The 288,358-nt window shown below is 36.7% G+C and overlaps 8 protein-coding genes and 2 long non-coding RNA genes across 25 annotated transcripts in view; 6 read left to right on the top strand and 4 right to left on the bottom strand.

Moving 5' to 3' along the window:
- Positions 1-7,197: 7,197 nt before the first annotated feature.
- LOC133517108 (DNA-binding protein D-ETS-4) lies at positions 7,198-56,902 on the top strand. Of its 7 annotated transcripts, none has more exons than XM_061850264.1 (6): positions 7,198-7,459; positions 39,793-40,564; positions 42,354-42,508; positions 46,717-46,849; positions 54,568-54,711; positions 55,874-56,902. In XM_061850264.1, exons 1-6 carry the CDS (start codon positions 7,421-7,423, stop codon positions 56,062-56,064), a joined length of 1,434 nt encoding a protein of 477 aa, XP_061706248.1. In that variant the 5' UTR covers positions 7,198-7,420; the 3' UTR covers positions 56,065-56,902. The 7 variants fall into 7 exon arrangements, with proteins under 7 accessions (XP_061706248.1, XP_061706246.1, XP_061706250.1 ...); XM_061850262.1 differs by lacking the exon at positions 7,198-7,459 and adding an exon at positions 29,717-29,811; XM_061850266.1 differs by lacking the exon at positions 7,198-7,459 and adding an exon at positions 34,912-35,213.
- A 22,489-nt stretch (positions 56,903-79,391) lies between these two features.
- LOC133517096 (ADP-ribosylation factor-like protein 1) lies at positions 79,392-87,832 on the top strand. Its single transcript, XM_061850239.1, has 5 exons — positions 79,392-79,593; positions 79,676-79,892; positions 83,363-83,474; positions 86,434-86,658; positions 87,372-87,832. Exons 1-4 carry the CDS (start codon positions 79,590-79,592, stop codon positions 86,641-86,643), a joined length of 543 nt encoding a protein of 180 aa, XP_061706223.1. The 5' UTR covers positions 79,392-79,589; the 3' UTR covers positions 86,644-86,658; positions 87,372-87,832.
- Positions 87,833-89,850: 2,018 nt separating this feature from the next.
- On the bottom strand, positions 89,851-93,532 carry LOC133517097 (uncharacterized). The gene is made up of 2 exons (XR_009799328.1): positions 93,176-93,532; positions 89,851-92,168 (listed from the first exon to the last, which is right to left on the bottom strand). It is a non-coding gene; the product is annotated as an uncharacterized LOC133517097 (long non-coding RNA).
- Positions 93,533-94,504: 972 nt separating this feature from the next.
- LOC133517101 (1-acylglycerol-3-phosphate O-acyltransferase Pnpla3-like) lies at positions 94,505-146,221 on the bottom strand. Of its 7 annotated transcripts, XM_061850242.1 has the most exons (12): positions 145,782-146,221; positions 137,290-137,522; positions 128,803-128,991; positions 126,916-127,179; positions 126,388-126,563; positions 120,890-120,994; positions 116,616-116,732; positions 114,840-115,022; positions 106,987-107,113; positions 105,174-105,231; positions 97,379-97,508; positions 94,505-96,647 (listed from the first exon to the last, which is right to left on the bottom strand). In XM_061850242.1, exons 1-12 carry the CDS (start codon positions 145,939-145,941, stop codon positions 96,437-96,439), a joined length of 1,953 nt encoding a protein of 650 aa, XP_061706226.1. In that variant the 5' UTR covers positions 145,942-146,221; the 3' UTR covers positions 94,505-96,436. The 7 variants fall into 7 exon arrangements, with proteins under 7 accessions (XP_061706226.1, XP_061706227.1, XP_061706228.1 ...); XM_061850243.1 differs by lacking the exon at positions 120,890-120,994 and having other exon boundaries at positions 145,782-146,219; XM_061850244.1 differs by lacking the exon at positions 116,616-116,732 and having other exon boundaries at positions 145,782-146,219.
- Positions 146,222-152,142: 5,921 nt separating this feature from the next.
- Positions 152,143-156,869, top strand: LOC133517104 (nitric oxide synthase-interacting protein homolog). Its single transcript, XM_061850255.1, has 2 exons — positions 152,143-152,952; positions 153,709-156,869. The coding sequence occupies exons 1-2, from the start codon at positions 152,261-152,263 to the stop codon at positions 153,893-153,895; spliced, it is 879 nt and encodes a 292-aa protein (XP_061706239.1). The 5' UTR covers positions 152,143-152,260; the 3' UTR covers positions 153,896-156,869.
- On the bottom strand, positions 156,817-180,596 carry LOC133517099 (uncharacterized). Its single transcript, XM_061850241.1, has 9 exons — positions 180,373-180,596; positions 179,822-180,303; positions 179,598-179,660; positions 177,853-177,978; positions 175,139-175,238; positions 174,732-174,851; positions 163,900-164,049; positions 159,233-159,327; positions 156,817-158,010 (listed from the first exon to the last, which is right to left on the bottom strand). Exons 1-9 carry the CDS (start codon positions 180,454-180,456, stop codon positions 156,915-156,917), a joined length of 2,316 nt encoding a protein of 771 aa, XP_061706225.1. The 5' UTR covers positions 180,457-180,596; the 3' UTR covers positions 156,817-156,914.
- Positions 180,597-182,477: 1,881 nt separating this feature from the next.
- On the top strand, positions 182,478-183,845 carry LOC133517098 (large ribosomal subunit protein eL21). The gene is made up of 3 exons (XM_061850240.1): positions 182,478-182,600; positions 182,797-182,933; positions 183,472-183,845. Exons 1-3 carry the CDS (start codon positions 182,501-182,503, stop codon positions 183,820-183,822), a joined length of 588 nt encoding a protein of 195 aa, XP_061706224.1. The 5' UTR covers positions 182,478-182,500; the 3' UTR covers positions 183,823-183,845.
- Positions 183,846-188,477: 4,632 nt separating this feature from the next.
- On the bottom strand, positions 188,478-202,113 carry LOC133517102 (ubiquitin carboxyl-terminal hydrolase 46). 2 transcript variants are annotated; one of them, XM_061850250.1, is made up of 8 exons: positions 201,727-202,113; positions 201,447-201,527; positions 200,164-200,380; positions 199,714-199,794; positions 199,071-199,270; positions 195,724-195,981; positions 194,942-195,097; positions 188,478-188,781 (listed from the first exon to the last, which is right to left on the bottom strand). In XM_061850250.1, exons 1-8 carry the CDS (start codon positions 201,769-201,771, stop codon positions 188,671-188,673), a joined length of 1,149 nt encoding a protein of 382 aa, XP_061706234.1. In that variant the 5' UTR covers positions 201,772-202,113; the 3' UTR covers positions 188,478-188,670. The 2 variants fall into 2 exon arrangements, with proteins under 2 accessions (XP_061706234.1, XP_061706235.1); XM_061850251.1 differs by having other exon boundaries at positions 194,942-195,085; positions 201,727-202,111.
- Positions 202,114-203,391: 1,278 nt separating this feature from the next.
- On the top strand, positions 203,392-221,125 carry LOC133517103 (calumenin-B). Of its 3 annotated transcripts, none has more exons than XM_061850252.1 (7): positions 203,392-203,619; positions 204,110-204,326; positions 211,059-211,218; positions 212,664-212,790; positions 213,937-214,058; positions 215,501-215,613; positions 218,999-221,125. In XM_061850252.1, exons 2-7 carry the CDS (start codon positions 204,115-204,117, stop codon positions 219,222-219,224), a joined length of 960 nt encoding a protein of 319 aa, XP_061706236.1. In that variant the 5' UTR covers positions 203,392-203,619; positions 204,110-204,114; the 3' UTR covers positions 219,225-221,125. The 3 variants fall into 3 exon arrangements, with proteins under 3 accessions (XP_061706236.1, XP_061706237.1, XP_061706238.1); XM_061850253.1 differs by having other exon boundaries at positions 203,392-203,558; XM_061850254.1 differs by having other exon boundaries at positions 203,601-203,625.
- A 65,800-nt stretch (positions 221,126-286,925) lies between these two features.
- LOC133517105 (uncharacterized) overlaps positions 286,926-288,358 on the top strand; it is an 8,687-nt gene continuing 7,254 nt past the window's right edge. Inside the window, exons 1-2 of the long non-coding RNA XR_009799329.1 lie at positions 286,926-287,734; positions 287,821-287,944. This is a non-coding gene — a long non-coding RNA (uncharacterized LOC133517105). The remainder of the gene's footprint in view (positions 287,735-287,820; positions 287,945-288,358) is intronic.

The raw sequence follows: 288,358 nt of genomic DNA on the forward strand, positions 1-288,358 counted from the left end.
ACACAGACTTGTGGGTGTTCTTGCGTTTAAAATGCATTCCTTGATCGATTTATGCGATAAACAGCATGGGGATTTTTTTTGAGTCATGTTGCAACTGTGCAACAGTCAAATATTTTCTCCAATGCATCGAATTAATGTAGAACATTGCAAGTTAGCTGTGCAATCTTGGTGCAAGTATTCACTGCTAAACTCTAAGCCAAACGCAAATCAAATATTTAAAACATTTGGAGGACATCATAGAATTGAATATTTTACAAAATCACAGCCCAGAAGTTTGTCCTGCCTGCACAATCTAAAAATATCTTATCAGTTCGCGAAATTCCAGAAAGCAGACGTTAGCGTAGGGACAGTTTAAAATGTCAGAAAAATATACAATACAGGGACCTATAAAAACAGTAAATGGCCAAAAGAATTGCAGAACAGCAAAAGTAAATTGTTAACCAAGGGATGAAAGGCACTCATTTCAGTTGAGGTAATTTGGCGCTCGAATATTCCGAGGCTGAAAGGAAGCTTTTCACCTGAGCTAAACACTCAATTTTTCATTTCGAATACGAGGAACGTAAAGTGCACATGTTTAAAAAAAATGACTAAGTATAAACTTTTATAAGTAGTATTTCTAGAGGGTACTCGTAATTAACAATTTAGGCAAAATGATCGTTGTTTATGGAATGAGGAGTAAAATATTAAAATGGAATCCGTTTAAAACAAAACTTCAATTGCTTATCGCAAAAAAAAATCGTACTTTGAAACTAAAATGCTCTAGTGATACAGAAAGTGATACGTTTCTGCACACTTCATAGAACAACAATGACCGTCTTTCAGAGCCTGAGAAGTGAAAAAGATTAATCTCTTTTCATTTTAATGGATGACAACATCTCCGAAAAATATGAATAAAGTAATTTAACAAGGATGATGAGGAGAAATTCATAAAAACAGATAAATTCGGGAAGAAAGTTCTTGCCTGACAGCCAGTTTATTCCAGTGGCCTAAAAAGTACGTTCTCTTTTGCAAAAGGAACTTATTGGTAGCGAATTTACAAAAAAATAATGAAATGAAAAACGATTAATTGATACCATCCATCATCAGAAGCATACTATCTCTGCCTTGTTTTGGCTTGATTTGGCAAGTGCCGCACTGTGCTGGTCAGACAGTGGAGCTAATTAATTCAAAAAGGAGTGGTAAGTAGGTATTAGGTACTGGGGTATTGTAAAGGTGAACTAAGAAATGATTAGCGAGAAGCTAAAACATAAGAATAATTTAAACGAATGTGATTTGCAGATTCTCGTAATACGTCAAAAATTTAAATGCAGGAATTTATGCGGCCCATCCGAGTATATTTCGAAAATTTAACAATTTATTTACATTCTATTTTCTCTTCTATATCGTTGGGTTTCGTTTTATTCCGAAACCTGCCAAAACCGAAACCGAAACTTCGGTCGGACACTATTCAAATTGTATCAGCGAACACCATATGTCGGTGCCTGATTGAATTGAATTTTGATGTACTTACTTCTGTAATTCAAAGAATCTGTAACATGACGCTAGGTTTGCAATCCGGATCCGAAAATTCCGAAATGTATGAAATTATCCGGATCCACGGATCTTCCCATACATTTCAGATCCGACGTGCAAACCTTACATCACCTACACACTGATCTGATAATGCAGTCGGAAGGTGTCCAAAGGAACTCCTCGACAGAAGAAAACATCGATTTGTGTTTCAAGTACAAGACCCCTTAACAACTTAAGTAGTGTGCATTAGCTTCATGTTTACTGCACTGAACTGGAAATAAAATGGAGCGAAAATTACAATTTATCTTACAAATTACTGGGGCAATTATTTTTATTATAATTATAACTCAGAAAGAAATTATACTTTACCTACACCTAAATTCGAAGTCGGCATATTTATATATATTAAGTATATTACCTACTTGACTAGGTAATAAGGTTCTCATTACTGTTTTCCTCCAACATCATGTGAAAAGTAATTCCATGAAATGAAATGAAACCAAACAGACAACACTTGTCTTTGCAGCATATATTTTATTCGATAAATTAAATGTACTTACCTCATCACTCACTCCCAATTAAACTGGAATAAGTTTCATTTATTATTAAGGTAATTGTTACTTACGGATGCCTTATTGTAGCGCTACAAATTTACAATTGCGGTTAATGAAATTATTGTGTTCCTATTAATTTTATTAACAGCAAAAGTATTTCATCGGTTTTTATTTGCAAATATAATATTGCCTGTGTGGTACAATAAAAATTCATAATAAGTAATTCATTATGGCGGGCTTTTCCTTGAAGGCTTTCGTAGTAAGTAGGTACAGGATCTCTTAACGGATTCTACAACAACGTTTAAAGCGACTCTTACTACGTGAACTCATTTCAAAAAAGGTTGTGTTATCGAATTAAAACAGTGAGACACCCTTATTTTAAATACACAGATCGCCATGTTTGGGTGTGTGCATTTTTTAAAAGTTTAAAGTTCATGAATAATTTGGTAACCCGCCGTACGCATTTAGTAATTCATTTTTTTGAAAGAATACTTACCTTTAAAGCGGTGCTACAGGAATTTACTTTGATAAATATTTTTAAAGTACATATGTACAGTAGTATATGGTGCTACTTTACCGCACTAGTGCGAAAATTAGCATATTACGTTACTATGTCGAACATTTAAAGGGCCATATGTACTATAAAACGTTGTACGATACATGTGCGAATAGGTAATTCGCAACTCGTGTCGATTTAAAACACTCCCTTCGGTCGTGTTTTAATTTATCGCCACTCGTTTCGAATTTCCTATTTTTCGCACTTGTATCTTAATCTACTATTAGGCATGTTCATGGTGATTTCGGGAAATAGATCTCGAGTCTCGATGTTTCACGACTCGTTCTACTTCACTGCTTACTTCATATCACACACGAAGTGATTTTTTTTTCAGAATTTCACAGCCTGAATCTGTATGATCACTTACCCCTTATTCATAAACGATGTATTGGTATGATGGAAAGGTACAAACGATGATTAGCGGCATCGTAACTTTAGTACACGTTTATGAATAAGGGGGTTAATCAATTCAGTTATTACCTGAACATAAAGATACAATAGTACACGTTTATGAATAAGGGGGTTAATCAATTCAGATATTACCTGAACATAAAGATACAGGCTCTGAATTTCTGATAAAAAAATACCAGCGCATTGTGGGATGTTTCTAAAGCTTATATGTACCTACTTAAAACATAAATAATTCTTTGGTAGGGGCCATATAACTCGTCATAGTTGTCACGTAGCGTATAATCTATGACGTGGTCTCTGACGCACTGGGGCAATATGTGTTTTTATTAATTGAGCATGTGGTAACTGTAAAAAATATTAGTGCCAATTTCTGAGAATCAGAAAGATATATAATATGGATAGGTACCTAGTTCGTAGAGTTCTTACGAAGGACAAATGTGTTCAATCTGATTACATGCAGTACTCATGTTTAAGTATTTTTTATTGTTAATTTGTTTTGCCAGTTTAAGGGGAGGATAGATAGGAAAGCATGGAAAATAAAAAGCTTAGGTTTTGTATAATGAATATTACATTAAATCAATGTTTTAGGGTTCCGTACCTCATGCAGTCAGCAAAAACAGAACACTTATAGGATCCCTTTGCGGTACGTCTGTTACCCTTTTTCTCTGGTACGCGTGGAGGTATCAAGCTGAAATGAACCTATGTAGTAACTGTATATACTTAACTATAACTAATATAGGTATTTTATAGAGGAAATTGAAATTTCGTAAAAGAGCGTGTTACCAAAATATAAGAAAATTTATTTCAGCGTTTTATAAAATATATCCGGAAAAATTGTAACGGGAATGACAATTTTTTAAGTGCGGAACTTAAAACTTCGTATTCGTATATAAACACAATATTAAAAAACAAGAAAAGCGTTATTGAAAAATTCATTCCGTAAGGGGGTTAATAGGGGGCTGAAAATTTGTACCGGCACTGAATATTTATTTTAGTGAGGGACTTGAAACTTTATGGAGAGACATTGAGACAAACTAATGTCGCGTGTTCTCAAATTATTAACCCTCGCTGTTACTGTTACTATTTATTTATGTTCATGTATAATATAAGTACAAAAACCAACAGAGGAGTCCACGCGAATGAAGTCGCGGGCAGCCTCTTGGAGGAGTGAAACAATCAAACTGCTAAGTCAATGCAATCTAAATAATAGATAAGGCTGTTTAGCGCTCGCTTTATGGCGCATATTTAGACGCTTGGAAGGGAATCGAAAGTTCGAAATCTGTTGGTACCTATAGTGGACTTACCGTTGACCTAGAATCATGAAATTTGGCAGGGAGTAAAGGAAAAAATCCGGAAGCCGTAACTTTGTAATTCTTCACTATTTTGCGATTATTAATTTACTTGGATTTGGTAAACTAATCGCGACCTATGTCGATGTATGGGGACAACGTTTTTCCAAAGGCAAAGTTTAGTTTCTCTGTTCTGTTTATCTTAATTTTCATTAAGGGATCGGCTCTTTTATTTTTACACACTTTAAAATGACATTGGGGGCCTTTTACAACTCGAAATTACTATTATAGTATTTCATAATTTTTTAAGATTGTTATAATTTAGGTACTATTTACTCAGGAACCGGTGCGGTTGATGTAAATAATTATTTTCTTAATGTTATCCCACCAAAAACATTATCATGTTAAATGTTGCCAAGACGATATCATATAGCTCCCATGCATTGTCAAAAATTATCAGATCTCATGCAGAGCCAAGCTTCTAACTCTACAAGCCCTAACGGGTGCGTATCATAATTGTTTAATTGTTATAATATAAAAATAATATAACATACGATATACATATCGCTGTTTGGGTATCGTCTTGGCTCGTCTCAATCGTTTTTTGTCAAGTTCTTGAATACGTTCCGTTCTGCTTTCGTCACCCATTCTTCATTCGTCACTTTCGTAGGTCGTCCAATCATTTTTGGTAATCTTTGTTGTTTGTCTATTTCTTATTCCGGCTCATTTCGGTATTGGTCAACATCTTTGGGCATGTTCAATGTTATTCTTTGTTGTTTTTAGACTCACTCGTTATTTGTCCTGTCGTTTTTTGTATTATTCTAAGTTTGTATTTTTGTTATTTCGCATCTTTTGGAATAAGACCAAGCCAGATCGATTACTAATTTTCATCGAAATCATTAGGGCTGTTTTCGAGATTGCCGAAATATATATTTACTCAAACATGTTCCGAAATGTGTGTATCAGGAAATGAAGACATGAAGTTCCTAATTAAAGACAAACAACAAAATATGACCAAAGATGACTAAGGCTACCAGTGAATTTTTTATAGCCCAATTTATATCTTTGCATCTCAGATCTGTTATTTTACGAGGGTTGCTACTTATATATCCGGAAACAAAATAACAAACAAACGTACACGGCTGAAAATGGTTTTATTGTTTTTCAAAGTATTCCCCTTGATGATCTATGCACTTTTGCATTCGTGTGAACCAATTTTTGAAGCACTTCTGCCACTCCGCCCGAGGTACCTCCATAACGTGTTGTTTGAATGCGTCGACAGCATCTTCAGCCGTCGCAGCATCAACAACGCTTTGCTGCTATCGGGGAAAGCCGGTAAAAGCTAATCGTAGGTTGCGTTCTCGACGATGGTAGGTACTATTTTTGGAGGCATTTAGACAATACCTTAAAGGGCTTAAACAGTACATTAGTTGCCTTCCCCATTAGGTATAGCAATTTCATTTTTTACGATAACAAGAGAACTATAAGACTTACTGACCCTTTCTTGCACTTAAATAAAAGGTAATTAAATTTGCTATAACTTTATTCATTGTAATATATCTCATAGCATGAGCGGTTGTTCCGATACTCGTATTTGTCTTAAAATATAGGCAAAACGAAAAATTTCATTACAAATAAAAAATAACCCTTTTTAGGGTTCCGTAGCCAAATGGCATAAAACGGAACCCTTATAGTTTCGCCATGTCCGTCTGTCTGTCTGTCTGTCTGTCTGTCCGAGGCTTTGCTCCGTGGTCGTTAGTGCTAGAATGCTGAAATTTGGCATGGATATATAAATCAATAAAGCCGACAAAGTCGTACAATAAAATCTAAAAAAATATTTTTTTTAGGGTACCTCCCCTACACGTAAAGTGGGGGTGAATTTTTTTTTTCGCTTCAACCCTAGAGTGTGGGGTATCGTTGGAAAGGTCTTTCAAAACGAATAGGGGTTTTCAAGAAACATTTTTTGATAAAGTGAATATATTTGGAGATAATCGCTCCGAAAGAAAAAAAAAATGTGTCCCCCCCCTCTAACTTTTGAACCATAGGTCCAAAAAATATGAAAAAAATCGTGGAAGTAGAGCTTAAAAAAGACATTAAATGAAAACTATAGCGGACATGATCAGTTTAGCTGTTTTTGAGTTATCGCAAAAAGTTTTCCCTTCATAGTAATAAGACTTATTTTAATTAGGTACTGATTATGCAAATTTGCCTATTTGTTTAACTCAGGTGAAAGGTACCGTTTCATCCCTTGGTTAACAATTTACTATACTTTAAGCTCCAGTTTAGCTTATTGTGACGGAAGAGTAACTACGGAACCCTACACTGAGCGTGGCCCGACATGCTCTTGGCCGGTTATTTAAACCTTCATATATGAAGAACTATTTGACATAAGATGCTGTATATGGGCTTAAATTGTTCCAAATTTAATATACTTTCAATGTTACACAGCCAGGTTTGACATAAAATCCGTAGTTTTATAATAAAAGCCGCTCTCAATCATTTCAGGGAGAAGAGAATTTATTATTGATGACTTACGAGTAAGTAGGTATACGAATGGTATAGGCATCATTGTACGTTCATCACACGAGTACCTGCCTATTCAAACTCAGCAGGCATAATAATAATTTTTTCTGACATTTAAGCTCCGACGACGGTAAATGTCAACATTCTTGGCAGACTAGACCTATGAAAAGTCTGCAATTAATTGAATGTGCTACCATATAAGAAAAAGAAACGCAAGAATATTACTTGATCTTAACTCTTAAGGTTGCGCGTAGGTATTGAATTTCATTGGAAAATGGAAAAAAAAATCACTGCTCACTTGGCGGGCGTTTCCACAAAGTAGGTCGGCTCGGTCGGGCGACTTCGGCAGCGTTCGGAGGGGGCTCGGACGCGCTCGGCCTGCGCTCGCGCACATAGCGTCGACACACAGCATCGGCAACAGTCGCGCGCGTTTCAAATTTAAACGCGTAGGGTTCTAACTCCGTTAACGTCACGGGATACGTCAACACCCCTTAGAATGGACTGATTGTTTACAACAAGAATATAAAGTTGTGATTTTCGTTATTTTGAAGTGCTTTGAACTGTTCGACACAAACATGTTGTGGGAGTCGGGTTTTTCTGAAGAAACGGATACGGTAAGTTGTTTTTAATGTTTCTTTGTTATTACTTTTTAATTGGTTTACTTGTACAAGTCGATGGATGAAGGTGTACAATATTGTAATAATACGTGAAGAATTATGAAACCTAGCCGGTTTACACACGCGTCGCGCATGTGTGTGTGTGTGTGTGTCAACTTTCTAGTTTTCGCTCAACGCCGACGTATTTGCATAAAACGTGAACAGTTTTTCTTAATATAAAACACAGGGAAGCGAAGCTTTGTAAATATTCATTGCGCGCTTCTCCCGCTGTGGGAGTGTTGTAAATGCCTTGATTAAATCTAAATAATCGTGGATTTTGATTCGCACACACGTCCGAGACCAAAATGGTACGAAACTTGCATAAGCATTCGCGCATTAGTAGCCTTTGAGCCGCCTCAAGAGCTTTTGCGTGGGTACCTGCATGGGTATCCCACATAAGACCTAACTTTTTTGTTATTTTTAATGTATGATATATTAAGTGATAAACCTACTCGGAATTACATGTCTGGTCAACACAACTTGTCAGTCAGTAAGAACCAGGAAAATTATATTCATCCTTTTCTTTGAGTGCTACTATAGTATTAGCGTAAGACAAAGACAGTATGATTCTCTCTATGTTTAAAATGAGACATTCCTGGGTCAAACTGGTAATTGAACAAACAAAACAATACATTATCGCGAAGACATCAGATTCAGACATCAGAAGATGAACTGATAACACTTTTAATTTATTTACCTACTTGCAATTGTAACAAAATATATTGTAAATTATATTAAGCAACAAATTGTAAAAAAAACTTCAAAGTTTTTGTACGCCGCGCGAACTTGATCTTAGAAATCGGACCGGCTATACCTACTAACTAAACGTTAATAAAAAAGCGAAACTCGTTGGCCGACGATTAAGGTTGATGATGTAAGCTGTTGCCATACTTACCATCGTATAAACGATATGTATACATATTTGTAGGTATATTCATACATATCTACTACTGTGCATATATATATATATATAGAGCTCTAACAATATACGCTTGAGTCTGTGTGGAAAAAGAAGGATCGTGGAATGTAAATTTTACATTCTACGAGTACGACTCTTTCCGCACAGAGTCTAGTATATGTATTTAGGTACAGTCAGCAATACTATTCGCTAAGGACCTTGCATATAAACTTACACATTTCTCTGCAGCTGACTGTACCTACGTTAGCGAATAAATCATGATTACCTTCCTATTAGGTACCCACTATCAATCATACCCAATCAGCCAAAATCGGTATCAATGTAGAAGGGATAGAAGGGTATAAGTTCTTGCCAGTTTCACCCATCTGCAACTATCTCAGAAGGGAAGTATATTTTCTAGGGTTCAGGTGGAACCCTGTTATATATGTATACCATGATTATTTGTGTAATTTCCCTGAATTTTCCGATAGGTTAGAATTAGAACGATTGTCTAATTGAACGCAACGCGATAATCATAATAAAAATAAGTTATATTGGTTTTACGTGTAGAATTTATATATGTAATAATTATGATTACATTAATAACAAATTGCTAATTATTACACATATTTATTCTGCTGTTTAAGAGAAATTGCCTCTCGCGGATGCTCCGGCTGTGGAACGAGCTCCCTGCCGAGGTTTTCGTTAGCGATTACCTATTTAACAGATTACTAACTTAGAAGTTAACCGCTTGTTAAACAAAAAACTTGATAATATTGGTAATTTCTGTTTTAAAATACGATACAATTAACAAAGAAAACAGGTAAAATCAGCGCGATCTATAATTGCGCATTTAAAATGCGCCATACAAACTTCACGCTATTTATTAAACTAATCTGGTATTTACCTATCGGTGGTAAGGTCGTTATTGCTTCAACGTTTAAACATTAACGTTCCGCTCTACACGATCACCCAGACAGGAGCTGTTAATATCCATCGCTTACCGAGAGCTCTGCCTAGGCCTTCCAGTATAAGTTGGAACTGTATCCATATTAACTATATATATGTTATTGGAGAACAACTTCAATTGGTTTCCGGCAAGCGCTCGATAAAAGAATGAAATTATACTGACATGTTATTATGTAGCTAGATTTCTCGCGTAATCGACGAGTTGGAATTTGAACCGCGCGGTGTGAAGAACCTTAATTAAAAAAAAACTTGTCAATAAAAATAATGTCTCGATTAGAGTAAGTACTTCTTTAAAACAATTAAGCACAATTGTTTTTGAGGAAAGGTGTCGTTCATACGTTTCTCAATGTCTAAGAGTAATTTAACTAGTGGTAATTTTATCCGAGTATACATACCTACTATTATCTTGCATAATTATATTTTAATATACATGAACATAGACACTTGGACAGTGTTAAACTGGTTTTTGGTGATATTAATTGAGGGAGATAAATTATCATATCTTTGATCGTTAAGAAATAATGAGTATTTAATAGATTATTACATGGACATTATGTATTACAAGATTTACAAGTAATATATTTATTAGGTACTACCTATACAGTCTATACATATACTACTCTAGAACAAATCAAATTATTTTGTTACTATATTTTGATTTGTGATAAGGTAGAAGTACTAGTGCTCGACGCTGCACTAGTCACCGACATGGGCACTTTATTTCATGGAACCTATATTAGGTTAAATTTGAACAACGAAGATTTTTCTGTATTTTCGAACTTAATCCTTGTCACTTTGACATAAAGTGCCCATGTCGAATACTAGTGCAGCGTCGAGCACTAGTACTTCTACCTTATTTGAAAAAAATAGTGTAGAAACGCTCCCTACACTATAAATTATAAACAAAAATTGAAATAGATATCATATACCTACGAAAGAAAATGTTATCCAGACCTCCTGCGCTCGAAACTATATACGGTGTAACACGAGAAACCCGAAAGATTTTAATCAAGCATTTCTGAAGCCAAAAGAAGGAAAAAATGTTTTATGAGTATGTTAGTAAATTTCGCAAAAAGAAAAAAAAAACAAATTGTTTTTATTTCAATTTTAACCTACATACAAAGTAAAGGTAATTAGGAAAACTGGCACTTAAAGTGATTTTTTACTTTTTGTTTTCGTAAAACCTAGTTTTTGAAAAGTGTTACTGGTCACTCTTTGACATATATCAGTAAGGCTATTTAGACTACTCCCTAAAATCATCGCCTTCAAAAAGGCGTTTTGCACTAAGTAACAATACGAAGATGTATTTTTTAATTGGTATTAACTCTAAAACTAGGCGAATTCCAGAAAAAAATATACGACATTTTGGTCTTTAATAAATGTGATCAGGAATACACAGTTTAAATCTTTCGGGTTCGTCGTGTTACACCGTGTATATATGTACTTAGTAGAGATGAGGTTGCATGATTGATCCTTTTCAGGCAATTGTCACTTTGGGGCCAATGTAGTAAAAGGTTTTCTTTATCCTTAACTAGGTACTTAATATGGTCCTGCCTGATTGCAGGCGGTTGTGTAAAGTATAAAAGTTGTGATCAACTACTTATATAAGTTGCAAAATGTTGCCATAAGAGTTGCTCTTTTGAGTTTAAATAGGTTAATTTGATAATAAAAGTACCTATGTAAATGTTTAAGTCCGGGATCAGTTTTATTTTAAATTAAGTTTACTATTCCATAATAACATGTACAATATGTACATGGATTTAACAAACCAAAGCAAGTTGTGAAGGTATCTAGTATCCGCACTACTCGTTAGGTACTGTACTCGTTTTAGTAATGTCAGGATCAGGAATAACGGATTGTTAGTATCTCTTATGTTTTCCAAGTGACAGCCTGGGTTTGACTATTAATATGTCTATTATACTATGAATATGTACGTAAATTCAATTTGCGTAGTAGTTTTAAGATAGTGATCGGGTTTTAAACAGCTTTGGATTCAAGCTCTCGGAAGTAATCACGTGAAGGCCGTTCAAAAAATGCTCTTTAATAAAAACAATTCTATTTCAACTTCATTACGGTTCACTATTGATTGACACGATCGCCTCGAAATTTGATACGCTAAAATTAGTGTCCGACCGAAACATGTTTTTTTGCCGAAACCGAAACCGAAGGTTCGGTTTTGGTTCTAGTTTTCTGCCAAAAACCGTAACCGAAACCGAAACTTTTGTTGGACCGTTACCCATGAAAAAGTAAATTGTAATTCGCATAGGTGGTACAAAAAAAAAAAAAAACCGGCCAAGTGCGAGTCGGACTCGCGCACCGAGGGTTCCTTACAAATGTGTAGGTATATATTATTTTATGATGCAACTAAAAATTTACGGTTTTCGCAATTTTTTCTTTATCTGTGCTATAAGACGTTGCTTCGTACCAAATTTCAAGAAGGAAGTACCCTGTAGGTTTTGATTCCCTTGCGAGTGTCGAAAATTTGCGGCATAAACGGCTGTATCTTTTGATTTCGTTGGCTTAGAAGTTTGTTTTTTTCACAGCTCCAAGGAACAGTAGACCTGAGTATTTGATATAAATTCCAGCTTGATACCTCCACGCGTGCCTGAGAAAATGGGTCTTGACAGAGAGACAGACGGACGGACGGACAACAAAGTGATCCTATAAGGGTTCCGTTTTTTCTTTTCGAGGTACGGAACCCTAAAAAACGTAAAATAAAATGTACCTATACTAAGTTTTATTTTTTAAAGGTCACAATCAACCAAGCTTCAATAAGGCCTGTTCAATTTACTAAGTGGACACTCGTACACCTTTATGAATCTGCTAATTTAAAAACAATTGACATACAGCTCGCAACAAGCTCTTATTCATCAATTGCTACATATTTGTTCTTCAACAGCCAAATATTTTCCCCAATGCATTGAATTAATGTAGAACATTGCAAGTTAACTGTGCAATCATGGACATCATGGTGCACTAGTAAGTATTCACTGCTCAAGTCAAACGCAAATATTTAAAACATTTGAAGAGCATCATAGAATTGAAGATTTTAGTCCCGTAGGTTTAGTCCAGAAGTTGGTTAAATTCTAAAAATATGTTATCGGTTCGCGAAATTCCAGAAAGCAGACGTTAGCATAGGGACAGTTTAAAATAAAAAGCATAAAATGGCAGAAAGCAGAAATCGCGCAGAAATTTCAGTCGTGGTTATTTGGCGCTCGAATAGTCCTAGGCTAAAATGATACTTTTCACTCGAGTTAAACACTCTACTTTTCTTTTCGAACACGAGGAAAGTAAAGTGCACATGTTTAAAAAAAACGTGACTAAGATAAACTTTCATAGTATTTCTAGAGGGTACTTTCAATTAACAATTTAGGCAGATTTATCGTTGTTTATGGAATGAGGACTTAAATATTAGAATCGAAATTTCATAGCACACTTAATACTCGTAGAAAAACAATAACCCTCTTTCAGAGCATGAGGAATGAAAAATATTATCCTCGTTACATTTTAATGGATGACAAAATGTACGAAACATATGAATAAAGTAATTTAATAAGACCCCCCAACCCCCCCAACCCCCCAACATTACACTACTGTCATAGGAGAATTGTGCCCGATGAGGAGAAATCCATGAAAAACAGATAAATTCGGGAAGAAAGTTCTTGCCTGACAGCCAGTTTATTCCAGTGGCCCCAAAAAGAGCGTTCTATTTTGTAAAAGGAACGAATAATCAAGAAGAAGAGGATAGCGAATTAAAAAACAAAATGAAACGAAAAACGATTGATAGTTACCAATGTTACCATCCATCAGAAGCATACTATCCCTGCTTTGTTTTGGCCTGATATAACAAGTGCCGCACTATGCTGGTCAGATAGTGGAGCAAATTAATTCAAAAAGGAGTGGTAAGTAGGTACTTTGGGTTCCGTTTTATTACGTTTATAAAAATAAAACGTTTCTAGATCAATTAATTGATTTATACATGCATTTTGGGTGTCCGCTTAGTAAATTGAACAGTCTTTAGACTAAAAAAATAGATACAAAAGTACAAGGTCATAAGCAGGGGTCGGACAAAAAGTGCGGATGACGTAAAAATGACGTACTTAATCTTGCACACAGGATGATGTTTGAGTTTGTATTTAAACTTCCGTGTGACATGTAGTAACAAAGTAGTATTAATGAAGTAACAAAATAATCGTAAATAAATCCATGGAATTAATAATACAGGTGGTAGGGTGATGTAGTGAATAAAATAAATTTCACGAAACTTGTTACCATAAGGTATAATTATTTGAAATTAGTTAGAACAAGTCTGTGGGATCCTCAGATAAATAGGTTTAATAGTCAAAAGTGGGAACAGTAGGTAAGATTAGCAGTATACGTGTTTGTCACGTACCTCCAAAAACGGAAAATTGCCACAATATTCGAGTAAAGATGAAAATTTATAGCGTTTTCTTATATATTAGTAAATATAAATTTTAGCTAAATATAATCGTGAGGATACAATAGCTAAACAATAACGAAGTCAATTTATTGTTCAGTCAGCGTCAAATACTTCGTAGCAGTCAAAGTAGCCAAATAGTTCGTAACAGTTTTAAAACACGGCTTAAGCGACACCTTCTTATCTCTTATAATGGCCCAGCCAGACATAATTCATTAACTATATTCTTAATAAGTACAAATTTACACTCAACTATATATCCTATCCTAACTTATATATACAAAAAAAAATGCTTTATTATTATTTTATTAAAATACTCTAATATGATTTTGTACACAAACTAAAGCACATACAAAAACTACACAGTAGGTACACAAATAATTTTATAAATTGCACTCCGTTTCGTCACATATACACATACACACCCATCTAACTTTTTCTTCTCTTCCTTTTCCTAATGTTTTTGTTTTGAAATTTGTTTTCTTATGTTTTGTTTTTATTACTAGGGACCGACTGAAAACCAGCGTTGCAGTACATTTACTGCAACTTTATGCTGAGTCGAGCCCCTTTTTAACATCACGCTGTTTATATGTCAGCCAACGCATCTTAGTATAAAATTGTTTTAGTAGTTTTAAGATTTTATGTTCAAATGTACCAATGCGATATTTGTGATGTTAAATAAAACTCTTCTATGTCTATGTCTATGTCTATGTCACCATATATTTAGTATGGTGTACCGAACTATTTGGCCACTTTGACTGCTACGAAGTATTTGACGCTGACTGTTCATCTGATTGACAATGTGTCAGTCAAAAACGTACTTACTCATTTCAAGTGGCGATATCGTTTAATAAAGAGGTCAATAAAGAGATTGATAAATGATACGTGATAATTGTTTATGAAAATCAAAAATACTATTTGAAATCATCCTATAAGTGGTTTGACGTCATTCGCACTTTTTGTCCGACCCCTGGTCATAAGTTTCGGTGCGACCGAAAGGTTCGGCAGTTTTTGCGCCGAAACCGAACCTTCGGCCTAAACACGATTTACTTATGCCGAAATCTGCCGAAACCGAAACCGAAACTTCGGTCGGACACTAGTTAAAATTGAACCTTTGTTAATTCGTTTACAGCAGTGTTGCTAATAATTATTAGTAAAAGATAATTTAAATTGATTCAAATGTTAAACAATTTGGATATTAAGTATTTAGTTTAAAAATAGTAGCTTTATATTACTTTTTTTATTAAGTAATCAGTTGGTGCATTTTATTATCAGTATAATAGCATGAATACTTAAGGAACAAATGGGGTTGGCCCGTCGATAGTATTCACTAATTATGCCGATATTTTAATATCAGCATAATTAGTGAATACTATTCGTCAAATAAATACAACTAGCACTATTAACACTGATTAAATATGCCTCTTTGCTCTTTTGTTTTAATGAACACAGACTACAGATGTTAAATATAAATAAATCAGGTATACTTAGGACTGAACTTAAACTAGGTACAATAAAAAGCATATTTATTATATACCCGACCTGCCTACACGCAGAAACGCTTGTTTTTTAGCACTTTGTCCGATTAGCTACGCTACGATAATGCTTCAATAGGTTTTAAGTAAAAACTATAAAAAAAACTTATATTCTTTTTATAAAGCCATTTACTGTTGAGTTAATTCTAATTTTACTCCGTCTTAATGGTTATTTATACGATTTGCTTCTAATTCTAAGTATCAGAAATTTTTAATCCAGTTTTATTTAGTATATTTGGGAACACAAAATCAAGGAAAACGGGAATCACTCTTGACGTACAGTCAGCGTCAAATAATTTTTAGCAACCAAAGTGGCCAAATAGTTCGGTACACCATATATTTAGTATGGTGTACCGAACTATTTGGCCACTTTGACTGCTAAAAAGTATTTGACGCTGACTGTACCTCTGGATAATTAATGTAAATGTAGGTAAGGTGTATTCGAGTAACTACGAATTCATTGTCCATTAGTAGTGAGTTCTTTTTCTAAATTTTATTGGCTTGTGCAAAACTTTCCCTTGTTATTTAAAAAACCTCAAGGGCGTCCTTCATACTTTCCAGGCGGCCATTGAGATGCCGCGCAAATTGTACCCCGCTAAAGGATAACTTCAAGAAAGGCACAAGATTGCGTATAACGTACACTCGTAGTACCTTCTTCAAGTAAACCTGTGAAAACTTAAATTATGCCTGAGATTCCTTAAGATCTTTTCTTAAATGGCGTGGAAAATGGGGAAATAATTTAGGAAGACCGAAACCATGGCATGCCTCAACAAAAGAGAACTCTACAGAATGGTGTTACAAGTTAAAAACAGTAAACAAAATGCCGTTATTTTTGATAAAGATCAGTCTTTTTCTGGCAAGTTTTGAGTAGCTAAAAAACTAGTCAAGAGCAAAATGCTAATCAAAAACAGAATGACACTATCATATAAATCATATTGCATTCTGTTGCATTCTCCTTTTCACATTCGTTGTAATCATTTTCCCTAAATATAAAATGTAGCTGTTGTAAAGAGTGACTCACTAATTGCCAATCGCCAAACTAAATTTTTCATAACTTCTTAGAACTCAAAGAATTGTGTTGTTGTTTGCGGTCCGATTTTCACTTTTGTCTTTTTAGGTCGAGGACGAATGGCCGGTGTTACGTGATTCACTCATTAATCGAGCCAATTTGAACTTTAGTGTTTGGCCACAAGGCTTTTCTTTAAGAGATCTGACGACTATGTGCGTTGGGTAGTAATGAATGACTTCAAAGACCTAAAGCAGTAAAATAAATGTTTTACATTATGGAATCGAAACTTTCTAACAGCTGAAAAAGGAATTTAAGAGGAAACTCACAACTTCATTGGCTACACGATCAACTTTATCAATACACATTTTAAAACTAAATATACCGTATCAAATTCCTCCAAGTAAATTTATTTAGAAACACGCAGTGTATGCGCAGGGTTTCCATATTTCTCTAAATTATTAGTACCTAGTGTTATTTTTAATGGCGACTTCCAATTTTTGTATAGTCATTTTGTTGTTTTTACTTAAACTGGATAGCGTTAGTTTCTACTGAGGTATCCCACACAAAATTATACATATGTATTATAAAAAAATTATAAATTATTATAATTAAAAATATATTTTGTGTGTAATGAGAAGCTTTCTTTTTCGCGATCCAAAATCTAAAAAGCACACAATACGTATTTATAATTACAGTTATTGAGAAAGTTGATCCATTTAAAAATGTTAAGTGGTACTAACTAATATGTAACACAAAACTCTCAACCCAACTCAACTTAAATATACAATGTTATGCATAGACATAATTTATAGAAAAAGTACATTATAATGTGTAGGATCTAGTGTGGTCGAGGGTAGTTAGAAATATGAGTAACTTTTTTTCTTAAAAAATTACGGTATCTACTCGTACACATCGTTACAAAGGCTAAGAAATATGAGTAACTTTTTTTCTTAAAAAATTACGAGTATGTACTCGTACACATCGTTACAAAGGCTTTCATCACGACATAGCAAATCATTTTCATGAAGCTAGTCTAGTCTGAATCAGACTGTTGCGAAAGACGACGGGTCGTAACAGGAAAACGCGAGAGAATGCGTTCTTGCGCGGTGGTGGACTGCCCGGTTGAGAAATGGCCTTTATGTATGACGCATTTTCGTAGCTCCGAAGCCACCTTGATTTCGTAGAGAATATAAGAAGAGGTTATTTTAGCTCAATAATGTATGTAACTACATTTTAATTCTAACTATGTACGTAAAGGTAAATATAATCGGATAATTGAAAGTTAGAGTAGCAGTGCCATTATGTCAAATTCCTATGAAAATAATTTCGATTATCAACTTCAATTATTGTTTTTTTTTTTAATGTTTGCTACTTCATAACTCGGTCATTTCTGAACCGTTTTGTCATTTCGGAAATATTTTTTTTATTGAATTTAGATTAGTCCCGTTTTTGTCAAAATTCGTATGTTTGGAAAATCCTTTTTTGTTTGAGAGGGTCTACTTCACAATTTGTCCCATTATAGTCAAGTGTGAGTTGACTTTAAGAAAAAAAAAAGCTGGTAAAAAAATTATGATGGTACGGCGGAGCCCTAAGGGTACAAGTAGGGATTGCAAATGTTCGATTTTTTCTGATGAGCTATTCGAATAATATTCGAATATTATAAAAAAGAAATAAGAAAAGGAATGAGAAATTGACTACCTACCCTTAATCGACTACATTTTATCCTACTATGAGTTGCCCAGATTTATAAAAACGAGTCGAAACGCAAAAATTACATGTATTCAATTTTTTTGTATAACTACTAAGTAGTTTTGAGGCGTAGTTTCCCAATCGATAACTTATGGTAAGTACGTGCCTAATAGGCACAATCAAAACTTGCGATGGCATGATGAAGACCTACAAACACTTTTTCCCTAAAAGTTGAAGACTTCAAAAAGCAAAGAAAAGGCAAATTAGTTCATTATCTCACCAGGGCGTAAATAGAGATTTAATGGCACAAGTAAAGGTTGCTTTAATGTCACATACTCGTAATTTATAAGACACTATAAATGACAAGAGCCATATAAGCGTTCGTAAAGCTTCGGCACAAAGTTTGCCTATATTCATTTATCCAAGTGGAGTGCTTATTAATCGCACCAATCAACTCAGTGAAAGGGAAACCAGCGTCACAGCCTGCGCGTGGGCACGCGTCCTTGCGATTTAATTTAATTATAAGAGTTATTACGTATACTTACTTACTGTTCTGCAGTTTGATAGGTTTTGCGTCAAATGCAGTTTAACTCGTTTAGACGAAGGTTGCAAGGGCGTAACTAGCTTTGAAGCTTTCCCGAAATAGGAAGTCGACAATTAGGGAACACCTAGGAGGGTTGCGGAAGAGGAGAGTTGTGTCTCCCTCTTATCCCCCTTTTGAAATGCACCTTTTGACGCAGTACGTCTCAAATGCGCATGTAAAGCGGTTTTGAGTGACAAAGTCGTATCGTTTGATTGATCGTATTTATATCGTAACGTAAAATATTAGGTTTGCGTTATTATGATATTTTTCCTTATTTTTTTTGTTTTTTTCAAGTTTCAAGAGGTCGCTTTATTTATTTACGCATTGGCATATTTATTATGTATTTGGCAATTACCAATTATTATTCTGACCAAATCGTGATTTATTTTTGTATAAATTTGATATACTTAATGTTATTTCTTGTTCATCGACTAGTCTAGATTAAGGAGTGTCAAAACATACCTTTACGGTTTTCTTAATTTTGATGATTGTTTTTGAAAGATAATGAATTATCATTATAAAGTTCATAACGGTATGGTTTTTTGCTGAGATATGTTGGATAAAGTAAAAATTGTTACAACCCTTCTATGTCACCCCTTTTATAGCTACATGTAGTGAAATTACTCGAGAGATTCTGTTTTAATCTCATAGATCATGCGGCCGTAATAGCTATGAGCTCGTTTCAGGGTATTCAGGGGAGCCACACGCATGTTTGCAAACGTAGTAGGTCGGTACTAAGAACATTTAAAGTAATAATCTGCAAGTCTATGGACATAACAAAAATCATAATGGGCACTACATGATAGTTATACAGGTTGTGGGGGTTTTTGATGGAACCTTAAAGAGTTTTTACCAAATTCACTAGACACAGGGTTTTTTCCCGGGTAAGTAACGAAAAAAACCCTTGGAATGAAGGGTAGGCCCTGGACGAACATACGGCAATTTAAGCCCTTCGATCACTATTCGAGGAAACTTACGAGATTACCAATTACTTGTACAAATAAATAAAAAAATATTCAAAGACTTACGTGAAATATGAACGAATTTTTAGGGTTCCGTACCAAAAAGGTACAAAAGGAACCCTTATGTTGCGACTCTGTACGTCCGTCCATCTGTCTGGGTCTGTCACATTGCTAAATATCTCGAGAACCACTTAAGAGGATACGGGAGCTGAGATTTAAATATTTTAGGTGAATATATCCGTCTCGCTAACGGAAGCGGCTCCTAAAACTAGTGCGATAAGGACGGCGAACAATCCTGCGTAAAAATCTCAAAAAACGATGTTTTGTACTCGACTGTTTCCTCCTCCAAAACTTAATGAACCAAATGTAACGAAATTTTGAGATTTAAATATGGTAATGAAATTATCTGTGTTGGGCTGTTTTTCTTTTTAGGCTAATTGATGTCAGTTTTCAATACCATGTATCTCTTTGCGGCCTAGTAAATTAGGCCGTTTTTGCGAATATTTGAAGTGCCCTATAATAGCGCCTAAAAAACAAAAATATCAAAAAAAGTTAAACAGTCCGACACAGATATGAATAATAATAATCTGTTGTAAAAATCATTGCTCTTAGCTTTAAAAACCACGGAGGAAACAGTCGAGTACGTTTGTAATTTGTATGGAGCAATGGCCACTCCTGTTGGCTGTTCTACATTTTTATAATTACTTACCATATATTATAGTTTGATATATCGTTATTTTGAATAACGTAATAAATGGCATACTTAACTACCTTATTACCTAATTAACAGCATACATAATCTCATTTTATAATGGTATAATGGTCATAAGGTATATTTACACTTCGTCTAATATACATTTCCTTAATTATTACATACTCTAACGCATATTATTTGTTCTAACAACTAAGTACTAACAAGTGACATCACATAATTATGTGTGGCATAATTAGTTGCATGACATAAATGGGTTAGGTTTGCGTCTCCGCACAAACGAATACCTGGGTCAAAATTCTTTTCGTTTTCTTATTTTTTGTCCCCTAATATGTGACGGATTGGAGCTCTTGGTATGAAATTAAATTTTTCTCATGTAAAATATAATCTACTGCTATAAAGACATACAATAGCACTCAACCTTTTTTATTTATTTGATAAAGACATAGATACAAGCGTGACAGAGTCGTCAGAAACAAGTCAACGAAAAGAATTTTGACCCAACTACCTAGTAAAAGGAGGGTTAGGTTAGGTTAGAACTTCGACCTCCTGTAAATAAAATATGGTAGGTTGGGTTAGATGGGATGATAATCTGTACTTAATGATACGCTACTTGTTATAAAAAATATGTAAAACTTTACGTTATCTTTAAATTAAATATGACAAAAGATGTTACATATACAATATATGTATATATACTTGATAAAATTGTATAAAGTATTACATTACACAAAAATATAATAACAAAATTCATTATAAATCATGTCTATATACTATTAAAAAATTATATTACAATGGCCATTATATCAATGACAGTCTAGATGAAATCACCATATGTCAAAAGAAACGTATAATAAAAATTACGTTATAAGGTTATAACATATAATAATATATCAAAAGGCATTGTATGATAGTTTTTTTATAAATATATTAAGCATTACACACTTAATTAACAGACCGGTAATTTTTTTTTGATAATGTTAATATTTGTGACAATCCAAAAGGAACAATCCGAAAGGGATAATTAATATACGCATACCGCATTAGTATTGGCGCACCGCTAATAATTGCATAAGGGCCGATCGCCATAAGGTCCCTTTTGATTTGGATTATCACATTTTAGGAAATAATCGCTCCGGAAGAAAAAATATGTGTCCCCTCCTCTCTAACTTTTGAACCATGGGTCCAAAAAATATGAAAATAATGTGAAACAAAAGCAAACATGATCGGTCTAGCCGTTTTTGAGTTATTGCAAAGATCTTCTATTTTTAGTAAAAAGCGCTGCGAAGATACTCCCTTATGCTTGTAATGTACATGATAGGTACTAATTAATAGCTCTCGTTTGGCCTGTTCTGACAGAATGGTAACTACACTGAGCAAGGCCTGACATGGTCTTGGCCCATTTTTTCAAATAAAAGAACATTTTTTGAAATCGGTTCACTAGAGAATTATCCTCAAAAAACCAACACGCGTGCATAACATCGCGCCAATTAGTTAGACAATTTGCCGATAGATGGCGCTGTACACAATTATAATTAGTATAAGTACTTCTGATCAAAATGATTTCGCCTATGTAGTTACACGACATAATTCAAAGTTTGTACGGAACCCTCGGTGCACGAAAAAACGGATTCGCACTTGACCGGTTATTTTTAATAGGTATGTAGCTAGAACATCATGTCATGCCAGTAACAAGCCTTTAACTTTGTTAAATTATCTTCTGACCTTACTGAAGGGCAAGACTTTTACGGTACGGGTGTAGGTAACTATAACTGCCAATGTTGAACCTATGTATAAAAATAAGCACTTCATGAATACATATTATTATCGTATAAGTACCCAATACAGAAATATCTACATTTCTCAAAATATGATATTATTAATTGTACATTTCGCCGTTCCTAATAAGTGTCGATTCATGAACAAAACTGTCCATAACTTCAAAATCCCTAGTCATACAGTGTCGCAACGTAACGCAAATCGCTGAGACTGAGCACAAAAAGGTTTTGCATTCCAATTGCATAAGTACTAAGCTAACGCAAGATTTCGACTCAAATAAGCCAGTATTACGGGAAACTTGTGATCTGCAATAAAATAACTATGCATAAGCATAGATCGCTTTTATACTAGTTTGGTCCGACGAATGCTCGATTGCTGTTTGGTACGCCATTGGAATGACGACGAAGGTTGTTAGCAACAGAGCGGGCAAAACCCAAGCCTTGGTCAACCGGTTCTGCGCCCGGATTACTGTAATCATGTATTAATAGTAGTCTCAATCACTATACAAGTTTAGTACCTATGTGGTCATTTGTTTGCTGTTTTGTAAGTAGGGATATTGACAGAAAACACTTTATAGGTACCTTCAACTTCAGAGCTTCGGGACATCGGGAGGCAGTTTCTGGAAACCAACCAGACTCAGCAGAGCTGATAAGTTAAAAAAATACGAAAAGGAAATAAAAATTAAGTACGATCCAATTTCAGAGGGGACAAAGTTTTGTATTATTATCATGAAGTACGCCAGTACGAGTCATAGTATGACAAAATTACACTAGTACGAAATTGTATACGCAAATTAAAAGAATCTTGGCTCTCGGTGAAAGATTGTGCCTATTTACTTTTCTGTTTATAATTCCTGATTGTGGTAGGTATTAAGTTCTTATTATAGACCGTATAAAATAAAATCCATCCAGGGAAGTAAATTACTTCCTATCCTAAGTGCTATGTAAGTAAACACTTTATTGTGCGAAAAAAATATGAAATATTAGTTACATCAGATAATAATCAAATAGAATATAATTGTGTGGTACCACGGACCTAGGGAATAAACCGGACAGTGTACATTGACCAAAAAGTGTGTCCACATGAGAAGTCAAAGTGGGCCGTTGCCGGTTGCATCTCTTTCTAATTAGGGTGACCATAAGTCATATGTATTGTGGGATATTAGGATAACATAGTATATATAGTTTGGCCAGGATCTTTCCTCATTCGTGCATAGTCAGAGACAATCATACTTGTTACTGGAGCATGGACATTAGAGAGAAACATATTATCTTTTTTTACGATAGTGTTATGGAGCTTCTTAGAGTCGAGCCTAACGCGCACGCCGAAGTTCGCAAATTGCGAGCATCTTTCTCTGTCACTCTTAACTCCTTTATAGGAGTAAAAGAGAAAGATGCCCGCAATTGACGAACTGTGGTTGCAACTAAAATTCAAATTTGCCGACTTTTAAAAACAGGAAAAAATCGTGAAACATAAGTTTCATAAATACTTTTAATGAAAACTATAGCCAACACGATCGGTCTGTCCGTTTTTGAGTTATTACAAAAATCTTCTCTTCTTAGTAAAAAGGATTACAAAGCGCTGCGAAGGTACTCCCTTATGCTCGTAAGTAATGTAGGTACGTGATACTTCCTAACCTCCCCTCCACCGTTTGGCCTGTTCTGAGAAAATGGTAACTACGAAACCCTACACTGAGCATGGCCCGACATGCTCTTGGCCGATTTTTTTATTATTTAGTTCATATTTTAGCAATGCCACTGATTGACACTGTATCGAAGGACTTTGTGACCCTAACGAAATAACGGTACTTTTCTATGAAATTCCATTTCGGGAGGAAACGGTTTCCACTAACTAAATTTTAACAAATCACTTTTAATTTTGATGTCGATCGCTTCAGCAGACCAGAAATATATGATCATTGTCAAGAGGGCGCTGTTATTCTCATAATATGTATAGTTCAGTGATAGTTCAGATTAGTATTAAACATTTAATAACGCTATATTGGGACCGTGCGAAGTGCATGGTAGGGGTAAGTAAAGCGATCCCAGCGCATAAGGTGGTAAAAATTTGAACTAACTGCGGATAGCGTTTTTAACATTTCGTACAATTATATGACTCGAAATGAAACTTTGATTTACGATTACTCCTGAAATATTCATTTAAATTGTATGGTGTAAGGGACCATTGTAATCTGTATGAAATGTCAATTCAATTCAATTCAAATATACTTTATTCATGTAGGCCTAGCAACAAGCACTTATGAATAGTAAGACAGTATTACATATAATTATCTTAATCTAATTATCAGAGCAATTTATTGATGTTGTAAATATTATTCCATATATAATACTAATGAATATAATTCATAGATCAAATTTAATACTAAAACTTTCACAAAATATAGTCATGCAAAAAAAAATGTATAAAAATACTAGTCTAGATTGTTTCTAGAATAAATTCTAAATGTCAAACAAATATAATAAAAACAACAAAGGAAATACATGCATTGGAATATCCATTTCATCATCATTATTCAAATATAATAAATAATTAATCATTTCGAATCACAATTAATCCCACGTTGTTTTATCATTCATGTAGTCTTGTGTGGTATAATAAGCTTTAGAAATAAGTTTACGCTTTACATGATTCTTAAATTTATTAATTGGGAACTCAGTAATATGGTTTGGAAGTTTATTATAAAATCTCACACAATTACCCATGAATGATTTTTTAATTTTATGGAGCCGAGTGAAGGGCACGGCGAACTTATGTTTATTTCTAGTATTAATATTATGAATGTCACAATTTTTCTTAAAATCGGCAGTATTTTTATGCACATACAGAATATTCTCATAAATGTATTGACAGTGCACTGTCATGATGTCAATTTCCTTAAATTTATCTCTCAGTGAGTCTCTATGGTTCATTTTATATATTGCTCGAATAGCCCTCTTCTGCAGAACAAAAATGGTATTTATATCTGAAGCACCACCTAATATGCTTCCAATCCTTTCCACCTAATTTCTATCCAATGCTTAATATAACTAACGTATTTATTTTGATAATTGTTAATAATGTATCCATGTAAATAGCTTTGCAAATGTCACATATTACGTGATCTTTTTCTAGAAGTTAAGAATGGATATAGTAAGTTATCCTTAAAAGATAGACATTTAACATCGCGGACTTTTTTGTAGACCTATGAATGAGAAACAACCCCACCATACGTTGTGTTGTTACTTGTTATAGCTCAAACGGAGTAGGCAGCGTTTTCGATTAAAGCTCCTAGCCAGCGTGATTTTTTCCGACAACATCGTTATATATCAAACAATTTACACAAAACCTTAACAAGTTATATACTTAAGCCTTCCTCAAGAATCACTCTATTAATAGATGAAAGTAGTATGAAAATCCGTTCAGTAGTTTTTAGGTTTGGAGTAGTTTTATAAGATGTAGTGAATTGACGTTTTCCCCTAGACTTGCGGACACTAGGTTGCGTGACAGTCGTGCACGCTCGGCTGCGAAAACGTTTGTGCCATATTCATTTTTGAGAAAAGTCTTTTTTAATGATTTCTAAAATAACAAATAATATGCTATAATGTACACTAGTCGGTTTATATAATAAAAATATTCATCAAAAATGTTGTGCGTTTTACTACTTATAGGATAATTACACTCAGAAAATTATCACAATAATTGTGACATATCCGAAATGTTGCGTCACGTTTAATTACTCATCAAAAACGGATATGGAAATAATAAAAATGCTTTTATTTCATGATTACCATTATATTCAAAATATTTATATGGTACTATAAATACTCAACGTATGGGCCTAAATGATTACTAATATCAATATTTCCTACAAATAAAACTTTTCGAAAAATATTTTTTTTTCTTATTTTCGCTGTCCTGCAAATTGGTGTAAATGGCGTGGCTTATGTATGGCACAAACGTATTATCACCCGACGTATTAGTATAACTGGTCCTGGTACGTCCGTGATTAAAACCAACGTTTACATATTCATACGCTGGCCCTGACATCGAAATAAGTAGGAAAATACAATCATAATATATGCACATTGGTGAAATGTGACTTCAACTGTTGCTATTCATTGTTTACTTCACTAATAATTTGAAATAAGGTGTTTTTAAAAGAAGGATTTTTTTGGTGTTAGATTAAATAGACGTTATAGGTTATTGACGTTATTATCATTCTTTTAGGTACTAAACAAAAAATCTAATATTCAGGAATTGTTTTTTTTTTTAATAATGTTGTATACGAAATTTGAAAGACCGTATTTTTCTAAAAATAACTATCCTAAAGTGATTTTCCCTCACTGCAACATTTCTATTAAACACCCTGTATGCCACTAGTTTGGCCACAAAAATAGTTATAATTAGCGTGAGTCAGTTAAGAAAAGCTAATCGCTGTCAGTTTTGTGACGACAATTAAGCATGAAACCTTTCTGAGAATCAACTTTTTGCTTGTTTTAGGGTTCCATTGTCAACTAGGAACCCTTATAGTTTCGTCACGTCCGTCTGTCTGTACGAGGTTTTGCTCCGTGACGTGACCGTTAGTGCTAGGAAGTTGAAATTTGGCATGAATATATAAATCAAATAATCTGACAAAGTCGTAAAATAAAATTTAAAACAAACAAATTAGGCGACCTCCCCTACACGTAAAAGGGGATTTAATTTTTTTCGCTTCAACCCTATAGTATGGAGTATAGTTGGATAGATCTTTTATACCATGTATGTCGCTCATAGTTTATGAAATGAACACCGAAACCAAGTTTGTACTGAAATTTAATGCTTAATTATCATCACAAACCTGACAATAATTAACTTTTCTTAACAACTCCCGCTAATTGGGTACACTATTTTCTGAAAACTTCCAAGTACGTCCCTGTCTACTTAGTCTGAGGGGAGGACGTCCCACACTTTGCCAATCCGTGGTTTCATCTATCTAATCGACTCCAACTATGTCAGTTTGCTAACGGCTCGCCTATTTATTCATTGATTGATTAATGTAATCTTGTTATCCCTCATTAGGGACATAGGGCTCGCAGAAGAATTTTCCATTTGTCACGATCCTGAGCGGCTACTTCCAGGCCGCGTAGCCAACGTTACTATCGTTAACGCTCCGTAGCGTAGCGTAGCGTAGCGTAGCGTAGTCATCTCTCTCTATCACTCTTCCATATTAGTGCGACTGTGACAGCGTTTCGTTCGCCACGGAGCGTGAACGATATGCACGTTGGCTACGCGGCCAGCTCTTTCCAGCCGAGTCCAGTTGAGCCAGCCTGGAGGATCTCAACTAATCGCCTCCATGTGGCACGAGGCCACCCTGACCATCCTATTATGATGGCCTATTTATTATTGTTACTTCTTTATTAATTAAAATATAGTCGTATTCTTTAATATAGTCATAGCCCCGCAAAACTCAACAATGAGTTTGACTGTGGGGTCATCAGTCTTTAGTTATGTTTATGTACCTAAAATAACTTATAGCAGATGATCAATTACTACAATGTATGGTAATGATCTTTTAACATAGATCAAGATCTAAAGTGTTCTATCCCCGTAGTAGTTATGAATTCTAGAAACGATTAGTTTGCCTGAGGTCGCAGCATTTGTTTTTATTGCAACGAATATAAGCATGCTTATTAGTCCTACCACTTGTACCTAGAGGGTAGACATTTAACTAATCTAGCTTGATGCAGATGTACTAACGAGGCGATTCAGGCAATGCTAGTGACTTCCTTCTGAGTTCTGATACTTTTAGATAATTTATAACTTTTATAAGCGACGTTATAAATATAACACATTGGAAATACTTACCAAATCAAGCAATTTATAATAGTTTATATATATCAGAACATAAAGAAACGATTTACTTCCGTTAGTATTAACTAGAGAAATAAAATAAAAAACGATTACGTAATATGTCTGAATATTTTCTAATATCTACATAATTTGAAAGGGTACATTTATCGGCAAGAGGATAACTAAACCTGTAGCCGTTCCTACCAAAAAATATATTTGAGTACCTATCTATACATGGTGCTACGGTGTCAAAAGTATACAATTTAGATACCTACTCAGACACGCAATCAAATCAAATGCTATCTTTTCATTATACAAGGACGTACCTCTTCCAACAAAGTCGAAATAACATAAACAAATGAAAGGTCTACTAAGGCTATCTGACATTGGAATGTGGACTGCTGTTTACAGTAAACATGTATTATATCGAAGTAGTTTTGAATTCAACCACAATATACGTAGGTATTCAGTATTCACATACCTATTCACATTAATGGTGATTTTTAATGAGGCAAGTAGTACCTACTGTTCGGTTTAACGAAAGCTGATACTGATATTTATTTAAAACAATGGCAATTATACTGCAATTAATGTCACATCTGTCAACTGGCCAAACGCCATAGCTCAAAAACATTAATTAAATCAGGACAAATAATTCGTGGTTTTGTAAATTTCCTTGAGCTACCACTTATTTGTCGTATCAGCGTCATTTCCTTGAGCTACCTTATTTGTCGTATCAGCGTCATTTTTCAAAGTAATGAACCTCAGATACATTTTTATTAAATCTTATACCTTTAAACGAGCAATTTTTGTATATATTTATACGAGTATGTACATAGGGGGCGAAAAATCGATCTAGCTAGGTCTTATCTTTATAACGCGCATTTTTTCAAAGTAATGAACCTCAGATACATTTTTATTAAATCTTATACCTTTAAACGAGCAATTTTTGTATATATTTATACGAGTATGTACATAGGGGGCGAAAAATCGATCTAGCTAGGTCTTATCTTTATAACGCGCATTTTTATTGCAAATCGATTAAATACGTTTTTCTCAGATACCGTTTGACGTAGATACCGAAAACGCAACACACAGCACAGTTATCACAATAACTATTTAACTCTAGGTACTAATACTGCGATTAAGTGAAAATCGCTTATTTGTTATTTTAAGCGGAATATAAATTTAGGGGGTTGAGGGGTGTAAATTGAATTTATATTTCATTTGTAAGAATGGTCTGTGACTCGGGATTGCCCAATATTAAAAAAATATATTTAAATTTTTGATGCTATGATATTCATTTTCTCCTCAAGGCGAAATACCTTAGCACCTACCTAATGAAAGTACCTACTTTAGCGCACTTAACTTAGCAACAGAATAACAGATCGCACTTCATATTTTTAAAAGTTAACTTCTCTCGCTCATCGCAGATATAGGTAGGTATGGCGCATTATCTTTAGATAATTTGTTTAAATGACAGCTCATAACTTAGCGATTATTGTTTCCAAGTCAAGTAGTGGCAGTTGGGACCTTGGGACACATCGAATCTCGTAAAATGATTGGATTGCATTCTCAGAAAAAAAAGTAAATCTGAGATGTTATGATATTTATGATCGGTGGGTCGATACGAAGCAAACAAATACGTCTTAATCTTAAAAATCGTTACCTTATAAGGGGCGTCGTCGCCATCGTGCATCGCGGCGATTACGCGACGATAGTCCACCGATAAACCCGCGAACTTGTCGCCGATAACGACTTGATAACACCTCTGAATAAATAAGGTCGTGGTTGTGTAATAAGCACATTTATTTGTGATAACTAGGCGGGAGCGCGCGTTGTGTTGTTTTATCAAAATGGCTTGCTGGGATTACAGTGCGAGAAGATACTGTGGCGAATGTTACTCGGTAAGATCTACATATTTTGTTTGTTAAGTCTGGCTACTAGGAAACAGTCCTACTACCAGTAAAGGTCCATACCACATAACTGAATGAAATGGATTAGTTTTCATTAGTCAGGCTTTACCGTTAACGACCATATGAAGTATATACTTATTTATCACGGTTTCCCTTATTTATAATGTATAGGTAATGAAAAGTATCTCTATCGTTCATTATTTAGGCACCTAGTAAAGCCAAAACGCGGCGCGATGACAAAGAAGCTATTCAAGCTATACTTATACACCGTGTTTTTTTTTCTGTTAATTTCGGAGATAATCAATATTTAATTTTTATCTTATAAGGCCCTTACGAGCGTGTACACTTGCCTTAGGGTCTGTTTACATACTGATTAGTGTTTAGTATGAGATAATACATTTGCTGCTAAACGTAAATACTATCTCGGACGATTGCTGTTCGAAATGACATTGATGTGTCACAGTTTTCAATTGTTTGGTTGAGTTAAATGTAATGCCCGTGTTACTACAACGCTATATGCAACACTTAATAACCTTTTATAAAAATAAAATAAATTAAAACAATTATATTAACTATGCCATTTAGTTTCCCTTAACGTTCTTACCGATACCCCGAAGTTAACGGAATTCATTATAAACACGGTGTATAATAAGTAATATTCGAGTTGATCTATTTGGAAAAACGTAGCCTAAGTAAGGTCAATGTGAGGAAAACCATAGGGCAACAACTCCTGTATTTAAATCCGTACGTCGTTCCGACACAGCCAGAAAGGAAGAGCTTCACTACTTCTGCTCTACCGACCGACCTTCTGTAAGTGTGGAGTACAAACGCAAGAGTTAACAGAAGCGACGAGAGAGCTAGTAGACTGTCTTCCCTTATAGACAGTTTGTAATGATCTATTAGATACATACCTAAGTTTACCTGTACGGTAAGGCTGACGGCCCACGAGCCTAATAAATAATAATAATAATACAGCCTATATACGTCCCACTGCTGGACACAGGCCTCCTCACATGTGCAAGAGGGCTCGTGCTATAGTCCCCACGCTAGCCCAATGCGGATTGGGGACTTCACATACACCTTTGAATTTCTTCGCAGATGTATGCAGATTTCCTCACGATGTTTTCCTTCACCGAAAATCAAGTGGTAAATATCAAATGACATTTCGTACATAACTTCCGAAAAACTCATTGGTACGAGCCTGGGTTTGAACCCGCGACCTCCGGATTGAAAGTCGGACGTCATCGTCATATCCACTCGGCCACCACGACATTACCACGAGCCTAAATACTCGTATGTGCTTTTTGTGTGCGTTGTTACCTAGGGCCCATTTCTCGAACGGTATTAGTCTAATATTATTAGTGTGTTGCCATGGTAATTCATACGATTTGACAGTTCGTGGACTAATAATATTAGTCTAATACCGTTCGAGAAATGGGCCCGACAAAAATATGTATGTACACTTAACACAAATACACGGTGACGGTGTAACACGAGGAACCTGAAAGATTTTAAACACACATATCTGAGGCCCAAAAAAGGAAAACTTGTTATGAGTTTACGTAATATTCGCCAAAAAATAGATTTTTTGTAAATTTTTCAATGTTTTGAATGTATTTACTGTACATAAATAATAAATGTTATCGGTAAAACTGGCTTAAAATGAATTTCTACTTCTATTTCGTAAAACCTAGCTAGTTTTTTCAAAATGTTACTTGTCACTTTTTAACATCTATCAATAAGGTTATTGGGACTACGGCGCATAATGGCATCATCATCATCAGAAAGGCGTTTTGCACTAATTAACATTACGTGTTTTTAATTTATATTAACTCTGAAACTAGGTGAATTGTCTTTAAATGTGATCAGGAGCAGTAATACATTGTCAAAACCTTTCGGTTCGTCGTGTTACATCGTGTATATCGGCACACATGCCTTTTTCAAGTTAACAAAGGTGTGTTATATTTGGCTAGTTTGGCCGTCACTATCTATTTGATGTTGACTGTACCTACATCTTACGCCTTATTGTTGCGATGGAATGGGATGCAAAAGTGCGTTTTCTTACGTTGACATTAGGTTTCAAAGGCTAAGCAAAATTCTTAGATTTTTAGCTACGCTACATTATCATCATCAACCTGTGATCGCCCACAGCTGGGCACAGGCACTTCAAGCATATCAGTCGTTTCAGTCTTCACTCGTATCTGTAAGCCATTTCTTTTCATAAATAACGTAATCGACTCATCTTCATGATAGGCGGCGGTCATTATCTATTTTACCAAGTTTCTAACGGTCACAATCTGTAAACACTTTCATTGATTCGACTATGAATGAATAACAATTCTATTATATTTATTTTGTACTTTGTACCGTGTTGATTGTATCATCGTGCTATTTTTCCAAATGATAAATGCAGATAAATTGATAAAATATATTATAATCTGTGAAATAAGTCACACTAACGTCAGAGACTATCGTTTGTGGAAATGGAAGTCGGTATATACCTATGTTGTAAGTTAAGTGTTTTATTTTCGTGTCTTACCTTTAGATATATTAGGTACCTATAACCTAAAAATAAATGAATATATGTAGTATAACCGTATCATTTACTTGAGTAATATCCTGTCAACTCGTAATCTCAAATTCCATACCTACCTTTTAGATTTCATTTGTCTGATTAACTGAAAGTCTACAATTATACTACTCGTACCTACTAATAAAAATAGTTAATATTTCATACATATATTGGTAAACTAAACACGAAATAACAAAATCAATTCGATAACTAATAATATAAGCCCATGATAGTCTCGCCTCCCTGCAACAACCATGCGAAGTGACAATAAGTTCATCGAATTTTGAAATATTGGTTTTAGTAATGGGTTTTCATATGAGACAAGTCCCAGTTTTCGTTGACTCATTGACAAACCCACTTGCATAATAATACACGCCCGCTAGCACAATAGACTCTATTTGCATATTATGAGAATTGGCTACAGTAATAGTCTGTGCATAATGGGTTATTCCTATACATAGCCGTACCAACAAGTCCAACAACATCACTTAGGTGGCCGTAATGTTTACCCAGGTATGTGGCTGTTGTTTTTATTAATGTAGCGATTTATTAATATCACCAAATCAAGCCATTGCAGCACTGTAAATGTTTTATTGGAAACCTTGATGCCTTTATTTATTTATTTAGGGTTCAGTAGTCAACTAGGAACCCTTATAGTTTCGCCATGTCCGTCTGCTGTCTGTGTGCGACTTTGCTCTGTGATCGTTAGTGCTAGAAAGCTGCAATTTGGCATGGAAATATAAATCAATCATACCGACAAAGTGGTAAGATAAAAGCTAGAAAAAAAATGCTGCGGGCGGACAGACAGACGGACATGGCGAAACTATAAGGGTTCCTAGTTGAATACGGGATCCTAACAATGAGTACTACGTTAGTGCTCGTAGCTTGTAGCACTAACGCGTTGATGTCTTTTGCCAAAGGAAGAAAAGTGAGGACGAATTGTTAAAAATTGCCAAATATAAATACTCTTTATTCCTAACAAATACTCTTTATTGTTAATACCGATGCCAAACGTTCTATAGATACCTGTAAATCCCTCCTTTCCAATAGTTCCGTAAATAAGTGTAATACCTAAACACAAATACCAAGTACGAGCACACCAAACACTTTTCAAAAAGTAGGGCTTGCATTCAACGACAACAATATAATTCATATTTAGTTATAATATAATCTGTTAGTCAGTACGTAGGTACATGAGTTTTCCGTGTCATTTCAATACAACTTTGTGCAGGGCAAGTCTATTTTTACTTATGCCATTGTATACAAAAATACCAGGATGTAATACCTACTATAATTGTTTCTTACACGTATAAGATATTTTTAGGTCTCATAACTCTCATAAGCTATTTTAGTAGTAAACGTATAAGGTTACTTGATGTACAAATTTTATAGATGGACTAATGCTAGTAGGATCAGATTTTCAATGTAGATAAAGGTAGCAACAAGCGATCTTATCGCTGTAAGCAATCTCTTCCAATCTTAAGGTTGCTTAAGGTATACCAACTTACTCGTTCCTACTTAGTGTTCTTTAATTATCATTGTCATTGTGCAAATACAACAAAAAAAGTATTAGCTTCGTCTGTATCGACATAAAATAAAATACTGAAATGAATAACTCGAAATGTTATTCACATTATTTGCGGAACCGCCGAATTGAGGCGAATCACTAAAACATGATGTTGATAGGCCCCGATGCTTGATCCCTGAATTTCAGCTATACATAATCTTCAGCTTTTGTTCCTTTCATTACTCGTAAAGGGGTGTTTACACTACCGTATATTTTGCTTAAGCCTCGCAACCTATTTTTAGAGTATGAATGAATTGAAGACATGCGTCATGACGGCGAGGTTGTAGGAGTCGGCGGAGCGAATTATGTAACTGCTGCGGAACCTGGGTTTACCAGTACATTCATTGATTTGCTACGCTACTAGGGTTGAGTTCATTAATACATAAGCATGTGGATTACGTGAATTACGAGGTATAGAATGAATGCACTATGACTCAACGTACCTTCATCATATACTAATTAAAAACTCAGAAGATGACTTTATTTATTTTTTTGACAATAACAATATACATAATGAATATATACAGAGGATTACTATAACTAGCTAAAATCTAAAATAGGCCCTTGAGGCGTTGTACCAAGGATGCTGGTTGCATATACTTAGATCATCATCTATGATACTGTGTTAATGGAGCAAACAAGCTCTAGGATGACGTTTTGGATAAAGCAAATTAAGTAGTGGATGGGTAGGTCATCAATAAGGTGGCCTGCGCGGCGGTCTGGTGTATCTTACGGAAGTTCTGTAAGCAGCTTTTATCGTTCTTGTAATTTCTCAGTCACACGTGAACTTGAATAGAACTGTATTGTTACAAAAGACGGAAACATATTCAATTAAAATCTAATTAAAAGCATATGACGTTAGTTCCGAGTGTTCTATTATAGTTTATTGACGAGGCGTACTTCCCGCTGTGACGTAGACAGTCATTGAGGCTCGAGAGCGGCGCGGGCGGCGCTCAGTGGCCGTGTGATCTACCCGTCGCGCACACGCTGGGGCATGGAGGACATCAAAAAACATTAGTGCTTCGTTTTATTGAACAATATACCAACTACTGAGCCCGTCCCAGTTTTGTTTTGTTTTATATTTTTTATCAATGATGTACTACAGTGGCTCAGGTAGCACGGGACTTCAGTGAACGCGTTTTGTTATTGGGCTTCAGCGTACCGGCCGGCGTCCTAACCTCAAATGTTCGCTGACTGACTGTGTGAGTGTTGTTTAGTTAAAAGTGACTTATGGAGGAAAGTTGGCAGTACCAAGTGAGTTCTTACTAGGTTTATACCCGTTAGGTAAGACTGCTTTATGTAAAAGACGACAGTACCCGTTTGGATCTGAATTTTAAAAAGCTTGCACGTTTAAGTAATGGGCAATTTAGTTTATCTGACATTTACATCTTTAAACAAGACGAGCGTTCTTTATTGTTGGTTTATGCAGAGATTTTGTATGCAATAGAGCTTAAAGCTTATGCCATTAAAGTCGTGGAGTACAGACTCGAGTAATAACAATTATGCAGACACGGAAGCGGATTTGAGATAAAATTAAACCGAATTTAGTATGGTTTATATTGGTATAGCATCCATGACGGTAGATTTGTCTTCGTGTGAAAATCCCAAGGCCTTTGGCCTAACCTTGTCGAAATGGTATTAAAAGGCAGGCGCACGCGTCTACACAATGTCGTGACGTCATCATTAATAAGAGCAGCCTTACTACCGGTTTCATTTTGTTTCCTGTAAAAAAATCTCACGCTGTTATCTGTTAGTCTTTTTACGCGTATTATAGTCGAACGAAGAATTATTAGTGTCAAACGTAGAGGAAGAGAAGCTTACTTTCTTTGAACTATTTTCATTTTAAGAAGATTAATTATTAAGAAACAAATTATTAATAATATTGTATGTGCACTTCTCGATCTCTAATCTATAACCAGCTATGAGTCACTGTCCCATGTAGAATATTTTTGCAAAAAAATATAATTTAACATCATTCATTAAAAAAAAAATACGGTCTCTCAACAGTTTCCTAGCTAGTTGATAGTGAATGTGTACTATGTGTGTGCGAATGTGTCTACAAAGCTGGAAGTCCGGGGTTCGAATCCCGGTAGAGCATTTATTCGTATGTATAACGATCTATTGGTACTGGGACAGATGACAATCGGTGATAGAAAATGCCAATCGAAACTTAAATAATGTAGGGAAATAGTCACGTGACTTTTCGTAACTTCTGTCGTCCCGGCGAATATCCGGAATCCCGATACAAGTTCGTTTGGCGTTTGTTGTTAGGATTGTTATTATAGCTAGGCACCCTAAGACTCCTGAGTACAGTACAATAAGCTTTGCTTGCTCGTGCATATGTGTTGTGAACGCGACTTGTTCTCCGTAATTCGGGTTTACTAGACAGTTTATAGTAGTACCTACTCATGTGTTGTACTTCTTCACGAACGATTATCTACTTATATTCTAAGGTTACAGTAATCCAAAAATATTTCAACTCCCGTTTCCGCGTCGCCGGCGCCGCGCCTGCACAATCTACACAGGTTACACGAGCGCTGCGAGTCGAATTCTCCACCAAAATTGTGCGCGTGTAATATGACCTCCAAATACATATCGAATACGCATAATCAGAGCTCAAACTGTTACTAGTCGTCGGTAAATGGTGTGAAAAGTAGCCTGTCTAGTGGGTCTGTTTATTACTAGGTTTTTTCAACTCTTGAGTTGAGATTAATGGCGTACCGATGTTATATACCTAAACATATATGTTAATAGGTGTTTGTACCTCGCTAAGGCGTCCCTATTTATTTATATATATATAAGCTTGAATAATGCTGATACAGTGAGTTTTTTTAGAAATATTCGCTCTGAAAGTAAAAAAATATATATCCTTTCCTCCTTCTTACTTTTGAACCATGGGTCCAAAAAATAAAAATAAAAAATCGTATAACAAAAGTTTAATAAATAATTTCAATTAAAACTACTTATAGAGAACATACAGAGAATATGATCGGTCTTGCTGTTTTTGAGTTATTGCATAAAGTTTTCTCTTCTTAGTAAAAAGACGTGCGAAGGCGCTGCGAAGGTACTCCCTTATGCTTGTAAAGTAGCATATGATGCTTACAATTAGTCCCCGTTTAGCCTATTCTGACAGAATGGTAACTACGGTACATTATACTGAGCATGGCTCGACATGCTCTTGGCCGATCAAATTTTTAATATTTATGACAGTAGGTAGAGAAGACTGTGAAATTCCGTTTTGATCTGTAGTGTACAGGTATTGGCGGATTTTCCGATTTTCCAACAAGCACAGTGAGATAACCTTTATTCAAATACATAAAATTAATTTCAAAAAAAGTAAAATCGACTTCAAAAAGTATCAAAATAAAATATTATACCCTTTTATATGCGCTAGCAATGAATACGTTTGAAGTGGGTGCCAAGCCAAATCATAAAAACGTCACCACGCTGTCAACCCGAATGCCAGCCCGTGTAGTTCGATAAGAAAGAAAGAACCAGAATTTTAACTATTTCACATGGTACCGACTTCAAACGAATCTGCTAACGCTGAAAAAAAAATTTATTTTATACTTGTTGAAGTCGGTTTTATTTTATACTTTTTTTATTAATTTAATTTTTCCAGTTTTAGTTTTTCTTACCAGTGATTATACTGACTGATTAGTGATGCATCATTCTGCAAGACTCGTTCCTGTCTGGCCCAACGGTCATGTCACTAAAAATGTTGGCGCTTTGGGTACGTTTCTAGTTTCAAGGTCTAAAGCTATCAAGATTTGAAGAGTTGAACCTCAAGGAACCCATCATCAAAACTAAACCTTAACCTAAATGTTCCTTAAGAACTTAGAAGAGGACAACTCGCCAAAAGTGAAATATGCGTTCTGGTCATTATCAGCTGTTCCACTACATCAAATGGCACTGTTGGATGTAAATGCTTGGTTTGTTGATGAAAATACTAAAATCGTTATATGTACGCCTATAAGATTTGAGGAGTTCCCTGGACTCCCCATATATCCCATCATCAGAACTGGGTTTTGATAATAACGGGTTGTATAAACGTGTCAAGCAATAATATAAATTAATGTAAGGCAGAGTAAACAATCCCACGATGTATTATCTTATAAAAACCTAATTAAATTAATAGTTAAGGGATTTAACTAGGATAGGTATAATAATTTGTTTCTAATTTTCGGTAATATCTATAAGCGTAATTGATTTCCATGTGCCTTCTTAATGTTTATTTAACAGCAAAGTACGTACTTTATTATTTATTTGTTATGTAAATAGTAGATTATTTTTTACGATAATCGAATGACAAAATAATTGACAAAAATAATCTGTATGATTTGAGACCACAAACACCTAATTCCCCTAGAGACAATTTTGTTAATCAAAAAATATTTGATAATAGAGACAGTTGTTCTTTATTGCCTTGTCCTAGCCTTGCCCTATCCTGTTTATAAGTTTTTATTTTATTTGCTTACTACCTTTGCCGATTCGGCGGTAGAGAGACAATTAAACATCTTTAATTTGAATATCTAAGTAGAATACCTACATATGTGGGATTTATGTTTCTTGTCAATTTCTTTATTATAATCAACACATGCGCATGCAGAACTGGATATTCATAAACTTTGCTAATATCTATTTCTTTGTTTTTCTCTAAAACAAACATACTTCAAGCCGATTTTCCCACGTACGTATCGACTAACAATTGAAGCTAGTTATCGTGAGAAATATGAATACAATAGTGATTATTGCATAAAAAAGTAATGAAAATGCTTGGAATCGTTTTCCTGAACAGACCGGTATGACGACTATCAATTTCGTAAAGACTAGGTATATCATAGGAGTCAGTAATGGTGATTGTGCCGCGTAGAATGGGTCTTTGCTTGTCATTACTCAAAGTAAGTTTTGAATATTTCATACAATGAAGTCAACATTTGCGCCATATCTTAGGTTAATACTACCTACCTATTAACCTTCCCCTTGTAATATAATATAATATAATTTATTTGCTAAGTAGACTAAAATAATTTGATCATACGTAGGTATATTGATTGTGCTACATAAACAATATGTTTCATTTCACGACTTAATGAACAAAATATAAGTTATATGTTCACATCCAATTATTACGCTCGACTATGAATTATAAAATGCATACATTAAATAATCAAACATATATAAAAGTTCACTTACCACCCAATAATTTGAAAAAGACTAAATCGTAAAGCAAGTTCACTATCCACTCGGAATATATTTTTAGTTTGTCTTGTTTTCTTTACAACATCTGGCCATACTCGCAGAATAGTTTGACGTCGTCGTTTTATGATGATCTCATATATGACGATTTCATTTACATAAAACGTTACCTATGTGCTACATATAATCTGCGATCAGAATTCCACGATAGAATTAAATGTGTGCGTTGGAACATAGAACTTCATTTTATTGATTTTATACACGGTGTCTCTTAATAAAAGAATGCCATCGATGTGGAGGACGGGACTTTATGAACTCCCGATTTCACCCCCACATATTCAGTAAAAACGCTTTCGGTCCTAAAGTTCTATGTCACTGGCCTTCGTTTTCAATCCGTACTGATTGCGACTTTATACATATGTGAAAAAATATAGCAGGAGAATAACATGTCTTTAGCGTTACAACAATTCCGTAATATTTACTAATTAGCTCAAGCAAGCAATGCGTAATCATAACCAATTTAAAAAAAAAGTAATTAAAATTCTTAAGTTAACTCCATAGTTTTTATCTTGATTAACACGAGGGTAACAGAAAGATAGATCATTGAAATAAATAGTGTTCATATTGTCCCCAGATGCCACAGACGGTCCCGCGGTCAGGCCTGAGCCCGCCGTCGGCGACGCAGGGCGAGCGCGCCGTGCCCGCCTCGCCAGTCGACCTGCAGCACTTGCTGCGCTACCTTGGAGCCGCCTCCCCACCGGAACCCATGCTCCATTCCCCCGCCACACACACCAAGCCACCTCCGCCTTATCCAGAAGATAACTCCTTCCTGGAGCGCCTACATGACTTCGAAGGATATCCTACACCTTCACCATCTTCTGACGAGGGATCTATTCCCGCAGTAGCGCTTCAGCCTCCCTCGCCTTACAGCTCCTTCTCCTACTCTCCCAACGTATACATCAAAGAAGAACCTAACAGACTTTCCGTACCAGAGTTTGCGTCTCCATACCCTCTTTCACCTTCCGGCTCCTGCACCTCATATGGCAGCACGAAACATTATTCCTCCCCGGTCCCACAGCATGAAGAGTATATCGACATTGAAGAACTGTTGAAAGAGAATCAGATCTCCCAAGAGAATAACCAACATACTTTTATCACTCCTAAACTCGAAATCGAAGAGCCCAGAGACCACAACCTTTTAAGATCATTCCTTGAAGATACATCATTTCAAAAGAGGTTTAATTTGAGGCCGGTTGAATTAGATGTCAAGATGGAAGAAAGCAGTGGAGGAGCGAACACAGAAGACACACTGGCCACTTCAGAAATGGACAGAGTTATTTGTATGGCTATCGAACAATCGAAGAGAGATGTCGATAACACGTGCAATGTTCTGGGAATCTCACCAGGTGAGTGATTACTAGGATTAGTCAGCAGTGGAGGGGCAAGGGGGGAGAAATAGCAAGCTAGATACGTAAGGCCTGTACCGAAAAACACTGTAAATTTCAAGCCCCTGTAATTTTGATTCTAAGCAAGATGACTACTGCATTCTTATCGCGATAGAAAGTCTTATTATTATGCTATTATATTCGAATATAAATAATTCTGGTTTTACGCTGTTCTACTTTAGACCAGTAAGTAGAAGAGATCACTGAAAATTGGTCTTTTCCAAAAAGCAAGAAAATTTGCAACATCCTATATGCCTGAAACACTTAAAATTACCTCGAAGTTTCATACATTTCATAATAAATAACTAATTTAGTATGTGCTCTTGAGCAGAGGCAGATCTCTAGGAACAACCTCACGTGTATTTTTCTATATGGTGAACAAAACTAAGAAATAGCTCAGAAAGTTGCCGAAAGAACCTCACGTAATTTGTACACAAGACCAAATGTGCGTTACTTAATTCTAGGCCAAATTAAAAATTATACTATTTCCTTCGTACAAAAATCGCATTTGGTAGTTGACCTACAATAGAGTAAGAGCTCCAAACATCCTACAGTGCCGTTCTCTCAACTATTATTGGACTCAAATCAAAAGTGTATTAAAAGAGAAAAATGAAACCGCCAAAAAACATTAAAAATTCCAGCAGGTGATGGGCTCATGCAGACAAATATGAAAAACGGATCCGTAAAAAGCTGCCACCGAATGCGCTAGGAAGAAGCTGCCTTTCACTCCTACAGAAAAAATTATAAATAAAAAACTGACAAATATCTAAATTAAAAGTCGCTTTTTATTGTATAGTTATTCTATAAACCTTAGTTTGTTCTCAATCGCATCAGTTTTTTTTCATTTGAAGATTACAGTTTTTTTTTTCGGTACACCCCTTAAGCTTCGGTTTGCCCAACCAATGTACCATATCGATGCGCCGCTACTGTAATAGTTAGCACCTCGAAACAGGGGGCCTACCGCGAAAATCGAAGTTCGTCAATTGCGGGCATTTTTCTCTGTCACTCTAATTACGTCATAGAGGGAGTAAAAGAGAAAGAAAAAAACTTACTTATTGTTTCTCCTATAACTTCACTTGCTGTATAATGAGTATAACCTAATCTTATGATGCAAATTACGATTCTGCCATCATGTAAGCTGACGTCAGTCAGTGTGTAACAAAAACCACATCGACGCCCAGCGTCTAACTTCACAGTGATGATAATGATAAATACTTATAAAGGTTTTCTACGAACTGGCCGATTACGTAAGCTGTCAACTGTGTGCTACTGATCGACTAGATGATTAAGAGAGCTGCTTCTTGAAATCAATTATTGATTTGTGATAAAAACATGACAAAAAACGTTTACAGTTAATTAACAAACCCAAATTTGAAGATGATGCCATCATTCAGTTTTTAATTTATATCTGCACTTTGCTGTCTTCTTTTAAAATTAAAATATCATCTAGTTTAGGGCCAATTGCACCATCCAGGGTTAGCCACTAACTCTGAGTTAACCGTTAACACAGGGTTAAATTGTACCTACTAGTAACTCCGGGTTTAACCGATTAACCCTGAGTTAGTAGGTAAATGAATGGCGCAAGTGCCCCTACACGAATAATTTGAATTCGTCCATTAATTGAATAATAATATTACCTTTGGGTTTGAACACTATTATTTTATAATATAGACCCAACTGTTAGACAAAGAGTTTCTTCAGCACACTGAAATATTAGTCACTGATTCTAATTCAGGTTTTTATTCGACAGATCCAATGGTTTGGAGTACAGAAAACGTAAAGGCTTGGGTGGCATTCACGCTCCAGACGTTTAACTTGCCGATGGTACCGACGGAGTACTTTGCGATGGAAGGTGCCGCGCTAATGGCACTGACCGAAGAAGATTTCAACCGGAGAGCACCCCAGGTACCAGATCTTGCCAGACTTTCACTATTTTTCGCAATTATTAAGAACTGGTGAGTTTTCCTCCTAGCGTTTTACGCGCCTTCAATTTTGACGTAGGTACTTAGGTAACTAATATAATATTAGTTTGTCATAATATTGGAAAAGCGCTCTTTCCGGGACTACTTGATGAATTAATAACTGAGTTTGAGTGTATAGGTAGATATCTGACATATTTACTTCTAAAAATATATATCTATTACGGAAATACCTACGAGCATATGCGTTTATTGAAATCATCAGATCAGAGCTCAACGAGGGTGCGGAGTGTAAGGGTCGTAACGTGCATGTAACTAACTCTTCTGGAGTGCAGGCGTCCATAGGCTACGGTAACCGCTTACCACCAGGCCGGTCGTATGCTTGTTTGCCACCGACGAAGTATAAAAATATCTAAGAAAATAAAAGGTATTAAAAACTGAATTAAATTATAATACTAAAAATAAAACTAAGTAAACTATGTAGTAAAGTAGATGGGCGAGTTGCCCATCACAGATATTACTGTTTGTTCATTTTATGATACAATGTAACCGTTAAAATATTTGTGCTGAGCGCGTTTATCGGCTGACCCCACGAACGAGGGCATGGGGTTCAAAGTCTTTAATAACATTAGTAATCAGGTATTAATGATAATATAATCAAACTTAGATAAGTAATATAATATTACTGTCCTTGCACGTGACTTCCATCAAGTAGTAGTCGTTAAAACTTGCAAGTTCTGCATTTTCACTCCCTTAGGTATTGAATTAAAAAATATATATTTCTTAGTGGAGCTAAAAAAAAGCGGCCAAGTGCGAGTCGGACTCGCCCATTAAGGGTTCCGTACCATTTATGACGTATTAAAAAAAACTACTTACTAGATCTCGTTCAAACCAATTTTCGGTGGAAGTTTGCATGGTAATGTATATCATATATTTTTTTAGATTTTTCATTCTGTTATTTTAGAAGTTACAGGGGGGGGGGGACATTTTTTCAGAAAATGATATTAGAAACCTCAATATCAGTTTTGAAGACCTATCCATATCCCCACACGTATGGGATTGATGAAAAAAAAAATTGAATTTCAGTTCTAAGTATGGGGAACCCCTAAAATTTTTTGTTTTTTTTGCTATGTACATGACGAATCTATAAGGGTTCCGTTTTTTTGCCATTTGGCTACGGAACCCTAAAAATGGAGTATAAAACCGGCCACATCGTACCTAAAACTTTCATCATCATCATTGTAATCAGAATCGGCCTCCTAGGTTATAATTTATTATTTTAAAATATTGCAAGTTTCAAGAATGTTATCTTAAAAGATGACGAAACATTGTAATCTCTGTGAAATAAGTCGTACGTCCTGACCCTGAACCCTGGTACCCTGGTAGGTACTCGATATGGATTATTAAATCTTTTCTTAAATATGTTTATATTTGTAACCAAATGTCATCATTACTTACTCATAGCTGCCATACTGATTGTAGGAGGGAGGGTAGTATTTTCGAATTTATAAATGTAACGAAAACAAAACATTACAATGGTAAAATAATTAAATAGGTAGATTACCTGTATATTATTTGATTATCATCATAAAGCAGACCAACATTTTTTTACATTAAATTTAAGAATATCGTTTTAATTCGTGCCTCATCGTAAAATATGCTCCTTAGATCATCACATCACCTGAATGTAATTGCTTCCTAATGTTTTTCGGCAGATTACATCACCCGTTGCTACCCGAGTTCTGACATGTGATCTAATTTGGCTTTTGTCGGATTGCGATATAAGATTATTTGAAGGTGCATACTTGTTGGCGAGAAGTCGAAAAGCTTTTATCAATTTCAAATATGATTAGTTATAAAAATGTAGATACTTAGTTCTAATTTTTACCATCTAATGCGCTGGGAGCGCTTTACTTACCCTCACCACGCACTTCGCACGTAGTCAATAGGCAATTTTTTATTGTTTGTATTCAGGGCCTATAAAAAATTAACATTATACGGAAATCGATTTAAGGTACAGTCGCCGTCAAAGATATGTTTACGCTTTTGCATTGCACCTTACCCCTTTGTAATAAATAAGGCGCAAAATGTAAACATGCCTTTGACGTAGACTGTACCATTTTAGGCTTGTGTTGTAATGTAACAGCACCGGTACAATTGTCCCGGTTTCATTACGCCACTACGTAAGGAAATCCGTTAAGGAAATCGTGCATTATGCAAGTCATTACGCTATGCATACTACGTTGTGATCGGCTGGATGCAAAATTGGAGGAAAAGTCTTAAAAGAGTTGTGAGTGCGACACCGATTTGGGAATCGTTGCTCAAAAATTGTATAGGTACTTACCTTTATCCGGGACTATGATCTAAGTGTATTTATTTAGTCTATTATCATTAATCTAGTTAGGTGCTACATACATTGCTGAGGTCTGAAGCTCAATTGCTGAAGTCTGAAATGTACGAATTATTCTCGATGACTTCAATAAAGCTAGACAGGCTAAATAATAAAACTTAATAAAACGTACACTACACTACACTTACGTACAATACAAAGAAACAAACTAATAAGCATTGTGTATAGGTGAAAACAGAAAGAATATTTTAAAGTGGGTTAAATTGAGAATGTATTTTTTATTTACCGCACAATTCCACAATTTAATTCAACGCCGCAGCAGTAATGTCGTAACAGAAAGACAGTTGCAGTTGCCACCCGAATGCCATCTTTATTGGCTTTAGGATTTATCTGAGAATATTTATTCGATTCGTGACCTATAAATTACCCTGTATAAAACAACACTAGCTAACAGGTGTTACTAAACAACAAGCAAATGAAGTAGGTAGCTCAAATAATTACATAACTCGACCAATCAACAAGCAAGTAACTTGAACGGAGCGACTAATCGGCCAGCAGCCAAGTACTCGTTCAAGTGCACGCGCAACTGACTTTCTCCGCCGAAGAAAGCGAGGCAACTAACCTCACTTATTTGCCGATGTTTTATACGCCCTAAAATGCACTTCCAAGGTCGTAACTTTTATTTTATGCGTTTTAAGTATATGGTGTATACGACTATTAAAATGTACGTTAAACCTATGAACATTATTTAAGTAGTCTCATTAACTAGTTAGGTAGGCGAGAAGGTAACCTACATAGTTTCTTCTGCATAGCTAAATAATGGACAGCTGAGATAGGTACTTGCCATAACATAACTACCATAACATTCTAAGGTTCCATAGGAAGTAAGAGCTTTTGAGCGAAAGCGGAGGTCTTCGTTTCAGCTTGGGCAAAAATTCTTTCATATCTCCGGATGTTCTCGTCCTACAATTATTCGGTTCTCTTGAATTTTGGTGAGCAAATTCATCTTTTTTTTTCGATTTAGTTTTAGTAATAAAAAAACAAAATGGCGGAACTATGGGGGTTCGCGGAGGGGGTCGGAGGACTACAGCTCACAGAGCCACTAGTATATATTATTTTAAAAAGCATATAGGTAGGTACTACCCACTCAATTTAAACTGACCTACGAAAAGAAAAATAAGGTACTGTTAATCATGTTCCTAACCAGAGTGCACTTAGAAGGTAAACGAACACGTAAACGCATTCATACAAACGAGCATTATTTAACAATCACTCGAACTAGCTGTCTGCAGGTGAAATATGAATACTTAATTTAGCATCAGGGCCTATCCAAGATGATAATCGTACATCGAAAAACGCCAAACGAATAGGAAAAAATATATACCGGGATGACAGATGCTACCAAAAGCCACGTGGCTATTAAAGTTTCGATTTGCATTTTCTGTCAACGGTTGTCATCTTGGCTAGGCCCCTATCTCACCCGCCGGGGCGCACGTGGTCGAATGCTGATAGCGACCCTGCGGCACCCCATCTAAGGCGGAGCCGGCATTCCGTCATCGCCCCTGGTTTCCCCCGGACTAGGTGGCATGCGTAAACGCATTTCCCCAACGTTAAAAAAAAAGGCCCCTATCTCATAAATGGGATATTCTGTCACAAATTATTGGCACACAATATTATACTCGTTTTAAATTGATTGGACTTGTACAACTTTAAATAGGTGTTAGATATCCATAAAAACAGGCAAAATTGTATAGCTTGCAAATTCGTCTTCTAATACCGTAGTCTTACCATGCCATGAAACAGCTAACAATGATTGAAAGAGCTAACAATGTTTTTTTTTACAGGCTGGCAGCACACTATACGCGCAGCTAGAAATCTGGAAGGCCGCGAGCCACGAGGCGTGGCGGCAGCAGTGGGCCGAGTCGCAGCCGTCGCCGACGCCCGCGCCCGTACCGTCCGCAGATGACATGAGCGAAGGTACGTTCCTAATGAAAAAACGCAGTCAGAAATTATCATTATCATACTATTTCTTATAGGTCCTAGGCCTACCGATAGAATCAGAGAAATAAGTAAGCATAAAGTGCTCACTCCATAAGTACATCAGTTTTTGTACCAAAACGCTTATTATTTTCGTAGTCTCAAGTAGCGGATTTATCAGTACCGCTCGCATAAGTCCGATTTATGAAAAAAGTGTATTTTAGACGGCGAATGTATGAGAATTGTAAGGGAGTAATTAAAGGGGCTGGTACCAGCCCCTTGAAAAAAAAAACAGGAAACGGCACCACTTTTCAGCCTGGCAACAACGGGTATCTTGTAGCCTAGGAAGACCACTATCACTAAATGGATTAGAAGTCAAACTGCGGTCTAACAATTATGCATACGACACTCATTTACAATTAGTCGTGATCTTTTTTACGTACCTATGTTCTCCGATTTCTCGAAGATGGGCGGACCGATTTATGGTAACTTTTTTCGTTTGAAAGGGTATAAGGGTATGTTAGTCCCGTTGAAATCGTTTTATAGTATTCAGGAAAAATCGAAGTAACTCATCAAATGTTATAAGGCACAGCACGGCATTCTCCCATGAAGACCAAAATTGTGAAGTTAATTATAGATTGTTAAGTAAATTATCGGTGTGATGAAATCGGCTAAAAATTTGGTGATTTATGATTAATAGTTATTTGTACAACAAGAGAGCAAAGTTTGATATTTCTTCGAGTGCTTGTTTTGAGTCCCGTGCAAGTGAAAGATTCTATAATAGATTCACGAGGGTAGCGAGTGAATCTAATTTAGAATCTTGAGCGTAGTAAGGGACTCAAAAGCGCACGAGATGTAAATAACTTTGATCTCGTGTAGTACACAAAATTTTTCACGTCAGCCATCAAAAAATACAACCTGAAAAAATGTAATCCAGACGGACGGATCACTATTTCACTCATATTTTCTGAAGGTATTCTAACAATTAACTTTAATTACCGCAATAAAACAAAACGAAAGAAATTTCAATAAAATAATACTAAAATAACGAACATCAATTGACAGTTCAATCGACAACTTTTCTTTTTTTTTTATACTTTGTATGATCCGGTCCGAATTGCGGATACTACTATTTGTCAACTATAGTAAAGATCGTTAAAAGTAGTTAAGTAGAATTATTTACTGCGTAACAATTGCGTTGTATAAGTTCATTGTTTTGATTGTATAATAAAATACGTAAAATATGGTGTTTTTATTAAATTTTAAACTTTTATTTCATTAATTAATTATTACGAATGAAGACTCGTAGGGTGTTTTGGAACGATGCGGTCTGACTTATTTCGGGGGTCTATTATAAACCGTCAATATACCGTTGAATTACGTATGCACTTTTTTTGTCTCTTTCTTTTTGCTAATGACGTGAAAGGGATAAAGACAATAGAATCCAAATATTTCGAACTTGTATTAGGCCCCGCACGTTGAAATGACATTCGAATCTAAAGGTCACTTGAATGTTATTTTGTATCACTCGGTGAGCAAAATGCGGTTTTGCTCACTGTTTTTAAGCAGCAAATTACCCTTGTTCGAGCTGCTGACGTGAAAATATAATTTCTCATTAAAAGAATTATTACCCACCTGTTTAGTGATATCCTATCTAATAGTAATGATAATGTAAACGATATCATTGTAAATCGAATATCTGTAAAAAGATTCTTACAATACCTACTTGACTTAATAATAGAGAAAGGTGATAAATAATCAAAAATCAATATGTTGTAGATAAATACATCGCAGTATTCACATGTCAAAAAAAGAAATAAACCAAACTCAATAGGTTTACCTATTTATTTATCCAAAGAACCAACCTGTCTGGTGGTAACTCTATACCTATCTGTAGCAAACCGGGTCGCGAATTGTATAAAAAGTGGAAAAAGTAGCCAACGGTCTATCTTGTATCGAATGCGATGTGGCACGGCAATGCATCAGCTGCTTCGCGTGCATTGTGATCAACCGTTAGAAATACCACAGACTGCTGGAACAGTGAGACCAATGTCTGTCCACGAGATGCCCATGTTTAATGCTTCTAAGTAATTTGCGGCGTCACGTTGCTACAGAAATTTTAATTCATCGCAGCTATAACCATTGTATTTTAGTATAAGTAGATATGACTATTGTGAAACCATTTCCTTGTAGCAAGTGTCTTTGGAATAAATGAGCGTTAGTCTTCTATTTATTACTTAGGTACTACTATTTTGACCAAATTACAGACAAATTGTTTTTTTATCGTGAAACAAAGCTATAAATAGTATAAATTAGGTATCTGAAAACAAACTTACTAGAGCTCACCAATCCTGTTGCAGGTCCACCTTCATTACTTAACAGAGTTAAATTTGTACTAGCTTTTCAAGTTTTTATATAACTTAGACATAAGGAGAATTAAATGAAATGAAATATCTTTATTAATTTTATTTTCAGATCAAGTAATGACCTACAGCTTGTACTTAAATCTAGCTGACTTATTATAAAAACTTAAAATCCAACAAATATTTAAATAATTAATATAATCAAGCGTTACTTTCCATACTATTCCATACTAATTAAAACAAAAAAATTACTTTGCTAATCCGCGAAAAGATAACGTGCTAGTCAATCAGTGCTAACCAGTTATATTTACTTGCGTAATTTTACATGCAATTAATGTAAACCCGCAAGAAAGTATAACGAGTTAGCACTGATTGACTAGCACGTTAACTATTCACGGATCAGCAACGTGTTTTTTTTTATCAATAAAACAAATATTTAGTTATAACGAGGCATTTAACTATATATTTAACTAGACATTTAAAAACCATAAAGTAGCAAAAAATACATTAGCATCTTTTACTTGTACCTACTTGCATAAAATCTTAAATTTATTAAATACTAGCAGCGAGTATCTAAATGAGTCTACTACATTTATAGTTAAATAGTTAGATATTAGAATAAATACTGTATATTTAAAATATCTGTAAATATTATTATGTATTTTCTTTAATACGTAGGTTTACTTGGGCGGTAAAGGACAGCAGTTTCTAGACTGATATAAGCTGTGTTTTCTGTTATGGCCGGCCCACATACGACGGAGGCTGCAGACAAACGACCCAATGATGTATGGCTGGGTGTCCCGCATGCTTTAACTCAGGGCTTTATGAACCGAGTCATGACTTTACAATACTTATCTACTCTTAGGACTGTATAGAAACATACATTTACTCGTACATATTTTCCAGTAAAGGTTTATGATCCCAGTGATATCAAAACGTTTTTCTCAAGACAAAGATTTGCTTTCGTTTGAAACTTGCCTAGGCTTAATGTTTGTATTTATGGCACTGTGAAACCTTTAAGAAAATTAATTTATATCTATTGGAGTAAAAAGTATCAAAACCAAGGAGCAACTGGAAATATGCTAGTCTACTTTAGAATTGTAGAAGAGGCTGCAAAGAAGTGATACATTTGATAATAAAACACTGATAGTGGCACAGACAATAGCTGTCCACAATAGATATCTTCTCGTAAGCTCGTAAGTACCTGATGTCTGACCATAAGTGAGGCAGTCGACATTGCTGCAGTGCAAAAATATAGTTGAACCTCGATTATTCATATCTCGATAAGGGTTGCCTTAACACGAAATAATATACTCTTCCCTTCAAAATCCACATGTTCCGTAATAGATATAGTCGAAGAAATATTATTTGCACCGGGTAATAAAACAATCAGCATCCGGTTTTGCTTAAAGTATTCTTGAGCTAAACAATCTTGATCCTAGTTACTTTCCTACATTATAATTTATTAGTATTCCTAGTATTCTAACTTTTCGATTCGTAGTCTATTATTAAAAAAAAATACTAAGTAAATTTGTGTCGAAAAAGTTTCATTTACCTAATAACGTGTCGATATTATCCCAAAAACATAAAGTATCATAACTAGTTATTCCCACTATATGGATGGGACATGCGGCAAAGCACTACACACCTCTTTTGCCCTTTTGTATTCGTTAATATAAAGTTTGATGACTACAATCGGTGCAAATTATATTTCGTCAAGTATACCTACGAGCACCATTGTGTTAAAAGTTAGTATAACGTACCCAATCGTAATCCTTTTAAGTTGCGGTGCACGACTCCTACGTCGAGGTCGTCAACTACTTACTAAGCTTTTGCATCTTAAACAAAAGCCTAAAGATCATTCAAAAATCGTTCTTAATACTTGGTATTTAAGATCAAGTACATAGTCGTTAGACATTCCACATTCTAGCAGTTTGTCTCTTGCTTATGCAAATGACAATTTAATAGACTCGGTGTTGCTTTATTTACGTAACTTAGGTATCAATTTAATGATCAGATAAGAAAAGCCTTTACCTTTGGCTGACATGTAAACATGTGTCGTGTCGCACTAGGGTTTATTTTATAGCTCGGTAAAGAGTTATTGATTGTAAGATTTTTAAGTCTAGAGATGTAAAGGCTATTTAAGAAAAAGTTATGCTTCGAATTTAACAAGTAGTGTAGATGGCGCTGTACGACTTCTTATGTATTGTGCGGTAGCTAGTGTCCGACCAAAACCTTTTTTTTACGATACCGAATATTCGATTTTGGCTCTAGTTTCAGCCGAAACGGAACCTTACATACGTGTTAAAATCGTTAAAGAAAAATGTCAGTAGGCCTTTCATTCCTTACACATGGCTCAATTACAAATTACAAAAAATCTATTTAATAAAATTAACGAATCTGCTCACAAAATGTTAAGAGAAGTGGTTGATTAATACAACCTGTAGAGAACAGCTGGACAGCTAAAAACATTTTTGCCTAAGCTAAAACGGAGACCTCCGCTTTCAACAAATCAACAAGTTTAGTAACAGGATATAAAATGAGATATATTTTATTCTTACAATTAGCTAGCCTCGAAGATTAGAATTCACATAGGAGGTTAACCGAACGCGATCCGAAAGTATGTATCTTCAGTATTCGTAAGTCTCGGTGTGGCCGAAAACTTCGGCAGTTTTTTGACCGAACCCGAAGTTTCGGCGGAAACATGATTTTTGTGCAGAAACCGACCGAAACCAAACGTCGGTCGGATACTATGCGGTACCTATCTCTAGTTGCCGAAAGTTGAAGATTCGTCAACCGCCGTACACCACCATCTTCTTCAACTGTCAAACTCGAAGGCATGATATTACAGCTCATCATAAAAACATACAAAAGTAAAACGTAGTTTCTCGATTCTCTCGTATTAAAGATAACGATGGGATACTACCTATAATTAAAATTGTCTCAAATAATATCTCTTAGTAAAACTTTTTACACTTTTTAATTTCACTACGCTCGGGCTAAAAATAGGCATTATTTTATTTCGTTTCCTCTTGCCTTTTACAGAATTACCTGACTGAATGACCTTTTATAGAATTTTCATTAGATGTGGAAATGGAATGATCTCGGAACGGTCCTCGTCATTCACTACAGTTACCTATAAACTATCAATCAGCCATCGTTGGTCAGTCATCCTGGGTAAGCCTTATACGTCAAGTCGGCTTTTTGTGTTTCCCGTCGACCCACATCGGTCCAAGTAGCACTGGCCTTACAAGGTCGCGCTAGCTTTGACTGGCTTTAAAAATACTATCAAGTGTTGGGCTTATTACGTCTTAAATTTCTCTAAGTAGTACACTTTAAAGGAGTAAGTAAATCGAAAAAACGCAGATATTTTTTTTTGTTTTGTTGTTTCAATGGATTAAAGGTAAGTTGTAAAGACGGTAGAAAAGTTTACGATCCTCACCGAGAGCCTGGGTAAAGCGGATCAGGGATCAGTGAAACATTTGAGTCAAGTCAACGAATTTGTTTAATTGTCGCATTTTCCTTTTGGCATCGATTTTTTTGTGAAAAAAAACCATTTGTGATTGCCATGCTATTGCATTTGTGATTCCAAAAGGTTTTTTTTACAGAAATTAATCATAATTGATAAAATGTTACCTGAGAGATTTGATTGTCCTAAGTTGCGTCAGTCTTGGTAAATTTAAATAGATATCATTACTATTTTTTTTTTCTTAACTATGTTTACTGGGTTTTGTACAACAAAGTGCTATTACCTATCACTTGTTCGCTTACAAAAAAGATACCAGTTATTCTTCATAATAAAATTACGAGCTATCTCAAATGCTGCGCAGGAGGCACGGCCCCGCCAAGTCTGCGAAGCTATTAGTTCTTACTACACTGTTCCACGAAGTCGCGCGCCATCATCTCATGCCACCCGTCTTCTTGTACCATTAATGGTCCTAAATTGTCGAATCTCATACTTAGAGCGTATGTCTAATGCCTGTTTAGTATGCAACCGGAGCATACGCTATATACTAGTAGATTATCTTTCGCGATTATGAACATTGGTATTGGTAAATGTCGGCAACATTATAAAATTATGGTCAAAATATGTAGGTTGGGGCGTCTAGCACGCATTATTTAAACACTCATTAATATATATTTATTAAGTAATTAGTAACTACATGTCAAGTATGCTTCAATAGTATCTATAGCGTATTTTAATATTTTTAATGCTTTAAAAAATCGAACAAAAACATCCTTCGAATGATCATTATGTGATTCATAATATATAGGTATGTTAAACATTTGGAAATCAATGCTGTGAGACCGGAAGGGCAGAAATGCATGACTATTCTCATCAGCAATGACTCATTGAAAGAATATTACTAAGTACTCCAATTATATTACTTTATAATTGTTGACTTCTATTATTTGACTCTTTATGATTTCTATACCTGTACTTATTATAAGTACGTACTCGCAAGTAGAAATTAACCTCTTGAAAGGTTTAAACAGTTTAGGTTTTTTGGAAATCCCTATGAGATATTACGAAATGAACTGTTTAGAAATGTTTTAAAATTGCGGCTGTCAAATCAAAAACCAGTGCCCGACTGAAGTTTCCGTTTTAGCAGGCTGAAGGTTCGGTTTCGGCCAAATAAAAACTATATTGCATACAAGATAGTATTTTTCAGAGCCCATAGCTGGACCAGCGAGATGGCCATGCGATGGTTGGGAGCACGCACTATGGAATGGGTTACGTGTAGATGCGTACGCACCATCGTGGCCATCTCATCGTCATCCTCATCCCGCCGCGCCATAAGCCATCCGACACCACTACCCTCCCTACACACTATCCTATCTTAGTGGGCATGATAGCCTATCGTGGAGAGGAGCCATCTGACCGAAGTTTCGATTTCGGCAGGTTTCGGCAATCGCCATAAAAATCATGTTTCGGATAAAGGTTCAGTATCGGCCGAAACTAGAGAAAAACCGAATCGTCGGTTTCGGCAGAATGTCACTGCAACTGTTGGAAAAAAATCTGTTGGAAACAAATGTCGACATCAGCACTGCAAAAAAAAATATCGCATAAAAGACTCTTTTGATTGTAAGTACCGAAATCAAAGAGTGAACATGAATTTTTGACCGATAGGTATCTACTTATCTAGTGTAGATAGGTATAGTGTATAATATGTATAATCCTATTATGTTAATAGTCGACTACGATGCCCTAAAACGCCACGTCATTGAATTAGGTCTTGGTAGAACCGTCTTAATATATAGAAACTCTGTGTTACTCAGCAAAAAAGTTAGCAACCCCTAAATATTGAATAAAAAAACGACCTGACGAATTTTGACCAGTATTTTTTTCTACAGACGAGGAGTCTGAGTCTGCGACCGCGGGCGTACCAGGTGGGAAGGCCAAGACCGGCAGCACGCACATACACCTCTGGCAGTTCCTTAAGGAGCTCCTCGCGGCGCCCCACGTGCACGGCTCCGCCATACGATGGCTCGATCGAAGTGAGTATTCAGCTTATTTGCTTCATGCAGCATAGTTATTTGAATAATTAAAATCCTTTGCATTTCATTCGAACAGAATACGTATGTGTAAACTCATGTGTCATACAATTTATCAGGAGTTATCACTATGATATGATAAATATATTTTCTTTATGTCAGCACCTTAGTAATTATTAATTGTGGTTTATTACAAATTACTACTCAAATAACCCGCTGTAGGTACTACCTATGACCACTGACGTTTGAACTTATCTGCGTAAGTACTTAATTGTTTGTTCATTCTACTTTTCCAAGAAATAAGATAATTACATTTAATGTAATCAACAGAGTCGGCAGAGTTGTAGGTATTCATTGCTAACCTGTAATGATTTTATTTATAGTACCTATTTATCTATAAATATGTACCTAGTTTGTTCTGGAATACATCGTTTCTCAAAATGCCGTGACTAACTAAATCAGCAAAATCCGAATAGCTAGCTAGAGATTAATATACATGCACATATTGAGCAGACAAATCCGTCAAAAAATGACAAGAATTAGGAAGGGGCTATGTAGGTCTTGATTCCTTTGTTTACAGTGGAATCGCACCCTGACTAAATAACGCTTAAAATGCATAAATAATTTTTTTTTATAGTTGTTATCGTTGGAAATTTGATATTATTATTATTGGAAAATATCAGTAATTCCTAAATTAAATGCGATATGAGGTTATTCGTGTCGCGCTTTAGTATTCATGTTACATTTACGATTGTCAGGCCTTAATTCACTGGAGCAACGACATTCTCGGCTCTCAAGGTGATCCAGCCGCTTACTTGCCATCTGGTACTTGATAAAATGTCTTAAAGCAAAGGTTGAGTCTGTCGTGACTCGGCTATGAAGTAGAAATATTGTTTTGTTTAATAGGCTCTTTGTAGAACAAATACCTACGATGATTTTTTTGGTACAACACAACATGGCATTGAACAAGTTTTGTAATTATAGCATTTGTAAAGTCAATTGATAAAGAAGGTATACCTAATTTACTTAAATGTTATCCATAGAAAAAACACACCTACCAACTTTGTTGCAACCACAACGAAATCATGAAAGCGCCACATCAAGCTGAATCTTAATTTCCCTGATTAACAAGTTCCATGTTTAATTCCTATCACGTCGTTCCCAGGTAACGGAGTTTTCAAGATCGAGGACTCCGTGCGAGTAGCGAGGCTGTGGGGCAAGAGGAAAAACCGCCCCGCGATGAATTACGACAAATTGTCGAGAAGCATCCGGCAGTACTACAAGAAGGGGATCATGAAGAAAACGGAACGAAGCCAGAGGCTCGTGTACCAATTTTGTCACCCGTACTGTTTGTAAAACGAATACTCTGTCCGTAGTTTTAGTTATCTGTAAATATTTATTGTAAATAAGGTGTGTAGATCCGTGGTAATGCGGTCGTCACGGAGGCTCCCGGCCTTGCACAGCAAGCTCCGCGGAGTCTCGGCCCGAACACTTGTTCTCGGCGGTACGTTATCCCGAGACCGAGTTATTAGGCGATGTTTTATTCCCTCCATAAAATTCGAGAAAGGTAATTTTCTTCGGAATTCTATCGGATGGGAAATAGCTGTGTGCGTTAAACTAAGTATTTTTACCAGCGACTAAATGAGCACAATGGTCGACGCTACGGCCTTGCTCGTCGAAAGCTGGTAATGTTTATCCCATATATCTATGATGTAGCCCGTGTACGTTCTATGAACTTTTAGTAATTAATTGTCATGTAAATATTTATGTACCTAAGTAGGTATGTATAAGGTTTTGTAATTTTGTGTACCTAGGTACATTATTAATATAACTATGCAAAGAGCAATCGCTAAGTAGTAGTAGTTTCGTTATAAGAATTGGAGTGAAGGCGGTGAATTGGCAAATTTTGGGTACCGATTGAAATTAGAATTTTGTGCCAAATAGATAAGGATTTATTGGGGACAGAATTTGTAAATTGTGATATATTCCACATTTTACCACCCGCCTATAAGAAGAGACGTGAATTAATAAAAACGGTGTCGGGTAATTTAGGTACATTGAAGAGATTTTAGGTTTATACAAACCAAGACGCAGTTAGTGTCTTCATTAAATTATGTCTAAGTAAGTTTATTGGACCAAACTAATGTAGATAATATTAATTTATCATGTAATAATACATTTCAATGATCATTTTTATCGCAGTTTTATTTCATTTAACTATCCTAATAATATATTTGTACAGATTAGTAAACGTGATAACAATTTAATTCATCAATGTGACAATATTATTATCGGATAAGATATTTACATATACGACCTACCTACCTACCTATTTGTAGTTGCGCAATAAAAGATAAGAAGGCAGACCATCGAACTTGCCGAAGATTATTAGATATTTGAATAAAATAATAACCGGCCAAGAGCATGTCGGACCACGCTCAGTGTAGGGTTCCGTAGTTACTTTTCCGTCACAATAAGCTAAACTGGAGCTTAAAGTATAGTAAATTGTTAACCAAGGGATGAAACGGTACCTTTCACCCGAGTTAAACAAATAGGCAAATTTGCATAATCAGTACCTAATTAAAGTAAGTCTTTTTACTATGAAGGGAAAACTTTTTGCGATAACTCAAAAACAGCTAAACTGATCATGTCCGCTATAGTTTTCATTTAATGTCTTTCTTAAGCTCTACTTCCACGATTTTTTTCATACCGTAAAATGCTGCAACTTTGCCATTTAAGCTCAATTTTGCCTATTTCATTTCAATTACGATCTCTCGAATTTGCTTAGTATTTTCTTGTTTTTTACCATTTGCTAGTAATTTTCATTATTCTGGCAACACATATTTCATTTTTTTACAATGGTAACTCCATTGTTGCTCCGCCAGTTACGTATCATAAGTCGGCGTGAGTGGCAGCATTTTTTTAGTGTCTCGCAACTTTTGAATTTTTATCTACGAAAAAGGTGTTTTTTGAGAAGTGGTATCGTCCCAGGGTAAGCAAAGACTGTCTATTTCCCGTAAGTTTAATATTTTCAAGAAAAGGACATGATTTCAGCATAATAACGTACTAGGCAATATTGGGCAGTGTTTTGGAAACGTGAATGACACAATTTTGCCTGGGTCTAGGGCTGTCACTAGCTGAATTTTATAAATGTACAGGAAAGAGTAAAAATAAGCTTGCCTAAACTGCTTAAATGAGTTTATTTATTACAAGCTTTTTATTAATTTGCAATGTTTGTTTAAGTCAAATCTTGCAAGTCGATTTTCACCGACTTTCAGTGTGGATACCTTTGTAGATCTGCTGACAATGCAATAATAAACTAACGTTAACAAAAAAACTTATATTAAAATGAAAATTATAAAAAAAAACTTATTACAATCTGTTATTATATTTTTATTGTAGTTACTTGCAATTGTATATTTATTGTATTATAATTATGTTGTATGTTTACTTGTAATTGTCTTTTTGTTCAAAATTTGCAATCTTTTTTTCAACCACTTATTAGCGACCAATTGAGGTGTTTGACATACTTATGTAACTTGGGTGACAATGCAATGTTTATGGTACCATCGAGATGGTCTGATGATGGAGACCGAAAATAGCAACTTCTAAACTACACATAATAAACCCACTGTGTTTAGGCTCATTTGATTTGTCTTGCAGTTATCTTTCTTATCGAAATCTGGGTTGTCAGGTGTCAGGTCGATTACAATTGGAGTTCAAAGGTGATGGGTGATTAGAACTTTACAATGAAATAGAACTTTACACTATAATAATGTATTGAAAATTAGCAAAATAGTGTATCTGCAATGTACTTGTAATAAAAAAAATTAAATAAGTTCAAATTATTAAATACTAAAAGAAAAAGAAATCAAACAACATTATATTACATTTGTTTGTTGATTATTTTGTAACTAACAATATAAATAGTTTTTTTTAATAATAATATTTTTTTGGCACAACCCTACAGTTAACGATATTTTTGTATAGAAAGTTTGTGGAACCTGCTACAACTTTACCTATTGCATGTGAAAAAAAAAGTATTAAGCTTATGGCAATAATTTGACTGTCAGGGACAAGCATAATGTCTCATGCACAAGAGTAAATATTATTGCAAAAAGCAACACCTTATTTATGGAGATATCCGTCTAGGCAAAGTTACGTCTTAGGCCTACAACTTTGCCTGCCACTTTGATTGCTTGTAAATCGGAAATACAGTATGGTTAGGTAATGAGATTTGAGTCTTATCTGGTAAGCCATAGGGTATGTCTTCCGACTAATACTCGTGAAACTCATAATGAAAAATAGGTTCACAGATATATGAAAAAAACGTCAAAATCCAGGCAAAGTTGCAGCGTTTTACGGTATTTTTTGGACCTATGGTTCAAAAGTTAGAGGGGGGGACACATTTTTTTTTCTTTCGGAGCGATTATCTCCGAATATATTCACTTTATCAAAAAATGTTTCTTAAAAACCCCTATTAGTTTTGAAAGACCTTTCCAACGATATCCCAAACTCGGGTTGAAGCGAAAAAAAAAATTCACCCCCACTTTACGTGTAGGGGAGGTACCCTAAAAAAAATTAAATTTTTAGATTTTATTGTACGACTTTGTCGGCTTTATTGATTTATATATCCATGCCAAATTTCAGCTTTCTAGCACTAACGGCCACGGAGCAAAGCCTCGGACAGACAGACAGACAGACAGACGGACATGGCGAAACTATAAGGGTTCCTAGTTGACTACGGAACCCTAAAAAAGACTGAACTGTGTTTTTGTATAAAATCAGAAATAAATATATATTTATTTATTTAATATATAATATTAGCATCATATATTATAATAATTCAGTCTATATACATCCCCCTGCTGGGCACAGGCCTCCTCCCATGCAATGCGAATTGGGGATTTCACATACAACTTTGAATTTCTTCGCAGATGTATGCCGGTTTCCTTACGATTCTTCCTTCACCGAAAAGCTAGTGGTTAATATCGAATGATATTTCGTACATAAGTTCCGAAAAACTCATAGGTACGAGCCAGGATTTGAACCCACGACCTCTATGTCCATTCTATGTCCAATTTTATATAATATTTAAATATAACGTCTTTCTACTCTTCCTAACTTTACGAATTCCTGTGTTTATCGCGAATAGGTATTTATTCTTGACTTATGGTTGTTTTCCAAATTCCTACGTATTAGGTACATAATTAATCTTTTATCTGTTTTCATTGCCGACTCGTGCCCACAATGCAAGCCGTATTAAAATTTGTGTAAGATTGTCCCATTACATTTATTTGTTATGGTGCATTTGGTAAAATAATAAACAGAGGGGCAAAATTTTATTATTAAAATCAATTTATCCACGCTTCGGGGGTGCCTAGCCAAGATGCCACTCGTTTGCGCCTTCAAAATATCATATGTGCTGCTACAGGATCCGGAATCTTTGGTAGCGAAAACATCCGTCTGAATCGAAAATAAACTATATCCAAATATTTCTAAATTTAAATTAAAAAAAAAATCTCTTATGTAGGATTCTGGGTAAATAAATGTATCGCTTTGCTTTAGCAAACAGAATAATTAGTTATTTGTTTTAGAAGGGGGCAAAGTTGGTGTTTAACCGCTTTCGCTAAATTGATAATCGAGCAAGCGAAAGATTCCAAAATTGAACCACAAGCGTAGCGAGTGGTTCGAAAAGTGGAATCTTGAGCGTTGCGAAGGTTTCAAGGCACGAGGGTAAAAACAAATTTTGCCACCGAGTGAAACACAAAAATTTTCACCTCACCAACGCAAGGAAATACTGACTATAAAATATCAAACAAAAACACATCAAATCAATTCAAAATGAATGTTATTAAATATTTGTCATTCAAAATCATCATTTAAAAGTCAATTCTACCAGCCACCATAAGGAAACAACTCAAAATTTGCATTTGATTACTTTGCCACACATATGAATAAAATAAATGCAACTTTCTCATCAGTTTTTGAACAATCAAGAGAGCTTTTACCAGCTGGTGTGGTGAAAAGTTAAATATACGATATTCTTTTAATAACAAAGGCACGGTAATGCGTGCTAATAACGACTAACACATACAAACGTAGTCCCCATTTTCCTCTCTGGATATTGACATTATGGAAAATATTTTTACATTACGTTTGACTTTTTTTCGATTTTATTGATTATTGTAAAATATTAGGAGCCATCAAAAACAGATTCCATACACATTTTTAAATGCTTCTAACTCTTATATTTATAAAAAAATACGAAAAAAATTAAACATAGGGGCATAGAGAGCTGTGGTTGATATGCAACAAATTGTGTCAAAATATTTTCAATAATGTTAATATCCAGAGAGGAAAATGGGGACTACGTTTGTATGAAAAGGCGATTTCGCGCAGGTCCTCCACTTTCGTCTTAACGCAAGTACTATTATGGTCCTCCTCATCGTTTTCGATGACGGCAACCCTAAATAAACATTATGGACCTTGTCTAGCGTGAGCTCTAAAGTTGGCCAGCTGCGTTGAACGTGTACAGTCACGTCTGAAAATACCGATACGAAACAAAGTCCCAAAAATATGTATACACGACCTTATTGCCCAATTAAGGTGTATACATATTTTTGGCACTTTATCGTCCGTATTATATTTTCAAACGTGACCGTACACGTAGGAGGGCTTAGGTATTTCTTTCCGTAACTGGCGTTTATAATTTAATATCTAGGCTAGTGAGGCGGTTATCTTCAAATGTTTTGACACCGTCATGGATGGTAGAACGCAAGTACTATCAGGGGGGCAAAACTGTTCCTTTCCGACATTCCCGGTTCCGTTCGGCTCGGCATTGCTCTGAGCAATTATTATTTGACGACCGGTCTGGCCTAGTGGGTAGTGACCCTGCCTATGAAGCTGATGGTTCCGGGTTCAAATCCTGGTAAGAGCATATATTTTTGTGATGAACACGGATATTTGTTTACTATGTATTTAAATATTTATAATTATATATTATATTTATCGTTGTCTAGGTACCTTCAACACAACCTTATTGAGCTTACTGTGGGACTTAGTCAATTTGTGTAATAATGTCCTGTAGTAAGTATTTATTTATTTATTAGGGTTGGCACAACTTGACGTCCCTTTGCGTGTACGAACACAGATAAGATAATGAAATCTCTCTTGAATTTTGACAACCCTAAATAGCCGAAAGGGATAGTACCATAACTAAGAAAGGGATGATTCGTCCCTGAATCGCTGTCAAACTTCGGTTTTGTAGGAAGTTTCTTTTCTGTACGGCAGTACTATTACGTATTATGTAGTATGTACTATCTAGAACGATCGGATTCCACCAATGTGCCGATGCCGCACTGTTCGGCATAAGCTTGGACGATTAATACTATGACTCTTTGGGCACAAGCATACCTATTTAGTACAAAAATGTGTCGCACACTGGTGGAATCCCGCCTTTACTAAACTAAATGAGGGCGCTTCCATTATTTACGTGAGGGCTACAGGGGAGGAGGCGGTCAAAGCGAATCTCACTAGATCTCACCCGAGGGAGAGGGGGGTTTCTATGAAAAAATCACGACCACTCGTCAGGGGGAGGTTATCAAAAAATCCGCAAAAACCTCACGTAATTAATAAACGCCCCCTTATAGGTATAACCATCGTTAACATAACAATAATTATTTTCACCACACCAACTGGTAAAGGCCCTCTTGACTGTTCAAAAACTAATGAATGAGAAAGTTGCATTTTATCCACATGTGAGGCAAATCGAATAGAATTGACTTTTAAATGATGTTTTTAAGATAATAATTTTATTATAAGTACTTAAATACATGTGTACCAAATTTCATCTTAATCAGTCAAGTAGTTCCGGAGTAAATTGGCTGCGACAGACGGATGGACGGACAGACAGACAAACAGTCAGACGTCAGAGAGATCATACACAAGTGATCCTATAAGGGTTCCTGTTTTTTTTCCTTTTGAGGTATGAAAAATGCATAAGACGCGAGTTGCCGCAGTGGCTGTCATCAGCCACTGGGTAGAAAGCGGCTCACACCACTCGACACGCCTGAGCCGCTTACACCGGTGTTGCTCCTAGCCGTTTTTACGACGCGACGGCAGTTTCAGGGGCCCATCTAGTCAGTGGCAAAGTCACCACCTGCCGATAACGTGTTTTAGCATTGTTATGGCAGGTGTCCGCACTACTTTTCCACTTTATTTAGCTCCTACGCCAGCTGGGACCGATTTACGGATATCTATTTGTACCCGTGAATGGATTCTAGCTAACATCATATTTGTCTAAAAGGGTCTCTGCGCTGTTGGCTTCGGCCCCACGCATGCCTCCCAAAGATCCGGGACCCCATGGTACCGAGATATGGAAAGAAATACAATAACGTAGTATATAGGTTTATAATAGTTATGTTTCAGTAAATCATCAGAATACCTAGAACAGGGCCCTTATTCGACATGCTAAAAGTGACGTTTCGTGTTGATTTCCATTTGATGTGAGAAATATTGTGACTTGTCGAATTGCTATTATCACCACCTGTCAGTGAACAATATCCACACTAGAGGCGGGGCGTTGTACCGGAATAGTTTTTGGAACAGGTTATTTGTAATAGACTACTTTTAGCTTGTCGAGTATTTAAAAGTACGAACTTTGATTTCTGAAATAAAACAAATATGAAACTTTTATCACCTCGTACCTCCATTCTTACCGTTACTTTAGGTGAAATAAAATTTTGTTAACAGATGGTCGTCTGGGTGTCTGTTGTATCTAAAAATAATGTAATAATATATAACAAAAATATGACAATAGATTCATAGCCTTCACTCAAAACGTCACCATATTTCCGACCCTTACCGAAATAATAAGTCGATATTTGTATAAATAATCCTTATTTGTAAGACGCCTAAGCACGGCAAATACGTAAACTGCTTATTGGGGGTCATACTCGTAAAACTGGTATTTTAGACGTACTTTTGGTACGAGTAACAGAGACGTACTTTTGGTACGCAGTCCCAGCTCTAGTCAGGATTCTAGTTGTCAAATATAAGCGTGTCGAATACGTATTAGTTAACTGTCAAATGAAATTAGATCAACGGTAGACTTTTTTGTCGATGGGTATGGCTGCCATGTTTGGATTTATGACATTTAAAAGGGGATCCTAAGGCAGAGAGTAGTTTTACCTGTACGATTTTGATTCTTCTACTGGACACAAGATGGAGTTAGCTGCCAAATTCCGATCAGGCTGACGCAACTAGGAAGAAAAAAGTTTTGTATGGAATTTGTTTCGCAAATCATTGCCAACGAAGAAAAAGAAAACGTCAGTGCTATTTATTCTGTCAAGTTTACATCAAGTCTACTGTCAGCCTAATTGCTTTGTTTGTTTTGAAGGCTTCAATGTTTTGTTCGGGTATTTCGTGTAATTTCTTTATTATTTAGTGCAAAAATCGAAAATAGTCAACCGTGATCAGAGTAAAGAGCGAGTTTGTTACAATGCCAGCGAGAAAACGGTTTACTAAGTGTGAAATATGTGGCAAGCGAGCCACTCGAGAAAATCACGAAAAAAGGGATTTTATGGCGAAATTTCCCTTGGATGAAGACTGGTAAGTATTGCTTTAGATACTTTTGACCTTATTTTGGGTCAGCAGGCTATAAACACATCGAAAATTAGATATTTTACATTATTTTTCGTTGTGAACTAGGGATGTACTATAAGTATCGATAACTGTAGTTTTATTTGTATATCAGTGTAAATAATTAAATTAAATATGTGAACTTTCCTTAGAGTTCTAAGCATGCAATATGACCATAATTAATTCGTCGAAGATTAATAATGCATAAATTATCTATTACTTATGCATTAATGGTCATTAGTTAACATATTTTTTTTATCTTTATTCTAAAATGTAAGAAAATTAATCTCTGTTTTTATGATAAATAAATAAATATTATAGGACATTATTACACAAACTGACTTAGTACTAAAGTATGAATGGCATGTGTTGTGGGTACTTAGACAACAATATATATATATATACCCACAACACATGCCATTCATACTTTAGTACTAAGTCAGTTTGTGTAATAATGTATATATATATGTACATAGTCCTAATTTATAAGTATTTATAAATACATAGGAAATACCCATGTCTCAGGAACAAATATTCATGCTCATCACACTAATAAATGCCCGTTCCAGGATTTGAACCTGGGACCATCGGCTTCATAGGCAGGGTCGCTGCCAACAAGGCCAGACCCGTTCTCATGATTAACAGACATATAAATACATAAAAAGTTAAAGCATTGATAAAGGGTTGTTGATAACTGGATGCCGAAAAACATGATTTATAGATGCATATTAGCGCGAAATAATCAGTTGATCATCTCATTAGCAAACACATGGAATATAAATTGTAGATAAAGTCATGTTTTTTAGACATGCGCGAAACAGTGCTTCAAAAAGTAATGCTATATCACATCACTTTTTCGAAAACGTAATGTTACACTGAGATATCACATCACTTATCACTCGAAACGAAACATTTACCCGAACGAATAAAGCGCGCGGGCGCGCGCGTAATGGCAACATCACACTCATCACAGTCATCACAGTACTAACTACATTACGCAGCGAGTGTTAGGATTCTAGGGCGTATCATATCGGCGCGTCGATCTATTACGCATTGCGTTTTGTCACCGCCATGTGATAGATCGTTTTTGTTAATGTTTTTATTTTTATAGTCGTAAAATATGCATCATAGATAAAAAATAAAAGAAAATATCTGTTAACGCCATCGAGAGTCACGTAGTAGTATTTTTATTTGGGTATATCAATAAAATTATGATATGATACTGATACGAGAATGTACTGTAAACACTAGCTCACTATTAAATTAAAGATAAATAAGTAACTTCACTCGTGCTTAATTTAGTTTGCCGCGAAAGTCAACCAAACCAAACATTTCACAACAATAATAAACAGTAAATACGTTTTTGTTCGTCAAATTCAAACTCCCAAGCGAATTATCATTTAGCCGCATCCTTATAGGTAAAATACTAAAAACATTGTAAGGTCTATGTTAACGCATTACAGTTTTAAATCGATTGCAGGTGCAAAAATCCGTTATCGTATCAATTTAATGAAATTTGCAATAACTCAAATGCGACTGCTACCGACCGGCCGAGCGGACCGATCCGAACTGTTCCGAAAGCATTGCGGAATGAGAGCGAGCGAGCAGTGAGTGCGGGTGCGAGCGGGATAGCAAAGTAATGATAGCATGGCAAACAAACATCACACATCACACCATCACGTCTCATTGCTCATTATACATTACGCGGATTGTATATAGACTTGAACGGACCTTTCGTACCGACTACCGGCGCGTCAATCTATATTGATGCTTTACGAGTTTACGCGCGCTTCGGCCAGTCATGTGCTCGAGTGATGTTTGAAGTAATGCTTGGTTTCTGGGAGTGATGCGTAATGCAATATTACGCGTTTGAGTGATATCTCATTTGTGATGTTACGCGCATTACTTACACATGTCTAATGTTTTTCCAAGGCTGTATGTTTTCAGATGCAGGCAGTGGGCCAAATTTGTTGGGAACGAAGACCTGATACATCTTCCCATAGAAAAGTTACATTTATTCAAACATGTATGTGCACATAATTATGAAAATCAAGCATTTAATAAAATAAAAAAACACGACTTAAAAACTGTATTAAAATAATTATAATAATACTTAAAATAATTCGGGTCCACATTAAGCCCGACCAGATAGTAGTCCAATTAAGAACTATCCACTATATAACATACAACTTAAATGTGGACTCGATGCTAACCTGATTTCGAGTACAAAATTTGTAGACAGGAGCCTATGTTTCAACCCTCCCCATTTTATCGATATCGATAAGAATCGTAAGCGTGTAGCGTACTACATTATTTAAATCGCTTATGTTGGTACTATGGTTCTTTGACAGTTCTTTGTCGTACATTTTGGTAATGATTTGCGAAACAAACTGATTCCACTCGCTAGTATGGAAGTCCCGTCTCTTAAAACGTAGTGATTATATGCTCTTTGACAATGACATGCAGTTGCGTCGATGTAGATCTATCATAAAACGTACATGTGACGCATGTGACAATTGTCCAGGATGAAAGAACTATCTTGACAATTAACATAAAGCAATACAATACCACAAAATGTCAACAAGAAAACAGATTTATTATAAAAATACAAATTATATACAAAGCTTCATTTTAAAACCAATGGTCGTGGGTTCTAACACTTCTAACCCCGGCTCTTAACAATGTGCATCTTGTAACATGTACCGATTGCTTTTCAGTAAAGTAAAATATATTATCATGAGGAAGATGGAGTAGCCCCAATAAGGTATATTTTCCCCTCTGGGTTAGAAGGTCAGATAGTAGTGAGACAGGGAGATATAGTGAAGAATGCGGAAAAACAAGCATTTATTGTGTTGTTAGGCTAGTTCTTTTTTCAAAATTTGAAAACGAACGCAACAGCATGCTCAAAGCCCCCTGTGAGTCAGAATCTGTTAAATTCAGGCTTAAGACGAAACAGGAGCTGAGCCCGTACACAAATTTGAGATTTTTAGGTAAAAGGTAAAAAATATCGCCGTCGCGCTGACGAGTGTGGCACCCCGTACCTAGCTAGAGACTATCCCTTGTGTGTGTACCAACAAACCAAATTTTAGACAAATATGATAAGTCTTCTTCTTCTTTGTCGTTGTACTCTTTGCAGAGCGTCGTGGTCAACTGCTGATATCAGGCGCAGATGTTGCTTGCCGTACGGTTTCTCGGCATTTTTCGCGGTTGGGGGCCATTCTGGCAAATGCGTTCAGGGGACCCTTCATGGCAGATTTGATTTGGTCAGTCCATCGCATAGGTGGCCTTTTGCGCGGTCTTTTTCCGTTTGCTCTACCCTGCACCACTAGACGCTCTATGGAGTCGTTGTTCCTCCTCGAGACGTGACCGAAAAAACTGAGTATGCGGGTCTTTACGAGAGTCGAAAGGCGCTGCTTGATACGGAGTTCTTTAAGGATGGAGACATTAGTCCGAAACTCGGTCCAGGATATCCCCAGCATTTTCCTCCAGCACCATATTTCTATGGCGTCTATCGTCTTCTCCTCTCTCTTTCGGATAGTCCAGGTCTCCGCAGCGTATAAGAATATAGAAAAAACGAGGGCCCGTACAAGCCGAACCTTCGTGGTGTTTGTGACGTTTCGGTGATACGTAGCCTATACGTAAAAACTAGCCAAGACAAATCCTTTATAATTTCAGGATTTTCTACACAGCACAGAACATGGCACCCATATAGATCTCAATTCCGTTGTCGGCGAGTCAACAACGACACATATTCTTAATATTGAACTTAATTGGCTCTCATTTCACATTTATGTTTTAAATTAATTATAGGCATAGACATACCATATCCTATTGTAAGTACAAAGTTTCAGAGCAATCTAGCAAGTCATTTTAAAATGAGAGCGTAACTACATTTGTATGGAGAACCGAATTTGCTGCGGACGCACAATGTAGCATAATCGGATTAGGACCAACCTCGAAATCTCTGTAACAGTCATGAAATTTATTATGTATATAAATTAAAGGCCCCTTTTTCATGCCCAAACCATTTAACATTTGGGGACCTCGAGGAATCCGAGCCATCTTGGAAAATGTGTACCATCAACACAACAATCAACATTAAAACTTATTAAATTCTACACAAAAAAGTCCTCGATATCTTTGCAGAACAATACATCTTGTTATAGAGAATACTTGCTGAATCTAAGTTTAACGCTTATACACTTCCAGGGGACATTCTCTTAAAAGGAAACTCGGAGGAATATGAATTCTATTTTTAACTATACATTTGTACGTGGTCTACCCCAATATTAACATTTTACTCTACTGTGACTAAACCAGAAAGAAGGGTTATGGGTGTAAGTACTGATGATTCAGTACACCCAGTCGCTAGGTATTAGGATACTGGACGGATTTTTTTAAATGACGTATCGTTAGATTCTTCTTGCCATTCACAACCTACTTTTACTTGTTCTATTAAAGAAAAATCAATACAGCCGCCTTGAGAGGACTCCGAATATTAAATCATATTTTTTCTTCTAGCGCCTAAACTATTGAGCGGAGTACAGTAAAACAGACATCAGTAGATCCACAGTTAGTATACAAGTGCTATGCAATACAAAGTTACTAAAATTAACGGAAGAAAAAGGTTTAGGGCTAAATAATACGTCATTTAAAAAATCCGTCCAGTATCCTAAGCTACAGGGTGTCCTGAATCCTCAGTACTTATACCCATAACCCTACTTTCTGGTTAAGTTGCAGTCAAGTAAAATATTGATATTGGGGTAGATTATGTACAAATGTATAGTTAAAAGTGGAATTTTTATTCTTCCAGGTTTCCTATTAAGAGAATATCCCATGAAAGGGTATAATGGCTAAATCTGGGTTTATCAAGTATTTTTTAAAGCAAGATCATTTTTTTTCGCAAAGATGTCTAAAACTATTTTATGTAGAATTTTATAAGCTTGAATGTTGCCTTACACGATTATTGAATAAAGAACGTAGATTTAGAGTAAAACGCGAATTTCTCCTGGATGGTCCACATTTTCCAAGATGGCTGCGGTTCCTCGAGGTCCCCAAATGTCAAATGGTGTGGGCATGAAAAAGGGGCCTTTAACGTATATACATACCAAATGTCATGACTGTTCAGACATTTCGAGTTTGGTCCTAATCCGACTGTGCTAATGCCACTATGTACGTAAACTGTAACTGTACTGCGGACTCAACCTTCACGTTATAATTTTTTAAGTATTAACGTTGACATAGTAACGAAAATAATAAACACGTCAATTGAAGTAAACAATATTATTATATGCAAGAAAATTTTGCAAAATAGGTACATTAATGATTAATATGTAAAACACCATTAATTATTGAATTAAAATTATGATTTTGTGTTAAAAAATATGAGACCAATGATACAGCCCGATTACACGGGCTACATATTAAAAATGATTATCATGGAAACAGTAAATATACACAGGTGAACAAAGTTATAGTAAAATAGGTGCATAATTTCAGAGCTTGCCTGGCCCACCTGTACCACCTACCATGACCACGGCCGTGTCCTACTATTATTTTTTTCTAATACCTATGGTCTTACTAGCGAACAGTATTCCATTTTCTTGATCCAGAATTTAAACCCTTTACTACATATTTGTGGCACTTGGGGTTGAATTTGAAACTCTAGGGCACTAGTGTGGCTCTATGAGAGCGCCTTATATAGGCTTCTGGTGACCAGAGGATCAGCATTGTTAACCAGCGCGGAAATGCACCCAGCCTTCTGAGCACCCTACCGAGCGACCAGAATATAGGGCAAATATATTATGTATACGTTTTTGACTTAAGTGTTTTTATCATGTTTTATATTTAAACTTACAGATGTCGAACTACCAGCAAAGTTTTTGAAGAGGTGTAGTTTTTATATTTCCTGGTACCAAACTGATACAGGAAATTGGAACATCAGTAAATAATCTACACCGAAGACAATGAAATATAGTCACATAATACTTTAATGTTTTATTTTATTAAAGAAATCGGTAAAAAAATGTGTTAACTGAAAAAGATAAATTTTATTTTATTTGTAGTTGAATAACAAAATATGTATTTAATCTCCTTTTAACATAGGAATTCTCTTTGTGTAGGTACATATAAATAATAGGTACTTAGGTCTTGGTAAGTAATATATCTGATGGCGACTGTACATACAATGTGGTCGCGTATACGAGTACAAAGAGCATTAAAATAGTTGTTGATAGACCAAGTGAGCGAGCTACTATGGTACCTATCTTTATATCAATTTTATGCATTATGTAATAGCGCAATACAGAGAAAAAATTTGACAAATGTAGTATTATTTTTATAGTAATAAAGGTTATTCATGAACCATCTCGTAATTTAAAAAAAACGGACTTTATCTCTAAATCATATGCCTTATATTTACAGATGTGTTAGGTTACAACTTGGTTCGTGAACGTGGTTTAGAAGCAACTTGAGACTGGGTGCGGAGTAAATTGCAGCATTGAGCATTTTTTTTTACAATTTTGAGCGTTTATAGGAGAATATGTGGAGCGAGCATTATTCGACGTGTAGGTGTGGGTTCAACAAAAAGATCGCATGTCAATAGTTCTTTATTGTCGTTAAAATTCAATTAATAATCGCCTTTATCGACCATCAACTGTGTGGTCACTTTTTAATTGATTGACGTTGTCAGGTACAGTTTCACTACTCGCCGCCGCATTGTTCATAGCGCATTACTTATCCTATCGAATACAAGATGTCGCTGATTCCTGTAAACTTATGTTTAAAAAAAAAAGACGCTTTACTCTATGCCATATATTGTAGGAAAGGAAGGGTATTCCCTGTCGTACGTCAAAAAATCCAAGATGGTGCCCAAGCCCATGGACAATAAAGTCTAGCAATAAAATCAACACTTGTCAAAATTTGACATTAGCAATCCACAGTCAGGTGACAATCAAATCAAACCGAACCACTTCGAGTTCAGAGCCATTTCAAACTATATAGTAGTGATAAACAAAGTTGATTTTTGTTTGATTATTTTTTCTATGAATGAGTTTTGATTGTTCCAAATGATAATATCCACAGTTGATAGAATCAACACTTGATACAATCAACATGCGATAGAATCAAGTGTTGATTTGATGTGGACGCGAAATTTGACAGTTGTGCATCTCGAATAAGGCCCCAGATATCTATGCGTAGATTGTATAATTTACAAGTTAACAAGTTGGTTACTTAGAATACAACCGCTAAAAATTACTAAGAATAGTTATGAAACTGCTCCAAAAACCGCAAAATGCATAAAATCTGGCGCAAGTTGCATCAGGTTGCGCAAATGATGACGTCACAAACAGTCGAATTCCGTTGAGTGAAAGTGCCTTTCGCCGTGGAGGGGAGCACGGCCGCCGTAGCCCAAGATACCACTACGAATTACAACATGCACATGCCATTTAGAATAAATGGCCGGGTGAAGAGGGCTTGGTGGGAAAACAAAAACGATCGCAGCGCTTGATGTAGCCAAAGTTGGCGAAAAATCTCACGGTGTATCGGTACTTCTCAGTTAGTATGTTCGCGATAAACTCAAAAACTATGAACGGATTTTGATGTGGTTTACACCTATCGATAGAGTGATTCTTGAAGAAGGTATATAGTTTGTTAAGGTTTTGCTATGTTTGCTAAAGATGTCTGAAAAATCACGCTGTCCAGGAGCTTTAATCGAAAACGTTGCCTAATCCTAAATTTAATGTAAATAATGTCGTCACTGACTGGTAAAATTATACGACGATCTATGAAGTTATTGTAGAAACAACAAAAAAATAAAAACAAAAGGACGATGAAACGATAACGATATACGATATTTCTAATAAAAAAAGAACTATATTTATAAATAAAAAAACCCGGCCTAGAGCATGCCGGCCATACTCAGTGTAGGGTTCCGTAGTTATCCTTCCGTCACAATCTCACAATAGGATAAACTGGAGCTATTAGTATAGTAGATTGTTAACCATATAGGCAAATTTAATCAATACCTGATTAAAGTAATATACGTATGGCCATAATTTTTTCCTTAGGACTTACTTGCCACCGGAGACTTTGCATGTCTAAAGATATGTAAATATCTCATAGCGAAAAACATTTTTGATTCCTATACAGATGGATAAACACATACGAGTATTGTAGCAAACTGTGCAGTAATTTTAAAATGATTTTGTTCATTATAGTATGAAAAAGTAAAGAGAAGATGGGTAAGGAGTTAAGTCCTATTAGTTTTGAAAGAGCTTTCCAAAAATACCCCACACTGTATGGTTGAAGCAAAAGAAAAACACCCCCACTTTACGTGTAGGGGAGGTACCCTAAAAAAATAGATTTTTCAATACACTTGCTCAAAACGACGTATTTATTCCACCGATTTTTGGCTCATAATCCTAGATATTAAACACGGGTGCTTTTTAATTATATTATCCGACTGAGTTAAGAAGGTAACTGATTGCTAATATATGCATGGAAACGGAGCCTTCTGAATTTGGTCGAGTAATAAATTTTTTTTTTAACTAACTATTAGGTTTCAAATGTTAGTTCAATGAGGTTTTATCACACCAAACATAATTTATAGATTAAATTATCTTGTAAATTACATTAATGTATAAACATAACATTTTATCGATTTGATCTCCATCCGTCGAATACAAATACGAAAATAGTACATTACGATACAAGTGCGAAAAATAGGAAATTCGAAACGAGTAGCGATAAATTAAAACACGACCGAAGGGAGTGTTTTAAATCGACACGAGTTACGAATTACCTATTCGCACATGTATCGTACAACGTTTTACAGTACATATGGCCCTTTAAATGTCCGACACAGTAACGTTATATGCTAATTTTCGCACTAGTGCTATAAAGTAGCACCATATGTACTGTAATATTAGCTTTTTACATTTTTATTATTGGCTGTTTGTCGATTTCGTTCGCGCCTTTGGCTTACGCGCGCATTGAAATCGTGCGTAAAAAAAATAACGCGAAAGCCATCTGTCTCCATGCATCCTCGGCATAGGGGACTGTCTGTGACACCTGTTGTGAAAAGATGTTTGTTGAATAGTTCATGACCTGCTATGACACTGGTTACCATACTCAGTCGGACCTTCCCTAGTTGCAGGAGCGCCCTTGTGAGGTTTCCGTTGATGCCAGGCATGGCTTCTTTTGCCTGTCTGCATCCAGTCTGGTTCAGCCAGTGTTCTGTGTGTAGTTTCCCTGTACGTGCCAGCAGCATTGAGCGTACCTTGCTAAACGGTATCGGAAGAATCGGTTCCGGACCAATCGCCCCCGCACTCGAGCCTTGCCTGGCAAGCTCGTCCGCAGCATCGTTACCCCGGGATCCATTGTGTGTCACTTGATCCATTGTAGGGTGATCCTGTTATTATGACATACCTCCATTAGTCGTTCGTGGCATTCGTGTATAAGATTGACGCTGCCAGTAATACTAATAGAGGCAAGAGCCGAGAATGATAGCCTTTTACCATCAAAATCGGGTGAAAAATAATTGACGGCATATGAAACTTTTATTCAATGGAAAATCAGCGAAAACGCCCAGTCTTTCTTGGAAAACGTGTTGTTAGCTTACTTCAATGAACTGGCGAATAAGTGCCTACAAACCCAGCACGCTTTGGTGCAAAATAATTATTTGATGTTAAAACTGTAAGCCACCATTTTGAAAGTTGTACTTTTACTGTTTTGACAAAAAAAACTAATTTATAAGTTTTGTTTTTTCCTCGCAAGTGTGTTAAAAAACGTCGTATGAAACGAGTGTGCTATGTTCATTACACACATCGGCTTTCTTATTGCGCGCTCGCTTGCAGCTCGCGCGCACAATATCGCCTCGTGTGTAATGACCCAACTTGGCACACTTGTATCATAATGTACTATTATTGTACGACTTTGTCGGCTTTATTGGTTTATACATCCATGCCAAATTACAGCTCTCTAGCACTAACGACCACGGAGCAAAGCTTCGGACAGACAGACAGACGGACATGGCGAAATAATTTTATTTTTAGTTTATTTAAAATTTGATTCAGATAACAAGGCCCATATTACAAATACCTTACAGACTAACATACATATACATTTTATAAAATTACAACTAAACACTATTTAGGTGACAAAACGGCGTGGCTCCGTTGAATGTGCTGCTCTTGTGTCGGATTCGGCAGTTTGCCCCGGAACCTCCGAAACACGACACCCTTCGGCCAGAAGTCGGCGCATTCGATGGTCCCCTGCAGCGTTCGCGGCACGCGCACAACAAAAGAGTTGAAATGCACGTAGTGGCGCGATCGAAGCTGGAACACCCTCAGCGTGTAGCCGGTCTTCTGGTGTACATACTCCACCACTTCAGCAGCCGTCGCGGTGTAATGCAAGCGCGATACGTACAGCGCCTTACTCAGTGTGGCAATCCGCAAGCCAGAATTAGCCGGTTCAGCGGTACCACACTGAGTCCGACGAGGCGCCGTGCGCGCCTTCTTCTTTCTTGATACCAGTGTGAACTCCTCCTCATCCACACTAGCAACAGGGAGCTTCTCCTTGGGAGTCGCTCGCTCTTCAGTACCCTTTACAGGTACACTAACCCGATGCGACTTTCGGACCGGCGACGACATCCGCGTAAACACGATGACACGGCTACACGGCTGATGCGACACATTTGACAGTGTCAGCAACTCGCAAACTGACCGACTCGGCGCTCGTGGCATGCCGGTCATCGCACTTGAAATTCGACGCCGCCGACCGAGTAAGCACTGTTTCGCAAACTGATGACATCGTTGCGTAACTCGGTTATAGTGACCTGGGCCGCTTCAAACTTCGAAATGACATCCACTAATCTCGTTTTTAGGGCCACGATTTCCTTCAACAAGCAGCTAGCGTCAACATGATCTGGAATATAGGATGATAGGCTGGAGGCACCCGTCGTCATAAACTCCGGAATCCGGTCTTCATTCTCCCTTAGAACTTTTATGATGTCCTAAAGGGTCTTCTTCCCGATTTCATCTCCTCTCCGGTGAGGTACAAATGTGCCGGCGATCCCGAGGGACTGGTGCAGCACCTTCTTTGCTGCACAGATATCTTCGACGGAAAAACTTGACGAACAGATCTGGACAGCAGACACCGTGTCCATCACTCCTTCCAGCAGCAGCTTCCGTTGAAGAAAGGCGAGGAGCTCGTTCACGATAGGTCCACTCTGCTCGAAGGCACTCATCGCGTCACTTCGCTAACTGCGGCCGAGCCGCGCTAATTTCGCAATTAATTAATCAACAATGCGTCTATGTCGATGCGCGCATTGGACACGACGTTATAACGACATTATAAGGGTTCCTAGTTGACTACGGAACCCTAAAATTGACTAAGAAAACAGGGGGCTACAGAGAAAATCGCAAATTGCGGGGATCTTTCTCTTACTAAGACATAATTAGTGTGACAGAGAAAAATGCACGCAATTGATGAACTTCGATTTTCGCGGTTATAGCAAAGAGTAAAGTACCACGGAACAAAAAAAAAACAAAAAAACAATTTTTATGTTCTGTGGTTAGTACCTATATAGGAAAAAAGAGCCCACTTAAGGAAACTAATTTCGAAGCGCTCTCTTTTGTATCCGACACTAGCTATGGATGTGTGTGAGGTGTGTGTGTGTGCACACCTACATATGCATCCGTATGTGTAGGTACTTTCGTACTACATAATATTAGGTTAACTTGGGCGGTTTACAAGTTAATTTTTTGTTTAATTTCTTGTAACTTTCATAGTTTTTTTTTTTGTTTACAAGATATCAAACAAAATATTAACTTGTAAGTCGCCCAAGTAGACCTAATATTATGTAGAAAAGTCTTAAAAGAATGGAATCCAAAAAAAGACATACTTTACAGTAAAGCAAATAAAGCCTGACCAGTAATATATTATCACGCGCCATAATGCGGAATTTCATTGCAACTAAATTTTTCATACTAAACTGAACCGTCGCCCTATACATGAAAATAACAGCGCCCTCTTGACAATGATCATATATTTCTGGTCGGGCTTTATATGTTTATTGCTTTTAATTTGGTAAGTATACAAGATAGTAATAGACTAGGTGTTGTAAGTACTTGAATTGTTGAGCTTCGTCTTCTGTGACTTGTTGTTGTCTCAGTCTGACTTAGAACTCTTTCATGTGCGCATAACTGACTTGCCTAGGTAGTTCTCAACTGAGCATTTCTGCTTTGACCTTAACATCCAACTGAATTCAATTCAAGATATTCCGGAGGTAAAGTAAGAACAGGTAAAGTGCACATTAGAAGAATTCCTGGTAATTACGTCTCGCTCTCTAGCTCCGTAAACAATAGGGTTGTTTCCATCTACAAATCTTAGGGCAGAATTGTATCCCAATAAATTCTTTTGGATTATAAGAACATGTTAAACTACTTTTACAGTACATATGGGGCTACTTTATAGCACTAGTGCGAGAAGTAGCATATTACGTTACTGTGTCGAACATTTAAAGGGCCATATGTACTGTAAAACGTTGTACGATACATGTGCGAATAGGTAATTCGCAACTCGTGTCGATTTAAAACACTCCCTTCGGTCGTGTTTTAATTTATCGCCACTCGTTTCGAATTTCCTATTTTTCGCACTTGTATCGTAATGTACTATTAGGGGACCTGTAATGACCATATTTTTGTAAATATTGAATTTAAAATATCTTTTGGCACACGTCACGTGACCAAACTCGAAACGTCTTTGAAGATTCTGATGACGTCACAACTCTCGGAATGACACTGTTGACAGTTAGGCGATAAACAACAAATGACAAATGTCAGTTGACAGTTCGTATCTTCTACGTGTGTATGTAGTTATGTGTCAAACCGTAAACTGTGACGTCACACAATTTTCAAAGAGCGTTTTGGGCGCGAAAGCATCTGTCAAAATATATTTTGTTAATTTAACATATTTAAAGCCGTTTTTAGTATAAAAGTTGAATTTTAGGGCAACTTTTAGTTAATATAGGTAGAACGTAATACAAGCGTTTCAAAAAATTGGAAACAACCCTATTCATGCCTTTAAATTGTACCAATTTTATAGTGACATCTGGTGATGTAGTTTGCATAATCGGTAGTCAACTTTACGCAAAAGTAGGTTATCGGATCCCATTAATAGAAATCGCCGTTATCTTTACTTATATTTAACTACATTTCTAAGTGTCTCCCCCTGGTGCCGACGTCGGCCACGATCGTAAAGCGCCAATTACATCCACACTTCCCGATATTGGGCCTCGTTTTACGGAATAGGTACACCGTACTAATATTCTTAGTATTTGTGGTAGTATCATCTTAGTAGTTTGTGGTTACAACCTAAACAATGGGCGACTGTGTGAACACCCACGCTATGCCACCAAGATCGACAACTTTCCGATTGCGCGCCACGAATTCCAATCGTCCGTCATTGTATACCAGGGTGAATATCCCAAGCAATAAAATTTGATGGCAAGACTGAAAACGCTGGTGCAGAAAGTCAAAATAGTCATATACTATTTTTTTTTAAACATCTCTTGGCTATCGACCTCGGGCAAGAACTAATAATAAAATATTAAATAATTTAATCATTTGAAAAAAAAAAATAAAGGCCCAATTTTCATTCAGGTGGGTTGTCCGGAACCCAGTTATTCTTGTTTAATGCCGCATAACTCTAAAACTATACAAGATATCAAATTAGTTTTTAGTTCATTATAATACCATATCAATATCAATAAAGAACCCTTTAAAATATTACTTGCTTACTAACTCTTTAATAAACCCCCTTATTATGCGTAAAGAAATTTGTCCGGCGAAATAATCCTTATTACCGCGGACAAATTTCATCGACGTTTATTGGCCAAGTTTGACTTCGTACGCCCCCCCCCCCCTCACCTCCTCCCGCCTCTTGCGCACTTTGAGAGTCAGTTTTTTTTAATCTCCGATAATTCTCAAGAGGCTTAAGATATCAAGTGCTCTGTAAGAGGCTTATCAAAGAACAGTCTGAGGTGTCGATTGACATTAAAAGAAACATCGAAGAAACGTAAATAAAGAATTACACCGGAATGACACAAAAAACTAGTACTGTTGAAATTGACCTAACATGCCCCTTGTGTACTGGGTACAATGGCGATGGCTTGTCGTGGACCATCATGGGCCATTGTGTACTGGGGCTTTAAACGGTTGAAAATCGGGTGAAACCAATAGTCTAAATAAGGTAGGTCACGTTAGTTCACAATTTCGCTTCCGATATGGACTGCGATATATTGTCTCATCCTAACTTCTCGCTCCATTGCACTCTGTTGTACCTACCATAGATATAATATTCCTGAAAATGGAGTGTAAGCCAGCTGTCACCGTATAGCGTAGCCACATTTCAACTATAATAACTAATATAAACAGATAACCGAATTTTGACAGAATGACATATGTGAAGGGGACGTCGCTATACACATTCCACAGAGGACTAGAGCAAAGAGCATATAATCACTACGTAATAAGTATATAGATGAAATGGTAGAGCCAGCAGATGACCGAACGAGATGCTCTTATGGAACTTTCAGTAGGAGTAGCAAAGAAAGCAGTATGATTGTTTGTCCTTGTCAGTCTCTTTTTTTTATTCCCGACCGTAAATTTCAATGGTTTCAATGATTTATGGTGGGCAACAAATAACCTGGTTTCAATGGTTTATGGTGAGCAACAAATAACCCACAGACCTCTTCCTCATTCAAATAACCCGACCAAATAGGTTGTTGTTGGTATGTTGTCAGGAATGTTAAAATGTGTTTTTAATTTTGCGCATTGCGTATGTTTTGTCCCTCACGGGCGCACGCGTATAGCACATCTATGTGATATGTGATCCTACAATATATGACATTCATAGTGCTGTCTTGCTTGCACATGTCATTCCGCACGGAAGGAAACCGTATGTATAGGCCGGGGTAAATCGCAAAGTTCTGTGGAGCCCTTTACAGATTTTGACGTATATTATTTTGATCTGGCAACAAAACCGTGGTTGTTACACGTCAAACGACGATTTCCAATAAAATGTTCTCTAAATTATTACTTTAACTAGTTAAATGAAATAAATTAAACTTGTAAATAGTACTTTAAATAATTCTGAGGGCACTCATTTGTTTATGTGAATAAGTTCGCTACGTCCGCTAAATGAATTATATAGACTAGTGAACCTTATCAGACAAAATGGGTAAGTAATCTTGTTGTCGTAAAAATGAATATTATTTCGTATACAGCCGGTGATGTTTAATAAGTGTAAATGTAATTTTCAGGTGGCTTATTTAGTTACTTCAGAGGGTTGCTAGGGGCACGAGAAATGCGTATTTTGATCCTCGGACTGGACGGCGCCGGGAAGACAACAATACTATACAAATTGCAAGTGGGTGAGGTGGTCACTACTATTCCCACCATCGGGTTTAATGTAGAACAGGTCACATACAAAAACCTCAAGTTCCAAGTGTGGGATCTCGGAGGACAGACCAGTATTAGGTAAGGACTGAAAGGACTATGACATTCAATGATTAGGTTATGTTTGATTTATATTTTTACTGAACCCCAAATAGAATTGTTTGTAAGTTTTAAACGTATATATTTCACTCGTTATATTACCTTAATAGTATAAAATCTAAATATGATAATTAATTTCTCTCAATCTGCAACAAAGACTAATACAATTTTATCATCATGTTTGATTATAAACTTAATTAAAATATAAGTCCATACACTCAGGTGGCTGATGCTATCAAACAATTTGCAACTATGCCATTGGCAATACATGATAAATGTTCTATGGTGACCCACCAATCAGTTTGTTTAATTGTACCATACAGTCAGGTAATGAGAAACATGCAAATAAATGTTCTATATGTAACTAAAATTGTTATGATCTTAAGAATGTCCTCCTAAGACCCGGGCTTTTAAAATATTACTTGTAAGAAAGACCAAACTAGCATTAAATATGACAAAATGGCAAGTATTGTTAAGTCCTGACGATATAAAAATTACAAATATTGTTATGACCGAAGTACCTATTAAATGAACTAAATCTTTTTTTTAATTTACTGCAATATTTTAGACTGAAACAGCATTATCTTACCCCCTTATTCATAAATGTGTACTAAAGTTTGCGGCTGATCATCATTTGTCCCTTTCCATCATACCAACACATTGGAAAGGGACAAACAATGATCAGCGGCATCATAACTTTAGTACACGTTTATGAATAAGGGGGTTAGTGTCTATATATTTGTCCCTGTTTAACACATTGAATGAAACAAAGGATGGTCGCCATATTTGTACTCAGTGGCCAGCAACATGTGACATTGGCAGCAGGAAACAACGTAAGTTAATCTATTAATACTTAATAGAAATATTGGTATTTCTTTGTATTAAAGTGTGTGTTTTTTTCTAATAAATGTAGAATATATACCTGTAATTTATTATTTTTGACAAACAAGCGGCGTAAAGGATGATTCTAATTACCTTGTTAAAATTTGTTCTTTTAAAAGCCTGTTTGGTTAATATAAAGTATATTTTTTACTACAGTCTTTGTTCTTTAAAAATCACTTTTGGTGGTTTGGATTCAACTATATCGTTTTCTCACAGTTCAGGTGTTCAAAGTTGATTTCTAGGGTATTTTAAAGTTATTTGGATTCTGAACTAAGCAGTGTTGTAATAAATAGTATTTTGTTTTAGCGGTATACGACGTGGACATAGATCAGCTTCTTGATGAATCTAAAATAGAAGACACAGAGGATGATGAAGATCCGATTTATCAAGGCCCTGAAAGAGATATATTGAGTTTCTGGTCAACGTAGCGTTGACCATATTGATGATGGCTCATCTTGCTCAGAAAATAAATATTCTTCTGACTTGGAAAATGAGGCTGATACCAGTAACCATCAGGCAACCTTTTACCATTGTATATGATATGATGTTTATGTTAATTTTTCCAATTAGACTTTCTTTTGTTATTTCGTGATTTAGAAAAGAAAATAAAACCAAATAAACAATGACCCTTTTTAGGGTTCCGTAGCCAAATGGCATAAAACGGAACCCTTATAGTTTCGCCATGTCCGTCTGTCTGTCTGTCTGTCTGTCTGTCTGTCTGTCCGAGGCTTTGCTCCGTGGTCGTTAGTGCTAGAAAGCTGAAATTTGGCATGGATATATAAATCAATAAAGCCGACAAAGTCGTACAATAAAATCTAAAAATTTAATTTTTTTTTGGGTACCTCCCCTACACGTAAAGTGGGGGTGAATTTTTTTTTTCGCTTCAACCCTAGAGTGTGGGGTATCGTTGGAAAGGTCTTTCAAAACTAATAGGGGTTTTCAAGAAACATTTTTTGATAAAGTGAATATATTCGGAGATAATCGCTCCGAAAGAAAAAAAAAATGTGTCCCCCCCCCTCTAACTTTTGAACCATAGGTCCAAAAAATATGAAAAAAATCGTGGAAGTAGAGCTTAAGAAATACATTAAATGAAAACTATAGCGGACATGATCAGTTTAGCTGTTTTTGAGTTATCGCAAAAAGTTTTCCCTTCATAGTAAAAAGACTTACTTTAATTAGGTACTGATTATGCAAATTTGCCTATTTGTTTAACTCGGGTGAAAGGTACCATTTACTACACTTTAAGCTCCAGTTTAGCTTATTGTGACGGGAGAGTAACTACGGAACCCTACACTGAGCGTGGCCCGACATGCTCTTGGCCGGTTATTGTTTACCTATAATTATTACACACTAAGCACAAGAGTTCTTTGAAAAGAACAAAAGTATGAATTAGTTGACTTAGTGCAAAAAAAAGTTTCTTTAGTACTTTTTCTTCTAGCAGTTCTAGCAATATATATACTTACTTTACTCTTTGAGCAATACCCAGGACTCAATCATGAACGCCATTTTGTTGTTATATATATATTTTGTTTTGTTTGATTAAAAGGCACCTGGGACTTATGAGGATATAATAAGAATATACAGTAGTAGTTGGCATTCTATTTATACTGGCCTAACTTGAGTAATTTATTTATAAAAATAGGTTATAGACCGTCATGGTTTGTTGTCGGGACACTATCACCAGACTAAGTAGTTGGTCAAAATTCAACACTCAAGCCTGAATGATGGATCATCACACTCTGCAATGACTGCAGCTCTATTCATAGACAAACCGGAGCTATTTAATCTCAGCTTTTTCTTTATATGTTCTCTTTTTTAGGGAACAGGAAAGCCTCATATATCGTGAAAAAATATCGTGAAAATCGTTATTTTTACTGACTCGCCGAAATTCTTATAAAAACGTAAAACCCTACGGAAGAAATACAATTGTGTACTATAATTTTAATTTTGTATCTTGCCTATTATTTCCAATCAAAGCTTTATATCTAAACCCATGTAATCTAGAAAAAAATGTTGTACTTTTCTATAAGACAATCTTCATCTCAAAGTGTAGTCGGACTTGTTGATTTTTGACTGACTACTTGGCTTGTCATGAGTGGCACTATCATTGAGAGCCTCAAGCAAACTAACGAAACCAAGTATTTGTTCAAAAATCAACAAAAAAGTCCGAATGATGGACTACTTTGCGACGAATATCGTCTTTTCTGGAAAACATGGATTTAGATGTAAAGCTTTGATTGGAAATAATAGGTAAGATACAAAATTACAATTATGAAAATGAAAATTATTTATTTAAGATCAGTAGGTATATATACAGACTTATTCACTAATTTATTATAGTAGACAATTGTATTTTTAAAAATTGTATTGTAAAATCTTATAACAAATTCTATTAACTAATGGGCTAACAAGTAACTACTTTATATTATAATTTGGTGAATTTAAATCCTACAAAACTATTTAGAAAATGACTCGCTAAATATAACTTCAAAAAAGTTGGTCTTATCTCAACTTCACTATAATTAATTCCATAATTATTAAGATAATTAACTTGTATGTTTTTGTTTCAGGCCCTACTGGCGATGTTATTATGGCAATACAGATGCTATAATTTATGTTGTAGACTCTGCCGACAGAGACAGAATAGGGATATCAAAAGACGAATTGGTTCATATGTTAAGAGTAAGTACAATATAATTCATTTTACAGTACATATGGTGCTGCTTTACCGTACTAGTACGATAATTGGCAGTATTGGCAAAAATTTAACCTCCTGAGACCCAGAACCAATAATTTGTTTTTTGAATTTGGAACCCTTAGTTATATAATAAAAGTTCAAAATAGATTTTCGGAATATGTACAAAAATTTGTACTCCCTTCGGTCGTGTTTTAATTTATTGCTACTTTTCTAGTTTTTCACACTTGTATCGTAATTTACTATTACGCAATTTGACGTATGAACATTATAACAATTTGTATTTGGGCCGATCAACTTTTTTATGACAATGAGATTTTTTTTAAATTCTTATTTGTATATTTGACCTAGAACTTACAAATTTTTTCATCGTTTTAAACTCAAAGTGGACCAAAGCTTTTTTTTAAAGTTACGTTCCCTCATTAGGGATAACAGGATTACATCACCACGTCTTTATTAACGTTGGGAGTGCACTACAGCATATCAAATTATTATCGCAAAATATCAAGGCAGAAAACAAGAAATTAAATTTCAAGTCCACTTCCACTCATCAGCAAAGTGATATATCAACAGCTTCATATCATTTTCTATAACAAAATTAATAATTGCTATAATAACGTCTCCTGAGTCACCGTAAATGTCTCTGTTGGGTCACCAGAAAAGTGACTCAGGAGAACGGTGACCCAGAAGACATTTAATGAAAAAAATAACCATTTTTTGTACTATCACAAAAATATTTCAATAAACTAAGTTGCTATGACATATTAGACCCAAGATAGATCTATTTAGCTTCAAACTAGTATAAACGACTACATTACGTTCGGAATATCAACGGTAAGTTAGTGGACCGACAATTAATACATCCTACCTCTTTGTACCCCGGACGAAATGGTCGGCGATTAAGAAAGTAACCACAATGCAGGAGATTTTCACGTGATCCTTAGATCGACTGCCTATTAGGTTAGCGATACCGCGTTGCATCCTTGCTTTCGTTGCAATTGTACTGTTTGGTAAGCCAGGAGACTTAAAAATTAGCCATTGTTTTGGGACATACTAACAAATATATTTTTTAATAAATACATTTATGTAAGCGGACTTTTAGCTTTGAACTGGTAATTTAAATGTAAATAAATTTTTAAATAAGCGCTAATATGATATATGGTAGAATATATTTTTATACTGTTAAGTAAAAACCGAAGCCAATATGCGATTGGTACATGCTCTTTTTGTATGGGAGTCTAAATTCTTCTCCTGGGTCACCAAGAAAAATCGATAAATTGAAAGAAGTCTGTTTGTTTTTAAATTCTAGTTAAAATGACTTTGTGGTTGATTCATTATAACATACCTGAAAATTATACTTAGTATAGGTACTTCTGTACAAGTCTTCCGCCTTTATAGTTACACGAGATAATGCAAAGTTTGTACAGAACCCTCGGCGCGCGAGTATATCGAACTCGCACTTGACCGGGTTTTTTTATTTTGTTGGGACACGAGATGACATAAAAAAGTTGATCGACCCATTTCGCATCTGCCCCTCTGATAATCAAAAATCGAAAGAAGTCAAATAAAGGGGCGTAGCTATGGTGAATATATGTATAATAAACTGTGGAAAAATATTTTCCATAATGTCAATATCCAGTGAGGAAAATGGGATGTTATGTATATGTTTGTACCTAGTTGGTTACTAAATTCTGTTACTGCAATAATCTTTATCTACATAAAATATACGAACGAAAGTTGAATAACCTATATATTAAAATGAAGTACACAAAATCAGGAATTACATCTGACAATATCATTCAAAATGGCCTCCTCTGGCCTTGACACAGGCCCTCAAACGACGAGGCCAGTCATCAATAGCGGCACGCACGATTGTCATGTCTAATTCCGTCACTGTCTTAACTATGGCCCGCTTGAGGGAGTCAAGATTTTTGTGGGGTTTAGCACAGGCTTTCTCCTCAATAACCTGCCATATGGCATAATCCAGGATCCATTGAAAGACCTATGGCTGGTTTTGAAATAGGGTGTGGCTTAAGGGCTTCACTATTGGTTCGAGAATGGTTTCCTGGTAAACTTTGGCCCCAGTTTTCACACCTTTTTCACAGAAATGAACCTGTGTTAGCCCTGAGTATGACACACCCAGCCAAATCATCACATAAGAGGGATGATGGCCTCGTTGCACTCTCGGAACAGCCGCAATCGCCTCTTGACTGTTTTTTGCATACACTCTGTCATTCTGGCGGTTACAACATTCTTCAATGGTAATTTTTTTTTCATTTGTAAATAGTATTTTTCGGTGGCCATTTTGTGCGTACCGCTTAAATAGCACGCGACTTCTCTCTAGCCTCATAGTCTTTAATCGTCCATTAAGCAAATTACCTTTTTGTCTGCTATAAGCGTGTAGTCCAAGGTCTTCATTGATAACTTTTTTTAGGGAGCTTCTCTTCACAGACATCTGTATTGCCAACAACTTTTGCTTCCGGACGAAGTTTCTTGCAATTCTCGCCTTCACTGCCTTTATTAGAGCTGGGGTCCGAACGGTGCGTGGTCTTCCAGACCTCTTGCGGCCATCGAAGCTCTGAGTACTATTGTATCTATTAATTGTGCGATAAACAAATTTTTTGTTGATTTTTAGGTTTTCAAGCAACTTCAAAATCATGTTTGGCGGGTGCCCACATTTGTGCAACGCAATTACTGCGATAGGATTCTCTTTTAGGCCCCAATTCATTATAGATACGACGAGATAAGCGTTATGTGTGGTATATAACTATAGCTCAGAAATCCACCAGATTATGTCATTTTTTATTTTTTCGGTAGCATTTGTTTTAACGGAAATAAAGAGGTTACAAATCGAGTAACAGAATTTAGTAACCAACTAGATATAGAGAAGCGATTGTCCACTATTGACTTAAGTCACAGCAATTCAATATTGTACAAATATTTCAGGAAGAAGAACTAGCTAATGCAATACTAGTGGTGTTAGCGAATAAGCAAGACATGGCGGGCTGCCTGACAGTGGCGGAGGTGCACCAGGCGCTGGGGCTTGACGCGCTGCGCGACCGCACGTTCCAGATCTTCAAGACGTCGGCCGTGCGCGGCGAGGGGCTCGACCAGGCCATGGACTGGCTGTCCAGCGCGCTGCAGGCCAGGAAATAACGAAAAATTACCCATGTGAGTGTACTCGTCATGCTATTCACATGGAATAACTAATAGTACATATTTCGTATTGAATGACAAGCTCCAGTCTGCCCTGAAAGGAATCATCTCATCAACAGCAGATTAATTGAATCTCTGTTGGACTAGCAACACAATGACGGTAAAAAATCTGGTGTATTGTGCGATTTGAACCACATTGTCAGGGTTACGCCATAGTATTTTCAACTGACTGCCATAAGAAACTTGCACACATTGATGCGTATACGACAGATATTTAGTGGTATGTAGTGTGGTGCACACATAGGCACTAAAACAAATCCCGTACGGCGTGTCCGTCCTACGCAGTCATAAGAGAGCATCAATCTTTATACATTTAAGACGACTATATTCTATTGAGGAATCGATACTTCGCTACAAAATAAGCAAAAAATATGACTTTTTTAATATTTCCTTAATTTGTACATCGTTTAGTTTTCAGCCAAATTTACAAAATTTAAAATTTACAAAAAAATCAACTTTTATTTAAATTTAAACTATACAAATAATGTTTTGTAATTAATTATATACACCGTAGAACAAAATAATTCACTCGCATCAATAGTTTAACCTCGTTTGAAACCTCGAAAATAATAATGGAGATCTCGACCAACATTGCAAAAATCGAGATACAATTTAGAGGTAAAATTGGTACTTTCTGTCATGTGTTAATAATGCATATGTGCTTATAGAAACTACAAAATACGGGATGCGGCATGAAGGAGATAGCAGCCAGCGGCCCAAAGCGCGGGAGACAGATAGTAATACCATAGTCACCTGTAACTACATTAGAGTTAAGTAGGTACTTAGCGTCGCCGCTTTTTTATGCAGGGTACAGACATATGGCCAACTGTGGCCAAAGCAAATGGGCTCGAGGGAGCGCCAAGCCGCGCGAGTAGGTACAAACATGAGCAGTAAGATAATATCTACACATTTTTAACATTCTCAACCTCTCTCCCTCCTCTCTTTTCTCTATCTTACTTATATTTATATAAGACGTTTAGTTCGGCCTTGAGCGCCTTGGAAGCAGTGAGGCATGTGTTGCCGAATGGCGGCGAGACCCCAGTGTAAGTACTTAACATGCGCCTGCCTCTATTCGCCCGGATAGCCATATGTCTGTACAGTCAGCGTCAAATACTTCGTAGCAGTCAAAGTGGCCAAATAGTTCGGTACACCATACTAAATATATGGTGTACCGAACTATTTGGCTACTTTGGTTGCTACAAAGTATTTGACGCTGACTGTACCTGGCGTAAGTATTACCTTCAAGCATAGTTTTATTTATTTTATTTTATTATCAATAAATCAAACATAGTTCGGACCGGACTAATCCCAACAAGGCCTAGTTTACCCTCTGGGTTGGAAGGTCAGATGGCAGTCGCTTTCGTAAAAACTAGTGCCTACGCCAAATCTTGGGATTAGTTGTCAAGCGGACCCCAGGCTACCATGAGCCTTGGCAAAATGCCGGGACAACGCGAGGAAGAAGAAGGAGGAGTTCGAATTTGTACAACCGCTAGTCGTCAGTTAACTATTACACGCTATTAAAAAAATCCGCTGTGCGATAGAAATTAACCGTATACCGTCAAAATGTCCAGCTGTTTACACTTCACACACGACATCACGCCACATCCAAAAATCATATTAACTGCCCACCTTGCATAACATTGGAAAAAATCATTCAATTGTTTTCGTTTCCCCGCGCCATCACTACACCTTATAAAAAAAGTCCCCAGCCGCGTTTGTTTGTATGTTCGCGATAAACTCAAAAACTACTGAACGGATTTTCATGCGGTTTTCAGTTATCAATAGTAAGGTTTATGGTTTATTAAGGTTTTGTGTAACCCGTGCGAAGCCGGGGCGGGTCGCTAGTAAATTCCAAATTCAAACTGGGTTTTCAATGGCTGTTGCGGCTTATATGCGTCGTGGAGCAAAAAAGGCATAGTGGGGGCAATTTTGTGTAGGTAAATTTATAATTAAGTTATAACGTGCCAGCGGTGACTGCCATAATTTTTTTACAAATCATTCCAATTATTACACTTTTATAAATTATAACAAAATCGTCGTACGAAACATAATATGTTATTATGTTATTTGTATTACCTACGGTTATAGTTTGTTAATCATATGAATTCAAAAAATACATTTTCATGTATAATGTTTTAATCGAGTCAACGCCATCAAATTTTGATAGATGCCTTTCTTTATCTTGAATTTGATGGCAGTTATAAGATGTATTTATACTGAAAGGTGCAAAATAAAGATTTTTGATATTTGAAAGGTTTTTGGACGAGATGAGAGTAATGTTTGGAGTAACGTAAGTTTATTTTTTAGACAGTTATGAATTAACCCTTATGACTTATATCCATAAGTCTAAGACCTACCCCAGATGTAACTGTACTCGAAAGTTTTTTTTTTTACATTAAGACAGCTGTATTGTTCAAAACTACACACTAAATTACAAAATTACTTCTAGTGTTTATAAACTCAAAACAACACTTAGATTTTCTCAACTTGGGGGGGGGGGGGGGGGGAAGGGGATTCCATAACAAAAATGAATAATTTTATTTTATATGGTTTTAAAGTAGGTACATGTGGGTCAAGAACACCAAACGACGAAATTGGTAGATCGCACAAGGTTTCGTTAGTAAACAGGAGATCTTGGGTCTAATCAAGTTAGCCACCCCTGCTGTATAGAAAACTGCACTTAATCGCCCGATCTTCGCTGCTGCAACGCTGTTACGGTCGCAGTTTGAATGCAACCTTTAACCTTTTGAACGCCATGCCTATCGTACGCGGCGCGAAATCGTGAACCTTGTTGGTACGCATGACGGTTGATATTGGGCTGTAGCCGCGCGCGTCATATGACGTCTTTGGCGGTCAAAAGGTTAAGCTTTATTGTGATTATCTCGACCCTTGGCATATTTTCGAAATTAATTAATATTAGGAGACAAAAGTGAAGAAAACCACACGGCGTTGAGTGAAATAAAATGTGCCTCAGCAAGTTGCAATGTCCGTTGTGTCACATTTATCCCGTTATGTATTACTTACCTATCTGCCGCTTCTTTGTTGCTTATATGACCCATAAATTCACATGGTTTCGGCGGCGACGCTATAATAACAAACAGTTTAAGACCGCGCGGGTAGTTATTACCTAGGAACTTGTAATTAATAATAATATATTTTGTATCAGTGAAGTTCGTCAGCTAATTTATAATATAATTATTATGGTAAGATACGATGTTCCAAATACATTATCATGTATGAATTTCAAAATTGTTTTATTTTCTACTTATTTGCGAGTTATAACACATTAGGAGTCGGCTGCTATAGGTCTACTGATTAACCTTTTTCCAGGCATAGTACGATTTATCGACCTCATACGCGCTAATAGAATTTCAACTTTAGCTTTCAGATTTAAGGTTCAAATTAGATTACACTTTCAGGAAATGTTAGTTGTCTTCAAATGAATCATCAAAGCTGGATTAATTGGAATATATTAAGGTTTTTTGGGAAAACCTTGTAGATTTGTGCGGCCTGGAAAAGGGTTAACTGAGGCGGTTGGTAAGCATTTATTATGGCCATCTATGAACTAGCTGAAGGCTTCGCTGCACGAAGTTTGGATTAAGTACTTATTAATAATTAATAAACTAGTTTTAAGAGGATACGGGAGCCGAGATTTAAGTATTTAAGACGCTAATGGAAGTGGCTCCTAAAACTAGTGCGATAAGGACAACGTCAGGTAAGGCGAAAAATCCTGCGTTCCCACTCGACCGTTTCCTCCTCCAAAACTTTCATCTGTGTCGGACTGTTTGTTTTAGGCTAATTACCATGCGGCAATCTCTTTGCGGCTTAGTAAATTAGGCCGTTTTTGCGAATATTTGAAGTGCACTAGCGTCTTAAAAAACAAAAATATCAAAAAAAGCAAAACAGTCCGACACTGATATTAATAACAATAATCTGTGTTAAAGCAATAATCGCTCTAGCTTCAAAAACAACGGAGGAAACAGTCGAGTACGTTTGTATGGAGAAATGACCACTCCAGGCAACAGCCAAACCCAACTACGCATAGCCAACTACGTCCAAAAGAGAGGTATGGGCATTGTGAATGTCATCTCGCTTTGTGTGGTAGAGCACAGCACAGCGGATGTCATTCCAGATCTAGAGCAGAGCCCAACTGGGGAAGTACCTCCACCTTACAGAAAACAGCAGCCAACTAACACTAGACCCTACTCATAATATTGTGTTCCTGCCGGTGAGTAAGGTTGCCAGAGCTCAACGAGTGGGGGGGGGGGCGTACATAAGCTACGGAGACTATAGAGTATAAAAAAAGTGCGTCACACACGGTAAAGATACTCCAATATCTGATCTTAAGATGCCTGGATATAAAATATTATTATATCTTAAGATAGTGTAATATTATAGTATCTTCGCCGTTTGTATAATGTTGGTATAAGGTCCTTACGATATATTTTGTATCTTAAGATAGCATATGTTAAGATATATTTCGTATCTTAAGATGATATCTTCGCATCTTAACAAAAAAGGTTTCAGACAAACTGTATAGCGAGCGATACTTTATCTTAAGATAAAATATTATAGTATCTTCGCCGTGTGTGACGTCCTTTAGTCTCAAACCTCTGCGACATATCCCTCTACATGACCGCGCGACTTCCTTACCAACCCCCTGAGAAGGGTAGCCGTATTTAAGTACCATAAAAAACGAAATTTGTTATAATTCTTACTATTCAAATAAATAATTTTATAAAATTCGTACATCATAAAATGTTAGAGCTAGTACATTCATATGTTCGAATTTTAAGTGATTCCCTGTTGTTTAAAATATAATTATAAGAATTTCACCGTCGATATTAGGTCAGTACCTATTTATATTTACAAAGAGCTGTAAAAGTGCATACCCACTTTATAAATGAAAGTAATTCATGAAGTGTGTATGCACTTTTGCAGCTGGGTGTACAGTCAGCATCAAATAGATAGTTACAACCAAAGTGACCAAAAAATAAACATCTTTGTTACCATAGAAATAATGGTAGGTTATATTGTCGTTATATTTGGCAACTTTAGCTGCCACTATGTATTTAATGCTGATTGTACCCTGCATAAAATAAAGTAATTCATTTGACTTAACAGCTATGTAAAACTCGACACACGACACAATCTTGCACTAACAACTGGCGGTGCAGACTCATATGTTTACGGCAAGCATTAACTCTTTGCTTTACGATTTATTGTTGCCAAGGCTGTAGGTCTCTAAATCTAAATCTTGAAATTAAATGTTCGTTGGGGTAATATTTTGTCGTCGCTAGTAAAACCCAGTCTTTGCATTTCCTTTTTGGAAATACGTAAGCTGCCGGGTTGCAGGCAGAACGGATTAGGTTTGCTACTTCTACTAGAGAACAGTTTGTAGAGTATGCCGGCCGCTACCACGGCGATGCCTATGCCGACTATCGGGAGCCATGCGGGAGTTTCATCTGTAAATAAATAATGCTTTACGTGACGAAAAGGCAAGTCAAATAATAAACTAGGTTTTCTCTGTTAGACAAGTGAATTAGCACCTATAAAAATCTTGTAAGAAGCAGCCACACGTATACCCGAGGGCTTACCGGGAACCACGTTCAACGTGTTGCCTCCCTGTCACACTTCCGTACGAATTTACAAGTGCGACAGAGAGGCAACACGTCGCTCTGAATTTTACCTACCCATACCCGTGTTAGGTTAGGTAACCTACATATTCCGGCATTTCCGGCCTCTATAATAACGCTATAAAATCACATTGTTCGATCCGATGTCGGACACGGCTACAAAGAAGCAAAAAGTTATTTTTATATAGTTTTTATTATTATTGTTTGTTATTCAAAAGAAAGCGTTAACCTTTTGAACGGAGGAATACGCACAGCTGTCGACTGTAGCCGTCGTTGGCGTCCTTGGCAACACTTTTCGATGACGGCCACAGCGGACTGTGGCGGTCAAAAGGTTGCAAACATAAAAGGACTTGATGCCAACCGATATAACTCTTGAAGTGATTGAAACAATAAAATTTAAACGTTATCTCAGCTCCCCCTGTAGATCCATCAGCATAAGTATAAAGACAGCGTCATTGGTAAGGTGTCAATAGAACTCGATTACCACCGCTTGCCTAATTTGAAAAAAGTATGCCAGATTTGTTCTACTTGCCCCAATGATGCCAATGCTGTAGGCAATAACATATCGGTTAGGGTGACCTCCTAGCTTGTACTACGATAAAACCCGATAAATATAGGTCAGAATCGACGCAGGCCAAAAGCGCTTTCTTACACGCTTTCGCTTTCGGTATCCCGAATTAAAGGTATTGTTTCGAAAAATAAGAAATCAGATACCTAGCATGTTGGGTACTATACCTCAATGCATTTTGGCAGAGGATTTTATGGACCGTCACTAAAAATATGTTCATAATAAATATATGAAATATATCTATGGGTTGACAATAGAATAAAGTTACCTCGAGAAGACATTTCAATGGGGAGGACCAGAAATCCCTTTCCATATAGTTTGTTTCATTTTATCGGTTTATTCGGAAATTTTAGAGTTCCATGTTTTTACTAATTTACGGGTGATTTGCAATGTCAACTGTCAGCCTGTTTAGATGTAAAGATGAAGTAACGACTCATAACCATCGACAAGTTTTTAAAGGATGACCGCAGATGTCTAGTTTTAGTTCTCCGATATGATACGGTCTAGGTACTTACCAAAGAATACAATACTCACCTACTTACTTTACTGTTTGGATACGGTACAAAGAGTAGTAATATTATGTATACATATACGGTTACTCGATACATCTCGATATGATAAGCTCCGCTCACGGACAGCGGAAAGAAATTCACAAATCTGACGATTAAGTCGAACGAACAAATCAATACCGTTACAATAGACACAAAAATTTAATTGTAAATGCACCTAATGCCGGCTACGCACGTAACTATATACTTATCGTAGCAATTAATCTGTGCAAACCGATTTGCCTAGAATTATCGATCGTGTGTATGACAAAAAGTTTCAATTTATATTAAACCTTCGATTTATCAGGGGGCCTACCGCGAAAAATGAATTTCGCAAATTGCGGGAATCTTTCTCTTTTACTCTCACTAAGACGTAATTAGAGTGACAGAGAAAATGCTCGCAATTGACGAACTTCGATTTTCGCGGTTATAGCCCTGCACAGTCTGAATCTCTATGGGTTATGAAATTAATATGGTTTATGGTCACTTCCGCCTTTTGCTTCTAGTGACATTATGTCAAGTACACATGATTAACCTACATTGGCCTTATACGCATTATACTCCATAAAATACAAATTTCAAAGAACGTGCAAATTATTAAATGGTAAGCCAATATTTGCATTAGAAAAATCAGCTGGTCAGCAAAGATTAGGTTAGGTGAGACTTGCTGACCAAAACAATAAACCAGTTATATCATAGGGCATATTCCGCAAAACCCTGCGTAGGCGGCGCAATAGCACAAACCGAGGGCCTACCGCGAAACTTGCATATTCGAGCGATAGAGTGGCAGATAAACAAATTTCGGGATTCGCGGCAGGCCCTCTGTAAACAAACTGCCTTGATGCATCACTGTCATATTTATTTTCGTAACAAATTATCTGTGAGAACTTGTTAAAAAACTATTTAATTAAACTGGCACAGTATGAATAAGTTACTTATGCTTTACGATAAGTGTTAGTGCTGCATTCTGGCGGCAGAACATTGCGATAATATAATAATTATTTGAGAATTTACGGAAATGTAGGGTTGTTCCTTAAAGAAAACATCTATTATATTTTTATATTAAAATGTAATTTGTGATATTTAAAATATGACTAATTAAAAAGTAAGAACCACTAAATACTTAATAAATAACCAACAATACATAAGTCACCGCCGCAGCGGGGTATAATGACAATAAATCATTGGTAGCTAGGTGCAGCCAGCAGGTAAATTTAATAACAATATTCAACAAGCGATTTTATTGTCAATAGAGAAATTGTGCATATAATTTTGTCATCGTTTGAGTGTTTATCACAGATCACAGTGAAAAAAATAATTAACTTTTTCATATTTTAATGTTTTGAATGTTCAAAAGAATACCCTGCGCCTTCTTTACTGTTAACTACGGACAATAAAATATAATGTAAGTCACGAATAAACGAACCTATAGCACAATTAAGTCTGATACCTACAACATTTTTAAAACCGGGCTTAAGTGTGGTATCTAACTTGAATGCAGTTCTTGGGTATAAGCAGGCTATCAGAATAATCGTGACTTAGGATAGATACAACTATAGCTAAGAATTAATGTGAGAAAACTGATTAACGATTATAAAATATTTTATTTTCTTCACTTCCTAATCTTCCCTCGATAACATTTTTGCTTGCTACGTACGACTATGGCCACATTCCCATGTAGGACTAAGCCAGACTGCCCGTCCGGCTTGATCATAGGATATATACTTATATAGGAGAAGAAGCCTTGCAGGCAGGATATTTCATGTCATGGCCGTTAAATTCATGAATAGTATCAAAGTAGAGAGCCAAATTAATAGCAATTAATGTGATATGAAAAAAAAAAGATATTTTACACAGATTTACTTTTTTTTTATATAATAATTTATGAAAAATCCTTGCGCAATTGTTTAATTTCGTTCATCTTAAACACTACCCAAAATACATTTTCTTTCAATGTGTTGTTACGAAACATGCTTTTTTATCAATAACAAGATGCTCAATCGCGTACCTTGAGTAATGTGTAGGTAAAAATTGTGAAAGTTTAAGTCAGTGTTTTGCTTTTTTATTTTTGACAATTTCTTATGTTGTATTTCAGGTACTGTTTTTATAAGTCACTATAGGATAAGATCGCTGGCGCTTCACAATACCTTAATAATGTAATGTTTAGAAAGAGGACATTCGTCTAGTTAACTACTGTCGTCCCATCATGAAAGAAAAGGTTGATGCAGGTTATTGTTGAGAAAACTTTTAGTTTCCATAGTAGCCTGCCCCCACGCACTTGGTTATATTTATATTGCCATCACCTAATAATATTAGAATGTCTATAGCTTACGCGATAAGTTAATACATTTTTTTTTTTGGTCAGTTAGATTTGAAACATAGGTAACAAATTCTTAAACTAAAACGAACCAACATATTTATATTTATTTTATCACGTTTTGGCTTTGATTTTAAGGTAACTTATATTGTAATATTACATATAAAAACTGGAAAATGATTAGGGTTTATCTATAATATAAATGCAATTTTAATTTAGCATTTCATTTAAATAAGTTTGACTCCTTTTTAGAGTTACAAATATCAGTGACAACATTTAATTAGTTTCCAACATGTGGATCTGACTTTACATATAGTTCATAGAATCATTGATGTTCTACAACTACTGTAATACAAACATCAACAGCTCGTCTGCTATCAGCCCTATAGTTCGTTTTTTTAGCATTAGAAAGAAGGTAAGCGATTGAAAAATGTACGACACAGTAACGTAATATGCTAATTTTCGCACTAGTGCGGTAAAGTAGCACCATATGTACTGTAAATATAATTTATACATTACATTGCATTCTATTTTTATTGTCACTTTATCTTTACTTTGATATGCTAGTTAGATAGGTGACGCGATCTGTACATTTATTTTATAATCGCGTCATCTATCGCGAACATAGAAACTTGATATAGATGATAGAAATATGAAGATATTTTCATATAAATTGGACATTGATGATGACATTGTAGAGCTTGTCACTGCAAGCGGCACTTGCGCCGGCTAGCGGGCCTCGTGCGGCCGGCGGTCGCTCTCGGGCTGCTCGGCGTCGCTCTCCGAGCTGGCCAGCGAGTGTCGGCGCCACTCGCTCTCGGGGTCCGAGAACAAGTTGCGCTCGCCGAGCGACTCCGAGTCCACGTCGAGCGAGTCTGGAATGACACAAAGATAGGTATTCTATCTCACAAAAATCGATCTAGCAAAGAGTTATTAATAACAGAAGAGGTATAAAGTCGAAGAAAAAATCGTGTTGTGGATTTCACAGCTGAATTAGATGCCGCTGTATGCTGTATAGCCCCGTACATGATGGGGTAATTTGACATTTGACAGTAAGTTACCTCAAAATTAAAGTTAGGTTGTCAAATTTGGGAGCCCGATTTCTATTAGACTTCGTACTTCTCCCATAAACATTGCCTCAAACGAATCAATTAGGCTTATAATATTGTAATACGATGAATATAATAAAATATAAGGTCATTCGAGTCACTAAACTATAATGTTATCTAAATCTGTGCTAGTTAACAGTGTCTGTTGTCAATTCCACATGTTCGTTACATACACAGTTATCAACTTATCACACTGATGCAGAGCCGTGCGCCGCGCGGGTGTGTGAGCGAGACAGCATACATGTAGCATAGCAATGTCCCGCGGGCACATCGGAGCAGCGTGCGGATCCAATATAAAAACCGCCATATACGTAGGTACTTCTAGAGAAGGTGCTTTTTCCCATGGAGCCGTGCATCTAATCACCTTCATTGTCGTTATTTTTTATCATTTAAAACAACAAATTTACATATTGTAATTATTAGACCAACTCTAAACATTATTATCTTCTCAGCGCCGTTGCGTAAGAAAGGTAAGTCTACGAACTAAAAGTTGATACCGGCATCTGCGATCATGTCGCGCGACCAGTCGTTTTCGAACTCCAGCTGCTCGTTGACGACGCGCTCGGCCGGCGACTGCACCGCGTCCGTGTCCGCGTCCGTCACGTCGTATATCTCTGTCATTTTCATCTGGAATGTGAGAAAAGGCTCGATTATAGCTATGAAATTTTTATCAAGGGTAAAATGGATAAATTTACCGCTTCGGGTAAGATTCGAACTTGCGATCTTTTGGAACTCCGGTTCAATTGCTCTTAACCAACTGAGCTACTGAAGGTTATCAGAAGGATGTGATTTTTTCCATTCCTTCCTTTTGTTTATATGGCTAAGGGAAGCGCATAGCTTTCGGAAAGAATGTTGTATTTTAACGGCACCGGCGTCTCTTATATTGAGAATTCACAAGAAACAGTGTGCTATCCCATACTAAACTACTTTGTTTCAAGTAGATACGACTGCAAACGATACTACTTTTTTTTACATTAAAGGAACAATTTGTAGTCCCTCTCGTTTGCAGATGTATTTGCTTGATAAAGAACAGCAATTATAATTGTTACGCAGGAGCTGGCCCCCCCTAACCTACCAACATTATTAACTGACCATTGGTATTAGACTGTTTTTGCAGTAAGGTTTACTGTTTGGACGATGGTACATACTCTGAACTGAACTCGGCCTAAATAAAAAAAACTACTTACTAGATCTCGTTCAAACCAATATTCGGTGGAGTTTGCATGGTACATCATAATATTTTTTTTAGGTTTATCATTCTCTTATTTTAGAAGTTACGGGGGGGGGGGGGGGTAGAGACACACATTTTACCACTTTGGAAGTGTCTCTCGCGCAAACTATTCAGTTTAGAAAAAAATGATATTAGAAACCTCAATATCATTCTTGAAGACCTATCCATAGATACCCCACACGTATGGGTTTGATGAAAAAAAAAATTTTGAGTTTCAGTTCTAAGTATGGGGAACCCCCAAAATGTATTCTTTTTTTTCTATTTTTGTGTGAAAATCTTAATGCGGTTCATAGAATACATTACTTACCAAGTTTGAACAGTATAATTCTTATAGTTTCGTAAAAAAGTGGCTGTGACATAAACGGACAGACAGACGGACATGACAAATCTATAAGGGTTCCGTTTTTTGCCATTTGGCTACGGAACCCTAATAACACACAAAAACGTCATCCTAAACGATGAGGAATTTCGGTAAGATTAGTGAGAAAAATTTTTCGGGCATAAAATCCCTGTAGATGATATAATAATATGTACTACGTACCTATGCCCTAGCCTTCACCCATATATGAAATATGAACACGCCGCAGTATGATGGTATATAGCTAAATCTACATGCGAATAGGCGATTTCACGTTCACGTCTCTACTAATGCTGCCCCTAGTGGCCGTGCTTTCAACCAGGGACCGGCCCGGTATCCCCTTCGAGGGTTTTGGAAGGGGTATATCGTAAGGCTTTGCTTACCAAAGCCGTTGCTAATGAAAACCCTTTCATTTGGCTTTTTAAGTGCTTCTTAATACGGGTAAGCTGATACCCGTTCCTAAGCGCTATCCTCTTGAAGGGGTATCGATTATTAATTATAACGCTTATGCCACTTTCCAATTTCTCTTCGTAAAAATAGAATCTAATATGGCTTATTTAAGTTTTAATGTGTGTACAATGAATGCCACTCAAGAGTCCCTTAACAAACTAGAACGTCTTCTCAACAATGGCATACGAATTATCTTTGGCTGGGTAAATACGATCGTATTGTATTTCCTTTTACCGTCGCCAGCTCAATTGGATCTCTATCCGTCGCCGCAGATACCTTAGAATACTCTGTACCCTATTTTCTATTTCGTTTGAGCCTTCTGCTCCTGGGTATCGTAAGAGTAAATTCTTGTTGAAATTTTCACAGATGATGTATTTCTGTTGCCGCTATAACAACAAATACTAAAAACAGAATAAAAAAAATATTTAAGGGGGGCTCCCATACAAGAAACATGCATTTTGTTTTAACAAACATTTTTTGCCATTTTTATAGCACTTGCCCGGTTTTTATATTTCTGTTTAGCCCTATGGTTTAGGTTCTGTGAGAGGATGGATGCACGTCCTTCAACAGTTTGAATGTGCTTGTTATGTCTTAGTGTGGTAACCTGCCTAGAAACTGTCGATGCCTTATTAGTAATTGAACATAATATTATTTTTACCTTTTTTTGTTTCAATTTGTATGTAGTTTTGCAGTGACAACTATTTTTGGAACTAATTAAATAATAAATGGTCGACTGGTAGAGAATGCCTTTAGGCATTAAGTCCGCCATTTGTACATTTTGTTTTGTATTTTGTGCAATAAAGTTTAAATAAATAAATAAAGTGAAGGACTGGATGTCTAGCGCGTTGACAGCACAGGTGAATTTTTTGAATTAGGGAGGGGACACGCTTTCGTTTTAGCGGTATCTCTGAAAGGGAAACCCCTTCCTAGAGCTAAGTCAAATGAAAGGGTAAGCAATTCAAAGGGAAAGCCAATCGTTGGGGCTATTCGATTAACGACTAAGCCATTTAAAGGCTTTTACAGTACATATGGGGCTACTTTATAGCACTAGTGCGAGAAGTAGCATATTACGTTACTGTGTCGAACATTTAAAGGGCCATATGTACTGTAAAACGTTGTACGATACATGTGCGAATAGGTAATTCGCAACTCGTGTCGATTTAAAACACTCCCTTCGGTCGTGTTTTAATTTATCGCCACTCGTTTCGAATTTCCTATTCTTCGCACTTGTATCGTAATGTACTATTTTCTGGGAAGGGGTGGACGGGTCCCCGCTTTCAACTAATGGAGCATTATACAGTAACACGCACACATAGACACACATACATGCACATACTTGTGTGTTCTTTACCTACAGGTAATAATTTTAATATTGAAAACTGATTTATTTAGTAATATTTGACGTACTAATGTCCGTTTTATATGCACAGGAAACTACATAAATCAGTTTTTAGAATAAATAATAAAAACTGATGTGGGTTCAAGTACAATATATTATTTATAAGTACTGATTTACATAATTATGTTCCAAGTAACTAAGAAAGAATGCAAATACAGCGACGCTTAAGCGCACTACTCTGTTTAAACTATAAAATTATGTCTCAACAGTAAGTATATAGTAACTATCTATTTCATGACTTTGCGTTTTAAATAATAATCAAAGGCAGCCTGTTTTATTTCATCTTCTTGGTCCCGAAATGTTGTTTTTCCCACAATAATCTCATTTGTTTCTGATTGATTATGGTCCTGATTAGTTTCGCAGTACTACTGAGTTTAATCTAAATGAGTGTAAGTACTTGGTGATGGTTTGGAATGCTTCCATAGTTTTGATTCAACTTGTTATAGACCGCGAGCCAGGAACAGATTTCCATAACCAATCGCCTCCCGGCCGAAAACTCGTGTAATTCAACTGTATATTGACGGTTTATATTAGACCCCCGAAATAAGTCAGACCGCATCGTTCCAAAACACCCTACGAGTCTTCATTCGTAATAATTAATTAATTAAATAAAAGTTTAAAATTTAATAAAAACACCATATTTTACGTATTTTATTGTACAATCAAAACAATGAACTTATACTACGCAATTGTTACGCAGTAAATAATTCTACTTAACTACTTTTAACGATCTGTACTATAGTTGACAAATAGTAGTATCCGCAATTCGGACCGTATCTTACAAAGTTTTTTTTTTTTACAAAAAAAAAGTTGTCGAAAGAACTGTCAATTGGTGTTCGTTAATTCATTATGTTCGTATTATTTCATTAAAAATTTTTTCTGTTTGTTTTATTGCGGTAATTAAAGTTAATTGTTAGAATACCTTCAGAAAACATGAGTGAAATAGTGATGAAAACTGATTACATTTTTTCAGGTTGTATTTTTTGATGGCTGACTGACGTGAAAAATTTTGTGTACTACACGAGATCAAAGTTATTTACATCTCGTGCGCTGTTGAGTCCCGTGCAAGCGAAAGATTATATAATAGATTCACGAGCGTAGCGAGAGACGTGCGTTCTTGGACCAAGCCAAAGAGACGTAGTGACTTATCAGGAACTCAAAACAGCGGCGGAGAGAAGAATAGAATGGCGGTTAGCGGTTACTCCACCGACAAGAGCCAGGCTCTCAAGAATTATGATAATGATCAGTGAAAGAATAAGGACCAAAGTCAAATGGCGTTCTGAAAGTTTTAATCATGTGTTGTAAGATGGCAGTAAATTTTTTGTGGCTACAAAGTTTTCTTGGCAATTAGCCTGTATTTCAAATTCTCTTTGCAAGAAGTATAGTAAGCGTATTTGGGTATACCGCCATCTATCGGAAAATTGGGTAACTAATTTGCGCTAACTGTATGTATAAGTATGTAAACGGATTTCAATATTTTTTGTTTCATTTGAAAAAAAAAAGAAGGTGTTTTTAGTGTAATCTCATAGAAATTAAAGTATGATTAACACGCGCAAAGGAGGTAAAATTTAAATTGAATTTAGAAAATGTTTATTGATAATTAAAAAAATATCAAGATAAAGGTGTGATTTTATTTTTCCTGTAACATTTAAGATAATGTTAATGTTATGTAAAAAAAAGTATTCGTTGGTAAACTTCGGAGAGAAAGGTTCAATTTGAGTTCTTTCAAATGATACCTACCCTTACCTTACCTTACTTTTACCTCACCTTTACTTTACCTTCGCATTTGATTATGAATAAAACTACAAATTATGGGAAAAAAATGATACCTTACTTGACCTAGTAACTAGACTGAAGTTTTGCTCCCTCTTTATATTGGGCATTTTCCATAATTAATAAAAATAAAAATAATAATAATAAACCCGCAGGGCAGCTTGTGGCGAGCTGTTGGGGAGTAACGACCCCACGGACCCGAGTACTCCCGAGAGTCTGTCAGGGTCTCCGTCTCCGGGGTGTCTTTGTCGGTCGGAGTGGACCCCAAGGGGACCCGCAGAACTCTCAGCCCTGGCTTGCCTTCATTGGCCGTCCAGAGAGGAGTCGTTAGAGCTAAATGCTCCAGGGGTAGAAGTGAAAATTTGCATAAGACGCGAGTTGGCACAGTGGCTGTTATCAGCCACTGGGTAGAAAGCGGCGTACACCTCTCGACACCCCTGAGCCGCTCAAACCGGTGTTGCTACTGGTCGTCTTCACGTCGGCAGTTTCAGGGGCCCATCTAGTGGGCGGCGAGTTACTGCCTGCCTCGATAACTAGTGAAAACATTGTTATGGCAGGTGTCCGGACGTCTTTGCAATAACCCAGTCTCATTGTCCACCCAAACTTTTATCCATAGACCGTTTTACTGTTCACTTTTTCTACAATAGTCCCAATGCATGCCGCGACCGGTTCATGGGTAACTATTGTTGCGCCTGTGAACGGGTTCCAGCAGGCGTTCTACATGACATTAAATCTCTCCAAGGAGCCTCTACGTGTTGAATCTATATCCCCACGCAAGCCCATCAAAAGACCGGGATTTATAGGCCCGTGAAATCCAAGGAGATACAAATAATAATAACACTTTCAATGAGTCTGGGTGAGCGTTGTTCATAACTATTCCATATTTCAAATCGATAGCCTTAGGCTAGTTCTCGAGATATTTAGCAATGTGACAGACAGACGGACGGCCAGAGTCGCACCATAACCTTTAGGTAGCCGAATAACTTTATTTCGCTAAATTATATATTTAACCCCGAATATTTTTCAGGTACCTTAACCGCTTTCATAAAGGTACCCTATCAGCTTAGGCGTCGTTGCCAAGCCGCACGCGCCTTGCGCCAACTTGGTTCCTTTTGGATGAAGCTGTCTATGTAAGTGTAAGCCTGTACGCCCTTTTGATTTTATTTAATACTTGATGGTAATTTTGGCTATAATAACGGTTAAGGTATATACCGGGGAAATACCGGTACCGTTATTTTAAAACGGTAGCGATACCTTTATAACGGAGCCGCGTGACCTAACCGGTATAATGTATCAGTATCGTAATTTTATACCGCTACCATACGGTTATACCGTAACCAAAATCAGTCCCTGGTCTCAGCACTGATTTCTGTATCTTTTTCTATAAAAAGCGCGCCTAAAGTTATTCACGATAGCTTTTTGGTCACTTTCACCCACGCTAACAGGGACCGCCGTCACATTCCATCTGCTCATGATCTTCCAGAAGGCCTTAAATACATCTTAGAAACATAAAGATGCTATGCCAAAGGAAACCTTTACTTCAGAGAAGGCCTTATTTAGTATTTTTATAATGAGTAGTAAAAAATACTTACCTACATTTAAACAGGACTTCTCCATTTTTTTATATCAGTACAAAAAACTTATTTCGTCGCGGTTTATGCGAGTCTACGTGAAAAATATATGAGTTCCGTTTGTTTTCACCCAACTACGGCAAGTCCAAATAGAAGCATGGTGGTTTGCAGATTGCATGATGATTGGATATTGGCTGGGATAGTTGGTGTGTACGAGTATTTATCCTTCAAAAATGGTAAGACTGAGGCCAAAAGACAAAGCAAACATTCATCATAGTTAACTCATCATAATGCTGCGCAGAAAGACTAGCTTTATCGATTCGTATGATAGATGGCTTAGAACAAAGGCTTGACTCATAAAGTTAGTCGTTTGAGCTCCCGATATTTCGACGCAGTTACATGCATCTTGTTCACGGGTAAGGGGTCGTCCAGAAATCATGTGATCATATTTGGCTTATTTTTGACCCTCTCCCCCCCTTGGTGATATTTGGTGATTTTAACGCAACCCCCTCCCCCTGCCACAAGATCACGTGATAATAAAAGTATGATGCGGGTACCCTTAGACGCTAAGCAAATCTAATGTCGTTTCTACTATACCTCTATATGTTCAAGATGCTATGTCTCAAAAACAGGCACCGTAAAAAAAATCTGCTCATCACTTATATATATACATACTTTCATATTATTTTCGTTTTCATATTCGTTTCTGATAGCAATGGCGGCTGATTGAGCAAAAACGTGTCATAGCTCCCGCAAATTGTTACAGTTCTAAGTTGCGGTTTAAAAGCATGAGTAATAGTACTTATAATAGTTATTAGGTAGGTAATTGTAAAACAGTTATAACTAAGTAAATAAAGTTTGATTGAAACCACTTCTTTTCTCCTTGTTTTCCTTTTATGAACTCAGAAAAAAAGGTCCTAGTACAGATCCCCAAGCTTGGACATCATATAAAAATACATATTGGACGGATAACGTTATCAAATAACTGTGAAACCGTGAGTCTACTCGCTACGAAATTTTTTTATATTAATGTTTTAAAGTTGGTGCGATGAATGTTTTTTAAGGGTTTAAAATACAGCGGAGTATTTGATCTAATTACATTTTTGAGTAATATTGTTGTTTTTAGCTTTCCCGCTTTGAAAAAAAAATTACACGTGATATCTTCTCTGATCCCCCCTCCCCCATCGTGATCATTCGTGATATTTTTCTTACCCCCACCCCCCTCCTAAACGATCGCATGATTTCTGGACGACCCCTAACTTGTTTAAGTCTAGGTAAACTAACCGTGAATCATTCAAAACTGTTATTGGTGAAAAAGAAGATAGACTTATTAACTTACTCAAGTTACCATCACATGTATGCCTAATTAAAGCTAATAAATTAGTTACGCAAAGTTTAATCATCGGGATATTGTATTGTAAATATGAGGGCTCCGATATCCATGCTACACGCTGCCCCGTGCACCCGTGTGATCAACCCCGGCGGTGTTAAGGTCCAAAATTACACGAACCTGCCAAGATCTGTCTCCTGATCTGTGTTCGGAATCCGCGGATTTTGGCTGGGCTCCGCTATTGAATACCCGTCGGACCGACGCGCCCAGGTTTGAGTTGAAACAAATAAGTAGGTACCATTATAAAATGATAAACTGATATTATATTGCGTATCTAACTGATGAACGGGGTTTATATATCGCAACTACACGTCAAGGACACGTCGGACCCGCCTGCAGTTAAGATTAGTGGATCCGGGTACACAGGTACACAGATCTTCATTACATGGCACGATATACCTACTTACTTTCGTTAGTGTGCTGATAAGTTTAACCAATACAAACAAGTGTTTTTGCTAATTAGCCATAACAATAAAATCGAAAACAACAAAGAATGACAGACGATAACCCGACGGGGTCGCGCGGTGCGATTCGTGTGAAGTACACTATCGCGAGCGTAATCATTTGATGACATTAAAAGGGTCTAGCAGGCTAAGGAAGGAGAAGCGGCCCCTGTGACGAATATATAAAATGACGTTTTTAACATTATCTCGGTCACGGTTCAAGATAGGGGGCTGAAAGCTAAGGTGTTTCTATATTATAAAATAGCCAACAAATGACATCATAAAAATCCGATATTAGCCTACTAGACCCTTTGAGCTGGATATGAAATATTTGCAAAAAGCATAGAGTTAAGATATTGACAGAGAGAATTTGACTTATGACAAACTGTGACACTGCAATAGCGGACGGTTGAAGCAAAGAGCATATAATCACTACGTGGTTGAAGGGGTGCGTGTAGGCGAGTGATGCCATGTAATGTAATACAAAATCTCCCCGATGGTGAAATAATAATTTTTAAATAAAAAACAGCACTTTTATTTTCGCCAATAAATGCACTGCCAATTCGCCAATAGTATTTTAGATTTTTGACATACGCACGGAAAATGCTTATTCCCGCATTAGGTTGTAGTATTAGTATTACGTATAAGCATTTTTTTGTTTATTAAGTTGGTATTGTACATCAATTCGCACTAAGATTAAGTTAAGTATAAATGCAAACATAGTCAATATAGGAAACATTAGTCATTAAAGCGAATTTAATCTCTTTATTCGCGGGAAATAACCATATCCACGTTTTTTGAAATGCACAAACAATAATTTAGCCATTTACCTAATTAGTCTCTATATACATCATGATTTAATAAAAAGGGCATAAGTTACCCTAATTTTCGGGAAATTACCCTATTGAACTTACTGGTCACACTCCTGTTTTGCATGAAATATCGTGATTTACGCACGATAACTTAATAAACTATTAACTTACCTATGAACAGTTATTCCGTCTCTTTTTTTCTTCTGATCGGAATAATTTATACAACATTTAACCACGTATGCCTGCATATTTTATTTTTTCTTTCAACAATTCACTCTAATGACGTCTCGATCCGACTGACGGCAGATTGGTGGATGATAGCTGTCAATGTGTGTGTGTCGCGCGTAAGTACAAGGAAATGTAATGTGCGCGTAAGTACATGCGTAGTATTATTAGTCCAAGGCAAAAATAATCATAAATGGCTTTGGCTAGAGATCGAAATTACTTAATAATTAAAATAAAAACTTAACAACAAAGTATGGCCAAAATTTTAAGGATAAACCTGACGACGGGCCGGTATCGCAATCTATGAAGTCGTCTCTGTGAAATCAACCATCTATATATGTACAAGATGTTTTCTTGAAGGATTTCACATTACTAGGCCTACTCATTTTAAGACTTAGTCCGCCGACTGGATAAGAATAAAATAATGGATAAGAAGTTTCTCAGCTTTCTCACCTTATTGTCACTGTCGAGGTAGTAATAAGCCAGAAGTGCGTCGTGGTGTGACGTCACATTGAGGATGTGTTCGAACGTGTCGTCCGCGAGCACGTCTCCGTACGATATGCGCATCTCGCTCGCTCTTCTGGAAATAGATCAGAAAAGAACATTAAGCCCACGGTTGTAAGGGGACTTTCATTGGTTTGCACGAATGAGGTTTCACCCTAAATATATATGGCGCTCTTCACATTGAGTGCGGATCCGCATGCAGCTTCGGTGTGCGAGCCTGTATAACGCTGTCTTGCTCACACGCCAGACCGGCGTGCGGACTCGCTTCATTGTAATAACCGCGTATCATGTAATGTTAACGCACCATAATTTGAAGTAGTAAGTAACTAGCTCGCGAACAGAAAGAGGTCGCGACCTACGCTTAATCTGTTGGCGACTAAGGACAACTGATTTACTCGTAAGTAAACGACCGCTAGCTGCAAATTGATATCAATTTTAATATGCTTTTAATCTAAATACCTACCTAATTAAAATTTTAATTGTCTAAGATATGTGAACTGTTTACCTTTTTATGGTTCCGTAGTCAACTAGGAACACTTATAGTTTCGACATGTCCGTCTGTCTGTCCGAGGCTTTGCTCCGTGATCTTCAATGCTAGATAGCTGCAATTTGGCATGGATAGTGATGGGTCGCTACCGGTAATTCTCCAAGGCGATTAAGTATTTTCTCAGTAATTCTACCAGTAATATTACCGCTCAACGGAAATATAGAAAAAGATATAAATAAAAATGGAATACCCTGCTTTTTGCGTTTAATATATTAATAGGGTCGTAGTATGCCACCATTTTACAACAAAAAAAAAACAGGAAACCTCGGGAAGTAAATTACCAACATACTAGTCATATTAACAATACTACCGAGTAACTTACCAATCTTACTGGAAATATTCCCTTGCTACAGTCTAAACATCTGCGAGTATTAGACGTATACTTTTCGTAGTGTTGCGTTCCTCCCGTTGAGTAGGGTTGCCAGAGCTCAACGAAGGTGCGGAGTGTTAGGGTCGGCAACGCGCATGTAACACAATCTAACGGAGACTGCTTGCCACCAGGCGGGCCGTATGCTTGTTTGTCACCGACGTAGTATTTAAAAAAAAAGGAAGGTTAGTACCTACCTTTTACCAAGATAAGCTTTAAATTCTACACTATACGTTCATAATACAACGTAGTACCTACCTATCATTATTAAACTGAGTAATAAACAGATTAACGTCATAAAACAGAAATCGTAATACATTACATAGCTACGTCGAGTCACGAGTAGTTGCACGCTAACATGAAAACAAACGTTGCCTATTGCGCATTTCTGACAGATAAAAATATTAATCTTAGCCATATATGACACATTCAGATAATGATGAAGTTGCCAATATCCCCAAGGTCACAAGCTGTTTATCTAAATTCCTAAGAAAGTAACCTACTGACATACCTGGGTACCTAATAAAATCTACCTACTTAAACAATACCCAATTGTGCCTTTAAAACGCACACAATAATTGCGTCACAGTGTATTTTAAAAAGCATAGCAGAGGAATACATTAATCTAATGCTGCGGCTTATGATAATAATGGTTAGGCAAAGTAAAAGTACGCCTTATGACAACCACATACGGTACCTTTTGATATGGAAAGCCACATATATAAATCTAGATTGGTATAAACATTCAAGTAGGATCGGGTTAAGTTAGCGTATATTAAATGAACTAAAGGAATAACTAATGATTGTGTGATTGTCGCCCGAACGTTACACGTAGGTATACAAAAGCAGTACACTACAAAAGGCATTGTTTCTTTTGAGCACCGCGATGGCTACCTAATTTCTCATTAGTGAAAAGGATCACGCCCGTACACCGTTTTTGCGTTCTACTTATATGGTTCATATTCAGGTAACAGCATTCGGAGATACGATTGGGTAATGTAGGACGACAGGTAAAAATATTCGGAGATAACAAAGCTGTTACATAAATGTGACCCATATGCGTAGAGCGCTAAAATTGCCTTTTAAACGGGCTTGATCCTTCTCACTTATTCGGCATTCAGTAGCCACCGCGTTGCACAAAGGAACGATGCCTTTTATTTAACAACTTAGGGTTTGAGGGAATAAATCATTTGATATAATTCGTACAACATTCGTTCGTAATTTGATATTAGTACTATTTGAGATATTCGTTTCACTTATTCGATTGACTTATGGTATGGATTTGGTGACCCGACATGTGTTGTTTCAACATGTCTACCAAATGAGATGCCGCAGGACAAATAACAAATATTAACACAGTTGTTGCGATAAGACATTCCTGGTAACAAGTCAATACAAGAGAAACGGGTCATGGATAACAATATTTTGTTCACAAACGTTTGATAATGTTGTAGTCAAGTCAAGTGTAAGTAATATTTCTCTTATTTGAAATGAAGAATTCTAAAACATTAGAAAAGCATTAGCAATAACGAACTTATGTAGCTAATGATCATGTGAAACATCATCATCATTGCTAAGTTGTATTCACTGCTAATTATTTCCTCTTACCATCGTAAGAAATTGAATAAATTTATTTACTTACATAAATATGTATGGGTAATAGGGACCGCCATGTTTATAAGTTGTAAAATACGACGCACTGATACATACTCGTAAGTACATAACAATGAAACACGTGTTGATGAAAACAAGGAGCAGTATATGCGTTTAATTACCAAGCTTTTACAAGGAGAAAATGTTCGTCTTAAAAGCCTCTACTCACGTTGCAACAAAATGGCTTGCATTTTAGATAATGTCGGCTAAATAGGTGCAAGGTGCAACGAATTCTGTCGATCGATCAAATTGCAACAATGTCACGAAAATCGCATGTAGCTATCGGCGACTTTTGTTATGTACAGTCGTAATAAGTGATAAAGATAGAAGCCAAAAGCATTGATGTATTTTAGCATTTGGCGGTATAAGAAAGCTCAAAGAAAGGTAACTCAGGAAGTTCACAAATCTGAAATTTTCTACCACAAAATTAAGCCTTGAAAGTGCTGACGTTGAACTTGAAGTGAATAATCAATTAATCAGTATGATCATGCGACGCACGATATGTTTTTTTTTTTGAAGATAGCGTTTGCGTACCTACACGGATGCAGGAAGATAAACGCAATGCTGAAGGTTGCCGATTAATTATTGACTATTATATTAATATTTAATCCTTTTATGCATTCATTATAAATTAAATGATAAATCTGAACCAAAGGACCTACCTATCAGTTAGACATAATTAATAATTCACACTTGTCGCACATGATAGACAGACAGATGAACAAAGAAGTATATAAAAGTTTATTTGTTCGTTCGAGGTATGGAACCTTTCAAATAAAACCACAAAAACAACACATACTTATAATGAGAAAAAAATGCAGTTTAAATCAAATATTAAATAAGTGATTTGTCAATCAATATGCAACCACACTTTTATTCTATTTTTATTTACTAATTAAATAAGTTTTTGGCAAAGATTTCATTTTTGGTACAAGCTTTTATCGTTGGCTGTACTTTTCTTTGGACAGGCAACTAATACTCATCGAGACAATAAAAAAAAAACCCCAAACACAATTAAGTTGCGTTGTTTATCACAGAGTTCCCATGGCTACCTCCTGTCTCCGTCATCAGATCAGCTCGATGGTACCATAATATTGCATTGTCACCCGACTTACATATGTATGCAAAATTTCAGCTCAATCTTAAACTGGGAAGTGGGTCAAATTTAGCTTCCAAGATTTGACCCACACAAACATATGTACATACATACCTAGTTGGTTACTATGATTATGTTACTGCAATAATCTTTATCTACATAAAATATACGAACGAAAGTTTAATAAACTATATATTAAAATAAAGTACACAAAATCAGGAATTACATATGACAATATCATTCAAAATGACCTCCTCTGGCCTTGACACAGGCCCAGGCGCGGATACAAGATTTGGCTTAGGGGGGGGCCATTTTGAGAAAATCATATATTTTTGCACAGAAAATAAGGTAAAAAAAAATTACTCAATTTAGTAATGTGAGAGCCAGGGTTTTAGGGGGGGGGGCATTGCCCCTATGGCCCCCCCCTTGTATCCGCGCCTGCACAGGCCCTCAAACGACGAGGCCAGTCATCAATAACGGCACGCACGATTGTCATGTCTAATTCCGTCACTGTCTTAACTATGGCCCGCTTGAGGGAGTCAAGATTTGTGTGGGGTTTAGCACAGGCTTTCTCCTCAATAACCTGCCATATGGCATAATCCAGGGGGTTATGGAGGACGGCCAGTCTTCGTTAGCAATAAAGTCAATTTTGTTCCTTCGAAATCGAGTTGTTTTTGCCTTATGTGCAGGAGCTGAGTCCTGTTGAAAGACCCATGGCTGGTTTTGAAATAGGGTTTGGCTTAAGGGCTTCACTATTGGTTCGAGAACGGTTTCCTGGTAAACTTTGGCCCCAGTTTTCACACCTTTTTCACAGAAATGAACCTGTGTTAGCCCTGAGTATGACACACCCAGCCAAATCATCACATAAGAGGGATGATGGCCTCGTTGCACTCTCGGAACAGCCGCAATCGCCTCTTGACTGTTTTTTGCATACACTGTGTGTCCCCCCCCCCCGTAACTTCTAAAATAACAGAATGAAAAATCTAAAAAAATATATGATATATATTTCCACCGAAAATTGGTTCGAACGAGATCTAGGTAAGTAGTTTTTTTAATACGTCATAAATGGTACGGAACCCTTCATGGGCGAGACCGACTCGCACTTGGCCGCTTTTTTTATTTTTTCGGTGGCATTTGTTTTAACGGAAATAAAGAGGTTGCAAATCGAGTAACAGAACTTAGTAACCAACTAGGTACTTACAGGCCAAGTTAAATAAAAGCTTGTAAAAATAGATTTAAAGTTTGAAGATGTCGACGTGGTCTAGAGTCGACTTACGATTGCGTTACAACTGTGAGAGGGGGTCCTGTGGTTAGAGGACTGTGTCAAGAAAATGCAATCTGTATTTAAACAAAACTGACCTCATCGTACGACTATGAATTAAAACGTGGAAATTTTTGATGCACCAAGATCAGAATGGCCCAGTGATATATACAAAGTAGAAAAAAATGCTAAGAGTTGGTCGTCGAATGACTTATGGGCAAATATAGAAGCGGCCCTGGGCATCAGTGCACCAAGCGTTCACAAAATTTTGCACGAAATTCTCGGAATAAGACAAGTTTGCACTCTATTGGGTACTTTACGACCTTACGGTCCGGAGTAAAGGGACTGTCGAGTAAAATGTTTACAAAATTCAAGTCAAGGTCAAGTGCTTATGTTAACATAATTGTGAAATGAAACATGACTATTATATTATAATGTGCCAAATGTTGAAATAATGTTTGGCTCTTTGAAAATGAACCTACGCCAACACATCCCCTTAAACCAAAGTCTGTTAGGTTTAAATAATCATTACGACTAAGGGCCAGTTGCATTAACCAACTGCAATTAGCAAACTGATCAACATCACTCAGCACTGAACTATGTAACAAACAATCAAATTTAGCGAACGCTTTAACTATGATAGACGGTTGGGTAAAGTAAAAACAAAATAGTTTTTAGGCTAGTACTGAGTGCTGGTCTAGCCGTTATTTTTTCTTGAAGATTCTTGAAGATATTCAGAACAGAACTTAACCGCATTATACATATAGATGGAACGAACAACAACAAACTAGGTGCAGACACTGCAAGACTTTCAGCCCGCGTAGCAAACAATCGTTAACGCTCCGTAGCATAGCGTAGTCATTTCATTTCTCTCTATCACTGTTCCATATTAGTGCGACAGTGACAGTTTATTCGTTCGCTACGTAGAATTAACGATAAGCATGTTGGCTACGCGGGCTGGTATTACTTATCACCACAACTCTTCGTAACTTTGAAAATCACGCAACAATTCAATTACTGTCAAAGACAAATTGTATTGCTGCTTTGTTCAAACGGAACTCCATCTTGTGCTTTTTTGATACTTTTAGTGTCGATTTGTAGAGAATAACAGCAAATAAATGTCGAACTTAGTCTCCAGACCGCTTCTTCGTGAATAGGGCTTCCAAATACCGGACCTCTCGGAATAGCGGTATTAATACCGAAGTTTTTTTCATCAATCGCGGGATCCCGGTATTTATTATGAATTATAAATTCGGAGTTTAATCAAAAATTGGGGTTAAAAAGACTAAATATTACACTACATAAGTTCTAATAGCTTTAAAGAACAATGGACAATCAAATAATGTCGCTACCTGCAATGATTACATTTCCAATTTTGCTGCTTGTAAGGGCTCGTCACAGTCACCGGTCACTTAAGTGTTATGTACCTGCTACGGAATTTCAGTTCAACGTTATAACTCATTTAATGTAATAACACCTATCACTTACGTGTTTATTCTATTAATCGGTACAATACAATGAGTGGCAAAGAAAAAAGCAGAATATTGCACTGCCGTTCCTTGTGCATGTTTTGATCAAAACAGAAAAACGTTAATACGACTTATTTTATGGATTTAGTTGCTTTTTGAAGTACATAGAATGTATCAAAAAATGCTCATTTGTGTACATAGTGATCGGTAGTAAATATATCTTAGCTTGAAATGTTTCATAGCTCCAATTTTAGCAAATATGGTTAAAATACGTAGTCACATTTTACATTAAAAGAACATATTACTTAATTCTCACTTCTTACAGTAAATTTAAAACTCTGTTAATACAGTTACTTGTTCTTTTCCTACTTTGTTTTATTTATTGTCCTACTGTTTACCGTATCTGCCAATATTGAAATAACTAATTATGTTCCTATCACTAACATGATTTCTAGAAACATTTGTCGTCAGATATTTATCTCACTCCAATCTACTCAGATAAGTACACGTTTCAATAATTATAAATTATTTTTTTTTTTTTTTTATGGGAGATACTATTAGTTCAATGCGATATACCTATTGGGCTTCTCAATGCAGCCGAATTTGATCATTTTAATGGATACAGACGGTTTATAGTACATTTCGCAATTTTCGCATGTTGTTAAAAATACCGGGATCCCGGGTTGGCATATAAAACTAGCGGTATTGACTAAAAAAAGACGACATCCCGAAATACCGGGTTCTCGGACCCGAGAGAGAAGAGAAGAATTTTATCATTTTAACGGATATAAAGGGTTTATACTGCACAATTCGCATGTTTTTAAAAATACCGGGATCCCGGTATTGCATTTAAAATACCGGTATTGAAAAATGGCCAATAAAGACGAAATCCCGGTATTGGAAGCCCTATTTGTGAGCAAGCTTAAGTGTAATTTAATACAATTATTAAACATTTATTGGACAAATGATTTGCGCAAAGGGAGGTCTAGATCGAAAACTTCGTATACCTCCTCCGATAGTTGTCAACACGTTTGTTTACCAGCATTATTGCTAAATACTGTAATGTAAAGGCATAGCAGCTGATAACGGCTTGTACTTACATGACTCCGAACTACCAGTGGAAAACAACAACAATAACGATGAACATGTGAGAACTTTTCAAATAAATTAATATTTGAACTGTAGCTTCCCAAAAAATCTATGATAGTATTATTTAAGTTGTTAATGCACATAAATTGTCAACAACATCATACTTACATAATTTTCTTTTGTTTAAAACATAAATTGACTTAGACTTAAATCGACCGGGATATAAACCGTGATTAGGTTTTATATTGGTTTATATTCCGGTCGATTTAAGTCTAGTGAAACTAACCGTGAATCTTTCAAAACTGTTATTACAAACAGACCTTCTGTCCACCTGGCGTCCGTCCGCGACTTCCTTCTTGGCGTCCATGGTGAGCTTGTAGTAGATCTGCGCGGCGGCCTCGGACCGGTCGTGCGCGGAGTACAGGAACGCATGCAGCTGCTGGATGAGGTTCAGGCTAAGCTTCCATAGCGACCGAGTCATCTTCGGAGTGCACGCTACAAATCTGGAACGAAGTTAATGTACAATTCTCAAGAAAAATGCTTTTATAGCCCATTCCCTCGTCCGTACCAATAGCACATAACACATAATAAATAGTCCGTGTGAAGAAAGCTCGTCTAAGGGTCTAAGTAGTAATTAGAGCATATTGAGTTTAATGAAGTTCTAAAAACGGATCAGTTTATAAGCATGGTTATACTTGTAACCTTGAAAAGAAATAGTTTGCCGATAGTCAGTTCATAATGTTCACTTGTACCGTCGTATATCTAAAATAACCATTTATATGATTGTATGCAGGAGAGCACAGTTAATAATTTTGTTGATTTTGTAGATGTTCTAGAGTTAGCGATGTACAAAAGATTTGATGCGGTGTAACTTTGAATATATTAAGTATTGATTGAACTATTTATTAAAACATAACCCTACGTCTGAGGGAACATTCTAGTAATAAATCTAATTTTAATCAAAAGTATCCTGGGTAGCTGATAAATAACTTATGTCTTGTCTAAATTATAGCTCAAGAAAATTACGAAATCAAATGTATTTATCTTAAAGGTCGAAATGGAAGTCATGGAATAAAAAAAACAATGACCTTTTTAAGGACGTTAAAGTAACAAACATACGCGTAGATTAATCAAATCAATCGATAACAGAATGATATGAGTTCGGCCATTTCCTATTTGTTATCTGTCTAAAGTCCTTATACCTATATTTTGTTTGTTTCTTTTTTACCTATATCCTCCTAAGTACCTGAGTACAAATTTTTGTACATATTCCGAAAATCTATTTTGAACTTTTATTATGTAACTAAGGGTTCCAAATTCAAAAAACAAATTATTGGTTCTGGGTCTCAGGAGGATATTGCTAAATACGAGTAAATAGTCAAACGGACAGACAACATAAACACAACAAAATAAGCAGTGAGGCGCCATTTATTTATTGCGCAAGACGATTTTTAACAATTTGGACCGCACCGTCTCGTCTCCCTAATATTTATTACGTTTCGTTTGTTTTTATTTTTATTTTACAAAGAAACCATTTTTAGGAACGTATATTTGTACCCACACAGTTAGGTACTAGTAATTTTTATTGTTTGGTAATAATCAAGTTTAGTTTGATTTTAATGATATCATTCATCTTTACATAAGATTTTAACCAGATATATAAATGCGTGTGTCTAGAGCCGAAACTACAAAAACTAGTACGTAATAAATGAATGGCGCCTTGATAGTTGATATTCGTATATTTATATTTGTCGAAAAGCTGTAGAGCGAAGACTCACCCGTCACCCTAACCTTCAATAATAAAATTAAGTGACAGTTAATTGCGTTTTTCCACCAACGACGCGAGACAAAGCGAGTGAGAAAATGTATACTGGCAATAAACTAGTTAACAAGCCGGTAGAAATCAGAGAGGCCTACCTCGAATATCGACAATCGAATTTTCGGTATCTGTCTTTTATCGCTCGAATACGCAAGAGTGTCAGAAAGTCAGATAAAAAAAATATTTTATTAGCTTGCGGTAGGCCCTCAGTTTTAAGTTAATGGAATGAGCAATAATGCAAGCGAACCCGACATATATAAGTAATAATAGTATGTACGAGAGGCTCATTATTCTCTTTGCGACGTCCAATAGGGCTAGGGCTTGTTGGTTGGCTGTGACGAGATCGATGTCTTCGTAAACAAGCCCACGGCCATTTTTGAACGTTGTTATACCGCTGAAAACGATTATTATGCGTAATTATTGGAATAGAGATCAAACAATTGATTTGTGTTATATAAGGGGTAACAAACATTGTGGGGATTCGTTTAAAGGTATATTCGGTATCATGTTCTGATTAGAAAAAGTAGAAGATATATTTTTTGACGCTAAAAATGTTTGGCCTTTGTATGGGGAGTTGGCCGAGTTGGACGACCTGCCTCATAGATTTTTTTTATCGCGTCAAAATAATGTTTCTTCTATTTTTTATTATCAGAAGTATCAGAATACGATAAATATACGTATAAAATAATCCCTTAAACGGATCCCCGCTATTTTTGTTACATTCTGTACACGGTGTTTTCTTAAAGTCCGTTAATTTCAAGGGTACATTCCTGAGCTTAAATCAAGTAATTTTCTCAAAGAATCCGGTATTAATCAACTCCATTATGGAGATAATCAATGATTTATTTTTATCTGATAAGGCGAGCGGCAGGCATAATATTTAGTATGAGTTTATACATGTGCTACTAAATGCAAGTACTATCTCGGACGATCGATATTCAAAATGCCATTGGTAAAGTTATAAAAAAAATTACTATGCCATTCAGTTTCCTTAAATGTACTTAGCCAAACCCAGAAATACCCGGAGTAAAATATAAAAAAAAACACCTATTATATAAATACATTATTTTTATGTCGATCATGTCATAAATTGTATTTTTTTTGTCCATAGTATATTAATTTTGTAGTCATAAAAAGCACTGTGTAAGTAACTCCTCAAGTCATCAGTAACTAGCATCGTCTCTTGCTACAGCGCCTTTCTTGCTTATTGATAATAAATTTATAGTTTAAAAAAACACTAGAAAAACACGCTTTTTATGGTGTAGATTGCATGGTGGTTTGTTATAACCTTGAAACATGATCTTGTTCAAAGTCCATTACGTGACCTTTCTCACAAGTGCAAACACAACTATGATACGATATTCCATCATGGAATGCCAGTGCCTATCTTCCGGCTTCATCATCAGACCGTGAAACCTAATCGTGGTCAAAGTTCATTACAAGACTTTTCTAACAAATCCAAAAACAGCTATGATACGATGTTCCATCATGAAGTTCCAGTTCATATCTTACGGCTCCATCATCAGATCAGTTCGACAGTACCATATTATTGTATTGTCATCATAACTACATACAGCTGCCAATTTTCATAACGCTACGATCCTTGGCAGATGCTTAAATTAGTTATCTTAGATTCCATTACATAGTTACATACAGGTCGACCTAATAGAAGCGGGTAAAAATTGCTAGCAAATAGCTTGAGCCGACCCATGTAAATACAGGCACCATATGATATATTGGCCAAGATACTCACAAAAATCTGAATGCGCCTCGTCAAGGCGTTAAATTGCTTGTTTAGATATTTTTGAGTACATTGGCCGCTCCGATATAACTGGTAGCGACTGTACCTATATTAAACATTTAATTGTTGTTGATATTTCTTTTTTTCTTTAAGATAAGATAAAATATAGGTATGTATATTAAACATTTTTTATAATCGATAACTTAAAGTATTCGACGCAATTAGGCCACGTGATACCTATTGCAAAAATACATTTTACTCTCGAAACATTAAACAATCTCGATCTCACGTCATATAACAATTTGTGTTGATATAATAAGATAATAAAATCAAGAGCAATGAAAACGATACGCTTTGTACGAAAAGGTCTATACACCGTGACCAGTTTTCATTGTATTAATAAAGCGATATGCAGGGAGACCATATGCGTCCAATCCTTGACCCAATAGTCGTACGATATGTAAACTTAGATAAGGAAACGTACGAATATTGTTTAACGCGAGATACCGAAAATAATATGTGATGTAAAATTTCATCCCAAGCAGATAGTCAGAGGTGTGTTCAAAAGATTCAAATAACATTATTAGTAACAAAATATAGGTAATCGATGTCTTTGTTTCTTGTTTTGCTATTTATGTCTTAAAAATGACCTAAAGTCTCTTAACACGTCCACCTACAAGAGAGTTAGTAGACGTTTTACATACAAAACTTCTACTCGCTCTACTATCTTTGTACTTTATAACAAGTTTTAGCAACGAAAACTATGAGACATAGATGTGTTAGTAGACCGCGAGCCAGGAACAGATTTTCAAGACCATAGCCTTCAGGGCGAAAACTCGTATAGTGATTAACAGCTATGTATGATGTTGATGAACCCTCATGGACGTCAGCTGCCGCTCCGTTGGTGGATTGAGGAACGGCAGCCACCGAAACACGTAAAAAAAATTGACATCGCCTCTCGTTTGATACTTTGTCAGATGATAGTTCAGATGCTATGGTTAATTTTTTAAAAATTGTCAGCCGGTTATATTGCGGTGGTAAAAACGTCAGCTGGTCGCATGAACATGTAAAAAATAAGCGTTTTACCTACTTATGATAGCAATAACAAATAATGAAACTTTACATATAGCATTTCATCAGGTGACATGCCTGAAACACCATAAACGGACATAAAGTGGTAAGGCAAGTCGCGTATTTTCTAAATGTTAATTTTACAGCTTTCCACCGCGATACAACCGGCTGACGGTTTTTTTAGTGTAAACAGCATCTAAACTCTCATCTGACAAAGTATCAGCCGGAAGGCGATAGTAGCTTGCTCGGGTAACAATATTAGCACGAGCGGTTAAACAACAACTTGGCCCCTTGTAAACTAATAACTATTGTAAACCTAGCTTAATTGAAAACAAATGCTACTCCACAACCTTATCAATCAAAGGCGATTAATATAAATATGTTAAACAAATAACGCGTGCAAAATCTAACATTATCGGCTCGTCTAGGCGCCACTGGCAAACATTTTTGGAGTCTATTTACACGTGTGTATATGTATGCCCCCACTGAACATTTTGATATCCTAATTATACCTATGCTTAGTTAGGTCATAAGTTCTGACACAAATATTTTGAATGATACAATGTAATACAAAGCTTTTAATAAAAAAAAGTTTGCCTTGATTTGAAAGCTTGTTTTATACTGATCAAACGTAATATAATTAGTTAAAAAATTAGAGCTCGTCTCTATTTACTACTTGTTCACTTTGGGATTGCCGTTAGACGCGAATACGCGGCTGGATTGTAAAAATTATACTTTACAAAAGGGAGTAAACGTCTGTGTCACATTAATCAAATAGTTACAATTGTTTATTTGTATGAACCTTATTTAATAGGACGTTATTTTGTTACCAGAATTTAGTTCTCCTACAAGTCTGTACTTCAGCTAATACCTTTCAAACTTAGGGTACTTTTCAGTGACACGGTATTTTTTTACTACAATCGAACGAGTACGTTTGGCAAAACACGTACAGTTACAATTTTGGCAATAGCAATACACGTGAATTATATATTTTAAGAAAAGACAAAAGAACCTGCAGCCTCATGCGTCACTTTCTTACGTTCTTGTTAGAACGTGACAGCAATGGTGACAAATGATAAAGAGCCGACCATTTTAGCCCTACAGCTTTTGTTTTAATATAGATGTAACCATGTAAAAAAGAAAAATAAGTAAATAGGGATCAAAATGACCTTGGACAGGTTGCGTATTTTTGCATGTTTTTTGTAACATTTTTCCGAATATTACATAGAATTATGCAAAACTGAGACAGAAAATTAAGTTAAATTATATTGTAAGTAATTCAGCATTAAATAAGCTTTCAACCCATATATATGAATAATAAATAAGGGATCCGTACCTATAGCTTTTTTTATCAGTTTAAATTTTTGTGACAGAACTTATGACCTGACTAAGTAGGTACCTACGTGTGTACAGAAAAACTAGGCTGCTGCGATTAAAGAAATGGTATTGTGATAAATGTACGATTACTATCTCATGTCATGTTTAACAATTAAGCTCCTTAAATAATGAGCTATTCTAATGAACATTAATTAGATTAAACACTATAGTAAGTATAGGAGAATGCATTCAAACGAACATACCCAATCGAAATATCACCTTGACCCAAACACATAAAGTTTATATTCAAACAAACAATTGTAAAACGGTCACAACTACGCATTAGAAACAAAACCAAGCCAATCAAAACAGCACCATTACATAGGACGTGGACAAAACGGTACTACGGTTTCGGCACTAACCTAGTCATAGTGTTGTTGTGTCGGATACATCTCTTCCTAACGACGAGCACATTAGCGGCCACTTTGTATTGCACCGAATGCTTCTCTACGGTATCCCCGACATAGCTAAAATTTGTCAATCGTTTGTTAGACACAAATGGAATTTGAGCTGGAATGCAATTCCACATAGTTTTTTGAAAGCTTGTGACATGGCGAAATATGTATGTGCATTTCAATTCTGTATATAGTATGGCACTGGACTGGCACTTTTTACAGGTGTACAAAAGATGTACAAATGCTGTGATGGTGCTCCCTTTTATTTGATATGTAAATGATATCCACTAACAGCCCCCGTTCAGAGCAATCTAATATTATGACGTGATGGACGGGTAACAACGGAACCTAATACTTGGCCTGTTTTTATTATTTTTATTAAAAGCAATTTGGGCAATCGAGTGTTTGCCATACACACATTAAGAGAATTATAACGTTGACCGTATATTGTAGGTAATTAAAGTTCCCGAAAAGTTCCTAAGTAATTAATTACGCACAATTTATTCAAGTTAGTACCCATTAAATTCTAAACCATCTTCTGCGTTGTCCCAACATTTTGCCACGGCTCATGGGAGCCCGGGGTCCGCTTGGCAACTAATCCCGAGATTGACGTAGGTACTAGTTTTTACAAAAGCGATTGCCATCTGACCTTCAAACCCAGAGGGTAAACTAGGCCTTATTGGAGTTAGTCCGGTTTCCTCACGATGTTTCGATGTTTTCTTTGACCGAAAAGCGACTGGTAAATAACAAATGATATTTCGTACATAAGTTCCGAAAAACTCATTGGTACGAGCCAGGGTTTAAACCCGCGATCTCCGGATTGCAAGCCGACCGCTCTTACCGCTAGGCCACCAGCGCTTCTTAACCATCACTAACATTAAAACCTGCATGTATTGTTAAGGATTCTTTCCTGAAAAGTACCTGTACATACTACTTTTTAATAAAGGTTAAATTAGACCAATATTCAAAGTAGCAAATGAGTTATTACTTCAGCCTGTCTTATCTGTAACATCTGCATTGAGATTATTTTATAATATGTTGTACCTCTACGGTCTTACCGTGGCCCATTTCCAAATTGTCAGTTTGAGTAACGAAACGAGCACAAATTCGATTATTCGTATATGTACGAGTGCGCTTATCAAACTATAATGACAGATAACGTTGTAAGACTTATAAGTATTAATACGTATCGTATATCATACCTACTCGATTTCGAAATTAAGACCACGCAAGTATAGGGAGCCTATCGTACTCCCCATTGCACAATACTGTAATAAAAATCATTCTACATTAAGATTATTTTTTTGACAATGTTGTTTCGAGAATATAATTATTATTTATTACCTACTTTTATTAGGAGCAAATGAGTGTCCCGCAGTTTGCCTTCCCCGCTTTTTCCATTCTTTCCCCGCCTATCTGTATCTGTAAGTCTCGGGTAATTTCTTTGCAGTAGGGAAATGGAATTTGGCATTAAATTTAATGGTTTTGAGAATGTGGTATTTTGGAACAGAACGATAGAAATAACATAAAAGATCAAAGAGACCTTTGCTGTTGACTGAAAATGTGATTCTGGAACCTAGTTAATAATTTGCTCGAGAACAAAATCATAAAATAAAAAATGGTGTATGTAAGCAAAGTCTAAAAAACGCGAGGAATTTTATAGCATTGCTTACACCGTTAGCGCAGCAGCGTTGACTCAAAGGTTAATTTACGACGTTAGTAATGTCGTATCAACGTACTTATATACCTAACTCACATGCACAACTGCCATTGCCGTTGAAGTTAATGATATTCATATCATCCTTCTTGCTTTAATAAGATATATTATCGACTATATACCTATAGGTAGATATACATTACTTACATATAAGTATAACTCATTTAAGGCAAGGCCTTCAATTATAGTTAAGCACCTATGCTTCCTATCATTATTATCGTACCTACAGAATTCATCTGCGTAAATATATTACAGATTTATCTAAATATCGATTTATCATAATCGGAATTTTATGATAACAATCCAAACAAAAAAAATTGGCCAAGAGCATGTCAGGCTATTCTCAGTGTAGGGTGCTGTGGTTGCCTAATGAACTTAATAAAAACAAATAAAACATGGCAAATTTTCATAATAAGGAGGCGATTTTCAAATTTCGATCGCTCGATTTCGTCACTAATATCGGTGGAAAAAGGCGAAATGCTAATTTTTGAAATACGAGCGGTAGCAATTGGGAATCTAGTGGTTTTATAGTATTCAAGATAGCCACACGAAATCGAGGGCTCGAAATTCAAAAATCGGCCCCCAGTACCTAACAGACGTATGGCCAATATGGCCATGAGTTTTTCCTTGGGACTTCAGTACTTGCAATCGGAGATTTTGCATATGTAGGGATAAATAAGTCATAGTGAAAAACATTTAGATTCCAATTATTTAAAATAATACATATTTACGAGTAAGCAAAGTGCAGTAATTTTAAAATGATTTGTTCATTGAAGTATGAAAATCAGCGGGATTGCATCTCACTTTTTATTTCTTGTTACTTTTTCGTTCCAAAACTGTCAATAGTCAACGCGGATTTACTCATACAGCCAACATAACTGTTTAAAGGCCTGTCTCACAATGTCCAAGGAAAGTCCTGAAGAAGCTACTTGCCGCTTAACTGACGAATAAAGTCATCGTTGGCGTTTCACAATCTTCAAATAAGCTTAACTGGTAGATAAAGTGCTAAGTTTTGCAGGAAATTTTATCTGACAGTTAATTTATTTGTTAATTAGCTACTTATCCAATACTTTACTCAGACTTCGTGAAACAGACCCTTAGATAATTTAAATATAAAATAAATTTAAATTAATAAAATAAGCCATTTTTATCTTATATTTTACTTTATTTACATAAATAAAGCCAAATAACTTTAAAAACGCATTGACTGTCGTAATAACGTGTAAGTGTGTCTGTATGTATTTATAAATATTTATATATTATATATATCGTTGTCTAAGTACCCTCAACACAAGCCTTATTGAGCTTACTGTGGGACTTAGTCAATTTGTGTAATAATGTCCTATAATATTTATTTATTTATTTAGTTAATAATATTTATGTACGTCTTTTGACTATGAAGGGGGGACTTTTTTGTTTACATTTAATATCCTTCTTAAGCTCTATTTTCACGTTCATACTTAGAGGGGGGGGGTCTTTTTTTTCTTTCGGAGCGATTAAATCCGAAAATATTCACTTTATAAAAAAAAAGTTGGAGACCCGTATTCGTTGTGAAAGACCTATCCATCCAATGATACCCCACACTATAGGGTAGGGAAGCGAAAAAAATTACATCCCCACTTTACGTGTACCTAAAAAAAAAATTTTATTCTACGGTTTTGTCGTTTTGATTGATTTAAGCAAAGCCTCGGACAGACAGATAGACAGACGGACATGTCGAAACTACGAGGGTTTTTAGACGTCTACGGAACCCTAAAAATGTTAAAACAATAAACTACACATATTATAAACCTCGTTACTTATAACTACTTCGGTATTACATTAATGGATATACGATATATTAGGTTCACGGCTCTCATGTCATACTTACCCAAAGTGAGTTATGTACCTATGTTTTCTATGTATACACCGTGTTTTTTTATTTCCGTTTATTTCAGGGGTTCATTCCTGAGCTTATGTAACGTAGATATTTATAATAATAAAATACTACATTGTAAATTAATTTGTTTTATTGGTGAGCGTGCGAATATGACAGAGGAGACCACAGATAAGATATATTCAATGGTGTATACTTTACAGGAAAATTTAATTACTTTTTATAAAAAATATAATTATTATTATTTTTTATTTACTATGCCATTTAGTTTCCTTAAACGTACTCACCCATACCCAAGAGTTAACGGAATTCAATAAAAACACGGTGTATGAGTTTTTATATATAAATAATATACTATATATTTGTTGTTTAGTACTTTTAAACAGTATGTCCCCACAGACACATAACGTTACATTTCAGATTCTTTACCTAGCCATACGGTTTTAAAGAATATTTTGTACCGATTTATTTAAATATTCATGCTGACATTATTGATATCCATCAATTGTCAATTCATCTGATTACACAATGTAAATAAACAACAAATATGGCGAGAACTATGTCAACTAAGCACAAGATATCGACAATGTTTACTAATTTAAATGCACACAATTTGTATGTATTCATTCAAGCATGATACAATGACTGAATATAGATTATAGTGCTTAAAGTAAAGGATCCAGAGTAGGTTGAAAGTTGAAAGGCGAAAGATAGAAGCTAGTGATAAAAGGTTATCAGCCAACATAGGAGTTTGACTTACGTACTATTTTTAAATTCTACGCAACACATAACACATTATATAATATATATGACTAAATAGCAGAGTATCTGTGTGTTGTATAACAAGGCGTCAATATAAACCCTCAACCTCTATTGAGAAAACAGAGTTACGGCATTCGTGTACCATTCCATACATCAGTCGATAACAATCGACGATTGATAAATTTTTACTTAAAATCTCCACTAAAGTACCTACTAAGTAACGATACCTGACCGTTTCTAAACCTTCCATCCTCACTTCTGCCACGATATTTGCGATTCAGAGATACAATTGCAATTTATTACGGATGCACAATAGGGTATTTGCCTGTATTTCAAATAAATTATTTCACTCCATGCGCGAAGTAAAGCACTACAACATTAATAGAGAAACGTAGACAGCAGTTATTTTCAGACATTATTCCTATTTTATATGTACTTCGTGATGTCCATAGTATCCATTCCATAGTAGCAAATCGTTTTGACAGTTCGAAAAATAAAATGATTTGACTAGTAAAAAAATATTTCTAGACACCGATCAATATTTACAACATTACGATGGCAATTTGCCTCAAACTTTTTGCATACTTTAAATCACGTGCCTCCGACTATCTCCTTAGGATCACTTATTTAAAAAGTGACAAATTAAATTCAACTATAATCCTTGCAAAAGAAAAAAGCCGCTTACGTTCGTCGTTAAGAAACTGAGACGACCTTTCTTATTTTGTAATTAACCTGTAAAAAAATATGTAGAACTATCGTAACTAAATATGTAGGAACAATAGTAACTAGCGTAGGTATGTAGGTTAATTTTGTCAGAGAAGACGAACTGAATTTAAGCCTTTAGTATGTACTTGTACAATCAGAGACTTTGATTTCCGTACCATTTCATACTTTGTCACAGAGACAATAGTATGAGGTCGCTAGCAAAATTAAATCCCTTTACCGTACAAGACACAGTACAATTAATTTACGCTCACGGTTTCCGCTGCATGTTACGTTTAGCGCTACATTGGCAGCAACATTTCTGTATAACGCAGCGTACAGCGTCAACCGAAGATCAAGGAAACAAGGAGTTTTGATCTAGTGAAACTAGCGTGCTAAATGACTTACTTGGTGAGAGTAGCGTACATGATGTCGATGGGCACGCGGTATGGCAGAGTCATGATGCTAAGGTAGCGCACGGCGCGCTGCCGCAACACCCAGTTCACGATGCCATGGTTAGCAGAGTCTATTGCGTTTTGGAATATCGACATCACTGTGTCGGGTAGGTCGTCCTCTAGTGCATCCTGGAATGATGAAATTACTTAAAACAGGTAATTCAATCACCCTAATAGTAGGTATATATAATGCCAAGTTACAAGCGGCCGAAATTATAATAGAACTGCACCCACGCAGCGGCCGCCAGCATAACATCAATTTCGAAACGTCAGGATCAATAATTAAATCTTAGTACAAGTTATATTGATGGTATGCTGAATAAGGCTATAATTGTTTATTATGAGCTACATACTAGTATTTGTCTCACAAAGTATGGTCAGACAACAAAATTACCCCATATGTAGTGACTCAATCATGCCCTTTCAATAATGTATACGAATTGTCAGATAACTGTGAGGACGACGATTTAATGATGCTAACCTGTCTATGTGTCTTGCACTCCTCACAATCCGGGTCATAATCGTATACAGTATCATCCAAAACCTCCTGCAGTTGGAAGGTGGACTGCACCGCCAAGCACCTGGTGCAGGAGATCATGTTATTCCTTTGCAGGAACCTGAGAGCGTCGTCGAAGCCCTGCTTGCACATGTTGCTCAGCACCTCCGGCTTCGGCGGGAAGAGGATGCGGACGAATCTGTTGATGTTCTGCTTTGATAGCTCTATGCTTGTATTGGCTATACTGACCTGCGGGAAAAATTATAAGCATATAGTCAACCCCTAAAATACCCACGACAGTACTATAGTGTTATATAGCGACTTAGAATTTATCTCTTTAAGCACTATCTCGACAGACAAAACTTTCCTACCTAGTATGATGAAGACTGCGATTAATATGATTTAGTAATACAAAGACTGTCAATGAACGAAACTTGTCTCTGAAATCTTATGCAAAATATTATATAACATTCTAAAAGCAAATGAGACTTTAGATCGCGTTCCCACAATATTCATGCCACAGGCACAGCACAGGTACATTTTTCATGATCAGCTCTGTGGCAACTCCCTTGTAGAAAAGCAGCAGGTAATATTCAGATTTTGAGATAACATTTTAACTACGGTACTGCTTTTCTTTAATCACGGAAGAACGTGTAAATATTGTAAATAATAACACGTTTATCATTGTAAGTTTAATGCGAGTATAACATAAATAATAGTTTAACTACATGACTTCCGACGTAAAGACACAGTCATAACAGATTTTTTTCACAAAAATAGAAAAAAAAACAATAAATTTTGGGGGTTCCCCATACTTAGAACTGAAACTCAAAAAATCTTTTTTCGGATAGGTCTTTAAAAATTATATTGAGGTTTCTAATATCATTTTTTTCTAAACTGAATACTTTGCGCGAGAGACACTTCCAAAGTGGTAAAATGTGTCCCCCCCCCCGTGACTTCTAAAATAACAGAATGAAAAATCAAAAAAATATATATGATATACATTGCCATGCAAACTTCCACCGAAAATTGGTTTGAACGAGATCTAGTAAGTAGTTTTTTTTAATACGTCATAAATGGTACGGAACCCTTCTTGGGCGAGTCCGACTCGCACTTGGCCGCTTTTTATTCTTCATTTAAAATAACAATCACATGATTTATTCACTTTCATTTTATTTTAAAATAACGAGTACAAGAATAATTCTTATTCAAATCGATTGGAATAAGAATAAAATTTCTGTTTTTATTCTTATTCTTATTCAAGTTAATTTTTGCCCATCTCTGCTCCGGAAGTGGTTTGACCGCTGATGCGTTAACATGAATATTTACTATGTACAGTCAGCTTAGCACTCCTGCGTACAAATATGTATTCAGGAGTGTAAAGCTAATAGTTTTGCCGACTGTACCTACTACTCGAAATGTTCTACTTTCAACCATTAAGTATTAGTCGACAGTGTCGACAGTCGACACGGTATTGCGTTCGGTAAGTATATTATTCGCATCATCGCGATTATGATGTAATGATGTGATCAACAACCCGCAATACAGAACCCATGCCGTAACCTGTGCACTTGTGCAGAAGTGCTAAGCATCAAATTGTAGAGTGGGTCAAATACAATAACATAACTGACTTTAAAATGCTGAGAGCTGAGGACGCCCATTCTGAAAAAGCGATTGCGTTTTTTACTATATTACCTTTTTAAAACGTTTGGAATGGAGGCATGGTAGCTAGGCTGTGGACATATTTTCGGTAAGTGGCCAAAGAGACCTCTTTGAAAACGGGCTGACAATAATTGTCCTTGATGAGGTGTAAAATGTGGAACATTATTAGATGGTAGGATATCCCTTCAGTGGGACATTAGGAACACTCACATGGAACAACTGCGAGCTAAGATCCCTCGGGCAGATGTCGCTCTCTCCGCAGAACGGGCTGACTGTGATGGTGTTCTCGTCGAGCACGGGTAGATTGTCGCTGAAGCCGCCGTCCATATATCGGATGCCATGGAAGCGCGGTGGTAACACTCCACTGAACACTGGCACGAAACATGACGCTAGTAATGCCTGAAACAATCACCACATAACACTACCTTGTACAGGCAATTAAATCGAGTTTACATGTACAGTCAGCAGCAGAGAAAAGGTACCCCACTGCGTATAGAAGTTTGTATGCAAAGGTGCTAAACGAATGGTATTTCTGACTGTACATAGTCAGTTGCACGTTTTTATACGGTTTTACTTAGATTCACTTCGTATAGGTAGGTATATTATTTGTTTATACCCTGTTAGACAAACAATTTCACTGTGTCAGATGATGGTGTCTGGTGTGATTAAGTTAAATATTTAATAAACTTCCGTAAATTTTCAGATAATCCTATAAAATGTTAACAAAAAACTGATCTAATGATGCTGAAATCCCTCATTAACGAAAAACGCAACCACATCGAATTTGATCTGATTAGAAACGTCTTGACAAAGTACCTACACAGATAAAAAAGATATCTTAATTCAAAACGCAAAACTCTCTTGCGAACGGTTGCTTAAATAAAATAATAAATTGCTTAGTCCAATAAATATGTCTTGAGTTAAAAACAACATAATTTTTAAAAGGAGAATAAAAATTATTTAGTTTTATCTTTACACATTTTTAAAGCGAATGGTAGTGATTTGAGTTAAGATATTAATTATTCGCCGCAAGAAAAAAAAGTCTTAGAAAGAGATATAGCACGCTCTTAAAAAACGGTTTTATCTTGAGTAACTCTACCTCAAACCAAAAATATTACCAAATTCCAAAGAAGAACCACCGAATTTTTCCTTTGAGACTTTTATGTTTTTAGGCAAGAGCGATTAATTCTTGGTTTGATGTTTTCAATTTACAGTCAAGAGCTAAAGCTTTTTTAAAAAAGAAGCACCAAAACTTTGGTTTGAGACTTTTAAGTTTTTAGACAAGAGCGATAAATTCTTGGTTTGATGTTTTCAACCTACAGTCAAGAGCCAAAGCTATTTCAAAGAAGAAGCACCAAAATGTTGCTTTGAGACTTAAGTTTTTACGCAAGAGCGATTAATTCTTGGTTTAATGTTGTCAATATACAGTCAAGAGCCAAAGCTATTTAAAAGAAAAAGCACCAAAACTTTATAATAATCCTATAAAATGTTAACAAAAAACTGATCTAATGATGCTGAAATCCCTCATTAACGAAAAACGCAACCACATCGAATTTGATCTGATTAGAAACGTCTTGACAAAGTACCTACACAGATAAAAAAGATATCTTAATTCAAAACGCAAAACTCTCTTGCGAACGGTTGCTTAAATAAAATAATAAATTGCTTAGTCCAATAAATATGTCTTGAGTTAAAAACAACATAATTTTTAAAAGGAGAACAAAAATTATTTAGTTTTATCTTTACATATTTTTAAAGCGAATGGTAGTGATTTGAGTTAAGATATTAATTATTCGCCGCAAGAAAAAAAAGTCTTAGAAAGAGATATAGCACGCTCTTAAAAAACGGTTTTATCTTGAGTAACTCTACCTCAAACCAAAAATATTACCAAATTCCAAAGAAGAACCACCGAATTTTTCCTTTGAGACTTTTAAGTTTTTAGGCAAGAGCGATTAATTCTTGGTTTGATGTTTTCAATTTACAGTCAAGAGCTAAAGCTTTTTTAAAAAAGAAGCACCAAAACTTTGGTTTGAGACTTTTAAGTTTTTAGACAAGAGCGATAAATTCTTGGTTTGATGTTTTCAACCTACAGTCAAGAGCCAAAGCTATTTCAAAGAAGAAGCACCAAAATGTTGCTTTGAGACTTAAGTTTTTACGCAAGAGCGATTAATTCTTGGTTTAATGTTGTCAATATACAGTCAAGAGCCAAAGCTATTTAAAAGAAAAAGCACCAAAACTTTGGTTTGAGACTTTTACATAAAATTGTATCAATAAATTTGATGAAGGGGACAAGAGCGCTGGTGGCCTAGTGGTAAGAGCGTATGACTTGCAATCCGGAGGTCGCGGATTCAAACCCCGGCTCGTACATTATGAGTTTTTCGGAACTTCTGTACGAACATTTGATATTCACCAGTCGCTTTTCGGTGAAGAAGAAAAACATCGTGAGGTAACCGGGCTAATCCCAATAAGGCCTCTAGTTTAACTAGTGCCTACGCCAATTCTCGGGATTAGTTTCCAAGCGGACCCCAGGCTCCCATGAGCCGTGGCAAAATGCCGGGACAATGCGAGGAAGAAGAAGAAGATAAAGAGGATTATTGAAAACTACAAAGATTTCAACGAATGACGAAAACCATGCTGGTTTAAGAAAATTCATTCTTTATTCAAGACATACTAAACTTGGCGCTAAGAGATTTCAGCTCTAGATATAAATAATATCATATTTCACATTGAGTAACGCACTCTTGAACCAATACTTTTTCTTGTTTTTATGGAGAAATATAATTCTCAATTCAATTATGAGAATCTAACCCCAAGAAACAAAGTTTCTTGGCACAAGTTCTTTAAGTATTGCACTAAGACAGTTAGGTTCAATTTAAAAAATACAATACTTAAAACAAAACGTAAACGCTCTTGGTGAGAATAATGAGCTTTTTAAAAAAAAACTTTTTATAGCTCGGATAGAGAATTTAATTTTTTAGCTTAAATAATAAACTTTGAAATATTTTATATCTTGACAATCTTGACGCAAGAATTTTATTGTTTCCTTATATAGGAAACACAAAATGTCTTGACACAAGAGTATTTACTTGGCTGGAGAACTATTTTTTTCTGTGTATATTTGGCAGAAACTTATGAAATAGGTATTATTTGCCCTCTAGATTCGTAATAAGTACTAATAACTATGCCTGATCGAAATGTCAGCCGTTGGCGACCCCTTATAGTGGTGATTGATAAACTTTATGGATTGTCTTACACTTATCCGTCTGGAAAGCACCAAACTCTATCTAGACTTAAACAGTATCTAGATGTTATGGTTCTGTAAGCAAATATTTAAGCAACTGTCCTGCTTTTTCTATGAAGTTCTTAGGACAACATACCTATAGGTAAGTTCATACACTTTACAAAGAAGAGAAAAAAAGCTTTCGTTTTCTTAAGAACGTGTGCCATATTCGACAACCTGAATGGTTGAAGGGAAAACAGTCGCGTGGCCGGCTTGTTAAGTGAATGAACACGTTTTGATCAGGTCGTCGCGAAGACAGTATACTTCAATAAATATCTTATTACTTTAACTTACTTATATTTTTACTTTAGGCTCGACCAAAGATGTGCGTGGATGCGTTGCGAGGGATGTATTTTTAAGAACCAATAAAATTACTGCATGCTAAGCAAGGAAAATAAATGAAGTATATTGGTTCTTAACAAACATCCCTCGCAACGCATCCTTCATCTTTGGTCGAAACGCAGCTTTATCCCGTGTGTATAAAACACTATAGTGCGTATTTTTTGCATTAGAAAAAAGGTCAGCGATTTTGACGTATCTTTTTATTGAAAAACACTTAAAAAAATAATTCACGGCAAATATACGATAATTTACATTCTTTTTTGCATCCATAAGTAATAGTTATTGATTTTTAAAAAGCGTTTTTCAATAAAGAGACATGTCAAGATTGTTTACTTTTTTTTAATGCTAAAAAAACGAACTATATGCAGTGGGGCGACACTCCTTCTTTCGGCTTTTTCCGGCTCCACTCGGTTCAGTTCAGCATTGCTCCGAGCAATTATTAGGGTTGGCACAACTTGACGTCCCTATACGTGCACGACCACAGATAAGATAATGACTTGAAAGACAACCCTGAAATGACCGAAAGGGATAGTGCCATTAGACATTAGAAAGGGACAGCATAATTCGACCATAAATCGCTGTCAAACTTCGGTTTTGTAGGAAGTGTCATTTTTGCACGGTAGTACCATAATTTATTCCGTGCTATAAGTTGTATCCATATATAGGTATAGGTTGAGATATGAATTAGGTACCGCTTTCTAGTCGACATTAGATACCACTTATCTATAGAGTGATAAAATAAAAGCAAGACTTGCAGGTTGGGTTGCGACTGGATGTGTAAAATCAAAGAGCTTGATTGCGTAATATAATGCTAGTGTTTAGACAGGTTTTCGAGAGAAAGTCGCCGGACTGTGAGAGTCGACACATAATTATATGCTTTAAAAGTAATGCGATATTATCCAGGCATTAGGTACTTAGGTTATCTATCTACACACATCTCCACATAAATCTTCTATGATGCCTTCCGATAAATCCATAAATAATGGCCAACATTAAGGTTCCTCCTCCCGCAAAATACCGTAAAACTAAGTTACTCTGAACTGGACCATTTTTAGGGTTCCGTAGTCAACTAGGAACCCTTATAGTTTCGCCATGTCCGTCTGTCTGTCTGTCTGTCCGAGGCTTTGCTCCGTGGTCGTCAGTGCTAGAAAGCTGAAATTTGGTATGGATATATAAATCAATAAAGCCCAGTGGCGTAGCATAGGTCACTCGCACCCGGTGCGGATCCCAAATTTGCCGCCCTCTTATTTTTGTCATCCACTATAAAAAATTTGGGCATGGTGTAAAAAGAGTACTTTTATTAGTTTTATTGAATAATTTATTGAAATGAAAAGTGAAATTAACATTTTTTGACATGGAATAGAAGGTAGAATATCACTTAGAAACATTACAGAGAAAACTTAATAGAATAATCTGAATAATGGAGAAATCAGTATTACTATGTAATAAGTGCAATAGGCTCGCCAGCTGCCGCCCACCAAAGGAGTAAAGGACTCGTTCCGTTCCGGGTATCTAACTTTTTGAGCAGTATAGTTGACACGAAACACCGTTTAAATTTTTTTTTAATCTTTTTACTCGCTAACTTTGTGAATATATCCAATGAAACAGTCATCGGTAATCGTTAAATCATTATTTTCTGTAAGCAAAAAATGCTGTCGATTGCCTCCAAGGTGTAATTCGTGTTGCAACAATGTACGCGTAACGCGTATCTTTGATGTTTTTCTACCAGTATCTTTTAGCTCAAAAGGCCGTTTACCAAAATATTATATTAGTATATACTGCCTAGTTTCATACGAGAAGCCGCGAAATCGAAAAATTGGGGCAGCTGCAGCAATTCGCTAATTCGCAAGCTTGTTTTTATATCTTGCTTTTTACTCAAAGTCATGTGAAACGACGGTCTGTCATTGCCGTATTACGGTGAAGTACAAATAATGCGTAAGGAGACATTTATTTAAAATAACATTGAAACGAAATAAGTTTCCTAAATAATAGTTATTGAGAAACCTTGTGCTTGCATCACCCATGCATAGAACCTGCATAGGTACCCGGATTTGGTAACAGAAAAAATGTCGAAAAAAACACTGGAAGAAATTAACTTTTTTTTTTATATTAAAAAAAAAATTAAACTAATTTTTTTTTTTTTTAACTGATCCTCCGCAGCGCCGCCCCCGGCAAAGTGCCGCCCGGTGCGGACCGCACCCTCCGCCCCCCCCATGCTACGCCACTGATAAAGCCGACAAAGTCGTACAATAAAATATAAAATATATATTTACTACACGTAAAGTGGGGGTGTTTTTTTTTTTTCTTCAACCCTACAGTATGGGATATCGTTGGAAAGATCTTCAAAACTAATAGGGGTCTTCAACAAACATTTCTTGATAAAGTGAATATATTTGGAGATAATTGCTCCGAAAAAAAAAAGGTGTGCCCCCCCTCTAACTTTTGAACCATATGTCTAAAAAATATGAAAAAATCGTGGAAGTAGAGCTTAAGAAAGAAATTAAATGAAAACTATAGCGGATATGATCAGTTTAGCTGTTTTTGAGTTATCGCAAAAAGTTTCCCCTTCATAGTAAAAAGACGCACACCCACAGTTCACCATACTTTAAGCTCCAGTTTAGCTTATTGTGACGGAAGAGTAACTACGGAACCCTACTCTGAGCATGGCCCGACATGCTCTTGGCCGGTTTTTTATATTAAATATGACACTTTTTGAGCAGAGAAAAATATGTAACAATTTACAAGATATGAGCAATGATATCGAGCTGATCTGATGATGGAGACAGGAGGTGGCCATAGGAACTCTGTGATAAAACAACGCAACCTTGATGAGTATTAACTAATACTCATCAACATCCATTGTTGGTACAAGCTTTTATGATTATCGCTGACAATACTTTTCTTTCCACAGGCAACTGCCAAAAACTGATTTTTGTTTCTTCAGGCGCTAGTGCACTTCAAATATTCGCAAAGACGGCCTAATTTACTAAGCCGCAAAGAGAAGCATGGTATTTATAACTGACATCAATTAGCCTAGAAAGCAAAACAGTCCGTCACAGATAATTTAATTACTATAGACGACCGGTTTGGCCTAGTGGGTTGTGACCCTGCCTACGAAGCTGATGGTCCCGGGTTCAAATCCTGGTAAGGGCATTTATTCGTGTGATGAGCATGGATATTTGTTCCTGAGTCATGGGTGTTTTCTATGTATTTAAGTATTTTTTCCTACTCCTCTACTGTTATCTGTCATTTATGCATTCATTAACACGAATATAAGAACATACATAAAAGATTTCAAGAAAAGTCTATATTGTCTATTCCTCATAAAAGCTCTTGTGCTTTTATACGCTATAACGTTACTGCGATTAATGGCTACCAACCTAACAAAACCAAAACGAATACGGTTTTAAACTAAGTCCATTGATGCCAACTTACAAAATATTCATTTGGTTGCATAGTAAAAATAATTACTTCATAAGTCAGAAACACACATGTGACACCCGTAATATAGCAACACCCATAGACTACGAAGACCGCTTAGCGTTGCTTGTTAGTCTCCGTAGGCTACGGTGGCCAAAATTGAGAAAAAACTGTCCAAAAAATTAATTTAGCAAGTAGCAAGTACCAGGGCCTCATGAGTTACGAGGAGGTGTCGCGGACCGGCCGGCCGGCCGCGGCCCGGGGCGGGCCGGGCGCGGAACAAGGTATGCTCGCGCGTCTTGGCTATATACTTTTGCTGTAATTTGTTTACCTAAATTAAGATTTATTTTTGTTGACTCGTAGGAAAAATATTGTATGCAACGTTGTATAAGTAGGTCAAAAAATTCTCGTGGCGTATTCCTTTACAATGTAACTCACGCCACTCGCCTTTTTTGACCCTTCTTATACAACTGATGCATAAAATACTAATAAATATTTATATATTATATATATCGTTGTCTAAGTACCCTCAACACAAGCCTTATTGAGCTTACTGTGGGACTTAGTCAATTTGTGTAATAATGTCGTATAATATTTATTTATTTATATTTATTTATTTATTTAGATCTCAATTTCGTTACATTTGGTTAATTTTTGGAGGAGGAAACAGTTGAGTACGAAGCATCGTTTTTTAAGATTTTAACGCATGATTTTTTGCCTTATTAGGGTTCCGTAGCCAAATGGCAAAAAACGGAACCCTTATAGATTCGTCATGTCCGTCTGTCTGTCCGATTATGTCACAGCCACTTTTTTCCGAAACTATAAGAGCTATACTGTTCAAACTTAGTAAGTGGATGTATTCTATGAACCGCATTAAGATGTTCACACAAAAATAGAAAAAAAACAATAAATTTTGGGGGTTCTCCATACTTAGAACTGAAAATCAAAAAATTTCTAATATAATTTTTTTCTAAAATGAATACTTTGCGCGAGAGACACTTCCAAAGTGGTAAAATGTGTCCACCCCCCCCCCCCCCCCCCCGTAACTTCTAAAATAACAGAATGAAAAGTCTAAAAAAAATATATGATATACATTGCCATGCAAATTTCCACCGAAAATTGGTTTGAACGAGATCTACTCAGTAGTTTTTTTTCAATACGTCATAAAATTTTAAAAAAAAAATTTTTTTCATCAAACCCATACGTGTGGGGTATCTACGGATAGGTCTTCAAAAATGATATTGAGGTTTCTAATATCATTTTTTTCTAAACTTAATAGTTCGCGCGAGAGACACTTCCAAGGTGCTAAAATGTGTGTCCAAAGTGGTAAAATGTTGAACAAGATCTAGTAAGTAGATTTTTTTTAATACCTACGTCATAAATGGTACGGAACCCTTCATGCGCGAGTCCGACTCGCACTTGGCCGCTTTTTTGCCTTAATTGGCGTTGTCCTTATTGCACTAGTTTTAGGAGCCACTTCCGTCAGCGAGACGGATATATTCATCTAAAATATATAATTTCAGCTCCCATTTCCTCTTAAGCCTTATTGCGAACTATATAGTCTTCTATATATATACAATGATTATTCGTACAACAAGTATGTTTGTCCAGAAACTGGTATCATCAAAACGATATAAGATAGTTTCATGTCTCACCTGCATTAAATCCTGCCTCGTCGGAAACTCTGAGACAATGACGTTCTTCCCGTCGTACACTCTCGTGAGTGAAATGTGCAGCTTGCCGCTGACGATCTTGTGCACGTCTTGTGGCAAGTACTTGTCCATGCCTTCCAGAAGGACGTTCTGAATGTTGAAGGACGGGCTGAAGGGGCCGAGGGACCCTGCCCGGGCCTCTCCAACCACTCGGAGGACATCACTGGTTATTTCACCTGAGATGCAGAAGTAACAAAAACATTTATTCAGCAAATAAAATACAGCTTATAACAGTAAAACTTAAATGAATAAATAAATATCGGATACAACAAAATTAACTATGATAATGAGAAAGTTCAGAAGTCAGTCTGTCATAAGTGTGGAAGGGCGGCACCATTATCGAAACCAAATAAATTCGCTGCTGACTTTCATTTGTGGCGGGTGCCTCGAATGCACGCTCTAATTATTGAAGTTATTAAACGAGCTCTCAGCCAGCCCAAAACGCGAGACAAGGATCTGTCCCAGCGAGATGCAAGTGCTTCCCCGAGGTTATTAACAAAGGTAGCTAATTGTGGTGCAAAAACTCCATCCACGGAGGTGACGAGGGGTGTAAAAGTGGCATGACGCAACTCACAGGCGTTGGCGTATTTGTTTTGTTTTTCTGACTCGGCGGATTTCAGGACAGAAACAACGGGGCGTGAGATGTATGAGGGAGCGTCGGTGTCTACAACACGGATGTCAAATAACGCGTCCCTCTGTGCGACACCACACGCCACGGCATGCTTAATCTCCTCGTAGGCCAGTGTCACCTTCAGTGATAATGGGTTCTTTGACTACATTTCCCCATGCTTGTTGACATAATTCACAAAAGAGATCCCTTATTTCATTGTGACGTCTCGTGATTAGACCGCCAGTTTCACAACAAAGGACATGATCAATGTGGAAATCGTTATTGCCGCATCCATCACAAGATTTTGGCATTGAGATTGGTGTTCGATGGTAACGTAATGAAAGGGCATCTCGGAATTCATGTGCGGAAAGGTCAAAGTGAGCTTTCCTTGTGGGTATAACGGATAGCCAATTGGAGGATTTTGTTTACATTTTGTTCATAATTGATCTTTCAATGGCTCTTTTTTTTTATGGGTGGGAGATTGGTTAAAATAGAGTCTAAAAGATTATCGTCGTGAGTTTCTTTCAGTTTGTGGCATTCTTTACGTGCATCATTGAGGGATTTGTGATGTTTTGCGAGTTCTATATGCTTCATTTCAATTAGGGAGGATGGAAGAACTGAACAACCTTTTTTAGACATATCATAGTATAAATTTGAAGTGGTGGCACCATCGGATATTGCTAAGCCACCTTTATGAATGGGTAAAGAAAATAAGTCTGCTTCTAATGATGACACGTCAGCGTCACTCCCTAATAGGGTCGGCAAAAAAGTTGTGCGTAAGGTATTTGTTAAAGGATCAAAGTATTCTGCGGCATCTTTTAGGATTCGTAACACAAAGGACCACTGAAATTGTACAGCTTTGGTAAGGGCAGTATAGGCAGCTTGTGGTGAATCTTTACATATGAGTGATAATTTTTCTAAAATAGAAACCCATTTACTTATGTATGTTCTTTTTTACAAATTCTTCTTTCCCTTCTACGATGTAGCTTCCTAGATCCGGTTACAATTGAAACATTAGTATTCTTGAATATAAGGGTTGCTTTTTGTTTGTCAGACTCCGATACCATTAAGAATGTTTTTTTTTCCTTGGTCCCCCATAATATCCCCATAATATCCGTAGGCAGGCGCTATGCTACTTATCTTCTTCCACCATTGAAATAGGTTATTAATATTAACTTGGGCAGACGAGTCATCAGCATACCAACATTGAGTGGTGTTATGGTCGTCTTTGAGTTTATTTATTAAAGGTAAAGTAGCAAGGGCATATAGGGGCATGGCTAGCGGATCTCCTTGGGTAACACCGTCTTTGCTATCAATTCTCATATCCGAGTTACAAATAAAATGGATGAAGAAAAGAAAGAAATAACATGGTACACTACATATCGGACAACACAAGGATTTTGCATTGTATGGAAATTAACTCTGGGATTGACTGCATTGTGTCAAGTAACTATTATTAGGATTACCTACTAAGGGAAGTGGTAAATTTTTTGCCACAGCCAAAAGCTAAGTTAATTAAAAATATAAAATACTTTTTCTGTAAAGATATTCTAGAAGTAAAGTCCGACCGAGATCTCGGTCTCGGTCTCGGCATTCTCGGCCAAAAATCGAGCCGAGATCTCGGTCTCGGCTCTCGGCCAAATTGGGCCGAGATTCTTGCCGAAACCGAGAATAGTCAATAAGTTATCATTGGTGAATTCAAATTTACCGCGCACGCACGGGCGCCCGTTTTTAAGCGACCCGACCACCCGTTGGTTGCATTGCATCTCACGGTTCGTGTGACGTTTTTTGTGATTTTGATTGGTTTCTTACCCACATTTTAAGCCAATTACTTATCAAATACTAGGTATTGGGATCGGATAGGCGCGGTTTCAAGTAATTAAGTACTTGTTCATTTGGTTCTTTTCGTATTGTCGTTGTTGTTATTGCGGAAGAGTCATAGAGATATTAAAGGAGTGTATATTGTTATCGACCTGTAACTTAAATTAACTTGATATGAGGGGAAGATGCTACTGGATAGTTTGATATTATAGTACATTGTACAACGAGAGGGGTAAGTGAAAATTTGGACACGAGGGTGGTTATTCCCGACAGCCGCAGGCTGGAGGAGGAGTTTGCAATATTGTTACCCCCGGAGTTACACACAATGTTTTTCATCAGAGTTGCGAAGAAAAAAAACTAAATTTTAACGAAATAATTCGTAAATAAGGTGGCATATCAATCATTCGTCCGCCAATTTGTAATTTCTTGACAGGTTAGCATCAAGGGCACAAACCTATTCGGCATTCAGCCACGTCTGAAAATTATGTAAAAATATTTTAAACGGCTGTTAAATTAATCCATTTTTTTAATTTTAAACATAAACAAAAATATTTAATTATAAACGTCAGTATATTAAAAGTAAAACTCATTTATACTACTTGGTTTGTATGAATAAGTGACAGAATTAAGTAGCATTAATTAAAAAGCTAAAACACCCTAGGGAGTTCTAGCTTTTTTTTTACAATCCATAACTCCCGCGGGAACAAAATATGCCTTTGTCCTTCAGTACAGCTGCATGAAATAAGAACTTTTTCGAGCAAGTGTGATGAAAATTATATTTGTGTTTGCGGGAAAAAGCAAAGTAGTAGGTAGGCAGGTAAAGGTAGAAAAACGATACCACATTACTGTTGTGGAATATTGGACATAATTACGTGCGAACTTTGCGGATGCTATTATACTCGTATGTAATTTTTACAAAAATCGCGGAGAGTTGTTGGGTCATGGATTGATTTTCATTTAATGTGGCCTATGTGGCCAGCGAACAACTTTTAGGCAAGGCTAGCCAGTTAAACGACGAGCGTTGTGAGAATTTAACGGGCCATAACGCTGAAAAATTACGTTTTATGGGCTACAATATAGAGCTGTTTTATTTTGATTACTTATTGTTATTGTACCTCCGTTTTGTTCATCCGCAGTGTTTTATAGAAGCCAAAAAAGTGACATCGCAATTTTATTCCAAACCAAATTACTGTAGTTTAGATCATTACAAATGCAAGACTAAAACTCCCGCGTTTCTAATATGTGTAGTTTTGAGAAATATGTTTTTGAAAATCTTGTTTGTGACACCCGGAAATTACGAAAAAAATGCATATTTCGCAAATTATTAAATAAACTCTGTTGTTCAAAGTGTTGTTGGATAAACCATTCAAAGACATACATTTAGAGGTAATTACGACCTCTCTAGGTACATATGTTACAAAGAAATTATATTAATTATTTTATTGATTTTGGTTTTTTTTTTTTTCTTCCATGTTCCGCCGTAGTAGGACGCGATATTTGTGCGACAGCTTCATTATTATGTCTTCTATCTACTCTATTTTTTACAAGATCTAATTCCATGGAACATTCAAGTAATCACCTAAACACTTTATATCCGGGTTATCCGGCCTCTACCTAGTTGGTTACTAAATTTTGTTACTGCAATAATCTTTATCTATATCTACATAAAATATACGAACGAAAGTTGAATAAATTATATATTAAAATGAAGTACACAAAATCAGGAATAACATATGACAATATCATTCAAAATGGCCTCCTCTGGCCTTAACACAGGCCCTCAAACGACGAGGCCAGTCATCAATAGCGGCACGCACGATTGTCATGTCTAATTCCGTCACTGTCTTAACTATGGCCCGCTTGAGGGAGTCAAAATTTGTGTGGGGTTTAGCACAGGCTTTCTCCTCAATAACCTGCCATATGGCATAATCCAGGGGGGTTAAGGTCCGGGCTGGAGGACGGCCAGTGTTCGTGGGCAATAAAGTCAATTTTGTTCCTTCGAAACCAGGCTTGAGTTGTTTTTGCCGTATGTGCAGGAGCTGAGTCCCGTTGAAAGACCCATTGAAATAGGGTGTGGCTTAAGGGCTTCACTATTGGTTCGAGAACGGTTTCCTGGTAAACTTTGGCCCCAGTTTTCACACCTTTTTCACAGAAATGAACCTGTGTTAGCCCTGAGTATGACACACCCAGCCAAATCATCACATAAGAGGGATGATGGCCTCGTTGCACTCTCGGAACAGCCGCAATCGGCTCTTGATTGTTTTTTGCATACACTCCGTCATTCTGGCGGTTACAACATTCTTCAATGGTAAAATTTTTTTCAAGGTCTTCATTGATAACTTTTTTTAGGGAGCTTCTCTTCACACACATCTGTATTACCAACAACTTTTGCTTCCGGACGGGGTTTCTTGCAATTCTCGCCTTCACTGCCTTTATTAGAGCTGGGGTCCGAACGGTGCGTGGTCTTCCAGACCTCTTGCGGTCATCGAAGGTCTGAGTACTATTGTATCTATTAATTGTGCGATAAACAAATTGTTTGTTGATTTTTAGGTTTTCACGCAACTTCAAAATCATGTTTGGCGGGTGCACACATTTGTGCAACGCAATTACTGCGATACGATTCTCTTTTAGGCCCCAATTCATTATAGATACGACGAGATAAGCGTTATGTGTGGTATATAATTATAGCTCACAAATCCACCACATTATGTTATTTTTTATTTCTTCGGTAGCATTTGTTTTAACGGAAATAAAGAGGTTGCAAATCGAGTAACAGAACTTAGTAACCAACTAGGTAGGGTTGACACTTCGGTATTTTTAATTTTAAATAAATAAATAAAAGGCGAAGTTGTGGACAAAGCCACAACCGGCACTCTTCACACTTCGGGAGTGTCCGCAAATACATTAGGAGAATTGGATGGTGCTACTGCTGGAGCATCTAGGACAAACCATCACAGCTACCTGCAATTTGTATTTAGCGGCTATCGATGGCAAAGTTTTAAATATTCTGCTGAGCACACCGTCGCAGATGCGTTGTCCTTACTGTGGCCTCACAGCAAAATATTTCAATGACTTGAAAACAGTTATTGAAACACGGCATTAGCCCCCTACCTGCCTGGATAAGAGTTTTAGAATTCCTGCTAAAACTGGGCTATAAAAAAGAGGTGAAAGGCTGGTTCATTTCAAAAAATTCCAATGAAGGTCATCTTGTTGAAGAGCGCAAAAAAGAAATCCAAAATTAATCCGACAAAAAATTGGAGTTTTAGTCGATGTCGTACGACCAAATAGCGGCACTACTAATGACGACAATACCGCTAGAACAATTTTGTCTGACAAACATCGTGAAAATTTTGCATAGAGAAGTGGCTTCTGGACGATCTCCACACAGTTTTAGCTGTGTTATCGAGTGGTCTTCCAATAGACTCAAAGAAGTTTGGAAATTTCTGTAAAGAACTAGCCCAAAAATATGTTCATAGTTACAATTGATTGAACAACAGAGTTTATTTAATAATTTGCGAAATATACATTTTTTTCGTAATTTCCGAGAGTCGCAAAAAAGATTTTCAAAAATGTACTTCTCAAAATCTACACATATTAGAAACGCGGGAGTTTTAGTCTCGCATTTGTAATGATCTAAACTACAGTAATTTGGAATAAAATGGCGATTTCACTTTTTAGGCTTCTATAGAACCCTGTGATCCATACTAAAAAATACTATATAATAGCGCTACGAATTGATTATACTTAATAACTTTTTTTTTTTAATTTAATCGTCGAATTTCGATTATAAAAATTTTTTTACTGCAAAATTCCTGCTTTTGCTTCTGTTTTATAAATTCTCGGTCTCAGTCACGTTCTCGGCCGAGACATAAAAAAAGGGTTCTCTGTCGGACCTTATCTAGAAGTAGCTATTTTTTCACACCAAGTGAGAATAAATAAACATTGTTAGACCAGTTTAAAACAAACATAGTTTCATTAATGTGCAAATATCCTCCAGTTTAGTTAACCTCTTATCATCACCTGATGTTAAAGAACCAATTTATAATGGGATACACAATATGTATCAAAGGTGATAAACCCAACCCAAGTGAAAAAAATAAATAGTTACATTTTTATTGTCTATTTACCTAACAGTTTGATTTTAACTAATTTTAGGGATTCCACTCACGTGTTTTTAGTCAATCGCGCGACATGTTTCGGAGAGCCTAGCTCTTCATAGTGGGGTAGAATTAGTTAAGTATTAGTATGTCTCACGACAGTTTAAATTCAGTTTGATTTTAAATAATTGACTTTGTGATTAGACTATACAAGATGCTCACGAGGAACCCGAAAGATTTAAACCACGTACTTCTGAGGCCAAAAGACGGAAAAAATATTATACGAGTTTCTCTAAATTTCGCCAATAAAAATTTCTTTTTATTTTGAACGTGTTTGTACATAAAAAGTTAATGTTATGGTAAAACTGGCACTGAAAATATTTTTTTAAGATTTTTTTTGTAAAAACTAGTTCTTGCAAAGGTTACTTGTCACTTTTTGACATCTATTAATAAGGATATTTAGACTACGCCCCACAATGGCATCATCGCGATCAAAAAGGCGTTTTGCACTAAGTTACGATAAGAAGATGTTTTTTTACATTGGTATTAACTTTGAAACTAGGCGAAATCCAGAAAAGTTTACGCACTGCGCATAAGCACCAGCTGTTTGCAGACTTGCGTTGCCACACCCACACTGGAGAACGTGATCCCCTATACAAGCTGGTTAAATGTTACAATTTGTATTTTCATGAAATTGACATTTTCAAGATGTCTGACAATTTGTATAAAAAGAATGATTCAGTTGCTTCAAACAAAACGTCACTAAAAGTTGCCCCGGAGACTTTGCCGTTTTTACTCGCTCATTAAACTGTATCTATCCTAAACTACTTGTGCTACCTCAAAAATGAATTTGTTACTGTATCTATAAACCTATATTGTAACCGTAGCTGTGTTAATTTTAGCTGTATGTCCTTTATATTGTTACCTAGCGCTATATATTGTAGATTTATCAGTAGGTAATGTAGTAATCTGTGGACGATGTTGTTGGTCTCACAGTTTGTTATTCTTTGTATTCTATTTCTGTGTCTAAAAAAAGAAAAAAAACAAGATAACTATTCAATTATTAAAGAATATGTGGACCGATTCTTGATTTCTCCAGACAATCTTCCAGATTTCTGATGACATTGGGACCAAATGAGTGCCATAAAAAATACTAATTTAGGCAGACTATCTCTGAGAAATCAAGGAACATGCATAGAAAAAACTTAAGAATTGAGAACCTTCCTCTTCAAAACATTAAAGTTGGTTAAAATAGAACTGATTATTAATTATTCAATATATTTGTAAAAAAAATAATAAACAAAATTTGTTTGAGTAGCTTGAATGCTACGGGGTTTGCTTGAGTTAATTTTTTTTTCACCAAACCAACTGGTAAAGGCCCTCTTGATTGTTCAAAAACTTAAGAAAGTTGCATTTCATCCATGTGTAATTCAAAGTATTCAGTATTAATGTCAAAGTATTAAGATGCAAATTTTAAGTTGCTTCCTTATGTTAGCTGGTGGAATTGACTTTTAAATGATGATTTTGAATGATAAGTTTACTATCACGTTCATTTGGATTTGATTCGGTTTCATTTTTTTAGTATTTCTAACTAATCTTAGTTTTACTCACTACGCTTGTGGTTCAATTTTGGAATCTTATACTTGCTCAGGTATCAATATTAGCACGAGCAGTTAAATAACAACTTGCCCCCTTGTAAAACAAATAACAATTGAACACAAAAAAAATGAATACAAAGAACTTACTAATGTTTAAAATACATACGCAACACATGCATGTGGTCGTAATTGTAAACAAAATATATAATGATGTGCCAAACGGATATGTGAAGTGAACAGAAATGAAAACATGGTCCAGTAATATTTGAGTGTGTACTTATAATTATAAAGGCCCTAACAGCAACTCACCTATGGGCACATCACACAGTAAACAGCAGGCAGACAGAGCACCAAACGAGGCGCCAGAGATTTTACCCAAAAGCAAGTGTGGTGCATATTTCTTAAAACACACTGCTACGCCGACATGATAAATGCCAAGAAACCCGCACCCAGCGAACGATAAATTCATTATTCACTGTAAAACTGCCACAAATGTAATAATAAAAAAATAAAGTCACAACGATGTAAACGAACACTGCACTAAGATGCACAAAACACACTAATTTGATATTGATAATGACAAATACGGTTGAAACTCAGTCCGAGATTAGATATCGCTACTTTAAAGTAATAAATATAAATTAAGTAATAATATCCCTTATTACAAGACACGTCCGCGTAAAAATACTTTAAGACAATAACTAATAAACAAAAGAGAAATCGTATCACACGCACATCACATAATCATACAGTGACGTGACGTTGTCAGTGTTACCAGGTGAGCGGAACGGAATTATCGTATCGGGTATAACAAAAAAATATTATACGCTAATCATAAAGGCAGTACCCCAAAATATCAGTTTTATATTTGTGTATTTTTGAGACGGATCCAAACCGTTTACAGGAAATTGCTATGCTTATTTTAGCCTATTTCTGAGGGAAAGTGTCATATTTTGCTTCAAATACTAGGCTTTTTAGGAGGCGTCGTCCAAGGGCTGAAATTATCGTACTTTTGCATCAGGACCGGATCTAGAACGAGTGGTGCGGGCCGCACCGTGCGGCCGCTCTAGGTGCCAAATGGTAAGGGGCCCCGAAACGGCAAATGTTAAAAAAAATGAAAAAAATACGCGCGAAGCGACAAGGCGGGAGTACTCACTTAACGATAATCCATATAGGCCACGATGCAAGCAGAAACGACTTGCAGGAGATAAAAGTTCCGATACGACAGTGGTTAGTTGTGTCAAAGATGAACTAGAAAGTTGCACCACAACGCCACCATGTACAGTCGATACCCTCACTTAAAATTATGTCTTCACAAAAAATATTAACTTTCATATCCTACTTAAAATAATAACGATTGTTGTACTTTTAAGAAATGCGTATTTTTAGTGCTAAATTTAAACTACGATTCTTGATTTACTATTTACAAAGGTGTGTTAAGATATATTTGGCCACTTTGATGGCGATGAATGTGCCCTGGTCCTGTCAGCATTTCTGTCTCTCTCTCCCTCTTGCTCTCCCCACGGTCGACCATAGTCCATAGTGGCGGGTCCGGTACACCTATCATTAACAGCTTTTAGTATGACTAAATTATGTAAGGTTTTGTGATGCGTTTTACAGAAGAGGAAAAACTATATCCATCCTTTTTCAGGGGCCATAATACTAGCACAGCAAAAAAACATTAAGATTCTCTCTGCCTATGCACGAATGAGAAAAGATCCTGGCCAAACTATATATTCCGTGTCACTGACCTATCACGCATAGACGCCTATTCCCCATGCGGCTAATCCACCAAAAGTGAAACCGAAACGCAATCGATGTGTGCGTGCGACGCTCGTGTCATATGCTCAGCAACGCATACACGTATACAAAAATATGTTGCCAGTATGTATTTATTCCCGTCAGAATAGGGGTATTTTGACAACATTCTTATACTTTGTTATCAATAACTAGCTTTTGCCCGCGTACTAAGCAAAAAACAAAAGGTTCTCTTATTTTCGTAATCAGCGACTCGATAAACCATAGAAATAATACCCATGTTGATTTTTAGACCTACTCACCATAATTCCCCCTTTTAGGGGTTGAATTCTCAAAAAACCTAAAACACGTGTTTGCACATTTATCGTTAGGAATACTCTTGTAAAGTTTCGAATAAAATGTCCTAACTAATCTTGTTTCCACATACAATCTTTGGACCCCCATTTCACCCCCTTCGATTTGCTCTGAAACTACTGAACCGATTGAATTGCAATTTGGCAAAAGTACTTTCAACATTTTTCATGTCCACAATATTAAATTTTAAAATCATTCAATACCATTTTCGTAAATAACGTCCCAAAAAACCAAAAAACCATAAAATCGTTAGATTTTAAAAAGTTGTTATTTTCGTAATCAGCAACCCGATAAACCATAGAAATAATACCCATATTGATTTTTTCCCATACAAATTTTGGACCCCCATTTCACCCCCTTAGGGGAGGAAATTTGAAAAATCCTTTCTTAGACCCCTAGACCTTCTAAAGAATTTACCTGCCAAATTTGGAATCTCTAGAACCAGCGGTTTAGGCTGTGCGTTGATATGTCAGTCAGTCAGTCAGTTTCTTCTTATATACATTTTGATTTGGAAGTGTGTAGATTTTTAATTCTGCAACAAAAGCTTTTTAGGGTTGCATTATCACAATGAACACTTAACATTTGAGGGTGATTGAACTATAGCTAAAGCTTTGTGGCAGTAGTGCAGTCGGCAGCATTATTGTACCGCGACATTACTGCCTTACTAGTTACTCGCCCATGAAGGGTTCCGTACCATTTATGACGTATTAAAGAAAACTACTTACTAGATCTTTTGACCAATTTTCGAAGTTACAGGGGGACACACACACACACACATTTTACCACTTTGGAAGTGTCTCTCGCGCAAACTATTCACTTATTCAGTTTAGAAAAAAATGATATTAGAAACCTCAATATCATTTTTGAAGACCTATCCACCCACACGTATGGGTTTGATGAAAAAAGATTTTTTGAGTTTCAGTTCTAAGTATGGGGAACCCCCAAAATTTATTGTTTTTTTTTCTATTTTTGTGTAAAAATCTTAATGCGGTTCACAGAATACATCTACTTACCAAGTTTCAACAGTATAGCTCTTATAGTTTCGGAAAAAAGTGGCTGTGACATAAACGGACAGACAGACGGACATGACGAATCTATAAGGATTCCGTTTTTTGCCATTGGGCTACGGAACCCTAAAAAGTTAAGTACCTACGAGCCGACTCTGTTCGGTATAGACACTTTAAAATGAAAGAATGAAAAATATAATTTTCTTTAATAATACAAGCAATTTAATGTAGGCGTATTTATTTTGGAATGTAAACTTCATGCCTTATTTGGAGAAATATATCGGGTTGCACTTCGGGAGTGCCGGCAGAAGTGAAAACTTGAATATTAACGTTGTGCATTTTTGATATTTTAGAGAAATTAGTAGCATTTTTTTAAAACGAAATAATTCTCTGTTATACCTACGTAAATAAATTTGAGTGTGGAAGATATTTTAGTGTTAATATATAACATATACAGAGTAATTCATGAGACGTGAGCAGGACTACAGCCTACACAATCAGTAAATGTTAATGAATCGTTCACCATTATATTAAGTAAAACAATCACGCTTCTTTTCTGTTATTTAACTTTTTGGTAAGGAAAAAATTGAGTATCTACAATCATGGACGACCAACAACACAAAGATACAATACAACACAATTAACAAAGATTAAACTTCTTTAACCGTTATGACAGCATTTTCATTATGAATAAAATAAAATGTCACACTTGAATGAGATACGATTTTTCAAAAGTAACCAGGCTTCGATGACATTCAATTTGCACGTCACCATGATGTCACCTGTCCGTATTACGAATTTTCAATCTGACGGTCACGTGACTCCTGACGCGAGTTTAACATTTTTCCCCTTCACAAAAAGTGCACAGCGCCGCTAAAGAAGTTTTTACTTCAAAAATTATTCATTTCACTGGCAACATTTATAAGTAATGGCGGCTTACGAAGTTTTTATTCACAATTACGTAAAGATATCATATTAAACTCGATACTTACGCGGGAAATGCGAATGAAAAAATACCATGCGATTTGTTTTTATTTAGTGATGAGTTGTGACACACATTCACCGCACATACCAGTATCTGCATCTTTCCAGTATTTTTTAATTTACAACCGGGAGGTGTACACAAACCGACTCGACCTTGAGTACTGGGAGGGCCGTTCGAACGAGTGCGACATAATGTCGCAGTTGAAGTGAGTGGCTTCGGAACTACGGATTAGGGATTTATGCCTTATAAATTTATGTTCCATGTTATCTTAATACCTCACATACATATAACTCATGGTCACCCTAATTAGAAAGAGATACAACGGCCCACTTTGACTTCTCATGTGGACACACTTTTTGGCCAATGTACACTGTTCGGATTATTTTCTAAAATGCCAAATATTGTTGACAGATTTTTCCTTGTTGTATCACCAATTGTCTATGATTAAAAAAAACCTAAAGGCTGTTGTAAATTTATGTCATTCATTCAATTTGTTCGCGGTTTATAAGGGGTTTATTTTAAATAATATTAATAATGACTATACCGAGTGGGGTCCGCGAACTATTATTTAACCTCCTAAATAATTACAACAATGTGTGAAGTTGACGTGAAGCGTTATTTAACAAAAAACTTCTATGTTTACAAGTCGTAAACAATTTAGTAGGTTGGTGCTCTATTAATATTTTGATACTTTAAGTTCTAGTTCTAACATTTGCCTATAACTTTAATTAAGTACGTGAATTTATTAATACCAGAATCTCATGAACAGTACAAGTGTGTATGAAACGGATAAAGTAGAAGTTCTAGAAAATATCAATAACATCCAAACATTGGAACGAGTTACTGAAAACCAATATTTAGAAGAAATCTTTGGAGTGAAGTGACTGGTCAGTAGTAATTTGATTTAACAATATAAAATATATAAAAATATTTTGGCGAAACATGTCTATATAGATATGTCTTTGTATTCTACATAGTGGCAGAAATTATGTGAGCTGACTCTGAGTGCACGTTAACGTATATTTAACTGATTTCCTTAGGTACCTTACGTGTGCACAGAAAATAAAAAATATGTTTTAGTATAACTATAGTTCCTACTATACAAAGTGTGACCAGTCCAAGATTTTTTTAATTTCCCGCCAAAAATGTGTGTAATATTTCGGTAGCCAGACTCTAGCAGGGCTGCCAGATCGTATAATCCGATACGAATTTCGTATAATCGGACTGATTATCGTATCTATTATGTATAGGTAGTTGTTCGGTATAATTGGATACGAAAAAACAAGAAAGGTTATTTCGCATTTCTATTTCAGCTCGGGATTACCAGAGACGGATTGCCAACTTGATAGTACGATACGGTGACGGTTTGAGTGGTTTTTTTTTAGACTCACCATTTGATGGGTTTGGTGTTCTATATGATGGGTGTTTGTTAATATGTGAGACGTGTTTTACTTTTTGTGCTGTGTTTCGGCGATACTTACTAAGAGATTTTAGTTAATACTTACTAAATACAAATCGGTTTTTGAACTAAGAATTAAAAAAGTCGGGTATAATCGTTTTCATATAATGCAATCGAATTTCGTATAATTTTTGACGTTGGACTGTATAATCAAGATTTATGTACTGGCAGCCCTGGTGGATAGACGAACCAAAGAGCATATAATCACTACGTTTTAAGAGACGGGACTCCCATACTAGCGAGTGGTATCAGTTTGTTTCGCAAATCATTACCAAAATGTACGACAAAGAACCATAGTACCAACATAAGCGATCTAAATAGTGTAGTACGCTACACGCTTGCGTTTCTTATCGATATCGATAAAATGGGGAGGTTTGAAACATAGACTCCTGTCTACAAATTTTGTACTCGAAATCAGGTTAGGATCGAGTCCACATTTAAGCTGTATATTATATAGTGGATAGTTCTATGACTGGACTAATACGTGGTTGGCCTTAATGTGGGCCCGATTTTTTTTACAACACCTTGTTGGAAAGGGGCTTTTTCTTCCCCACTAGGAAGAATCAAAGTTCATAGGAAATTTCACATATTTAATTTAATTATTTATACTGATATACAAATAAACATACAGTTATCGATAGTTTTAGTACATCCCTAGTTCTACAACTAAAAAGAATATAAAATATCTAATTTTCGATGTGTTTAAAGCCTGCTGCACCAAAATACTTAAGGTCAAAAGTATCTAGCTTAGTCTTCATCCAAGGGAAATTTCGCCATAAAATCCCCTTTTTCGTGATTTTCTCGAGTGGCTCGCTTGCCATATTTCACACTTAGTTAACCGTTTTCTCGGTGGCTTTGCAACAAACACGATCTTTACTCTGAACACGGTTCACTATTTTCGATTTTTTCACTAAATAAAAAAGAAATAGCACGAAATACCCGAAAAAACTTTGAAGCTTTCATAACAAACAAAACAATTAAGCTGACAGTTGACTTGATGTAAACTTGACAGAATAAATAGCACTGACGTTTTCTTTTTCTTTGGTGGCAAAGATTTGCGAAACAAACTCCATACAAAACTTTTTTTGTTCCTAGTTGCGTCAGCCTGAGACGAACGCAGACAAAGAGCATATAATCACTTGAACGCAGACACCCAGAGACGAACCAATCCAATTTAAACCGTGTAACTTATTTGATTTTGTTATTTATGAGTTAAAGTTTCTAAATGACAAGACACGCTAGAAACTGTACTGCCGGGGCAGTTTACACGTATCACGAGAAGAAAAAAGACGCAGCAGCATCCGGTTATGGAACCCAAAGCGAACGCGTAGGCAAGGACTCTGTTAAGAACTTTGACGACTGCAGCCTGACTTTGCAGCCTTGCAGGAACCCTGTCATCACTAAGGAAGGCTATCTTTTCGACAAGGAAGCTATCCTGGAATACGTGATTTCTAAAAAGACTGAATACACGCGTAAGCTGAAACACTATGAAAAGCAGTTAAAAAAAGAAGAGAACGAAAAAAATGAGCTCGTGGCCGCTGAAAAAGAGGCAAACCTTATCAAGTTCATGAATAGAGAAAAGAATATATCCAGCTCTAAATCAAAAAACTCCGAAAGTGGACCCTCATCATCTAATTCTGTATCAAATCTCTCTAATGGCAAAGACAAGCATTTACCTAGTTTCTGGGTACCTACAATGTTGCCAGACGCTAAGATTTCTAAAGTTGAGAAGCCTGACCCAACAGTGTACTGTCCAATCAGTGGAAAACCCTTGAAAATGAAAGACCTGATTGAAGTGAAGTGGACATTGGTACCAGACCGTGATGATAAGAAGTCTTTAATTGCGAAAGAAAATAGATACATGTGCCCTGTGACACATGATATCCTGAGTAATGCTATTCCATGTGCAGTAATCAGGTAAATCTGAGAACATTTTCTTAGAAGACTGCAGTGGTGTTCACATTATGGCTTACCTTATACCTTACCTATGGTTGCGAGAACCTCAACTGCTTTGCCTCGATCGGTTCCATTAGGTATAGAGGTAGGTCTGAATAGACCATGCGTAAAGTGGGGTCTTCTGATTTGTTTATTTTCGCCTTATAATTTTCTGGCATTTGCTTCAAATTTAACCTAGCATTTAATACCGAGAGACTAGTTGGCAGAAAAAGCATAGTTTAGTTTCCTTGTCTTTCAACAATGTTGGCCGAACCTTAATTACAGTTGACCATTAACCATTACAAATTGAACCATAAACCGTAACAGATGGTTAAGGTTTACAGTTCAATTTGTAATGGATTAATGTTTCAGTCAACACTGTTTTTCAAAACAGGTAGAAATGTCATCCTTGAACTTACGGTGCTATTTATGGAAATGGAAAAGAAAGCTACTAAATTAAATGATGATGTGATTTAGACTTACCAGCATCAGCTGCCTGTCTTAAACTGAATAATAATAAGTTATTTTTTATCCAGAAAATTTTTATTAGCACATTTTTTTTATCCCTAATACTATCAGGTGCATCAAATACATATTTACTTAACCTTTGTCTACAAAGCCTGTTAATAAATTAGTCTGGGTTAATAAAATTCTGGCTTCAAAACTTGTGAACATAAGTTCCATGTTACAATTTTTTTTTAGCTGATTAGCTCACAGTTTTACTTATTTAATTTCCAGAACAACTGGTCATGTAGTGACAATGGAGTGTGTTGAAAACCTGATAAAGAAGGACTGGGTGCACCCCCTCACAGGAGACAAATTGAAGGAAAAGGACATTATTCCCTTGCAGCGGGGTGGCACAGGCTATGCCCTCACTAACCAAAACCTAGAAGGCAAGAATGAGAGGCCTGTGTTGCAGGCCTGAACTAGTGAACTTTATACATCATCAGTTGATGTACTTACTAAACTTACCAACTACTAGTTGACATACTATTTTTTTTTCATGTTTCAATTGCATACTGTTCATAAGCATATTATAAGTTTTGGTAAATTATTTTCTCGGTGAAGTCTTTAAAATTCGCAAGTGGAACATTATTATTTTCTTGGTAACTTTTTTACAGTATAAATTAACAATAATAGGAGATCCATAGTGGTTTTCATATTGATTGAATTCCTTGACTAAAGTGTAATACCAAATTGATGACAGCACAGCTTGGGAAAACATGTGTACCATTTTACCCCATGTCCCAAATTCATGGTGGCACTAAGTTTTACAATGAAACCTCGAAATAGCTTACAAGGAAAGGTACCCAACTGTCTGGTTCCGATTTGATTTATATATGTTATAGAGTAGTCTAAAATAACAGACACTTTTTTAGCTGCCCAAACTCAACCTATTGAGGGAAATTGTCCTCCAAAGTATTAAAATATTACTAAATCTTCTAACTCCTATACAAAGTGATGCTCAAGCAACTTGCTAGTTAATGGCTAGTTTGAGTATACGTTTGAGAGCAAGAAAAAATAATGAAAACGTGTTTTGTTATATCTGCTTAAACTCAAGTTTCACATGAATCACTGAATGTGTATGTACGTCACGCAAGTGCATACATACTTCCAAAGAGTAAACTAAGTATATATGTAGTTGTGTGCAATATAATAGCAGTACATAAGAAAATGTAAATTAAGGGAAAACTATAACTGTAGATCAATAATACTGTATCTTTTTATATAATTATTCTGCATTACTTGATATTGTTTCAAAATTAACTGTAACCTTTACTTAAATGATATTGAAAGTAAAAAAAATATCATGAAAATCGGCTGTTTTTACTAAGTTGCGGAAATTGCTATAAAAACGTAAAACCCTACGAGAAAAATACAATTGTGTACTAGAATTGTAATTTAGAATATTTCCTATTATTTCCAATCAAAGCTTTACATCGAAACCCAAGTCATCCAGAAAATAATAAACTTTTCTATAAGACGATCTTCGTCGCAGAGTGTACTGCTATTATATTGCACACAACTGTACATACATCCATGCAGGGATGTCTTAGCAGCTACTATATGTGTATGTATGTATATAGCAATAAATATCTGGCTAATGTAATAAACATTGTAAACCTAGCTTGATTACATAGGTATGATTTGTGTGTTATAAGGCTATGGTTTATATTATCACTCTTGCCACATTAACCATTTAACATTACTTTCTAGTCATTAGGCGGGTCCACACAGAGCGAGCATGCGTGCGAGACAATTTCCTGGCGCACAAAACGGCCAGTGTAGACGTGCCTCGGCCGACGCAGGGCGCACGTTTTCCTCGCCCGAGCGCGACCTTCGCCGAGCCGCTCGGTGTCGGTTTTTCGGCATGTTCAGTTCAAAGGCGCCCGTGTCGTTTACCGCGCGCTGGTCGGGACGTGTTTGTTTGGTTCGCGTGGTTATTTTGTTCCGTACATCAAATTGGAAACCAATGTTGCAAATTAATATTCTTTTACGTAGCAAATACATGATATGGGATGCTAGAGATCCCAACTATACGAAAAGGGGAATTAGAGAGGATTGATGTTTTGATTATAAATTTAATAAATCAGCAAGAGATTGGTGTACGAGTCTTCCATCGCTAAATATCGCTGCGTGGGAAGCACCATCTGCCTGAAAGTGATACCTTTCTTCAATGGGTGTCTTGCCATTTAAGTTTTAACATTTACATATGTATCTAAGGACGGGCCTTACGAGCACTAAGAATGGCGCTAGTTCAGTGGTGTCACCCAATCGTGCAATTGGCTCGAATTGTGTGCTGCACCGCTGTACTGGCCCCATTCTTATTGTCTGTAAAGCCCGTCCTTAGATATAATTGTGAACATAACAAGTCGAATCAGTCTTTATTTACAAATGCGTTTAAAATTCGTCTTGACTACATTTTCTAACCTCAAAAGAGCTGATTTCCGTATCGTGATTGATATTTACTTATAGATTTGTTGCACCTAAAATCTCCTGCAACTCTATTCGTTTTTCTTTTGGATTTCTTTGAAAAGCAAAATAAAACATACACGAGGCACGGCAGTGAATATGTGCAGCACCATTTTGAACAGCTGACTGAGGGACGCCATCTTGCCGAGCAAATTGGCTCGGCCGAGGCGAACGTGCTGAGGCAAGTTACACGAGCACGCGGCCGCGCGTGAGGCCGTCGTTTGCCGCGCGAGGCTGCTCGCTCTGTGTGGACCAGAGACATGTCAGTCGCTTCGCTTGACAGACAGATGAAGTGTGCGAAAGGGAAGCCATGACGTATATGAACAAGCCATAAGTGCGAAAGAGGCAGACTACATATGAGAAAACTTAACCAATTTTGAGTTCGAAGGCGGCCGAGGCGGCCAGAATCATATTGCCGTATTTTTTAACGTGAAAAATATAAGAGAATCAAAAAGAAAAATATATATTAAGTAATTTAGTGACGATGGTGTCATGTTGTGTGCCGGGTTGTAGTGTTTCAGGGCCAAAAAACCCAGGAAAATACTCATTTCACAGGTAATTATGATATTCCTAGCGAAATTTTCGTGACGATATTTTATCAAATGAACAGCATAAAAAGTGTAAAAAACCAATTTATACAGTTCATTATAAGTTTTTCTTCAATTGTGTGTTAATATTTCATCATATTAGTCAATATTTTAGAATATTTTGTGTATTTCTATGGTGTGGACCCGCCTCTACGATTTCGAACCGTAATTCTTATAGTAGAGATGCATTTTGTTTTAAGTATGATGGCAAGATGTTGCCGCTACGGACTAAAGGGTTAATTTCAGGGTGACCAACAAAAAGATAGGATAAAGACAAACAAATGTGTAAGAAATTCTACTTAAATTATTTTATTGTAAATAAACATTACTTATTTATCAGTCATTTGTTCTTAATTTAAATATACCTATACTTAAGGCCTAGTGTTATGTATTATTAAATGAAAATAAGTCTAACTGAAAATCTACTGCAGCATTTCTAATTTCAGGTTCAGGATATGTTAGTTCATTACCTAAAGTTTCTAGAAAGTTCAATACTGATTGATTTTGACTCAAATTTAGGCGGCTGTTCTGAGTATCATTTTCGTCGGTCAACACTGGCATATCAGCGTTCTGGTTGATATCACTATAAGTCAGAGCACTGTCAGGTAGACTACCAATCGCGTCATCTTGCACGTGTATTAGAGAGGGTTCTATCACTGCATTCGATTTTATAAAGCTCTCGTGCGACTGGTCGTCATTCGATGAAGATATAGCCCAATCCTTACTACTATTGAAATTAAGTCCATTGTTAATTTCATTATTTATTACATCTTTACACGACAATTCTATTTCATCTCTAAATATACTGTCTAACTTTGTACAATCGGAGGTCGTCGGAGTTTCCTTTATAATTTCATTAGGTTTCTGATCTAACTCTAAAGGCCTTATGATTTGTACGTTAAATTTCTCCATTTTATCCGGATTTATCTGGAAAGTCCTGAACACTGTGGAAGAGGAGGGTTTTATAGGGGACGAGCGGATATCGAAATGCGCACTATGGAATTGGACGTGACCTTTAGGTTTTTTGATTTCATCTAACGTTTGGGGTTTATCGAGTTTCGTTTCGGGTTCAATTCCATTTTTTAAAAGAGAGATCATCTTTTGCGGAACGGGTGCCTCACAGCCGTTCGCGCCGAGGGCGATCAGGTCTTCCCGATTGAGCGCGATTACTTCGCTATCGGGGGCGAGCCTCATCTTCTTGAGGTGGTTTTTGTGAGTTTTCTGCTTGATGTCTTGGAGCTTGCTGCCGACGGCGGGCCACTCGTGCGCCGTGTGCACGCGCGCGCAGTCGTCGCGGTGCTGGTGGCGCCAGCGCTGCGAGGGCTTGCCGCCGTCGGCGAGGCCGAGGCCGAGGCCGGCCGGCTCCGAGGCCGAGGCCGAGGCCGGCGCCGGGTTGTGTTGGCAGTGGCCCGCCTTGTCCTTGACGCAGCTTAACGCGTCCATGTCTAGGTTGTACTTGCCGGAACTCAGACCGAACAATCTGCAATAGTGTTTAGTTATCAGTGTACAGTCAGCGTCAAATACTTCGTAGCAGTCAAAGTGGCCAAACAGTTCGGTACACCATACTAAATATATGGTGTACCGAACTATTTGACGCTGACTGTACAATACGTAGGTACTCTTCCACTCCATGTAATGTAAATTTAGTTGTGTTTATTTTATGTTTTATCTTTGCTTATTTGCGAGGATCATTTTTATCAGTGGCGCGAGGGCCGGTGTCATGGATTTCCGATGACCCGATGAGTTTTCAGTTTCACAAAATATAAGGACATTTGAAATGTAAAAAATACTCTGTCTCAAATGGTGATATTTTTCCACGTACACAACTAAAATAAGAATGAGAATTTATTGTGGAAGTAGATTTATTTTTAAATATATTGGTAATGGTGTCCTGCTCCTGATATTACGTGCAACGGAAACTACTGTTAGGATGCTAACTAGGGTGGTGGCACCGGTTGACCGGGCCCTATTTGAAAGTGTCTGGCTACCGTATAAATGTAATAAGCGCTATATCTCGCTTTGAGTATTAACGCATTCACTGCCACCGACGCATATATGCGTTCACCGTCATACAAGTTTGTTCCTAGGCCACGCCCCCTGGCAGTGAATGCGTTAAACAATTGTAATCGCACACTAAAAGTATTGGTTAGCTTAAATAAAATTCTACATGTCAAACCTCTTGCGCGGCATTATACTACTTCGTTAAGGCGAAGGGTAGGGCAAGCTCTTTCCATTCAATCTTTGTGCGGGTTTTTCTTCGTTTGTGTTTGCCATACAGTTACTATTTTTGGTAAATATGCTTATTTTTCTGTTAGCTAGGGCTTGATGTATTATTATTTTTTAATTTAAACTTTTTTGTATTTTTTTAAATAAAGATAAATTCTACTTCAAGTTCTGCGTATATCCAATATATACAAGCATAAAATGAAATTAAATGCTATAGTGCCAAAACTAACTAATAAAACTTGCACAAGTTTTGTATGGAGAATGCCTCGCCCTACCCTGCGCCTTAAGTTGCGCGCTGTACAACTGTAAGTACAGTCGCACGCGGCACAATACGCGTGGGGTGATTTTTGAGCTCTAGTCTGCAGCCTTTACATTTAATCTAGTTTGTTGGGAAATAGGAGATTATTCAAGAGTGAGGGGAACCTCAAATTAGTGTGGAAGGAAGGATATTTTATTTGTATTAAGTTTCGGCCCACCTGCCAACGTCGTCGCCGATGTCTGCGGGCTGGGCGGCGCCGGCCGCGAGCAGGCACGGCAGCAGCGCCTTCAGCTTCCGGACCAGCAGCTCCAGCTGGAATTATTTCATATTTTCATGTCATAACCTTAACCATTGCGACGCCCCGGGCGCACGGATGGTATTTGACCCTAAAAGTTGGTCAAAATAATTTTTGTTCTAATTTAGTTCTACCCCCTTTAAGCCATTGTTTCTTAAAACAAGTATAACCGCTCCAAATAATAACAAAAATTACATCACGCTAAGGCTGCCCAACACGTGTGTAGACTCAGTCGAAAGTTACCGTTCGACGAGATTGTTCTATGCGCTTTGATTTCATAATTTTGAAATATATATTATTCTATGACTGGATGATTTTGTGTGGGTGTCCAATCCATAGTGCTTTCACTACAGATTGTGGAGACCTAGGTATGTACTTTATTTAGCACTAAATTATAACTGGTTAATCTATTGTGTTTTTTCTTATTTATAACATTAAAATGTAAGCACCAGAAAACCTGCTACAAAAACGCATTTTGCAAAATAAAAGGAAGTTTTAATATGTTTCTCTCTCCATATCTAAGTCAAAATTGTAATTATTCGTTATAGAATAGACGTTATAGTATGTAGTTATGTACTTCAGCAAAAAACTGCCACCCCAATGCACCCCCCTATTTTTTCTTCATAGGCACATTCGATACTCTCCCTTTTAAACCATGGGTCCAAAAATATGAAAAAAATCGTGAGCTGAGATTGGTCAAGAGCCGGCTAAGCGCTATAAAAAGCGATGCCGAAAACTGAGCTCTACATAGGGCCCAAGACGCAGTGCCGGATTAAGATATTTTGATGCCCTAAGCATTTCTAGATCTTGGTGCCCCATCTGCCTAGGCTCACCCAGACTACATTGACAACATTGTTTTTTTTTTGGTAAACTAAGTGACGTTCATGGTTGCATACTGCTGCAATCAGTATTTTGAATCCATTACTTATTTTATCAAGGAAATTGACAGGGCTGCAGCAGTAACTTTGCAACAGTAATGCTGGTGCAGTCGCCATCCTAATGTCACCTTTATCAAAGCATGCGTGAACTAAATTACTGAAATTACCTATATCTATGATTGTGTACTTGCCTTCTCGGCTAACTATGTGATTAAAACCTGCTTTGGTTCACTTCACAAATAAACCCTAGAAGTAACATGACCAAAAGTAACCCGAAAGTTACATAAGGACTGAGGCCCAGAGGCAATTGTAAATTCGTACGTGCGACAGGGAGACAACACGTTGAACGTGGTTCGCGGTTGACCCTCAGTTGTTTCTACCGTGGCGGGCTATCGTGCGAGGCCGAAGGCCGAACTGCAGGATAGCAGTGCTTGGAATTGAACCAATGGTGGCAATAGTCAAAAAACTAATCCAACGGCCATGCTCTTCATAAGGTTGAAGATGTGCCCGGAGTGCCCACTTGGCGCTTCCGAGCAAGACCTAAAGCCGGAGTTGCGAGAGAGCTGGGTTTTGTAACTGACTGAAAAAAATACCCAGTTTAAGCGAGGACTAAGGCTGAGCTCCACACAGGGTTGAAAAGAGAGCTTTTCTGAGAAGCGCACTCATTCGAGTATGAATAAGACCTATTTAACGAAATCGAACCAATGTAATCATCGCTCTCCTGCTGCTCGGCATTTGGCCTCGCTCAAAAGGGCACTTGATTAGAGTTAGTTGCAGCCGATAAAATAAGGCGTTTCGAACCGAAGATTTCCTTTGGCAGGATTGGTCCTTAGGACCCAAGGGTTGATTTAGTTAAGAAGTGGAGCCACCAAGTTTTGTAGGGTAAAGTTTTAGAGGAGGGGGGTGGGCTCTCAACTTTATCTTGATCTACATCAGTTAAGCTAGTAGGCTATGTTTGGTATCGTTTTCGTATAAATCGGGAATGCCGAATTCATCTACGAGTATTTTTTTTAAACATAATAATATACAGCAGGCATAATAATTTACAGTCGAGACAAAAGCACTGTAGAATTCGAATATGGTATCACATTGACACCATTCCGAAGTGGAAACATGTAATTATTATTTTTTTATATTCCTCTTCACGCTTCAACCGTTGAACCAATTTAATTGAAATTTGGTATACTAAACTAATACAGTTATTGACCTCCGACTGACCGACTTCGGCGAAGCTGAAATAAACCTGAATCAAAAATCTGGGTGGCATCACTTCTTAGTTACATCTTAGGAAAACAAAGATTAATTCTGCTAAAGAAAACGTTTGGTTCAAATAAAACCGTATGCTGTTGGTTTTCGACCTTCGTGGGGCCCTGAACCTGCACTTTAGCCTTTGATTCCGTCATCAGTTTTTTTATCATAAAACTTTGACAATTAGTTCGCACGATCGCGGCTCTGCAGCTTGGCCGTGTGCACTACGTCGCAAACAAATCTGGTGTGCAAGAGCTCGGGCAGCATGAGTGACAAACACCGATGTCTGTTAAGACTTCGGTGCGAAGCCGAAGGCCGAGTTGCAAGAGAGCGAAATTCGGACACGTCGTAATTATAAAAGTGTAGATCTACTATTAAATTCGACACCCCGAGAAGGCTGAAGAACAAGCTCCACGTAGGGTTGAAGACAAATAGCTTTCTAAATCTGAGCTCTACGTTGGGTGTAAGGCCCTTTGGCTCAAAGGCTAACAGACTTGCAGAATGCAGGAAATCAAAAATCAACCACGAACCAATGGGTAAAGTATGAGGAAAAAATCAGCATATTGCAAGCCTGATGGAATGGGCCTCCTCGTAGGGGCAAAGGCCTGCGGTGGAGACACGCTTACGTGCCCTGTACATGACTCACAAAGGTTCATGTACAAACTACCTTTTTTTTTGCCAACGATTTTGGTGCCCCCCTAGTCGTGGTGCCCTAAGCAAGTGCTTATTTTGCTTAATGGTTAATCCGGCACTGCCAAGACGAGAGTTTTAAATAGCGGTCCGATCACGACGCGCTTTCATGCAAGGCCGAACTGCAGGAAAGGAGATTCTCCCGTTGCTCGACCTTTGGCGTCAATCTAAAGCGTGACCTGCTGGGATGCTTGGGCTCTTCGGCACTATGCAATTTATTTCTATAATACTGATAAATAATTAATTGGATCGTACGATCGCGACTCTGCAGCAAATCGGCTTTCGGTTTCGGGCTGCTTGCACATTTCGCGCCTTTTGACGTAGAGCGCGCAACACGGCCTCCAAAGCCTTGACGCTGATGTCCGTTAATTTGCTTTTTAACACGACACCTCCAGCCTTCCTATTAGCCTTTGAAACAACTAAACTAACCATTGTCGTGTCCGAACTTTAACCTCCTGCAGCTCTGCCTTCGGCCTCGCCTGGTAGCGGTGGATTTTCGAGAGATAGAATTCCCCCCTCTCTCGCCATCCGAGTTTTGGCATGCCAGTTTAGTACATATCTAAGAAATAGTTCACGGCGGCACTATATCAAATTAAATTTCATATTTCTACTTATTCTTATATTTTACTTGCAAAATATAATGGACCGCGCCATGAAAATTTTTGCTCATGTTAAGTTTCACGTCGGAAATATTTTTAAAAAATTGCTCGGCTTGGTGCGCGAGGCCCCGGGCGACTGCCCCGCTCGCCACGCCCAAAGGCCGTCCTCTATTATCACTATGATATCAATGTAAATATTGTATTGACTTGTGACCTACTTACAGATTGCATTTTTGAATGTTGAATTCGTTGATACATAAATCAATTCAATACGGATATGATGGTTATAAACAGATTCGCCTGGGCTGGACCTCGGCGGGTGAGCCGGCCACGATGGCCAGCAGGCAATGGAACAGACAGACAGCGCGGGTTGGCAGGCGTGTGAGGGCCGGCTCCCGTAGTGTTCGGTACCTGTTGTATGAATTAGCCTCGCCCGGGTCTCAGCGGGTGAGCTGGCCAGGATGGCTAACAGGCAGTGGAACAGACAGACAGTGCGTTTTGGCAGGCGTGTGAGGGTCGGCTCCCGTAGTGTTCTGTAGCTGTTGTATGAGCAGCTTCGCCCGGGCCTCGGCGAGTGAGCCGGCCACGATGACCAGCAGGCAGTGGAACAGACAGACAGTGCGTCTTGGCAGGCGTGTGAGGGCCGGCTCCCGTAGTGTTCGGTACCTGTTGTATGAACAGCTTCGCCCGGGCCTCAGCGGGTGAGCCGGCCACGATGGCCAGCAGGCAGTGGAACAGACAGACAGTGCGTCTTGGCAGGCGTGTGAGGGCCGACTCCCGTAGTGTTCGGCACCTGTTGTATGAACAGCTTCGCCCGGGCCTCAGCGGGTGAGCCGGCCACGATGGCCAGCAGGCAGTGGAACAGACAGACAGTGCGTCTTGGCAGGCGTGTGAGGGCTGACTCCCGTAGTGTTCGGCACCTGTTGTATGAACAGCTTCGCCCGGACCTCAGCGGGTGAGCCGGCCACGATGGCCAGCAGGCAGTGGAACAGACAGACAGTGCGTCTTGGCAGGCGTGTGAGGGCCGGCTCCCGTAGTGTTCGGTACCTGTTGTATGAACAGCTTCGCCCGGGCCTCAGTGGGTGAGCCGGCCACGATGGCCAGCAGGCAGTGGAACAGACAGACAGTGCGTCTTGGCAGGCGTGTGAGGGCCGGCTCCCGTAGTGTTCGGTACCTGTTGTATGAACAGCTTCGCCCGGGCCTCAGCGGGTGAGCCGGCCACGATGGCCAGCAGGCAGTGGAATAGGCTCCAGTGCGTTTTGGACGGCGCGTGTGTGGGTTGGCTCTCGTAATGCTTCTGCAGCTGGTAGAGACTCCCGAAGTCCTAGAACGGTTATTCCAAATGTAAGGGCAAAGTCGATTATTAGGTCGAACCATAGTAGTCTCATTCGATATTTAATAACACCGTTAGAGTAACAAGAATAGAGATATGTATAAACAGTAAGGTAAGAGTGAGACAGTGCTTTACAAATAAAACACACTTCCAATATGTCGTTGTTTCAATAACCAAGTCCTTACATGGCGCTCGGCCAAATTAATTAAAAATAATTAGTTAAACGTAATGTGAAGTGAAAAATAAACATGAATTTAAAGAAATCATAGCGTAAATAATGTAAAAAAAGATAAAATCAGTTTAAAACGTTTGTTAAAACACGGATGTAGCCGGATTGCGAGGATAGTCCTACGTTGAAGGAAATAAGCACGCGATACGATTAATTGCGAGTACCAAGTTTCGGTACGCCGGCAAGTTTTCTCTTTTTTCAGCTTTCAGGTTAAACGTAATTAACTGAAATGGAAGGAACAGAAGAAGAAAATTTTCAAAGTTTCACGGTAACACAATTACGAGAAGAATTGTCAATACGTTATTTGCCAACAAGTGGCCTAAAACATGATTTAATCAGAAGAATTATCGAGGACAACAAAGCTAAATTACAGGATGGTACAATGGAAGCATTGAAGCAAGAAAAGGTACGTCGTACATCTCAAATTTTGGAAATGGAGTCCATGAGACAGCAAATTCGGGAACTACAAGCAAGTCGAGCACCGGTATTAGACCAAGGTACGTCAGCGGAAGGTACAAATGCGACCTTAACCGAAGTTTTAACTCAATTGGCACAGACCCAAGAAATAATTGCACATAAAATGTCTCCTACTTTCCAAGTCTTCTCAACTAGTGATACAAGTAACGCTATCCCTCTTTTTGGAGGTAACCGCACTGAAAATGCAACTGAATGGGTTAGGCAAGTAGAACGTATAGCTGCATTAGCAAGTTGGTCAGATAACCTGACAATGGTAAATGCATCCATGCGATTAAGAGGTCCAGCTTATAATTGGAATACTGTTTGTGGAAAAAAAATTGAATCATGGTCAGAATGGAAAAAACAACTGATAGATAGATTTAAAATAAGAATGTCATTTGCCGAATTCATACAATACCAAAGTAAAAGGATACTTCGCTCTAATGAAACCATTACTGAGTACATTTATGTTAAAAATGCGATGCTTGAAAAGTCCCCAAGTTTAATTCCAGAGCCAGATCGAGTATCTCTGATACTAGAAGGAATCCAAGACATGCGGTGGTCAACGCCCATAGCAACACATTGCTGTAAGAACGTGGAGGAACTCATCAATCATGCGACAGCAATTGACAACATCAGGAAGGTACAGCGTAAGATGACCGAGCAGCATGAATCAGTAAGTAAACCAACATTTGACAAATCAAAAAGCAATTTCATACCGAAATACAACCCCAGTGTAGACAAAATAGAAGAAGTTACTTGTTTCCGATGCAAGCGAAAAGGCCATGTTTCATACAATTGTGAAATACAGTCACAACACTCCAATGTACAGTCACCTAAAGAAAAACAAGCAACAAAACCATACTCTAATCAATTAAATAACCCAAGCACATCAACAGGTATCAAACATAATCAGCATAAGGAAAAGCAAGTAAATTGCATTCAATTTGATGAACCAAGTGTAACATTAATACCAATTATACTCAACAGCAATATAAAACTGTCAGCACTCCCAGATTCAGGATCAGTGGTAACCATGGTGGATAAGAAGCTACTCCCAAGTGACCTGCAAGTACACCCATGGCAAAAAGGCTCATACAAGGTAGCAGGAAGCATGATCACACCCGTTGGATGGTTTACAGCAAGATTACAGGTGGGAAAAATTGACTATATTATGCCTCAGATAGCAATCAGTGAAAACTTACCAGTAGATATGATATTAGGAAAAGATTGGCAATATTCAGTATATGCAAGAATTATACATGAACCAGATGGCAAAATATGTATTATTACGCCTACACATACAGAGTATTTTGACAATTTGTCACAAGAAAACACTTTAACTGCATGTTGTATGAAAACCATTAGCACTAGCAACCAGGAAATTTTAATTACACAGGATGACAAAGAAAAAGTTGCTAATTTAGTTGACAAGTATTCTGAAATTTTTAAAAGTGACAAAAATGATATAGGAGAATTTCAGGATGTAGAACTAGAAATAAAGTTAAAACATAATGTTCCTATTAAATGTAAACCATACAGACTTCCACAACCAGAACGAGAATTTTTAAGAAAAACGATAGATGAATGGATTGAGCAAAAGATATGTAGACATTCAGATTCCCCATATGCTGCACCAATGTTTGTTGTAGAACAGCCGTTTCATAGTACAACTCCTTTCAGACCGGTTGTAGATTATTCAAAAACCATAAACCCGATTACAGAAAACAATGTTCAACCTATAGACCGAATGGAAGATATAATAAATGTAATATCACAGTTTGTATACAAATTTAAACTTGACATTTACCATGCATATCACAATATTAAAATTAAAGAAGAAGATATTTATAAGACAGCGGTAATAACACAGGATCATCATGTAGAATTCATGCGAGTCATGTTTGGAATGGTCGGAGGGCCATCGATTATGTCAAAAGTAATTAATTTAACATATGGACACTTATATGACCAAGGAGTACGTTTGTATTACGATGACATTTCAGGAGGTGCACATACAATTGAACAATTATTGACAATTTTGGAGCAGGTATTTATTGCAACACAGACAAAAAAGTTGAAATTAAACAAGGAAAAGTGTGTATTTTTAGCTACAGAACTACCATTATTTGGAAGAATAATTGGTCACAATGAAGAAAAACCAGATCCGCAAAGAACAGCTGCAGTGAATAAATACGAAACTTTGACATCAATATCTGAAATTCGATCATTTTTAGGCTTCACCAATACATTTAGAAAATACATACAAAATTATGCATCAATTGTTAAACCACTGACAGATATGTTGAAACGAAACGCAAATTTGTCTATAGATAAAAAACAGGAGTTGAAGAAAAAACAAGTGACATTGACAGAAGCACAACAAAAAGCATTTCAATCAGTTAAAACCTTAATCACGTCATCACCAATATTAGCATATTTTCGCCAAGATGCAGAAGAAACCATAGTGGAAACAGATAGCTCATATAGTGGAATAGGATCATGTTTGCTTCAAGTTCAAAATGGACAGAAAAAAGTGATTGAGTACGCGAGTAGATCATTGAAAGATACAGAAACAAGATATCACATAAATGAACTCGAGGTTACGGCAGTGCATTGGGCTATTACGCAAAAATTCAGAGTTTATTTGCTAGGCACAAAATTTACACTTATCACGGACAGTTACACGACAGCATATGTTATAAATAAATCAAAAATGAACAGAAAATTCGCCAGATACGTTGTGGATTTGGCCCCATTTGATTTCACACCCATGCACAGACCTGGAAAACAAAACTGTATTGCAGATCATTTGTCAAGATATCCATTAGAAGATTTATGTATGATGATAGTAACAAGTAATGAAGAAAAATTAAAACAAGCTCAAAATAAAGACAATTTCATTAAGTCAATATGCACAAAATTAAGTCAAGAACCAACAACACACCATTTGCAACAAATTAGACAACAATATAAAATAGAAAATGGAGTTCTCATACATGTCAACGAACAAGAGCTGTTCAATAAAGAGAAAATCGTAGTACCCCAAAGCTTGAGATCTTCAATACTAAAGCTAGCCCACGATGACAGTGGACACATGGATATGAAATCAACGTTGGCACGCATCAAACAAAAATATTGGTGGAAATCAATGCACAAGGATGTTAAAGCTTACACAAATGCTTGTATTATTTGTGCAAGTACCAATCGAAGAACAAAATTGGCTTATGGATTAATGGGCACAAGACCCATACCACACACACCTATGGAAGTAATATCAGCTGACCACATAGTAGCATTACCACAGACCACTTCAGGAAACATATACATGCTAGTACATATAGACCATGCTACTAGGTACATAATGGCAAAGCCCACAAGTTCGTTATCTGCTAGTGATGTTATAGACACAATAGAAAAGGATATTATTTATGTATATGGTCCACCCTTGACATATATTTCAGACAAAGCCCCATGTTTTATGAGTCAATCAACTCAACGTTTCTTTACAAAATATGGAATACAACATCTGCCTACAACACCATACACGGCTCAGAGCAACGGATTAATTGAAAGAGCAAATGCCACAATTATTGCAACTCTGACTAAAATGGCATTGGAAAATAGTACAGAGTGGGATAAGTTGTTGCCTAATACTTTATTAGCAATAAACACATCCAGACAGAAGACAACAAAATATTCGCCATTTTATTTACTACATGGATATCATCCTAGAATACCACCAAATGAAATTCACATAGGCACTATTCAAGACAATATGGACCGGACACATCAGTTAGATTTATTATCAGAAGCAAGAACCATAGCTAACAAAAAAATAGAAGAGCAACATTGTAGAAATAAAGTAAGATTTGACCTCAGAAAACTAGAACACAACTTCAAGGAGGATGAATATGTTTTATATGCATGGCCCCAACCACAAGATCACAAGTTGACACCAAAATACAAGGGACCATACAAAATAGTAAAAAAAATAGGATCAGTATGCTATGAGATACAGAATGTCAAACAACCCACACAGAAGAAGATAGTCCATGTACAATTTTTGAAACCTTTAACACCACCTCCCCCTTTAGATTCTTTTTCAGCTTTTTCAGGCACACAAAACGATGACCATATCAATAGTGACCAGTACAACAATAATGACAGTGATGATGCAAACTACCATAGTGACCAGATACAGGAGGATCATCAGACCACGGACTTGACAAACACACTGGATTATGATGGGACCAGTCATACAGGAGGACGAAGGCAGTATGTAACCAATAGAGGACGCATCACTGAGAGACCATACAAGTATGATATTTAACCGGATTTGACAATATAAATATATGTATTTCTCTTATATTCCCTGTTAGTATATAATCTATGTACCAAAGAGTCTTAGATATCAATTTTTTTATCACAATTTAAAGTTTTTCAGTATAAAATTGCATAGTAAAGTAAAACAGTCTAGTAATTCTATAAGTTTTTTTTTAAGAGTAACTCAGTTTCAAGTATGTAAAAAAAAAAGAAAGGAAAGAAAAGTCAGATTGCGAAGCGCCAGAAAGTGTAAATAGATAGAATTTGCTATAAATATGTACATACCTAGATTTAAGTGTAAAAAGGTCTGTATAGTAGGATAATATTGTGAGAAGAAAAAGTAGAAAAAAAAAAAAACGAACACATTTGTATATCAATAATGAACTTAAACTAGTGCCGAATTGAAAAAGGAAAATTTGTACATAATGACTGAGATGTAGTTTTTTTTTAATAAGAAAAAGGATATCACTTTAAATAAATTTTGTATATAAAATGTAAGACATTAACTACAATTGCTGTATATATGTTGCTTAATAAAAAAAAAAGATCAAAAAAATATTAAAAGTTAGAAAATGTATCAAAAAAATGTGCTGTATAATTTTGCTTATAGTTTAAGGTCATGACACATTAAGGTCAGATGTAAATAAAATTAGCTTGGAAATGTGTGAAACAAAATTAATATGTAAATAATGTTGATTTGATCAAAGAAGTGTAAGAGTAGAGTATACTAACATATTTCTCATTTATATAAAGTTGCAATTTCAAGTTTGTTTTGTCAAGTAAAGTTTCAGTAATTTAGAGTTGTATAACGTTGTTAATGTAAAAGTAGTTTCAGCTTCAGGCCCGCCCAAATAAAATGGAAGTAACTTAACGTAGTAAATTTGTTTTCTTAATTTAATTATATAGTTTGTTTAATTGTTGAAATAATGGCATGTAAGGGTAAGAGAGATGTGAAATTTAAAATTAAAATAATATATTCTTTTCAATTTAAATTTCAAAGGGCATGTAAGGGCAAAGTCGATTATTAGGTCGAACCATAGTAGTCTCATTCGATATTTAATAACACCGTTAGAGTAACAAGAATAGAGATATGTATAAACAGTAAGGTAAGAGTGAGACAGTGCTTTACAAATAAAACACACTTCCAATATGTCGTTGTTTCAATAACCAAGTCCTTACACAAATAGTTAGGGTCTTCTTTTTTATGTGCAAAATTATTTTTTGTTTGTGTTTAGCGATCAGGCAGCCTGTTGTTTACCTCTGACTTTAAGTATTGGCCGGGTGCAGACGGCTTGGTGGGAAAGCAAAAACGATCGCAGCGCTTGATGTGGCCAAAGTTGGCGAAAAATCTCGCGGTGTACTTCTCAGTTAGTATGTTCGCGATAAACTCAAAAACTACTGAACGGATTTTCATGTGATTTTCACCTATCAATAGAGTGATTCTTGTGGAAGGTTTAGGTATATAATTTGTTAAGGCTTTGTGTAAACTGGTTGAAATTTGGCGATGATTGCTAAAGATGTCGGAAAAAAGCACGCTGAGGAGCTTTATTCGAAAACTCGACTAATCCATTTGAGATACAGCAACACAATGTATGGTGGGATTGTCTCTCGTTGTATGGTCTACAAGAAAGTCCGCGAGGGTATATATCTATCTTGTAAGGATAACTTACTATACCCATTCTTAACTTCTAAAAAAAGATCACATACTTATAATCTGGTATTTGCAAAGCTATTTACCCAAATATAATATTAATCATTAACAAAATAAATACGTTAGTTACATTTAGCATTTCATACAGATTTCATATAAATTGGATCAAAATATGTCTAAATAATTTTAATATGTTCGATTCTTACGGGAATAAAAAAACCCTAAAAACGTAATCGCTAAACATTTTATCTAGCTTATGTCAACACAGATTTAATGCTTGCTTGTTAATACAATCCCATCAAAAACATAAAGGTGAAATGAGACCCAAATTCAATATAAAATTAAGATAATGAGTCGTTGTTGTCTTCGCCTACAAAAGAATTGATATCTATATGGATGCCAAGTTCTGTATTGAAAATCTTGAATTTTTTGTTACAAGAATATGCAACATTCTAAAATGAATTTATATAACAATTTCTTGTTTCTTGATACTACTACAATGTTTGCTGCTTAATAGGAAAGGAAATATATATTTAAGCTTTAATTTAAACAGACAATTGTTTACACAACATTTATTTCACTTGGGACGTTATTTCATTTCAGTTCTAGACTTGGCTAGTTTTTACGTACAGGCCATATTATATTATATTTGTCTATTTTACTTTTCTAAATTTTGGTTTGTTAGTATATAGAGAGAGCGCTGTCAAGACTAAGGACTTGTGATTTATGGATGGTAATAGCATATACTAAGTATTACTTAATATCTGAAAATTAGTCTTGACACGTTCTAATTCGTACATTAAATCATGATTACATTTGATTGTAATTTTACGTGCGTTAATTATTGTTGCTTACAATGGTTCATGTAATATTACACACGGTTGCGTCGCTAGTTCCTTTTTCTTTAAACTTGGCTGGACACGCTCCCGCGTGTCCAGATAGTATGGATAATACAGTATACAAACATTAGGTGACTGTAATAATAGTTATAATCAAGCTTTCGACGTCAATCTTCTATGAAATTATCAATAATCTCCTCATCTTCATTCTGTCTGTCAAGTCAAGCGTATGGCCGAGAACGATGACGCACGAGATAACATAATCGTACTATAGGTGTAAGCTACTGTCTAAAACCCATAAAAAGAACAACGTTTTTATATTTGGTAAAACATCATACGTATTCCCTAAAAGACGATCACAAGGTATGCTATTAAAACACAACAAAACATAAATTTTTTCGTTTAATTTGTAACGAAAGATCAACGAAAAATATTGACATAATAATATTAAATACACATAATTTTTACTATTTTCAGTAAAGCTAAAAACCAAATGTGTGTTAAAGAAACGAATAGATTTCGCGCATTAAACTGCATTACAAAAAATGTTTTTAAGGAGATAATCAGATTTATTTTGTTGCGCTTTTGCCTTTTGCTAGTTGCCAACGCTAGGCGGCGCTGCCGTCGTGCACCCGGCCAATATGTGTTCTTTTGTTACTCAGGTTTAGCAATAAAGAGCAGTTGTAGTATTGTCATCACCAAATAAGGATCTGAAAGAACTCTTCAAATATTGTATGACCACAATATTTCATAATGTATCAGCCGGGAGGCGGGCCGCGGTCTAATATAACTCTTCAAATATTGTAACGCTTATTTTTTACATGTTCATGCGACCAGCTGATGTTCTTACTTCCGCGATACAACCGGCTGACGATTTTTTAATTAACAATAGCATCTGAACTATCATCTGACAAAGTATCAAATGGGAGGCGATGACTAATTTTTTTTTACTTGTTTCGGTGGCTGCCATTCCTCAACCCACCAACGGAGCGGCAGCTGACGTCCACGAGGGTTCATCATACATAGCCGTTAACCACTATACGAGTTTTCGCCCGGGAGGCGATTGGTCATGGAAATCTGTTTCTGGCGCATACAGTCAAAGTATTAAATATCGACAAAGACAAAGTGGCAAAAATATGTACACACAACTTTAATGTATTGGAATAAAGTCGTCCTGTAGGTATACATGATTTTGGCACTTTGTACTTGTTGATAGATTTACTTAGTTCTGTGGATTTACTGTACCGGAACGAAACTCTACATTTGATGACGTAGAACAGCTGATGAAGACCATAGCATGATAGAATACTATTTTGTGAAACGAGTTCTATATTTTTGTTTTACTTCCTGAGCATAAAAAGTCTCACGCGCCCACCATATACTTAGTCCACCGAAACGTCTGACAGACCGTCAGAACTAATCGGTTGACCTATAGATTCAGGAAAAGGGATTGTCAAGTTGTTACAAGGTCTAATTTAACTTGCAAAATTTGATATCAGACAGACAAGACAGACACCCTGACAGACAACGGTACAGGTATTAAAAGCTTGTACAAAACCGACTTCACGAAATAGTTTGAAATGCAATCTACATAATTTGCAACCGTAGTGCATCTCATATCAATTAAAATTAGCCTCAAGACTTAAAAAAAAACTTTAGACGTAGAGTATTCTGGTGATGAAATGTAAGTAACAAATACCTACCTACTTAAATTCAAATGCTTGGTTTTTAAATATAAAAAAAGCTACAAGTATGCTTAGAAAAGTTGATAAAATCCCTCAATTCCTCATAGAATCCATCATCCAGAATTGGAGCTTGACAAAAATGTGGCTTGAAAACCTTACTTGCTAAAAAATATAATAAAGACCCTCAGGGAGACCATGGTGGAACGACTGAATTTGTCCTTGGACGCCGTGGCCGAATGGGGCGAAGCCAACTTGGTCGGATTCAACGCCACCAAAACACAGGTGTGTCTTTTCACCGCAAAACGGAGTCATTTCACCTTGGCTCCCACTTTCCGAAATGTGTCCCTTCCCGTGACTAACACTTTGGAGCTTCTTGGTCTTAGTTTAAAATCGAACCTAAACTTCGGGTTGACTATTGAATCCAGGACCAAAACTGCTGCCAAAAAACTTGGTATCCTATTTAAGGTGAAGCGGTATTTCATGCCGAATCAGCTTCTCTCTCTATATATACCAAGCACAGGTCCGCTCGTGCATGGAATACTGCTGCCACCTATGGGACGGTCCGCCAAATATCAGCTGGCAGCCCTGGATTCGATAGAGCGCCGGGCTCATAGACTCTTTGGCGATGACCCATCTATCAAGTCAAAGTTACAGAGCCTTGAGCATCGTCGTCGAGTCGCTAGCCTATCGGTGTTCTATCGGATACATCTCGGGGAGTGCGCCCAGAACTGCACGACCTGATCCCACCTTCCCCTTTCCGTCATCGGACATCCAGGCGTGGGGAACGAATGCACCCGTTCGTGGTAAATGTTCCATTTGTTCGCACGAAACGGTTTGCCTCCTCTTTTCTGGTACGGACGGCTAGGTAATGGAATACGCTCCCGCCATCTGTATTCCCTGATAAATATGAACTCAGTCTCTTTAAAACAAGAGTGAATAGACTACTACTGAACCGGTGAGCTCCATCTTAGGCCCTGTTTTCACTTTCCATCAGGTGTGACTAGAGCAAATCGCCGATCAGTTTTAATAATAATAATTCAGCCTATATACGTCCCACTGCTGGGCACAGGCCTCCTCTCATGCGAGAGGGCTCGGGCTATAGTCCCCACGCTAGCCAAATGCGAATAAAAAAAAACGCCAAACCAACTATTCTTCGTTGAAGAATTCTGTTCTGATCATCATCAGCAGTTCCACTTCACATTTAAACGCTTGATTTGTTGATGAAAATACAAAAATCATTATATTATGTATACCTAAGATCTAAGGAGTTACCTCGATTCCTCATCGATCCCATCATCGGAACTGGATTTTCATAAAAATGAGACCAATCCGTATATATACTTTTAATAATAAAAAAATGAAATTTTTGAAATCGGTTGAGAAAAGCGGAGTTCTGAGGTAATAAACAAAGATAAAACCATAGACCCGAATTAAGAACCTCCTCCTTTTGAAATCTTGAATTCAGTTAAAAATATGCAATGTCTTACAGTGGAGCACTGGGCGCAGGTCACCACGGCAGTGGGCCTCCGCCGCGACTTGTGGGGCGGCGCCGCCTCCGCCGCCTGCCGCGGCAGCCGCACCTTCCGGCCGCTGCGAGTTATCACCGTCTGTGACACCAACCACCAAATTTCAACAATAACCAACCAAAAACTTGATGTAAAACTCACGATTTTTGTGATTTACTCTTACATTCATTTACTCTTATTGACGTTTCAAGCGTGAAATGCTCTTGGTCGCACGCAGATACTATAGAGCCCTGTTTAGTTTAAATTATACTGTTTGTTGTTTACCACCATTGTGAATGCAACATAACATGTAATATTGCCTGCTTTAGCTTAATACCATCCTCAATGAATGTAGACTCTTTACATTGGGCCAGCTGAGATGCACTCACCCCCACCGGGCGTGCCTCGAGCGAGGCGGCGACACGTCGCGGCTCCTTCAGCGCGACCTTGTTGCGCCCCACCACCTTCAGATCCTTCGGCGACACCACCCTGCCAGATAACAGAACAATGTCTTTTTTCTCAAACTTGCAACGAAATGTTGACATGACTTACTTCAAATTAAGTCCGGAAATACTACATATCCGGTGCGATGAGTGAAGATGATATGTAAAGGAATTTCATGCAGCCTAACACACCTGGGTCTGTAAGGCAACCTTCTATTGTTTTTAAACGTCAAATAGTGACACGTCTTGCCATTCAACCATAAAAAAACCTATAAGCAAAATTCTGCCATTATTATTATTATTATTTGGTTTAAGACAGGCAGCTAATGCTGGTACGTCTAAATCAGAGTTCACTACACGATTTCACTGCTTAGATAGTCTGTCAAGATTGTTTTTAAATTGATTCACACTACAAGAGTTCACAACTTCAGAGGGTAATTTGTTCCAGGCATTTACTATTCGGTTTGCAATAAAGTTTTTGCTGATATTTGTTTTATGCTTTGTTGTTACTAGTTTAAGATAGTGTCCTCTTGTGCGCGTGTTTGGATTTCGAGTGAAGAGGTCGCTTAGTTCTGGACAGTCGTAGTATCCGTGAATTATTTTGAACGTCTCGATCAAGTCGCCACGTTCACGCCTTTTTTGTATCATTATGCTTTTGTTTTTTTTTTTCTTTTTTGTGTGTTTAGGGTTCCGTACCAAAAAGGTACAAAAGGAACTCTTATGGTGCGACTCTGTCCGTTCGTCCGTTTGTCACAACGCTAAATATCTCGAGCACCACTTAAGCTATCGATCTGAAATTTGGGATAGTTATGAACCGCGCTAACCCAAACACATTGAAATTATTATTTTGTTATTGAAGTGAAAACTTCTTTAGCGGCGCTGTGCACTTTTTGTGATGGGGAAAAAATGTTAAACTCGCGACAGGTCACGTGACCGACAGAGTCGTCAGATTGAAAATTCGTAAGACGGACACGTAACCTGATCGAAACACTGTTAAAATGTCATTGAAGCCAGTAGAGTCGTTGAAATTATAGATGGAAGTTGATTTTTCTGAGAGATAAACTTTTTAATTATTTTTTAACAAGCAGAAACGTCTGCGAACGATGCTATTAAGCTTAGAATAAATTAAAAAGGGGAAAAATTACTGTCTTATTTTTTTCACTTTTTAATTTATTCTAAACTTTTTAATGTTAAATAATTGTAATAGTTCTGAAGTGTTAATTTTTTTATGTAATATAAATTGTCATGTCTGTGTACGATAGCGCAATAAATGAATATTGAATTTTACCACATAAATATTACTGATTACCGGACCCTATTACTGAGACTCCGCTGTCCGTCCGTCCGTCCGTCTGTCCCCAGGCTGTATCTCATGAACCGTGATAGCTAGACAGTTGAAATTTTCACAGATGATGTATTTCTGTTGCCGCTATAACAACAAATACTAAAAAGTACGGAACCCTCGGTGGGCGAGTCCGACTCGCACTTGTCCGGTTTTTTTTATCTGTAATAACTATGGGAAATGCCCAATATGAAGAGGGAGTAAAATTTCAAGGTCTAGTTACTAAATCAAGTGGGGTATCATTTGAAAGAGTTCAAATTGACCATTCCATAACAATATTTTATATTTTTTTAGTAGTGGAAAAAAATTGATTTATGGAGGAAAATGTGAAAAAAATACCATTACGAGATAACCATTCCACGAGATCATTCAAAGTTTGTACGGAACCCTCGGTACGCGAATAAAACGAACTCGCACTTGACCGTTTTTTTAGGGTTCCGTAGTCAACTAGGAACCCTTATAGTTTCGCCATGTTTTTATTATTATTTCAGGGTTTCCTAAACGGGAACAAAATTTTGATTATTTTTGCGCTACGACGCCCGGCTTAGGAGATACAGCCCTATAAAGATTTTTTTTTCAAATTTTTGTTCCCCTTCAATACCTTACGCACTGAATAACCTATTACATTAGGACATGAAACAATCATCATCATCATCATCCTATTTTATTATTATTTCATTGCAAGTTTGAGAAAAGTACTATACAAATCTCAGCCGTCTATATTTACTTGGCCTGCAACCCTTCGTTTCCCGGCCTCTAGTAATGTAGTATTAAAACCCTTTTACAGGAGGCTAATTAATAAGACAATAAACTGAGCCAAGACATTAAGCCAAAGTTCAAATTGATATATTTATAATTCAATGGATTGGTTTATAAGTTATTTGTCACTATTTTTATTTATGATACAAGCTTTTATCATTGACTGTACTTATCTTTCAATGGTCAATTAAATCCATTGTTCTATCACAGAGTTCCTATGGCTATTTAAGGTCTCCATCATCAGATCAGCTTGATGGTAGCATAATATTCTATTGTCACAAAACTTAATAAATTTGTGAAGTTTCAGCTCAATCAAATAATGGAATGTGGTGCTAATTTAATTTGTAGGATTTTATTACATACATACAGACAATGGGACAAATAAAAGTTTGCAATAAAAAGGATTGTTTTGTTTTTATTAATGCAAGGGGCATATCTACCAATGCATTAGCATTTCACAGGCTGAATTAGCAGGCTTACGGACTGTTTGGAGACTACTGGTCTAGTGAAAACACTGGTTCAGTTGTCTATGATACTCAGAATACCAAATTTTTCTTACTTGTATATGAAACGTGTATTTGTGACAGGGTCATATGCAGGCTCTGGTGGGATCTTTTCTGGATCCTTGATGATGTTCAAAGCTTGGTTCACCATTTTGACCTGGTCATCGCTTAAGACATTGAGACTGGAAATTCATTCACACAATTGGTTAGAAAAATAACAAAATATATAAATATTATGCATTTCTATAATCACTTCCATCATCTGTATTCCCTGGTCAATGGATTTAGGACTTTTTAAAGCAGGAGTTGATAGGCTATTACTGATTCAGTGAGTTTACTATTACTGATTTAATAGTTTTAAAACGAATACGGGACTACATCGCGTAAACTTACGTTTATTATATGGCCTGACGTTTCGAATGGGACATTACGCTCGTGGTCACAGGCAGACTGGCGAGGAATTGTATCAACATCTTGCTGCGCGGGTTTTGCGAACTACCCGCGCTTGATCTTGATTATTCACTTGTACGCCTGGGTTGTGACTTTGCCTACACACAACACTCACGACATCCTATGGTATGTGTTGGAAAGTTTTTTCACCCTTACATTTGCTGATCACTGGATTCCACGAAGACGAAATTCTCTGTCCCTCATTTTGATTGAAATTTCTGTGTTTTCTTATTTCAATTGCTTCACATATTTTCCTGCTGTCGCATACGTTCCGTCGAGAAGACTTTGGGATTGTGGAGCTCAATCCAGTGGTTTGGTCCCAACTGTAGCAAATGTTCGGCTACAGCAGATTTATTTATTTGACGTTTTTTAACAGCCGCAATATGTTCCTTGACCCTTTCCAATATGGTGCGTTTGGTCTCCCCAATATAGGAACTACCACAGTTCCTGTGTGTAGGCAAAGTGACAACCCTAGCGTACAAGTGAATAATCAAGATCAAGTGTGGGTAGTTCACAAAACCCGCACAGCAAGATGTTGATACAATTCCTCACCAGTCTGCCTGAGACCATGAGCATAATGCCACGTTCGAAACGTCAGGCCATATAATAAACGTAAGTTTACGCGATTAAGTCCCGTATTCGTTTTAAAACTATGAACGAAAATCATGTTGGTTTAAATCAATATCAGTGAGTTAAGACAAAGACAATTTGAAATAGAGGTTGATTGTCAAAGAAAACTTTGTAGTTACAGTAAATTTACTGCCATCATCACACGATTAAAACTTTTAGAACGCCATTTGACTTAAACCTTATTCTTTCACTGATATGTGTTAAATTTGTTAAGTGGTGCTATCTTACCAGGCATCGGCTAAATTAAATATTAAAAAAACCTCTATTTCAAATCCTCTTTGGTTAAGAGTACATTTTAGGGTCTGTCATCACTTTTCATCATGTGAGGCTAGGGTTAATTGATAATCACTTAACAATTTAATAAAAGTTTCAGTTGAAACATCATTGTAAGAATTTGTTTACAACGGAGAATGAGGATTTGCTTTTAATGTCAATGTGGCTGTTGAATATTCATTTTTTTTTAAATATGTTAATTTTTTATTTTTATATAAAAATATTTTAAAAAATTTGACTGTGGTAATGACCATACAGGAGTGCATTTTTCAAACAACAGTAGATACACTATTGTCCAGTCCATAAATAAGCAGCAATTGTTTTATTTCTAGCAGACAAAAGCACCATGTTCTCTGTACAGTTTTACCCTTGTTTATGGAATTACCCATGGATTGATTTTGCCGCATTAAGATTATGTAAAGATTGCTTTGAATCAATTTATACACACCTGTGGTACGTCTCTCCTAGCTTGAGTAACTGCACTGATGTGTATTTTGGTGGTTCTGGTGTCCTGCATATATGTAATTAAGAATTACAATTAAAAACATCTGATAATACTTATGTAATTAAAGCTAAATCAGGAAATGCTATCAATGAACTATGCTAAACAAGTTAGTTTCCGACATAAACTATAAAATAATTGATGAACAATGATTTTGTAAATTGACTTACACTTCTTTGGGTTTTATCTTTGGTACAGATCTACCACGGAAATGCCTTGAAGCTGTGTCAGAGGGCTTCAACTTCACTATCTTCCTGTCCATGTCAAGTTTGGGTACTGCATGTGTCATGGTAAGGGGAACATTTTGGCTGGCTGCAGCTACAGTAGCTGTCGCCGGCTTGAACACAATATTGTTCACGGTGTTAACTGTGTTTAATGTGTTCACTGTGGTCATGGTGTTCACTGTGTGCACTGATTTTGTCTGAACATTATGAGCACTTGTCTTGGGCACAAGAAAACTGGCTAATTTCAGGTTATTTCCAATCTGACCCGCTTCAGATTTCTTCAAAATTCTAGGCTTCGCCGCAGGGGGCTCTGGGCTGTTCAGAAGAACACTCTTCTCCAAATTCCCGCTACTCTCGTAAAATCTTTTGAGGTTACTCACTGGTTTCTGTTCGACTTGGTTCGCCGGTGTCAGAACATAAGACGTAGCCTGAAAAAATAATTTATTTCATTACAAATGCTCGAAAAAAAATTGTAGGACAATAGAGATAACAAATACCTGAGCGACGCCTGAATCCTGTATCAAATATATGGGTGTCAGTTCACAAGAATTCACTATGAGGTTATCCGGTGTCCCGTTCATGTTTATTTAATACTAAATTGTGCTAGTTTAATAAAAAATCTAATACGTAAAATTAACTAAAAGTAAATAATGCTCTCAACACACAACCCGCCTCTCTTGCGCGTAAAATGACACATATACATTGACAATGATGTGACATAAATGCTTCGTTCAGAAATTTATATTTTGTTTATATGCGGTTGTTTATGGTTCATCTTTATAATCTATTGACTGTCAAGCTTTTATTGAAAAGGCAAAATTTGGTATTGAACCATAGAAATAGGATAGTATAGAACGACTGTCAAACTTCGAAAGTGTGGCCAAAAATGAAATGCAAGTGTGTGCGTAAATTGCCTATGTGCGAACAAAATTAGTGATGTCATGTTACAACATATTAATAATCTATCGATGTTTAACTGCTTTATCGACTACTTTTTCAAATGTGTTTGAAAAAGTTGAAAATGATAAAGTTGAACTTGTTGGAAAATGTGTTCGCAAAGAGTTGACTTACCAAAGAAAATTTGAATTTCGTGCCTTTTCCTGCTGACAAGTTGGGTTGGGTGGGTTGGGCGGGATACACTGTGTACAAGTATACGCTGTCTTGTGTTTCCTTGTGTTGGCGGCAAAGCCGTGGAAAAGTGGTTAAAATGTAAGTACTGTGTTGGAAAGTGAAGTTTAAATTTATCGCTAAACATGTGCACCTTCAAAAAAGGTATTATAACAATCGTTATTATTTTAAGTCGGTTATAAAGGTAATATCTCTTTTGATATCTTGTGAACAACTAATTCCATACCTACTAATATACCGACAAGTTATCGATACAGTCATATGAACATTTTGTCAAGCCCTAGCGTAAAGTAACAGTTTAGGTTTTTACACAAAATATTCTAAATTATTGACTAATATGATGAAATATTAACACACAATTGAAGAAAAACTTATAATGAACTGTATAAATTGGTTTTTTACTCTTTTTATGCTGTTAATTTGATAAAATATCGTTACGAAAAGTTCGCTAGGAATATCATAATTACCTGTGAAATGAGTATTTTCCTGGGTTTTTTTGGCACTGAAACACTACAACCCGGCACACAACATGACAACATCGTCCCTAATTTACTTAATATATATTTTTCTTTTTGATTCTCTTATATTTTTCACGTTAAAAAATACGGCAATATGATTTTGGCCGCCTCGGCCGCCTTCGAACTCAAAATTGGTTACGTTTTCTCATATGTAGTCTGCCTCTTTCGCACTTATGGCTTGTTTATATACGTCATGGCTTCCCTTTCGCACACTTCATCTGTCTGTCAAGCGAAGCGACTGACATGTCTCTGTATTGAACATGTATTGAAGGATAAAAATACAACTTAAGCAAAATATATTTTGACAGATGCTTTCGCGCCCAAAACGCTCTTTGAAAATTGTGTGACGTCACAGTTTACGGTTTGACACAACTACATACGCACGTAGAAGATACGTACTGTCAACTGACATTTGTCATTTGTAAATAGTGCAATTAATTGACAATAACAATATACATAATGGATATATACAGATGATTACTATAACTAGCTTATATCTAAAATAAGCCCTTGAGGCATTGTACCAAGGATGCTGGCGGCATTTCCTCGTTGTATCGCAATACTGATACGTTGTGCGAGGAAGCCGCCAGCTCTTCGGTCACCAGTTACGTCAACCAGACGTTTCGCGATTTCTCCAAAAAACTTGTGCGCGCTGGGACCCCATGGACCTAGAGTTTCAACGCCAAATGTCATTTGTTGTTTATCGCCTGTCAACAGTGTCAATCCGAGAGTTGTGACGTCATCAGAATCTTCAATGACGTTTCGAGTTTGGTCACGTGACGTGTGCATAGATATTTTAAATTCAATATTTACAAAAATATGGTCATTACAGGTCCCCTAAACGTAGTTTAACATGTTCTTATAATCCAAAAGAATTTATTAGGATATAATTCTGCCCTAAGATTTGTAGATGGAAACAACCCTATTGACGAACTTCGATTTTCGCGGTTATTACCCAGTGTTTATTGTTGGATCGTGTATGATCAGCTTTAAATCAACACTGACTTCCTTTTCCTTTCTACTCTATACCATAAACTATCCTAACCTCTTTCTTTATCCGTCAAGCTTTGTAAGCAAAGGTGATTATTAAATTATTTCTTTAAAATTTATAATTTCATTACACATCCGCTATGAAAACCTATAAAAATGTTGACTGAGCTTCAGACAAAGTATAGGAATAATGTTTTTTTTTATAAACAGTTTCATATAATACTAAGTGGTCAGTGTAGTTGTTAAATCCACGTGCAGAAGTCTACAACGTTGGTTTGATTTCAGGCGACAAGATGACGAACTCAAAGGGTTACCGCCGCGGTACGAGGGATCTGTTCGCACGCAGGTTCCGCACCCATGGCGTCATCCCGCTCTCCACTTATATGAAAGTGTACAAAGTTGGAGACATCGTTGACATCAGGGTTAGTTACACTCCTATATTTTTATCTTTTTGTTGTAGAACACATAGCCTAGATTATTGTACAATAATCTCATCTCAAATCATTTTTATTCTCTATAAAAACTCAAAATTTTTCGAACATTGCTGGTTATTACAGTTTCTCTTAAACCCACCACACATTTCTTTTAGGATTCGTACCTGAAAGGTGCTGAAGCTGCTGTCCATCTGTCTCTCTATAGATAGGCTATATCTCAAGTAATTGGTAGAAATTAAACATTTTGGCTGTGTTTATAGCTCATCTGGCAAATTCGCGATTTAATACAAGATAAAAAGCTAACGTTTCGTTTTTGTAATAACCATGTAAGCGTGAAGGCAATTCACAAGAATATTGCTTATAAAATGCAATATCTAGTTATTTACCTTTTTGTGGGATGGGTTATATATAAGAAACAATTTATTAAAGGAAATTTTTTGCGATGCCAATTATGATAATATACTAAATCCATTACTAGAAATAACTATCAAACATGTCTAATTGGTCATCACTTCTCTCATTCCAGGGTAACGGTGCAGTCCAGAAGGGTATGCCACACAAGGTCTACCACGGAAAGACAGGCCGAGTATACAACGTCACAGCCCACGCCTTAGGAGTCATTGTAAACAAGCGAGTTCGCGGCCGCATCATCCCCAAGCGCATCAACATCCGCATTGAGCATGTGAAGCACTCCAAGTGCAGACAGGACTTCCTTAAGCGCGTCAAGGAGAATGAGAGGCTGTTGAAGGAAGCAAAGGCCGCCAACAAGGTTGTCAAGCTGAAGAGACAGCCTGCTGCCCCCAAGCCCGCTCATATCGTCAGTGGTACAGAGAAACCCGTGCTATTGGCTCCGATCCCATATGAATTCGTAGCCTAAGGGGATTAAAGTAATTTAAGCAAGCTCTTGTTTCATTTGTAATACTTTATAACGTCATTTGTTGTTCTTTATTAGGTTACACTGAATCTAAATGAGATCTATCTACAATACAGTTGAAGATAGTTATGAGATTATGAGGAATGGAAATTTCAGAGAATGTAGTTATTTATTTTAGTTACATATGAATTCATTGAAAAATGAACCTTGGATCTTAATTAATTCAGTAACTGACGACAGGGACAGCTATACGATAGGGTTGTACTTAGGGATTGCAAACCGGATTGGTTTTCAATCCGGCCGGACCGGATCCGGATTGGTATACTGATATTAAAGTTAATTAAATGACATATTTTTCATGTTTTTTGCGTAATATGAGAAATAAAGGGTATTTTTAAAATTTATGAGCCTAACTCTAGTCTAGAGATTTAATCATGTTTTTTGTTCAGTTTTGATATCCTATCATAACATAACATCTTTAGTATAAATCACAAATGCCTTCTTTAACATCAACATCCTTTAATTTTTCCTTGTATTACAGTGCCTATTTAAGTAATCTTCGTATAGACCCACCAACATGAAGAAGAGGAAATCCTCTTCAGTTCTCAATCATCATCATATTAAATATCTTTCGGTGATTTAGACCGGATCCGGCCGGATTACCGGATCCGCCGGACCGGATTGCAATCCCTAGTTGTACTAAAGGAGTGTACAGGATTTTAAAGGGTCGAAAACGCGCATGTAATACCTCTGGCATTGCAGGCATCCATAGGCTACGGTGACTGCTCACACCGTCAGGCGGGCCGTACGCTTATTTGCCACCGTCGTGGTATATAAAAAAAGGGTGGAGAATTCAGCATTTAGATAATTGAAATTTTGTACGTGTGCGTGCGTGAGTAACGCGAGTTAAACGGACTTTCATTTGACTGCTTTTTTAATATTCACGGGCCTGTAGTGGATGCATCCCACTAACCGTTGAAGCTAATTAGCATTATTTACGAGTATAGGTTACCATTTGGTAAAAAGTTATAGTCAGCTACTACGGACTGGTTGAAGGCTTGGCTGCATGCACAGTTCTACAATGTAAGGGTGATGCACGATCTGAGGCTCAGCGTTGTATTACAACCTTTAACAAGTTACATGCAAGAAAAACGCAGAATCTTATTGTAAAACTATACGATACATCAGAGCGCTGCAATATGTTGGATCGTAGGTTTGCACGTACCGAAAAGGTGAAGGCTACGCTTTTTAAAGCATATTGCCAGTCCTTCTACACGTGCAGCCTATGGATCAGCTATACGCAGCGGGCATACAGCGCTCTGCGGGTGCAGTACAACAACGCGTACAGAATGGTGTTCGGGCTGCCGCGACACTGTAGCGCCTCGGGTATGTTCACGGAGGGACGGATCGATGACTTCCACGCGATCATCAGGAAGAGGTGTAGCTCGCTGTTGAGGCGGTGGCGCGCCAGTCCGAATACCATCCTGTGCACGTTGGCCGACCGGTGGGACTCACCGTGGCTGAAGCACTGGGTTCAGCTACATGCCCTTTTATGTAGGAATTTGTATTAATGTCATGTCATACTAACCCTAGATTTAAGTATTTGTATGTTACTAACACGATATGGACACTGTTCGAAATAAATTGTTTTTGATTTGATTTGATATAAAAGTTAAAAGGAAATGACGTGCGCGATTGCAACACTGTACTGCACTGCACACAGGTACTGTCAATGTACCTATTGATTGCACAAATGAGTAAAAAGTTAAAATTGTTGAGAATCTATTATTTTTTAATATTTCTGGTTAATTTTTTGCTCGTGTTAATCTAGAGGATATCCCAAGTGATCAGTAAAAGTTTTAACAGAAATTCATTTGGTCGTTTTTAATTTACGGCAATGCAAAATAGACTCCTAAACCTGATTTTTCAATGTTTTTTTTATATTTGTAATCTACTCAAGACGCACTTTCATTTGATACCCCACATGGTATGCATAGTTAATTTTTTTTTCGGCGGCAATCTTGAATTTGAGAAAAGTATTGATAATTCGAAGTGCTAATAGCAATTTTCGAATTCAGCGATTGCCAAAACCCTAAAATAATTCACTTATCAACTTGTTACATTATTTGCTTCTCACAATCACAATTCTGAATTTATGTCTCAGTCTATAGTCAACGACATTCGCCCATTACTGATTATGATTAGCCAGGTCCACACAGACCGAACATACGCGCGAGGTTATTTCCTCTCGCACAAACCGGCCAGTGTAGACGTGCCTCGGCCGAGGCGGCGCGTGCGTTTTGCTCGCCCGAGTGCGCCGCCTCGGCCGAGGCACGTCTACACTGGCCGGATTGTGCGTGAGGAAATTGCTTGGCGCGCATGCTCGTTCTGTGTGGACCCGGCTACTATATAGACAAATATACTGGTACAGTCAGCGTCAAATAATTCGTAGCAGTCAAAGTGGCCAAATAGTTCGGTACACCATACTAAATATATGGTGTACCGAACTATTTAGCTACTTTGACTGCTACGAAGTATTTGACGCTGACTGTACCGTAAAACTACACAACTATAGTCCAATACTGCAACTATGGTCCACAAGTTTGAAAGGAAATTAAGTATCTATACCAATGTTCCTTTTGGTTTACTCCTAGTTTTACCTTCCATTTATAAACATACTTTGCCTTAGAACTACAAAAATATAGTAAAATACACACCTGGGCCCCGTTTAATAAATGTTACAAATTGTAAATTGTAGGTGACAGGTTACAAGTCTACAAGTTCCTGTTTAATAAAAAATGTGACTTACAAATTTGTCATGGTGGAAAACTTACATAATTGTACAATTGTATCTACAATTTTACATAACTTGGTTCAATAAACATTTTCACTTCACAGGTACAATTTTACAATTTTGTATGGAAAACTACTTTATTGAACACATAATAGTAATTACAAGTTTACATATTTTGTAAATTGTAGTATAATTCTGACAGGCGCTCTCATGATGTGTAAAAACTTGATGAGGTGTGCCGGACAATCTAATTAAGAATAAAAAATGGTTCTAACAACGAGTAGTGACGATAGTGATAATGAATATGTAATTGAACGAAGACGAAGAGTTTTTCGTAAAAGGATTACATTTTGCTTTTAATGTGACAGATTTCACGTTTAACGAAAAATTTCGAGTATGTAAGACTACCGTCGAATATTTGCTAACAAAAATTGGACAAGAACTTCAACACAACACAAAGCGTAATGCAGCTTACCTCATGACAAATAGGTAAACCAATTCAATAATAAATGTATTGCGTGAGATACCTAATAAAATTATAAATTAAAAAGCAAGAAGTCTACCCTCGTTTATTAAATACTTGTGGCAAAAACTTACATTTTATGTAAATTGTACCTTACCTATTACAATTTTGTAAACACAATATTGTCATCAAAAGCTACAGGCATTTTTAACATATGTAAACGTTTATTAAACAGCGTTTATAATTGTGAAAATTGTAAGTTATTTATTTGTATTTTTTTACTTATTTGTAGGGTTTATTAAACAGCACTTGTAAGTAAAATTTAACAAATTTGTGACTTTTTTACAAAATTGTTGGATTGTAATGTTTATTAAATAGGGCCCTGAACGAGAAAAATTGAGTTTATTTGTGGACCATAGTTGGGAGCTTTGGACTATAGTTGGGGGGTTTTACGGTACTGATAAAAATAAGTTTTTTTTTTAAAGATTAACCGGGATAATGAAACTATGGGTTTATTGCGTCTATTTCGTTATTTCTCGAATACGATTGGTCAGAACGCCCTCTATGTTGCGTTTTACTCTCCAAGTAGCTCAGACTTTTAATACTTAGATGGCGGGAGCACGATTGACGTATATTCGCTATGTGCACGATTGTCACGCAACCTAGCGTCCGCAAGTCTAGGGGAAAATGTCAATGCACTACATCTTATAAAACAACTCCAAAACTAAAAACTACTGAACAGATTTTCATACGACTTTGATCTATCAATAGAGTGATTCTTGAGGAAGGTTTAGGTATATAACTTGTTAAGGTTTTGTGTAAATTGGTTGAAATATAACGTTGTTGTAGGAAAAAATCACGCTGGCTAGGAGCTTTAATCGAAAACGCTGCCTAATACGTTTGAGCTATAGCAACACAATGTATGATGGTGTTGTCTCTCTTTCATGGGTCTACAAAAAAGCCCGCGATGTTGAATGTCTATCTTTTAAGGATAACTTACTATACCCATCCTTAACTTTTAGAAAATGATTACGTAGTATGTGGCTTTTGCAAAGCTATTTAAACAGATACAGTATTAATAATTATCAAATTAAATACGTTAGTTATATTAACCATTTCATACAGATTACAATGGTCCCTTACACTATACAATGTAAATGATTTCAGGAGTAATCGTAAATTAAAGTTTGATTTCGAGCCATATGACTTGTACGAAATGTTAAAGGCGCTATCCGCAGTTAGTTTTAATTTTACCACCTTATGCGCTGGGATCGCTTTACTTACCCCCACCATGCACTTCGCACGGTCCCAATACTTACTTTACTATTTGCTTCAACCATTATTTGACTTGTGTAGACCAAGTCAACTCTTCACCACAAATCCATATAAAAAAAAAACAAATTTCAGATAATAATTTGAAATGAAATATATTTATTTACAAATGAAATCTAAAAGATGAATATCTCAAAGTTTCGAATTGAACAATATTTCAATAATTTTATTATGCCCTTTCAACTTTAACAAACGAGGCATATTAAAGAACGTACTCAGCACTAACCTATTATATAATATAAATTAATTAAATAAGTTAAACTTAACAGCTAGCATCTCTAGATTGATAAAATAGTATATATCCCGTTTCTGACGATTTCTGTATATCTGAAGTTAGGCCGTAGAAATCTTCTATAGCTGACGCGTCTATTTTCTGCGAAAAAAAGAGACAAGGTTTTGGTAAGGATGGTAAAATGTGACATTGAACAGTACCTACTCTAAATAAAGGTAGAGGACTGTGGGAGCTACGCATTCAACCACACGTCGTAGAAATAACTGTTAGAGATGGATGAGTGAGACTTCATACCACTTACTTTTTTTTTATTCATTTATTTTTCAAAGGCACATATACATAATCAATTTTAAAGTTACTCGCCAAACTGCGGTTTGTTGGCGAGACAGCGCTCATTTTTTACATTTTTATGCACCTAAAAAGGTACCGTACTTAACCCCTTACCGCATATGCAACCTATATACTCGTATATGGCTGATATAATCTTCTACTCTATTGACAGCTATTTGAGTTCAAATTTAAAACTATATTTTTTTATGACACGTTAAGGGATTCAGTTGCTATCATTCTATGCTTGCATGCCCTAAATTATACAAGTACATAATTTTACAAGAAGATAGACTATGCAAAAACAACAAGTCTAATAATAATAATAATACACGTTAGCTGAGGTCAAGGTAAATTATCTAAAAGTATTTTTTTAATTTGTTCTTTACTTCCATTATGCTATATTTCTTTTCCTCTCTTAACCATTCTATATCATTATATATTTTTGGGACCAAAAATTTATCTTTTCTTCTACCATAATAGTTTTTGACAAAATGTTGTACATATTTCCTTATTCTAATATTCTTTGTTCTATATCTGCTTTTCTTAAACACTTTAAATTTATTATTATAGTAATTATCTATAGCTATCAAATATTGTGCTCTTTGAGTCACAAGTAATATTTTATACATTTTATAAAGTTTTTCGTAGAAGCCTTTCAGATTATTTTTAGTTTTGCTGTCCAATAAGTATTTGAGTGATCGTATCTGTAGCTTTTTAATTTCCTCAATATACGTTTGGAAGGTTCTGCCATATACATTAAGTCCATAACATATCACTGATTCCGCTAGTGCATAATATACTACAAGCATAGTTTTTTTACTAATTAATTTATGTAAGTAGTACATTTTGCTCATTACTGAGCGTAATTTTGAACAAACCACATTGATGTGTGTTTTCCAATTAAAGTTGTGATCAATATGCATAGGAAGCGCTGGTGGCCTAGCGGTAAGAGCGTGCGACTTGCAATCCGGAGGTCGGGGGTTCAAACCCCGGCTCGTACCAATGAGTTTTTCGGAACTTATGTACGAAATATCATTCGATATTTACCAGTCGCTTTTCGGTGAAGGAAAACATCGTGAGGAAACCGGACTAATCCCAACAAGGCCTAGTTTACCCTCTGGGTTGGATGGTCAGATGGCAGTCGCTTTCGTAAAAACTAGTGCCTACGCCAAATCTTGGGATTAGTTGTCAAGCGGACCCCAGGCTCCCATGAGCCGTGGCAAAATGCCGGGACAACGCGAGGAAGAAGAAGAAGAAGGAGTTTACGTATTCTAGCGGTTCACAGTTGCATTTGTTATCCTTTCGGTTGTGCAGGCAATCGTATCCGTGTCCTCTGCGCGGTGTAGCTCTGCGGTTGTATGGGGAATATATGTGCATACTTTTCGTTTTTGATATGTTTATAATTATTCCGTTATCGTGGGCGTTCCGTTTTGCATGTCACTTACAGCTTACGCCATAAGTGACATACAAGTAAGTACCTACGGTCGACGTCAAGGATATGTTAACATTTTTAGATAATTTTTAGATTTTGATAAACAAGTCCAAAAGTTTGAAAACCCTGCTGTCCAAAAAAAAAACACATTTCGATGCAAATCAATGGAAATGGAATCAACTAACTTAATTCACAGTGTGTATATTGATGTCAGAACGTTACGATCGCCGTTTTGTCGTCGTTACTTAACGCCGCCAAGACCATCTCTATCAAAGTTCGCTGTCCCCAGCGGACCGAAACTGTTTAGATAGGAATAGGAATGTTAAGAGGAAACATTATATGTCATTTTTTCATACAAACGTTCTCAACATTTTCCTTTATCTTCTTCCTCCTTGACATTTTTCCCATTTACTTGGGATCGGCCTTTCTTGTCCTATTCTTCCATAATACACGACTTTTGGCTGTTTCAGCGTCTGCATTAACATATTTCATGTCTTTATCGACTGTCGTCACGTCAGCCAAGTGGCAGTTGGTCTTCCACTTCCTCGTTTTTGTGTCGGCATATTTAAAGCTAACTTGACCATATGATCTTTTGGGCGACGTATAATATGCCCGTACCACAGGAGACGATTTTCTTTGTTTCTCAGATATAGGTGCGACTTTGAAACTACCTCTTATAATATATAGTCGTTTACGGATTTTATCCAACAGTGTGACTCCTCCCGACCAACGCAACATGCGCATTTCTGTAACATGCATTTTATTTATGTGTTGTTAACATGTTGCCCAGGATTCCGAGCTAAATAAAAGAGCGGGTCTTATTGCATTTTTATAGATTTTCCCTTTAACTTTTATTGCCAGTTTCTTATCGCGTATTACGCTCAGTTCTCTTCATTTTTGCCAACCTACTGTGGTCCTATGTGTGACATTCTTATCGATCTTGCCATTGTTGCTGATAAAGGATCCTAATTATCTGAACTGGCACACAGTAGGAATTCTTGTTGCACCGATGTTGATCTCAAAGTTGTTGGCGTCGGAAATGCCAATAAAACACACATGGCATATGCTCAGTTTTCATTCCGCTAATTTTGAGCCCATTTTTTCAAGTGCATCTATCCAGTTGTTAAATGTGTGCGGTCATCTATATCCTCTGAGGTGAGTGCAACATCGTTCGCGTAAAGGATGTTCCAGAGGCCGCTCGGCTGGTGATCTTCTAGTCTACCTGACACATTGTTGGGCACGGGCGATCGAGACAAAGGGTGAAAGCATTAGCTGTTAGTTTGGATATAGCGAAGGCATTTGATCGCGTTTGGCACAAAACACTTCTTTCGAAGCTACCATCCTATGGGCTTCTCGAGAGATTACGTGTATGGGTAGTTGCAGTAGCTTTCTAGCAGACAGAAGCATAAAGGTTGGGGTTGACGGTGAATGTTCAGAATCCATGTCTGTAAATGCTGGTGTCCCCCAAGGCTGTGTGCTATCCCCACGCTATTCCTTCTGCTTATCAGTGGGATGCTGTAAATCAGCGGCATTCAGCGTAATCGCTTACCATTAGGTGATCCGTCTGCTCGTTTGCCTCCTATATCATAATAACAAACAACTCTCCCAGATTTTTAGACAGTGGGACATAAGTTTGATACCGCGGTAGTTACCAGTCTCTCGCATCTACCTTCCCTTTGTAAAATGGTATAAGAAGACTGTTTCTCTCCAGCTTTCAGCAGGTTTTGGTTAACCTTGTATAAGTTTGTTTAACGTTTCATATAGCCAGAACATACCTTCTTCGCCTAAGTGCTTCCAGACTTCTGACGGGATTTCATCTGGTCTTGTCGTTTTCTTATTTTTCATTTGGCATAAAACTTTCTTAAGTTCATTGGGTATTATCGCTAGAAGCGAGCCATACACCGAATTTGGTCGAGACGTGTTTGCATTTGTCGGGGGCGACACATTTAACAGTTCTTGGAAGTACTGTAACCGTACTATCTCTGAATATCTTTATCCTGAGTTACCCGGTGACTCCGGTGGGTTCCGGTGAGTTTACCGGATGCGTCATTTATGTATTTGAGAGTTGTTATGTCTTTGGTGCTGTTGTGACGCGATTTCGCCTTTAGGATTTGTCTCTGGATACAGCCACGATTCGTTTAGCTTGCTGTTTGAGGTCATTGTATAACAAATGGTCTGCTTCTTCATTCGTGGACTGCCAGGTTTTAAAAGCTTCTTTCTATTTAGAGACAGCATTTTTCACCTCTGTGTTCCACCAAGATGTTAATTTAAATAGACCTTTTCCTGCCTGCGGTGCGACGTACGACATAGATGTTTTTCCGCAGTATTTCTACACGCCACCACCGCTTCTGAAGCGGTGGTGGGTGGTGGCCGAGTGGATATGACGTTCGACTTTCAATGCGGAGGTCGCGGGTTCAAATCCTGGCTAGTACCAATGAGTTTTTCGGAACTTATGTACGAAATGTCATTTGATATTTACCACCAGCTTTTCGGTGAAGGAAAACATCGTGAGGAAACCTGCATACATTTGCGAAGAAATTCATAGGTGTATGTGAAGTCCCCAATCCGCATTGGGCTAGCGTGCGAGCCCTCTCGCACATGAGAGGAGGCCTGTGCCCAGCCGTGGGACGTATATAGGCTGAATTATTATTATTTCTACACGCGAATTAAAACTATTCCATATTTCTGCGGCAGTTGAATCCGAGTCTTCTATCCATACATGGACCATTTTGGCCATTTTTTTACGTGTTTAAATATTTCAATATTACCAGTAGCTATGTCTGAACGTTTAGCTTTTTTGATATTCTTATTTTTCAACAGGACAATGACGCGTTCAGGGTACTGTTGCGGCTGCCGCGATACTGCAGTGCGTCGGGCATGTTCGCCGATGCGCATGTGGATGGTTTCCACGCGACGCTGCGCAAGCGCTGCGCCGCGTCGCTCCGAAGGGTGCGCGACAGCCGCCACAGTCTCCTGGCCGTCGTCGTGGCAGGGAGATGGGACAGTGCATTAATTAGGCACTGGACCTCCCAACATCTTAGTTTAGGTACTAACATAGTAATTTAAGTATATTTGTAACTAACAAAATATGGATTGTGTCGTCCGAAATGAATGATTTTTATTTTATTTTATTTTTATTTATTTTTATAAGAACTACTTAGGTTACTTTAAAAAAGCGCTAAAAACGGCCTAATAAATGCGTCGTAAAAGACGTCTAACATACAAAATCGGCAACAAAAAACGCAAAATCAAAACGGTCACACACAGATATTTTTTCTTATTCCGCTCCCAAAATTGCGTTACCATTGGAATTTCTGAAATTTTTACGCATTATTTTTCGCCTAAGCTCCAAAAACTCGAAATTTTGCGTGACGTAATTAATGGATGACGCCAAAAATCTCTCGCGTAATTAATAGACACCCCCTGGCCAAAGGTCAAATGAGCTTAGTTCTGTTAATCTGTGGGTCGTGAAGGCTCTATAATAGTGTCAGACCGAAACATGTTTTTTGTCAAAACCGAATGTTCGGCCTTGGATCTAGTTTCGGCCGAAATCGAAACTTTTTTTGACTTGTTAAAGTCGTTGAAAAAATTCCATAAAACCGTGGCGCCCTCATTAGGGGAAATGTGTATTCTAATAAACCGATTAATTTCTATATACATGAATATTGTTGTCCTCTACTTGTTTACAAATTTTGGTCTGTGTCACATAGATTACTTTCGTAATTTCATAAGACGAAGTACTAGTACGTAATTTTCGACGAGGCCGATAGGTTTGGCCGTTTTTGGCCGAAACCGAAACTACGGCTGAAACATGATTTTATGGCCGAAACCGAATCTTCCCGAACCGGTCGGATACTACTCTATAATGGTTTTATAGTAGGTACAGATTTTATTTCACCAAACATGCATTTCAGTGGTCTTTGACTCTAGGCCCATTCCGTTAGGGTTTATCTACTAATCATTACTCGCAAGAATATCTTACAGGATAAAAAAATAAATACACACGCTGCAACAGTTCTAATATGGGTCTCCGCAGTCCGCGCTTCGTTGTACAAGCTATTATTGCAGAATTTGGAGATTACTGTACTGTACTGTCTCTCACTCACGTAACTAAATAATGAATTCCATATTTTTAACGCTATTTGATAGCTGTCTCGTCCCGAAAAATAATAAATTGCTGGCGAAATAGTTATTGATATAGCGACTATAGGAATACATAATGTCGGCAATGTTGTTTGAAAATATATTGCCGGCGCGTCACAAAATGTTTCCCAACATATTATCCCGAACATAAGGACGCTCTGACCAGCGAGTCGTGTCACAAAAAAGGCGGGAATTTCCGTAAAAGCCGCGCCTGGCAATAAAATTACTATGAATTTAAATAACAGCTTGAAACTGACAGCTTATTTGATAGTAAAAAAAGTTGCCATATAAAGAATCAAAAAAATATGACTTAATGTGACACGAGTCGCTGGCCAGAGTATTCCCTTGCATAATTGAGAACAAGTAGTCCCCCTCGAGCGTGGCGCCCATACTCACGTCGACCATGTCGTCGTCGAACAGCAGCCAGAAGCCGTGGCTCTTGACGATGCTGATGTAGTGGCCGCGGTTGGGCCCGGAGCCGCAGTGCACCACCACGGCCACGAGGTCGTACAGCCGGTCCGGGTTCACCGCGTCGTCCGACTGGAATTTGCTCTTTATTAAGGATAGAAGGAACTTTTGTCGAGCGAATGGGCTCACTGTACAAACAATTTACTCTAATCTTTAACTATTGTTTTATGTTCGCAGGCAGAAAGATGCCCGTTGTCCTGGACGTTTTGATATGATAGGGTAGTTGGGGAAAATAGAACAATTTATTATTAACAACATGACAATCCCATACATCATCTTTCCCTACCCTTATCTTACTCTAACTGACCTTAAAAGGGTTGTTATTGTTATAAAACTATTAAGCATTATAAAGAATGTATCAGATTTATCAATATCATACATGAAAGACAAGAAAAAATATATTTTTCAAAGTCTCAAATGTTAACTGAGAGAGAAGAATGACTTAAATTGTAACATGATGAATGCACCAGTAGAAGTCGCCAATAATATTCTCCTAAGACTCATCGTACCGGAAAAAATGAATTGCAGTTGAATTTGAAATCAATAGTGCAAGAAGTAAGGTTGAATTTCTCTTATTTTAAAATCGACGTAAACAGATGCTATGCGACTGTTTCTATTGAAAATAGTTTGAATTTCATTGAAGTAATCAGTACTATAGGTAGGACCGTGGGCCTTAAGAGTATGAGATGGGACAGGAAAAAAATACTAACCGTATTAAATAACCTGAGTTCCAAGGGAAACACAACTCTATGCGACACTTTTATATGCCTATTATATTGCTCCATATACTTAAATCTCTTGAGGTGCAGGGCGAGTATGAGCGGTAGTTTCTTCACTCTCATCCTCTTCTGCGCCTCCTGGTAGCTGCTGCAGTTATCACACTTGAACTTATTGTCGTTGCATAATGTTTCTGTGTCGCTGAAGCATTTTAAACAGTGCGTTATGCTTGTGTTCTGGCCTACGTCCACCTGGAATAATCAAAAATATTGTTTAGACAAGAATGGTGTTGTACTTTCCTACGTGTATCGCAATTTTGGTATGAGAAAATATGTTTCTAAGGTGTGGAATGCCAATCCAATTTGTGGTGTTTTTGTAAAAAAAAATATCGAGCGGACTTAATGTTATCATACACTCGCGGGCAAATAATACGGGTCAGTGACAAAAAACCTTGTATTTTGCAAATTAAAGCAGTATGTGCAGGAACCTAACTGTGTATTATACAGAATTTAATATCGAATTCTATAAGAAATCTGGAAAAGTTTTATTTAAAAAAAAAGTCGAATTTGGTACTAAAGTCAAAGCAAAATGATAAAAGGCAATTATTGTTGTCTTTGATGGTCATTATTGAATTACTATCATGTCGCTAACACAAGATGAATGCACACGTATCATCACTTTGTTACAAGAAGGCAGAAGTCAGAGATATATAGCAAGAAAAACAGGCGTGTCACTATCTACGGTGCAGAGGAACCGGCAGGCCGAGATGTACTACGGCTAGAGAAGATCGATTTATTGTTACGAGCGTATATTGTGGTTTCTAATATCATTTTTTTCTAAAATGAATAGTTTGAGCGAGAGACACTTCCAAAGTGGTAAAATGTGCCCCCCCCCCCCCCCCGTAACTTCTAAAATAACAGAATGAAAAAACTAATAAAAAATATATGATATACATTGTCAGGTTTCTAATATCATTTTTTCTAAACTGAATAGTTTGCGCGAGAGACACTTCCAAAGTGGTAAAAAGAGTGTGTCCCCCCCCCCCCCCCTGTAACTTCTAAAATAACAGAATGAAAAATTGGTTTGAACGAGATCTAGTAAGTAGTTTTTTTAATAAGTCATAATTTTTTTTTTTGTTTTTTCATCAAACCCATACGTGTGGGGTATCTACGGATAGGTCTTCAAAAATGATATTGAGGTTTCTAATATCATTTTTTTCTAAAATGAATAGTTTGCGCGAGAGACACTTCCAAAGTCGTAAAATGTGTGTCCAAAGTGGTAAAATGTTGAACAAGTAAGTAAGTAAGTAAATATTCTTTATTGCACCAACAATTATACATTTTACATACATGTAAAACTACAAATGAATTTTAAAGGAAAATAGAACCAGGTAACAACAGGCGGTCTTATCGCTAAAAAGCGATCTCTTCCAGACAACCTTTAGGTAGCAGGAAATTTCGAACTCATACAAAAGTCAACAGGTAGTGCAAGGAGCTAAATATGGAGACTATTAATAACAACAAACAACTATGAACAAGATCTAGTAAGAAGATTTTTTTTTTAATACGTCTTAAATGGTACGGAACCCTTCATGCGCGAGTCCGACTCGCACTTGGCCGCTTTTTTAAGTATATGCGTTACCAACTTCAAACATATCAGTTAGTAACGCTTATACTTAAAAAAGGATACTGTATTTCATTTTTTTTCAAGCCGGTTTACTTTTTTTGTAAAAAGTTTTTATTTTTCAATTTTTAGTTTTAATTTAAAGCATTGTCAAGGGCTTTTGAGTGACGCGTGACACATGAATGAAAAGCACAATCATGTTTAACATATTAAATTCTTTAACTTTAATAAATAATCAGGATTTTCTTAGAGTCCGTCTGAGGTCGGGAAATCGCAATTCGTGGATGAGTTTCGATTTTGTCGGATGACGCGAAGCGGAGTCCGACAAAGCAGACGAAACCACGTTTTTTTTTTTATATTATAGGACATTATTACACAAATTGACCCAAGTCCCACAGTAAGCTCAATAAGGCTTGTGTTGAGGGTACTTATACAACGATATATATAATATATAAATATTGATAAATACTTAAATACATAGTAAACACCCATGACTCAGGAACAAAATATCCATGCTCATCACACGAATAAATGTCCTTACCAGGATTTGAACCCGGGACCATTCGCTTTATAGGCAGGGTTACTACCCACTAGGCCAGACCGGTCGTCGAATTGCTGTTCCTGCCGAGGCATATATAGTGCTTTTCTCCCAACATGCGAGGAAATCAGGTAAAATAGTCATAATTTAAACATAAACCAGCACTCAAATAGAACCTTCACATCAAAAACGTCAAATACATTTTTTTTTTATGCTACGTCGGTGGCAAACAAGCATACGGCCCGCCTGATGGTAAGCAGTCTCCGTAGCCTATGTACGCCTGCAACTCCGACCGCAGCTACATTAATTGGCTGTATGCGTTTTTCTTAGTGGACACGTGTTTTTAAAAAGTAAAAAAAACAATACAGTAATAACTTTCCCGTCCGCTAAAACACGACAATAATGGTTTGAATTTTTTTAATTTGAGTTTGATCATAACGAAGAACTTCCCGTACTATTTTTGCTACAATAAGGTGAACATTTCCGAGCATATTGGAGAAAAAAATATTTTATTAAAATTTCTTGAATATTAATACGTTTTGAGATATTGGCGTAAAAGGAAATAAATGTCTCATTTTTCCGCCTTTTTTGTAAACAACAAATACATTTTTCTATACATCATTCCAAATCCAATATCACACATATTTTTAGGAGTAGTATCTCTATTTTTCACCATTTTGAACTTATCGAGTAGACTAACAGTTCCAAATTCAGAAACAAAACTAAAGCTTCTGGGACGTAGGCGGCTATAATTACTTTACACATATATGTAAAGAATAGGTACAATTTCAAACATAGATTCTAAGTGGTAGGTCTTAGAAGATCTTACACTTCATAATACAAACCTGCAGAGTCATTGTCGAGACTGTGCGTCTCACTTGTGAGTACTGGAAGATTTCATGCTTAGTACTTACAGATCAATGCAATTCTCGTTCTTGTTGATAGTAGTTGTTTCACTGTAGAGACAGTGTCTCACTTGTGAGACCCGGAAGATCTCATACTCATACTTCATACCTGCAGGTGAAGAAATGCTAAATCTTACCATAGTTCAGACAGCCAGCCCCGCTCGTGACACCTGTTTATAGATCTCAAGCTTCATGCAACAACACAAGCCATATCGAGCTTACTCTGAGACGAGATTGATTTGTGTAAGATTCTCCTAAGAATATTTATTTATACCTGCAGATCGAAAAAATGCTCGTCCTTGCTGCTGACAGTCTCACAGTTGAGACAGCGAGTCTCGCTCGTGAGCGTGCCCTGGAATATTTCGTGGACCCAAGTCGGGTCACCGCCGCTCGGCGCTGTGCTCGTGCCATTGCATGTCACGCTCTCGCCCGAGGCATTCTTCTGTACTTTTAGAGTGCTCTGGTTACGTTCCGCTGGAAAAATAATTCTACAGTTATTAACTCATGCAAGTAAAATTATGAGAGTTTTGAAAAGATTATGGGGTAGTCCGGGAGACTTGCCCAGGCAGAAAACTAGAACCATTTCATACAAAAAAGTGCCAAAACATATTTTTCAGCAATTCAATATCAACTAATAATAAGCTTCCTGATAATATCAAATTATTGTATGATTTAGAATTTAAGACAAAATTTAGGATATGGCTTCAGGAACATTGTTTCTACTCTGTTAAGGAGTATCTATTATTGTTACTTCATAAGGACACCTTTTTACATACATATTCTTGCGAATAAATTATTCTATTCTATGCGAATAATACCTACTTGTTTATTTATTTTTTATATGAAATTTGCCGTCTGGCAGTCGAAAGGTTAAGTAAAGTACTGATCTTTGAATTTAGCATTGCATGGGTACATACCTAAAATAATTTCATTTATATGATTGATAAGGAAGTTTAGAAACTCATGGGCATCTTGTTGCATGTAGTTATCGAATTCCTCTGGAAATAAAAACAATATATATAATGCAAAAATAAACGCAATAATTTTGAAGTCCATAAGGTAACTTGAAGCACAGTCAATCGTGCATCGGATATTTTTTTATCTCGGAATTCATTCCTTAAGTGTGAAATAGGGGTTGCAATTTAGTACAAGAGTACTGAGTGTAGGAGAGCCTTTAACGTGTTATACGACATTGTTGCCGGCAGTGTCAGTGGGTGGTAACACAATAAAATTCAAAGTACATTATTAGTCATTGTGTGGATTAAGTGAGAGCTTGAAGGTGGTTTAAATGTGTTTCATAAATTTGTTGAACAAATTAAATTCAGCCCATTCTAGATCAAACTTAGTCAAATGTGATAAACTTTCACCTTTCTCCTTCCTAAGCCTTGCAATAAATTTTTTTGGAGCTATTGAGCCTACTTTCTTCTTCTGCGTGGCAATACTATAGAATAAGTCTGCTAGACAGGAAAGCAACGTCTCCTTGGTGCGCTTGTTCTTTGCCTTGTATTCCAACACCTTTTCTCTGAATGGACGGCAAAAGTATAGGGCTTGCAACACAGAGTTGCTGTAGCAAGTGTTGCCGAACTGAAAATAAAGTGGGTCTTTTTAATCATGTTTCAATATGAAGTTCACCCATTACTAAAATATTTATTGCACACAACTGTATGTATACTGTTATACTCAAAATATAACAGTATACATACAGTTGTGTGCAATATAATAGCAGTCAATAAGAAAATGAAAATTAAGGTAAAACTATAACTTTAGATCAATTATATTAGATCTTTTTATATAATTCTTCTGCAAAACTTGACATTGTTTCAAAATTAACTGAAATAAAATTGGAAGTAAAAAAAAATATCATGAAAATCAGCTTTTTTACTAACTTGTGGAAATTCTTATGAAAATGAAAACCCTACAAAAAAAAACAATTGTGTACTATAATAGTAATTTAGTAACTTGCCTATTATTTCCAATCAAAGCTATCTAAACTCATGTCATCCAGAAAAAATGTACTTCTCTATAAGACGATCTTTCATTCAATATTCATTCATTCATTAATTCATCTTCATCGTGGAGTGTACAAGTGGTCCATCATTCAAACTTTGTTGTTGATTTTGACTGACTACTTGTTTTGTCATGGGCAGCACTATCATTAGGAGCGTCCACACAGAGCAAGCATACGCACAAGGCAATTTCCCAGTGCTCAAACCGGCCAGTGTAGACGTGCCTTGGCCGAGGCGGCACCCTCAAGCGAGGAAAACGCGCGCGCCGCCGAGGCACATCTACACTGGTTGGTTTGTGCTCAAGGAAATTACCTCACTCGCATGCTCGGTCTGTATGGACCCGCCTATTTAGACCCTCAAGCAATGTAATCTACTCTAGACAAATAGTTTATTGCAAAATGACTAGGCATCTCTAACAATGACAATGTCTATTTTGTGAAAGAATTCAACTATCAAGGGGTTTCAACACAATCTCTAATTAGGTATTGTACTCTTGTTGTAAACTTAACTAGCACACAAATCACTGTCAGTTTCAGTAACAAAAATATCCATTTCCCGATAATGAAATAGAAATGAATAACTAAATGTTAAAATTATGCATGCTTAATGCATAAGCTTAATTCATGAGCCATTAATATACTTACATTGACTAAACCAAAGTAGTGTTCATTGGGTGGGAACTGTTCTGAACCAATATCTCTTTCCAACTGCGATATATTTGCGCCCTGAAAATGATCACATAATGCCTAATCTTATTAATTTCAATGAAAGATGAGAGAAAATGCCGATTGTTTTAGGTAATGAAGTGGGACATAAATAACCAAAAACTTGTATGTTCAGTATTACTAGTCGCCGAAAAATCTAAATTTACAAGTTTACAGCAATTAGAATAAGCATAAAATAGTCATAAGCCGTGTTTTTCACCATTCTCTGTTGGAAATTAAGGCCGAGATCCTGACATATTGACATTTGCAATCCGTTTTTAGCAACTTATAACCGGAATATGCTTTTAATGCAGTCTTTAAACGATAGAATAACGACTAAGTAGTTGTACTATTCAGAAACATAATTAAAATTTCTCTGGAACTAAAAATTAGGCAAAAGTGGCTAATCGTACAACACACAATACATGACAGTTCTTCGGCGGCTGGCAGTTACCACATGACCAGAGACAATGTACAGAAACATAATGCAGAGGGCCTACCACGAAAATCGAAATTTGTAAATTACAGGGATCTCTCTCTTACTCCAATGAAGGCATAGTTAGAGGAACAGTAAAAGAGAAATATCCCCGCAATTTGCAAATTTCGGTTTTTCGCAGTCGGGTCGGCCCCCAGATTTGTTGACCACCTATATTTATGGTACAGTAATGTTACCATGTATTGCACCTTGGTTTTCCTTTGTTGCATCTAGGTGAAAGTGCTTATTATACACTTTCGTGACTGACGTCGGGGGGCCTACCGCGAAAATCGAAATTCGCAAATTGCGGGGATCTTTCTCTTTCACTCTCACTAAGAAGTATTTAGAGTGACTGAGAAAAATGCCCGCAATTGACGAACTTCGATTTTCGCGGTTACAGCCCGGGTCCAAGCAAGATCGTTTTCCGTTTCACGAAATACGTATAAGAACATCGTTAACAATATTTGACATGAAAAAAATACTTTGTCTCTAATTGCCATAAATGTATAATGTTTCAGTTGCAGTTGAACTAGTTAGTTACATCAAGAAATATTGTTAATGATGTTCTAATATTTCGTGAAACGGAAAACGATCCTTTGGCCCGATTTCGGGGCTGACGTCGCGGCCGATCGTTCGCCGTCCGAAGGCAGGATAAGTGTAATAAACCCTTTACGAGTAACAGAGCGCCGTCATGCATGTACAGAATGGCCTGGTCTGCGTTCTCCTTCATTTTAAATTATTTTTTCATCTACCAAAAAATTAACTGAAGAATAACTTTTTCTTACAGGAATAAATTTGTCTTTGTACTGCTCTGTAATCTGTAGAGTCAGACTAAGATAAGTTTGCAATGATTTAGATACCCCAGCCTATGCAAGTGTTAAGTAAACGTCATAATTTCATATACGTTTGAGGTTTAAAATAACACTTGCATTATCTAGGTCTGTCTCTAACATATTTGTGTATTTACTTATTGTGAAAAATAATGAGTCCGATACAAATAAAGCTGGGGACACACTTATCCTACGTAAGCTCTGTCAAAGCTAATTCAAATAAAACAAATATATTCTAAAATGCAGTTTTAACTTCGAAGAAAGCAAATCTAGTCATAAGAATTAATTATCTTTCTTGCTCCTTTAATTTAGGGTAATCTTACAATGCAGGCAACACTAGGTTTGACACAAGTTTGACACAAACGTTCAAATACTATACATTTATTAATTTTGAAATGTGATATTTTTTTTAAAACTTCTACGAATTAATAACGTATATATAGATACTAAACAGTACAAAAACAATATATTGTTTCAAGGGACATTGTTAGATTTGGCTCGTTAGGACCTACTGAAACGTTTTATTTAGACATTTTGTCCATAGTCTAACAAATGATATCTGTACTGAACGAGCTTTTATCTCAAGTCGCTTGAGCTTGATCTGCATTTGGTTTGGTTTGCATCCTTATATCTCCCGATATCCTACTCTGCGTTGCCGGCTGTTTATTGTCTCATCTAGCGGAAACGGAACGGGATAGTTTGCCGTTGCTACGTGGCCTGCATTGACGTGGCGATTTCAGTTTACAGGCAAGTGTTCTGGAGCATTTTAACTAAAAAGCAGTATCAATCATAATTTAGCAAATTTGTAGTAAGTGTGGGTGAAAAAGTCTAAGAAGTAAATAATTATTAGATTGTGGCCATTCTTTTCGATTTTGTTATTCATTAATATTCAGAAATTATAACTAAATTATTTATTTTGCTTTAATGTGCATTTATAAAGTACCACCTTCAGTACACACCTGACTTAGTAATGGTTTTACACTAGAACAAACAATTTTGGTGATTGATACATTGAATATTAGCATAAAGTGGAAAAGAAGTGGTTTTTATTACAATCAAACAATTATAGTACTGAAAATAAAGATTTGTTAGCTGGGGTTTTAGAGATAGAGATCTTTATTTGCATCTAAGTACAGTTACATTACTGTTAACATTTTCTAACATAAAGCTACTATATTTTTGTTTTTTATGATTTCATGCTTTTTAAAGTTCATTATGCAAAAATAAATTGAGAAGCCGGTTCTGGTAGTACCAGAGTAGTAGTTATCAATAACAGACGAGGTATCTTAAAATTCCAGTTAAAATGTTGACCTCTCTGTTCGTCTTGCTGGCCGTGACGGCTGCATGTGCCGGGGTACCGGAGGACACCAAAAGGATGATGGACCACCTCTCGGATGCGGAGCACTACAAGAATGAGCACCACAATAAGCAGTTTGATCATGAGGCATTCCTTGGAGAGGATCAGGCCAAGACTTTTGATCAGCTGCCTCCGGAAGAGAGCAAAAGGAGACTTGGGTGAGTTTAGTTTTATTTGGCAATTACTTACAAGATTTGTTCAGCTGTTGATAATTTGATAATAATATTGTTTATTCACCCACTTTCAGTAGTCGAATAGAAGTTACTCAAGAGGGATGCCACAAATAGTGGTTTTGACCGAATATCAAATATTTGGCCACACTCTCGGTCAAAGCACCAAATATTTGGTAGAGCAGGTGTACATTTTTCATCACATTTGATATGAAAAATAGTCTCCTACTAAAAACAATATTTGCTGAGAATTAAGTTTTATTGCTCATTAGTATTAGTAGTATATGTAAAGTCGAGTATATTTAGCCTATGATAAAAATAAAATCATTTTCAAGAAAATTCATCATTAATAACAACATCCCAATAATGCATTTATAGTATTTTATGTAACCATTGTATATGTATAACCAGGGTCAAAAAAGGTGAGTGGTGTGTACAATGTGAGTAAGAATGGTAGGCGTGCATAGGTAGGTAATCATTGTAAAGGAGTATGCTAGGAGTATTTTTTGACCTACATATATTTATATACTTTTATATACTTATACTTTTTTTTTTTATATACTTTTTCTACCAGTCAATAAAAAAAGAGTATGTGTGGAAAGTGGAGATACAACCTAATGAATATTCTGTAAGTTGGCAGCAATGCACTTAGTTTGAAACTGTATTCATTTTGATTTATTCATTTTAAAGCCAAAGTGATGTTATTAGGAATCGATTAAAGAAACTTTTCTTCAAACCCTTTTTTTCATGTTGATTTAAAAATAATAGAATATTTATAAGATAAGATAAGAATAGCTTTACTGACCAAAATAATAATTCATTACATATAAAATTTTACTAGAATTTTGCAGAATATTTATATGTATGATATTTTAGTCAAAATGGTTGTAGGCTGATTGTAAAAATATTTAGGCTCCTTAGAATTGTCATGGTGTGTTGATGGATGTTCAAAGAAAACTGCGGTCAGCAGTAAAAGCTCGTCACAAAAATGAAATTTCTGACGGAAACTTTTTAAAGAAAAAATGACAACTTCATTTTATTTTGAATAGCAAAATATAAAACGCTACTGTTAATAAACTTTGGAGAAAAAAATTGTTTTTAATTTAATAGAAATTCTGAAATAACACGCAATTTTTTTTGCTGATTTTTAGATTATTTTAGAATAGTAAATTGATGCGTGTAAACTACTATATTGCAATGTACTTTAAATATTACAAACAAACCGAGATAAATCATTTCTATGGTTTCGGCAGGTAGATTTTTTTAGTAGTAGAAATATAAACCAAATTGAATTAAAAAATATTGTTAAGCAGGATGCTTTTTTTCAACGAATCGAATCGAATGGGAAGATAAACAAGGCATGTCGGCAAATAAGCCAAAAATGAATGTATCAATGACAGATAACAGTCTACTGTTACTGTGGAGTAGAAACAAATATAAAATATGATATGGTTTGCCGTATACTTTATTAGTGCAATTTTTTTTCATAAGTGGGTGAAATACCTATTCAGTATTCTGCCGAATAGCTCGCAATATTCGGCCAAATATCGAATATTCGGGAAAGTGGCCGAATAGGCCAAATAGTTATTGAATATTCATGGCATCTCTTCTCAAGACCTGCCAAAAAATTTACAATGAATTGTTAGAAAAGGACATTAAAGCTTTTTTCACATTTGAGTAATTTACATGTGTTAACAATGTTAATATACTCGTATTATAATATTATAGTTTTTTTATTACTTAATTCCAGCATTTAAAATAAGGTAAGATGACTTGAATATAATCCAAGCTTAACTGTTTATTGTTCTATGTGTTCTAACAAGTGTCTAATTGTGAGTTGGGTTTGCGTTCTTCACAATTCCTTACCATGAGACTATAATACGATTCTATAGTTATACAACGTGTCTCTGATCTCTGGACATTGACCCCGATCCCGAGTAGAGTTCCTTCTCGGGAATGTTGTAATATGGTAAATTATTTAATTATATAAACATAAAAAAAATACAAATAAATCAGTAATAAATGGGAGGATACTTTATTAGCCGTTCGCAATGACGATAAGATTAAAGTGACACTAGTGACATGACATACTCTTTAATCACCGTGTATCTACATACAGGCTGTTCCGAAGTATTAAATCGTAAATCATTAATTTCTCCGTTAATACTGTGGCGTTTGGAATGAGACTTTTTACTTACATAGGTTAGAAATACCCTAATCGACACGTCCTAAAAACTTAAACTTTACAAGCCTCCATTAATTAATTTATGTTTTATCCCTTTCTAACAAATATATGTCAAGATGACAGAATTAGAAAGACAATTAATAGCTAATTGAGGCTTGCAGCGCGTTAAGGAATAACGCCATATGTATTCATTCATATCTATGAATCCACTACCATCTGGTAGGATCAACTAGATGTGCTATACGCGTGCGCCCGTAAGGGACAGAATATACGCAATGCGCCAAAATAAAAACACGTTTTAACAACATACGTACTACGTAATTTGGTCGGGTTATTTGTTGCCCACCATAAGCCATACTAAAATGTACGGTGGGAATAAAAAGAAATAAAACTGTGACAAGGACAAACAATTATAGCGCTTTCTCTGCTACTCCTACTGAAACTTCCATAAAAGCATCTCATTCGGTCATCTGCCGGCTCTACCATTTCATCCCTATACTTATTGTACCTCTATGTATTCATTACATCAAGTTTTTACAAACACCTACATCCAAATCCAATGTTTAACTTGTATTTTGTTTTCATGTATAGGTATTGTTTCTTTGTATTGTATTTTATTTTATTTTGTATTTTCACAATGCCTTGGTTTTGCTTTAATGCTGTGTTGCTTATTTAACTAATAAAATAAAATAAAACAATGGAGCTAAATAGCTCCAGTTGAATAAGGTGTAATGAACTGCTCGACACCAGCGGAGGTGAATCAACTCCTACGTCATTATCTCTACTTAATCTCGTCAGTCGTTAACCTATTGTTCCAATTTAAAAGATAAACGCCAATTTCCTTAGAAGCCCGGCAAAGATACACATGTTTATATTTAAAGGGTGACGTATAAGACCTCCCCCCTCTCTCTCTCTCTCTCTCTCTCTGCAAGGAATGTTTGTCAATCGTAGCTTCCCGCTTGCGGAGATATGCACGTTGATAGATTATCTTTACACTGGATTGTTGAGTAAAATGAACTAATGTTGCTGTAGTTGTAGCTGTTCGTTATTGTAGAATGAATTAGAAAAACTACAGAGCATCGCCATCTCCGTCGCGGTATTTTATGCCGTGTTTTGAGGCTATAATTTATCTGCAGTTCAAAACTGATATTAAATTTGTGCTTTCACATAGTGCAAGTAGTGCAACGTATGAGTACAGGTTGCGTTTGCGTCACAGAACGTTGTCAACGCCATTCACCAACTACATAATTTACATTGCACGAATATCACATAGGCTGCAAGTCTTATCGTGCTTGAAACGGCACAACTTCATTAAAAATCTTGTCGCAAATAACATTACAAAATTTAAAAATACTTACTTGTAAATTTTGTAGGTTGCCGTAGAGCAATAAAAGTCTCCTACCTATGATTGTGGGATAAGTCCGCCTGTTGTTACCTACATATTTTATACCTTTACATACTTTGTACCATTTTTTTTTGTAGTGTGCAATAAAGCATTTTATTATTTATTGTATCTCCTTGGATTTCACGGGCCTATAAATCCCGGTCTTTTGATAGGCTTGCATGGGGATATAGATCCAACACGTAGAGGCCTCTTGGAGAGCTTTAATGTCATGTAGAACGCCTGCTGGAACCCGTTCACGGGCGCAACAATAGACACCAATGAACCGGTCGCAACAGGCATTGGGACTATTGTAGTAAAGTGAACAGTATAACGGTCTATGGATTGAAGTTTGGGAGGACAATGAGACTGGGTTATTGCAAAGACGTCCGGACACCTGCCATAACAATGTTTTCACTAGTTATCGAGGCAGGCGGTGACTCGCCGCCCACTAGATGGGCCCCTGAAAATGCCGTCCTGAAGACGACCAGGAGCAACACCGGTGTGAGCGGCTCAGGGGTGTCGAGAGGTGTACGCCGCTTTCTACCCAGTGGCTGATAACAGCCACTGTGCCAACTCGCGTCTTATGCAAGTTTTCACTTCCACCCCTGAAGCATTTAGCTCTAACGACTCCTCTCTGGACGGCCAATGAAGGCAAGCCAAAGCTGAGAGTCCTGCGGGTCCCCTTGGGGTCCACTCCGACCGACGAAGACACGCCGGAGACGGAGACCCTGACCGACTCTCGGGAGTACTCGGGTCCGTGGGGTCGTTACTCCCCAACAGCTCGCCACAAGCTGCCCTGCGGTTTTATTATTTATTATTATTATTATTGTGCTATTTTATTATTGCTCTTAACGAAATAATAAGTTCTGCTACAACGGTTTTTACTGATAAAAACTTATAGGTACAGATCCCTTCATTCATATAAATGGATTGAATGCTTATTTAATGCTGGATTACTAGTTCGTAGCTAGATTAGTTTAACGTAACTTGTTGTGTCAGTTTTGCATAATTCTATGTAATATTAGGAACAAAGTTATAAAAAAAACCGGCCAAGTGCGAGTCCGTTCCGTACCATTATCTATAAAAACGGTCACCCATCCAAGTACTGACCCCGCCCGACGTTGCTTAACTTCGAGATTGGAAAGAAATATTTATTTTATTCTGTTTTTAGTATTTGTTGTTATAGCAGCAACAGAAATACATAATCTGTAGAAATTTCAACTGGCTAACTATCACGGTTTATAAGATACAGCCTGGTGACAGACGGACGGATGGACGGACGGACAGCGGAGTCTTAGTAATAGGGTCCCGTTTGACCCTTTGGGTACGGAACCCTAAAAACATTTATTTTACTTTTTACATGGTCGAATCTTACATAAAACAAAACATGGGTCTTTTATCTTTCTTATGATATATATCTTTATTAAATATATAAAAGAAGAAACTGACTGACTGACTGACATATTAACGCACAGCCTAAACCGCTGGTTCTAGAGATTCCAAATATGGCACGTAGGTTCTTTAGAAGGTCTAGGGGTGCACTAAGGGATTTTTCAAAATTCAACCCCTAAAGGGGTGAAATGGGGGTCCACGGTTTGTATGGGGAAACAAGATTAGTTAGAATATTATATTCGAAACTTTACAAGAGTATTATATAAATGAGTAAACACGTGTTTCAGGTTTTTTGAGAATTCAACCCCTAAAAGGGGGAAATATGGTGACTAAGTCTAAAAATCAACATGGGTATTATTTCTATGGTTTATCGGGTCGCTGAATACGAAAATAACAACGATTAAAAAAACTAACGAGGTGGACGTGAAATACAAATCCCTTGTTGGGGTGCGATGGGGTTGAAATGACTAAATATCAATATGGGTGTCGTTTTTTGGTTTTTTGGGACGTTATTTACGAAAATGGCATTGTGTGATTTAAAATTTTAATATTGTGGACATGAAAAATGTTGAAGTATTTTTGCCAAATTGCAATTCAATCGGTCCAGTAGTTTCGGAGCAAATCGGTTGTTACAGATGGATTGACAGACAGCCACACGTGATCCTATAAGGGTTCTTTTTTAACTTTTGAGGTATGGAACGAGACCCGCGTTATCGTAATATACTACGACAGGACTGTTTGTCCCACGGTCAGTTCTATGTGTCGTGCTCCCGTGTAAGATCACCTCAAAGTTTGGTTCTGTTGCTTACCACTTTCAAACAAGGCTAAAAATGTTGTTCATAAGGAAGTATTTTAACAAGTATTAAGTTGTGGAATACTTCATGCATTTTTCAGAACATGATTCTAAATCTAATAATCGCGGACAAACATCCATACCTACATGCGTTCATACAAACATACGTGTTAAACTGAGAACCTTTTTTTTTGCTTTACTCGGGCGACGCCGCGGGCTAAAGCAAGTATATATATATATATATATATATATATATATGTATATATATATATATATATATATAATTCATGTATATTGGACTGCCAAAATTGCAACTATACATGTTTTATCAAACCTACTCGTTGGATGGCAGTCAAAAATTAGCGTGTTACTGAAAATGAAAAGTACCCTAAGTATGAAAGGTATTAGCTGAACAGAGAACTAAATGCTGGTGATAAAATAACGTTCTTATAAAGTAGGTTCATACAAATAAGTAAACAATTGTGCCTATTTTATCAATGTGTCAACGATTTTTATAATCTTTCACAATCCAGCCGCCTATTCGCGTTTAACGACAATCCCAAAGTAAGCAAGTAGTAAATAAAACCGCGATTTAAATTTAAAGCTAATTATATTAAATTTTGATCAATATAAAACGAGCTTACAAGTCATGTGTAGTTACACATTTTTTAATTAAAAGCTTTGTATGTATTACATTTTATCAGTCAATCAAAACCTTTGTGACAGAACGTATGACCTGACTAAGTATTTACTGAATATTTACACTGGATACATTGGATATTTGGTACAATCTGCTTAAATGGAAAACCTGGTTACCTTATGGACACAAAGTAGCCGGGCCCTTGAGCTTACAATTATCCAGGTTTCATTGTAACATGCCTGCAGGGCAAATAAAAATCAAATCTGAAGTTTTTGTATTTGTTCGTAGTAGTTGAACAATGTTGAAATGCCAATGTTTTATTCCAGATTGATCGTAGACAAAATAGATGTGAACGGTGATGGGTTCGTGACCCTCGTGGAGTTAAAGGACTGGATCCGGTACACGCAGAAGCGGTACATCGAGGAGGACGTGGAACGCCACTGGCGGCAGCACAACCCGCAGGGCGCTGAGACCATTTCTTGGGAGGTATGTTTTAGAATCTAGTGAAAAAAATCAACAAATCGTGAATCGTTAAGAATCATCGGGTACCTAAACTGCGCCGCGGCGCCCTGGTCCTCCGTAGACAGGAAAGAGGGGCTCCGTGAGGCAATACTTATTTCGACCTCTAGGTAGGATCTAGGTATTTCAAATAGCCTAGCTAGGTTTGGGCGTCGAGATAAAATTTTACTTAAATTAGCAAGTGGGCCGTGGACCGATAAAGTTTGCGAACCACTCATTACTAATGGAATTACTTGTGTACTAAGCTGAAATAAGTTTTTGAAAAAAAAATCAAATAATAATAATAATAATAATTCAGCCTATATACGTCCCACTGCTGGGCACAGGCCTCCTCTCATGTGCGAGAGGGCTCGGGCTATAGTCCCCACGCTAGCCCAATGCGGATTGGGGACTTCACATACACCTTTGAATTTCTTCGCAGATGTATAGCAGGTTTCCTCACGATGTTTTCCTTCACCGAAAACTCGTACCAATGAGTTTTTCGGAACTTATGTACGAAATATCATTTGATATTTACCACTAGCTTTTCGGTGAAAAAAAATCAACTCAATCGAAAATCGAAAAGTGGGTCAAATTTAGCTTCCAATATCCCACACTAAGTAACAGGGCAAGTTAAATAAAAGCTTGTGAAATAAGAGCTCAAAGAAGCATACGAGTATTAGTAGTATGCATTCAACAATTGTTTTTTTGCTACAAACACAGTCGCACTGTGCCTTGCTAACAGACATAATAGGCTAGATGACAATTTTTTTATTAATGGTATCAATCGTTCAGGTTCGTTTTTAGAATTAGATGTCGATATGGGACCCATTGTATTAAAGCAATACAAAAGTAAGAAATGATAGTCAAAGTCCGACAGTCGTACTTCACTCGCGAAACGATCCCAACAAAACGATAAGCGAACGTGACATCACGGTCACCAAGAGCCATACTTCAAGATGGAAGTATGAAAAACATTAAAATTGCGATTTTGTCGGTGAAATATTGCGTTTATGTATATATTTGCTTTGAGGTCCTATATTTTTTTATCATTTCCATATATTATTTTAATAACCACATTTTTGCGATAAATTGCTCATTTGTTGCATATTTTACTAGATTTTGTTATAAAATTCAACATGTGTCATCATCCCTATTGTACCGGCCAATCATTGCTCGTGAGAGAACGAAGGTCTCTGTTTCAGCTTGGTAAAAATGCTTTCGTATGTCTGTCCAGATGTTCTCTCCAGGACGTATTTCTCAAAAGATTCACATGAAATTTGGTGTGATGCAAATTTGGCATGAAACTGATTTTGTTCTTGTAAATATTTAAAAACGACGGAGCTATGGGGGTTGGCGAAGTCTAAAATTCACAGAGCTACTAGTCATTGCCGCCTTATATGATAATTACAACCTATGCTTAAAAATTTCAGACGTACCAGAAAAACGTGTACGGGTTCATGGAAGAAATGTCCCCGGCGGAGCTCTCGGTACCGAACAGCGAAGGTTTCACGTACTCCAACCTGCGTAAGCGGGACCGCAGGCGCTGGACCTACGCCGGTGCGTCGACAAATAATCTTAATTTCTTCCAGTAATGTCACTAAATCAGAAAATGTGCTCTTTAATTAATTATGGTCTGTCTTCAGTATGTTTACTGCAAGCCTCCTATTATAGACGAGAGGGATTGCACTGTCCCCCGCGCATACTTAATAGGCCCTACTATTTGAAAATGACACAACACCCGAAACTAATAATTTTTTTTACCAAGATAGTTTTTTTTAATTTCTGGATTCGTTCCGCCGAGTACTTTATTTTTGCAACACATTGCAAAATAAAACCGCTACCACACCACCAATTCTCATGTAGTATACACCGCGGGCCAGGAGCATATATCGTCAGTCATCACCTCCCGGCTGATACGTCCACGAGGGTTCATCATGCAAAGCCGTAAAAAAATCAAGAGCTGTAGATAAGAAAAGGCGGGAAAAAGAAGACATTTTTCGCCAATATCTCAAAATGTATTGGAGAGCGTCGAGTTAGGATTTTGCTTATCTGGTATAATCCAAACCCAAGTTATGAGGGTGCCCTTACGCTTTGCTTGGCTCGTCTTGGCTGTAAATGCGATCTTGCTTATGAGATTTAAATTTTCATCAAAAGATTTTTCAATATTACCATTATATTTATAATTTAGAGATTATGACGGTTAATTTCGGGCCCGTTTCAATTTTATACGCTCCAGTATGTACTGGGCTGAATTACTTAACAAAATCTACGGTCTCCTGTTTTATCTAGTTTTTAACAGGATATGGTAATTTGAGTTTTGTGGGATCATTGCGTACCACGTGCCCTGCCAGCAAAGTTTACACTTTGGCCCGCCGGCCGCCCACAAGGCCTGCCGATAAAGCCAGTTAACACTGATGAAAAATCACAGTGGCCTTTGAACTTTTGTGGACCGCCGGCGTACCATGTGGCCTGCCCGTAAAATATTTCAAAAAATATAGTGGCGTGTCGCACTCGTATGTTTGTGGGCCGCCAGCGGCCCACGTGGCCTGCTGATAAAATTACTCAAAAATCATAGTGGCTTGCTGTACTCGAAAACTTGGGGCCGCCGGCGGCCAACGTGGCGCTGAGAGTGTTAAATAAAAATCTTAGTAAGGTAAGAAATTAAAAAAAATTAAAAGTGTAAGTAAATTGTTGGTATTTTAGACGGGAATACGGACGACGCGCTGAACCGCACGGAGTTTGCGTCGTTCCTGCACCCCGAGGACCACCCCTACATGCGCGACGTCGTCGTGCTGGAGACGCTCGAGGACATCGACAAGAACAAGGTGCATATCGACTATCGGCCTCGACCATGGTATCTTATATACTCTTATATAGTATAGTCGCTACAGCTCAGTGTTGCTCCTAGTGCTCTGTGCCGAGCAAACGATTTAAATAGTCATCCTCAGGTAACCCCTTCTACGGTTTTCGAAAGCTTTTCGTGAGTATAAAACAGTTGGATGACGAGTTTAGGTTTTAACGTTTATGCAATTATTTTGTTTCTACTTAGGACAAGATGGTGGTGGACGGCGGAGGCAGGAGGGTTTTTTTAACGGTCACTGCCACATTCGGGGTTTGAAATCTTTTAGAGATAGGGCGCATCAACTTAGCGAAGGGATTTAGCGTGAAGAGAGAATAGGTCCAAGTATCGGTTAGCTAAAATAGCGTTAATAAACGAGTTTCACTCTTATTTAAACATAAAAAAAAACCTAATGCTTTGTGTGGGGAGATTGAGTGGCGACCAGTTAGAGTGTGAAAACCAAAAGTGTATTGCGCTTTTGATTGAGATGTACAGGCCGTTTCACGAAAGCTGTCACGAATGAAATGAACGAAAATTTCAATGTATCGGTATACAGTCTGAGCCGCCATGTTATTGGTTAAGAGCCCGGTAACGATTTTAGAGCAAAAATGTAAAATTGATAGATTTTGTCGTTGAAATTGTACACCTTTTGTTACGTAACGTCTAAATAACAAGTATTGGTTTCTTTTAGCACGTCTTATCTTGCCTTTTAGTAATGAGGTCGCAAGCGTGCGTCCCCGGTAATATGGGACGAGAAGGGACAGTTTTAAAATTTCATCAAAAGATGATGGTGGTAAATTATACAAAATGATGTATATATAATAAAGTTTCAGCAAATGTAGATTGTTTAAGTATCAAAATTACGTTGAAATTATTCTGATTAGATGTTTTGAAATTTTCAGAGTTGATTTTCAGAGAAATTGACACTACTTCAAATTTAAAATAACAAAAATGTAGTTTATTAAAGTTGAAGTACAGGATATGTGTAATACAAAATTACCATTTTTAGCAGTCCAAACTTAACGAAGTTTACAAATAAGATCGACAAAATCACTGCTTTTCGCGCGTTTACCTAAAAGTCCATCAGAAAAAAAATCATTACTAATTAAGTGAGTCTGTTTTTAAAAAAAAAAATATTATAATGAAAGATAACAAGACGTGCTAATAGAAACCAGTACTTGTTATTTCTAATAGTTAACAAAAGGTGTACAATTTCATCGACTAAATCTATCAATTTGCCATTTATGCGACTAAAATCGATAACGGCCTCTTTATGACATAGCCACTCGTGCCAGCTCTTGTGAATTGACCTGTACAACCAGTCGCTACTTTCAAGCCTTAATTTAGATCTGACTCACTTCCAAGTAATGTAATAGTCATTTATAAATACGGTTGTTAGCTTAAAGTACAGTATTTTGTTTGTTATAGGACGGGAAAGTGTCATTGGAGGAGTACATCGGCGACATGTACCAGGCTGAGGAGGGCGAGGAGGAGGAGCCCGACTGGGTCAAACAGGAGAGGGAGCAGTTCACAGGCTACAGGTCAGTTTGTCACTTCTGTTCTGTGCAGTGCAGAAATGAAAGAACTCCAGTTTAGTGTCTATAATAATACTAAGTTTATAGTTGTTATTAAGTTTATTGTTTCATAATAGTTAAAATAAATTATCATTTGGGTATTTCTATACAGCATTGTATAAAGTTGTAACTTGCATTTATGAATTAATAATATTAATAATAAGCGTGCTTTTTCAGTCGGCTCACAATAGTACATTGTAGGAGAGGACGGAAAACCGCTGAAAGATGGACGAGTGAGTTAGAGGGCCGACACGTTAGTGGAGGAGAATAATACGAGTCCATCTTTAGCGTGTCCGGCCGAGGTATTAAATAGTGCTTTTAACGACGTCTGCGAGGAAATAAGAAACCATGTGCATAACTATAAGTACCTACTTAAATAGAAATTAATATTTATATTGGCGTGAGGACAATTGTTGAAAGAAAGCGATGTATTCTTGCCAGGAACATTTATATTTTCTTCACTAGAAGAACTCATTTTCGTAGCGTAGATACGTTCTTCTTGTATTTTTTAGTCAAACACAATTTACACTATCCAATTTAGTAAGTATTCCTCCTTTTTTTACTTTTTTTTTATCACTTAAGAGGCGTTTTCTGTTGTTTGCTTCAAACAGACTCTAAACTTAGAAGCGTTTTTGCTAAAAAAACAAAAACAGATACAAAAGTAAAAACGCCTTAAGTGTGAATGGAATGGTTTTAACATTTCTTTTTTTAATACAAGTAATTGGTCCTATAAATAACCTAATTATTATTTTTGAAGGAAAATGTTGCCAAAAAAAAACTTTTTCTCATCAATGACAGATGGTGATAACAATGAAACATTGTAGTAGTGGTGGTAGTTATTATATTCTTCAGCGTCGAGCGGGGCGTCGCGGAGAGGTTCACACGTATTTGTAATTTGCAGCGGCGCACATACGTAGATTTCAATTATTTAGGCGGCCAAAAATATTTTTTTCTGGAAAATAGCTATACGTACAATAGGAAATTAAAATAAACTCCTCTTGATCCGAAAAAAATATAATTATTGATTATGCAACATATTTACATCGATAAAATACAAAAAATAAAAATTATTTTTTAAATTACCAACAAAATAAAAACGTCGTATGAATTATTAGTTACAAGCATAAATACTCGTATGGTAAAAATATCATATATATCTATATCTTAAATATATACTTATTACAAATAAAACTACTTAAACACATATTTTACTTTGAGAGAATTCAAAGATTATTGGCTATCTCTAGAAGTATTTGGTTTGGCAGCCATCAACATTTCTATAGTTTCAGGTAGGAATGCTTTGTGACAAGGTTTCTTGATTTGTCTGCTTGAGCTGATCAGGGGGTCTGATGTTAATAAAAGCCGAAGTATCTGTGACATTCATGGATTCTTCTGGTGGATAACATTCTTGTTTCGCCTTTAGCAACAAGTCGTAGCAAGGGAAATGTTTTGGGTTTGTTGCTCTTATTATGTCATATTGCCGTCTTGAAAGATCAGCTTCCACGAACATCTGAAGTGCTTGCAGAGGCGTCAGTGGAGGTAACATGTCGTCGTCGTTATTCACTTTAGAATAGGCAGATCTATATTTGCTGGCTCGTGTCGGCGAATTAGTAATTTCTTTGAGAACTTTTGAAGCATTCCTTTGCCCAGTGTTTTGTAAAACAGATTGTGCGGCATGGATGATGACGTCATGCTTCAAAGTCGCGCGGACTTCTTCCGTTTTTCTTCTTTTGCTTCGCTCACTTAAATCTTCGAAAGATTTTGCTGGCCTACCTTGACGAGAGGCCGATTCTATCGGAATCTCGAAAGTTCCTTCTAAGCAATCTCGGTTGTTTTTTAGGAAAACTTCTTCGTGTTTACTGGCTTTCATCCATCTTTTCATGAATTCGGTCTTGATATAAGAATACCTTTGCTTCAAACACTTTTTAGCATTTTCGGTGTCTCCATAACGTATCAAAAGAAAATCTTCATACGAATCGAGTTTTTCCCTTAAACTTGGTAAATTTTGTCTTTGTACCTGTTGAAACAGGTACTTCCGAGTCACTATTTTAGTACCCGAGGTACCAGATGGACCTAAAACAAAAAATAATTAGATTTAATACAATTTAGCACTAACGTGGTATTTTTCTCAATTTCGACCCCTAAGATTCAAATGCTCTTATTTGGGAAACGCGCGGGTTTCCGCGGCTAATTTTTTACTGGTATGATAGAAAAATAAGTAAAGTATAGAAAAATAAAGAAAACATTGCTCGGACGGACCCTTAAGTTAGTTAAAAGACATATTTAATTGTAAGAAACACAAAAAATCTGACTTATTGATAGAGCTATCTTTGAAAAATTAAAAGTTTATCAAAGGCAGTAGAAACTAAAAAAATTACTATTAAAAAACATAGGTTCTTACCTGAATTACTGCAATCCATCACTGACACTCGAAAATAAGTAGTTAAAAAACAAATATGAATTTTACAAAAGTTGTAAGTTTAGGAGCGCCGAGAACAGACACGTACACGTTAAGCGACTATCGAATTCCGACTACCTGAGGGAAGCTCTTGCGCATCTACGAAGGGTGGGAGGGGGTGCCCATTGTATTCCCGGAACTGTTTACTACCTGAGTAAATGGTTATCTTATCATTAGTTTTTTTTTCGGATAGCGAGTTTTGGCCGCCTAATTAGTTGAAATCTACGTATGTGCGGCGATAAGAGCGTGCAGTCATGTCGTGCAAACAAATAATTATTGAAATACAATATAAACTATCATTTTGGCTATCATCTCACACTTTATACAAAAATAGACTGTATAAATAAATGGAAGGTAAATGAAAGTATTTATTTTCACTTTTAATCCATTGCATCTTAAGGTTTCGTATAAAGTGAGAAATTCTCTAAATCGTCTTCTTTGCTTCATTACAACATTAGGACCTTGTTTTGTAGATAAACAAGACATTTTGAGCCATAAAGTCTCTTCTAAAAAGAAAACAAGAATGTCGTCGTCGTGTGTGACGTCGATGCCATGGTGAATGCCACCGATTCACACGAGCGGTGAGCGTGCACTGAGGCCACTCGCTAAACGCTCTATGTCACGCTCGCGCGCCCCGCTGCATGCTTCGCTCCGAGCGTCCACTCAGGCCTTACATTAAGAGACTTAAAGCTTTTCTAAGAATGACCAGAGGGCCTAGCCAAGTTGCCAATCGGTTGCGCCGTAGCGAACGAAACGATGAATGCCTCTCCATCAGTCTTCCATATTAGTGCGACAGAGAGATTTTTGGCTAGGCGCTCCGGGACCGTGATCTAATAAAAAAGTGAGGCCTGATGCGAGATAGCGCTATCGATCCACGGTGGTAATTGTTTCCAGAGACACCAACAGGGACGGGTACATGGACGCGGCCGAGGTGAAGGAGTGGATCGCGCCGCCCGAGTTCGACCACGCGGAGGCGGAGGCGCGCCACCTGGTGTTCGAGGCGGACGGCGACGCGGACGAGCGCCTCAGCAAGCGCGAGGTGCTCGCGCAGTACGACCTCTTCGTCGGCTCCCAGGCCACCGACTTCGGCGAGGCGCTCGCCCGCCACGACGAGTTCTAGATCTCTTCCTACTCGAACCGAACCAACTGTAAAAACTCTGCCATGTCTCAATTTAGTTCCAAATGATAAGCCCCCCTGTTCATAAAACTATACGAGCCTCGATTAGTTGATTTATGTTTTATGACAAATAAGACAAACAATAGCTAATTGAGGCTTGTAGCGGGTGGATGATTAACGCCATTAAACTGTGACTCTTTTTCATACAAGGTATTCGTATGGTGCCTGTAATACGGCCACTTGGGCACCAAATTTTTTTAAAGAAAACTTAACTTTATTACTTGAGATGTGGCCGTATTGCCGGCAGCATACTATTATGGGATCGGTACCCATTTTCACTATAGCCACGACATCAATTTGGTGTGTGTTTTCACAAATGTGGCATGCTTTCAAAATCGACAGCCTTTGCACCAGGAACGATTTGGAGTGGGGCCCTCCCCTTCTGTTCCAAAAATTTGCTTTAGTATCGTCTGGTAACTGTTTCGTAACTGGCTACAAAATGGTAATCCAAAATGTGACATAACTATGGGACACTGTATTGAAATAGTAAGCCCATTCGTAGTGTAAAATTAAAATATAACAATAGCATATTAAGGGTATATATGCCAGTTTAGTTTATAACAAAAGTTTTCTTTTGTTTGTTCTATAGTTATGTAATTTAACAACAACGCCAAAGTAGTGCCTACGCAAATTCCTGGGATTTCTCAAATACCGGGAATAACAATGCCATGAATGAAGGTTGTTTTCCTTCACAAGGTTTTTTTTGTTATATTGTTACAATCAGAGGCCAGATCGAATAAATAAATTAGGTATTCATCGGCAATAGAAAACTCAAATTTCGTAACCAGCTGCAATACGTTATTTTAAATCCCGTTTTGAAGCTGATTGCCAACCGTGGTTACGAATCGGTAATCAACTGTCAACGATTTGCGTAGATGGCGCCATCATAGTATCATAGTTTTGTTCTATGAGAATTGGCTTAAAGGGCTGGCATCCTGGCCATACAATTCCATCAAAAGAAAATATAAGAATTTGGGAATTGACAGGGCAAGCCATGTTGGCGCCATCTGTAAATAAATAAATATTATTGGGACATTCTTAGACAAATTGACTAAGTCCCACGGTAAGCCAATAATGTTTACTTTGTGGTACTCAGACAACGATATATTTAATATACAAATACTTAAATACATAGAAAACCTAGAACACCCTAACCCCATAGAAAAGTCTCTCTTTGAAGCCTATTGAGACTTTCCGGTTTAGAAGCTGGTTACCAATATTTAGTTACCAAACGGTACCAAAGGTGAATTAAAGATTTAAGTATGTATAACAATGAACTGTTGATAAGACCATGGTTGTTGTAATAAGTGCGAGATTAATCCCTATTGAACTCTACTGTAGCTGCAAAGAGTCACTGTGTATCATGAGTTATACTTTTTTTAGAAATAATGCTGATAAAGGCAGTTAAAAAGGCAACTTAATAGTTTATGCTTAATAGATTAAAATTCTAATCAATTCCGTTTGGCAATCCATCTCATATACAGTACTTAACATGTATTTTTATAATTATGATGACTTTGCCATATTTTCTACTCCACTCTAATATAGATGTAAGTTTAGATTTAGTTCAATACCAAAGTATTGTTATTATTCTAATAGATTTCTATCGATATTCTAATATGATACTGTTGTATTTTATGTAAGTACCTATTGCTGAGTCTGATTATGAAATATTTTTCATTTATCTATAGTATATTTACGTACTTTCCTATTTTGTGATAATGCTAAAATATGCATTTATTGTATTTATTTAAAGCTTTTTGCTAATATATTGTTAAGTTTTGTTAAGTAAATAATAATTTCAGTTCTGTACTTTCAAAAAATAAATACATATCTTTACAAAATTGTTTTCTTTAACCAATTAATAGCGTGTATTACAAGGTAGTTAAGTATTCCATTGTAACCCTTTACCGCATATGCAGCCCTATATGGCAGTTATAATATTCAACTCTATTGACAGCTATTAAAGTTCAAAATTAAAAAAAAATATTAGTATGACATGCGTTAAGGGATTATAAGTAGACCCGTGAGAGTCAGAATGGCGGGTGTACCTAAATAAAAATAAATGAAAAGCATACCATATTTTTGTACCTAATTTGTACTATTTAGTACCTCCGTTAAAAGAAATTGTACCTCACGGTACACAAAGTTATCTTCTACAACAACAAAGTTAAATTCTATAAAAGCCAAATTTTTGTACCTTTTTAGGGTTCCGTAGCCAAATGGCAAAAAACGGAACCCTTATAGATTCGTCATATCCGTCTGTCTGTCCGATTATGTCACAGCCACTTTTTTCCGAAACTATAAGAGCTATACTGTTCAAACTTAGTAAGTGGATGTATTCTATGAACCGCATTAAGATGTTCACACAAAATAGAAAAAAAACAATAAATTTTGGGGGTTCCCCATACTTAGAACTGAAACTCAAAAAAATCTTTTTTCATCAAACCCATACGTGTGGGGTAAGTATCTATGGATAGGTATTCAAAAATGATATTGAGGTTTCTAATATCATTTTTTTCTAAAATGAATAGTTTGCGCGAGAGACACTTCCAAAGTGAAAAAATGTGTGTCCCCCGCCCGTAACTTCTAAAATAACAGAATGAAAAATCTAAAAAAAATATATGATATACATTACCATGCAAACTTCCACCGAAAATTGGTTTGAACGAGATCTAGTGAGTAGTTTTTTTTTAATACGTCATAAAATTTAAAAAAAATTTTTTCATCATACCCATACGTGTGGGGTATCTATGGATAGGTCTTCAAAAATGATATTTAGGTTCCTAATATATATATTTTTTTTTAAACTGAATAGTTTGCGCGAGAGACACTTCCAAAGTGGTAAAATGTGTGTCCAAAGTGGTAAAATGTTGAACAAGATCTAGCAAGTAGATTTTTTTTAATACGTCTTAAATGGTACGGAACCCTTCATGCGCGAGTCCGACTCGCACTTGGCCGCTTTTTTGTACCTTCATATTCAATTATAATATAAGCCATTTTATTTGTGGTTTCTAAGTTTTACTCATTTTATATTTTACTTGCTATTACAATTTCGCAGGCTATTTTGCTATTTGATTTTTCAAGTTATGGATCTCATTTTTAAGAAATAACGCTAAGGTACAATTATTTTTATTACACAAGGAATTAGTACCTTTAATGTTTAATCTGTTAAGTTCAAATAACTCAGAAAACCATGTCTTAAAAATGATTTTTCTTAGGAAGATTTCTTTGAACTGACGCCTAGCCTTTTTTAAGACATGATTTTCTGAGTTATTTGAACTTAACAGATTAAATATTAAAGGTACTAAATCCTGGCTTAATAAAAATAATTGTACCTTAGCTTTTTTTCTTAAAAATTAGATCGATAACTTGAAACATTATAACGCCTGCAAGTGTATCAGCAAGCAAAATATAAATGAGTAAAACTTGGAAACCACAAATAAAATGGCTCATATTATAATTGAATATGAAGGTACAAAAAAGAAAAATTTGGCTTTTATAGAATTTACCAACAACCACGGGAATATAACGTAATAAAGTACACCCGCCATTCTGACTGTCAGGATGGCGGGAGTACTGTTTTTTGGTGATAACTTTAAGTACCGTGAGGTACAATTTTTTTTAAAGGAGGTACTAAATAGTACAAATTAAGTACAAAAATATGGTTTTCATTTAATTTTATTTAGTTACACCCGCCATTCTGACTCTCACGTAGACCCCGCTATCGGAGGTGCAAAATGGTAGCTGTCAATTTCGAGCCATTCTTAGGGATGGGTAAAAATTATTTTGAAATACTTGCTACATGTCGATATTTATAGCTATACGTCGATCATTTTTCTTTACCATAATGATAATCTAAGACTTTAATTAAACGTGTTTATTTTATAAAATAGGACTATATAATTACAAAATGAACATGTATTAAGTATTTTTAATTTTTATAAATAAAAATCTTCAATCTTTCATCATTACTAAGAAATTATCGTTATCTCTCTTTTATATCCACCATAGGGGATACCGTATTCTTAATGAATGATCAGGTTTTTTAGATTCTCTCCAGTAATCTAGTGCAGTCACGATAAATATATACAACAATTAATATATTATTATCTTAGCCCTATTTATTTTTAGAAATATATGTCTCGTAATATATTACTAAAACTTTTTCTAAGTAAATGGGCGTTATACTTCTTCTTCTGTAGCTGAAAATTCATTTTAAGAAGGAAAATTACTTTTCTACTTCGACAGAAGTAATGGGCAAAAATTTACATTTGGCTTAATTTTGAACCGTTTTCTTATTTACATCATCTGTAATTTCGACACTTTTGCCATCCAACAAACTTTGTAAGTAGTTATCAGTGTAAGTGGCCAGTATTAACCTCTATAGACTATGGTCATATTAACCCGAAGTCGTCTCCTTCACGATTTTCGTAGACATCTCTTCTAAATACCTAAAATTGGTATGGATGTTTTCCTCGTTATCTCCAGAATACGAATTGACCGGTTTTAGTTTATGGAGTTGGGATGAGAGTTAAGTAGCGATTGCAATACAAAGAGCTATAAAAGACTTTTAATCGTCTGTTTAGAACCTTAAGTGTAAACTGCAGCTACTCGTTACTCATATAGATGTTAAGGTTGTATAATTCACTTTGAGCTATAACGCTAGCTGCTGAACATGCAGTATAGCGGCTAAAATAGCTACTGTGGACCTTAAAGCTTTAGATAAGATAAACACTTTTATTTCACTAAAGCATGTAGGCTAGAACTATATAGGTAAGGAGTGGTTCAGAAAAAAAGTAGCAGCACATTATGTGGATTTTTCATTTTATTTAGTGATAATTTTTAAGTAGAGCATTTTTGTAGTATCTGTAAATACTATTCTATACAATAAAATACAATCGTATTTAAAATAAAAGGGCGAATTGAAGTTTTCGCCTTTTATATTACATGTCTCCTAAGACTTTTTGAACAGCGTCATTTAGAGAGAATTTATGAGGTATTTCTCATAAACATAGCTTTTTCTTTAAGTTTGATAAGCGCATTAATACGTTATTAAATTGTCTTACGTTCGATATTGCAGTTTTTTGATTTGACTTCACTTTGAGGTAGTTACATGGAATTTCCATTTTTGTGTATTTGCGATTTTTACAGAAACTTGTCTCCCATAGGAAAACCTCTGTCAGAGGTTAGATTGGAGAGACTTCCTGACTACCGAAGAAGATGAACTCCAGTTTATTGGTATAATTTACTCGTAAGATGATATTCCTAAAAGCATACAAATAGTTGTGAGAATTTAAATTCAAGTGTGGCATTGCGGAAAACGGCAGGTGAAGATTGTCAAATTGTGTTGTACAAAAAGTTACGAATTACATTGCAATAAAAATGTGAAAACTCAAATAAGCTAATATTTTTCAATATGATTTTATTGTTGTTATATAGTATTTTATCTACAGATTACTAAAAAAAACTGCTACATAATTAGTAAAAAATAAAAATATATACTAGATAATTCACTGCCACTTTTTTACTGAACCACTCCTTATTCTAGAGCCGTCCCACGTCTTTAGGTAATAAATTGGTGCTAAGGGTCGCGTAATTGTTTGTTTGGATTTATATGACGGTGCGCAATAAAAGTAGCGTAGTAGTAAAGCGCTGAATAAAAGTCATCATTACTTGGTTCTGTAATATCATACACCAATAAAACTTATATATTTGGAAAGCTAATGAAATTTACCGTATATATTGTAATAACATTAATTGCGGTAAACTTATAATTTAATGAGTTAGAAGCATGTTTTTTCAGTACTTATGCCATCCATGCATGGTAAAAAAGCATATATATTCAAATATTTTGTAAACGACTACAGTTATGACTACGGTTATTAAGAAGCAATAATAGTACGTTTAATTACCTTTCACACGACACCTCACACTAACCGATCGGTCCCATAGGACTCAAGATGTGAATAAATATCAATGATATTCGGGCGCCATCTCTTCCCCCCCTTTTGCCGACCCGTCTCCCTCTCCATGAACCCAACCGGTCAATTCGTATTTTGGAGACAACGAGGAACATATCCATATCAGTTTTAGGTATTTAAAAGAGTTGTCGACGACTTTTCTCAAAAAAGGCCGGTTGGCTCCAGACTAGACTATATTCAAATTAAACTAAAGTCGTCTCCTTCACGATTTTCGTAGACATCTCTTCTAAATACCTAAAACTGGTATGGATGTGTTCCTCGTTATCTCCAGAATACGAATTGACCGGTTTTAGTTTATGGAGGGGGGGGGGGGGGGGGGTCGAAACAAAGGGGGGACAGATGGCGGCCGACCATCATTGATATTTGTTCACATCTTGAGTGCTATGGGACCGATCAGTTCGTGTGAGGTGGCGTTTGAAAGATAATTAAACGTACTATTGTTGTTTTTTAATAACCGTAGTCATAACTGTAGTCGTTTACAAAATATTTGAAATTATACAATTTTTTACCGTGCATGGATGGCATAAGTACTGATTAAACATGCTTCTAACTCAATAAATTATAACTTTATCGCAATTAATGTTGTTACAAAATATACGGGACATTTGAGTTAGAAGCATATTTTAGCAGTACTTATGGTATCCATGCACGGTAAAAAATCATGTTTCCAGTTATTTTGTAACTGACTACAGTTATGACTATAGCTATAGAAACAATAATAGCACGTTTAATATTATTTTAAACGACACCTCACACGAATTGATCAATATAATAGAACCGGAGAAATATTGAAAAGTCGACGACGGTCGGCCGCCATTTTTGTGACGGTGCGTAGTGATCCATGCTGAACGAAATTCGTCATTACTTAGTTATATAATATTATACACCAATAAACCTTATCTTTTTGGAAAGCCAATGAAATTAACCGCAAATTTTGTACTAACATTATTTACGATAAAGTTATAATTTATTGTGTTAGAAGCATGTTTTATTAGTACCTCTGCCGTCCATGCACGGTAAAAAAAAAACATACATTTTCAAATATTTTGTAAACGACTGCAGTTATGACTACGGTTGTTAGTAAACAATAATTGTACGTTAAATATTCTTTCTAACGACATCTCACACGAATTGATCAGTAGAACGGTACACAAGAAATAACGAAATGTCGACGACGGTTGGCCGCCATTTTTGAGACGGTACGTAGTGACCCATGCTGAACAAAATTCATCATTTCTTGGTTATATGAGATCATACACCAATAAAACTTATATTTTAGGCAAGCTAATGAAATGTCTCATATATTTTATAATATCATTAATTGCGGTAAAGTTATGATTTATTAAGTTAGAAACATGTTTTATCAGTACTTATGCCATCCATGCACGGTAATTTTTTTTGTTAACGACTACAGTTAAGATTACGGTTATTAACTATCTTCCCAACGACACCTCACATGAACCGATCGGTCCCATAGGACTCCAGATGTGAATAAATATCAATGATATTTGGGCGCTATTTCTCCTCCCCTTTTTTTCGACCGGTCCTCCTCTCCATAAACTAAAACCGGTCAATTCGTCTTCTGGAGACTTCAGTTTTAGGTATTTAGAAAAGATGTTGACGACTTTCCTCGAAAAAGGCCAGTTTACTCTAGACTATTAGTTTTTGAATTTATTAATTTTGGATTTGTTCCTGTACCCTTACCACAAGTCTGACATTGACATTTAGGTACTTACATAATCGCTACCGTGTGCGTAACTTACTTTCTATGCATCTCGCTTGTACTGTATTTGCATATTAGTGTGAACGAGATATATAGAAAGTAAGTTACGCAGACGTTAGCGAATATGTCAGTGTCAAACTGGTGGTAGCCGTACTGATGTTTAGACAGGCGTCAGTAACAGACAAGCATATCCATGTAGGCTCCGTTGTTAACTTTCATCCATCTCTAAGTAAGATGGACGCGGTAGATTTTGAGCGGGTAGGAACTACATAACGCCAAACATTTCATATATCCAATCCTTAATATGTACCTCCTAAAAACGTACCGTAAAAACATATTGTTAAATTATAAAGCTGCATTAGTCGTTGGATGTTATCTATATGCTGGTCTACCTATCTTGTATTTTCGTAAACAGATGTTTACGGTATTACGGTAGCTCCTAGTTAACAAATCTAATTTCGGCCTTATACATATTATATTATCTAACGACACTAAATCACATTTTTTCATAAATAAACATAAACATTACCTGGTACCTAAGTATATCTTGTAATCTTTTCGTCGTCAAGTCTGACGCGTCTGGACAATGAATATAAGCAATCTACTCAAACCTACGATACGGCCAAACGAAAATCTAATGTCCATTTCCATAGAAATACTACCCTAACGGAATAATCTAATAATCTTAGCACAATCGGCTCGACTATTTACAAAACAAATGCAGATTACCTCCTCCACGCACCGATCCGTATTTTCGCTTCAACAAAATGACGGCTCCATATTTTTGCATACTTATAGGGCGACAGTAATACCGGTTCATATAAGAAAGAGAATTTGTATGATAATTTTCATTTTGCATTCGCGGTTATTCTTCTTGTGGCTTGTTGTGGATGGCGCTCGGGGGAAATTCCGCGGCTGTGTCGCGGGCCGGCGGCATTGGCCTAGCGATGTCGGGTGAGCTGGAAGCGATACCATATCTATAGATGACGTGAGATTTTTGTGTGGGACGGTGGAAAGGAATTCATTCGTAGCTAACAATATTGAATCTTAGAAACCTAGTCCCATAAAGCCCTGTTAAAAAGTGAAGCCAAAATATGATTATCTGCATCTCTTTCGCTCTACCATACTCGAGTTACCATAATCGAGTAAAAAAATACTACAATTTATGGATGACAGTCACTGCCACTGGTCTATGACAGTCACTGTCGATGCCAGAACTCACTTTCTAGGCTTTATTATTCTATGTTTTATCTTTTACATACAACGAGGTTTCTCCCCCGTTCCGTACGTTCCTTAGTTCCACGTAGGTGACAAACAAACACACGGCTCGCCTGATCATAAGCGATTGCCGTAAAAAACATGTAAACTCATAATATTAAACGTTGTTAATTTTGCTTGAACTGATGACTATTGTACAGTCAAGTGTAAAACTATGGGTGTACACATCTTACTCAAAAATATGTCCCATAGCACCTTATTCCAGTGTAATAAGAGCGTAGTACCATATTTATGAGACGATTCTTTCGATACATATTTTTGCACTTGACTGTACTGTGCCGTTTACTCCGGTATCTTAGGGCACGGTATTAGTGCCCCCGCCAAGACGAGCCAAGCAAAGCGCAAGGGCACAACTACCTTTTCTCGATGCGTTTCGTCGTTTTTTTGAACCCTGATAACTTAAGTACTTCCTGAAGTCCTATTAGACAGCTGAAATTTGATATGTAAGCTAATATTAGTACACAAACAACAACAAAAATTAAAACACTTGGAACTTTTACCCCCCAACCCCTTAAACTAGGGGATGAAAGTTTGTATGAGACTTCCGCAAATTTATAGAGGGACTAGAATGAATAAAATAAACATTTCAGTTTTTTTTTGTAAATCACCCTCAACCCTTTAAATTAGAGGATGGAAGATTGTCATAAGTAACTTGCAAAAATAAGAAATCCCACCAAAAACAGTTTCATGTAAAGACTTGCCAAGACGAAACCATAAGGCTCGCACTGTCAAAAAGTTATTCGATCTCACGTAGAGCCAAGCTTCTAACTCTACAAGCCCTAAGTTCACAGACTCTACACCTTAGTCAAAATATGTGGCTTTGCCGTTCTGCTACTGTCACATAGGTACCTAAGGTGAAAAATTTAAGTAAGTCAGTAAATATTCTTTATTGTGCACCATACATTTAAAAATAGACAGGAAATGAAAAAACACGTAAAAGTTAGGTAACAACAGGCGGTCTTATCGCTACGAAGCGATCTCTTCCAGACAACCTTTGGGTAGCAGGAAACAATGAACTTACAACATTGAACGGGTAGTGCCGATATACATATAATTCAACAAAATGAAGACGCAAACAATATAATACATACCTACATACTAATAAAATAAATACATATATACATACATACATTATATATTATACAATCATAAATAAAGGCAAGTTAAGGCAGCGAAAGGTAGTGAGTCTTCAAAAGATTTTTGAAAACGGGAAGGGATTTAGCACGTCTAATGTCTAATGGCAAAGCATTCCACAACCGAACAGCACGAAAAGAAAAAGAGTTGCTATAAAATTTTGATGATGAAGGTGGTGGAGCAAGGAGATGCATCTCCGCACAGCGGACCGAGGAAAGATAGTTGAAACGCTTTTTCAGATATAGAGGGGTGGAGGGGTTGAAAAGAATGTTATAAAGAAGTACAAGAATATGAGAGTTACGGCGATGACGAATAGGGAGCCACTTGAGCTGGGTACGAAATTCAGAGACGTGGTCATATTTGCGTAATCCAAATATGAATCTTATACAGACGTTTTGAAGGCGCTCAAGTTTATTTAGCTGGTCCTCTGTAAGATCAAGATAGCAAATATCGGCATAATCCAATATAGGGAGAAGAAGAGATTGAGCAAGCGCAATTCTGGTAGCGAGCGGCAAGAAGCTACGAAGCCTGCGAAGTGACCCCAGAGAAGCAAACATCTTCCTACTGATCTCACTTATCTGTGGTACCCAAGACAGTGTGCGATCAAATATAACTCCAAGATTTTTTACCTGGCTCGATAATGGAACCGGGACACCATCAAACACTATGAAAGGTAAGTTAAGAAAGTCAATTCGAGAAATGAGTTGAGAGCTGCCTAAAATTATAGCTTGCGACTTACACGGATTAACTTTCAGCCCATAGCGTTTGCTCCAACTGGAAATGTGTTCCAAGTCCCGATTTATGGAGCCGATACTCTTAGGTAGATCGTTAATTACGCATTGAGAGTAAATTTGGAGGTCGTCGGCATAGAGGTGGTAAGAAGAAGAAATATTAGTAGTAATGGAGTTGATGAAGATGGAAAATAATAAAGGAGACAGCACACCGCCTTGCGGAACGCCGGCCAGGGTGCTGCTCCAAGAAGAAATGGAAGAATCTACCTTTACTCGCTGCCGACGACATTCCAAATAACTACGGAACCAGCCAATTGTCACGGGAGATATGTTAATAGCACGCATTAAACTGAGTAAAACATCGAAATCTACAGTGTTAAATGCATTGCTGAAGTCTAACAACGTCAGTACGGTGAGCTTACGGTTATCCATACCGGCACGAACATCATCGCTAATTTTTACTAAAGCTGTAACCGTACTGTGACCGGAGCGGAAGCCAGATTGTAAAGGATTCATGAGCTCATGCCTGTTTAAAAAGGATGTAAGCTGGTGATGTACAAGGCGCTCAAGGACCTTTGAAAGGAATGGGAGGATAGAAATAGGACGATAGTCGGAAAAAGTGGTAGGATTTGACTTTTTGGGTAAGGGAACAACGTCTGCATCTTTCCAGAGGGAAGGGAAAATACCAGAGGAGATAGAATAATTCAGGATATGAGTAATGACAGGAACAAGTAAATCGAGTAGAGGGAGAATCATTTTCCGGCTAACACTATCGACTCCAACAGCATTGGATGAGATGGCAAGGACATTCTTTTTTACATCACTGTCAGTCAACTGAGCAAGTAAGAAGGGGAAAGTCGGGAGTTGGACACCTGGAAAGAGAAGTTAGAGTGTCAGTTTTAATTGGACCAGTAAAAGTAGTAGAAGTTGAGAAGTGCTGGTTAAGTAGGTTTAAGTCAACATTTATATTAATTGGGTTTTGCGTAGACTTTCCAACTCCTAATGTCTTCAAGAACTTCCAGACCTTGGCTGGCTCGCCATTCACAACCGCACTGTGAATGTGACGCCTTTGAGCATCACGGCAAATTGTACTGCAACGGTTGCGGAGAGCATGGTACCTAGCTTTATTTTTCTCAGACGAGTTGACCTTATACTTTGACTTGGCTAAGTTTTTCTTTGCGATAAGAGATCTAATGTCATCAGTAAGCCACGGAGCAGGAACATGCTTAACCTTAACAGGACGTATTGGAGCGTGAACGTCATATAGTTGAATTAGTGCGGAGTTAAATAGCGACACTTTATCATCTACACTAGTGGCCTGCAAGATGGGACTCCAATCTATTAACATGGCATCTTCACGAAGCTTCTCGACACTCATTCTGCCAAAATTGCGTTGCATAAGAACTTTCGCCTTAAGTTTAGGGGGACGAATTTTATAAGACAAGAACAGTAAACTATGATAAGAAAAGGCATCCGCCGAGAAATGAGAAAAGTCAGCAACATGACCAGGGGAAGAAACCAGGGCAAGATCCAAAAGTGAAGGAGAGCAATTTGGGAAATGGTGCGTAGGACCTGATGGTAGAATAACCATATTACAGGCTTCAACCAGTGCTTTCAGAGAGTTAGAACGATAATCATTTTTTAGCAAGCACGTGTTGAAGTCACCCATGACAATATGATGATTGTAGGATGGCATAAGGTCTTCTAGAAGCTTTTCAAAAGAAGCAAAGTAGTTTACCTGAAGAGAGGGTGAGTAAAAAACACCGAGAAGAATTTTAGAATGGGATAAGCTCAACTCAAGAAATAAATATTCTGCAGAATCAGAAGAGGACGATTGGTGTGACATGTTTAAAATAGAATACGGAATATTGGAGCGTAAATATATAGCAACCCCACCACCGCCTCTAAGAGAGCGATCATTGCGCACGAGACAAAAACCAGGTAAAGAATATGCGGTGGAAGGTAAACATGGCTTAAACCAAGATTCGGAAACTAGAATAGCATCAACCTTGCTCTGCTCAAAAGTCAGTAAAAAGTCATTGTAATGTGCGGGAATACTTTGCGCATTGATGTGAATAATATTAAAAATTTTCGGAAAGTCAGAGAGGTGTTGATCAAGTTGGTCGTGTAGAGGGAGAGGGAGACTATGAAAACTATCATTAGACGAAGCCGAAAATTTATTCACTATCCTTTTTTTTTTCGTTATAGGTTCCTTTGTATTTCATGTAACGAAACGGTCAAGTTACGTATTTTGACTAAGGTGTAGAGTTTGTGAAATTATGACTTGTAGAGCAAGAAGCTTGGCTCTACGTGAGATCTGATAACTTTTTGAAAGCACGTGAAAGTGACGTTTTTGGTTGAAGAAATGTCACTTTTGACACTGACAGATCTATCGTATCGGCGTGACATCGTATAAGCATTGTTTGAGTTTGGCCGAGTATCATATACGGCTGGTTACTCTTCTTTTGAAATTTCATTCAATTGTTTGCGTTACTGCGGATTTGTGAACGAAAAGGGCATTAAATCCTTTACGGAGTAATTATCAGAGAAAAAAAATTAAAAAAATGATATCTCTTCCATCCTTGTATAGCGATGTGCGGAAAGCGATGGTGGCGTAATTGCCGTCTTGGGTGCCTGTTGCGATATCAATACCGGTAAATATGAGGGGCTTAACCAGCAGACGAACGCAACGCAAGAGGAAATTTATCGACATCACGCAAATAACAAATATGAACGCAAATGTAATCTAGTAAGTTTATAAGTTGTTATCTAAAATTGAAAGTATGAAGTAACTACTTCTATTCGTACTTGTTACACGCACGAATTAGTAATTTATATATGGAAGGTAGGGGCAAGGAACAAAAACTCCATATACCAAAATTGTCCGACAAAAATCGATAAATAGGTATCGCTACAATACCTAGAATACTTGAGGAAAAAATCTAATCATAGACAGCGCACTTCACTTCGCCAATAACGCCTAGGTTCTTAGCTACTCTAGCGCTACTCTGGAGAGATTTGGAACTATTATTTATAGCTGACAGCTGGACACTTTCGCAACCGTTGTGCCTAAGGAGATTTTGTTCCTTGCCTCTACCTTTCATAATTTTATACAATCGTGATATGATAGAGACTATGGATAGAGAGCTTTTCAGTCGAGTACCGTGTGCCGTGTCCGAGGCCTAAGTAAGGTAGGTACGATTGATTATATATTGTAAACAATACTTTTTCTACGAGTCAACTAAAATAATACTTGTTCTACTAAAAAACCTAAATAATTAAACAAAATTATAATAAGTAACTCAGTAAAAAGGTAGTACAAAAGACATCAATGCACTTCTTATTAATTAAATTGTAGCGCGTTGATTTCCCTCTTGACCGCGGCGTCACGTGATTTGTCGAATTCATTACAGTTGACCAAAGAGTTTCGTAAGAAGTAATTATAGTTGTACTGTAGGTTACAGTTTCGTACGAAGTCTAAAGAGTCCGCAGCAAGGTCGCTTCTCCATACAAACGTGGTTACGCCACAGAATAACTATGGTTACGCTCTCATTTTAAAACAACTAGCTAGATTGCTCTGAAACTTTGTACTTACAATAGGATAAGCTATATCTATGCCTATAATTAGTTTATGTACTTAGCTTCAAATACCACAGTTTGACGACCGGTCTAACCTAGTAGGTAGTGATCTTGCCTATGAAGCCGAAGCTCCTGGGTTCGAATCCTGGTAAGGGCATTTATTTGTGTGATGAGACAGATATTTGATCCTGAGACATGGATGTTTTCTATTTATTTAAGTATTTGTGTATAATATATACAGGTTATTCCGACTAGTTACCACCAAGTTGTTACCAGTGGTAACTACTGGGATTTTTTTTCCCACCTTTTACCACTGGAATTTTTTTCCCAGTAGTTACCACCAAAATTTGGTTAGCTTTCAATACTAATAAAAACAGTATAAATATAGAGTTCCTTAATCAATAATTAATTAAACGTCGAATTAATTATAAGTTAATTAGTTATTCGTTTCATTATAAGTCGATAACTGTTTCAGTAAACTGTCTTAAAAGTGATAAAAAAATCGGTTTTTGACTGATTTGTTTGTTCGTTAGTTTAATTACGTTATTTATTGAAAAGGACTTTATTGTCGATGGCGCTTACGCCATTATCAACGATGCTCCTATACAAATACAACGCTGCGCTACGCAATGTGGCGTAAGCGTCCTTGACAAAAGATCCAGGTTTCATAGATAATGTCACAATTAGCTTAATTTACAATAAATAAATAAATTATATAATAAGCAACCAGGAAAAACATACTAGTTTTTGTTTATGTAATATGGAATAAACCTTGTATATGTAGAAAATGGGTTTATTTAACCACAAATGAAAATTTGAATTACTGTTTTTTCGCTAGTTTGCTTCTCAGAATCGTATTAATGAAAATAAAAAATTGACAATATATAGTGCATTTATTCTTAATTTTGAAAAGTATCACTTCAATGTACCTACGTATTCAGACGATTATTTTGCTCACTAGAGGAATGATTTTAATTACATATAATGTATGTTGTTACAAATTTCATGTTGACAATAATATTTACCTAGTGGTATACCGTTTATTAGAGTTGCATTATGGAAAATGCCTGCCAGAAGTTAGAATAGATTAGTTTATTTCTTATAGTAAATGACAGATGGTAATTTCCAGTAAAAAACTTTATCGTTTAGGCTCGTTTAAGTGCCAACTCTGAAAGAAATTATTGGGTAAAGGTACGAGTTTGTTAAATTTTTAAAGATCACCGTTTAAAAAGGCACAAAAAAAATTCACCGCCATGATTACCTGTAGGTAGCCTAAGGTAGGTATTGAAGTAACCTACCTTTTATTAAGGAAAATGCTAACAAACGTTTATTTATGTTTGCTAATATGTATTACTGTTGCTATGAAGTCATAAATTGGGTGACCGCAGTAGTCAGCAGTTCATTTGCAGTAATAAGTTTTTAAGTGCTAACTCAAGTTTCACTAAGTTTTACTAAGATATTTCGATGAACCTGGGTTTAGAAGTTGTAAATTATGCTGTAGTTGCCCTAGTATTATTCATTATACTCGTAATGTGTAACGACTCCTAGGTATTTAAACATTGCCATTTACTACAGTAAACTCACTATACGATACCCGTGGGGCGCTGCTTGCAACCTAACAAAAATTAACGTTAACATTTGAATTCCCCAAAGTACCAGTATGTGAATAATATCAGTATAATTTGCTTGAGTCACATATCGTGATGTTACTTTCAAAGATGATCATTTCATCCAGCACCAGCAGTCGAAAAAAAGACGTTCAGCTTAGGTAAATAAAGTTTAAAGTAAATAAGTTTTTCTACGTTTCATAGGAGCTTGAAGAAGTAGCTATTGATTTACAGAGCTAACACGGAATTTTGCCACAATACAGCACTTTAATTAGTACTGGCTTAATGAAATTTTCCAGTAATGTTAAATATTTGCATTGCCCGTAGGATTTTAAACGCTTCGCGAGTCCCTTATCTCTTTTTGATTTATTTACACAGGGGTTAGGTGTAGGTAAATATGACTGTGGCGAGTATTCGTAATTTTACATGAGTGTTAAGTTTGTCGGACGTATAAATTCCCTATAATACCTAGCGTGTTCATAAGTTTTCACTTCGCAGTAGCGTTGGCGACATCGAGCGATTGGGACGTAGGTACTCAAGTGTTTAAAAATGTCTTTGTCAAAAGTGGCTCTTCAGTACCTCGACAGCAATTCATATTTCATGACAGATATTTTAAATATAAGAGAAGGTGTGCACGAAGTTCATAGACGCCGTTATACGTTAAGCGAATTTAGACTGTTGTACAAAGAATATAGAAAGCATCCCGCAAAATTTTACGAGTACACTAGAAGAATACTTCCCACAACCTTTAGATTACGTGCCGCAACTTATGTTTAGGATATTTCGACATCACAATTGCAGGCCTATTTAATATTTCCGTGATAAACACTTCCGTGTCATCATATAAAAAAAAAATTGTTCTACGATTCACTGCCCGATGCGTACCGCCGCTAAGACCGGTCGCGCCGCTGTGAGTAGTAGCCGCGTGGGTGTAGTTTTTAATTAGTATGTTCTTATCATTATTTAGTAAAAAAACGAAAAATACAGTATCATAAAAAATATAGAACTTTTAATTTGTCTCAAAATTTATGAAGACACTAGGTAGTAGGTATATACAATATTAGGACTACTAGGTATATAAAATATTATATCATAAATATTTTAAAAATCCTCGGTAATGAGGGACCGACAAAGAAGATTGATAAAAGTTAGCCATGATTTGAAGTTGGTCTTTAAACTGATCAAAACGTAGTATATAGTTCGTGTCATTAACGATGACGCGCAGATTTGTCTTTAACTTTTATTAGCATGGTGGCAGCATGGTTTCATTTTTATCACTCGTCACTATGCCCGTCACTTTCGCGCTTACACACTTGTTAGAACGTGACCGGCATGGTGACAAATGATAATGTGCCGACCATCTTAGCCCTACAGGATTGTAAAAATTAATACTCCCAAAAGGGAGTAAAAACCAGTGTCATGTTAACAAAATAGTTATTTTATCACCAGCATTTAGTTCTCAGACAAGTCTGTACTTCAGCAAATACCCTTAAAATTTAGGGTCCTTTTCAGTAACACGCTTTTTTTTGCCATCCAACGAGTAGGTTTGGTAAAACATCTACAGTCGCAGTTTTGGCAGTCCAATACGCATGAATTGTATACGTGAAAAAAAAGGCCCAACTTTTATTTTATGTAAGATTCAACTATGTAAAAAAGAAAAATAAATAAATAGGGGTCAAAATCACGTTGAATAGGTAGTGTATTTGTTGCATGTTTTTTTTATTTTTATAAATTTAACGTTAAATTATATTGTAAGTATTTGTGTCCGTGGCCGGCAAAACGTCCCACTTTGCCGTTTGCCATAAGGACGCCTTGAAAAGTTGTTCGTATAAAGATATAAGCAAATCTCGTCCTTATGGTATGCGACAAAGTGGGACCCTTGACTAGACTTTGACACAATTCAGCATTGAAGCATGATATATTTCGATCTAAAACTATTAATTCTTGGATACTGCACTCGCAGAGTTATGCATGTTGTTGTTACGCTACCCACTCTCAATTAGTTAAGGGTAAGTAAGGTTGCCAGAGCTCAACGGGGGGAGAGAGGTTTAGGGTCGGCAACGCGCATGTAACTCCTCTGGAGTTGCAGGCGTACATAGGCTACGGAAACTGCTTACCATCAGGCGGGCCGTATGCTTGTTTGCCACCGACGTAGTATTAAAAAAAAAGTAACTATTCGAATTTACTCGTGTTTCCTTGAGATGCAAATACATACACACCACGTTATTGTATAGCATTAATTTAAATTTAAATTCTCATTTTAAGTGAATAATATATATTCTTATGAGAATAAATGTCTTAAACCATAAATAAGCTTTCATTTCAACTCATACATATGAATAATATGAGATCTGTATCTATAACTTTTTTATCCGTAAAAATCTTTGTGACAGGGCTTATGACCTGACTAAGTATGTTTGAAATCCCCATGGTAAGCTCTTTCATTTGATATTTATTACGACAGGTATAGTTTCCAATATGTACTAATTTATACCCCCTAAAAGGCCGGCAAGTGTAAAATTCATTTCGAACATTAAGTACTCGCCCGTCTTTGGGTAACTTACAAAAGAATTATTTGATACTATTTGTAGAATTGACAGGTAAAACCTATGTTGGCGCCATCAGTAAAATTATGTCGACCGGCCAACCCCATTTACATACTCGTAGATCACTCCAATAACTTTATTGCGAATCGGTTTGATGAAATCTGTTTTGTGTACCCAACTGTAGCTATTCGTACTTAGACCGTTTAATTGTCTCGAGGGAGCGCTTGTGTGGTTCAGCATTTAATTAAACATATTCATCCTTTTAACAATCGCGCTCCGTTTAAGCGAGTATTAGGCTAGGCAGTGAATGCACAAAAAAGTTCTAAAGGGACATGCTTGAAACACAATTTTTGATTTTGTAACTCTGTTTGGACTAGCTAGGAGGTGAACATATCAAAAGTCCCCGGCCATAGCCCTTGAGCCGGGGTGAAGAGAGGGGTTTGAAGGTCACGTTCTTCGGTTTTTCGATTATATCTCGGAAACTATGCGTCTTAGCGACATAACCACATTTATAAAATGAAAGTGGATTAATTTTGTTACAAGTTTTATTTTGTCATGTTTTAGTCATCTTGTATAATTTTTGAGATATCCGCGCTTGAATGTGTATTTACTGCTCTCCATTTTATCTTGATATCTACATCAGTGTGGCTGCTTGGCTGTGTTCGGTATCGTTTTCGTATAAATCAAGGGTTCTGAATTCTTTTATGGTACCACATTGACACCATTCCGAAGTAAAAACAAAAAAAAAACTTTTTGTTAAACTTCTCTTCACGCTTAAACCGCTGAACATAATTCGTTGAAATTTGGTATAGGGACCGTGCGCGTTGGAGGGTCTGCCATCTTGTGGTCTGAATCGGAACCATAAACAGGCACATTTACACGTCAAGTGTTTTCTTGTGCATAGTAGGTTCTGCCATCTTGTGGGCTACATCGGAACAAAAAACATCACATTTACGCCTCGTGCCAAAAATCTGACGGCTCCTGTGCTGCCTCCTATAGTTCATGCACGCTCCCTATAGAGATATACCCTAATTTACAATTAAATTCCATCAAATCTACCACTGTGTTGCAAGTAAAATGAACGTAAAATGAAACGTTCCATAAATAGTAAATATATTATTGGCGTAAGAATACACGTAAGTAAATAATTTACTACTAATTTGAAATAAAACATTTAAATACTTAGTTTAAATAATCAGACATATAAAAAGCGGTCCCATTTATAAATATTGAATTAAAACTATTTTGAGGTAGAAATGTTCGTTTTGAAATGGTAATACTTCAGGTACCTATTAAACAACATTTGGTTCTCCGTTTTAATACAATTATTTAGGGTCGGCAACGCGCATGTACGGAGACTGCTTACCAACAGGCGGGCCGTATGCTTGTTTGCCACCTACGTAGTATAAAAAAATACATTCTTGCCTTAAGATGTGTGTATTATTCATTTATTACCTTAAAAAGTAAATTCGAAAACGGCAAGTACAGGATAGTGTAATACGCCCTTACGGGTATCATGATGAATTTATAGCGGCTATGACACTCACTTATCAAAGTCAAGTTGTCACTTCATTCGCCATCTGACGTCTGTCACTTATAGTAGTTTCAAACAGAAAGGGTAATCAGAAAAGCACAGATATCATCTCAATACATTTTTGCAAGGTTTGGTATTTTAAGATTATAAATTGTACGGAGATGATAACTGTCACCGTACCCAGCATGTTTTAAAAATACTCTAGTCCCCAACGGAGCAAGGCTTGTACTGTATAAATTATAAGTGCTTAAAGACGATACCTTTGAAACAAAATTTGTACGTGTAATGAATAAATAATTAACTACTTATTCCATATTCCATATAAACACGGATTTTATTATGTTCGTCACCTCAATAAGATAATTATATTTTTATTATTTAAAAAAAGGTTGGTGACATCTGTCCCGTCATACTGACGTTGACAGATGTCATTGTGACAGTGATATTTCTTGGTAGATTAGATGGAATTTAATTAGGGTATAGTTTGAGTCCCGGGACAGGACATAAGATAGTTTTTATAAACAAAATCATCTTTTGAGGCTGTGAAAAGTGGGGTGGAAGTTTGTATGGGGAATCAATAACCGTTGAACCGTTTTAGATGAAATTTGGGATGGTCTACATATCTGATTTAGTTGAAAATGATACTAAACATGACTTCAAACCTAAACTTAAACAGTATTAACCTCAGGAAAAAAGCTTCGACGAAGAAGCTGAATTCCCCCACACCCCATTTCACAACTTTAAGGGATGATTTTTGAGATAAAATCTATCTTAAGTCCTGTCTCGGGATTCAAAATATCAATATACCAAATTTCAACTAAATCGGTTCAGCGGTTTAAGCGTGAAGTGGAGTTAAAAAAGAGTATTCGTTTAAAGTGTTTTATATGTATTTACTTCGGAATTCAATGTGATACCATAAATGATTTTGGCAGTCCCGATTTATACAAAAATGATACCTAACATGGACTAGTAGCTTCACTAATTTATATATCAAGATAAAATTCAGAGCCCTAAACTTTCAAGAGAGGATATCTCGAAAACTATTCAAGATATCGAATATTTAGACTGAATTCAACTTGTTTATAGTCATGTCGCAAAGACGCAAAGTTTCCAAGGTATAACTGAAAAACCGAAAAATGGTACCTTCAAACCCCGCTCTCCCCCCCTCCCCCGGCTCAAAGGCTACGGCCAGGGACTTTTGATATGTTCACGACCTAAATAGTCCACACAAAGTTACGGAGTCAAAAATTGTGTTCCAAGCATTTCCCTCTATATCTTCTTATTGCTTGGCCTATATTACGCCACACCGAAATAATTTAATTCGACTTCACTGTGCTTTGTTTGCTGAGCAACGAATTAAATTCTGTAGGTACTGTCAGTATCATTTAAACATTGAAATCATTTTTGCATGCGTTTCTGAATTGTAATATAGAAGTAAATGAAGGTATTTCAGAAACAGACTAATTTGGCATTTATTTTCTCTCAGACAATTAACAACATTTCATATTTCTGACCCTATAATTTTATTGGTTCTCTATATTTTAATTGAAACGAGGAATACGCTAATAGTTTATTTTGTTCACTATTAGGCTTTGTATTTAATTAATTATTATTATTTTTAATGTGTACTTATTCTTAAACGGCGTAACTCCGGTTCTACGCTAGAAGCTAAGTCTCATCTCGATAGAAAAAAAAAACTTAATTAATCTGACGTTGTTTGTCATTGTCAATGTTTTAAGTCCGTTGTTGTTTTAAAACAATTTCGATAAAATATCAGATTTCTACGACGATTTGGATATTATAACGGATACTGTAGGGCTAAGATGGTCGGATCTTTATCATTTGTCACCATGCCTGTCACATTCTAACAAGTATGTAAGCGCGAAAGTGACGGGCATAGTGACAAGTGATAAACATGGAACCATGCTGCCACTGCTGATGAATGAATACGACGCAGGGCAATTATGGTCGATTTGATAAATGATATGATGTATAAATGATAATATAACTAACATTTTATCCAGTTATTATTGATTTAACGTCTTTTCCACTTTTGACAGCGATAGATGTTAAATGATTTACTGCATAACATGCCCGAAACCCCAATAATAATAATAATAAATACTGCATAACATGGTCGGTGGATAGTTTGTCATTTATCTAAATTTCTAACTTAAACTTAGTTGATAAGTGGATAAGTTAAGTGATATAAGTAAATTCTACATTTATACCGTTTTATAGCATTTATACCGTTTTGTCTACTTTGACAGCGATAGACGGTAAATGGCAATGGTCGTTGGATAATTAGATAGTAGTACCTGGGCGACCGAGCTTTGCTCGGTTCTAACTATTTATTGTAATATGGTGGTGTATAGGTGATAATCTTATATAATTTTTTTTACTAAATTAAACTTGTGTAAAACAATAAATATATATATATATATATAAACTTGAACATATAAAAAAAAACAAAAGTTAGTCACCGGGCGAGATTCGAACCCGTAACACTCGTTTCTAGCCGTCCGCGTCTTAACCCGCTGGACCAGACGGACAGTGGCCGGCAGCAGGAAATTAGCGACCATATTCTGCGTCGAAAGAAAAACGCATAAAAACTCGAAAACACGCGTTTTCCCAAACATATGACTAATCTAGATCGATTGTATACCCCCAAAACCCCCATATACCAAATTTCAGCGAAATCGTTAGAGCCGTTTCCGAGATCACAGAAATATAATATATACATATATATATACAAGAATTGCTCGTTTAAAGGTATAAGATATAGTCGACTTTTGACGGCTAGACTTTGATTATTTTATCGTAGAACTCACTGGGTCACGATAAGTGCTCTTGTGCTATATGAATAGTGAAAAATAAAAAAATTCGGAGTTAAATATCAGTATCTGTTTTTTTCATTACACTAGTATATACAATTTGCACTCCATTTATTTACATATACTTATCAATACATTTTTTTAGGAATGGCAAGATATCTTTTCTTCTTGGCAGCTGCTGCTATCGAAGAAAAACAAAATAGAAAACTTCAACGCCGGGCCATAAGGGATGCATGCAACCCATTAGATATGCCCGACGAGGAGTTTAAGTACCTACATATATAGAGTGCGCAAAGAATTAGCACTCTATTTGTATGGTGAACTGAGCTATCAGAGGACAGCTTGTTATGCAATAACTACAGTAAATTTGTACTAATTTAAATTAAATTATGAGCAGGCTCAATCCAGGGGTTCTGGAGTTATATAAGAGCCTAGAAGGCCAAAAGCTATTTGTGAGGGGTCTTATGGTTATTCTATTCAACTTGTTGGCAAAAAAGTGTGGTCCAGTTTGATATTAAATGAAAAAACCTGGTTTACACGTTTTTAATATTGTTTTTAAATGTACCATTCTAAATAATTAGCAAGATAAACGAATTCAAAATAACATAATATTATAGTCATTTGACAACACACGTTACGATTTACCACATATACAGTTTTTTTTTTAAATCTCTATGGTGACTTGTGACTATACTCAAACACACCCAGTTTGTCAGTAGAAAAAGGCGCAAAATTAATATATTCTATGGATATGGTGTATTACATGTGCGAATAGGTAATTCGCAACTCGTGTCGATTTAAAACACTCCCTTCGATCGTGTTTTAATTTATCGCCACTCGTTTCGAATATCCTATTTTTCGCACTTGTATCGTAATGTACTATTATAGCTGAATGTTACGGAGATACACACATTGGACTACATTGTACTTATAATAGTTTAATGCCTGGTCAACCGATCATCAACCCTCAATAGCAAAATATTTTTGTGGTACTACGTATAAGCATTTTGTTGCTTATTAAGTAGGTATTGTACATCAATTCATGCAGTTTATAAGTATCAATGAAAACATAGTTAATATAGGAAACATTAGTCATCTGTTAAATAATTAATAAAATGCACGCACGTTATTCAATCATAAAAAACTATATTTTTCAAGTGACAAGTGTCAATACAATAACAACCGTTGCTAAGTAACATGTATGACGAGGTCGTTAAGCTGAAGGTTGGTCTATGACACGCCTCCGCCGTGATTCCCTGGAATCCTTGGAGCTGGGAGCAGCTAGTCCAGGTGGCGAATCCAGACACACCCGTCGTCAATCTCAATCTCGTAATGTCGATTTCCGAGCCGGCGTTTTACTGTACCAAACTGCCACTTGTTACCAGATACAGAGTAACTTCTCGCCTGGACTCTACTACCTAAGGCGAATTGCCTTGTTGCAATCGCAGCTGCTCGGGGAGGAGACTTGGGGGGTGCACGGAACTTCGCCGTCAACCTTGTCCTCACTTCTCTCCCGAACATGAGCATGTAGGGAGTGTCTCCTGAACTGCTAGGCATCCTACGAAGTATACTCTTAACTTTTCGTATCTTATGTGTTATCACGCCACTCTCCCCCTCTAATTTGTGCAGTGCTTTCTTTATAATTTGTACAAAGCGTTCGGCTTTACCGTTGGTCGCTGGGTGGTACGGGGCAATGGTCTTATGTACAATACCATTATTGCTTGATAAATTCTGAAATTCTTGTGATGTGAACTGTCTACCATTGTCAGAGACCAAGGTGTAGGGTAATCCGAAAGTGTAAAATAATTCGTCTAATTTTTGAATGCAGAATGTGTTCGTGGTTGTTTTTTTAGGTACGATTTCGACCCATTTAGAGAATGCATCTACCACAATTAGCAGCTGGTAACCTGATATAGGGCCCGCGAAGTCTATGTGTATTCTTTGCCATGGGCCTAGAGGGTCTTCCCAGTGATGAATCGGTGTTTTTGGTGGGGCGTTCTGTTCTAGACGACACGTTCGACACGATTTGACTTTATCGTCAATATCTCTATCAATGTTTTTACAATATACGAAGCTTCGTGCAAGGAGTTTCATTTTAAAAATTCCAATGTGACCGGTATGTAGTTCCTCTAATAGGTATCTGTTGCCGCAATCTGTGCGGAATCATTACTAGTGTACCTTTAAGAATGCAATCGTTTTGTAAAGTCAGTTCGTTATTTGTATATCCAGATTCTCTGGGTGACGCACCTGACTGAAATATTTGTAGTAAGTTTTGTAATTCAGGGTCTTCCTTCGTTTCTTTGGCGATTGGTTCCGGTGACATATTTATTGCATTTATGTGCTTCAATTGGAATGCGCAGTGTTGGTCAATCTTAGTAGTGCCAAGGCCCGTGGGTGAGGCATCTTTAGCCAGAATCAGAGCTTTATTTTGATCGAAGTGTATTAATATCCGCTCACTCAGTATTTCTTTCTTGATAGTTGTAAAACTTTCTTCACATTTTGTAGTCCAAAGATATTTCGCACCTTTCTTCAACAATTTGTTCAAAAGGTTCGTGATGGATGATAGATTCGGTATAAATTTATTGTAGTAGTTTGCCATACCTAAAAAGGTTCTTAATTCGTTAACGTTACTTGGGCGTTGTGCATTTGCAATTGCCTTGATCTTGTCCTGATTCTTATGCAATCCGTCTTTGTCTATGGTGTGCCCTAAGTAATTGATCCTACGTTTGAAGAAGTCACATTTTTATTTGGTGACTTGGTTGCTTTCTTTGAGTTTTTGTAAAACTTGTCTAAGTCTGGTGAGTAACTGTTCTTCAGTCGAACCTTGAATTATTATATCGTCGAAAAAGCACTTGACGCCTTCGAGGCCCATTAATAGCTGGTCCATAAATTTTTGCCAAAGACTAGGGGCTTATTTTACTCCAAACATGAGCCGGTTTACCTTGAAGGTGCCTTTATGTGTGCTAAGGGTTTGAAGTAGTGCACTTTCTTCATCCATTACCATGTTTAAGCATGCTTGGGTAACATCTAAGGTGCAGAATAGTTGTTCCCCGTTCATTTCGGCAAGGATATCTTCAATTATAGGGATTGCATATTGTTCATCTTTTATTACTTTATTTAGAGTGATTTTGTAGTCTGCGCAAAGTCTGATGTGTCCATTGGATTTCACTATAGGTACGACAGGTGTATCCCATCCTCTTCGCCAATTTGTTAAATAATTAATAAAATGAATGCACGTTATCCAATCATAACTATATTTTTCAAGTGACAAGTGTCAATACAATAACAACCGTTGCTAAGTAACATGTATGACGAGGTCGTTAAGCTGAAGGTTGGTCTATGACATCATCAAAGCGTCTTTAATCTCCTTATTCGCGGGAAATGAACATATCCATGTTTTTCTCTATATACATAATGATTTAATAAGAAGGGCATCAGTTACCCTAATTTTCGGGAAATTACCCTATTGAACCTACTGGTCACAATCCTGTTTTGCATGAAATATCGTGATTTTACGCACGATAACGTAATAGACTATTAACTTACCTATGAACAGTTATTCCGGGTCTTTTTTTCTTCCGATTGGAATATTTTTTACAACATTTAACCACGCATGCCTGCATATTTTTTCTTTCTTTCTACAATTCACTCCAATGACGTCTCGATCCGACTGACGACAGACTGGTGGACGATAGCTGTCAATGTGTGTGTGTCGCGCGTAAGTACAAGGAAATTGGTGTATGATGGATTCCTAGTTGTTTATTACCAAAAGTACGTCCGTAGTATTATTAGTCCAAGACCTAAACACGCAAAAATCAACCTTACTTATTTTAATCAATTCAATTGCTCATTTTATACAAATCACAATCCGAATCCCTATTTTTATTATGACTCGTTTGGATTCAAAATTAATTGAGTGGAGTGTGTTGAAAATTGCCTTTCCGGACTCCATTGAACTTATTTAGTTCGCTCATGCGTGAGATTTGAGTACCGACGCTTGCAAATTAATCTACGCAGAAAACCGCAAATCTCCAATGGCAATTTAAATAAAATTCATCCCCAGGGACTCCCACATTTCAGGCCCAGAGCAATGCAATAAAAAACAACTTTGCTTTAAGTTTTAATTCCTCTAAGCATACTTAAGTAAACAGAGAGAAAAGTATGGAAAACTCGACGGATAGCAAGGACAGGGGTCTAAAAAACTCCGAATACGTCAAACAACGTCCACCGTTGGGTGTACGATTCCCCAAACATACATTTCACATTCGAAAACATCTAAGCTACGCTAAAATGATTCTTAAGTTCTTAAAATAAGGCGTCCATTTAAACTTTGCCGCTCGCAAACTCGACTCGTAGCGTACGCCGAAGTTTTTCACAATTTTTGGCTTAATCTTACAAAGTGGCGAAGTTGGTAACTCATTAGGGAGCCTGGATGTTTACCGAAACACCTCGTGCGCTAAATTGAATTTAATCCGGAGTTAATTAAGATGTTTCCCGTTGATTCCTTGTTGTGGATTCAGAGCGCGCCGCTCGATGACCAAACCACGCCCTCCTTTGTTTTGATATTGATAAAGTTATTTTAACACTAAAACCTGTGTTTACAAGAACTGAAAAGCTCTTGCCATGCTAATTATGGATAGACGTCAGTGACAAATTACTTTTTCACCTCAGCAGCCAAACAAAAGTACTTTTCTGCTTAAAAACAATGAGCAAAATCGCATTTTGCTCACTGAGTGACCTTTATCTGAGTGGCCATAGCCATACCCTTGGCCTTTGATCTATTAGATGGCGCAACTTTTTGATATTTAACAAATTTAACACATCAGTGGCAGAATAAGGATCGAAGTCAAATGGCGTTCTAAAAGTTTTAATCGTGTGTCGAAAAATGGCAGTAAATTTACGTGGCTACAAAGTTTTTTTGACAATACACCTCTACTTGAAATTTATTTGCCTTTATATTCGAATGTCATTTCAACGTGCGGGGCCTTAATACAAGTTCGAATTATTTAGATTTTATTGTCTCTGTCCATTTCACGACATTAGCAAAAACAAAGAGACCAAAAAGTTCAAACTTAATTCAACGTTATATTGACGGTTTATAATAGACCTCTGAAATGAGTCAGACCGCATCGTTCCAAAACACCCTAGTTAGTTAGTTTTGCTGGGCATTTTTCGCAAATTGCCATCCATTGTGCCTACTAAAACTACCCTACCAGTATTCATTCGTATTCGTTGTTCAAAAACGGATGAGAAAGTTGCATTTTATCCAAATGTGTGGCAAAGTAATCAAATGCAAATTTTGAATTGTTTCCTTAAGTTGGTTGACAGAATTGATTTTTAAATGATCATTTTGAATGATAAATATTTAATAACATTCATTTTGAATTGATTTGGTTTGATTTTGTTTGATATTTCACTGTTAGTATTTTCCTTGGGTTCGTGTGGTGAAAAATGTTGTTTTTCACTCGGGGGCATAATTTTTTTAACCCTTCGTGCCTTGAAATCCTCGCAACGCTCAAGATTCCACTTTTCGAATCACTTCGCTACGCTCTTGGTTCAATTTTGGAATCTTTCGCTTGCTCGGATATCAATATTAGCACGAGAGGTTAAACAACAACTTTGCCCCCTTGTAAAACAAAAAACTTTTTTCTCGTCGACTGTAATAGTTGAATTAAGATTTTGTATACCAAACTATAATTGCGTACTTTTTATATAAGCATGGGCTCCCAACTCGACTATAAAATTTCCTTCTATACGCTGTAGTCACCTATAAAAAACTTTGACCAATCACGTGCCGCCGCGCTCCCATAGAACGGGGGACGGGACGGGCGGGCGGGCGTTGGCTCGCGCGTTTATGTCTTTTTCATATCTCCTAGTCGGAAAGCTCACTCTAGGGTGGAAAGTATTTTATTTATTTATTTGTATTTCGAGCAACGGCTAACAGCCATATATGCCATATTATTCAGTTAAAAGCTCTCATACTAGCGTCCGCATTTTCAGGCCAAGTATTATCGGAAATAAATGTCAATTGTATTGCATTATTAAATAAGAGCTCCGTGAACTAAGTATAAATATTTGTTAATAAATCAATATAAGTGACGATAAATTTTTAAAATATTATTATGACATTACATTAATTCATTCAGTTTCACTTTTTTTGAGGCGCGTATACATTAAGGCCGTTTCAGATACATCCTAATTTAAGATCGGATTGTCAATGGTTATAGAATATTTTTCGGAACAAAATATAAATGGCGCCAATTACAGTCTTAACCTACATTTCTCGTGTTTGACTTTCCTCGTAGTCGAAATGAGTATAGTAGAAGTAGAGTGTTTAACTCGGGTAAAAGTAATCAGTGATATGGTTCACTTTCTACCCTTGATTAACAATCTACTATTGTCTTAGATACTTAGATACTTAGGTACTTAGATACTATACTAGGTTTATAGTAAAAAAATATTATTTTTAATGACTCGTAGAAAAAGTTTTATATACAATAGTGATATAATCAAGCTTTTCAATCTCGTAACTCACATAGGCACTCGACTGAAAAGCTCTCTATTATATCACGATTGTATAATAAGTTTTTGGCAAAATTTCATTTTTGGTACAAGCTTTTATCGCTGACTGTACTTTTTTTTCCACAGGCAACTAATACTCATCGAGACAATTCTAAAAACCACAAACACAATTAGGTTGCGTTGTTTTATCACAGAGTTCCTATGGCTACCTCCTGTCTCCATCATCAATTCATCAGATCAGCTTGATGGTACCATAATATTGCATTGTCACCCGACTTACATATGTATGCATATTGTCAGCTTCATCGGAAATCGGGAAGTGGGTCAAATTTAACTTGCAAGATTTGTCCCATACATACTAAACAGGGCAAGTTAAATAAAAGCTTGTAAAGTACTATAAAATTAGATATATTAATACTAGAAATAAATATAATTTCATGAATACTAGAAATAAACATAAGCTCAGTGCCCTTCACTCGGCTCCATAAAATTAAAAAATCATTCATGGGTAAGTAATTGTATAAGATTTTATAATAAACTTCCAAACCATAGTACTTAATTATAAATTAATATATTTGAGAATTAGTACGAGTAGACTAAAACAACGTGGGATTAGTTGTGATTAGAAATGATTAATTATTTATTGTATTTGATTAATGATGATGAAATGGATATTTCAATGTATGTACAGTCAGCATCAATAGTAGCGGATGAAAGTAATGAAACAACGCACCAAAAGTATTTGATATTCCGGATAACTTTTCCCAATATAGATAAATCTTTCATTTTTTCCAGCGCGCACAAGTTTTTTGGAGAAATCGCGAAACGTCTGGTTGACGTAACTGGTGTCCGAAGAGCTGGCGGCTTCCTCGCACAACGTATCAGTATTGCGATACAACGAGGAAATGCCGCCAGCATCCTTGGTACAATGCCTCAAGGGCCTATTTTAGATATAAGCTAGTTATAGTAATCATCAGTATATATCCATTATGTATATTGTTATTGTCAATAAATAAATTATTACGCGTTAATCTTTAAAATTTACGTTCAAAAGTATATCTTTTACAGTCTTAATTGTTCTACGTATAGAACTATCACTTTTTGTTAAGCTGTTACAGAATTGTAGATACTTTTAACACCTTGTTCGATCCGCTACTTTTGATGAAGTACACTTCTTTTGTTTAGATTTTTTTGACATTTAGTTTTTATTCTAGAAACATTCTAGACTAGTATTTTTTATAAAAAAATCCAAATCAAATTGTTTTTCAAATTGTATGTGTGACCTAATAAACTTATTTCGTTTTTTATTTTTATTTCTCATTTCAAAAAAATTAATTTATGTGATGGCCTTACAAGTTCTTAACATAAATCTGTCAGCCATCAACCAACAGATGGTAATCGGTTCTACAAGCATGTGCCACTGCAGTGGCAAAAAATGAACAAAAACCTAAACCAAATAATAAAAGAAAAATACGACACTGTAATCGTCAAGTTTTACAGAAACACTGTAAGTACATATTGTAAAACAGGGAAGCCATAAACCTTGTTTTACAATATGTATAGTTTTAGGGTTTATGGCTTAGAACTGAAGGCCTACCGCGAACCACGTTCGACGTGTTGCCTCTCTGTCACACTTGTAAATTCGTACGTAAGTATGACAGGGAGGCAACACGTCGAACGTGGTTCGCGGTAGGCCTTCTGGGCTCGCTTGACTGTGCTGTGATCACAGCTGTGGGTATTGCGTACACTAGAGTTTTAACGGCAATTATCCAGTGTATTGAGTCGAGTAGTAGCATTTGGTGTTCCTAATAACGTAGGTAAATTGTGGGTATTCGTCATTCATATCCGGGTTGGTCTAAGAATTTGGTGTTTCTAATAACGTAGGTAAATTGTGGGTATTCGTCATTCATATCCGGGTTGGTCTAAGAATTTAGTGTTCCTAATAACGTAGGTAAATTGTGGATATTCGTCATTCATATCCGGGTTTGTCTCAGAATTTGGTGTTCCTAATAACGTAGGTAAATTGTGGATATTCGTCATTCATATCCGGGTTTGCCTCAGAATTTGGTGTTCCTAATAACGTAGGTGAATTGTGGATATTCGTCATTCATATCCGGGTTTGTCTCAGAATTTGGTGTTCCTAATAACGTAGGTAAATTGTGGATATTCGTCATTCATATCCGGGTTTGTCTCAGAATTTGGTGTTCCTAATAACGTAGGTAAATTGTGGATATTCGTCATTCATATCCGGGTTTGTCTCAGATTTGTCTTAGTCGGGGTTTTTCTAAGATTTGTCCTACGTCAGCAACGTACGAACTTCTAAACTTAACATGGATTTGAGATTAAAAGTAAAAACTCACTCGCACCAAGCCACAATAATTATATATACCTAAATAAAAACCATGTTCATTCTAAATTAACAAATTACCGAGGTACTTAATAAAATATTCAAACTATTAGGTTGGGGAAAAAGTTCATTCGTATTTTATAGGTTTAACGTTGCAGTAAAAACTTTTTGAATGGTTGTACTGTTTGTATCTGGCTGGTTATGATACCATTAAATAGATTACATTACACAGTATATATTTCCCAATAACGTGCCTTTTTATTACACCTAATTAAAACTCATCTCTATCTGAGTATATTTAAAAGGGACTTACCATACCATCGTCCACACTGTCATTATTAGAAGTATGTAGGATTGGACCCCAAGACATACATTAAAGCTCAATGAGTCTATGTGACACTAACAGAGTTTCACTCTTTAACGTTAATTATAGTCACATTTTGAAGAACTTATCTTTTGCACTACATGGGCCGATATAGGTTTTATTTAGGGCCGTTGTTTATACGGAACTCGTCTATTGCATAACCTACGTATGCATTAATACCTTCATCTTTTCAGTCTATGAAACTCGACTTTACTAGATTTAATATTTACAGCACGTTTGTGTCAATGTGTAGTTGTTATATACACTAGGTATCAGCAACCCTACCCCGCCTACCGTATTTACCATAACCGCGTTACTTGCATTTGAAAACTTATGACGTATTTAAAAAAACAAGATAAACCATTTCATGAGTTTTCAAATGTGATCAACGCATTCACTGCTGATGCTGGCGCGACACAATTATTAAACATAACCATACCTTCCCCATGCCCACGGTCCTACCTGTAGTAGGTACTTTTTATGTTCGATGAAATAAATATTTCACATCATCTCCTCGGGAAAGGGCTAGCCAAGTACATGATACGTTACAATCAGGTTCTTCTTTCATACATACATGGCTATAAAACGTCAGATCTACCTAGAGCGTACCATCCACATGCTGTTCACTGCATACATATGACTCTTTAGAATCTTTAGACTCTTTGGTCTCTTTGGACTCTTTGGTCTCTTTAGACTCTTTAGATTTTTTTGACTCTTTAGACTATCTGTTTATACTCTTTAGACTTTTTATACTCTTTAGATTCTTGAGACTCTTGAGACTCTTGAGACTCTTTAGACTCTTAAGACTCTTTAGAATCTTGAGACTCTTTAGACTCTTGAAACTCTTTAGACTCTTTATACTCTTTAGACTCCTTGGACTCTTTGGACTATTAGGACCCTTTGGACCCTTTGGACTCTGGATAGATAATTGAAATTGAAATATCTTTATTTCGAACTTGAGACTTTTAATTTTTATTATTTTTATTTCCTCATTTGTGATGTAAAAAGCAGTATGGGTCACATGTTAGCAAAATTATTATCAGCAATTGAATCCCTCACTACGCTCAGTATTCCATTTTAGAATCCCTAGCTTCGTTCAGGATTTAATGTAGGCCCTCGCCGTAACCATGACGTTTTGTTCCTTTGCGACACATCCACTAATGTTCAATTGAAGCAGAGTTGCATCTGTTTTGCTTCGTTCCATTTTAAAACAAAACAAAATCAACCCTAGCTCCTACATAGGTTCAGATTTCAATAGAAATTTCGGACTTTTTCCTTGTATGGCTGGACCCCAGCAATATTAACACAACAGTATTAGCAACCATAAAGGTATTCTCTTCTTGGAGAATATTCGTGTTAGCTAGCACTCTTTACGACAAATTTCACCGACAGTAATCGGTTTGTTTACTTATTTTTCCCTTTTGCATTATAAAAACAAGACCCAGATAATATTATGCTGATTTGGTTAAACAGTTTAAATGCATACCTAAGTAACACACGTAAACAGGTTGCATAGCAGCTGATCAGTTGATATTTATTGAGTTTGACGCTAAATAAAGTTTACAATTATAAGACACGCCTATTGTAAAGTGTAACCTTAATATTTATTTAGATAATTTCTGGTTAAAGTTATTATGTGAACTATTATTAAGTAGTTGTCGTTAATTCGACACATTTGTGATCTGCTCATATACTACAACGCACCAAGATATTGTTTCAACAACGATAGTAAATTAAGTATATCATAAATTACCGGTGAACAAACATTCAGCACTACCCAGCAATATGCGCGACAGTTTATTTAATATACGTATAACTTCATTGTAGTTTTACACGCTTTCTTAATGTCACAGTCGCTATAAAAGTTTTTTTTAATAACTTATTTTACCGTAATTGGCTTAATTGTTGTTCATCGACTTGTTTTTGGAAAAATAATAGCATTCAATAGTATTTAAACTGAATAAGACATTGATATGTGCCTTATAGTAATACTATTAGCGTAAACATAGTTTTTTTTTCCATAATATAGTTTAAATATTAGAAGTGTGCCTTATAAAGATGTTTATGTGCTCAGGGCTATAAATAAATCCACAATGGGTAATCATACCTGTGCTATTTTGGGTCACTCTTCTCCTTTCCTTTTATTGAAAAAATAATTTAAAAGTCATAACTTCTTGTCCGGTCATTTAGTACATAATTTTTTTTCTTACGTTTTTTATACTCGTCGCCATTGTGACATCTTGACTCCTGACATGCTTGCGGTCAGCCATCTGCTGGTATATTAGGAACCTAAATATCATTTTTGAAGACCTATCCATAGCCATACCCCACACGTATGGGTTTGATGAAAAAAAATTTTTTTTTTAAATTTTATGACGTATTGAAAAAAAACTACTAACTAGATCTCGTTCAAACCAATTTTCGGTGGAAGTTTGTATGGCAATGTATATCATATATTTTTTTTAGATTTTTCATTCTGTTATTTTAGAAGTTACGGGGGGGGGGGGGACACATTTTACCACTTTGGAAGTGTCTCTCGCGCAAACTATTCAGCTTAGAAAAAAATGATATTAGAATCCTCAATATCATTTTTAAAGACCTATCCATAGATACCCCACACGTATGGGTTTGATGAAAAAAGATTTTTTGAGTTTCAGTTCTAAGTATGGGGAACCCCCAAAATTTATTGTTTTTTTTTCTATTTTTGTGTAAACATCCTAATGCGGTTCATAGAATACATCTACTTACCAAGTTTGAACAGCATAGATCTTATAGTTTCAGAAAAAAGTGGCGGTGACATAATCGGACAGACAGACGGACATGACGAATCTATAAGGGTTCCGTTTTTTGCCATTTGGCTACGGAACCCTAAAAACAGGGGTATGTCTTGTCAAAGCAATCAGTACGCGCGACCCAATCTACATCAGATTAAGCACAGCTAAACTCTTGACGGATTTTCCCGCCCGTGCATCAGGCGAGTGCACTCGCAACTAATTACCCACTTCGAAATACTTTGCGAGAGCAAATAATAATTCATAAAGTCTGTGTTCACAACATACCTAATAATAACCAGACTATAGGAAAATTTAACTAAAGCCGTCTCCTTTACGATTTTCGTAGAAATCTCTTCTAAATACCTAAAACTGGTATGGATGTGTTCCTCGTTATCTGCAGAATACGAATTGACCGGTTTTAGTTTATAGAGGGGGGAGGGAGGTTCGAAAAAAAAAGGGGGGGGGGGACAGATGGCTGCCGACCATCATTGATATTTGTTCACATCTTGAGTGCTATGGGATTGATCGATTCGTGTGAGGTGTCGTTTGAAAGATAATTAAACGTACTATTATTGTGTTCGATAACCGTAGTCATAACTGTAGTCGTTTACAAAATATTTGAATAAATACGACTTTTTAACGTGCATGGATGGCATAAGTACTGATAAAACATGCTTCTAACTCAATAAATTATAACTTTACCGCAATTAATGTTATTACAAAATCTTGTATATACACCACTTCATTCACACAACACTTCATTAGCCTTCCAAAAATATAAGTTAAATATATTGGTGTAGGATATTATATAACCAAGTAATGATGAGTTTTGTTCAGCATGGGTCACTACGCACGGTCACATAAATGGCTGCCAACCGTCGTCTACATTTCGTTATTTCTTGTGTACCATTTTACTGATCAATTCGTGTGATGTGTTGTTTGAAAGAACATTAAACACACTATTATTGTTTATTAACAAGTGTAGTCATAACCGTAGTAATTTACAAAACATTTGACCACGTATTATTTTTTACCGTGGATGGATGGCATAAGTACTGATAAAACATGCTTCTAACTCAATAAATTATAACTTTACCTTTATCTTTAATAAACTCTATTACAATATGATGAAGTGGAAGGGGCTATCGTGAGTGCTGTGTGACAATAGAATGCCGTGCAAAGTGTACAAGGCTGCATGGCGTCCAGGGGCGGATTAAGAAGGCGCGGGGCCCTTAGCACAATAGCTCGCGGGGCCCCCTTGGTTTGAAAAAAAAATGATTAAGTGCGAGTCGGATTCGCACCCCGAGGATTCAGTACCATCACAACATTTTTACGATGTCTTAATTTTTGTCCACTCGTTCTCTATTAGTTTTTAACATGTTATGCAGTGTATTTTTTAGGGTTTCGTAGTCACCTAGAAACTCTTATATAAGCAGTTTCACCAAGTCCGTCTGTTCGAGGGTTTGCTCCGTGATCTTTAGTGCTAGATAGCTGTAATTTGGCATGGATACATAAATCATGCATTGCGACAGAACGGGTAAAATAAAAACTATAAAAAAAATAAGGATACCTCTCGTACAAAATGTTTTTACTTTGATATTTTTTTGCTTTGACCCTGTAGTGTGGCGTATGGTTGGATAAGCTCTTTCGAAACGAATAATGGTCTCAAAAAACCTTTTTTTAAATAAAGTTATTATTTTCGGAAATAATCGCTCCGAAAGAAAAAAAAATGTAGGGAGGAATTTCGATCTTTTTATTTTTTTACTAATACATTTTAAAAGAGCCTAATCTTAATGAAGTTGTGTTATTCTATCACAGTTCCTTTCTTTTATATAGGTTTCCTCCTTACCTTCGGTTTTCATCATCAGATTAGGTCGATTTTGCCAAATTTTGACAAATGGTCAAAAAAATAGTTTGCAGATGGTTTGCATGTTTTGAAAACAACTTACGAGTATTACAAGTTAAAGCATGTAGGGATACTGTTTAACAACATCAAGATTATTAAGTTGAATAAAAGCTTGTAAAAATAGGTGAAAAGTGAGTCGGACCTAAGAAGTGGGAACTAATGGCTAAGTGAGCCAAAAAACAAGCCCGAAGGCTGAGCCCCACGAGCTGAATATCCGGACCGATCGGACCACCCGATTTCGTAGCGTTCCCGTGCGAAACCGAAGGCCAAGCTGCAGGAAAGCAGAGTCTAGAATGAAATCAATGCCAGAGTGTGAACGAGGCCGTAGGCCGAGCTCCGTATAAGGGTGGAGGCCCGGAGCGTTCAATCACGGCGCGCCACCATGCAAAGACTGAATTGTAGGAGAACAGAGTTTGGAATTGATCTCGGCTCGCCTGCTGCTCGGCCTTAGTTCTTGCTCGAAAGTGCGACTTGCTGGGATGCTTTGGGTATCGGACCCTATGTAGGGCTTTACATCCGGCTTATGCGAATGCAAAGCCCTGCATAGGGGCCCCGCTGTTTTCTTTTTATAACATTTTGACAATTAGATCATATGTATCACGGCTTTGCAGCAACTCGGCATATTTTGGGCCCGGCCAGCCGTACAGGAGCGCGTCCTTTGGCCTACTACGGGCTCAAAGCTGATCATCATTAGGCATTAGCTGTAAGGTGCAATTCGTTATTTGAAATAATAATTAGTAAATAAATCATCCTTCCTTGCTTTTCACTAATATGTTTTTAAACACAGTATCTTCTTTTGTTCGTTTCCGAGCTCTGCTGTTTCCTGCAGCTTAGCCATGCACAAAAGTTTGCACCTTCCCCAACACTCTGCACCTTCGGTATTATGCTAAACTCTGCTCTAGGTCTTTGCGTAAGCCTAAAAAAATCTTTAAATTTGGTATCGTTGTAAAGAAAAATAGACAGGATAATAACAAATAATAATAATTGGTCAATATTGTTACTGAGTTACGAAAAAAAATACATTGTAAATAAAATGTGGTGGTTCCGCGTGCCGAAATCGCATGGTCAGGGTCGGAGCGCGGGGCCCCCCTTAGGCGCGGGGCCCTTAGCATATGCTTTTTCTGCTGTTCGGTTAATCCGCCACTGATGGCGTCCAGCTATGTTATATGTTGTCTAAGTACCCTCAACACAAGCCTTATTGAGATTACTGTGGGACTTAGTCCGTTTGTGTAATAATCTCTTATAATATATATATTTTTTATTTATGTATTATTTATATATGGGGCGGAGTGCTGGCCTTTAAAGAAACGACAGGAAGATAAGCTACACACTGCGGAAATGAGGATGCTGCGTTGGGCAGGTGGTGTAACGTGTAACATTACTGGATCGCGTACAAAACATACACATACGAGGCAGCTTCAGAGCAAAACTTATCCCTGACAAACTGGAAGAAACCCGACTCAGATGGTACGGTCTCGTCATGCGGCGACCACCTGACCACATGACACAGAAAGTGTTGCATATATGCCCACCGCCGTTGACGAGGCGAGGAAGACCCCGACAAACATGGATAGCTACTATAAATAGGGACTTTAAAAAAAACCAGCCCAGACGACCCGGGACAGACAGTCCTGGCGAAGAATAACTAGGAGAGTCGACCCCAAATGATGGGATTAAGGCTAGAAAAAGAAGAAGAAGAATAAACTTTATTATAAAATATACGGAATATTTTATGAAATTTCAAAAAAAAAAAAGGTTTTATTACAGTATAACGTTACATAACCAATTACCAAGTAATGATGAATTTTGTCAGCATAGGCACTGCCCACCAATTTGTTTTTTCCAACCAATCGTTGGTTTTTTCATTATTGTTCAGGTTCTATTTTATTGATCAATTTGTGATGGATACCATTTGCAAGCATATTTATTAAATATACTGATAATACTTAGTTGTTTGATACCTGAGGCGTAACCACTTTGAAAATATTAAAGAAAATGTTACATTTTACCTAAGGGGTTTGCTTAGTGACCTAAATAATTTGAGAAAGAGTAAATATAGTAAATATAGGGTGAAAGTTTACAGTATAAACATGATTTATTAGGTCTCCAAAATTACCTTTAGATTATGTTACCATACAACTATAATCATATATGCCAGGACCAATTTCATCAAGCAAGTACAATTTTTTAATGCATGTTCTATAAGACAGAAGCAGTTAATATAAAACATTTTACTATTATTACCTAAGTATCGATATTTACGATTATTTGTGTATCTTATATTTAAATTGTATAAAAACAATATCGAATAATGCCTTTAGAAACTTAAAACATGCTTGCAGTAAGAAAAAACGCCTCTTCTGTGACAGGCGTTTCGGCAGCTATTCCGTTCTATTCAGACAACTTATTAAGAACGGTTTTTCAATATTCAATATTAAAAATAAACGTGTTATAATGATGAAGAGGTAAGTAATAAAATAAGAAAAATGTATATACATATACATTAACAGTAGGTTTTTATGTTCATTATGACTTTTAAAGGAAACTAACATTAACGCTCATCATTCAATAAGTAGTCATTAATTGGAACAAGTGTAATAAAAAAAATTGGAAAAGTGAAAAGCACTAGTTAGCGAAAACCAACTTTCCGCACGCTAAACAGCTACGTAAAGCCGTATGTAAGTAAAAAAAAAAGCCACCGGCCTTAACGTCCGTAGCAAGAACGACTAGGAGTAGAACGAGTATAGCGCCGCGCGCGTTATTTCACCGTAGATCTTTGACTTATTATTTAGGTACTTACCACTATTAGAATGTAATGATAACAGACTTATTGATAATTATCCTGCTCCAAAACACGAATAGGTAGGTAAAAGTCAAGGGGTTTTTGACATCATTCAACAATGAGCAGTCGTTCATCGACGACAGAAAAAAAGGTAATCCTTTTCTTTAAAAAAAATGAGAAGTAGGTATTCGTATTTATCAAATTTTGCATTGAAAATATTTCTTTAGTAACTTGGCCTCGTCCAGTGAAGTGTAAAAAAACTACTAACAAAGGCCAAATTTCTTTAAAGTCTTCCCGGTTACCCGTCTGGAATGATTTTACCCGCCCCGATATAATGTACGTTTAGCAATTTCTTGCCACGAGTCAAAGGCGGGGCTCGAACGGAATTTAGATTAAAAATGATCCGCGCAGAAGTGCAACGTTTCGTGAAATGTTTTGGGCCGACATTAATTTATTCGCGTTCGAGATAAGACGTAACATACATACGTGAACTCGCAGATCGCACTCTCTAAACGTCGGAGTGGGGGAGTATTGTTATGCCGGTCCCGGAAATATAACTTAAGCTAGTTATTGCTGCTGTAAATATTGCTAGAAGCGGCTACCTATCTGGAAATATTTTTTCACCACACCAACTGGTAAAGGCCCTCTTGATTGTTCAAAAGCGGCCAAGTGCGAGTCGGACTCGCGCATGAAGGGTTCCGTACCATTTAAGACGTATTAAAAAAAAATCTACTTGCTAGATCTTGTTCAACATTTTACCACTTTGGACACACATTTTACCACTTTGGAACTGTCTCTCGCGCAAACTATTCAGTTTAGAAAAAAATGATGTTAGGAACCTAAATATCATTTTTGAAGACCTATCCATAGATACCCCACACGTATGGGTTTGATGAAAAATTTTTTTTTTTAATTTATTGACGTATTAAAAAAAAACTATTCACTAGATCTCGTTCAAACCAATTTTCGGTGGAAGTTTGCATGGTAATGTATATCATATATTTTTTTTAGATTTTTCATTCTGTTATTTTAGAAGTTACAGGGGGGGGACACACATTTTTTCACTTTGGAAGTGTCTCTCGCGCAAACTATTCAGTTTAGAAAAAAATGATATTACAAACCTAAATATCATTTTTGAAGACCTATCCATAGATACCCCACACGTATGGGTTTGATGAAAAAAAAATTTTTTTTAAATTTTTATGACGTATTAAAAAAAAACTACTTACTAGATCTCGTTCGAACCAATTTTCGGTGGAAGTTTGCATGGCAATGTATATCATATATTTTTTTTAGATTTTTCATTCTGTTATTTTAGAAGTTACAGGGGGGGGGGACACACATTTTTTCACTTTGGAAGTGTCTCTCGCGCAAACTATTCAGTTTAGAAAAAAATGATATTAGAAACCTAAATATCATTTTTGAAGACCTATCCATAGATACCCCACACGTATGGGTTTGATGAAAAAATTTTTTTTTTTTAATTTTTATGACGTATTAAAAAAAAACTACTTACTAGATCTCGTTCGAACCAATTTTCGGTGGAAGTTTGCATGGCAATGTATATCATATATTTTTTTTAGATTTTTCATTCTGTTATTTTAGAAGTTACGGGGGGGGGACACACTTTTTACCACTTTGGAAGTGTCTCTCGCGCAAACTTTTCAGTTTAGAAAAAAATGATATTAGAAACCTCAATATCATTTTTAAAGACCTATCCATAGATACCCCACACGTATGAGTTTGATGAAAAAAGATTTTTTGAGTTTCAGTTCTAAGTATGGGGAACCCCCAAAATTTATTGTTTTTTTTCTATTTTTGTGTGAACATCATAATGCGGTTCATAGAATACATCTACTTACCAAGTTTGAACAGTATAGCTTTTATAGTTTCGGAAAAAAGTGGCTGTGACAGAATCGGACAGACAGACGGACATGACGAATCTATAAGGGTTCCGTTTTTTGCCATTTGGCTACGGAACCCTAAAAAAACGAATGAGAGAGTTGCATTTTATCCACATGTGGGGCAAAGTAATCAGATGCATATTTTAAGTTGTTCCCTTATGCTACCTGGTAGAATTGACTTTTAAATGATGATTTTGTATGATAATTTTTTAGTTGAACGTAACTATAATTTTTAGTTACGTTCATTTGGATTTAATTTGAATTGTTTTTTTTGGTATTTCATAGTTAGTATTTTCCTCGCGTTGGTGTGGTGAAAAATTTTGTGTTTCATCTTGCTCCTGCCATTCGACAGCATGAACCCATGGGCATTTTCGGTTTTTGTATAATATTTCTCAGGTGACTTGGAGCCCTCCAAGTAAACTTTTGGTCGAAAGTGACCCGTACTTGTATCTAGTAGGTACTTGACTTCGTTTGAAAATGGTATTACTTGTACATTAAGTCTTGGTTCTGTGAGCTTTTCAAGCTTCATAGTGGTAAGAGTGTGCGACTTTCAATCCGGAGGTCACGCACGGGTTCAAACCCCGGCTCGTACCAATGAGTTTTTCGGAATTTATATACAAAATCCCGACACTCAGGACACAAAATCACTGTCAGGACAGGGCTCGGTGCATTGTTGAATATGTACTCACAGGATTCAACAACTTTTTTCTTTTTTAATTTATTTTTGTAAAATTGGATCATTGTATATATCTGTTTTTATGCTGTAGGAACTTGTATGTGTAAATTAAGTTGGGCAAAAACTTTTTATAATTTATTACATTTCTATAAGTGAGAACCTGTAATTCGCTCTGGAATTCTATTGTAAGTTCTAGATATATATAGCGCTGTTGGTTTTCCATATACTAAAATAAAAATAAAAATATCATCCAGACAATTCGCCGGTGCCGTACACTTAGCCGCGTCCTTATCGAACTGCACCAAGGTGAGCTGCTTGGATCGGATTACGCTTCAAAATTTGGCTTGACACCTACTTCAAACACATCAGAACCCCTAGTGTAAATTTATTCGATATCGTGTCGCGACGTACGCGTTTGCGTTAAGTCTCATTTTGTATGGAATTTAGAAATAGTGGGCCAAGCGGGACGGACGTTTTGGAAATTCAAAATCCCATACAAAATGAGACTTAACGCAAACGCGTACGTCACGTCACGCTAATCACGCTATCGAATAAATTTACACTAGGGGTACAGTTCGTAGTTGGTAACTAACGCATAAAATTAGGTTTATGTTTTTTATCCGTTTTGAAGCGACTTTTTAATGTTTCTACTATGTTAAGGTTTTCAAGGCAGCTAATTTTGTCGGGGGTTTTAAATGTAGAATTATTTGCATCATTTGCATGTAGTGTAGTGTAATGAGCCTTAAAATATCAGAAAAGGTCATTAAGCCATGTAGATTGCGGATATCCGGATCTGGTTAGGTATGTGATTTTGAAAATGGTAAATATAATTACAATTTAACTACGTCAGTTTATTTGTAGAGATTAATATCCCAAAAGGCGCATCATCATTCGCTGTTAAGTCAAATAAGTTAATACTCATGTATGTTTCTCTTCTGACATGGATTTTCGCAGTTTATTGTTATTATGCACAGTTTTTCAATTTCACTTGTTTTGTCGTGGTGTTTATCAAACCACGTTAATAAGTGTGAAGCCTTGTGATAAGCCCGACCCCCCTTACGAACTGGACAGAAAAGTGTCGGCAAATATTTCAATTCATACAAAGAATAATGACTCGTTCATCAGAGGGGATATAGTTGTGAAACAAAATCTGGCCGGCTATTTATGGAGACTTAAAACGGGTATCTTTAGAAATGGTGTTTTAAAATATAATTTGGATAGCAAAGGCATGACTTGTAAAAACGTTTTAGTGCAAATGATCACACTGGCAGCAAAAATCAAAATAGATAAATCTTGTCAAATATACAAAGGCTCTTACGTTTTTGAAAATTTTGATATAAGGAAAATTGATAAAGCTGTTAATTTTATACCAGTGAGAGAAATGGGATTAAACAGTTGGGTTCTTTCGTTATATGGAACTCATGAAACGCTTGGGTGTTTTGATGTTCGTCTTATGTTAAAATATTTGAAGCAATAAAGCACTTTATAATGGTATTTTGAACATCAATTTGTTTACAGAAATGTGTTGCTTATTTTTATTGACCTTTATTATTTATTTATTTATTTATGGCGTGTCCTCTGTCTGTCCGTTTGCTCGTTTGTCCGTCCGTCGTCGGTCCATCCATGTGTCTCTCCGTGTGTCATAGCCAGGTTTATTTGAATGAAATTTGAAACAGTATTTATTGTATTTTGTGAGCTGTTACGAACTTTAGAGGTATAATCTATCTAGTACCTGGGCGACCGAGCTTTGCTCGGTTATAACTATTTATTGTAATATGGTGGTGTATAGGTGATAATCTACATAAACTTAAAAAGTAAAATGTGAACTGACAATTATTATTATTTACAATCGATTTTAATCTTACAATACTTGTCACAGAGTAACGCCATCTATTGTCAATTTCTCTTATTACATAGGTCATTTTTTTACTAAATTAAACTTGTCTAAAACAATAAAAATTAAAAAAAAATATATAAACTTGAACATATAAAAAAAACAAAAGTTAGTCACCGGGCGAGATTCGAACATATCGAACCCGCAACACTCGTTTAGCAGTCCGCGTCTTAACCCGCTGGACCAGACCGACAGTGGCCGGCAACACGAAATTAGCGACCATATTCTGCGTCGAAAGAAAAACGCATGAAAACTCGAAAACACGCGTTTTCCCAAACATATGACTAATCTAGATAGGTTGTATCCCATATCCCAAAAACCCCCATATACCAAATTTCAGCGAAATCGTTAGAGCCGTTTCCGAGATCACAGAAATATATATATATATTTCAAACAAGTTTTTCTTCAGTAAACTTTCCTATCTGCAGTATTTAAGGTACTTCCCCTCCATGTGGCAAAGCCGTGGGACGCCCTGTATAGTTGCCTGACGGAGAGCAATAAACATTGTTTATATAATAGACTATATGGTCTACATGTCATGACTTATGACCTTCAACAGGGATCTCAGAGCTCTATCTAATTTTAACATGAGGGTTTTACAAGCGCCACCCCATATCCCTGGCTGAACTATAGCAACATACACTTTTTTCAATAAATCTAGTTCCAATACAGTTAGCCAAAGGTTGTTTCCTGCTACCCAAAGGTTGTCTGGAAGACATCGCTTTTTAGCGATAAGACCGCCTGTTGTTACCTAATTGTAATTTGTGTTCTCTTTGTATTCTCCTTTTCAATATGTGGTGTACAATAAAGAATATTTATTATTATTATCAATGAGCGGAATTCTTCATAGCAAAAATCAAACTGTCAGAGGGATTGACCTAACTGTTTTATCGACTTATCGATGTTACGGAATAATATCGCATTAGGTATGCATAATCAACTGAAAAGATTATTCTGTAACATTTGACCTCTTTGATAAGCAACTTGCATCTCCGTATTAAAGTAAATCATGTCAGCGTCACATATGTCATTTATGTCACTTGAGTTTTCATGAGTGATTTCCGTGCCGTGTTACTAAAATGGTTAATCCTAAAAGAAAACAATAAAAAAATGGATACCGAAAGATTCTTATTTCAGTTTCAAAGAAGATTCTTCCACAATATATTGCTCTAAATGTTACGTTCATTTACATCATAAAAGTATTTTCTGTTTTATTCTTTACTATTATACCAAAATACAGTGGCGGTCAGCTAATTAGGGACACCGTTAATTTGTTTGTATGTATATCCAAAAGCCTGATTTCATTACCTACTTTAACTTTGTTTCGTTAAGTGACAAATATTTATCGATAAGTCGATAAAACAGTTAGGTCAATCCCTCTGACAGTTTGATTTTTGCTATGAAGAATTCCGCTCATTGATTATTATTATAAAGTTCTTAGCTTCTTAAAAATATGTACTAGTTTTCTTATCCGTGTTGAGGTTAGGTCTAGGTGTGGCTGCCAACTCATTCTGTCATCAAGCAGCATGCCCAGATACTTAATGCCATCAGATTTAGCAATAACAATACAAGTACAATCAGTTCCTGTCTGAAAACTGCATTTGTGAACCTTAAGTTCCCTATTATACATAAATGATTTATTTAAAGAATATTGTAAATATGTGGTCTTATGTAAGTTCAAGGTAAGTAAATTTCTCTGTAACCAACTATTAATTTTATGGAGTCCAATCTCAGCATTACTATACACTTCCTCCCATGTATCTCCATGGTAAATTATGGATGAGTCATCAGCATAAGTGAAAATTTTACGTTTTGTAAGTGATAATTGACACAAGCCATTTATGTAAATTAGAAATAAGCTGGGTCCCAATATACTGCCCTGGGGCACTCCATAAACGACAGGGGCATCCTTACTCACAGTGTTTCCTATTTTAACTTGCTGTGTACAATTGACCAGGAAGTCACTGAAGATCAAGTGGGCCTTTTCCCTTATCCCAATGCACTCCAGCTTGTCGATAAGCTCTAGAATCGAGACAGTTTCAAATGCCTTGGCAAGATCAAGGAAAACAAATACATTATGGAAAATATACGCCAATTCTCGGGATTAATTGCCAGCCGGAACCTAGGCTCCCGTGAGCCGGGACTAACGCTAGGAAGAAGATTATACGCGATATAAGTTGTATATAATGTAAGTTTACCTATTCCTAGACTATCTAACTACTTAAATAAATATTGGACATTCTTACAAAAATTACTAAGTCCCACAGTAAGCTCAAGAAGGCTTGTCTTGTAGATACCCAAACAACGATAAATATAATACAAAATACTTAAATACACAACAACTTGGATAGATACAAAGCCCCCAAAACAGCTCTAAGCCTGGATTTTTACCTGATACCTACGGGTACAGAATAATTCAAAGGTTTAATCTAGTCAACTTCACATATCCCCTCAGTTTCACTTTAGTAAAAACTACCTAAACGAAACAAAATTAAATTTGAATTCCAATGATGATGTGTACAAAGATACGTCTGGAGAGTAGATTTGCCGCGACCCAAGTAAATGAGCCCATTGCGTCGAACGTCGGACCAAATTTGTGTGACATTCCGTATCGTTCCTTACCTTTCTGTACCGTCATTTTTTACATACGAATATATACGTTTCATAAAAAAGCGGAACGTCGGCAGATATTTGCATGAGGGCGCCTTTATTTGGTCACGTCTTTTGCGTAATTTCGCCGACGGGATACGAGATGTTATTCTATTACAAACGATGAATTTCGTAAGTGCGGTAAGTGTTATCGAATGATTACGGTTCCTACCTTCTGTGTTGCGAATGAGATTGATATCGTAGATTTTTCTGAATTAGTTGCCGACATAAATAAATGCAAATACAAATAGTTTAGTTACATTTTATTCTGACCTCCACACTAGGCAAAGCCATATTGACGAGACAATAATCATGCCCCACCGCATATGACAACCATCTATACATCTATAGAGTCTGTGCGGAAAGAAAAGAGTCGTAGAATTTGACGGCGTGCCAGTTCTATTTTATCGTTTTTGCTATGTTGACAACACTGTTACGTAAATATAATACGACACTAAAGATCACGATATTTGAAACCCTTTGTTACGACTTTTAGCCACGGGTTACTAAAGCCATTCTAATCTCAAATCAGGAACCTAACGCCTCAGCCAAATCATAGCAAAGGCACTAGTTTTCACTTAAGTAACTACCATTTCACCTTCTACCCAAAGGTTAACCAGCTCATTGTTTTTATTTCTCAAAAACTACAGTGGCATCTTTATTGAAAAAACTACTAAAAGTAGTTAAGAATCTGCCCATTCATTTGTGGTTTCAGTACAATACTATATAAAGTTTAATTTAATACATAATGTAAGTACCCAGTCCAACAGTTATTTTAGTACAAGTCCGGATAGGTAAATTGGGTAAAAGAGCTGTCATTTTAGTATTTGGGATATAGAAATGATGTGGGTCTATAGGTTAGGTTATACTCTTATTGAGATTAGTTCGGATCTCCCAAGATATTTTACTATGACGAAAAGTCACTGCCAAATATGAAATAATAGTTCGCCAGTAACAGAACATAGTATACGAGCGTACAAATAAGGAAATATTTTAATTTATTATTTACAGCACATCGGTAGCAAACAAGCATACGACCCACCTAATGGTGAGCATTCACCGTAGCCTACAGACGCATTCAAATCGAGGTCTGAACCCTAAATATTCAACGTAACTTATGATGAATAACCAGAAACACTCGTAGGATTATCTTCATATACTTAGGTAGGTAAATAAAATGTGCTTGAATCTGACATGTGGATGAAAAACTATTGCTTATCATCTAATAAATGGTATTTTATTCGACATCCTATAGGTAATTTTATTTAATCTTGAAAATAAATTATACTTATAAATATGACTAAAATTGCAAAGTATCAAAACTTGTCACTTTTACCCATACCGCTGGCTCAGGGAGCCGAGGAAACCCACTGAGTGGGACCTTAGAGCGGCTAATAGTAGCACAATTCTGACCTATTGCACAGTAAACCTTAGACCTGATTTTGGACTGCGGCGCGACTTCACCTGGCAGTTTGTTGTGGCAGAAGTTAATTCAGCTAACATCGGTTCAGACTTCTTGGCCCATTACCATCTTCTACCAGATTGTCACACCAAACGCCTTGTGGATGGCAAGACTGGACTTAAGGCTTTTTGCTCAAGTGCTACCGTCACGCAGCCTAGCATCAAATCTATCAGTCTACGGGACTCTCCTTTTGCACAAGTGCTCGCTGAGTTCCCTGACATCACTAAGCCTCCTGGATTCCTGTAGTTAGTCAAGCACAACACTGTGCACTATATCAGGACCACCGAAGGCCCACCCATTTCCTGCCGTCCGCGACGCTTGGCACCTCAAAAGCTATCTGCTGCCAAGGCCGAATTAGGGGACATGGTGCGGATAGGGGTGGCGCGGCCATCTGAGAGTGCTTGGTCCTCTCCTTTGCATATGACTACTAAGAAAGACCAGTCTTGGCGTCCATGCGGAGACTATCGCGCCCTGAACGCCAGGACCATTCCCGACCGCTACCCAGTGCGCCATATCAATGACTACGCGAATAACCTCGCTGGTGCTACCATCTTTAGCACCCTTGATCTGGTGAAGGCGTATCACCAGATCCCAGTAACTGAGGACAACATACCCAAGATCGTCACCCCGTTAGGCCTCTTCGAATTCCCTTTCATGATATTTGGGTTACGAAATGCCGGTCAAACCTTTCAAAGGTTCATCGATGAGGTCACACGGGGTCTCGATTTCGTCTTTCCATATATAGACGACAAACTCGTCTACTCAGCTGACGAGACCCAACACAAGGAACATTTGCGGATCCTATTCAAGCGTTTGCAGGAGTATGGGCTTGTTTTAACCCTTTCAAGTGTGTCTTAGGCGCAAAGGAAGTAGTGTTCCTGGGATACCACGTGAGTGCTGAAGACACTCGACCTCCTCAGGACCGCATTCAAGCTCTCATTGACTTTCCCCTCCAAAGGACGTTTAAGGCGTGCGCCGTTTCCTCAGCATGATGAATTACTATCGCCGTTTCGCACGCTTCGAAATGTAGATGCAGTAGTCGCCATAAATGGTAAGGGTGCCAAACCATTTCCATGGACACCCGAGTTTCTGGCGCATTTCGAGGCGTGAAAGTCAAGCTTGTCCAACGCGACCCTACTCCAACACCCGGTCAACAACGCACCTCTGGGACTTTTCACGGATGCCTCCAGCGTCCACGTCGGATCCTGCATCCAGCAGTTCGTGAACAACTAATAGTGCCCTCTTGCCTTTTTCAGCAAAAAGTTGACCCCCCAGCAATATCAGTGGCCAGCATACTACAGAGAACTCTTTGCGGTGTACGAAAGCGTACAGCATTTCCGCCACATTCTCGAGGTCCAACATGTGACATTTTATACTGACCACAAGCCGCTGTTGTACGCCTTCGTACAACGCAGAGAAAAACTTCCGCCATCGCAGCTGAACCAGTTGTCGTTCATTGGCGAATTTACAACGGACATCCGGTACATTAAAGGGGAGGACAATGTTGTAGCCGATGCGATGTCACGGATCGAGGCCGTCTCGTTAGAAGAAGATTACGAGGCCCTCTCTAAAGCACAACTAGAGGACCAAGAGCTTGCCGACCTACGTCAAGGTAACTCCAGCCTCGCCTTCCCCCAGAGTCGACCCTCCGCCCGCCGCTAGCGGCAGATAGAAAGACTGCAGAGGGCCCAAATAACTCGCCGGCCACTCTGGAGCAGCCAAACAGGGGGAAGCCGAGAGGTAGTGGCAGCAGACAGGTTGCGGCGACGGGGGCGACACTCATCCCCTCTGCGAGACCGGCGCCTGTGCCTGCTCCGCGGGCCAAGAAGACGGCGGCTAGGCCCAAGCCGGTGATACCCGCGTCTGCTCCGCGGGCCAAAAAGTCGGCGACCGGGCCCAAGCCGGTGCTCCCAGTCCCTACACAGACGCCCTCCGCGCAGGGGGAATGGACGCAGGTGGCGAAACGGAGAGGAAAAAGGAAAATAAAGGCTACCCCTCCTTCCACTTCGAAGACACAAGCAGCCAAGCCATCAGCTCCGGTAGCTAAAAAGCTGGTGGTACCAAAGACCGCGGCAGTGGTGGTGGCTCTCAAGCCTGAGACTAATGAGTCTTACGCCTCTGTGATGTTGAGGGCCACCCAAGCCTTCCGGCTCGAGGAAGTCGGCCTCGAGCATATAAAGGTAAGGAGAATCAACATACGATGTGACGTCCCAAAAAAAAATGGCGCATATCACATATCCCTTCATGTCAGACGACAGCACTTCTTTGAAGTAGTGTTGTGGTTTATGCTAGACAATTCTTTTGAAAATTAAGTTACTTTTCAATTCATACTTTATCAGTCTATAATATCACCTACTTTTGGCATGTAAATCTGAAAAAGTTTGATATTTACAAGCAAAAATAAGCAAGAAAGGCTGACCACTGGTGCATGGCTGAGCACTGGTGCCTTTACCCTACTTATTTCTTATGATTTTTTTAAACACTTTCTAAAAAAAACCATTTTTTTCGTTACTCGATTGCTGTGAAGGATCTTAGATATACGAAATCTATATATTTGGGTTCGTCTTTGACGTCTCTAAAAACTAGTCAGAGATTTAAATTTTAAACTAATTAACACAAAAGATATGGCCAGAAAACAAGGTTTCTGTCCTAAAATTGTTTAACTTTGATGCCAAATATCTCGAATACAATGAACTTCGAAGTAAATATGGGATAGTATAGCTGCTATTAATATTACACACAGTTGATATTAATATTATAACTGCAAAAAACATAAGAAAACTAAGGGATTCAGATCGAAGGTCATTGGCGCCAGGGAGCCCCTTAAAAGTCATTGGTCTTTCGAAGATAAATAATTCCGCAGTTTCAATATCGTCAAGTCCGGTCGTTGAACTGAAAAAACTACTCACAGTACAGTAACTTTAGCATTGCCACAGGAGATAAAGCAATTGGCAGTAGCTCTGTCTAAGAACAAATTAGTTTGAATTGTGCCTAAACTATAACATGCGATAAGTATAAAGCACAAATGAAATCCCTACAAGAGATCTTATAGCATTTTTTTTAATTTATAAATCTTTTTAGATTACGGCGCATACCTATATTTCTAAGTAAATATAAATGGGTCGTGGGTGCATTAGGTTCACTGTTTGTGAGGAACTCGAAACGCGATTTGTGCTGGAGCATGTATTGTGGGCGGAAAATGTGTTTGTGTATCCAAGTGGGGACACACGCGTTTGTTTCATACCAAAACATGAGAACTTCCGATTTAATTCATTCGCCTTTAAATTTTTGCCTTGTTCTAGGTTCATTCATTTACTGACTATGTTTGCAGATTTTTATTTAAAGCAAGTTCTTTTTTAGGGTTCCGTACCCAAAGGGTCAAACGGGACCCTATTACTGAGACCGCTGTCCGTCCGTCCGTCCGTCCGTCGGGCCGTCCGGCCGGCCGTCTGTCACCAGGCTGTATCTCATGAACCGTGATAGTTAGCCAGTTGAAATTTCTACAGATTATTATTTATTATTATATTTATTTATATTTAAACTTTATTGCACAATATAACAAATAAAGTACAAATGGCGAACTTAATGCCTAAAGGCATTCTCTACCAGTCAACCATCAGGCATCAGGCAGATTATGTATTTCTGTTGCCGCTATAACAACAAATACTAACAACAGAATAAAATAAATAATTAAGGGGGCTCCCATACAAAAAAGTGATTTTTTGATAATGGAAGGGATTTTTCCATTCATATTTCCCATTAAATATTATTCGTCGTTCGCAATCAGTGCTACCAATTTATAATATAGAGTGACCGTTTTATTGTTGCCATAATGTAAGCATGTGTACGAGTATAATGTAAGAACAGTCTGTCCAGCGGGGACGCGGACGGCTAGAATCGAGTGTTACGGGTTCGAATCTCGCCCGGTGACTAACTTTTGTTTTTTTAATATGTTCATTTTTATTGTTTTAGACAAGTTTAATTTAGTAAAAAAAATGTAGTTAAGATTATCACCTATACACCACCATATTACAATAAATAGTTATAACCGAGCAAAGCTCGGTCGCCCAGGTACTAAATTATTATCTTGTGAAATATACCTAAAAAACCAACATACCTACATACAGGTCGCGCAAATTAGCTAGCCAATTTGCCGATAGATGGCGCTGTACACAATTATGCTTAGTATACTTTTAGTCAAAAGTCTTTCTTGATTATAGTTACATTAGAAAATTGAAAGTTTGTACGGAACCCTCGGTGCGCGAGTTAAACGAACTCGTACTTGACTTGTCTTTTTAATGGTTATTATATTTCTTGTAGGTACCTACTTTTGACGTTTGATCTGAAGCTATTCCCTAAGTATATTTCCAGTGTAAGCAAGCTGCTTTAGATTTCTAGTATACATACCTATGTACAAAGACGGTTGAACTAGCTTACGTCAATTGATTGGGCTGTATCCCCTGAGATTTGGCAAACGGGATGTTAGTAGCCAGAGTCCCTTAACTCCTAGAAACTGACCTTAGGCCGTTTGATTTATAAATAAATTATTTATGATCTGTACATCGCCTCAGTTATACCTACCTACTTACAACCGCTTTGTACGTCGATCTCTTCTAGTCGTCTCGTGTGTCTTATTGGAAAAACTAAATCGATTTATGCTGTTGCTTGTTGACTTAGTAGACTTTGTGACTTTTTGAGCTGCAGACCTCGAGATAAGCTTCATAAGCTTAAAAAATGTATCTTAAAAATACTTCGTTGAGTCATTACCACAGCGAACATGGTCTTAAGTTCCATAGACCCTACTGGCACTTGGGTCAAATTTCTTTTCGTCGTCTTGTCCTTTCTCTTTCCTTTAGTCCTTTATCTCAATTTCCACCATTTTGAACTAAAAAAAAGCGGCCAAGTGCGAGTCGGACTCGCGCATGAAGGGTTCCGTACCATTTGAGACGTATTAAAAAAAATCTACTTGCTAGATCTTGTTCAACATTTTACCACTTTGGACACACATTGTACCACTTTGGAAGTGTCTCTCGCGCAAACTATTCATTTTAGAAAAAAATGATATTAGAAACCTCAATATCATTTTTGAAGACCTATCCATAGATACCCCACACGTATGGGTTTGATTATATTATATATTTTTTGAGTTTCAGTTCTAAGTATGGGGAACCCCCAAAATTTATTGTTTTTTTTTCTATTTTTGTGTGAACATCTTAATGCGGTTCATAGAATACATCCACTTACTAAGTTTGAACAGTATAGCTCTTATAGTTTCGGAAAAAAGTGGCTGTGACAGAATCGGACAGACGGACATGACGAATCTATAAGGGTTCCGTTTTTTGCCATTTGGCTACGGAACCCTAAAAACAAACGTCAAAAAATATATCTAACAACCAAACAGGTTCACAAAATTTCACAAAAATCGGTTAAGAAATGAGAGGCGAACATGCGGACAAACATTGATTTTCTGTATAGATTATTGGAAAACCTAAAAGGAAATCAAATATGAGTCGACACATTAAATCCACATATCCGGTAAGTCTACATGCGCCACGCCTCTAGCCGCGTCGTAATCGCGTCTAAGAATCAAACGGAATCATCGCGTCAAGATCTAACTACTACTACGCGTAACTAACATGCCAATTACGTTAGCGCTCCGTAGCGTAGCGTAGCGTAGTTATCTCTCTCTAGCACTTTTCCATATTAGTGCGACAGTGACAGTTGCGTTTCGTTCGCTACGGAGCGTTAACGATTGGCATCTTGGCTACGCGGCTAGTACACTTTCATAGTATGGTATGGTGCTCCTATGGTAGACCGCGGGCCAGAAGCATATTTCGTCAGTCATCGCCTCCCGTTTGATACTTTGTCAAATGATAGTTCAGGTGCTACGAGTATTGTTTATTTAAAAAATCGTCAGCCAGTTATATGTTTTTTTTTGTTTTACGTGTTTCGGTGGTTGCCATTCCTCAACCCACCACGGAGCGGCAGCTGACGTCCACGAGGGTTCATCATACCTGTTCACTACACCAGTTTTCGACCGGGAGGCGATTGGTCATGGAAATCTGTTCCTGGCTCGCGGTCTGGGAAATGTATATAATGTCATTGCGAAGTCTAGCAGCAGTTTGATATTCGTGGGCACAATTCTTTGTAGGTATGTCGATTTTGATCGATATTTCACACCGTATTGTGTTGCGATGTTTTCCACGTGGCACCATAATTGGCGCACCGTTAGTTACGCGCGTTAATTCGCGCGGGCTTAGCTAAGAGAATCCAATCAAACTTGTTTGAACTTGCCTCGGTAACAGGGTTGTCACCGCTTTATATTATACGTGTATGTATAAACTCCTACAATGCCAGTGCAATTTTTTCCGTGTTAATGTAAGAATAATTATGGGCGACTGCGCGTATTCTCTCGCCGATCACATTTGCGATACAAATTGTCAAGAAACAGAATCGATAATGCTGTTGCGTTATTATGTTGAACAATACAACTCGCAACAATTAGCGCGCGTGCATCAAGCCAGTTTATTGCAATGAAATTAGGTGGGTCATAGTGTTGATCTGTAAGCACCACCCTGGCGGTATTAAAATAGTTATAAAAATATCACAAGTTTTATAAAGGTACTGTTTTGGGCCTTATTGAAGACTCTTTCATCTGGCCCTCACCTCTGTGCTTGTCTTCACCGGCCGGCCAGAGTGGGGTCGCAAGAGCGGGACCTATGCTCCAGGTTGGAAGTGTAAAATGTCATAATGCCGGCGACCTGCTGAACGGATTACCGGGGTCTGGCTACCGCTAACACACCTGTCGACAACCTCACAGACACTCCAAAGTGTTGCCATATTGTCGCACTGTGCGTGAATGAGTTGGGTGTCCGCTATTCTCCTCCTACTTATAGCCCATTATTCAGTCCATCTTACTTGCAAATTTAGATCATAGATAGATAGATGGATGGAAAGTGCTGCACTGCAATAGTCTTTGCACCTGGCGGGGACCATCTCGGGATATATAATATTGTGGTGTCGGGGATGGTATCCGCTACTTGTATCCCTTGCTTTTAGATTAAAAAAAGTGGCTGTGACATAATCGGACAGACAGACGGACATGACGAATCTATAAGGGTTCCGTTTTTTGCCATTTGGCTACGGAACCCTAAAAATATAAAGGGCCTCTGCGCTGTTGGCCGGCCCCACGCACGCCTTCCAAAGGTCCCCATGGTCCCGAGATATGGAAAAGACATACACAATGTGCACATTGTGTGTTGCCTTTAATCATGTTTTCATTGTGCACAGTGAAAACATGAATTAAATACAACAAATGAACTTATAAACAACCAAGCAACAACAGGCGGTCTTATCAGACAACCTTCAGGTAGTGCAAATCACAGTAAGGAAAAATTATGTATAAGGGTAGCAAAAATAAATGGATGACAAAAAAAGGGGAACAATCATACATACATAAATGTGATATATAAATAAATCAATAAATACATAAATATATTACACAACACAGAATGCAAACAGACAGACAGAATCTAATGATTAACCAGTTTGAGGAAGGGACAAATAGTGTATTTTAGTTGAGCCTTAAAAATTATACAAAAAACAATATTTGGAATTAATTTGCTTTGGGCATTTATTAGAATGAAAGAAATCGTCTATTTTACTAAAAAAAATAGGCTAAAACTATATTTTAACCTTCTTTAGTTACAGCTCTTTTAACACTAACTTTTAACGAAAAATAAATAAAAACGCTAATTATTTTTCACTAATATAAAAAACATTGGTCTTTATTGAACTTAAGCCTTTTTAAAGAATCATTACGTCTAATAACATTGAGGCTACACTTATACTTTTGGAAGTCAGTACGTACTTAATTATTACTTATCAAATCGGCCTCGTTAAGCGATCAAAAAACCAGTAAGTATCTTTAAAAAAATATTTTTTTATTTCATCTTATACGTTCAATAAGGCCCGAGACCGGGCCTTGTTACCCCCACTAACAGTGGACCTTCTTACCGACACAATAAGTTCAAAAAATAATAAAGAATATTTAATATAAAAATATACATAATATGCAATAAAGAGGATTTGTTTTGTATATTTAACTTTCCTGGTATACTCTGGCTTACCGTAATGATTTTATTTCTAATTACTTAATTTGTACGTAAAGGTATCATGGAATTTGCTCTGTGTGCCATTTCGTACCTTGATCCCTAGCGGCTTTTATATTGATTGACACGGTACGGAGTGGCTCATGAATCAAATTCCTGGATTATGTATCGAATTATAAAAGTTTCTGAGTAGCAACCCTGCGCTGTTCAGATCGCTTTAAACTCGCGGGTAGACAGTGAGCGAGCGCCGTTCGGGTGTGAACGTGTTGCGTACAAAGCATTCGTTGATATGTGTGCTAAGTTGCACGTTGCTTCATAAATAACGATACACTTTTCGCTGGCGTTCAAAACTTTCGTTTTATTTTTATATGATCTGCCCAAGATGGTAGAGAAAAGTTGGATGAAAGCAGCATACGACTACAAGTAGTCATTGTGGAGATTTCTATAAGGTACCAATTATATAGCACATCATTTCATTTACATTCTTTTGGTTTCAATAAGTAATAGTTCCCTACTATTTTTTTTAAATAAGTAGTGGAAAGAGGATCTTTTTCCAATCGTGCGGAGGGCGGATGACATAACAATCTCGATTACGAGTATAAAAGTCCAATCACCATCGCTATATAGCTTTCCGAAGCTCCTATAAGTGTTCGAATAAAAAGTAATTCATTTCATTCCATCCCTCCATTATGACTTCTTTAATTACAATACCATTACTCCAGTTTCAGTCACTGAATAGCATTCCCTTTATCTCTATAAAACAGATCAAATACTAATTTCGCTGAGACAAAGACGGAAAATTAGAAGTGTAGTCATGCGGAAAATGTCAGCCATTTGGAACGGTGTTTCGAGAAGATTCCACGATCGCAGATTACATATTAATAGGAATGGTGCAATTTTGATGTGATCAGTGGTAATTATTTTTTCTAAAACTTGCAATGAAATGTTGACATGACTTACTTCAAATTAGGTCTAGAAATACTAGGTACGTATCCGGCGTGATGAGTGAAGTTGATATCGATGGCAAAAAGCGGAACTGCTATAACAGCCAGTTGGTAAAAAAATTTTTTTTTTGACATATTTGGAATCAGCGAATTTTTCTGCGTCGAACGGTCCGGGTCCCATGGCTCTACGACGCTTAGAAAAAACTGGACAGCATTTCAAAACGAATGTATTTTTTTGACCATGCCCTATTCTAATTGCTGTAACAAAATTTTAAACGAGCACACTTACGCTGTTTTCGGTTTTTCATGACTCAATAAGTGTGGCTTTTACAGCGCTGCCAAAATTTTGTCCTGTGGTTTATACATCATTTATGCATGTAGCGGAAAAATGACACAATCAATATTACTGCAAACTAAGTGTAGTAAAATAAATTATCTATCATCGACGCATACTACGTTTACTTCGAAAATAATATAACATCAAGTGGCAGTTGCGATATTTGAAATACGGCGCGAAGTAAGCGCAGCTCGACTATACCGCCATTCATATTTGCGCATGCGGCGGCGGTGTAGTTGGCAATTACGGCCTGCAAATTAGTCGGTTGGCCATCGCCGGAGCGACAGGTCGTACGTAGTATGCCTAAGAAAATGGCTCTTTGAGTTTTTAAAACGTATTTCATACTAAATTAATGGCTTAGTTTAAATAAATGAGTATCAAGTACAGAGAGATTAGCTTTAAGATTTTTATTTTTAACATGACTGATATAATGTTGTGATGTGCGATTGTTTAAAATAAAATACATTAGTGAAACACTAGAAAAGACTGAGCTGACAGGATGATTAACCAAAATTATCTACAGTCCACCTTTTTTTTTCCAGCAAATAACAAAATAATTGTATTAAAACTACACTATCAAAATTTTATCTTTTTATATCAGTTGAAATGTGCGTTTTACACTTATGTTTAACAAACTAGCTCAAAAACGGGTAGAAATTCACATAGTTCATTGATAAAAAATAAAGCACTCAGTCTGTACAATTCCTAATCTCCCTTACAAATCCTGTTTACTTAAAAGTCCTTTCTTCTGTTCCACTCTGTATAAAAATAATAATTTTATAAGCTTGAATAGTTAGTTCAGTTTTGAAGAGAAATTTTAATCAATACGAGTTTGTAAAATCGTTTAAGCTTCTCTCTAGTCGTTTGAAATTTTCAAGCTTTTGAAAGCCATTGAAATTTTGTAAGTAACGCAGATTTTTTGCAACGTTTTGTACGGTTTTTATGAAGATATATTAAGATTTGATAATTATGCATGTTTTAATGCGGTCATTGTTCCTATTAACCTTTGAATTGATGATTAAACTAGAGTTAAACTTTGATAACTTTTTTAAAAAGTGTGTTAATAAAAGCTGATTGCTACTTAAGTCGCATTAATATCACAGTTTCTTTTTGGCGGAGGGCACTTATTACCTTAATTCAATAAGTCGATTAACTAATTTATTGGTTAAGCCAAAATTATTTAATCTTTGAAATAAATATGCAACTAGTTACAGCATTTATGCTTTATGAAATTTGTACTCGTCTTACTGTTTTAGTACATTTACCTTTTGCACGTACAGCGTTTCCGCGTAACAATAAAAGAGTTCCACTGGCGTAAGAGACACAAAATCGTAAACTATTCATTTATGCCAAACTTTGAATATGGCAGTTGATAGAAATGTATAAGTTATATGTTATATCCGGTTGATAAGTATTTTCGTTCGTAAATACAGAAGTAATAATGATTTTTTTTTCTCAAAATCTAAAAGTTTTTTGGCTCTGGTGTAAAGTTTGCATTTTGGCTGTTACAGCAGTTCCGCTTTTTGCCATCGATATGTAAAGGATTTTCATACAGCTTCTTTGTTTTTAAACGTCAAATTGTAACATAACGTCTTGGCATTCAATCATCAAATAGTAGTAGATTCGTTATTTGTTTTTCACTGTGTAAAACAAATTAACTACAGTTTTTTTCATTGCAAGTTTGAGAAAAGCAGTCTATATCTACTTAGCCTGCAAGCCTTCGTTTCCCGGGCCTCTATAGTAATGTACTATTACTGTATCATGGCAAATCTTGCTTGAAGGTAATTGCACATTTTAGGTACCGGCAACTTATACACCTACCGCAGGGCCGATATTAGGTGCGCGAAGCTCAGTGTTCGGAATTCTTCTACACACAACGGTACGCTTAAAACACGATACGACTTGAGATGAGAACAGCTGACCACAAAGAATCAGTAAATCAATATAGGAATTGCCCGTGCTTTTGCCTGCCTAATAGGTATTAGGCAGCCAGGCCTGCTAGGTAGCAGGGCGACGGGGACAATCTAATATATAGGTAATCTGTATCTGTAATGCACAGAAATTAAGGGAATCCTCGGAATGAGACATAATACTACGACGAGGTATCAATAGAGATTATCATTTGACCTTGCATCATAGTACGTTTGGCTGACCGCTGCTGTGCCTTCTGTGCCCTATATCTTGAAAACGGCTGATTGCATGAAAAAATGTATGAAACATAACTAGCAGCAAAAAAAATAATTAAATAAAATAAAATTTGCCGCCAGTTATGTGAATACTATATAGAAACTTTGGTATTCGCGGTGGCCTGTTTTTTTTGACATTCTTCTTCTTCTTCTTTGTCATCATCCTCTTGTCAGGGTGGTCATCATGTCAGGGCCGGTGGCAAGCTTCACAATCCGTCGCCATTCTTCACGTACTGTAGCCCTTCTTGTACAGTCGTGGAGTGGTCCATTGAGTGAATTTGTGACTAGGTCTGACCAACGCATTGGTGACCCATCGCGCTTTGTGCCTTCGTGTTTTTCTTGTACTACAAGTCCTTCCACAGATATATCGTCTCGGCGTATAATAATATATCCAAAGGAAGTGTGAATACGACACTGGACGATGAAAAGTCGCTGTTTAATGGCTCCTCTACATGATGGCCCAGCGCCGGCCCAGCACGATGGCCATGCGATGGTTGAAACACCACTGCACGATGGCGACATTTAGTTGCGATCTATACGTTTTCCAAGATGGACGTGGAAGCATAAGCCGCTGCAGCATGTTATTTATACGCCACGTACCATCATTTTCTTAATCTGCACAATAATAATAATAAAGTAATTAAAAAGAAATGACGTAGAAGATTATGGTGAATGTTATCTATCCATTGAAATAAATAAATAAATATTATAGGACAGTATTACACAAATTAACCTAATTGTAAGCTCCACGGAAAGCTCAAGTGTTGTCGGTACTTAAGTAGACAACGATATACTTAATGTATGCATATGTATAAATACTTAAATACATAGAAGACATCCAAGACACCAGAACGAATATCCATAAATGCTCTTACCAGGATTTGAACCCGGGAGCATCGGCTTCATAGGCAGGGTCATACAGGTCGTCACTTAAATCAATTTAAATTTGTGCAATAACTCTTCAAAGCTTTAAAACGCTACTGAAAAATCATTACTTGTCGCTTCCTTAATATGCCTGTGTAGATATATATTTTGCATATGTGTAATTATGTATGTATATATATTTAGATATGTAGGTATCTAATATTTATTTATTTTAGTACTGATATATATATTGGTATATTTATTTATTTTAATTGTAAATGTACTGTATGTACAGATGTCTGCGTAATGTATATGTAATTTTCCTAAACCTCTAATTAATTCGTAAACTTTTTTTTAATATCCTGCTACCTTATTTCTATAGTTGTGGTCTTTATGTTTGGGGTTCCATGTTACGCTTTCTCCCCGATATAATTCTAAAAATTTTATCGTTACGTGATGCGCCCACGTACTCGTAATTTTTAATCGAAATAATACACATAACGAACGTCCACACTCGACCGCGATCGAGCACGCACTGCGGGATGGGCCACGTGTAGATGCGTACAGCCATCGCTGGCCCACTACCTTTGATGTGCGGACGAAAAACCGACACCGCGGCCATCCCATCGTCATCCCGCCGCGCCATAAGCCATCCGACACCACTACCCTCTCTACACGCTGGCCCAGCTTAGTGGGCCACTATGATGGTCCATCGTGTAGAGGAGCCATAATACCAAGTTCCTGGAGAATTGAGACGTTGGTTCGGAAATGTGTCCAGGTTATGCCAAGTATTCTTCTCCAGCACCACATTTCTAGAGCATCGACACGATTCGAGTATCGTCGATTTTTGACATTAGACTTGAATAACTTCCGACGCGCACAAGATCTATGCTTAGATTTTTAAGAGAACCTTTAGAACGCTACAATGAAGGTGTAATGAGTTCCCAGCTTCTCATTCCGAGATGGATACCCTTTTTAGGGTTCCGTACCCAAAGGGTAAAACGGGACCTTATTACTAAGACTCCGCTGTCCGTCCGTCCGTCCGTCTGTCACCAGGCTGTATCTCATGAACCGTGATAGCTAGATAGTTGAAATTTTCACAGATGATGTGTTTCTGTTGCTGCTATATCAACAAATACTAAATACGTACGGAACCCTCGGTGGGCGAGTCCGACTCGCACTTGTCCGGTTTTTTGGGTTTAAGAGGACAGGGCAACGGATGGTGGACTTATCTAGCAAATTACCCAGCTTGTCTATGTTTTAAACGCAATAAACAAATTCTCAATTTAGCCGTGGGAGTAGCCGGAATTACGTTATTTCCTATTGTTATTTTATTATTGCAGAGTGGAGAGTCATAAGTATTTCTTTTTATTACAATATCTACATAAAAATGCAAGCAAACACAATATATTAAATATGCCATTCGAAACTTACATTTATGTTAAATCCCGTGGTGTATCTGCTAAGTGTATTATATAGTTTAATCTTCAGCGGGGCTAAGTGGAAAGCTTGGATACAATAGTTTCCAGTGGCATTCGATATTGGATAGTTAAGCAACAAAACTGTAATCTATGTAAATAGGAAGGTCCATATTTCTGTGTCTTAATTTTCAGAAATTAATTTTAAATATGATATAAGCTTAATTACAAATTTTCAGAATATATGAACAAATTTTAGGGGTCGCTAGGTCTTGTGGAAAATGTATGGTCTCTCACTAGAGTGAATATTTTGTATTTTTTATAACGACACACTTGCAATGTGAAACACGAAAAAGACATTAAAATACCTAATCAGTGATGTTGAAAACATAAACAATAAAAAAATCTAATTCAAGTAAATTAGATCACATAGAAAATGTGGGGTCACATTCTAAATCACAACAACGCACGAAACAGCCTCAAATCTTACCGCAATGTCACAATGGTTCCAAACACCTCTGTCATGCACACAACACGTACGTTGGCGTGTTGGGCGACTCAATCCGGCAAATTGACAATGATTCGTGGAGGCGTGCACCTTGTTCAATCGTTGAGGTACCTACTCGGCACGAGTGTTTGATTCATGGGAACCAGTGTAACTGTGCCCATGAAGAAAGCAAATCTACTGAACGAGATCGGAGATAGCACTTATCATTGAACACATGAGGCGAAGCGTGAGTCGGAATAAGTCGGAATACCATCTAAAATAATCTAGCAAGGATTGACTCTTGGAGTTTACATATGGATGTTTTTAACCAAAATTGTTTATTTTGAAGTTTGTTTTAGATACCTACAACTGAGGGTTTTTGTTCTGTACGTGCGAAGGATTTTTGTAAGCCGCATACCTACCTGCTTATAACTATTTCTAGGCACCTGCGGGACAGCAATATTATTATAAGGGTGCGATAATGTTGTTATAATGTTAAATTATTCGTACTTACCGTACTTACTGTAGTGCGCTTCATGAATTAAAAAAATTGCCTAAAATAGTTGGATTAGTTACTGTCATCTTTCTATTATATAATTCTGTTGATCATTGCATGGCCTTCGTGATCAGTTGCACTCTATCCCAAATGTGAAAATGTTTAGAAGAAATAATAAAGGAGTACTGAGCTACTAAGTAGGTTAGGTACCTACGTGTGTTCTTTAAACCGAAACCTCCTTCTTTTAAATTTTGAAGTAGGTTAAAACTGAACAACAACAATAACATTAACAAAATAGTCAAGTAAGATAAATATGACTGATGTTTATGCTCAATTCATTGCTTGTTTACACAAAAAACCAATTTCTTAAAGTGACATACAGCCAACCCAGCTTACGCAAACACACAGAGTTTATTAGCCTGCCGAGCAAGCATGCACATACTACTCCTGTCTTCTTTGATTAAAGTTTATTGAGCGGCATGCTAACGGTGAAAACCCTTTGTTCTAATTCCCTGTACCATCACCAACATAAACTTACAGCTTCCAAATACCTTATTCTACGAACTTAAGGTTCAAAATAGAGTAAATAATAGGTAAGGGATGGTAGGAACGGGCGCCCCCTTTAAAACAATTACGCGAATTGTTCTAATTTTACTATCCAAGGCCCGATCTAAAAAAATATATGGTACGTTAATCCGATTTAGCGACGTTCACATGGTTAAATTCTTCTTCGTTAGCTAATGCAATTTAATGGTAGCTAGCATGGACGTTTTGAACGATCCATAAATGTATGTACCTACATAATTATTTTATAGGTGGAACTTGAACATAATTATAGACATTTGATGGTTCACAGAACTAGATTCCCACATTTTCCACGGGCTTGTCTAATTTTTAGTCAGCTCCGTTTGCAAGTAAATGTTTTTTCATTTCTCATACTCTGAAAGTGGGTCGTTGTTGTTCTAAAAAGTATGCAGAAAATGATATAGTTCTGCTTTAGAACACTGTACTTTCTAAGTTTTTTCCTTTTACGATAAGCAATTAAAATTTTGGTTTTAAATGGATTTGTTGTACAATTCTCCATTCCATAAATAACGATATTTTTACCTACATTTTTAATAAAAAATACACTTAAGAAATACTGCTGAAGTTTACACTTAGCCGTGTTTTTTTAAATGCACATGTAATTTACTTTCCTGGTATTCGAAATGAAAAGTAAAGTGTTTAACACGGGTGAACGGCACCATTTCAGTTTCGGACTATTGGCGCTCTCATGTGCCTATGCTGAATAGGTCTTAACATAACTTAAAATGCTATTTATGTAATTTAGACAGCACTCGATAAGTCCCTTGGTTAACAATCTATTATTGATACAGTATTTCGAAATTATTGATTTAGGGATTCAAATAAAACGACTATTCCAGACGATATAATTTACAGAAATGCGTGATTGACATTAATGACAGATGACAATTAGAATTAATAGACAATGACCACTATTTTTAATTCTTGTTGTTTTTAAAGTCGTATCTCATATTTTCAATAAATTATAAATATTCAACCGAGCCACTAATTACTAAATCATTCAATTGCACAGTCTTTTAAAACATCCCAAAAAGTGAACCGGTCTTTTTATTCCACATTATGATAGATTATGTGGATTTAAACACTAGACCGAAACTCCCGCGTTTCTAGTGCACATAGATTATGAAATAATAATTTTGAAAGTTAGCGAAATTCCGATACCGGAAAATAAAAAAACACGAATAATTCGTTATAAAACTACTTTTTTTTTGGGTTTTAATTGTAATTAGACCCTTATACAATACACAATTCTGCTGAGTTTCAGCTCTGTAAACCCAACAGTTAAATGGGGGTTAAAAAAAATTAACAATCCTAATTGTTAACAAGCAGATACGTCTGCGAACGATACTACAAATTTTATATTGAAGGAAAAAAATAAAAATTCCATTTCATTTTTTAATTCTTTACTTTTAATATAAAATTTATTTGGAGTATACTCCATAAGTATTGATTTTCTTATACAAATAAGCCCGGGGTGTGAAAAGTTATGGGGACTAAAATCAAACGTTATACGTTATATTTCGTGCGCAACTTACCTTGCGCATCCTCTTAGACCAGCGTGGCTACCACCAGTTTGTCACTGACATAAACGCTATCGAGAACGTAACTTACTTTCTATGCATCTCGCTCGTACTCGCATATAAGTGCAAGAGGGATGTATAGAAAGTAAATTACGTTCTCGATAGCGTATATGTCAGTTTTGACATTGTCAGTGACTCATGGCACGGGTACTGGATCTGTAGAAGAGTGTTGTGTCTCATAATTGTTAGGCCACAGTTTGAAATGTGATCCTTGTACGAGTAGCAGGTCTCCCAGGCTGGAGTTGCAGGCGTACATAGGCTACGGAGACTGCTTACCATCAGGCGGGCCGTATGCTTGTTTGCCACCGACGTAGTATAAAAATAAGGCTCCTAGAAACCTAATGTTGTCGAGCTGAAAAGTATTGCCGTTCGCCCCACCACTCCACTGAAAATCCCCTATAGAATGTTCATCGTTTTCATAGTTTTAATGTTTTTGTTATAATTAATTCATACAAATTTACGCTGCTATAATATATACCGTGACATAAAGAGTTGTTTGACGAAGCTTTTTTAGACGGCCGAGGTTTAGCGAGGTCGTCAAGTAATAAGCTTGAGGAACAGTTCATGCCTATCCCGGCCTATCCCACAAAACTTACAATTACAATTTTATAGATGCTAAGTTACAAGTTTGTAATAAGTAATACGAGTGTGCTCGTACAAGTGTGCGTACCACAAAATATACAAGTAACAAATTTGTAGTCGAAAATTCTTACAAATATGTAAATTGTATCGACAAGTCTACAATTTATTGTATCACAAAACTTTACATACGATAATTATCTTTTCCGGAAAACGTACAAATTTGTAGCTGACAATTATTTTGTGCTACATTAAATTGTAGTAATAATTATTGCAGTAAGTATTTTGATCGTAAATATGTATGAATTATAATAAATAAATTAAAAATAAATAATTATTATAGGACATTATTACACAAATTGACTAAGTCCCACAGTAAGCTCAATAAGGCTTGTGTTGAGGGTACTTAGACAACGATATATATATAATATATAAATATTTATAAATACTTAAATACATAGAAAACACCCATGACTTAGGAACAAATATCCATGCTCATCACACAAATAAATGCCCTTACAATTTGAACCTGGGACCATCGGCTTCATAGGCAGAGTCACTACCCACTAGGCCAGACCGGTCGTCGAATTAGTATAACAAATAATGAATTTTATTTTATTTTTTTGGATTTTCAGGGGACTGGTAGGGCGAACGGCTTTACTCTTCAACCCGGCAATATCACGTTTCTTGAAGCCTGGCAGTTCTATTACAAGGATTAGAAGTCAAACTGCGGTCTAACAACTTTATTTGTTCAATGTCTACTAATAACAACTGTCGATTTGCGGAGTTTTGATCTTAAATTTTATATAGATTGTAAAATCGTTCATGAGAAGTTAACTCCATTCGTGAGTTGGAGACGACACACACACACACACTTTCTTACTTAAAATCATTTAAAAGCGAAATTAAAGAAATTATACATGGAAAGTTATATATTTACAAATGTACGACGCGTCATGTCTTTATTTGCTAGAAACAAATAGATACATAGTAAAAAATAGTACTTAGTTTATATATATATATATATATATTATAATATATTCGTTAAACTAAAAACATCAGCTATTATAAATTATTTCCAATTTGCTATACTTCCGGTCCGTAATTTGACTGCAGTAATTGACTTCAAGAATAAGGGGTCAATCAAGTCGTTGGATTCATCGGTGCTCATGGAAGGAAAGTCGCACGTCGCTGATCGTCAGCTCGCCTCGCCGGCCTCCCGCTAACTTTTCTCGTTTAAACTTATTTCCTTTTATCTAGCCACGAGGAAGACCGTCTTCGACTTATCGCCGGTTTTATTAAATTACTTGATAATTTCAATTCCTAACGTCTCAGCCATTTTGTTTGTTCTTTCACGGAGTTAAGAAAGTCATTCTGATTTTGTTTTGCCTAGACTACATAGATCTACCTGTTCTGCCTAACTACATAGTCGTTCATAATAGAAAATTCAATAAATATCATCAGGTAATATTGGAAATTAAAGTTTTTTTTTTTTTTATTATTATTTCATGGAATAAACTTATAATCTAGTACAGTTTCCTGCAAAACTGTTTAAACAGTTTGACTGCAGGCGCGAGTCTCTCAAGTTATTCCGTATCATACGCACACATCATCGTTGCGCTTGGGAGCGAGCGAACGCCCATAAGCAATATATTCGGTATAATGTGTGGAGAAACGAGGTGTTTATTACCCTTCAGGAACAGAAAGTTGAATTCCTAAAATGTGGAATTCCCAAAATGTTGAATTCCCAGAAAGTTGAACATTAAAATGTTGAATTTGCATAAAGTTGAATTCTTTAAATGTTGAGATTGCAAAAAGTTGAACTTGCAGGATGTTGATTATTAAAATGTTGGATTTGCACACAGTGAATTTTTAAATGTTGAGTTGGGCCAGATTTGGTCCCCAAGCCGTCCCAATCCGGCCCGCGAAGTGAAGGCAGGAAAGGTTTGCGGTATACACAAGCCGCATACGGTATACTTATTAATCACAGAGTGACCGATCACGGGACTTTAGCTGGCATGCAATGTGGCCCTCTGGTGAAAAAGTTTGGAGACCCATGGTCTAGATGATGCCAAGAGCCTTGTTTGGTCAACAAAAGGTTAAGTTAGAAAATCGTTGAGGAAAGGAGAGCGCAGGGTGCTCCGGCTGCGCGCGCGTTATGAACAGCCGCGCCTGCTGTCAGCACGTGTAGTTGCAAGGTACCACCGCGCACCAGCTGCGTGCGCGTGAAGGAGTAAGCGCCCAGATGCGCGCACGAGGAGGCGGCGCGTTAGCCGCGCGCGCGTGATGACGTAGGCGTACTAGCTGTACGCACGAGTAGGCAGCGTGCAAGTAGGCTTATTCAAGTCGGAGAGCAAGTTGGTAAAGAACGAGCGAGGGTTTCTTGATGGTGCGTGGCCTGACTTGGCCCCGCACGGACCCTTAATACAGTGTTGCTCTTTTGGGAGCTGACTGTAGACTGCCTGTAAGATGGCCGCTGGCCTGCTTAAATACTAAAGCCTAGGAATCACGAATACAAAATTTGAAATTTAAAAATAGTAACAGACCAGTTATATAAATATCTTTATAAATTTAAAACATCCTATTCCGAAAGTATACAGACTAATCTCTTTGGTAGCAAATTTAGAAAATCGAAGGTAAATAATAAATAAATTTGTTATCATAAATAAATTGACATGACACTGGCAATCAACAATAAGCCATATTAAAAAAAAAATCGAAGGTAACTTGACGGTTTACGTCAATCACGTAAATAAATATGTCAAACAATTAGGAATGCAGAAAATAAGATTAATTCAGCTACAAAACTAACCAAAATTATATAAAATAAGAGGAAAAGCAGTGAGGTAAGTTTTTAGATAGCTCAGGGCCGCATACAACTTGGAAAAGTTAAGGTAATTGAGAAACAAGCTAAGCTAGTCAGAGGTCCCAGTCTTCCCACGCAACAGGAAGGTTCATGAGAGCTTTAACCATCTCTGTAATGTTATCCCGTGGATTTCAGATGCAGATCAAGGATAAAAGTAAAGTAATTAGAGCCAGAAAACGCAATTTAGAAGTGTCCGGGAATTGTGGACATTAATAGATATACTATAATTTAGGATAGCTTAGGAGAGCAGAACGAAACAACGAAGCTTTTCAGTCTAGATTTTAATGACAAGTTGGATAGGTTTGTGTACTGACATTTCACAGGCTCCGTCAACCTTGATTGACTGCATGGGGCCAGTTGCTCCAATTTGGCGTGCCACCTCCCAGTCGATCAA

This window comes from Cydia pomonella, chromosome 4, assembly GCF_033807575.1.
Source record: "Cydia pomonella isolate Wapato2018A chromosome 4, ilCydPomo1, whole genome shotgun sequence".
NCBI classification, from domain to species: Eukaryota; Metazoa; Arthropoda; class Insecta; order Lepidoptera; family Tortricidae; genus Cydia; species Cydia pomonella.

What these genes read in the sequence shown, in the direction of transcription:
- LOC133517104 (XM_061850255.1), top strand. Translation starts at nt 152,261, where the DNA reads ATGACAAGACACGCTAGAAACTGTACTGCCGGGGCAGTTTACACGTAT. An exon ending in ATTCCATGTGCAGTAATCAG is followed by an intron (nt 152,953 to 153,708) that starts GTAAATCTGAGA and finishes TTTAATTTCCAG; the next exon opens with AACAACTGGTCATGTAGTGA.
- LOC133517098 (XM_061850240.1), top strand. Translation starts at nt 182,501, where the DNA reads ATGATCAGCTTTAAATCAACACTGACTTCCTTTTCCTTTCTACTCTAT. An exon ending in GTCAAGCTTTGTAAGCAAAG is followed by an intron (nt 182,601 to 182,796) that starts GTGATTATTAAA and finishes GTTTGATTTCAG; the next exon opens with GCGACAAGATGACGAACTCA. An exon ending in GAGACATCGTTGACATCAGG is followed by an intron (nt 182,934 to 183,471) that starts GTTAGTTACACT and finishes CTCTCATTCCAG; the next exon opens with GGTAACGGTGCAGTCCAGAA.
- LOC133517099 (XM_061850241.1), bottom strand. Translation starts at nt 180,456, where the DNA reads ATGAACGGGACACCGGATAACCTCATAGTGAATTCTTGTGAACTGACA. An exon ending in AGGATTCAGGCGTCGCTCAG is followed by an intron (nt 180,304 to 180,372) that starts GTATTTGTTATC and finishes TTATTTTTTCAG; the next exon opens with GCTACGTCTTATGTTCTGAC. An exon ending in CCTGCGCCCAGTGCTCCACT is followed by an intron (nt 164,050 to 174,731) that starts GTAAGACATTGC and finishes TAACCGTTCTAG; the next exon opens with GACTTCGGGAGTCTCTACCA.
- LOC133517103 (XM_061850252.1), top strand. Translation starts at nt 204,115, where the DNA reads ATGTTGACCTCTCTGTTCGTCTTGCTGGCCGTGACGGCTGCATGTGCC. An exon ending in CTGAGACCATTTCTTGGGAG is followed by an intron (nt 211,219 to 212,663) that starts GTATGTTTTAGA and finishes TAAAAATTTCAG; the next exon opens with ACGTACCAGAAAAACGTGTA. An exon ending in CAGGCGCTGGACCTACGCCG is followed by an intron (nt 212,791 to 213,936) that starts GTGCGTCGACAA and finishes TTGGTATTTTAG; the next exon opens with ACGGGAATACGGACGACGCG.
- LOC133517096 (XM_061850239.1), top strand. An exon ending in GGAGGACAGACCAGTATTAG is followed by an intron (nt 79,893 to 83,362) that starts GTAAGGACTGAA and finishes TTTTTGTTTCAG; the next exon opens with GCCCTACTGGCGATGTTATT. An exon ending in AATTGGTTCATATGTTAAGA is followed by an intron (nt 83,475 to 86,433) that starts GTAAGTACAATA and finishes CAAATATTTCAG; the next exon opens with GAAGAAGAACTAGCTAATGC.
- LOC133517108 (XM_061850262.1), top strand. Translation starts at nt 29,761, where the DNA reads ATGGCTTGCTGGGATTACAGTGCGAGAAGATACTGTGGCGAATGTTAC. An exon ending in ACTGTGGCGAATGTTACTCG is followed by an intron (nt 29,812 to 39,792) that starts GTAAGATCTACA and finishes TATTGTCCCCAG; the next exon opens with ATGCCACAGACGGTCCCGCG. An exon ending in CGCAGATGACATGAGCGAAG is followed by an intron (nt 46,850 to 54,567) that starts GTACGTTCCTAA and finishes TTTTTTCTACAG; the next exon opens with ACGAGGAGTCTGAGTCTGCG.
- LOC133517101 (XM_061850242.1), bottom strand. Translation starts at nt 145,941, where the DNA reads ATGAATTTATCGTTCGCTGGGTGCGGGTTTCTTGGCATTTATCATGTC. An exon ending in ACTGTGTGATGTGCCCATAG is followed by an intron (nt 137,523 to 145,781) that starts GTGAGTTGCTGT and finishes TCTGCATCTCAG; the next exon opens with GTGAAATAACCAGTGATGTC. An exon ending in GGACGCCAGGTGGACAGAAG is followed by an intron (nt 107,114 to 114,839) that starts GTCTGTTTGTAA and finishes ATCTATTTCCAG; the next exon opens with AAGAGCGAGCGAGATGCGCA.
- LOC133517102 (XM_061850250.1), bottom strand. Translation starts at nt 201,771, where the DNA reads ATGTCAATATGTCAGGATCTCGGCCTTAATTTCCAACAGAGAATG. An exon ending in ACTACTTTGGTTTAGTCAAT is followed by an intron (nt 200,381 to 201,446) that starts GTAAGTATATTA and finishes CTTTATTTTCAG; the next exon opens with TTCGGCAACACTTGCTACAG. An exon ending in TCGACGACGACATGGTCGAC is followed by an intron (nt 188,782 to 194,941) that starts GTGAGTATGGGC and finishes TTTTTTTCGCAG; the next exon opens with AAAATAGACGCGTCAGCTAT.